Genomic DNA, 288358 nt, shown 5'->3' on the forward strand with positions numbered 1-288358 from the left:
TCAGCAGCAACAGACAGAGAAACAAGCCATAGTTGGGATACAGCTAAAATTGCATGGAGCTCGTTCAAAAACCTAACTCTAAAACTAACAGCCCTGCTCAATAAAAAAAATAGCTTTAATACTTACATTATTTTTGCTTTGTCAACTATTTTAAAATTATATTGGTTAGGTTAATATCCAAGACAGAAGTGAAATACTGCTGGAAATCTGAAATAAAAACAAAGTGCTGGAAATACTCAGCAGGTCAGGCAGCATCTGCTGGAGAGAGAAAAACAGAGTTAGTGGTTCAGGCAGATGACCTTTTGTCAGACCTGGAAAAAAGTTAGAGGTGTAACAGGTTTAAGCAAGGATTAATATCAGATATTGTTTTGAAATGTGGTCTGCTCATGGTAGACTCCTCGTTGTTTGAGTGTGTCCAAGGGGTAAATTTTGATCACCTTCCGTGGATTCTTTCATGACTGAAGATTCCCCTTTAATTGGTGTGGAGATTATCCCCATGTCCAACTAAAGGTGATAGGCAGGCTCTCAAAGCTGGAGGACCAATCAAAAGCCCCCCAGCTTCAGAGGAGCATCCAGCTGCAATAAAAGATAAGTAACTGAGAGGATGCTTCAACATCCCTCCCAGCCATGTTTAAAACAAATAATTAAAAAATAGAGCACAACTGTGAAGAGGGTAAGAGACCCTCTGCAGAGTGGCTTTTGGCTGTACCCCACCAGGCAGGCAGCGGTGGCTTGCAGGCCTGCCTGGGATACTGGCAAGCCAGCCTGTCACTGAGTGCCCGCCTCCAGGCAGTTAAACCTGAGTCGCATTGAGAAACTGGAGGCCGACAGGAACATCCCAGTCAGTTCTCTATTACTTACCTTAACAAGGCTTTTAATGAGCCTAATTTTCTGACCACCTCATGGACGTTGGGTGGCCTTGCCAGACCTCAAGCCCGTGGACTACACTAGGAACAGGGTTGGGAAACCCTGTAATTTTCAGGCCCCATTTGCCTCCATTCCCAATCTCAGTGGGGCCTGAAAATTCTGCCTTTGTTATAGTTGTAACATATTTTTAAGTTTTTCTTTCCCCCCTGCCTCCACTAATTTACCTTTCCCCCTTTACTTCTTCCCCCGAGAAGTCACATATTCCAGGTACAATTGATCCCCTGTAACTCAGTCATGTTGTCATTCTTCATCTGTGAACCTCAATTGTGGGTGTCCATAGGCTGTTTAACCATGGGCCTTTATAACCACATCTGATTCTGTCCTTATCAGATATCCAAACACCCAAAAAGGCACCCAGCTGTTTCACTCCATTGACAAGAGTGGCTGAAGCTCGTTGAAGAACCTTCACTGTCACCTTTGGTAGATTTAACAGATCAAACTCAACAAAGATGAGACACTAAAGCTGAGGGTTTACTGACTCATGCAGCTGGGTACCATACTCTGTGGTGCATTAGGCAATGAGCCATCGGAGAGAGCAAAATGTGTTATTCATCACTGATGCACCAAACTATGACCTTAAAAAGCTGTGCATCTTAAGATTCATAAAGTAATTCATAACTGCAGAATAAACATCTGTTACTTTCTGTTGTCACTGTTCCCATTAAAAATTCCTTTGTCAACGGTTTTAAAGAAAACAGCTTAGTTAAGTTAAATTTGTCATACTGTAATTGCACCTTCCCACCAGTAGTGGTGCTGTATTGCCATTTTCGTCAGCCAGCCCAATCTGCATGACTAATCTGCTCATTAATGCTCAGTTTGGGCTCTGCAAGAACAACTCAGCTCCAGACCTCAATACAGCCTTGCTTTAAATATGGGCAAAAGAGTTGAATCCCAAAGGTCAGGTGACAGCAACTGCCCATGACATCACGGAAGCATTTGATTGTTTGTGGCACTAAGGAGCCCTTGTCAAACTGAAGTCAATGGGAATCAGGGAAAAAATTCTCCAGTGGCTGGAATTGAACTTGACACAAAGGAAGATTGTGATTGTGTCTGTTGGGAACCATTCATTGCATCACCAAATCATCAGTTATTTCATCAATGACCTTTCCTCAACTATAAGTTAATAAGATGCGCTGTACACTGACAATAAAGAACATAGGAACAGAAGTAGGCCATTCAGCTCCTCAAACCTATTCCACCATTCAATGAGTTCATGACTGATTTATATCCCTACTCCATTTACTTGCTTTTTATCTGACTTTAACGTTACGTCCCTTTGTTTTATAGTCCCCGACCAGCAGAAAAAAATTCTCTGTATCTTCCCAATTAATTCCTTTCAAAATCCTTAAAAACTTGATCACATTGTTCAGTTCAATTTGTAATTTCTCAGATAACAAAGAGTCCATGCCATATGCAGCAAGACCTAGTCAAATGTAGGCTTGGGCACATAAGTGGCAAATAAGAATTGCAGCAAACAAATGGCAGGCAATGACCATCTTCAATAAGAGATCTCTTCATAGTATTCAATAGCTGATTCCCCCTCCGTCAACATTTTCAGGGTTACCATTAAATCGGAAAACCAAGTCAGGAGTGTGATAGAATACTCTCTACTTTCCTGGATGGGTGCAGTGGCAATAACTTTCAACAGCACAACACCAAGACACAAAACAGTCCACTTAATTGGCATCCCTTCCACCAGCTTCAACATGTATCCCTCCACCACTGGCATACCGTAACTGCAATGTATACTACCTACAGGATGCACTGCAGCAAGTTACCATTGCTTCTTTGGCAGCAACACCCCAACTCATCACCTCTACCATTGAGAAAGACAAGAGCAGCAGGTGCATGGGACTATCATCAAATCCAAATCTCCATCCAAACCACACACCATCCTACGTACATATATCACCATCCTTCCTTCATTGTTGCTGGGTTAAAATCCTGGAGCTCCTTAATGAATAGCAATTCATCACATGATTACAGAGGTTCAAGAGGATGGCTAACCACCACCTTCTCAAGGGCAACTAAAGATAGGTAATAATGTTTTACCAGCCATGCCCATCATCTGAAAATGAGTAAAATATAACTCAATAAATAGAAATACATAATTGGAATGATGTATCCAATTCTGGGCACCACACTTGTGGAAGAATGCGAAGGCGTTGGAGAGAGTGCAGAAAGGAATGAGGGACCTCAGTTATGTGGATAGATTGGAGAAGCAGGGGCTATTCTCCTGGGAGAATAGAAAGTTGAGAGGAGATTTGATAGAGGTGTTCAAAATTGCAAAGGTTGTGGACAGAATAGTTAGAGAGAAACTGTTCTTATTGGTGGATGGATCGAGAACTATTTAAAGTTACTGGCATAGGAACCAGAGAGATACCTTGAGGAAAAGCCTTTTCATGCAACGAGTGATTAGGATCTGGAATGCACAGCCTGAGAGTGTGGTGGAGGCAGACGATGAAGATGTGTGACACCCTCTGCGGCTGTATTGCAGAGCTCCACCAGACCGGTCCAGGCACCGGAACCGCATCTTCAGCATCTCGATGGTGTGCTCCAAGAAGTTGCAAGCTGCTGCATGAGCCTTATTATAGCGTCACTCTGCTGCAGTCTGAGGCTGCTGCATGGGTGTCATCAGCCACGAGCCCTGAGGATATTCCTTGTCCACAAGGAGCCAACCCTGGAAGGCTGCAGGAATCTGCAAACAACTCAGGAGGTAGGCCTTGTGCACACTCCCCGGAAACCGTGCACATACTTGCAGGATGCATTTCTGGTGGTCACTTACCAGCTGCACGTTCAGTGTGGAAGCCCTTGCTCCACCGAGTGGAGCGACGGAGACCTGAGCACCACATAAGTGCAGTCAATCGCACCCTGCACCTTTGGGAATCCTGAGGTCAGGGCGAATCCAATGGCCTTTGCATCCTGGCTGTCCCAGTCCCAGCCGAAATGCATAAATATGTGTGCTGTTGAGAAGATGGATGTACTTGTGGGTGGCGGACTGTGAAATCCCACAGAAGTCACCTGTGGAACCCTGAAAGGAGCCACTGCCATATAAATTGAGTGCCGCAGTCACTTTCACAGCCAGTGGTAGTGGATGCCCTCCATGTCCCCTTGGCACCAAGTCCTGCAGTAAGTGGCAGATGTGAGCCACCAGGTCCTTAGGCATGCGCAGTCGTCGGCAACATTGGTTCTCAGTCATCTGCAGGAATAGCAGATAGATCCTGGGTGGCTACAGATCCTGGGTGTTGCTAGGCACCAACCAGCCATGGCTCGCTGTCATTCCTGGGCAGCATGTGCGGGAGTCTCTGCTGCCCCTTCTTCATGAAGTTGCTGCTCCTGCCTTCGCACAGCCAGGAGCCTCAGTCACTGCCTCCTCCATCTTCTACAGTCTCTGTAGGCCATCAGGCATACAGCTAGGTTACCAGGATCCATGATCCTGATATTGTCCTCCTGCAACATGAAAGAGAGAGAGATGTGGTTATCATGGCTGTACTTAGCACCTTTCCTGGCCCTGTGTGACCGGCTCTTAACGCATCCCAGAGAGTGCTGGTCACCTCTCGGATGGCCAGAGATGGGTGTGCTGCATGGCTGCCCTGTCAACCTGCAACTTGGGGGACACTGGTCCAAACTGGTATGCTGAGATTGCAAAGGGCTGTGAGTCTCCAGTAGTGACTGCTACATGGCCAGCGTTGGTGAGGAGATTGTACAACATGTGCAGTCCAACTGCTCCACGGTCCGATAAAGTGGTGGTGGACTTGAAGTCTGTGCTGGGGTGGGTGGGGTAAGGTATGGAGTCTTTGGTGGCCCTTTGGTGCCTCCACACTGCTTGCATGGGCGGGCAGGCTAGGAGCTTGACCCCAATCATATCACAGCGGCTACACCTGATCTGTCTCTAGCTGCAGAGGCATAGCCAGTTTATATATGTGTCCGTAATGCATGACCACTTCCCTCACTTACCCTGCCCCCCCTCTTGATTGCCTGTACGCGGGATGCAGCGCCAGGGTGGCACTTGACCCCCCCCAACTCCACTGACAATGGTCGCTTCCGATGCTGGCTAGCACTTGCCCCCGGACTCCCCGCATCCCACCTCCGGGGCCAGGCATCAGGTGTCCCTGCCCCTCAGCAGCGCCCCTGAGGCCTGTAAACAATGGGTGAGCTGCTGCTCACTCACCTCAATTCCTCCAAAGTGAAGGCCGCCAGGTGCACATCGCCTGCGTGCTGTTGTGAAACACGTTGGTGAGAAAGCACACTGACATGGACGGACAATATGGTGGGGTTCCAAGAGCCTGGTGGGATGGCCTTTTAATTACACGCTGATGTAATAAACTAGCTCCCTGCCAACCAATGACAGGAAACGTGGCCTGTCGTTGGCAGGCTGAGCGGACAATCGCGACCTGCCATCATGAAGCAGGTCGCGCCCTATTTTCCGTGCACAGCACCTATCAGGCCCGCTACCAGCGGGCTCAAAAAATTCCGCCCAATATTACATTTAAATTTTCACGTACCCCCTCATTATCCAATTTGATTAGAGGAAAATCAATTTCAGAATCCTGCATTTCTACTTCTTATTATCTACCACCACTAATACCTCCTTTTGGTCCTCTTCCCTGTCAAAGTATTTTTTAAGCCTATTTACATGACACACTCTCTGCTTCTTCTATCTGAAGTATTTTTTAAATAATTTAATTTACTCAATTTCTTTCCAATCCTGTAAGGACGACTAAACCTTGCCTTTAACGAGTCACCCAGTATTGGTAACAGAACTAACACTGTCTCCCTAGCAGCAAAACTACGAGCTATAGCTTCCCTGTCTGCCTTCACTTTCATCACTTGCTGTGATATCTTTAAATGTTCTCTAGTTAATTCACTTGCTCTGTTCAATCTCTCTCTGAAGTTTGATACATAATCCAGGAGAGTCGATTCTGAACTTTGGCCCACCAATTTCTAATTAATCAATTTCAGTGGTCCTCTCATCTCATTACCATAAACTAGCTCAAAAGAACTAAAACCAGTCAATAAATGAGGAGCATCCCTAATAGCAAATAGCAAGAATGGAATTCTCCATCCTAATCATGTGGCTAATCCTGACTTTACACCCTCATCATAGATTTTAAAGTTTGATGTCATCTTTCCAAAGCCCCTTGTGACTCCGGATGGTAAGCTGTTGACTTAAACTGTTTTATCCCCAAACTGTTCATTACTTCCTTAAACAGTTGTGACATGAAATTTGAACCCTTATCTGATTGTATTTGTTTAGGTAAATCATATCTTGTAAAAAATGCATTTTACTCTTCCACAATCTTTTTTGTTGTAATATTTCTCAAAGGTCTTGCTTCAGGAAACCTGGTAGACACATCCATTATTGTCAGTAAGTACTGTTTTCCACTTTTAATCTTAGGGAGGGGTCCTACACAATCAATCATGACCCTAGTAAAAGGTTCTTCAAATGCTGGAATTGGAATTAAAGGTGCTGGCTTAATCACTGCTTGTGTTTTCCCCATCACCTGACATGTGTGACATGTTCTACATAATTTGACCACATCCCTATGCAATCCAGGCCAATAAAAATGTTTTTGTATTTTTGCTTGTATCTTTCTAATTCCTAAATGTCCCCCCATTGGAATTTCATAAGGAATCCTCAGAATCTCATTTCTATATCTAAATTGCATTACAATCTGATGCATCTCCCTCCAGCTTTCATTTGCTGAAACATGATAAGGCCTCCATTTTCTCATTAAAACATTACCCTTAAGGTAATAACATTCTGGAATACATTTTGCCTCTGTTTCTGAGTAAGCTGTTTGATATCGCCACCTTATATGTGAAACCTTTTTGTGTAACTCCACTAAATGTGTTGAGTTAAACTCTTCAGCTGCATTGTCTTCTAGTCTTTCTTCCTGAACAAAGTTATCAAACACAATGCCAGATAATGGGACTTCCACACCTTCTCTCTGCCTTTGAACTTCCTGTTCTTCTTGTTTCAACCTACGAGCCTGTGATCTTGCTATCACACAATCTGGAAATAATACAGGCTGCTCAACTACTATAGGCATCACCAACATTTGTGATCCAGCTATATCATTATCCAAAATAAATTGAACCACTGCAATGGGCAATTTTTCCACTACTCCAACAATCACCTCATCTGTTTTCCACTTACTCTTTAAATTCACCTTCCTTAATCAAATAGGTTCAGTATCTCCATGAACCCCACTTATTACCATCTGTTCCTGTAATACTCCCTCTGAACAACAAATGTTGCTATCCCACAACATTAATGATTGACTAGCCCCTGTGTCTCTTAAAATGTTAACATCTTTATCTCTCCACCCTGTACACATGGAAAGACTTCCCTTTCACTTACAAAATTTTTGAACATTCTGCAACCTGCTCTTCAGAATTCTCTTGGGTAAATTGTGAACACGTTACTTATCACTGATTCTTCCTGTTTTATCTGTACACAGGCCATTGGTTTTTCCCATGCCGGAACCTCAGAACCCACAGTACTTTTACTTCTAGAACTTTTCTGCACCCCAATAATTCCACCATATTTTCCCTGCAATTGCCAACATACTGGGCAGAATTTTCCCATTGGTGAGCTGGGGACAGAACCCCCGACATCATCCTGCCCCAATTAAATATTCAGGAAGGCGGTGGGGGGGGACAGCGCGATCAGCTGTCCGCCCGTTGACCTGTCAATGGCCAATTGAGGCATTGACAGGGTAGTTAAATCAATAAAAGGCCCTGCCCGTCCAACCTTAAGGCTGGTGGGCAGGCCTGGAGCCCCAGTGGGCTTCTGAAAAAACATGAAACCTCATCCACAGGTGGGATGAGGTTTCATGTCAGTTTTTAAAAACTTTAATAAAGTTTCTGTTGTATTTATTAATACGTCCCATCTCGTGTGACATTGTCACATGATGGGGACATGTTAATAATTTTTTTATTTGTCTATTTTTACACTTTCAAAAACTTTTAGTGCTCTCCCTGAGGCAGCATTTAAGCTCAGGGAGATGTGCGCTCTTTCATGCGCATGCACGAAAGAGCGCACTCTGACAGTTGGGGAATCGCCCCCCCCACCCACACAGGAAGTGCATAGCACTACCCATCGGGTGGCCTGCTGGGTGGGCCTTAATTGGCCCGCCCACTTAAAATGGCGGCAGGGCCTGTTTCGGCAGCAGCGATCGGCTGCCCACCCACTGCCGAGCCGGTGGGGCCCGCCCGCCCGCCCATCAAAGGCAAAATTCTGCCCACTGACTTCATATGTCCAACTTCATTACATTGAAAACACCTCAATTTTTGAGTGTCACCTCTACCCTCAGCAACTTCCTTTATATTCTGAGAAAAAATTTCCTGGGACTTTCCACCTACTTCTCTTCCCTGACTATGCACCTCCCTTTCACCTCCCACTTTCTGATTTAAAAGGTTGACAAGAAAAGGTTTAGCTCTATGGACTAACTCATAATAATCAGCTGTCTCTGCTGTTTATCTTACCGTTTCAATGCTCTGTTCCTCCACATGAGTTCTCACTATCAAAGGAATTGAATCCTTAAGTTCTTCCAAAAGAATTACCTCTCTAAGAGCTGCATATGTTGTCTCTATCTTTGATGCTCGTATCCACCAGTCAAAATTATTTTGTTTTCCTCTTTCAAGCTCAATATAAGCTTGCCCAGGCTGTTTTCTCATATTCCTGAATTTCTGCCTGTATGCCACAGGAACCAACTCATATGCACTCAAAATAGCCTTTTTTACCACATCATAGTTCACCGACATTTCTTCTGACAATGATGAATTGTCATGTGCTCATGTGCTCTACCCACCAACCTGGATTATAACAACGTTGTCCAATGTTTCCTGTGGCCACTTCATCTGTTTAGGTATCTTCTCAAATGAATTAAAGAATGCTTTAACATCTCTTTCCTCAAGCTATGGAAGAGCTTGTACAACTTTAAACTTCTCCCCACTGGGTTCTGATCAAGAAATAAGTCCTTCATCACCTATTGGCGTTTCTTTTTTAACTGCCTGCATTTTATGCTGGAATTCTCCTGCTCTCTCTTTTTCTCCTTCCTAACCTTACCATTTCTAATTCCCTTTCCTGTTTTCTTTCTCTCTCCTGCCTTTCCCCCTTTCCCTTTGAAACGCTTTTCCTTTTTTCTTTCTCTGCTGCCTCTAGCTCAATTTTTTTCAGCTCCTTTGCTAGTTCAAATTCAAGCTTCTTCATTTGTAACTGAAGACTCACTACCTCCAGCTGTGACTCACTAGTGTCAGGTATCACTTCCAACATTAAATGCTGTGCTATACCTTCAATTATGTCTGCTTTCTTTGCCCCTGCAGGTAATCCCAATTGTAACTTAGCCATCAATTACATTAACTTAACTTTATTTACCTTTTGTTAATCAGCCAAAGTTGTAATTTCAACTGTCAGACAAGTCTTAGCAACTGTCAAAGCCATATTGCAGTCTCACCACCTCAAAAAAACCTCACACCAACTCCTGAATTTGTGCTCATAACTTTAAGATTCACCAGCTCCAAACTAATCAGGGAATCTCAAATATATCTCACAAAGAGCCCTCAATTTCTGTTATGGCAGAGCCGATGCTAACTGCTCTGCTGCTCAAATCAAAAAGGGAAACTTGAAACAAATGCCACAACTGTGTTGCAATTTGTATGTATTTTGAGATACGTGCTTTGAGTTCAGTAGTATTAAGACCACCGAGTCTTATAGGTTTCTTACAAAACTAAATTAAACATTTATTAATATAAGAAATGATTTCAAGCGCATACATAGATCTACAAATTACTACTTTTATAGCTTCCAAATCAGCTAATTAATGCAACCCCCAGTTACAACTCCTTTAAGGCAACAGTAAGACCCAAACAAAGTAACACAAAATACGCCTAACAGTTGAATTCAAAGTGAGTTTTTCTCAGCTTCACTTCATTGTAGACAGCAGCTTGAAGCTTAGATACTGGAGGCTTTTCACACTTGTGTTAGATCTTAGAATGCCTTCTCTTGCATACAGCCTTCTCTCCTTTATACATATTTTCCCCTTTGAATGTAAATTCCCATTGTTTTTCTATGTCTTTGGACTTTACCTCTCTAATAATAAAATCTATCATAGTACCAATTTTACCAGTAATCTTTGGGAAAAATAAACACAGTGGGCAGAATTTTCTGCCTGTCGGGCGGGCGGAGCAGGAACTGCCATGGGCGGGAGCGGGCGCGGACTCGATCGGTACCCGTGCTCAGGGCCCCGCTGCCATTTTGTGTGGGCGGGCCAATTAAGACCCGCCCAGCATATTTCCAACTCCCATGAATAGCGGGATTGTGCGGGCTGCAGCAGGTGTGCATAGACCGTCGGGTCCAATGGCGACCCGACAGTCTGCTTAAAGTAAGGCTCAACAGCCTCCTGTAGGTTGCTCACAATGGCCATGTCCAGGTCACACTGAAGGAGGTCTGCTGAGCAGGGCATGTTGGAGGGAAGGGCAGAGGAGCAGGGCAGGCTGCAGGGTCTGCCACAGGTGCAGGACAGGCTGCAGGGTCTGCCACAGGTGCAGGACAGGCTGTAGGGTCTGCCATAGGAGCAGGGCAGGCTGCAGGGTAGGCCAGCAGGGGGCCAACGTGTCCCTCGCTTTTCTGATGACTGCTTTGCTGCCCTCCTCGAGGAGGTGGCAGCACAGCAGGAGGTATTGGTCCCCCAGGATGGGAAGAGGAGGCCCCCCCCCATTGACCAAACGTGCCTGGGAGAAGATGGTGGAGGTGGTGAGCTCCCGTGAAATGGTGCGGCTCACCTGGATCCAGTGCCACAAGTGCTTCAATGCTTCATCTGGAAGGGTGAGTACCATTGGGCATTTAACCTAGCAGGTAGCCTTAGCCTTTGAGGCCCCCCGCCCACCTCCCCAAGTCTTACTGTCATGACTGCATTGAATCATGTCGGGCATTTCTTGTACGCTAGGTGGGTGACCAGATAGTGCCCATGCTTAGATCAGCCTGAGTGGTTCATGAGGAGATGAGTTCTCCCCGGCACCATGTGTTGCTCTGAGTCGCACATCACTAGTCTGGGGGCAACCTACAGGAGATGCAGCTAGGCGCATACTCAGAACTCCAACACATGTCCTATTCACAGTGATGAGATTCTGGAAGGGGAACCTCAAAGTCTCGTGCCAAGAGCCATCTGCTGCCCTCAATGCTTCATGTAGTTGCGCCTCCTTGCTATGGGAGCTAAGACCGTGTGTTTCCTAAAGTGTTGGATGCAGAATGTGTCCAAGGTTGCTGTTGGGGGTGTTGGGAGCAGACGCACTATCTTTGTGTGACTGATCAACAGTAGCGTGGAGATGAGGCACTGGAGGCCTGAAGTGTGCCACTGTGATTGGGGTGTAGCATGTGTGTGCAGAGTCCATGTGCGATTAGCTGCAATGAATGGCCTTCTCTGTTTTTCAGGAGAAGAATTCTCACAATACGTCTGAGCATTCGAGGACTGGAGGCGGCCAGGACCAGCTCATGATTTTAAGCTGTTTCGAGCAGGAGACCCTGGAGCTTGAGAGGTGCCATGTACCCAGGTCAACTGGTGTCGCTGAGGCTGGGGTGGAATGGCCAGGTATTTGAGGTCAACAGTGACATCCGCTCTGTCTTCCCACCATCGATAGCACTGATGATTGTTTGATTTGTTATTGTTGCAACATTGCTCATTCACAGACTGATATAGTCAGAGGTGTGGGTCATAGACAAAGGTCCCTTGGCCCTTCGAAGATGTGCACATCAAACACCTTCCAAAGTCGCCTTATCCCATTTCCGACCACTATCCCCATGGCCTTGTATGCCATGGCATCGCAACTGCACATCCAAATACTTGTTACATGTTAGGAGGGTTTCTGCATCCACCACCCTTTCAGGCAGTGCATTCCACATTACTGTTTGCAAAAGTTGCTCATCGCATCACCTGTCAACCTCATGCCCCTTACCTTAAACCACCAGGTTACTCATCCGTCCGCCAAGGGGAAACGTTGCTTTCTGTCGACCCTAACTATGGCACTCATAATGTTATAAACCTCAATAATGTCTCCCCTCAGTCTCCTCTGCTCCAGGGGAAATAACCCCAGTCTATGCTATGTCTCCTCATAAGACAAACTCTCCAGCCCAGCCAGCATCCTGGCCCTCAATGACCTCTGCACTCTTTCCACTCCAATCACATCCCTCCATGAAGCGCACATCACATATCTGCATGCAGAACTATAGCTGTGGCCTCGGCAGCGTTTTCTGCACTTGCAACATGACCTCTCTGTTCCTATATTCTATTCCTCGGCTAATAAAGGCAAGTATGGCATTTACCTTCTTAAACGCCTTATGTACCTGTCCTGCTACCTTTAATGGGCCTGTTGACATGCACAGCAAGGTCCCTCTGATCTTCATTACTTTCCACGGTCCTATCATTCCTCGTGTATTCCCATACCTTGTTTCTCCTGCCCAAGTGCATCACCTCACACTTATCCACATAACATTCCATTTGGCATTCCTTAGGCCATCTGACCAGCTTGTCTGTATCCGCCTGTAAGGATATTATCCTCATTATTTGCCACCCCAGCAATATTCATCTCCATAGAAGGCTGAGTGCAGAATGAGCCGGGGGAAAGGGATGAAGTGTGTCACTGTGTGCACACTAACTGATCCATTGTCCTTGTTGTTAATTTCAACATCGTCAGAGCATGGCTGCCAGGAGGAATTCCAGATGCCCCCTCTCACACCTGAGGGCCCACAACTGTCACCTGTGTCACACCGTTTCTGCGAAGCAGGCACCAGCGCAGATACTAGCACCTTGGTGGGCGTTGCAATATCGGCTAATGTCTCGGGGCACAGTGGAGAGGGCACTTCACAATCGCTGGAGGAGCTGGCAGAGACACAGTGCCGATGGCACCAGCAGTCAGAGGACTGCAGGGGACCAGGCACATGCTGAGTTGGTGCAAGATGATATGCCTCTGGAGTCGTCCGCAACGCAGCAGCTGCAGAAAATGTGGCTGGGTGTGCGAGAGCATCTGGGAGGGTTGCATGAGACTATGCTTTGTTTGGTGTCCATAGTGGAGGAGTCCAAGTGGAGCATCACTGATGCAGTGAGCCTCATGGCAGAGCATCATGCTTCCTCCATGGAGAGAGTGGCGACTCTCGTGGAGAGGGGTTTCCAGGAGAACAAGCAGGTTCTCCTGGGGTTACGCTCGGACCTGCAAGCCCTCACAGCGCCAGTGGCCACAACTGGTCAGTGCCAATGTGGGAGATGGTGTGGGCTTCAAGCTTCCCAGCTCATTGCCCATCCATTGATGGCGAGCAGGGAGGTCTGAAGCGACCTCACATTGGTGGAACAACTGCCTGTCATATCTCTCACAGTGCTCCGGATGAGGGCACCAGCTCCTCTGCCCCTCTCTCAGTGACCACTTCACTGGGTGAGGTTGCCAGCTGTGGACCTGGCAGATCCCTCCCAGGCGGGTCCAGCACAGGCTCCACGGGCCAGAGGATGACCACCAAGGTTATCGAGGCCAACAGGACAGCAGAGTCAGCAGGATGTCTCAGATACTACTCCGAGCGATGGGGCGGCACCAAGACATAGCACCCGTAAACAAAAGCATAAGGCCCCTTAGGCACACCACGGGTTTCTCACTAGTGCTTTTGTGTTGATCCTAGGTTAGGGAACTATTATTTGTTTATGCATGAAAAACGTTTTGTTTTGACTTTGTGACCTTATGATAGTGAAAATTAAAACCAGATGTGCTACCATGGCTGAGGGTGGCTCCTTTGTTCTGCATTCGTATGCTTTACATACATGTTGTGAGTGTTTGAGTGGACATTGAAGTTTATGTCCAAAGTCCTTAGTTGCAGCTGATGACCTGGCAGATTTAGCACTTAAGTGTCAAGTATGGAAGCGCCTGGCAAGGCTGGTCCTGCTGATCCATTTGTGTGGAGCTAGCTGAAGGTTTGTCGGATTAAAGTCTCCCGGGTGTCCCTGCCTCCTTGGTGTAGTCCCGGGTCAGTGTTTAACCCCTCAGCATTCCCCTGTGCTTCCTCATCCTCAGGATCAGTGCTGGACTCATCGTGTGCAGCTGCAGCCACCGTGTTGACATCTTCATCATCCACTGCGTTCCCCCTGTCCAGCGCAAGATTGTGGAGAGCACAGCATGCAACCACTATCACCGACACACGATCTGAGGGGTACTGGAGTGCGCCCCCTGAGCGGTCCAGGCATCGGAAGCACATCTTGAGAAGACCAATGGCTCTCTCCACCACAGCCCTTGTGGAGGCGTGGATCCTATTGTAGCGCTGCTCCGCTTCTGTTCTTGGATGGCGGAGAGGTATCATGAGCCACCTACTGAGGGGATAGCCCTTGTCAACCAGCAGCCATCCATCCAGCCAGGCTGTGTCACACCATTTCTGCGAGCCTTGGCACCTGGGAGTGTCTGAGGATGTAGGCATCATGGGAGCTGCCTGGGTACCTTGCACAGACTTGTAGAATCAGCATCCTGTGATCACACACTATCTGCATGTTCATGGAGTGGAAGCCCTTCCTGTTGACGAAGGCACCGGGCTTACTTGCTGGCGTCTTGATGGCCACAGTCTATTGCACCCTGGACACGGGGAAAGCCAGCAATGGCCGCAAAGCCTCTGGTTCGCTGTGTCTGGCTTGCCTGGTCACAGCAGAAGTGGATGAAGGTCAATGCCCGTCTGAACAGAGCATCTGTAACCTGCTTGACACAAGTGTGGACAGCTGATAGGGAGACACTGCAAAGGTCACCCACTGAGCCCTGGAAGGAGCCAGAGGCTTAGAATTTGAAGGCAACTGTGAGCTTCAGAGCCACTGGCATGGGGTCCGCCCACACAGTTAGGAGAGATCTCAGGGCCAGTCATCTGACAGATGTAGTTGACTTGACAGTTGGAGCACCTCAGTTATATCGAGGTAGCTGCTTCGCTGCCTGTTTACCTTGGCAGCAGGATATCGACTTCTTCTGCGGCCCCTTCCACCTTGGACTACCTCTAGGCCCTGCGCCCCTTGTGCCAGCGCCTATCGTCCCAAAGGTGGCTCCCCTGGAGGCTGATAGTGCACTCTTGACCTTCTCCTTATTCTAGCCCTCCCTTCCTCCTCAGAAGAGCTGCCTCCAGTGGACATGTCAGGACCCATACCCAGGCTAAGGGTAGGCCTCCGGAAAGCTGCAGGCCTGATAAAGATTACTGACTGCAGAGTGTTGACCTGAAGGTTCATAGTACACAGAAAGCTGCTGCAATTCGTTCTGAACTGCTACAGGTCACACAGGTAAGTTTAAAAAACTTTCTGCAATAAATACTCACAGATCAGATTGACAACCCCACTGAGCCCTCTTATCCCGCCCGTGGATGAGTTTTATTGTAAAGTCTCTTACCCGCCTGCTCATTGCGCCTGTGCGCCGACCCGAAGATCGCACTGGCACCTGAAAACCGCTGTTGATTGCCGAGATAAGGGCCTTAACTAGCCCATTAATTAATGGTGGGCATGCGATGAACTTCATCACATGCCCACCCAGTGAAATATCGCGATGGTGCACGGTGATGTCAGGACACTCACCTGACATCACCGCACGTCATTTTACGCGCTGGTGTGCAGGATCCGTCCCCCCGCACGTCAAGCTGAAAATTCTGCCCACTGTTTCTTAACTTCACCTGAATAGGTGAAACATTTCACCCATTCCTTTGAATTCCAGCTATTCTAGTTTATTTAAAAAAGCAAGTGTTCCTTTTACACCCCACATTCTATAACTTCTCCCATGTTTATTTACTTAACATTTCAAACCAATTCCAATAGCATTATGAAAACTAATTATTATATCTTCCTGACAGGAGTAAATGTTTAAGATGGGTGTGTGGGGTGCCGACCAAGTTGGCTGCTTTGTTCTGGATAGTGTTGAGCTTCCTGAGTGTTGAAGGAGCTACACTAATCCAGGCAACTGCCTTGTTGATGGTGGACAGGCTTTGAGGGACTCAGGATTTGGGTTACTTACCATTGAATTCACAGCCACTGACCTGCACTTACAGCCAACATATTTTGCATATGCCCAGTCCAGTTGGTAACCCCCAGGGTTTTGATGATGGTAATGCCATTGGATGTCAAGAGCAGATGATTAGATTCTCTATTGTTGGAGATGGTTGTAGCCTGGCACTTGTCTGCTGTGAATGTTGCTTGCCACATCTTCCCAAGCCTGAATGTTGTCCAGATCTTACTCAATATGGGCACAGACTGCTTCAGTGTCTGGAGAGTCATGAATGTAGTGAACACTGTGCAATCATCAGCGAGCATGCCCACTTCTGACCTTATGATGGAGGAAGGGTCATTGATGAAGCAGCTGCAGGTGGTTGGGCAAAGGACACTACCTGAAGAATTTCTGCAGCTATGTACTGGCGCTGAAATGATTGGCCTCTGACTGCCAAAACCACATTCCTTTATGCTAGGCTTGGCTCCAAACAGTGGAGAGATTTCCCTCTGATTCCCATTGACTTGAATTTTACTAAGATTGCTTGAATGCTGCTTTGATGTCAAGGGTAGTCATTTTCACCTCATCTTTTGAATTCAGCTCTTTTATCTATGTCTGGACCAAGGCTATTATGAGTTCTGGAGCTGAGAAGCCCTGTTGGAACACACATTAATCATCGTTGACAGGTTAATGCTTTGTAAGTGTCATTTGAAAACACTGTCGACGAAAACTTCCATCACGTTGCTGAGGAGCAAGAGTATTTAGATTGGATTGGATTGGTCCTGATTTTTGCGGAAGGGACTTACCGGGTAATTTTCCACATTGTTGAGTAAATGCCAGTGTAGCTAAACTGGATCGACTTGGTTAGGGGCATAGCTAGTTTTGGAACACATGTTCTATAGCTGGGATGTTGTCAAAGCCCCCAACCTTTGTTACATCCAGTGCCTTCCACTGTTTCTTAATATCACATGGAGTGAATCAAATCGGGGCCTCAATTATTTACAATCTGTATTAATGATTTGTTGATGGGACCAAGTGTATTACAGCTAAATTTGCTGGCAACACAAAGATAGACGGGAAAGCAAGAAAGACACGTAGGGCTGGATTTTCACTACCAAGTAGCTCAAGTCAGGAAATTTCATGATCCAGCAGAGCTGTTAAGGCCTCGATTTCTCTCTGGGAGGGTCGAGGTAGGATAAAGTCAGGCCTGCCACCCCAGAAGCAGATCAGAGGTGGCCACAGGGGCTGCTGAATGCCGAGGCGGGCTGGTTAAAAGGCCCGCCTTGGTTCTCCAGGACTTTGTCCCAGTTGTTCGTTTACATTTTAGGTCCTCTAACCCACACCTCCAACATTGTATCACCACCCACCCCCCACCCACTCCCCATGTCACTTCCATGCCCCTCATTCCCTTCATTATAACTCATACCACCTACCCATCCCCAATGACCCCTCATACCCTACATGTCAACTGATGCCACTTGCATGCTCATTCACCCAGAATACACTCTACAGAACAAATAAACCCTATACTAGCAATGGCATTTGAGAAACTGCTTTAAAAAGTCATAATTTTCTTTAAGAACTGCTGTTGCTACAAGCCTATAAAAGTGTCAGTCAACCAGACCTTTAAAGTATCAATAACAGAGGCATGTTTGGCTGAGAGCACAGATTCCCATAAAAAGATTATATTTGTTGACACGGCTGCACAGAAGCGAAAATTTTGCTTGATTGACAGCTTTATTTTTATTTTTTATTTATTTTTCTGTGATTTCTTTTGTCAATGGCTCAATGTTTATTTGCTTAATGTAAAGAGGTGTCAAGTGTTTATATGCTTACAAGGGTAACAGCACAATTGCAGACCCTTCTGTAATGTGGAGGATTACTGATATTGCTTGTTATGGCAGGCAGATGGTAAATGCAAAGCTGCCCAAATCCCAGAGAGAAATTTGAAGCAGCTGCCACAACTATTTGCAATTAGTGCTTATTTCGAGATGTGAGCTTTGAATTCAGTAAAAGGAAGACCACCAAGTCTTATACGTTTCTTACAAAACTAAATTAAACCTTTATTAATAGAAGAAATGATTTTAAGCACATACATAGCTCTACAAATTACCACTATAATAACTTCTAAATCTCGTAATTAATCTGGCCCTAATTACACCTGAATTAAAGCAACAGTGAGACACACAAATTTTAAAAGACCCAGGCAAAGTAGCACACAATACCCTGAACAGTCGAATACAAACTTTTTAAAGTTTTTCTCAGCTTCAGTTCCTTGTAGACAGCAGCTCGAGGCTTAGATGCTGGAGGCTTTTCATACTTATGTTAGATCTTAGAATGCCTTCCCATGCATACAGTCTTCTCTGCTTTGTACATATTTTCCCTGTTGAATATAAATTTCCATTGCTTCTCTATGTCTTTGGACTTTTACCTGTCTAATAATAAAAAATCTATCATAGTACCAATTTTACCAGTAATCTTTGGGAAAAATAAACGCACTGTGCTGAATTTTCCCACCATCAGAGGGGTTGTGCGGGGGTGGGTGGGCGCAAGCGCAAACTCGATCAGCACCCTCGATCGGGTGCGTGCTGCCATTTTGCGTGGGCGGGCCAATTAAGACCTGCCCAGCATGATGCACACCCAGAAGCGCTCCCTGTGTGGGCTGGGGGGGGGGTCCCTGAGTCGGGGCTTGCGCAAAAGAGCTCAGAAACCTTCCTGAGGCACGGAGGAGCCTCATGTGAAACTGTCACATGAGCTGGGACATGTCCATTAAATTTTTCAAAAATTTTTATTTAATTAATATTGTTACTTTTTTTTTCAGTGCATGTTTGTGCTTCAGGACTTCTGCATGTCCCTGATGCTCATTTCCCAACTTAAGTCCAGATTTTGACGATACAGATACTGGAAGATTTGTGTCATTATCTCCACTGTAATACAGTGTGTGGATGGGACTGTATGAGGGATTAACAGTCCCACTTTGCCATTTTAACAATGTCATCAGAAAAATTCAAGCCTTTTTAAAAATTTCCATCAACCAACTTTGTGTTAGGCTGTATTTTTCTCTTGCACCATTCACCACAATTTTTCTGCCAAGCCTCTTATTGAATGCCTTCCAAAGGTCCATGTACACTACATTTATAGCATTTCATTTATCTATCCAATTGGTCACTTCTTCAAAAAACTTTATTAAATTTGTTAATAATGATGGCTTCATTTGACTAACTCAAGAATCCCTAAATGCTTGCTAATTTTATCTCAAATTATAGCAGGAATTAGAAACATATAAGAATATTTTTAAAAGATGTAGAAGAGAAAATATATTTGAATCCAAGAAAGGCAACATCTGTTTTCAGCTAACCACTCTAAATTGATCAAATACTTGACTCTGTTCTGTGTGACTATCAGCCAAAACTCATTGTGGATCAAAATTAACTTAGTAAGTAATGGAAAAGTAACCACTGTGCAATTCTGTGAATCTATTATTCAAAATGTATAATTCCTGGAAAACTACATAGCAGCCATCATATGGAAGAACTTTAAAATAATTTGTGATTATTACGAGACTGTATCATGTCTCATTAAGCAGGCAAAGATGCCAGAACTGCTCCACTAATAATGAGAAGAGAGGCACTGAAAATAATGAACTACAGATTGAGACAGATGAAAAGAACATTGATTTTGAGCAAGATGCAGCAATTTCGTGTTGGAGAGCTGAATGAAAATATGAATGCCATATATTAAACAACTGACACTAAGATCCAGATGAAACAATAAAGTCATACATATTGATTCTCCACACCTTAGCTGAAATTTGTAACTGGATGGTTGTAGAAGAAAGAGACTAGTTACTTGCACATAGGAAACTGACACTGGTAGGTGGCTTTTACAATGCCAAAAATGACATTGCAAATTTGCCTGGGCCTATGTAAAGCTAGCAACTCAACGACCAAGTCGTTAAAAGCAATAATACGTGAAATGTTTAGTTCGGAAAAATGAGAAATGATTCCAGCCTGAAACCAAATACGTTTTAAGGGGCTGAAATAAGCTGTAACCTGCTATGAAAGCTGCCAGATTCTGAAAAGGGAAGAATGTCCTGCTTAGGATCAGAAGTGTAGTAGATGTAGAGAACAGCACCATTTCTCTCAAAGTCCAGGAACAGCAGTAAACAGGCAATGTACTGTAGATCAGACGTTATCAAAAGTATTTCTGCCCACCCACGTCCCATCTTTATCAGAAATAGTGGGGGTATGGTTGGGGGGGGGGGGGGGGGGGTGCGGTGGGGGGTGGTGGGGTGGGGGGGGTGGTGGCGGTGGGGATCATGGTTGAAGTTTGTCGGTCAGTGGAGCAAACCGGACAATAGTAAGTGGAAAACAAAAACAGAATTACCTGGAAAAACTCAGCAGGTCTGGCAGCATCGGCGGAGAAGAAAAGAGTTGACGTTTCGAGTCAATACTCTCCATTTGCCTGGATGAGTACAGCTCCAACAACACTCAAGAAGCTTGACACCATCCGGGGCAAAGCAGCCCACTGGATTGGCACCCCATCCACAAACGTTCGCTCCCTCCACCACCAACGCACAGTGGCAGCAGTGTGTACCACCTACAAGATGCACTGCAGAAACTCACCAAGTCTCCTTAGATAGCACCTTCCAAACCCTAGAAGGACAAGTGGAGTTGGTTCAACCCTTGCATGACATTCTTTTCCATGGAAATTAAGGCGGTGTGGAATGAAACCAGCTGCTGATTCATTATCCTCTGTTCACACAGCTCAGATCTGCACCCCTATAGTTTTGCATAGAGCAGGAGGAATTTTGTTGGATAACATGACATAACATACTGCTTAAGGCAGAAAGCAATATTATTTGCATAGTACCAGTATACAACAGAAGAAACTTGAACCTAGCAAAACTGGTTTCAATGGGAATCAGGGGAAAACTCTCCACTGGTTGGAGTCATATCTAGCACAAAGGAGGATGGTTATGGTTGTTGGAGGTCAATCATCTCAGTTCTGGGACATCATTGCAGGAGTTCCAAGAGAGAATCTAACCATCTCCCTTTGACGTTCAATGGCATTACCATCGTTGAATCCCCCACTATCAGCATCCTGCGGGTTACCATTGACCAGAAACTGAATTAGACTAGCCATATAAATATTGTGGCTACAAGAGCAGGGCAGAGGCTAGGAATCCTGCAGTGCGTAACTCACCTCCTGAGTCCACAAAGCCTGTCCACCATCTACAAGGCACGAGTCAGAAGTGTGATGTAATACTCTCCATTTGCCTGGATGAGTACAGCTCCAACAACACTCAAGAAGCTTGACACCATCCGGGGCAAAGCAGCCCACTGGATTGGCACCCCATCCACAAACGTTCGCTCCCTCCACCACCAACGCACAGTGGCAGCAGTGTGTACCACCTACAAGATGCACTGCAGAAACTCACCAAGTCTCCTTAGATAGCACCTTCCAAACCCTAGAAGGACAAGGGCAACAGATACATGGGAACACCACCAGCTGGAAGTTCTCCTCAAAGCCACTCACCGTCCTGACCTGGAAATATATCACCATTCCTTCACTGCCACTGAGTAAAAATCCTGGAACTCCCTTTCTAACAGCACTCTGGGTGTATCTACACCACAGGGACTGCAGCAGTTCAAGAAGGCAGCTCACTACCACCTTCACAAGGGCAATTAGGGATGGGCAATAAATGCTGGCCCAGCCAGTGATGCCCTCATCCCATAAATGAACAAAAAATAAAATAAAAGAACATTTGGTGATCCACCCTTGAGTAGGATAAGCCTGTTTGCAGGCATACAATTTGTTGAATCTCCATTTGATTTTAAACGCCATTCAGTCTTTATGTTCAAGCTGCTTCTCTACTTGCTTTTTTTTCACACAGATATTGGGACAAAGTAGACAAGCTCTTTGGGATGACTCGGGGAGTATTTTTTGAATTGAGAGCCAGAATTGATCAAGAGGAAAGGCTTTAAAATAGTCTTTCAAAACAGAACTACAATCACCATCAACCAAATCATCTTTTCTTTGCTCATAGGACCTTGGCCTTTGCTCCAAAATCCTCCGGAAACAAATTTGAAATCTTGCTATTTGACTCTCTTTCAGGAGAACACTCACTGAAACTTATTCAAAGTTGGCACAACTGTTTCATAATTAGATTGAAGGGGCAACCTAACAATTTTTGGCTGAAGGCATGCAGATCAAGGCTCAGCTGAGAACTGTTAACACGTATCAAATGCCAACTGAAGGAATTTGGCACCTTAACCCATGCTGCACATTCTTATGACAATCCATTAAAGCTTGGGGCAACAATTGATTTGGTCTGATTGCTCACACGTCCATCGCAGGAGAATGAAAAGGGATGAAGGATCAATCACTTATGGTGCCACAGCTCCTGGGGATAAGCAACATGCTCAAGACAAGCATCCACAATATGGTCTGGATGATAATGGTTTGCAGTCTTGAAATTAGCGTCAGTTTGGACCAGTGTCTAGGTTAAAGGAGGCAGGCTGACAGCAGCTGGACTGAAGGGAAGCGCACATGCCTGTATTGACCTTGATCAAAGTGTCCTTATGAATGCGCAGTCAGGTCAGAGGGGGATGTTCAGCCACCTGTGAATCTTCAGGATGTGCTTCAGCTGCAACTGGTGGCCTGGAGATGCCATGTCTGGAAGCCCAAGGACTTTACACTGGCTTCCAGGTTTGGCGATGGAGGGAGAGCATTCCAGGGTAAGGTGCAATCATATCTCTAATCTAATTGCCCACAGAGACAAGGAGGAATGCAGAATGCAGACTGTAGACAACACTTCTTGATGGCTGTGATGTGGGTGAGGAGAAGAAGGGCCTGTCACCATTTGGCACAGCTCAGGGAAGAGGATCCCCATGAGGAACCAGAGCCAGTGGAGCCCCATGAAGATCTGGATGCTGAGGAGGAAGGACGAAATCCACGGAGGCATTTGGAGTGACCAAGGGTTGACAGAAGACACCTCTCATACATGGAGATGTGAAAAACAGTACCACAGATGCCTTCACTTGTCTAGGGATGTGGTGCATCATATTTGTCACATTCTCCATGAGGATCTGACACTGCACGGACTGGGAGGCCATCCATTGATGGTCACCCTGAAGGTAATTGCCACACTCAGCTTTTTTGCTGGCAGATCGTTCTGCGGCTCCACTGGGGACCTGTGCAGGATTTCACAATCATCCACATGTAAGTGAATAAGGGAGGTGACCAATGCCATTTTCAGTAAAGCACACCATTATGTCTAGTTCACCATGGATGAAGCAAGACAGGCTGGCACAGCTGTTGGGTTTGCGGCAATATCCGGATTCCCATAAGTGCAAAGCATCATCAACTGCACACATGTGGTCTTAAGAGCTCCTTGGCAGTAGCCAGTAGCGTTCAGTAATAGAAAAGGATTCCACTCTCTAAACTTCCAGCTAACCTGTGATCACCGAAAGCAGACCATGCCTGTTTGTGCAAGGTACCCTGGCAGCTCGTGCAACTCTTACATCTTGAGTCACTCGCAGGTACCACAGATCTTTGAGGGCCCTCGGCGTATAAAGGGTTGGCTCCTTGGTGATAAGGGGTACCCCCTGAAGATATGATTAATGCCACCCTCTTGTCATCCTCAAAGTGCATTGGAGGAGAGAAACAATGTGGCACATTCAGCCACGAGATCGTTAATAGAGCAAACTGCTGGCATCCTAAAAATGTGCTTCAGAGGTTTGGACCGATCAGGTGGGGCTCTCCTATACTGTCCACAGAGGGTGTTCCCCATCATCATTGTTCTCTGTGCCCTTGACAACCTAGCGCTACAAAGGTGGGATGAGTTGCCACATGGAGACATGGATGAGCTACATATCTCAGACGAGGAGGACATGGGATGGGATGAACCTGAAGAGAGCGAGGATGCAGACTTGCCACTTGAGGATGCCATTGTACAGGCACAATGCCAAAGACATGCCCATGACATCCTCATAGTGACAAGCTTTCAGGAGAGGTAAGGTGAAAACAAGCTGATACGAAGGCAGTTCTCCTGTCCTTGAGGCAGGGAAGACATGTCAATCAAGGTCATCAGTTACCAAAAGAATAGTAACCTTCAAGGCTATTGACGGACTCATTGTTGCAAGGCTAAGCGCCTTATGGAGCATGTGGCCATTGAGCAATGGGATAAGCACTCCACCAGAGCTCACTCTGAAACTACATGTTGTGCAGTCTTAGCTACCATGAGACAAAAGGTTTCACTGGCCAAGGCAGCCTTCACAGGGCAGGAATGTGACTACAAAAATTGCATTCATGGCAGCATGATAGAAGTTTAGCTGGGTAGCTGCAGGAATAAAGTCATTGACAATGGTTGTCGCATTAGCATCTGAAGACAGAGTTAAATCTGCTCAGCAGCATCTCTCCAAATGCCAGCTCTTATGCATAATTAATGGTGGGGCCTTTTTTGATACTGAGCCCCCAGAATGCCATGGCTCCTCAGGACACTGTGAGACATTCTACAGCATGGGTGCAAACCTGCAAGTTAGGTGACCTTTGAAAGCAGAGAGAGTGCTTTAGAAGGACCCTTGTGTGATCATAGACAGGCACTCATGACCCTACATTGGTCAGAGGCCTGCAAAGTTAATGTGCAGCATTGACCTGGCATCTGGGAGACGAGGCACACTCAGTATTGACACATCATTTAGTGATAGTACTTAGGTGGCATATTCAGAAGAATGGTCTTCCTCAGGGAAGCGTGTTTGCAACATTTACAACATCTACGTGAATGACCAACCTATAGACGGTGTCACACGTTGTTTTATATATGCTGATGACTTATGTGTCACTGCCCAAAGCACTGATTTTAACACCATGAAGAAAACGCTTTCTGAGGCCTTGGAGGGACTAACATCCTACTATGAAGAAAACCACCTTAGCGCAAACCCATCAAAGACGCAAGTTTGTGCATTCCACCTCAGAAACCATGAAGCCAAACACCAGCTTAAAGTAACCTGGTGTGGAGCAACATTGACGCATTGCGAGCACCCTATCTACTTAGGAGTCACCCTTGACAGATGCCTCATCTTCAAGAACCACATCAAAAAGACAAAGGCAAAAGTGAGCGCACGAAACAACATCCTGACCCAGAAAAGCCCCACAAGTTCCTCAACACCCTTGATCAGGCTCTTTTGGACAACAATGCCCATAGCCAGATTGTGGTGTCTAAGTGGGATCATCTGCACAACATCATCTATAACTCTGCACTCACTGGATACAGTAAAAGAGATTAGAGGATGCTGACTGATTTGAAGCTTACTGGACTGAAATGGAGAACCCTCATGAACTGCAAGTAAGTTCCCAGCAAACAAGATCTGGATGCTCTTAGAGGTTCCAGAATCAAGTCTCAGCAGCCTGCTCAGCACTGTTCCAATTGATATTGTTTGAAACTCTGCAACTGCATACAATCTGCTGCCGAATCCAGGAATGCCAGAGAGATGAATGAAGGAATCAAGAAAGCAACAGGCCTAGCAGCAACCAAATCTAGCCCCCTTGAAGGCGAAGACAAAATGATCACCACTGAACCTAGAAAACAGATGGAAAGGTGGGTAGGCCACAACCTTGAACTCTACGCAATGGAGAACATTATCACTGAAGAAGCTCTGAGCGTGATTCCAGACTTTCCTCATGGAAAGGCTGGACAGCGAGCCCACCATAGTAGAGTTCAACAAGGCCATTGACTAAAAACAAAAAACTGCGGATGCTGGAAATCCAAAACAAAAACAGAATTACCTGGAAAAACTCAGCAGGTCTGGCAGCATCGGCGGAGAAGAAAAGAGTTGACATTTCGAGTCCTCATGACCCTTCAACAGAACCGATTTCAGTTCTGTTGAAAGGCCATTGACTGTCTTGCCGGTGGTAAAACCCCAGGAAATGATAGCATTACACCTGAAATTATTAAAAGTGGAAAAAAAGCACTGCTGCAGCACCTCCATGTATTTTTCTGTCTCTGCTGGAAGGAAAGATATGTGCCTCAAGACGTGCATGGTGCAAAAACAGTCACTTTGTACAAAAGCAAAGGGGATTGCAGTGACTGCAATAATTACCGAGGCATCTTCTTGTTAAGGATTGTGGTGAAGGTCTTTGCTCGCGTTGCTCTGACCAGATTGTAAACCCTGGCATCACTGAGTCTCAATGCAATTTCAGAGCTGGCAGATCAACAGTTGACATGGTTTTCTAACTTCAGCAGTTACAGGAGAAGTGCCGTGAACAGAGCAGACCACTCTACATTGCCTACATAGACCTCACCAAGGTTTTCGACCCTGTCAGCGGAACTGGGCCATTTAAACTACTGTTGAAAATAGTTTGCCACCTGAGCTCCTGGGCATCATTTCTTCCTTCCAGGAGAACATGCATAGTAACAATAGAGCAATATCGGAGGCTTTCAAGATCAGCAGTGGGGTAGAGCAGGGTTGTGTCCTGGCACCAACTCTCTATGGCATATTTTTCTCCATGCTGCTATAGTACACTTTCGGCAACTCAAATGAGGTGTCTAACTGTATGCCGGAGCCGTTGGCAAGCTGTTCAACGTGGCAAGACTGTGCGCCATGACCAAAGTGTGTAATGTTCTAGTTTATGGGTTGCTGTTTGTTGATGATGCCACACTAGCATCCCTTACTGAAGTTCACTTGCAACAGTTTATAGATTGGTTCTCCTGGACCTGCAAGCAGCTTGGACTGACAATCAGCACCAGGAAGATTAAAGTTATGGGCCAGGACGTAGAGACTCCACCTTCCATTAGCATCGACAACCTCACTCTGGAACTCGCTGACAGCTTCACACACCCTGGATCAACAATTGCCAGCAGCTTGTCCCTTGATACCAAAATCAGCACCAGGATTACCTAGGTCTCAACTGTCATGTCAAAGTTGAGACGTCGAGTGTGGACCAGCTGCAAACTAACTGGAAATACAAAGTTCTGTGTGTACCAGGCTTGTGTTGTCAGTACCCTCCCTTACAGTAATGAGGCATGGACAACTTACACAAGCCAAGAAAGGCGGCTGAACAGCTTCCACTTCCGCTGCCTCAGATGAAAATTGGGGATCCCCTGGCAAGACAGAGTGTGAATATGGAAGTACAGTAGTGTGCAGGGATCTCCAGCATGTTTGCCCTCTTGAGTCAGTGGTGACTCTTTTGGCTGGGTCATGTAGACCACGTCCTCAAAGACAAGCTCTATGGCGAGCTTGCTTTCAGCACGAGAACAACAGGTCACTTAAATCTGGGATACAATGATGTCTGCAAGTGTGAAATCAAGTTGACCAGGTTCGGAGTTGGTTCGTGGCAAGTTCTTGTTGCTGATTGGAGTGCCTGGAGACAAACAGACAGGAAGGGCATAGAAAAAGGTGATGACAAAAAAAAATGACCAGATTGCAGGAAAGAGAGCCCCCAGAAGGAAAAAACATCAGTCGACCTTGGGCCAAAGTTATTCATCTGTGCCAGCTGTGAAAGAGAATGCCACTCACAAATTGGCCTTTACAGCCACAACAGCCAATGTTCAATACAGAAGCGGCATACACCCTGGGCACAGTCCATTGTCTCCCCAGATGGACAGATGCCAATAACTTCATCTGAATTATTTTAACATTGGATCCAGCGCATCCCATGCTGCTTGCCTCTCCTAAACACTGACTGCAGCTTCTGCACTAAGCAAAGGGGGCAGGTAACATTGCAGACATCATTGTATTGCAGACGTGGGTGACCTGTTGTTCTCGTGCCTATAGGAAACATTGTTTGGAACCACATGCTCCAGCCAGCCTTCCCTTCTAAAAGGCAGACTATCCCTCATAAAGGGAAACTGCATTAAAGAAAATTCCTGCAATTTAAAACATCAAAAAGTTGAACTCAACAGCACATAGAGCGTTCCAGAGTGACAGATGCAACACTGAAGACATTTATAGAGGAGGTGAGCAGGAGGAGATTCAACATCATGGGACTGGCTGTGATGGAGCCTCTGGCATCCAACATCGCTGAGAACATTGAAGATAATTGTATTTTCCTGCCTTTTCCCCTTCTTAACTTCCTGGGCATCCTCATCTTGTAATCTGGCATGATGAGCAAGCTACTGATGATGTGATCTCTTGCTTCACACTTCACCCTGTTTCCCTTACCCCATCTTCCTCCATCTGATTTTCTGCTTTCAGGCACCCAAGAAGAACTACCATGTGCCCGGCTGAAGCAGCCCATGGAGGAAGGCAGAGAGAGAAAAACAGCACAGCACTAATGAACAGGGTCCATCACTTAACCTGATGGTCACAGCCACCAGCTCAGATACTGACACTGCATGCACCCTGGAGACGAGAGTGAAATTGGGATCAACATATAGTATGGCATGGGGGCAAGAGTGGGCCATAGCCAGACCAGGACCAAAGGATAATTTATTTGCCAGCTGTTCAGAGATTTCAGGCAAATTGTGATGCAGACGACTCTGATGAGGATCTTGATGAGGCAGCTTGCAGGACCATGCTGATCAGCATTGTTATGATTTCAGTAGAGATCAGTAGCTTTCTTTTGACATCTGAAAACCCAAATATTTATGAAATCGATGAAGCCACAAAGTTCACTGTTTAAAACAAAAGAATTTTGTCACACCAAAATTAAAGAACATGAATGCTAATAATTACACTCTATCTTAACTAATCAGTCACATTAAAGATATTAAAAGTGAAATGAACACAGTTACTTATACTTTAACTTCTAAACCAAACTTCTTAACTCAAATTTCCTTCTACACCCATTTGAGTTATACCCCTGAAAAACTCAAGTCAGATACTTATCAGAAATTGGATGATTAACCATTTGGTTTGACTACTGTTTCAAAGATTTGTATAGGGGTTGAGAAATCCTGGGGCCTTCTGCTTACTTCAGTTAAGATTGTTCCTTCAAATCTCCTCTAACCACCACGATTGTAAAAACACAAGCTTTGTTAGCATCTTAAGTGAAAGGTTCTCAAAATTCCCACATTTTTCATATCATCAGCAAGGATGTGACTTTTGGACTTTTAATCTGCTGAGTTAAGTGTAAAACCCTGCAGACAGGAGGCTGGGCCATGAACGCCTGGGGCTGCACATGCCCGGGCTTATTGAGCACAATGTGGATTGTTTTGCCTGAAACCAGACGAGAGGAGACAGAATACGCATTCTTCCCTTTAATACAATCAACCCAGAGAACGACGTCACCTCACACAAAACTGAAACCCATCAAAACCTTGCATAAATAATCGCTACTAACTACTAAGGCAGGAAAGCACAATTAATTCTATTATGCGAACCCATCAATACTCCCCACATACAATGGCTTTCATTTCAAAACTAGTTACTAGGCAGGAAGACAATGATAAACATCATGCGAGCCCATTAAAAACAATGAGACTACAATCACCTAAGGAAGCCTACCAAAGTCAAACAAAGAACTAATCTTGATTTGGATTCCGATAAGAAATTCGAAAGACAGTATAACTGGCCAGTCAGTTACGAAGGAGAGAGAAACCAGCACTTTATAACGAATAGAGATATTCTCTAATTTATAATCAACTGAAGTTCCAAATGAAAAGATGTTAGTTAAGTTCAAAACTGTGGGCATTCTGGTTAAATCTTTGGAATTTTTAAAATATTAGTTATTGGAATGTGAAAGCCAAGGACTAGTTGTCCGAAGAAGACATAGTGAAGGTGTAGTTGTTTGATATACACTTGATATGGCACTTAAAGGTCAACCTTGATGTATCTAAATCAGCCGTGACATTGGCCTATAAGATTTGCCTGCAGTGTATATGTGGGGTCATATATAGGCAAAACCAAATAAATTATCGTCCCTGAAGACATTAGTGAACCAACTGAATTTCACAACAATCCTAAGGTTAATGATATTCAAACTGAACACAAATTCTCAAATAATCCAGGCATCTGAATTTAGATTCTCTGAATTATTAGCTCATGCCTCGGGCTTAGTAGTCAGTAGTCAAAAAGCATTAACACTACGCTGTCTGAACGATAAAAACAAATTTTACCAGCCCTTTGGAGATAGTTTCAAAGGTGGGAGGCCTTGTAAAATGGCTGTGGAAAGCATCGGGGGAGGGCAGCCTGATGTCTTTCTGCTGCCACAGGATGTTCTCAACAGCGGGAACAGCAGTGCTGTGGCCACTCAACAACTGCAGGTGAGCACCCAATTAATCCAGATAATTTACCAATTAACAGCCACTTCCTGCCCTTGCTGGCATTTTACTGGCATGGGATCAGAACCCTTCACACGGGGAGAGTGCCAGGGAAACTGTGGTGGCCTCCCTGTGTGTTCCGGGCATCCTTCCTTAACAGCTGTGCCCTGGAGGGGCTCCCCTGCAGCAGCAATGGCCATCTGTGCAGCTCTGATGCCACCACTGGAGGGTTCACCTCTCCAGTCAGCGGGAGCTGCCAAAATAAAAAAGCTTACTTGACCATTAAGGATGCCCCAACATGGAGATGACCTCTTTTTCTTCACTGCAAGCTCAGTAGCAGCCACCTCTATTGGTGGAGCTGCCATGTCTGCCCAGCTGCTGGCCTTTTGATTAGGTAAAGAGACCTTGGAGTGCTTGTCCACAAATCCCTCAAGGTAGTTTGACAGGTAGGTAAGGTGGTCAAGAAGGCAAACAGATACTTACCTTTATTAGTCAAGGCATAGAATATAAGAGCTGGGCAGTTATGCCAGAACTGTATAAAACACCAGCCAAGCCACAGCTAGAGCATTGCGTCCAGTTCTGGTCACTGCACTGTAGGAAACAAATGAATGCACTAGAGACATTAGAGAGGAGATTACCAGGATGTCGCTAGACTGAAAAATTTTAGTTATGAGGAAAGATTGGATAGGACTGTTTTCTTTGGAACAGAGGAGGCTGAGGGGAGACCTAATTAAAGCGTATAAAATTAGGAGGGATTTAGGTAGATGGGAGGGTCCTACTCCCCTTGGTTGAGTGGGCCATAACCAAGGGGTATAGCTTTAGGGTAAGTGCTAGTGGGTTTAGATGGGATTCGAGGAGAAGTTTTTTCACCCAGAGGGTAGTAGGGTCTGGAACTCATTACCTGAAAGGGTGCTAAGGGCAGAAACCCTCTTAAAATTTTAAAAGTACTTGGATATGCTCTTGAAGTGCCATAACCTACAAGGCTATGGGTCAAGAGCTGGGAAGTGGGATTAGGCTGGATGGCTACTTGTTGCCTGATGTGGACACAATGGGCCAAATGGCCTCTGCCCATACTGTGATTTTCTATGATTGTATGATTTGATGATTATTGAACTGGAAAAAACTCTACATCAATAATGAACTCTATTATATAAAAAGCTACAGTTTTGGAGAAAGGGAGTGTGGAAGGGAAAACTTGAGAGATGGAGGAGTGTTATAACAATTGCAGTTGGTAAAGCGGGGTTATTTAAAATTCCCAGAGGGAAACGTTAAACAATTGTCATAATTTTAAAAGCTATGTTTAACGTGTGACTCTAAATTCAGGAATCAGACCACCAGTTCTCAACGTTTTACATTAAACTAGATTAAACATTTTATTAATTTACACAGGTTAAATATATACATGTGGCTTCAAATTACCACTATCATATCTTTTAACAAATTCCCAAACTAATCTCCATTAAGGCAACAGCAACCTATAGACTTAACCTGATATCAGGCAAAGCATTTTCACTTTACAAATTCAAAATTAAGTTATTTTCACTTTGGTTGCTGTGGAGCCAGTTGGGGGCTTACAGCTGCCTTTTGACCTTACGTTGCCTCTGCTCTGCACACCCAAAACTGTTGGAAGTTATACCTACCAGCCCCATTGAATGTTAATTCTCATTGTATCAACAACCTCTGAACTAAATCTCCCTAACAATAAAACCCTTTTCATTGTACCAATTTATTAGTAACATAAACATATTGCTTGGTAACTGCTAGATAGGTGTCCGTTTTCACCCTAGTTCTTGAATGCTCTATTCAAAAAATGTAAATGCATGCTATCGCTCTTGCATATCAAAACTAGTATACCTCAAAGCACTCAGACTATCTAGCTTTAATCCAATTAAGACACACCCACAGACAAAACCTCTATCTTAAAAGAAAAATATTTTCCAATTATATACATTAATAGCTTCATGACAAGGAGTTGCCTCTCTGCTCTCCTCTAGGTTAAAGAGGAGCTCCTTGGAAATGGAGGACAACCCCACTAATGGCTATTCTCCTGCAGATAAGTAGTTTCTTTAATAGACACTGTTTCCCCTTCACATGATCATCAATCTCTTAAGAAAGCATGATAGATATATATGTCCAACCTGCCCCTTTGTCTTCCAATAAGTATAAAAGGGCCGTGACTACAGAGTGTGTTGGGGTATCTAATAAGAACACCAGAAGCATAGGAAATGGAGCAATCCATTTTTCCCCTTGAGCCTGTTCCACCATTCAATGATATTTTGGTTGATCTGCAACCTAACTCCATATTCTAGTTTTTGTCTCATGTCCCTTAATACATTTGGTAAACAAAAATCTATCAAATCAGAATTAAAATTAGCAAATGATCTATCAAGGGTTACTATTTCTGAAAAGAATTCCAAATTTCTACCACCTTTTCTGTACAGAAATGTTTTCTAATTTCACTTGCGAAAGGTCTGGCTCCAATTTTTAGACAATGATCCCTATTACTAGCCTCCCCAACCACAGGAGATGGTTTCTCTCTATCTACACTATTTGCTCCCCTAATATCTTTTCAACTTTGGTTTAAACATCCATTAATCTTCTAAGTTCTAGGGAAAGCAACAATAGTTTGTGTAGCCTGTGCTTGCAACATATGACTTGGGGCAGGATTTTCCGTCTGGTGAGGGGGGGAGCCGGAGCAGGCGCAGACCTGATCGCCGCCCGCATTCGAGTCCCCGCTGCCATTTTACGCAGGCGGGCCAATTAAGGCCCGCCCAGTGTATTTGCTGACTCTCCTGGATAGCGGGAGTGTGCAGGCAGTGGCGGGCGTGCACAGACCGGTGGGTCCAATGGCAACCCGGCAGTCTGCCTAAAAAAAATCCTGGCAGCTTTTTGTAGGCTTCTCACAATGGCCAGTTCCAGGCCACAGCAGAGGGGTTCGGGTGAGCAGGCCAGGCTGGAGGGTAGGCCAGCCGGGGGGGGCCACTGCGCCCCTCGCTTTTCTGATGATTGCCTTGCTGCCCTCCTCGAGAAGGTGGCAGCACCCCGGGAGGTGTTGGTCCCCTAAGATGGGAGGAGGAGGCCCCCCCACATGACAAAATGTGCCTCGGAGGAGGTTGCGGAGGTGGTGAGCTCCCGCAGCGTGGTGCAGCACACCTGGATCCAGTGCCACAAGCACTTCAATGATTTGTTGCGCTCTGGCAGGGTGAGCACCATGTTGGGATTGGGCATTTAACCCAGCAGGTAGCCTTACCCTCTGAGCCCCTTGCACCACCCCCCGCCCCAGGTCTTAGTGTCATGACTGCATTGAATCATTTAGGGCATTTTTCCTTTGCTGGGTGGGCAAGCAGATATTGCCCATGCTGAGGTCAGCCTGTGTGGGTCATGAGGAGATGAGCTTTCCCCGCAGCTTGTGTTGATCTTAGTCCCACATGACTGGTTTGGGGGCAACTTGGAAGAGCTGCATCTATGCGAAGACTCAGATCTCCAGGACATGACCTAGTCAGGATGATGAGATGGTGGAAGGGTAACCTCAAGGTGGTGTGGCAATGAACCATCTGCTGCTCTCTACGCTACACGTGGTTGTGCTCCCTTGCAATGGGACGAAATACCATGTGGTTCCTAATGTGATGTTGGCAGCATTTGTCCAAGGGGGTGGTGGGGGGATGGGGAGCAGGCCTAGCATCTTTGTCTGAGTGATCAGCAGCAGCAGGGTGAGGAGGCACTGGAGGCCTGATATGTCCCACTCTGGTTGGGGTGTGGGCAGAACAGAGTCCATGTGCAATTTACCCTAATCAATCCTCTTTTTCAGGAGAAGAATGCTCATAATGCGGCCGAGCGTATGAGGACTGGAGGCAGCCAGGCACAGCTCTCCATATTAAGCTGCTTCGAGCAGGAGGCCCTGGAGCTGGAGAAGCGCCATGCACCCAGGTCTACTGGTGTCAGTGAGGCTGGGGTGACATGGCCAGATATTTAAGGCCAACAGTGAGGTCCGCATTGTCCTCCCAACAGCCATGGCACTGATGATTGTTACATTAGTTTTTGTTGCAATGTTGCTGGGCCATTGGTTATGGAAGGTTGAGCAAATGATGAGCCAGGGGGACAGGGATGAAATCTGTCATTGTCTCCACGCTAACTGATCCACTGTCCTTGTTCTTCCTTTCAGCATCATCGGAACAGGATCGGGAGGAGGAGCAGCAGAGGCCCCCTCTCACACCTGAGGGGCCTGAAGCCTCACCAGCGTCACACCATTTCTGCGAGGCAGGCACTAGCGCAGGTACTAGCACCTTGGTGGGAATTAGAACAATGACTAGTGTCCCAGGGCACAGCGGTGAGGGCACTTCACAGTCACTGGAGGAACTGGCAGAGACAGAGAGAGCCTACACCAGGAGACCCGTCAGGGCTTCCTGGAGATGCACTCTAACCAGCAAGACTTCACTTCGGCAATGACCTCATGCCAGTGTGGAGATGGTGTGAGTATCAAGCTTCCCAGCTCGTTGCACATCCAGCTATGGTGAGCAGGGAGGTCCAAAGCGACCTCACATCAATGCAGCAGCTGCTTGTTGTCTCTGCGGGCTCCTCTCAGGGCACTCTGGATGAGGGCGGCAGCTCCTCCGCCCCTCTCCCAGTGACCATATCATCCGGTGAGGCTGCGAAGACTGGGGAGATGCCAGCTGTGAACTCACAGTCCCCTCCCAGGCAGGGCCAACACAGGTTTCACGGGCCAGAGGACGACTGTCCAGGTCATCAAGGCCAACAGGCCAGCAGAGTCAGCAGGCTGTCTCAGATGCCACGCCCAGCGAGGGGGCAGCACCAAGACGTAGCACCCGGAAATGAAAGCATAAGGTACCTTAGGCACACCACGGGTGTTTCACTGATGCTTTTGCATTGGCCCGAGATTAAGTCCTTATAATGTCTTTTTGATTGTTTGCACTATTGTTTTCTATTTGTGATAACTTCTGCTTCACACTTTAAATGCCAGATGTGTGACCATGGCTGAGGGTGCCTCGTTTCTTCTGCATGTGTATGTTTAAGAAAAGTGTAATGAGTGATTTGTTGGACATTAAGCTTTACGTACAAGACCCTTAGTTAGGGCTGCTGACCTGCCAGATTTTGCACTTAGGTGTCGGGTATCGAGGCTTGTCCTGGTGACCCATTTGTGTTGAGCTAGCTGAAGGTTTGTTGGATTAAAGCATCCCAGGTGTCCCTGCCTCCCTGGAGTATTCCTGGGTCAGCGTCTACCCCCTCAGCATTTCCCTGTGCGTGCTCATCCTCGAAATCACTGCTGAACTCATCATGTGCAGCCGCAGCCACTGCGTCAATGTCTTCATCATCCACTGCATTCCCCCTTTCCAGCACAAGATTGTTGGATAGCGCAGCATGCAACCACTATCACTGACACACAATCTGGGGGGTATTGGAATGTGCCCCCTGAGTGGTCCAGGCATCGGAAGCGCATCTTGAGAAAACTGATGGCTCTCTCCAACACAGCCCTTGTGGAGGCATGGCTCCTATTGTACTGCTACTCAGCTTCTGTTCTTGGATGGTGGAGAGGCGTCATGAGCCACCTTCTGAGGGGATAGCCCTTGTCACCCAGCAGCCAACCATCCAGCCCAGCCGGAGCACTGAAGAGCCCCGGCACCTGGGAGTGTCTGAGGATGTAGGTGTCGTGGGAGCTGCCTGGATACCTTGCACAGACTTGTAGAATCCGCATCCTGTGGTCACACACTATCTGCACGTTCATGGAGTGGAAGCCCTTCCTGTTGCCGAAGGCACCGGGCTCACCTGCTGGCGACTTGATGGCCACATGCGTACAGTCTATTGCACCCTGGACACAGGGAAAGCCAGCAATGGCCGCGAAGCCTCTGGCTCGCTGTATCTGGCTTGCCTGGTCCCAACGGAAGTGGATGAACAGAGCATCTATAATCTGCTTGACACAAGTGTGGACAGCTGATTGGGAGATAATGCAAAGATCACCCACCGAGCCCTGGAAGGAGCCAGAGGCATAGACGTTGAGGGCAACTGTGACCTTCAGAGCCACTGGCATGGGGTCTGCCCACACAGTTAGGGGAGATCTCAGGCACAATCATCTGACAGATATAGTTGACTGTCTCCCTTGAGAGTCGGAGCCTCGTTCGGCACTGCACCTCAGTCATATTGAGGTAGCTGCTTCGCCGGCTGTATACCCTGGCAGCAGGATAGTGGTGTCTTCTGCAGCGCCTTCCACCTTGGACTACCTCTTGGCACTGCGCTCTTGTGCCTACAAAGGTGGCTCCCCTGGAGGCAGAATGTGCACTCCTGGCCTCCTCCCCCTTCTAGCCCTCCCTTCCTCCTCAGAGTTGCTGCCTCCAGTGTTAAGAGCAGATCCCATACCCAAGCTAAGGGAAGGCTTCCTGAAACCTGCAGGCCTGGAAAAGATTCCTCACTGCAGAGTGCTGACCTGCAAGTTAAGAATCCAGAAAAAGCTGCTGGGGTGTATTCTGAAGTACTGCAGATCACACAGGCGAGTTTGAAAAACTTTCACCAATAAATATTTCATGGAGCGGATTCACGACCCCACTGAGACCTCTTATCCCGCCCGTGGATGAGGTTAATACAAATGTCTCCTACCCGCTTGCCCGTTGCGCCCATGCGCTGACCCGAAGATCGCACGGGCGCTGAATAATTGGCACCAATTGAAGATGAAAGGGCCTTAAGTAACCCGTTAATTAATGGCGGGAGCGTGTCGGACTTCGTCGCGCACCTGCCCAACGACATATCACAATGGCGCGCAGTGACATCAGGACACTTGCCCGATGTCACCACGTGTCATTTTACACGTGGACATGCAGGGCCCGCCTCCCACACGTCAAATGGAAAATTCTGCCCTTGGAGTTCAGGTATTATTCTGGTAAATCTATGGGGCGTTGTCTCCAAGACCAATATTTCCTTCCTAAGATGTGGTGTCCACAACTGCTCAGAGAATTTCAGGAATGATCTATCAAAGACTTTATATAGCTGCAGCAATACTTCTACCTAATGCCTCTTCCCTCCCCCACCTGCATTCTGGTCCATTATTTATAAAGGAAAGCATTCCATTTGCTTTTTTGATTATGTTCTGTACATGTTCATAACATTTTAGTAGTCTATGTATATGGGCCGCTGGGTCTCTTCAGACACCCACTGTTTCTAGCTTTTCTCTCTTTAGGATGCACTCTGTTTAATCCTTTTCATTACAAAGTGGATGACACCACATTTGCCTACATTGAAATCCATTTGTCATAGTTTTGCCCATTCACTTAATTTATTAATATCTCTGTAATTTTACACTTCTATCTACACCGCTTAAAATGCTTCTTAGCTTTTTGTCATCAGCAAACTTGGATATGTGGCTTTCTATCACATCATCTAAATCATTAATAAACACACCGAATAGTTCAGGCCCCAAAACAGATCCACTAGTTACGTTCTGTCAATTAGAGTACCTGCTCATTAGCCCTACATTCTATTTCTTGCACTCAGCTAATTTCTTAACCTGAACAATAATTTGCCTTCAGTTTCTTGAACTTCAATTTCAGCTAACTGTCTCTTTTGAGGGATTTTATCAAATGCCTTCTGAAACGTCCACATAAATAACACCCATAGACAGTCCCCTTTCCAATACTTTAGTCACCTCTCCAAAAGATTCTGGGTGCGATTTTACGGAATCCCCCCCGCCCCCCCCGCCGCCAGGATCGTCCAGTTCCACCGCAAGTCAATGGACTTCTGGCTGGGGCGCTGCCTCGTCCGTGGTGGGTCCCGCCTACAACGGGGCCGAAAAATTCCGGCCTCAGTCAAGCTCATCAGTTATGACCTACCTTTCACAAATCCATGCTGATCAGCTGATAATTTTTAAGGTGTTCACTCGTCCTATCGTTAATTATAGACACTAGCAATTTTCTAACAACTGATGTTAGGCTAACTAGTCTATAATTCCCTGTTTTCCTCTGTCACCTTCCTTAAATAACATGTGCAATTTTCCAATCTAAAGGGATGGTTTCTGAATTGAGAAAATGTTGAGAAAATGTTAGAAGATTATTAATAGGGCATCTTCAATGTTCTCACCTACTTCCTTTAAAACCCTCAGATAGAAATGATCTGGCCCTAGGGATTTATCACTCTTCAGTGCCATTATTTTCTTCATTATTGTTACTTTTCTTACATTTAGTTTGATGAGTCCCTGTCCCTTATTCAATATTAGCTTCCTTGAGATGTCTGAGTATGCTAACCTTTTCCTCTACTGAAAATACTGATGTGAAATAATTATTCAACATGTCCACTGTTTCCTTATTTTCATCGAAAGTATCAACGTAATCGGTCTTCAAGGGGCTCACAATGTTCCTGACCGCCCTCACTTTCCCAACATAATTCTATAATTGTATAAGCTGTTCCCATTCGTAAAAGGATCAAGAACGAGAGGGTACACATTTAAAGTGATTCGCAAAAGAAGCAAATGTGAAGTGAGAATTTTTTTTTCACATAGTGAGTGGTTCGGGTTTGGAATGCACTGCCTGGAAGTCTGGTGGAGGCAGATTTAATCAAGGCATGCAAGAGGGCATTAGATGATTACTTGAATAGAAACAATGTGCAGGGGTATGGGGAAAAGGCAGGGCCATGACACTAGTTCATAATTCTCATTTGGAGAGCTGGTGTAGACACGATGGGCCAAATGTCCTCCTATGCTGTGATTCTGTGATATAAAACAATGTTAGTATTAATCTTGATATCCTGTGCAAGTTTCTTTTCATACTCCCTTTCTGTAGCTCTTCCTATTTGTTTTCTCACCCTTTGCTTTCCTCTGTGTCTTCCCCATTCACCAGGATCTTTGCACTCTTTTTCCATTTTTGTATTTTTTTTAGCTTTATGTTCTCTCTTACCTGTTACTTGTCCATGATTGTCTATTCTGACAAGTAGAAAACTTGCCTTTAAGGAGCATAAACTGGTTCTTTATCACATTTAATTTTTTTGAAAACCTTCCACTGATCTTATGTCTTTTTAGCCATTAATACAGTTTATTGTGGACAGTGTGCTGAAGTCAGCCTGATTTAAATCTAGAATCTTAATAACAATTTTGTGTTTCTCCCTTTAAAGTTCTACATTAACCTTGCTCATATTATGATTGCTATTTGATAATATTCACGCATTGTTAGACTGTTAACTAAATCTGGCTCATTATTCATTACTAAATCTAGTATGGCCTGCCCCCTTGTTGGTTCTGGGGCATATTACTGCAGCAATATGTCCTATGTTCCTATGTAATCTATCCTGGTCACACAAAGGGAATTCACTGCCTTTCTGGCATATGCTAATCTATATGAAAGTTAAAATTCCTCATTAAAACTGCTTTGCCTTTAGTAGATGTTTATCTAATCTCTGCATATATAGCATCTCCCACTCTGCAGCTTTTACCAGGGTGGAGTGTACAGGCGGGGGTGTAGGGTATAACAGCCACTAATGTCTTAAATTCTTTTCCATTTTTTAATTCTACCCATAGTCTCAACTTCCTGCTTACCTCTCGTTGAATCCTGGTTTACCAATGAAGTGATTTCAGCTTTAATGGCTAAGGCTACTCTTACACCGCTACCATTTTCGCTATCTTTCCTGCAGACCTTGTAACCTAGTATATTTAGTTCCCATCTTACAGCCATGTCTCAGCAACAGCTACCATGTCATACCTTCCAAGTTGAATCTGTATCAGTATAAGGAGCATTTTTTTTTCTGTTGGTCTTTTGTAAATAAAATATCTTTTTATTTTCTGTTGGACTGGGGGTTAAAATTACAATAGCTACAGGTTGAAAGACATGTCCACTGGAACAGGGTGAGAGATATATACAATATTACAGTTCTGGAACAGAGTGCGCCATGACAGACAGAATGGTGTCAGAAAGGAGTTGAGGACCAAGGGAGCTGCCTGACAACAGCATTTCAATTGGCTCCTGACCAAGTGACCAGGTTTTGTATGAGAGCAGAGCAGATTAGCTCCTAGCCTGAAAGGAACAAGACCTAAAACCTCTTTCTTCTGTGTGTGGAAGATTCCAGTAATTCCACAATAATAGCTAGCTGGCTTTTCTTCTCATATCTCTATAACCTGCTCTATCTCTGAGAATCCCTGTCAAGAGGTAAAGGGGAAAATCACTGTTAGAGACATTGAAAGGCAAGTGCTCAACCCAAGAACTAAATACTGAAAGTGCTGGAAGACCACATTGTGTCATCAACAAGAACTGAAAGGAATTTGGAAGACATCGATCAAAATCAACCCATTGAATCCTGTACTCTGGAATTGGTGATATTGAACTGTTTTATCCCACCCTTAAAATCCATGTTTTGAGTGTCTTATGTGTTTTGTATGTGTGTGTATAGGGATTTAAGTAGAGGGTAGGGTTTATGTCATAGTGTCAGAAATCAGCAGTTCATATTTCTTTCTTTTGCCACTAGGTAAAGATAGTTTTTTCAATAAACAGTTATTTAATTATTAAGTTTACAAACCTGGTGCTCGTATTCTGTTAACCTAAATTAAACAGTTAGGTAGAATTGGGGCAATCGGTGGTTTGGTCAAACCTTTCACATTTGTTGTGGCTCGGGAACAGTGGGGCTTGATATTACAGTGCACTATCCCCAGTAAGCCATGACAATCAGTAATTCATTCCATTTGTTCCTTATACTCCATGCATTTATATAATGAAAATTTAATTGAGTCGTATGCTGTAATCTGCTGTAATGTTTTACTCACACATTACATATTTCTCTTTCCTGGTTTAATCAGTTTACATCGTTTCATTTTCCCTTTACCTATATTTCTTGAAGTACAATATCTAACTGTTATTACACTCTATTCCCTTTTATTTTTGATCTATTTTCTGTGCCACCATTTTCATCTGAGCCTCCCCCACCTTGCCAGTTTAAAGTCCTTGTGATCATCCTAGTTCTTCTTTACACTGGCTGTATCCACAGGGTCAGTACTGGGTGGGGTGAATTTAATGTTGAGGAAATCAGCAAGTTCTAAATGAAGTAGGTGAGAATATTTCACTTTAATAACTATAATCTTCCAAAGTTCTGCTGATTCAGGAACATTTTGTTTAGATTGAAAAATTATGCAAATCACAACCTAATTGAATTTTTTGAAAAGTTGACTGAAGCAGTGGGCACGGGAATGCCTACGGATGTTATATGGGCTTCCAGAAGGCAGTTGATAAAGTCCCTCATTAGAGGCTGTTAGCTAAAGTTTATATTCATGAACTTAAAGGCAAATAATTGGCTGAGTGGTAGGAAATATAGAACAGCGATATTGGGCGGGTATTCCAATTGGTGGAATGTGACTAGTGGTGTCTTGCAAGGATCAGTTTTGGGGTCTCAACTATTCAGCCTATTTATTAGCAACTTAAATGATGGGGTAGAAAGCCACATATCAAAGTTTGCTGATGACACAAAGATATGTGACATAGTGAATAGTGCTGATGGAAGCATAAAGTTATACAGATATTAATAGAGTAAGAGAATAGATAAAACTGTGGCAATTGGATATCAATGTAGGCAAATGTCATCCATTTTGTACCCAAAAAGGATCGAATAGAGTGCTTCCTGAAGGTTAAAATGCTAGAAACAGTGGAGAGCCAAAGTGACCTGAAGGTCCATGTACATAGATCATTTAAATGTCATGAACAGAAAATAATCAAAAAGGCAAATGGAATGCTGACCTTTATATTTAGAGGACAAGAATACAAGGGAGTAGAAGTTATGCTATAGCTGTACAAAGACATGGTTAGAACACAACTGCAAACTGTGAGCAGCACTGGGTACCATACCTTAGGAAGGAAATATTGGACTTGGAGGGAGTGCTGCATAGATTTACCAGAATGATATTTGGATTCAAGTGTTAAATTCCTATGGAGTTTAAACAAACTAGAGTTATTTTCCCTTGAATTTAGGGATTTAGTAAGTAATTTGATCAAAGTTTTCAAGATATTAAGGAGAACAGATAGGGTAGATAATGATAAACTATTTCTTCTGTTTGGGGAGTCTAAAACCAGGTGGCATAGTTTAAAATATAGAGTCAAACTTTCCAAGAGTGAAATTAGGAAACACTTCTGCACACAAGGGGTAGTAGAAGTTTGGACTCTTTTTATGGAAATACCGTCCTCAGTTTTACGCCATTCAAGTTATGACAAATGGCACTTACAATTTTTAGAAACGGACATCCTGTTTCGACTTTACGATGCCATGCCAGCGAACAAGTTCAAACATTCATAGGTGCACATTGACGTGCTGCGCCACCAATCTCCCTGACTCAAGATGCTCAGTTGCTGTTCTGATGCCATTAGCACAGTACTATATTTCTGTATGTATAGTTAGGCTATTATGTGATTTTTATGTCAATATGATTGCTATTTACAACATAAATACATTAATGTTGCCATATTACGCATCTATGATTGATTGAGTACAAAATTCTGGGTTATTTTGGTGAAAATAGGTTAACGGGCTTTGGCTCAGGCACCAGTCTCCCATTTATAACATTGTTCTCATGGGAAAATTAGCTCGAGTTACAACGTTTCGACTTAAGATGTGGTTTTCAGGAGCCAATTGGGTCGTAGGTCCGAGGACTGCTGTAGCAATTGATGTTATGGCACAGCCGATGGTAAATGCTAAGCTGCTTAAATCCCAAAGGGAAACTTGAAGCAATTGCCACAGCTATTTTGCAATTTGTATAAATTTTGAAATGTGTGCCTTGAATTCAGTAGTAATAAGCCCACCGAGTCTTATAGGTGTCTTGCAAAACTAAATTAAAACTTTATTAATAGAAGAAGTGATTTTAAGTACATACATAGATCTACAAATTAATACTATGATAACTTCTAAATCCCCTAATTAATCTAACTCCCAGTTACACTTTTGTTAATGCACCAATAAAACACATAGATTTTAAAAGATAATAACAAAAAAACTGCGGATGCTGGAAATCCAAAACAAAAACAGAATTACCTGGAAAAACTCAGCAGATCTGGCAGCATCGGCGGAGAAGAAAAGAGTTGACGTTTCGAGTCCTCATGACCCTTTGACAGAACTTGAGTTCGAGTCCAAGAAAGAGTTGAAATATAAGCTGGTTTAAAGTGTGTGTGTGGGGGGCGGAGAGATAGAGAGACAGAGAGGTGGGGGGGGGGGTGTGGTTGTAGGGACAAACAAGCAGTGATAGAAGCAGATCATCAAAAGATGTCAACGACAATAGTACAATAGAACACATAGGTGTTAAAGTTAAAGTTGGTGATATTATCTAAACGAATGTGCTAATTAAGAATGGATGGTAGGGCACTCAAGGTACAGCTCTAGTGGGGGGTTTTTAAAATTTTTTTATAATGGAAATAGGTGGGAAAAGGAAAATCTTTATAATTTATTGGAAAAAAAAGGGAAGGGGGAAACAGAAAGGGGGTGGGGATGGGGGAGGGAGTTCACGACCTAAAGTTGTTGAATTCAATATTCAGTCCAGATGGCTGTAAAGTGCCTAGTCGGAAGATGAGGTGTTGTTCCTCCAGTTTGCGTTGGGCTTCACTGGAACAATGCAGCAAGCCAAGGACAGACATGTGGGCAAGAGAGCAGGGTGGAGTGTTAAAATGGCAAGCGACAGGGAGGTTTGGGTCATTCTTGCGGACAGACCGCAGGTGTTCTGCAAAGCGGTCGCCCAGTTTACGTTTGGTCTCTCCAATGTAGAGGAGACCACATTGGGAGCAACGAATGCAGTAGGCTAAGTTGGGGGAAATGCAAGTGAAATGCTGCTTCACTTGAAAGGAGTGTTTGGATCCTTGGACGGTGAGGAGAGAGGAAGTGAAGGGGCAGGTGTTGCATCTTTTGCGTGGGCATGGGGTGGTGCCATAGGAGGGGGTTGAGGAGTAGGGGGTGATGGAGGAGTGGACCAGGGTGTCCCGGAGGGAGCGATCCCTACGGAATGCCGATAAGGGGGGTGAAGGGAAGATGTGTTTGGTGGTGGCATCATGCTGGAGTTGGCGGAAATGGCGGAGGATGATCCTTTGAATGCGGAGGCTGGTGGGTTGATAAGTGAGGACAAGGGGGACCCTATCATGTTTCTGGGAGGGTGGAGAAGGCGTGAGGGCGGATGCGCGGGAGATGGGCCGGAGACGGTTGAGGGCCCTGTCAACGACCGTGGGTGGAAAACCTCGGTTAAGGAAGAAGGAGGACATGTCAAAGGAACTGTTTTTGAATGTAGCATCATCGGAACAGATGCGACGGAGGCGAAGGAACTGAGAGAATGGGATGGAGTCCTTACAGGAAGCGAGGTGTGAGGAGCTGTAGTCGAGATAGCTGTGGGAGTCAGTGGGTTTGTAATGGATATTGGTGGACAGTCTATCACCAGAGATTGAGACAGAGAGGTCAAGGAAGGGAAGGGAAGTGTCAGAGATGGACCACGTGAAAATGATGGAGGGGTGGAGATTGGAAGCAAAATTAATAAGTTTTTCCAAGTCCTGACGAGAGCATGAAGCGGCACCGAAGTAATCATCGATGTACCGGAGAAAGAGTTGTGGAAGGGGGCCGGAGTAGGACTGCAACAAGGAATGTTCCACATACCCCATAAAGAGACAGGCATAGCTGGGGCCCATAAAAGACCCAGGCAAAGAAACATGATACCCTGAACAATCCAATTCAAAGTGAGTTTCTTATCTTCAGTTCTTTGTAGACAGCAGCTTGAGGCTTAGATGCTGAAGGCTTTCCACACTTGTTAGGTCTTAGAATTCCTTCCCTTAATCACAGCCTTCTCCCCTTTATACACATTTTCTCCTTTGAATGCAAATTCCCATTGTTTCACCGTACCTTTAAGTTTTACCTCTAATAATAAAAATCTCTCATAGTACCACTTTTACCACTTTTTCAGTAATTTTTGGGAAAATAAACACACTGTTTCTTAACTTCTCCTGGCTAGGTGTAATATTTCCCTCCCTCTTTTGAATTCAAACTGGTCTGGCTTATTTAAAAATGCAAATGTTCCCTTTACACCTATGTTTACCTACTTAACATTCTAACAAGTGTAGAAAGCCTTCAGCATCTAAGCCTCAAGCTGCTGTCTACAAAGAACTGAAGATAAGAAACCCACTTTGAATTGGATTGCTCAGGGCATTGAGTTTGTTATGGCCTTGACAGAAACCTGGCTAAGGAATGATGATACCTTCCATCTAAATGATGAGTCATGCTAGGCTACACTATTCCAGGGTCATTCTTAAAGGAGTCAAGGGGTATGGGGAGAGCACAGGAGTATGAGTTGAGATAGAGGATCAGACATAATCATATTGAATGGCAGAGTGGACTCAAAGGACCGAATAGCCTACTCCTGTTCCTTTTTTCTATGTTTCAATGAATGTGCTTTTATCTCCCAAATCTGTGTCCATCACTTCTGGAACTCGATGCTGAATCCCTCCAATCAGGTTTCTGCCCATCATATTACCAAAACAGCTTTTATTAAAATCACAAATTACATCCTATATGACAGTGACAAAGGTAAATTATCCCTCCTCTTCTCTCTTGACCTGTCTGCAGCCTTTGACAAAGTTGACCACACCATCCTTCTCCAACATCTCTCCATCATCGTCCAGCTGGATTGGACTGTACTCCTCCTGGTTCCATTCATATCTATCTAATCATAGCCAGAGAATAATCTGCATTGGCTTCAAATCCCACCGCCACACTATTTTCTCTGGTGTCTCCCAAGGATCTGTGCTTGGTCCTCTACAATTTTTCATCTACATGCTGCCCCTTGGCAATATCATTCAAAAACAAAGCATTAGTACATGCTGACTAAACCCAGTTCTCACTCACCACCACTTCTCTTGGCCCCTCCACTGACTCTAAACCACCAGGCTGCTTGTCTGACATCCAGTAATGGATGAGGAAAACTTTCCTCCAAATAAATATTGGGGAGACAGAAGCCATGGTTTTTGGTCCCTCCTATAAACTCCATTCCCTAGCTCCTGACTCCAACCTCTCCCTGGCAAATGCATGAGGTGAACCAGACTATTTGCAACATTGGTGTCATACTTAACCCCAACAGGAGCTTCCTACCACATTTCTATACCGTCACTTAGAAGGCCTATTTTTTACCTCCGTAACATCACCCGACTTCACCTCTGCCCCAGTTCATCTGCTGCTAAAACCCTCATCTATGCCTTTGTTACCTCCAGAGTCGAATATTCCAAAGCACTTCCGGACCAGCCTTCTACTTTCTACCCTCCATAAACTTGAGGTCACCCAAAACTCTGCTGCCTGTGTCCTAACTTGGACCAAGTCCCATTCACCTAATGCCCGCTGTGCCCACTGACCTATACTGACTCCCAGTTAAGCAATACCTTGATTTTAAAATTCTCATTCTTGTTTTCAAATCTCTTGGTGGCCTTGCCCCTCCCTATTTCTGTAATCTCCTCCAGATCTACAGCCTGACTAGGTATCTGCGCTCCCCTAATTCTGGCCTCTTGAGTACCCCTGATTTTAATTGCTCCACCATTGGCATCTCCCAGGGCCCTAAACTATGTAATTCCTTCCCTAAGCCTCTCTTCCTCTCTTTCCTCCTCTCAGACATTTCTTAAAGTCTGATGCTTTGAATAAGCTTTTGGTCATCTCCCTTAATGTCTCCATATGTGGCTTGTTATCAAATTTTGTTTTATAATGCTTCCGTGAAGCACATTGGGAAGATTTATTACACAAAGGTGCCATACAAATACAAGCTGTTACTATTATTGAATTCACCAACATCTTCGGGTATTAGCCACGTATCTGATATTTCTGAATCCTGGTTCCCTAGTCACACAAACAATATCAAGTTCAACCCTTATTCCCAGCTTTTCTAGCGTTAATTTACAGGCACCTTTGATTATTGATCTCTATCTTTTATCAGAAACCAACACCCAATGTATTATTATGGAATCTAATTCCAACATTGCCTTATCAGGAAAAGATGAGAAGGCCAGTCTGACGCTTGTTCCTGTGTTTAAAGGACGGGAGCCCTTTTATTTGTCTCGCTTGATAGTTAATGGCCGGATGCGATAAGGTCCGCTTGCTGTTATCCACAGTGATGGTTGTCAATCTAAAATTAGTCATTGATGAGGGTAGCAGCGTAGCACTAGCGCTGGGTGCGTGCAACGTGGAAACATCCTTATCTCCCGTAGACAATTACCTTTTTTTTCCCAGCATAAGCCTGCCCCCGGGGGGCAGTCGGTTTAACATGGCTCAATTGTACCGGTACAAGTGCTGACGTGTGAACAACGCGATGGGAAATTAAATGAGACTCGCCTCTCCTGTAATCTCTGGAGGTATAAATAGAGAGGCGCGAGGTTTGTAGCGAGCGGAGTCCCCTCGGTGTTTCTCTGGATATATCTGGGCATCATGGAATACGCCAAGCAGATAGTCACTTCAGAAACTAAAGGTGTGTGCTGCGCCAAGAAGTTTGTGGCCAGTTGCTTTGAGGGCTACAGCGACTTGACTTCAGAACCGAAGAAAATCACGGTGCAATGGAAGGACGAGAGGAAGCGTGGCGGAGAAGATGCCCTTTTGGTTTTGGAAGAAGCCTACACAAGCATCCTGAGAGGGTTAGGGGAGAATCCAGAAAGGCAGGGGCTGCTGAAGACCCCGAGGAGAGCCGCCAAAGCCATGCAGTTCTTCACCAAAGGCTATCAGGACAACATCCCCGGTAACGTTCTCTTTGAATCTATTGGTTGGCTTTTCTTCATTGCGTTTGTCTAACCGCAGTTTAGCCAACAAATAATGGTTAACGTTCACTCCAAGACGTAAGTCATTTAGCATTTGAAGAGCTGCTTTATCGTAAACTGTGACTTACTTTACATTGGCGCTCAAAATAGGTTAACCCTACTGTCTATTGAGGCTTGAAGTAACCCGCAGCAACTGGTTTGATGCAGATTGAAAGGGGCGAGTTGGTGTCCACCGTCTCGCATCTCTAAGGAGTGACAGCGTAAACTCTCTGGGGTCAGGTAGAAGGATGGTGCCCGTCAGTTTTTTTGCCTTAGAAGTTGTCACACATTCATATGACCCAACTGTTGGCTCTGGTCACATCCACTGCCTGGTCAGTGTGCTTTTAGCACAGACAGCCAGGGGTGCTTGAAGAAGAACCAGATGTCCAGTGCCCTCATTTGTGTCAGCTGTGGCTCAGTGTGTAGCGTTCAAAAAGTTGTGGATTGAAGTCCCGTGCAGAGACCACAGCACAGAAATCAAGGCCAAGGGAGTGCTGCACTGTTGGAGGTGCGATCTTCTTCTTCTTCTGGCTTGTCCCATTTTACTTGCGGTTGCCACAATGCCAGTTGAACGCCCTTCTCCATCTCCCCCTGTCAGTCACCCATTCCTCTTCTAATCTTTACATTTAAGTCTCTCACCACCACATCCTTCTATCTGCTCTTAGGCCTTCCTTTTCACCTTCTTCCTGGCAGTCAGCTTATATTTGGCCTAGTCCCAAGCCCAGCTGAATGGGGAGGGTTAGTGGTAGGAAGGGCATCTGACTGTAAAACCATCCAAATCCAAATGATAGTTGATATGAATGGAAGTGGCACTGTTGGAGGTGCGAGCTGTTGTGATTTATGCCTTAGAGATATGCAGAGATGACACACAAGTTTCTATGGATTGTCATGCCAAGGAGGCATGAAAAAAGAATCTAAAAGAAATTTGTTTCTCTTGTTTTTTTTTAAATGGACAATTGCTGGGCTGATAAAATGGCTGCAGCTAGACATGTGCTGGTAGTTTTGTAAAATTCTGAGAAGTTCCAATGGACCAAAGAGAACACATCAACCTCCTGGAATGTGACTTTTATTGTATGAACATTCCAGCCAAGCCAACACAAAGGACTAAAAGATGAGGTATCTACCTGAGTCAGCACTGGGCAAAGGCAGAGTTATTTGTGGCTCATCATCTCCAACATTGTGCTAATGTTACCTGCTCAAAATGCAATGGATTTTAACAAACAGGCCTTAAAGTGCATCATTAGCTGAATGGCTCTGCCCGAAACCACCCTGTCACATGACCGACACTTGAGCTGTTTGAATTGCTTTTATTATACAGCCTTTGAATTCTGTCTTCATTTGCTGTTTAACCTCAGAAGAGATAACAGGACTCCAGTCTATAGCAGTCTGCCTCTGATCTCTGTCTCTCTCTCTCAAAGCCTGGTCTCCAGAAAGAATCCTGTGTTTCGCCTACAAAGTAAACTAATTCCCAGAATACAAGACTGCTTTGCTGCATCTTCACCTGCCTCAGCTTTCAACTGAGCTCCTAGGAAAAAGATCAGGAATTCTGCCAGACAAAGCCAATTGAAAGAACAAAACAAAAACAGAAACAGAAATACCTGGAAAATCTCAGCAGGTCTGGCAGCATCGGCGGAGGAGAGCACAGTTGACGTACTTAGTTCTGTTGAAGTGTCCTGAGGACTCGAAACGTCAACTGTGCTCTCCTCCGCCGATGCTGCCAGAGCTGCTGAGATTTTCCAGGTATTTCTGTTTCTGTTTTTGTTTTGGATTTCCAGCATCTGCAGTTTTTTGCTTTTACCAACTGAAAGAACCTTCCTTGGACAGTGACTTACTGGACTCCAGACTCAAATGAAACAATCATTCTTATTTTGTCTCTGGTCTTTGCCCTGTTCCTCTTTCTTTCTCTTATCCTGTGAATGTACCAGGGTTACGTAGAGACGACCCCTCCCTGTGCTTTGAGTGTGTGTAAAATAAACTAACCCTCTGATTTTACCTTATCTCAAGTTTGCTGTGGGGTTATTAATAGAGGATTGGATCACTCCAAAACAGGGATTGGGGAAAATATGCCACCAGTTATAAAGGGGGAAATCAAAAATTAAAAAACATGTTTCCATTTACAGATGGGTGGTGAGAGGAGAAATCAGGGCTGTTTAATTTAAACCCTACCTGTCTGTAACAACGTGCATAAGTTTTATTTACAGTACTTTTAAAATGTCTGCACTTTAATGCTTCTAGCTGCTTGCTTGCTTTCAGTTTAGTTTCAGTTTCTCTGTAACCACACACAAGCTTCACTAATAGCACACAGATCAAAGATTCAATAGACATACATAATCAAACACCAAACAATTGAACTATTAAATACTATATCCCTTTTAAATCCAAAAGACCTTATTTTAAACAACAAGCATACTTACATCGAGTCATTTCTTAGAGTTCAGCGTGTACATTTTCTCTAAGCACAGAAATAGTCTTTGAGATCCAAAAGTTGTTGATAATGGCATTGAGATCTACAAGCTTGAGGTTGTGATTCTACGTGTTCAGCTCAATGAGGCAGGTGATCAACATCACAGTTGGTTATTGGAAAAGGAAATGTATCCTCATAAACTGTCCTTGAAATATGCTGGTCTGCTTGCTATCAAGCATTTTATGTTCCACTTTGACTTGTCATCCAACAGATGAGCATTGGTACTGAGCAACCGCTTGACCTGCTTTGACCCAGATAGAGATGATGTGAGTTTGTTTTTGCGATTTGCCTGTTTGATGTGAACCTAATCTCCAACTTCAAATCATAGTTTCCTTGTGCACTTGAGTACACTTTTGCTTTACCTTGTCGATTTGCAATTTCTTCTGCTTTCAATCTGACATTCTCATGGGATGGTGGTGAAAGCTTAAGAATGGTCAGTGGCACGTGAAAACTACAACCAGTCATCCGTTCAGCTGGTGCCTTTCTGCTCAGAGAGTATGGTGTGGATCGATGTGAACGAAGTAGGATAGGAATGAATTGTTCAAACATTTTCCCCTATGGCATAATAGCCTCTATCACTCTGTTGTATAATTTGGCACCACCATTTGTTTATGGATTGTGCCATGATGTCAGGTGGTGGTGAATTCCACAGCTTGTTAGGAACTCCATGAACTAACTGGAAACTGCAGTCCTCTATCTGTACTGATGTCTCTGGTAAACCCCATTTTGTAAACAACTTGTCTAGAAGTGGTGGTTATGAAATTCATGGTAGTGATTTCTAGCCATTTGTTATGTAGATCATGAACAACAAGCAAAAACGTTGATTCCTAGAATCTGCTTGCACTTCTCCAAAAATATCTATTTGGAGTTGTTGCTATGGTTATGTTGGCTGTAGAGTCGGTTGCAGAGGTGCAAGGCATGGTTTAACAGATTTTTCACTGAGCTTACAAGCTACTCAGTTTCTTATGAACTCTTCTATGCAGCTAGCCACCAGACAGCTTCATGGGATCGCTTTTTCATCTTAACAGCATCTGGATGTCCTTCATGGGCAACATGCAATACATGTTAATAAAAATCTCTGCGCAGTTATTTGTGATAAAACTTGGTAGTACCAAGGAATGATGACCAACTCTTTCATGTTTGGCAGGGTCAGAGGCACATTAGCGGCTTTGGCATTGTGTGTAGGATGTGGAATCAACGTTGTTGCTTGTTGTTCATGATCCAGCTGCAGCCACTTTGTACCCTGGAAAATCAATTTTGGATGCTGCAAATGTGGATTGTGAAATAGAGAAAGAACTGATCCGGTACTACATTGCACGCAATGAGCTCACATTGTTTGATGACAACAGTATCGCACATGGAACCGAGCAGTTATCCTAAAAGTGCTACAGTAACATGTATTGCATAAAAGCAAAATACTGTGAATGCTGGAAATCTGAAATAAAAACAGAAAATGCTGGAAAAACTTAGCAGGTCTGACAGCATCTGTGGAGAGAGAAAAACAGAGTTAATGTTTCGAGCCTGTATGACCCTTCTTCAGAGCTCTGATTTTCTCTCTCCACGGATGCTGTCATACCTGCTGAGTTTTTCTAGCATTTTCTGTTTTTATTTCAGATTTCCAGCATCCACAGTATTTTGCTCAGAGGGCCAGCACAGACTGGGGGAGATTTTATGGAACCTGCAAGAATGGGAAACTTAATTAGGTGGATGTGAAATCTTGATCTCCCAAAGGTGTATAGGTTTACAGAGCAGAGATAAAGTCAACGGTTTGCTTGTGGCATGTTGACCTCCCGCTGGTCTGTGGCAGGTTCATATTTATCATACAATGGCTATGAATACTTATTAGCATAAAGCTTTTTAAAATTATATTCTACCTTTAAGATAAAGTCAGTGGCTCACAAGAATCTCATGACACCCAGTTCGCATTTGTTTAAAGGCTCTATGCACCATTGGCTTTGTGCAGTTGTGTGTGAATTCAGCAGTTTTCCTTATTTAATGGCACAAGGGAAGGGGGGTGGGGGGGTGGCAAGAGAGTGGCAGCTTGCATGGAAGCTTGGAAATAGCAAGGCTGATTAAGGATATGAAATGGGGTTGGGGTCATAGAGGAGTGAAGTGGAAGGGGCCTGGTATCCTAGGTGTGGTGGTGGAGGTGCGGAGAGAGTGGTGATGGGGGCACTCAATCAAAGTAAGAAAATGAGGGGCCTAAAGGACAGTTCTGGACTGTTCAAATGTGTCTCCATCTCAGGATGATGGCTGGCAGAGCTCTGACAGGGCTTTGAGTTCACCACCTTCTTCAGTTCTCTGCCCAAAGACAGGTCCAACCCCTGTCACCTCCACCACTGGTAGGGCAAGGAGTCAGGCCCTGGGTCCACCTCAGCCAGAACAGGGATCAAATTCTGTGCTGTTGGCACCAATCTGATTCACACTAGTTGTCTAGTCAACAGAGCTAACCGTCACCACTGCTAACCGCCGCTTTCCTGCCATGGAATTGCGCATGTCTCCCGTGCATGGTGCCAGCATTTTAAATTTTATTTGTATTTTCATAGGAAACGGGGGAAAAGCAAGAGAGTGGAAGTGGCGCACAAGTTGTCCAAATCCCTGAAGCATGTAGGAGCACGGGGATCACTGCTGTCTGGTAACCCATGACCTTAGTCTTTGGTTTGAGATGCTAGTCCTCAAGTATTCATTTCCTTAGTCGATCCAAAGACTGATTTGGCACACTGGAGCAATGATGCATTTTGTTCTTGACGTCTACCTTCATCAAGAGGAGGCTCCCAAGAAGTGAAAAATGGTTCACATTTTTCAGGATCTCGCCATTGATCTTAATTGAGAGGGCGAGGTGTTGTGGTATGGAAGATGGGTAGAAGAGGACATTAGTTTTCCAGGTTTTTAGTTCAGTTCTAATATTATGATTGCTTATTCTAGATGCTTCATAAGTTTTAATTTATGTACCATTTCTGTCATTGCTTAAGAGTTGATGCAGAACTTTGGCCACAGTGACTATTTGATAAACCTCTAGAAAATGCACTCCTCTCTAACCCTGCCTTACCTGTTATCTCAGTTGCTATCTCAGTAATTGAAATTCTTTGTACTTCATGTTTGGCCTATTTACAGACAGCCCTGGTCTATTTCTTTAAGAAAAGCATAGGTTGGATGTTTCTTGTGTTGTAATGACCAGAATTGAATGCATGTGCAATGTGCAGCCTGACATAATGCACCTTCGGCAAACTGGCTGCAGACCTAAACTCTATTGATTTTCCAAAGCTTTCTCTTTGCTTTATTAATTGCCCCTCTATCACTAGCTGGCCAGGTTGTTCTTGGGTACCTGAAAGAAGAAAGGCAGAAGGGTAAGGAGAGAGTGAAGGGATGGGGGGGATGGATGTGGGGAAGCAAGAGATACATCCTTAGACCAACTACAGTTTGTAAATGAGAAGACATAGTGGATGAGAGGTAAGTGAAATGTGAGAAAGCAGTTTAGGTATGATCATACCATCATCTTCAATGCTTTCAGCATCAGTGCTGGCCACAACCTCAATCAGCCACTTCAATGATGGCGAGCACCATCTCCTCTGTGAGGATGAGGATGCAAGTACTTTTTTTTATTCATACATGGGATGTGGGCATTGTTGGCTAGGCCAGCATTTATTGCCCTTGAACTGAGTGGTTTGCTAGGTCATTTCAGTGGGAATTTAAGAGTCAACCACATTGGAGTTACATGTAGCTGAGACCAGGGGAGGGTGGCAGATTTCCTTCCCTAAAGAGCATTAGTGAACCAGATGGGTTTTTATGACAATTGGCAATGGTTTCATGGTCACAATTAGACTTTTAATTCCACCATCTGCCATGGCAGGATTCAAACCCGGGTCCACAGAGCACTACGCTTAGTCCCTGGCTTACCAGTCCAGTGACAATACCACTATGCCACCGCCACCCCCATGCCTATCCCCACCTGGTTAGCTGCTGCTGCCTCCAGTTGCACACCACCTTGTGCTACAAAAGAGAGGGAAGCTTGTCAGTGAGTGCAGTGCAATCTGTTTAGGTGATGTGCCTCATATGGTTCAATAACTAGCAATGTGTACAAGCTGTGAGATGTGAGGTGTGAGACTTGGAGCAATGTGAAATGTATAAGGGTGCAGTGAAATATGGGTCGTGGTTTATAGAGTTTGTCAGTAGGTGAACAAGGGCAGTGATGAATGGAGTAGTGTGTGAGGCTCATCATTCATTTGTAAGGCTATAGCTTTTGAAGATACATTCACTGACCTTGGTCAGTCAGATGAGGACATTGAACTTCTTGTGGCACGGCATCCAGGCCCTGCTTCCATTGCCTTTGCAGTGTCAGTCTGGAGGGCCTTCAGGTCCCCTATGGATAGAGGACCTTCTCCTATCCACACCTACATCAAGACCTCTAGTGCTTTGATGGAGAAACACTCTGCCCACGTTGTGACATTATTCAGAGTTCTCTTTGTAGGAGGAGATGGTGGCTTAGTGGTAATGTCACTGGATTAGTAATCCAGAGGCCCAGGCTAATGCTCTGGGAACATGGCAGTTGGTGGAATTTAATTTCAGTTGATAAATCAGGAATATAAAGCTATTCTCAGTTATGTTGACCATTACAACTATCATCAAGGAATAACCTATTTGATTCATTAATATCCTTTAGGGAAGGATATCTGCCAACCTTTCCTGGTCTAGCCATCATGTGAATCCAGACCCACAGCAATGTGGTTCATTCTTAACTGTCCTCTGAAATGGCCGAGCAAGTCACTCAGTTCAAGGGCAATTAGGAATGGGCAACAAATGCTGGCCTTGCCAGCGACACCCACATCCTTTGGGGAAAATCCTCTTTTCTGGCCACTTCCAGCACCTGCTACAGCTATAATGCACCCCCTTTAAGAGGTGTAGGTTTACTTTAAGGGCTGCTAGCCTATCATGAACAATGACCCCCTACTGAGGAATGGAGCTGCTGAACAATGCATTTAGCAATGCTACAGGACACAATCACGGTACACACATACATGCATACGAAATAGGAGCAGAAGTAGGCCATTCGGTCCCTCAAGCCTGCTCTGCCATTCAATAAGATCATGGCCGAACTATTTATGTTTCAAATTCCACATTCCCATCTACTCCCGATAACCTTTGATTCCCTTTCCTAACAAGAATCTATCTACCTCCACCTTAAAAATATTCAATGACCCATATTCAACGTTAGATTTAGCCCATGAGAATTGTCATTTTGCATCCAGACTTGTGGGGTAAAAGTAATACATGGAGCAATGTCATGTCATATTCATAAAGCAAGCAGTCATAGATAAGAGCATGTTTGCAATTATCATTAGATAATAGCATGAAACTTACGGTCAATGGTTTTATTGTAGCAGTCCTTAATGCATGTGTATCAAATGTCCCTCTATGCTATTTAATGGAGGCATTAATTTATTTATTTTAAACAAGTTAATGCTTCTGTTTAAATATATGTGAACATTTTGTAGACCTCCAGTATTGAAATGCTGAAATATAACATGTACTTTTTTGACTTTGTGCTCCCAGTAAGGAGCTTTTCCTGCCTGAAACACATGTTGGGAATTTAGGCACTCGGGGAAACCAAGCCTGAAACAAGCCTGATTTTCCAGCATTTGTTCCTGGTGGGCGAAGCTCCTCATCAGAAGCACAAAAGCTGAAAACTAGCCATAAATCCAGTCGTCATTTTTTTAGACCTCCATAAATTTTTTATCTCCATAGTGACTATTGAAACTAATGGCAGCTTGTCTCTCATGAATGATTCGTCTCATTGCATCACATGAGGAAGAGTGTCAGATCACTGATTAGCAAACTAGGGAAGTACTTTTGTGACTAAGGCATGAGAACATTGACTAAAGGAAAATCCATCTGTTTAAAGCATTGCTTAACCTAAGTTTCATCCCCAACAGTGATGTGACGTTAATACCAGGAATGGAGGAGGAGGGCTGTTAAGGAGACCTGACTCCAGCAGCATTTAAGATACTATTACTAAATTAACATGTGGAAGGCTGCATCCTTAGCAGCCCATTCACTCCTCATCTCAATAGATTGATGTTTTGTCTTGAGCTTGTACTAATTTACAATCTGCACAGACTACCTGTCCAAAATGTAGACATTTGACAGTTCACTGAAATAACAATGGTTTTAAAATGTCAGCGACTCTCAGGCAGGATTCATACCACAATGAACGCCGGAAGCTAATCTTCTAATTTTTATTCAATTGTATTAAGTATTGATTTCATGAATTGTCACTCTGCACAATAGCTTCAATTAATTCTCATTTAAGGGATAACTGGAGCTAAATCATTTTTAATGGAAATGCTAAATACATAAAACTTGCTTTACTCATTTGACCCCTAGTAGAAAGCTATCTACCTACAATATCTGAATGTTGACAGTTGTATGCAATTTATGAAGGTTTAATATTAAAGAAAACAATCAAATGGAAGTGCCTCATGTCACAGTTTCATCTTATGGTAAATAAACTGAATATAGGCTCGACAGATGATTTCAGCAGCTTATGTTTGACGACAATACCTTTAAGCTTGAGCAGATTCCTAACTTGGTGATTAATACACAAATCTATTTAAAGTGATACTTTGTCTTTCTGTATCAGCTGTTACAATACAGATAGGCAATTAAATCTACTACATAAAAGATGGGCTATAGGATTTTTACATCACAACACCAATTATCAGTCAAATTGTGGCAAATGATGACACCGTAAACCAGACAAGTAGCTTTTTCAGGCAGCAGATGTGGTTCTACCATCATGGAAGGGTATGTGAGGGCCAAAAGATTGAGGTGGGGGGTTATCCCTTTTGCCTGATCCTTGCTCCTCGATTCATGCTTTACATTGGCTTAAATTCTCTCTTGCAAAAGTATAGGGCCTTAAATAAAGCATCATTTGTTATACAAATGAAGAGGATTTTACCTTGTGAAGTGAATTTAAAATCACCAAGTTGAAAATTGGTGGGAAGAGGTCTGGGTGGGGGGGGGGAGTTGGTGTTGGGGTGAGAGGGATATTTTACCCTTTATAAGTCCAGCTGAAAATCCTGGAAATTGGAAAAACCCAGACCTGACACAGCCAGGTAGTTGTCCTGGTGTCCTGCTGGAATAATGTGGAATCCATAAGGAGATTCATGGTTACAGAATTTTACTGGGCAGAGGCAGGACATGTGGCACACCATGGCTGTGCCGGTTCTGAAAGCACAACCAATTAGTCCCATTTCCCTGCTCTCTCCCTATAACCTTGTAAATTTTTCTTCATCATGTACTTATCTAGTTCCCTTAGAAGAACTGGCAAGTACAAATTAATATATTGCTCGATCAAACCAGCCCAAAAGTAAGGCACCAAATAAACAGGTTCAAAAATAGTTCAAATTAAATAAATACAGACTTTAAGTAAAAGTTAGTGTCAGTAAAGGCAATCATGAAGCTACCAGAATATCATAAAAACCCATCTGGTTCACCAATATCCTTTATAGAAAGAAATCACACATCCTTACCTGGCCTAGCCTGTATGTGACTCCAGACCAAAGCCATGAGGCTGACTCTTAACTTCCCTCTGAAATGGACTGGCAAACCATTTAGTTGTATTCAAGAATGCAGCTCATCCCCGCCTTCTCAAGGGCATTTAAGGATGGGCAATAAATCCTTGCCTTGCTGGTCAATTTTAACCTTACCTGTATAGCCACGCAGGTAGACTATTAAAATTACAGGTTGCTCAAACTATTTCTTCCCTTTCTGTTTCGGCTTTTCTCATGTTATTTTTTAAACGTTCACTGGCTGGGCCAGCATTTATTGCCCAAACCTAATTGCTCTTGAGAAGGTGGTGGTGAGCTGCCTTCTTGAACCACTGCAGTCCATGTAGTGTAGGAACATTCGCAATGCTGTTACATGGGGTCACCATAACACTGGTTGATCAGTCCTTCATATCAACCGTTATTTTTGCATTTGGTGGGTGGTTTTACAACCGGATGCCCTTCCTACCGTGAACCCTCCCCATTTAACCGGGCTGAGACTGGCACTGATACAGGTGGGCTTGCCTGCACTACTGGTGGGTTGTTGCTTAAACCATTACTATGCGCTCCAGTATTAACCTGCAGTTAATGTAGATTCTGGTAGTTGGATGAAGTGGCTGCCTAATAAAACAGGTAAACGCTTTATACCTTGAGCAACCAGATACCATTTTTAACCAGGACCTGAATGGGAAGTTGACACGCTTTCCCATGAGGTTAAATCAACTGGGAAGCTAGAGGGAAAGATGAAAAAACTCTGGGTTAAGTTCAGAAAATTGCTGTAGCCTCTTGCTGCATCAGGCAGGTGAGAAGTTAACTAATTTCCACTAAAAATTAGCTTCAAATTAATGAGTGCCCCCCCCCCCCCCCCCGCCTTTAAAAATAATTGCGGGAGCAATTTTTTCCTCATATGTTTAAATGGCCGTATATGCCTTGAAATTTTAGAGACCGCCATTTAAGGGGAAATACAGGGCGGAATGGTCCCACATTTGAACTAAATGTGGTAGCGGACAGGTGAAGTGACATTTTACCTGCCGGTTGTGATGGCAGCTTTTCATGCCGTATCATTCCAAACCCACCACATTAATTATGCGTTCCCAAGAAACATGCCGTTTCCGTAGTGGGGCAGGCTCTCATGCACCAACCACGCCATCAACTCGCCGCTTCATCATGCTGGGCTTCATATTTAAAGTGCAGCTGCGTACAAACCTCTCAGTGCTTCCAGCCTAGGACTGCTGCTCAGAAGACATGACCCCAAAAGGCAAAAGGACTGCAGCCCCCAGGTTCAATTATCTATTCCTCGAGCGTCTTTTGGACACTGTGGATGTCTGTCATGATGTCTTATACCCCAGCTTTGGCTGCAGGATGGACAGCAACATCTTGGGAGGCAGTAGCTGTAGTGGTCAGCACCAACGCCCTGCAAAACAGGACAGCCACCCAGTGCCGCATGATAAATGATCTCCTCCGTTCTGCCAGGGTAAGTCACTGTTCTCATCACTCTCAACTCACACACTCACAAACCCATTACGCATCCACAGAGCCCTCACACACAGCCAGTGCAAGGGACATCACCATTCGTTCTTTCACACTCATCGTCATTGTCCTCATCCCATCCAGGGGATCTCTCACCACCCACATGTGCCAGGCCTGGCAGGCATCCTGCTTACACACTCTCCATCTCTATTCGTGCAGGACAAGCTGGCATACAACAACAGGGAGAGATTGCAGACTGGTGGAGGAATGCTCGAAATCAAGGTCCTCACAGACTTTGAAAACAGAGCCATCCAGCTGGCCGGCGAGGATCTGGACCGTTCCTGTGCTGATGGTGAGGTCGGCGGTGCTCTACCAAGTGAGGATCCAGCTGTGCGGCATCCATCAGACAACCATGCTGTGAGTGATGTGCCCTATTTCACAGGCCACTGCCAAGCACTAATTATCTCCCCTTGCTTTCACAGGCACATCTGCCAAGTAGTCGGTGGAGCCCATGACCCAGGGTCTCCAAACAAGCCCTGAAGAAACCTCTGAAGTGGAATCTGAAGGTACTCTCCTTGAAGTCCTGTCACACCGCTCACCCACATCCTCCAGCGGCGCAAACGCACACACCTCAGTGGGACCTAGAGTTAGAGTAGCCTCAGGATCACAATCTGGTGAGCACATCGCCTTTCCACAGGCGGTGGCAGGGACCTACCAGGTCCCTGGCACTTGGAGGACTGCTGGAGGCCAGAAATCTGCTGTTTCAGAGTTAGATGATGAGCCTTTGGACTCGATCATGTCACTATTGCTGGAGCTGTAAAGGCAAGCTCAGGAACATCAGGAAGGAATGTCTGCTGCACTCCTCAGGTTGCAAGGCACGATGGAGCAGTCCATCCACCTTCAGGTTGGGTGATGGTGCCAGCATGCAAATGCACTGAGGTCAACACTGGCAGGATGGCAGTTGCCATGGAGACCTTGGTCCAGGATGTCGCTTCTGCACTGCTGTACGAGCTGGACTCCATTGCTGGCGCCATAGTTGGCCTCCAACAGTGTGTACATGAGAGGGGTGGGGGCAGCCCGATGTCACTCCAGCTACCCCTGCTCCTCAAGGCATCAGCCAGGGGCCATCGGGCACCCATAGGGAGGAGGATCAGCAGGTGTGCCCCTGGAGCCATCCATCCAAGTGATCCCGGGAGCGTCCGGCCCACCCGAACCCCCTCCTCCTGTGACCTCAGCAGCTGCAGCTCTACAGGCCAAGGAGGGTGTCGGTGCCGCACAGCAGAACCCTGAAAGCAGGCCGGGGCCCTCCAGGTCTTAGCCCTCTAGAGGAAGCCCATCACAGACAGGGTGTAGCAGTCAGCAGACTGCCTCCACCTCCACTGTGGATGTTCGGGGGGGCACCAAGACGTAGCGGCAGGGTTAGGAGGGTCAAGAAGATGTAGTTGCATAGCCTGTCCATACTGTTCACTATTGCCAATAAACTCCCAAGAATATTTCCCTGCCTATGGCTCCTTGTTCTGATGAGCAGTGTTTGTGTCACTCAGATGTGCAACCTTTCTGCAAAAGATAAAGGCAGGTGTCTCAGTCCAGGGCCTCTCCCCTGTGCTTTGTGCAGCCTTCAGATCAAAGTGATTGTCCAGCCTCCAACTCCCCAGACATATTAGTGATGCCTGCACCTCAATCGTGCTAGTCATTGCTGCCAGAATGTTGTGGGCAGATGTCACAGAGTTCTGTCATTCTCTCTGTGTGCTCTCAGCACCTTAAGGCCCCCATCTCTTCAGCATCTGTGACCAGTGATGCTGTGCTTCTGAAGGGGTCAGGTGCTGAAAGTGGACAAATGATTAGATGCTTGTAAAGTTTCACGGCTGCATCTCCATGATATGACGCTGATCATGGAGCACAAGTGAGCTGCCCTCAGCCAGACAGGAGTCAGATATTCACAGAGGCTATGTGAAGATCTATAGAGTGCCCTTACTGCATGTCATCATCATCCTCCTGCAACTGAGCCACTATTAGGGCCTCCACTGCATCTCAATGACAGGAGCATTGTCACAGACGTTATGTGCGCTGCCACCAGCCAGACTGGAGTCAAATGTTCACAGGTGCAATGTGAGGATCTATGGTGTCTCCTCACTGCATGTTGTCATTATCCTCCACAAATCTAGCAGCTATGAGGGCCTCACCCAATCATCATCGCCTTTGAGGACCTCCTCAACCTAATCTCCATCAATGTCCTCCTCATCGGAAGAGACCTCCAGCTCTTGCATCTCTCCCTCAGCCAGCTCCTTTCCCCATTGCAGCTCCAAGTTGTAAAGGGCACTATAAATGATGACGATGCATGACAACCTCTGTGGACTATATGCCACCAGACTGGTCCAGGCACCGGAACCATATTTTCAGCATCCCGATGGTTTGCTTCATCAAGTTGCGCGAGTTGCAGCATGAGCCTTGGTATACCTTCGCTCTGCTGCGGTCTGAGGCCGGCGCACGGGTGTCATCAGCCACAGCCCCTGTGGGTAGCCCTTGTCCCCAAGGAGCCAAACCTGCAGCCTAGTGGATCCTGGAAGATGTCAGGGATCTGTGACCGACTGAGAATGTAGGAGTCGTGGACACTCCCTGAAAACCGTGTGCAGACCCGCAGGATGTGTTTGTGGTGGTCGCACACCAGTTGCAGATGCAGCAAATGGAATCCCTTGCAGTTGACATAGTTGATCATGTGTTGTGACGGAGATCTGAGTACCACGTGAGAGCAGTCGATCACACACTGCACCTGTGGGAAATCCAAGATCTTGACAAATCCAATCGTTCTTGCATCCTGGCTCTCCTGGTCCTGGGTGAAAAGCACAAAGTTGTGTGCCCTTGTGAAGATGGCTTCTGTGACCTCATGGATGCATTTGTGGGTGTCCATTCAATTTTCTACTGAAATCATTATTCATTTCTGCTTCCACCACCCTCATAGGCAGCGAGTTCCAGGACATTAATACACTCGCTGCAAAACTAAGTTCTTTCTTAGACCTCCCCTGCATCTTTTGCCCAAAACCTTAAATCTGTGCCCCTTATTCCTTATACCATCAGCTAATGGGAAAAGCTTTACTCTGTCTACTCCTGTTCTAATCTTGTATACCTTGATCAAAATTTGCATCACCAGCAATTGTTGCCCATCCCTAATTGCCATTGAATTGAGTGGCTTGTTAGGTCATTTCAGTGAACAATTAAGAGTCAGCCACATTATTGTGAATATGCAGGCATATGTAGGCCAGACCAGGTAAAGACAACAGTTTTGCTTCCCTAAGGGACATTAGTGAACCAAATAGATTTTTTTTTCATGACAACCAGGATAGTCCTATGGTCACCATTATTGAAACCAGTTTTTAATTCCACCAGTTCAAATGAATTTAAATTCCACAAACTACCATTGTAGTATTTGAACTCACATCCCTAAGGGAATTAGCCTGGGTCTCTGGGTTACTAGTCCAGTGACATTACCACTCACCACCCATCCCTCTGAGTCTTTATTGTTCCAGGGAGGATAACACCAGCTTCTCCAACCAAATCTGATAACTAAATTCCTTAATTCCTAGAATCATTCTGGTAAATCTCCTTTGCACTCATTCAAAGATCCTCACATCCTTCCTAAATTCCAACCCTCCACTTATCAACCATTTTCTAACCATCCGCCAACTATTAGGCAGAGAATCACAAGCTGGAATATTAACATGAGGTCTGTGTTCCCGAAGAGTTGAGCCCATTGTCTGCCATAGGTCAGCTGGTAGTATTTTTGTCTCTGATTTGGAAGGTTGTGGTTTGACTCCCATTCCAGAGACTTGAGCACAAAAATTAGGCTGACAAAATATTTAGTACTGAGGGAGCGCTACACTGTTGGAGGTGCTATCTTTCCGATGAGACATTAAAGTTAGCCCCATCTGCGTTCTCGGGTGGACATGAAAGACCCCAAGGCATTATTTTGAAGAAGAACAGAGGAATTAACCCTGTGTCCTGGTCCACATTCACTCCCAAACCAACAACACTCAAAACAGATTATCTGGCCATTGCCACAATGCCATTTCTGCCTCCTTTCCTTCATTACATCAATGACAGCACTTCAAAAGTGCTTTATTGGCTATAAATCACTTTGAGACATCCTGAGGCCATGAAAGCTGCTACATAAATGCAAGTCTTTTTTTTCTTTTAAATATACTTTGGGATTTTACAGGATAATCTAGGTCCTGATCCCTTTAAACAACGGAGCAATGTCTGTTTAATGTCTTTTTTCACATTGCATAAATACATCCAGTGACTAAGAGATTAGCAACAGAAACAATTACACATGTGAGGATTCATGAAGAAGAGATATAAGCATGTAGATTTAATCTGCTTACACTGTTCAAAGCTAGAAGTTCAAGTCCAGCTAAACTTTTATGTGTTGTACCTTTCATTTTCTTAATAACATTTTGCCAAAGTGAGGATAACATGTGAACACATTCTGTTTATTTTTAATAAATACGTAGCATGTAACTATTAGGCCATTATGTCTCTTTACTCTGCATGACACTTGTTATGATCCTGGACCAGACCCCCAAGTTTTTGGTATGATCCAGTTAGGGACCAATAACTTTTATTTAAAGTAAACAAAGTTTGAGGTTCAAGATGCTTGCTAAGACAATAAAGCCCCAAGATTCCACAAGTTTTGAACAAACAAAAATAAACTTTACAAGGTCAGAAAGATAAAACAATTTACAATATCTATCTTATACTCTAACATTTAGGGTTAATATGAGGTACCTCTGAATTAACAAGCAAACTGTGGTCAAGCACACCACACTGCACAATTAATGGCAGATGCACCCAAGACGGATTCCATGGATTTCTCAACAGCCCACCCAGATGTCAGTAAACACCGTGAGTCAGTCAATCTTGTTAAAACTCTGACTCTCTCACAATGAATTCCAGTCTTCATCTTGAAAGATCTTGCCTTGAAATTCTCTCTAAAACTCGATCCGCCTCAACTATGGCCCACCTCGCAGGGTTTTAATCCCATTTCTCGAGATTCCATTGCCCTGGATTCCCAAGTCTGCATTCCAGCACCAACTCACAAGCACAACGTCAGATCTGTGGCCGCACCAAGCAGAGCACTGCTGCTCCAAAGGTTTACCCTCACCCCAGTGGCCCACAGCATGGAGTCACCAACCTTCTGCTGCCTCCTTCAATCACCAGGGCTTCTCCTGAGACCTCTTTAATTGCCATGGCTTCTGCTGAGCTCTCTATGATCACCAGGGCTTCTCTTGAGCCCTAACCACTTAAAGTTTGCCAACCACAGCCTATTTTCTACTTGGATCCTCTTTCTCTGCTCCTCTTTTCTTAACCGGGACCTCATCTTGTTCCCCCCCTCCCTGTGCCCTGTCTGGGACTTCCTTTAGGACCTCCCCCTGACCCCTCTCCTTGTCCCCTCTCTGAGACTGTCTCAACTATGATGCTCCGCTCCTGATCACGTGATCGGGGTTTTTGCACCATTCTCCTTTTTGCACAGGCACACTAGGCCTGTGTCCTTCACCCAAAGAAGTCCAAATGCTCTACTATGCATGCACTGCCAGCTCTTGATCCAACTCCTGTGGCCTGTTGGGACCTGGAATTCCCGGCCCCTGCTCACTGATGAGGTAAGTCCAGATGGTGTAACACACTATCATTGTTTTTCTCATGGCTCGTACCATACTATCTCATCTTTTCTGAGACTCTTAAAATTATTATCTGTAGCCAGTTCATTTCTTGACTATTTGGCTTGGTGCCTAGAACATACACTGTCTGTCCTTGCAAGTGATGAGTTCATTAACATCACAAGTTCTAATCTTGTACTGAATATGACCACTTAGAAGAGTAGATTGTTGAGAAATGTTTAAGCGAGTTATTAGACTCGACAAGTTAAAACTTATGCTCCCTTATATGCGCATTTTATGTTCAATATAAAATTTCACCAGTCTAAATGTTGACTTAATTTCTTGGTAGATAGCATAAAATATTTCAGAGCTATAAAGATATAGGAATAAATTACTCCCTTAGTTTAGCTTCAGCATCTGTCTTGTACAAATCTTCTTTCTTTCTTTTTCAGATATTCTGAATGATGCTCTTTTTGATGAAGACCATGATGAAGTAGTTATTGTGAAAGATATCGACATGTTTTCTCTTTGTGAGCATCATTTAGTTCCATTTTTTGGCAAGGTTAGTACATGATATAAAGCGTGTGTGTAAAGTAGTTCATAGAACCATGTTATTTAATAGCACAGAAGGAAGGCATTTGACCCATGGCCCCACTTTGGCTCTCTACTTATCACATTTATCTGCCTTTCCCTGTATCCTTTCTCTTTTTCAAATATTTGTGCTGTTCCCTAATAAAAAAAACTATTTTACATTCTGATTCCACCACTGTTTCTGGTGAAGCATTCGTTCAATGACCTAATAATCTTCTGCCTGATTAAAGAAATCTTCTAACCTAAATTTATATCTGCAGGTTATTGACCCAACTAGTAGAAGTAGTTTTTACTTTTTTACCTTCACAAAACTCTTCATAACTTTGAACAGATCTATTAATTTCCTCCTGCTTGAATGAAGAGTTCCAATTTGGATGTTGTTTCCTTATAAGCAAATCTTCTCATCCCTGATACATCTCAGTGAACCTCTACTCTATGACACCTCCTCCCCGGGCTTGCTTCCTTCCTAAAGTATGGTGTCCAAAACTAGCAACACAATTCTAATTTCAGCCTGCTCTATAGAAAATAATTACAAAATAGAAACCATTGTGTGCTGCTGCAGAACAAAATCTATAAACACTATAAACGTAACTGATTATGTGAGCTCGGGCAGAGTTTTAACTAGACAAGTGGTTGGGTGTTGGTGCATGCGGAGTGTTAAAATATCAAAAAATGCTGCCGTGCCCAGCAGGAAACCGTGGACATTTGCATTTAGCTGGAGCGTCTTTGTGAATATGTGGGAAATCACAGTAGGACAGGCAGGTCTGCAATTAACATTTGCTAAAAGCCAATTGACTGCACCTTTAACCATGGTTTCTGCCTTTAACTGGCAGCACACAGGGTTTCCCGGGCTTCCTGGAACTCACCAGGTTTAACAAGGCAAGGGGACAGTGGAGATTGCTGAGGAACTGACAGGCTGGGAAGCCTTTCAATACAGAGGTATGACAGCTGATTCTTACCTACGTGAAAGGAGTTGGTTCACAAGATGTGTTCAAAGCATGTGCTTTCACTGCTTTGGAGATCATTCCCAAGACTTTGGAGGTCATTTGTGCTACATTGGAGCTTTATGGGAGCAGCTAATACAGATCTACATTGGACCTCTGATGAGGAATTAGAGGAACTGCACCAAGAGCAACATCAGTCTTCTCCTCAGCCACCAGCCGTTCCACAAGGCAGAGTATGAACACAAAGCTTCAGCTCACAGGAGGCCTTCTCCAAGTATCTGGACATGTTACTTCTTCAAAAAATTCCAATCAGTTGGTTAAAAATGATTTCCCTCTCACAAAACCATGTTGACTCTGCCGGATCACCTTGAAGTTTTCCAAGTGCCCTGCTATAATGTCTATAATAATAGCTTCAAACATTTTCCATATGACAGATGTTAATCTAAGTGGCCTGTCGTTTCCTGCTTTCTGTCTCTCTCCCTTTTTGAATAAGGGAGTTACATTTGCTATTTTCAAATCCAATGGGACCTTCCTCGAATCTAGGGCATTTTGAAAAACCTAGTATGAAGCAATCAGGACCCGGGAACTTGTTGACCCACAGCTCCAACAATTTGCTCAGTATCACTTCCCGGGTGATTGCAATTTTCTTGAGTTCCTCCCTCCCATTTCCTTTTTTTTATTCATTTGCGGGATGTGGGCTTCGCTGGCTGGGCCAGCATTTATTGCCCGTCTCTATTTACCCTTGAGAAGGTGGTGGTGAGCTGCCTTCTTGAATTGCTACAGTCCGTGTGTGTAGGAACATCCACAGTGCTGTTAGGAAGGGAGTTCCAGGATTTTGACCCAGAGACAGTGATGGAACGGTGATATATTTCCAAGTCAGGCTGGTGAGTGACTTGGAGGGGTACTTGCAGGTGGTGGTATTTCCATCTATCTGCTGTCCTTGTCCTTCTAGATGGTAATGGTCATTGGTTTGGAAGGTGCTGTCGACGGAGCCTTGGTGAACCCCTGCAGTGCATCTTGTAGACAGTATATACTGCTGATACTATGCATCAATAATGGAGGGAGTGAATGTTTGTGGGTGTTGTGCCAATCAAGCAGCTGTTTTGTCCTCGATGGTGTCAAGCTTCTTGAGTGTTATGGGAGCTACACTCATCCAGGCAAATGGGGAATATTCCATCATACTCCTGACTTGTGCCTTGCAGATGGTGGACAAGCTTTGGGGAGTCAGGAGGTGAGTTACTCTTTGCAGGATTCCTAGCCTCTGACCTGCTCTTATAGCCACAGTATTTATATGACTAGCCCAGTTCAGTTTCTAGTCAATGGTAACCCCCAGGATGCTAATAATGGGGGATTCAGTGATGGTAATGCCATTGGTTATCAAGGGGCAATGGTTAGACTCTCTCTTGTTGGAGATGGTCATTGCCTGGCAGAAGTCCCCTGTGACTAATCAGAGGCTGGCAGTTCTTCTGAACAGCATCGGGGAGGACCCAGGCCACAGATGAGTGATAGCGGGTGGGCTTCACTGGGTAGGAGTCAGAGGGGAGAGAGTGTAGGGGAGTTGGTGACAAGGACAGGGATGGCACTCAGCGGGCCCCCTCTTCCCGGTGCTGGGTCCCTCGAGCAGCCACCAAGCGCATTTCTTGCCCACCTAAGAGCCTCAATTGGCGGCAGGGCAGGAAGGCTGCCCAAGGCACTTCCCACACAGACTTAATCGGGGTGGAGGCAGACAGGTGTTGGGGTCCTCACCCGCCACCCTCCCTGATTAAATACCCCTCTCCTGCCACCAAACAGAAGGAGAGCACAAGATTTCACCCAATGTTTGAACACCTTACAATATATATTAGGGGGAGGAGAATTGATGGTGTAGTGGTAATATCACTGGACCAATAATGCAAAGGCCCAGGCTAATGCTCTGGGGATGTGGGTTCAAATCCCACCATGGCAGCTGGTGTAATTTAATTTAATTAATAAAAATCTGAAACTGAAAGCTAGTCAAGTAGACTATCATTGATTGTTATGAAAAGCCATCTGGTTCACTAATGCCCTTTAGGGAAGGAAATCTACCATCCTTACCTGGCCTGGCCTACATGTAACACCAGACCCACAGCAAAGTGGTTGAATCTTAACAACCTTCTGAAATGGCCACTTATTTAAACAGCACGTGGGGATGGGGCAGCAAATGTTGGCCTTGCCAGCAAGGTCCACGTCCCATGAAAAAAGAATAAATAAAAAATATTTAGATCTCAATAGGTGCAGAAGTGAAGAATATGAAGGGCAGAAAATGGCTGACACTTTTGTGAGCATCTGCCAATCACTCCACTAAAATTATAATTCATGACCTGCAGCATACATCGGTTGCTATAGCAACACAAGTACCTTTACTACAAGTGGCTGACCATTCAAAGCAACTATTCAACAGCTATTCCAGCATTGTTATGTTTTGCATTCAGCAGGGGTTTCTTCATATGTCATCCTCCCCACAAATCCAACATTAAAGCTTTTACAGGCCTAATTCTATCCCACATCAGAAATATATTTTAGGTCAGCTGAGGACAAAGTAACTTGGAGCTTTTTTTTTTATTCTTAACATATTTATTTCTCACTTGCAGGTACACATAGGTTACCTACCGAATAAAAAGGTAGTTGGACTAAGCAAACTAGCAAGGTGGGTAAAGTGTCAAACCTTTTTTTTACATTTGATGAGAAGTTTAGGTATTTTATAACAAGTATATAGTTAGTTAAGTTCAAGGGCAGGAAATAAATGTAAAGTGATGCACATTGCACAATGAAAGGGTGTTCTTTTAATGTAAAATATGTTGGGATGGTGTTAGATACAGAACAAGTCTGTTGAAGAAGCCTTGGTAGTCTTCCGTATGTTAACAGCCAAGTCTTTAGCTGGGATTTTCATCATGGGCGGGGCAGAAAATTAGGCAACCTAGCAAAATGTCCATTGACTTTCAGCAGGAATTTCTGGTCCCACCCACTATATACAACTATATATCGCCATCCTAGGTCTTATCAGATCTCTGGCTAACAATAGACTGACCCTAGGTCTAGGTCATGTGCCTTCTTACATCACTGTGGTGGGCAGTATTGTACTCAGTTCCACATTAACCCCGTATGTACCAGACCCTTCTACTACACCTCCCCCAAGTCTTTATCCCATGGCTATATTTACATTAGTTCACTTCAAGTCTTGCATTGTTATAAGTCTTATGCATTCACTTTATAGTTATAACCTTAATGCTGTTCCAACATTATTGCTATTAAATTAACATTAGCAACATTCTCACTACCCCATCTCCCACCTTCAACTCCTTGAAGTTAGAGGTTCAGATGGTCTGGAGGCTTTATAACCCTTCCACATCTTGCTTGCCATTCTGTTGGGAGAGTGGCATTCTCTCTTGTTTCTGCTTGTTGTTGGCTTGGAGGTTGGATTGGCATTTGGGTATGCTTTCATTCTTCCATTGCTTTACATTGAACCATGCCTGGATGGTCTGGCTGCTACGTTGATGCATGGTTGCTGTTACTCTAGATCGTTTCTTGCGGGGTGGACGAAGATGATATTCATCTCCTTGGCAGTGTTTTTCCTCTTTATTTTTCCATGTGGGCCGTCTAGAAGCCCTCTGAAGCTGTGGAAGAGTTTTTCTGTGGCGAGAAGATGTTTGAGTGGTGCGCTTACTTCTGCGTTTTGTTGTCGATGGTGACAGACTGGTACCAGGTTCTAGCATCCTTTGTGGTTTTGGCAGGCTGGCTGGAAGTTGCAGTGCATGCACAGTAATTGCTGTGTTGACCAGCTGTACCATTATTGTAATTGGACGTAAAGCCTTCTCAGACTTGATCCTTTTCTGCTACCACTTCCACCGGAGGTGCCATGATAATCTTGTGGGCGGTAGGTTGGACTGACCACTGGGGACTTTCCTGGACCTGGAATGATAATGAACAAACCTGCTCTGCAAAGAGAGAAGAGAGATTGAAGTTGAAATCCCGAGTCTGAATGTTCTTTAGTGTTCAGTGTACTCAGGACCGTGCTGTTCTGGCTGCCTAATGACAGCGGTAGTCTTGACATCCTCCACCGTCTGGAGGAGATCCAGGGCGATGCAGGTATCCCTGTTCGGGAGAGAGAAAGGCTGGTTATGGATGACGTACATCAGCTTAAAAACCTGTTTTCTGCCATAACTCAGTGGTTCCATTGTTATGCCGATGACCGGGGATCGCACTCCCCCAGCTCTGTAAAATGGAGTGTCCATTTTCAAATCAGACGTCTTTGAACCGTGATTCCTTGTTTGACAGGACTGTCATACTGGAACCTGAGTCCAATTTAAAATTTGTTAGATGACCATTTACCAGGATATTAGTGTTCCAAAATGAAGAGCCACACTCTTTGATCTCACCCAAGCGTAACTTCTGGGTTTTCGGTCTGGACTTTGTAGATTACCTTTGGGATATCTGTGTAGGGCTGGGGTTTTGACTTACACAGTTTACCGAAGGGACCCTGTCGTTTTCAGTGGAAGCATTGGGCTGTGCTCACAGGACACTTATCTCTCCTGTGAGGGGGCTTTGCACCACAGCGCTAGCAAGGTCGCTCTGCTGGACAGTTCAGAAATGGATTTCTCTGACTTGGATTGTCATTGCATCTTTGTGACTTGATGAGCTGGACTGAGGGTTGGCTTCTGCCCCATGTTGTATTTTCTCCCCTTAGGATGGTCCTGTGTTGTTCACGTAGCTCGAACAGCCTTAACTAGCTGGATTGCCTTATCTAGGATAAGATCATCTTTAGCTTGTAGGAGATCAGAGAGTGGATGGTCTGCAACACCCATCATGATTCTATTGCAGATAAGCTCAGACTTTAAATCTCCACATTCACATCCCTCTGTCATCCTGTAGTGATCATTTATGAAGGAATTGCCAGCTTCTCCAGGCAGTTGGACTCTCTTATTAAGTTTAGCTCTTTTCAATATTTTGTTGGATCTCAAGTTGAAATAAATTTTAAAACCTCTTCAAACTTGACAGACGACTTATCAATATCTTGTAATCCAATGATGTCATCTACAATTGACCCAACTGAGTAAAGTTTACGTGTTCTGCTTCAGATTTTTTATTTAGACCTGAAATCTCACTGGAGGGTCCAGGAGGGAAATGGGTTGGGGTAGGGGGGACCAGAGCAGGGAAGCCTGTGACTAACACGATTGGCTTGAGGGAAATGAATGGGTTTGATGGGTCAGTTGGTTTTCTTATGCCATCTTTTCTTTTCTCATTATTTAAAGACAAAAACCCAGAACGTCAGAGGTGCCGTGCAATAGAGCTGCTGTAATCACACTATGATTCTAATATCATCTTCTACTTTGCTGGAAGCTGCTGCATGATTGAGAAAGGAACAGAAACCTGTATGCTCACCACTTACGCACAATCATACATTCTTAAAAGGGTAGTCCCAATGGTACTCTCAGTTACAATATGTACTTAACTCTGTTGCTTTGCTATAGGATGGAACTGTGTACCCCACACTGCATGTAGTTATCCCTGGCCTCTGATCTCTTTCTCTGATCAGGAATTTCTGCCCACAGTGCATTGCACAGATCCACTCCTGGAGCAAAGCAGTTGTGTTGGTCTTGTGTTGTGATTGGCAATGAGAAAAGCATTGAAGAGAGAGAGAATGCTGATCCATGAATTATTTGCCAGGAGGGGAGGGGACCATGAAGCCAGAAGAGAAATTTAGTCTGTGAATTGGAGGGTTTAGTTAGAAAGGCATTGTGAATGGGGAAGGGGAAAAGTACAGCTGTGAAAGGGAGAGGTATGCTTCTAAAAAGAGGGGTGAATGACTGTTCTTGCAGATACTGGGGCCTTGGTAAATTGACTGATCTATTGAATGGGAATGAACCCATATGTCACTTGGCTATTAACTATATTAGATTGGTAATCTATTTAGTGTTTTTGGAAGTGGTCAAAATGCATCATTTTTAATGTAAAAGCTTAATATTTCCCAAGAAAAGAGAATTTAGACTGTCTCTGTGAAGGAGCAGACTTCTGTGCAGGAAGAAGAGGGCCTCTGGGAGAGTGGCCTCTCTGGGAAAATTGAGCGAATGACTGCTCATTTAGCTTTTGAGGAGGCGATGCCTTCTGCATCCCTCTAGAAATGTACCTGCCAACGGGTGTGGGGGAGTAGGCAGGGATTGCAAGCATTTGATTCAAAATTTGTTTTCTACATCCATGCTTAGTATAAGTGCTGTTCCTACAATACCCTTTTTCGTGAAATTGTAGTGGAATCTGCACACCTAACTTTCAGCACATCATATTTTATGAAGCAAGTTGCTATTCTTATGCAAACTTGCCTTGTAGGCTTTGGTCCCTGCTGAAGCCAACTGGGCTACTGATCCTCATCGTGCTTCTGCCTTTTTAACCGCTTGATGCTGCAGCAGAGTTTGCACTGCAAAATCAATAGTATTTTGCACCAGCACTGGCTTCCCCTTGGTGGCAGGAACCCTGTTGGGGGCATGCCATATATGTCAATTGCAGGCTTGTCCAAACTTTTCACTCAGCGAGGTGGGCACATTTCCATTCTATTCTCACTCAAGGGGCCAATGTGCAAACTTCAGAAGGATAAGGTTGGCACAACTTTAAAAGTGAATTTCAAAATAAAGTTATGGCATGAGCAAAAGAAGTAACTTGCTGAGCAAAAATAAAACAATTTAAAAGCAATAAATTGATAATTAAAGAGTAATTAATAAAGGCCACCATTAGAGTGTGAGAGGGTCAGAGTCTGTTTGTCTGGCTCATTCCCAATCCCTTGATGCTTGCTCACTCACCCTCACCCACTGTGTCTGTAGGTGTGATTAATGTTGGTGTGTGGGGGTGAGGGTGAGTGGGAATCCTGCCATTGCTCATGAGTTAGACACACAGACACACTTTGCACACTCATTCTCTCCCCCAAACACACACTCTCTCTCCCCCTCCCCACACACACCCACACAAACACACACTCACCCCTCCCCCCACAAACACGCACACACTCTCTCTCTCTCTCTCTCCCCCCTCCCTATACACACTTCCACACAAACACTTGGACATACCCACACACACACACGCACACTCTCAGACACTCCCATCCCACCCCCACCCCCACACACACACACACACACACACACAGAGCCGTGCATTCCCACTCTTTCCTGAAGCACGCACTCACTCTTTCCCCTATACACACACTCACGTTCTCTCTTTTCCACACCTTGGGCAGTGAGTCTTTTCAGCCACACCACATACCTCGACACTCCCCGGTCCGCATCATCACATCCAGCCTCTTCCAGCACAGCTGAGTCTCTCCCTCCCACTTCCAGCCCTGAGCAAGTTCTCCTCCGCCCACCTGCCGCGGCCCAGAGCGAGTCTCTCTTTCTCTCTCCCTGTCCCCAATATCTCTGTATTGGCGTTCACATGCTGCCACCAGTTTGCTGTTCCTCCAACCACAGACTGCTTCCCTCCCACATTTGCTGCTCATGAGCCTATTAACAGCAAATGTGAGAGAGGAACAGTGTGTGACTGGAGGAGCAGTTTCTTTAAGAATCTCCCACTGCACTTACTGGCATTTTGGAAGCCACCTCTGCGGGCCACATGGGGAGGATTTGCGGGTCACATCCAGCCCACGAGCCAGATGTTGGAAAAGCCTGTAATCTTTCTGGTTGCTTTGTTTTTCTTTCTGCTCATGCACCTTCCTAAACATTAAAGGTCTGGCCAGAGAGCCTTAGCCCAGCACTTCATTGAGGCCTGTCCAATTTCTAGAAGGCATGTGAGGATAGTCATGAGTTATTGCTCCCTCTGATGTTCCTTTCATCCCTGTAGGGATGGGTTTGGTTTCTGCTTACTGTCTGCACACAATGAAATAGCTGGGATCTGGCCTCCCTCCTACCACCCTGGTACTATCAGTTGGTGGACTAACAAGCTGTATCTTCACGTCATAAAACAAAGTAACTCTAACTGATATATAACAGTCAGTCTATTTTCTAAACTGTTGCAAAGCAAGCTACAGACTTGGTCAGTACATGTTACCCAATGCGTCACAAATCACAAGCCAAATTTTTGCCCAGTGAACAAACGTATTAGGGTCAATAAACTTCAGAAATGTAGGACTAAAAGTAGAATATTGAGCTGAACCAGTACAGTACTTTACATAGATCAGAGTTTTAATTATAAACTTGTACAGGCTTATTGTCAAATACTGACACTGAGGTCAACCTGCTGGGTTTGGAAAGGTCAACTTTATTAAGTTTGCCTAGTGACTGGCTGGACCAGATTCCTGGCGGCAAGAGTTTATTGTAAGCACCAAGCAGGAAATAGCACATGGCGATAGATCTTGAAGGCTGAAGCTGCACCTGAAGAAATTCCCTTAACTTTCTTCTTGTATACCAATCTGGAGATGACTGATTAAGAATGCAGAGCAGCACTTTTTGAAAGGTTGCTTTGGAGGTGCTGTTGCAGGAGGTTCAACAAGGGAGAGTTGCTCTGTCTGGGAGTTGGGTCACCCTTCCCTTTGGCGTTCCATTCGCTCCCCTTAGTATAAAGTGGTGGGTGGATGGTGACTGTGATGCGTTCAATAGCAAGAGAATCTGAGGATAGTTGAAGAAAGGGTTTAACTGATTAATAAAATCTGTCATAGAAAGAAGGTCAGTATTTTTACAATACCAAGGAGTTGGGCAGATTATGCAGATCACACAGAGTTTGTTCTCACCCTGTTAACCATGACTGAGTACTCATAAAACAGCTCTTTCCATGCTTCACTCACATACACCCAGACTTAGCAGGGCACACTTTTGGCAGAATCCTACCAGGTTTTCACTAAGTGCGGTAGCCAGCCGGTAAAACGACATTTTACCCGCCGGCCGCAATGGTGATTTTTCACACCATATCGACCCAAACTAGCCGCTTTAATTATGCATTCCTGGGAAACACGCTGTTTCGATGGCAGACGGGCTCTCATTGGTCTGCCACACCATCACCTCGCTGCTTCATCGCACCAGGAGCCATAGTTAAAGTCCAGCCACACTCGCACCTCTCAGTGCTTCCAGCCCATGACTGCTGCACAGGAGACATGGTCCCCAAAGGAAAGAAGACAGCAGCCCCCAGGTTTAGTGACGCGTCTCTCGAGCGCCTTTGGATTGCCGTGGAGGCCCGCCATGATGTCCTCTACCCCCGCTCTGGTCGCAGGATGGGCTGCTGCCTCACCAATCCAGCATGGGAGGTGGTAACAGCGGTGGTCAGGCCAATGCTCTTCCAAAGAGGACAGCAACCCCATGTTGCTACAGGATGAATGGTCTCATCCGTTCCGCCAGGTTAACTCACTCTTCTCATCACTCTCAACTCACACACTCACAAACCCACCACACATCCACAGGGATCTCACATCTCAAGGGACAACACCACTAACTCTCACACACCCCCTCACATCTCCATCAGGCTCATATCCTCTGGAGCTCACGTCCTCATCCTGTCCATGGCTCCCTTCACCACACAAACACTCCATGCAGCACCATGTGTCTTACTCACTCTCTCCATCTGTTTCAATGCAGGAGAAGCCTGCTCACATCAGCAGGGAGAGGTCTCAAACCATGGGTAGATTGGTCCACATTAGGCCCCTCACTCACCTTGAGGAGCGTGCCATCGTGCTGACAGATGAGGACGTGGACCCTGCCTGAGGCGACAGTGAGGTCAGTGGCAAACACCATCTGAAGATCCTGTAAAACATCATCCCTCTCTCAACACAACTGTGAGTGCTCTCTCTCCTGCTTTTGATTCTGCTGCCATGCACTAATTATCTCTACTTAGGTTCACAGGGAGCTCTGTCAAGCGACCAACACCCTCAGCCAGCCAATCCCTCAGCTCTATCCAGGTCCTCACCTCCAGCCAAGAGGACACCTCCTCCATTGTAGAGCTGGAAATAAACAGCCTGGAAGACCTGTCACAGCGCTGACACACACCCTCCACCAGCACAGAGACACATCTCAGTGGGACCTAGATCTAGAGCAGGCTTGGGTTCGCAATCTGGTGGCCACCGTTTGGGCACATGTCTACAGCAGGAGGAGGCAGTTCAGTCGAGCTCTCTGCCATTTTGAGGACTGCTGGGGAAGAGGCATCTGTGAGGTCCGAGTCAGATGACGAGTCTCTGGATTTGGCCTTCCGACTTATAGTGTAAAGTCAGCAGAAGGCGGGGAACATCACGCAGAGCTGTTGGAAGCCCTCAACAGAGTGGCTTGCGAGCTGGAGGAGTGTGTCCGCTTGTTCTCTGATGAAGTGGTGCCCACACGTGCGCACATGCCGGTCTCCGTGGGAAGGATAGTGGACGCTATGGAGACCCTGATCCAACAGAATGTGGAGCCATGTACAGACCCACACTCCATCGCCACAGCCATGGGTGAGTTCCTGCAGTGGCAGCACGAGATGGAAACGGGGCACCTCATCATTCCTCCAGGTGCTCCTTATCCTCAAGGAGTCAGGCCGGGGCTCCCGGGCACCAGAAGGGAGAGGGAGCTGCAGCTGGACAGCCCTAAATCATCCAATAAGGAATCGCAGAGGCTGCCCACTCCCTCCGAGTCCCCTTTGCCTGTGATCCCCTCAACCTCATCCTCTGTCACCGCGGTGGGAGCACCGACGCGTGAGTGATTCTGTGTGTGTGGCAGGTTCTTTCGGAGCTTCAAGCAAGCATTCTCCCATGCACGCAGATCCTTCATATATCACGCTCATCTCAATGTCCTGAGCATTTTCAATGCTGTCTGCTCGGATTCACTTTCAGTTGTCCATCTGAGCTGACCTGCATCTCCGCCCATCCACTGATCACACTCCCATGCAGCACCTGATCTTGCCCACTACGACTCTCGTTTCACTTTCAATTTAGACAGGATGGTCTTGATTCAATTTTTCATGCGCTACCCCATCCTTTCCCCTCCCCCAGTCACCCATTTCCTTTCCCCCATCACAGCTGACCCCCCTGGCATTACCTTTCACCTCCCCTCCATGACCTACCAGCCACAACCCTTTTCCTTCAGGGATGTCCTGGTGAATGTGCTCATTCCTTCCCAAAAATCCCACCCCCATCCACATTAACCTCATGGACCTCCTCCTCCCATCTCTGCCTCCGAGTCCCCACCAAGCACCCTCGCCGTCCCTTCTACTGCTACCGTCACACCCTCACCCTCCTATCCTATCGCTTCACTCTGCCCTTGGTCATTCTCACCATTCCCTCATACCACGCCCACCCTTAGTTCACTCCCAAGGAGGCAGTCATGGACCCATCAGACCCCTCCCTTGCACATTCACCTGGACATACCCCACTCTGGACCCCTCACCCCTCCAGACCCCTCCCTCCTAAAGTCCCTTCCCCACTCCCCGGACCCCTTCCACCCCAAACCCCTTCCCCCCCTCCAGACTTCTTACCCCCACCGGAACCCCTTCCCCATGGCATCCCTTCTTCCCCCTTGTTTCCCCCCACCCCGCTTAGGCCCTCTCCCTTCCTGACTCCTTCCCCCACCCTTACTTCTTCCTCCGCCCCTACTCCCTTCCCTCTCTGCATTCCTTCCTCCCCCTGGAATCCATCCACTCTCTGCACTCCTACTCCCTCCGAACTCCTTCCCTTACACCTACCTCCCCAATTGCCATCTTCTCCCCTCGTTACCCCCTCTTCCCCCATACCCCCTCCCCCCTCGCAACCACCCCCCCGACACCTTCATTCCTCCCTCCCAACCTCAACCCCACCCGACACCTCTTCATCTCCCAGTCGATCCTAGACCTCTCTCTCCCACCCCTTCAACCATCACCCGTTGTGAGCATCAACGGTCACCATCCAACTTCTGTGAGCTGCTTTGCAGCAGAGCCATGTCCATGAGAATCCACCCAGCATGCCATGGATGTTCCTCCAGTGTGACATTGCTCTTCGGCCCCAGTGTCTTCTGTCCTTGGACGTCGACGATATGAGGCAGACTCTGGCAGTAAGCCCCAACTTCTGCACGTCACACTTGTCAAGGTGAGTTCTGCACCGGCGTGATTTTTCACTGATGTGGGCGGACGATCCAGTGGGGGTGGGGGGGTGGTGCTGGGGATGAGTCCAGTGGGCTGGCTTTATAATGATATGCAGATATATTACAGTGAGGTTCCCGATGTGCGATGGTGAGGAACACAGTCTGCCGTCGGCAGGCTGAGCGAACGATCACAAACTGGTTTCACGACACTGGGAAACCAATTTTTCGCCTTCTCACCATATTGTCCGCTAACACCACCGAACACGCCCGATGCTAGCGCGCATGGACGATTCTGCCCCTTGCTGCCAATTCAAACTGGAATTGTCACGTTACAATTTTGAAAAGTGAACACACGAAACCCATACCTGTATGAAGGTTCAAAACAAAAACAGAATGACCTGGAAAAACTCAGCAGGTCTGGCAGCATCGGCGGAGAAGAAAAGAGTTGACGTTTCAAGTCCTCATGACCCTTCATCTCCCAGTCGATCCTAGACCTCTCTCTCCCACCCCTTCAACCATCACCCGTTGTGAGCATCAACGGTCACCATCCAACTTCTGTGAGCTGCTTTGCAGCAGAGCCATGTCCATGAGAATCCACCCAGCATGCCATGGATGTTCCTCCAGTGTGACATTGCTCTTCGGCCCCAGTGTCTTCTGTCCTTGGACGTCGACGATATGAGGCAGACCCTGGCAGTAAGCCCCAACTTCTGCACGTCAGAAGGGTCATGAGGACTCGAAACGTCAACTCTTTTCTTCTCCGCCGATGCTGCCAGACCTGCTGAGTTTTTCCAGGTAATTCTGTTTTTGTTTTGGATTTCCAGCATCCGCAGTTTTTTTGTTTTTATCTCTGTATGAAGGTTATTCATTCGTCACACATAACCAGCTGGATGCTTGGATTTCATGCTTGGTGTGCTCTTCAAATTTCCAACATCTCATTACTTCCTTGCTTGCAGCTCAGTGTATGCAGTGCTGCGTAAAAAGGAAAACAAATAAAGGAGAACCCCATCATTTTAAACCTAAAGGAGAAACGCTGGACAAACAAGGTCATTAGAACATAGTGAGTGAGGGCTGGAGGTCCCCCTGAAACTTCAGGCTAGAACCATCTTTTTGCTATCGATCTTCATTACTTAAACACCTAGGTCTTGTTCTTTACTGGAATGGGTTTTTGAGTGGAGGGGAAGGAGTTTTGTGCCATGAGAGAGGAATTTTCAGATGGCAGAGTTTCCTGCCCTGTCACCCGAAGGGTTTGTGATGAGCGCATCCCTACCAATTACAGCAACCCTACAACCTTTTAACGCTCTGAGGATTGGCCAGCTCTGTAGTCCCAGCAGCGCCAGTGGCAGCAGTGGCCAGGACTTGGACTACAACTAGTCCCTAGTTAAGGGCCTCATCCCACCACCAGTATTCAACCAGTGGTGGACAGTGGAGTCACCACATGGGAAACTGGAAGCAGCCTTGCGTGGGGAAGGGGACCCTTGTTCAAAGGCACTCAGTACCTGATGAAGGTATCTGGCATTGGGAAAGGAGGGCATGTCTGCTGAAAGCTACCCTTGCCTCCAACCTCCCCATCCCCCACCCTCCTGTGACCCCCCCACCCCGCAACCCCCATCCCTCACTCACTTATTGCCCCAGATCCCTCGTTGGTCCTGGGCCTCAGATGGGTGCAATGGTGGCACTGCCTACAATGGAGCACTGCCAGCCTCTGGCTGTGAGCTCTCGGCGGGCAGGATTACTGCCCCCAGGGTCCTTAATCCCAGGGAAGGCCCATGGTGGCTGCTTAAGTGCCTGATAGGCAATTAATTCTCTTGACCTTCCACAACGGATGTGAGGCAAGGCTCTCTCCAGTCAGCAGTCAAGACCTCCGTCACTTGGATTATGCTCCACCCACTCTGTCTCTAAGGGGAAAATACTGGCTAAAAGATACCACGCTTGAATCATTTGTAATTAGTTAAATTTGGTAATAGTTTATTTTAGCTGCCTCCGAAGTGTTTTCTTATCAGGGTGCATCAAGAAAGGCAGATCTCGAAATTGGCATTAGGTAAAAATAGTTGCTTAAAGTGCATTGGGCCACTGCGCTCTGCCATGTATTAAGAGGCCTGATATCACTTTGCAAGCTATGATAATTGTGAAGATCTTGTGTGTGAGAGCCTGCCAGTATGTTTCTTACTGACAGATATTTCCATACTCCGCAAGCATCCTGCAGCAGGAAACAGTTTATTACTGCTACTTTTTAATATAACTATTGTTACGTCTGGAAAGCCACCTTAAGTGTCATGGAGCTCTTAGTGCCCCACTGCACATTGAGCTGAAATTCATTCGGCTCCTAATGGTCAATGAATGCAATAGGTTGGAGTGTCAGAGTGGGAGAGGTAACTTGGGTTTACGTGAGGCAAGGAGATCTGTATGTTTGGATGAGATTTTGCTTAAGGCTGCAACTGATACCACAGATGCCAAGAATGCAGTGCTGCATGCAATGTGTGCAGGTGAATCTTGCCTAGTGAGAGCTTTGCAGGCTTCCCTGGCATGCAGGTCAGTGGGCACTTTTGGATGACATGCTCTGCCCACTGATCATCATCTTCCTCCTCCTGCTCCTCTGAGGATAATGAGCAGCCAGCACCATCCTGTGGCACCTGTGCGATTCTGCTCTGTAATACCAGGTTGTTGGGAGCAGAACTCATCACCACTGTGCCTGATACCCTTGAAGCACCTCATTGGAAAATGCCCCCAGAGGGTCCAAAGTACCAGGACAGCTTTTTAAGCAAAGCAATGGCCTATTCATTGGTTGCCTTGATCATCAAATGCTGATGGTTATATCTCCCATGGGCCTCTGTGATGGGGTTCTGTCACAGTATCATCAGTCATATCTTCCGCAAGTAGTGTAGCTTTGAATACTCATTCCAAAAATGGGGGCTGACGTGTACATCGAATATAAAATGTGTCAGGGCAGAAGCAACAAGGAATGTAAATACTTGGACTCATCTCCATTAGAAGGCACTGAAAAACTGTATACCTCTTACATGGGAAGATGGTAAAGCTGAACTCTAATTTTTATGGGGAGGAGGAATATTTTCAATATTTTATTTGATAAATCCAGTTTGTTCTGGTGTCTTGCAATGGACATAGAAAAGAAAATAAATCCCTTTCCACCCGTCTAACTGCGCCCAGTAAGAAAATGAGAGATGTACCAAACACATATTAAATTCTATTGCAAACATTTGATCTTTTTCCATCCTCTCTATTATAATGCACCAATAGAAAACAGCATAGGGGACCATCGATCTGTATTTGACTAATTGATGCACATGTAACTCCATAAAAACTCATGATCCTGCTTTCAAATCAACTGAAATCATGCATGTTCAGTTAACATAAATATTATTCATTTATAAACATGACTTAAAGACTTCTTTTAAACATACACTGACAGCCAACTTCAGTCTCCTTTAAGGCGTTTTTATTGTCCACCAGCATCCTTACCTCGAGTTTCAATGAATAATAAGGTCTCCACAAAACTACTGCAGGTTCTGGCTATCCCCAGAGCCAATGTGATCAAATGTAAACATGCCACCCATGGAGCTTTGTCCACTGGATAGTTTTACAGTTCATATAAAACAACCTTTGTCTGCACTAGAATGCTGCTTCAGGCTACATTAGAGAGCTTAAGTTGGAGTTTGGTGAGAGAGGGCCTTTTAAGTGTTAATTTTTATCTAAAGCCTAGTCTAAAAGTTGCTCTTTGGGTTGGGAGCAGGTGAGTTTTAGTCCAGCTTTAAAATAAGAGTCATACAGGCTCTGCTTGCAGCTGCAGCTAGTTAACTAGATAACTGGTTTAAACAGGTTTTCAGAAGCTAGATTCAGGCAGCATAGAAGCAGGCCATCTTACAGTGCTGCTTTTGTTTGCACTGGAGTGCTGTTTTGGGCTGCATAAGAGCGCTTAAGTTGGAGTTTGGTGCGAGAGGGAGTTCGGTGAAGATGAAGGAGGTAATCCTTTCTTTTTCAACCTTTCCTCAGTATGAGGAGCGGCAGCCCTTGGTAAGTAGGACCTGGTGAGTATCTCTTCTGTCCTTAATATTCTCTAAACTAGAGGAAGTAAAAGCAAAGGGAGTAATTTAAGGGTAAACCATGAAGGGCAGCTCGGCTGAGTGGAATGCTCCTCCTATGTGATGTGGAAAGTCAGGGACACTTCCAGTGTCCAGGGCAACCATGTGTGCAGGAAGTACCTCCAACTGCAGCTACTCAAAATCTGCTCTTTGGAGCTGGAGCAGTGACTGGAGTCACTGTGGTGCATCTGCAAGGATGAGATCTTCGTGAATAGCACATTCAGTGAGGTAGTCACACCCAGGTAAAGAGTCCACAGGTAGAAAGGGAATGGATGACCACCAAACAGAGTAAAAGCACTAGGCACGTAGTGCAGGAGCCCATTGGGTCCATCTCCCTCTCTAACAAATTTTCCATTTTGGATGTTGCTGGGGGAGATGGTTTCTCAGGGGAATGCAACAAGAGCCAAGTCCATGGCACCACGGATGGCTCCTCTTCACAGTGGAGGGAGAAATGAAGTAGGAGATCAATAGTGATAGGGTATTCTGTTGTAAGGGGAAGAGATAGAACTTTCTGCAGCCGTAGACGTGACCCCAAGGTGGTATGTTGTCTCCCTGGTGCTAGGATCAAGAATGTCACTGAGTGGCTGCAGGACATGGTGAACAGCCAGAGGTCGTAGTCCAAATTGTTACCAACATAGGGAATAACAGGAATGAGGCCCTGAAAGCAGAATGTAGGGAGCTAGGTAATAAATTAAAAAGCAGCACCTCAAATGTAGTAATCTCAGTTTTACTCCCAGTGCCATGAGCTAGCGAGATCAGGATTCAGAGAATAGACTAGATGAATGAATGGCTGGACAGATGCCGTAGGAGGGAGGAATTTAGATTCCTGAGGCATTGGGACCGATTCTAGGGAAGATGGGACCTGTATAAGCTGGACAGTTTGCAGCCCAGCAGGAGCAGGACTAATATCCTCGCAGGAGTCCTCGTTAGTATTGTGGGGGAGGGTTTGAGTTAGACTGGCAGGGGAATGGGAACCTGGACAGGGAGACACAAGAGAGTGAAACAAAGATAAGAATGAAAGACAGAAAAGTAGAAAGCAAAAGCGGAAGGCAGAAGAAAGAAGCACTGACAGCAGATAGGGCTGAAGTACAAAAAAGATTTGTAAAAATGTTAAAAAGCTAAGTCTAAACTCATTGTATCTGAATGCAGAGAGCATTCACAATAAGGTAGATGAATTAACAGTGCAAATATATGTAAACAGGTACAATATGATTGCGATTATGGAGACATGGCTGCAGGGTACTTGATATTTAGGAAGGACAGGCAAAAAGGAAAAGGAGGTGGGGTAGGGTTAAGGATGAAATGAGTGCAATAGTGAGAGAGGATATTGGCTCAGAAAATCTAGATGTAGAATCAGTTTGGGTGGAGTTAAGAAGCAACAAGGGTGGAAAACATTAGATGGAGTTGTCTATAGGCCTCCAAACAGTAGTGGTAAACTTGGGACGGCATTAAATTGGAAATTAGAGACGCATGTAACAAGGGTGCAACAGTTATCATGGGTGATTTTAATATGCATATAGATTTGGGCAAACCAAATTAGCAATAATACTGTGGCCGTCTAATTCCTGGAGTGTGTATGAGAATTTTTTTAGACCAGTACTGGAGGAGCCAACTAGGGAACAAGCTATCCTAGATTTGGTTTTGTGCAATGAGAAGGGGTTAATTAATAATCTTATTGTGCAAGGTCCTTGAGGGAACAGTGACCATAACATGATAGAATCCTTCATTAGGATGGAAAGTGAAGTCGTTCAATCTAAAACTAGGGTCCTAAATCTAAACAAAGGAAACCATGAAGGTATGAGGGGTGAATCAGCTCTGACTGTTTGGGGAACTTCATTAAAAGGCATGACAGTGGATAGTCAAGGGATAATACTTAAGGAACAAATGTATGCATTGCAACAGTTATACATTCCTTTATGGTGCAAAAATACAACATGAGAAATGGCCCAACAATGGCTAAAATAAATTACAGGTAGTGTTAGATCCAAAGAGGAGACATATAATGTTGCTAGAAAAAGTAGCAAGCCTGAGGATTGGGAGCATTTTAGAATTCATTAAAGGAGGACCAAGAGATTGATTAAGAGGGGAAAAATAGAATATGAGAGTAAACTTGCAATGAACATAAAAATAGACTGTAAAAACTTCAATATATATGTAAAAAAGAAAAAGATTAGTGAAGACAAAGGTAGGTCACTTACAGTCCTAAACAGGAGAATTTATAAGAGAGAACAAGGAAATGGCAGAGCAATTAAATAACTACTTTAGTTCTGTCTTCATGGAGGAAGCCACAAATAACTTCCAAGAAATGTTAGGGAAACAGGGGTCTAGAGAGCAGGAAGAATTGAAGGAAATTAGTATTAGTAAAATAATAGCGCTGGAGAAATTATTGGGACTGAAAGCTGATAAATCCCCAGGGCCTGATAATCTACATCCCAGGGTACTAAAGGATGTTGCTATGGAAATAGTGGATGCGAAGGTTGTCAGCTTCCAAAATTCTGTAAATTCTGGAACAGTCCCAGCAGATTGCAGGGTGGTAAATGTAACTCCACTATTTAAAAAAGGAGGGAGGGAGAAAACAGTGACTTACAGACTGGTTAGCTTAACATCAGTAGTAGGGAAAATGCTCAAGTCTATTATAAAGAATGTGATAACAGGACACTTAGAAAATATCAACGGGATTAGACAAAATCAACATGGATTTATGAAAGGGAAATCATGTTTGACAAATCTACTGGAGCTCTTTGAGGATGTAACTAGCGGAATAGATAAGGGAGAACTAGTGGAGGTGGTGTATTTGGATTTTCAGAAAGCTTTTGATAAAGTCCCACATAAGAGGTTGATGTGCAAAATTAAAGCACATGGGATTTGGAGTAATATATTGGCATGGATTGCGAATTGGTTAGCAGACAGGAAACAGAGAGTAGGAAAAAATGGGCCTTTTTTGGAGTGGCAGGTGGTGACTAGTGGGGTACTGCAGGGATCAGTGCTTGGGCCCCAGATATTCACAATATATATCAATGATTTGGATGAGGGAACCCAATGTAATATTTCCAAGTTTGCTGACAACATGAAACTTGGTGGGAACGTGAGTGGTGAGGAGAGTGTTAAGAGGCTTCAAGGCAATTTAGACAAGTTGATTAAGTGGGCAAATACATGGCAGGTGCAGTATAACGGGGATAAGTGAAGTTATCCACTTCAATAAGAAAAACAGGATGGCAGTGTATTATTTAAATGGTGCTGATTGGGAAATGTTGATGTACAAAGGGACCTGGGTGTCCTTGCACACCAATCACTGAAAGCAAGTACGCAGGTGCAGCAAACAGTTAAGAAGGCAAATGGTGTGTTGGCCTTCATTGTGAGAGGACTTGAGTACAGGAACAAGGATGTTTTACTGCAGCTGTACAGGGCCTTGATGAGACCACACCCGGAGTATTGTGCGCAGTTTTAGTCTCCTTACCTAAGAAAGGATGTACTTGCCATAGAGGGAGTGCAGCGAAGGTTCACCAGACTGATTCCTGGGATGACATATTGTCATTTGGGGAGAGATTGGGCCAACTAGGCCGGTATTCACTGGAGTTTAAAAGAATGAGAGGAGATCTCATTGATATATATATAATTCTGACAGGGATGGACAGACTGGATGCAGGGATGATGTTTCTTCTGGCTGGGTGGGGGGTGGGGGCAGTCTAGAACAAGGGGTCACAGTCTCAGGATACGGGGTAAACCATTTAGGACTAAGATGAGAAGAAATTTCTTCACTCAGAGGGTGGTGAACCTATGTAATTCTCTACCACAGAAGGTTGTGGAGACCATGTCACTGAATATACTTAAGAAGGAAATGGATAGATTTATAGACTCTAAAGGCATCAAGGGGTAAGGAGCGAGCAGCAGTATGGCAATAAGATAGAGAATCAGCCATTGGCTCGAAGGGCCAAATGACCTACACCTGCTCCTATTTTCTATGTTTATAGGTAAGAAAAATCTTAAAACCAGGGTGAAAAAGTTCACATACATTTTACTGTAAATTCAAGACATGATTTCACTAAATGCTTTTCTTTAAAAGTTGTAGATCATCTTTTTTCATGTAACTAAAGTTTAGTGATGTTCCCCCATGGAATGATTGAATTCATACAGTTATACTGTATTTCAGCATTTAAATAAATGGTGTTTCAAAACTGGTATAATCCAGGTAGACTGTGGAAATTTATTAGCAGGGCTTTTGTGCCAAGTAGAGGCCTAAACATGTATTCTGGTGCCGAAGAAATGAGGTTGTCTTATATACCAGGTTGACTTATACGCCATGATCTGCAGTACACTTGGTCATTCTGGAGCCTTTCATGGAGGCTGTAGTGGGCTGAAGAGCTGAGGCACTTGAGGATGCCTCAGTATGAGTGCGTCATGGCAGCTACCGAGAATCTTGCACACACTTGCAGAATTATTTTGCGGTGGTCACATATCAGCTGTTTGTTGAAAGAGTGGAATTCCTTCCTATTCATAAATTGACCTGGCCACCTGGCTAATCTGACGGTGCCCTAATAGTCACATGGGTGCAATCTATTCCACCCTGCACCTGACTGGTTCCTGCAAGGTGAACATGACACCTTTTGGCCCTGTCTGGCAGCACCCATTTCGAACCTGATATAGTCTGATGCCCTCCCATACAAGACATCTGCAACCTGAGTGATGCAGTTATGGGTGGCAGATTGCAAAAACCTGCAAATGTCAGCAGCCAACCTGTGGAATGATCTGTATGCAAAGAAATTGTGTGTCACAGTCACCTTGACCATGGGCCATGGGCATTGGGTGTCACCAAATCCTTGTGGCCTCAGGTCCTCCTCTAAAAGGGCACAGAGGCCTGTGGTCACCTGCCCATGAGAGAATCATCTGCACCCTTAAGTCTCCTCTATACTGTGGGGTCCAAATGCAGATTGGGTAAACATTTTGCAGAACACTTCCATTCAGTCCGCAAGCATGAACCCAAACTTCCAGGTACTGCCAGACTCGCTGAACATTTCCAGCATTTTCTGTTTTTATTTTAATACTATTTAGGAAATTGCTTAGGCCTGGATTTTCACATCCAAGATGGAGACATTCCTGTAAATTGCTCATAGAGCTTCCACCTTTTAACTGATCATTGAATGATCAATGGGTCAGTATATTACACAATAAGGAATATTATAATGAAAATGAAAGTTATAGTATTAAAAGTATGGGTGTCTTTTGTCAAGAGTGAGGGTTTTTAATGATGAAGCTGAAAAATATCAACTTTGCATTGTGTTTGAGTATTTTTTGTCCTTGACCCACTAATAGTTGATGTTTTTGTTGAGCTACAATGATAAATGAGAAAGAACCCCCCCCACCGCCCCCCGTGTTTTAGACGCATAAATAACTAATATAAACTTTAAAAGTACACATTTCCGATCATTACTTTTTCAGTGTATTTTTCAACTTTTTGGTGAGAACTTAATGAAATGATTGCAACTGAACTCTTTAAGCTTCTTGTGAGAACACGAGCACATTTAATATTTTGATTCTGTATATGAGGGCTCTAATGTTCAAACATTTGAAGTTTAGAAAAAGTCACTTTTTTACATTTTCATTACAGAATTATGAACGTTTTCCTGAAAGTTAAACCTACAATGCAGGACTACAACAAAAGGTGACCATAATTTATTATTTTTTTACAGGATTGTTGAAATCTACAGTAGAAGACTTCAAGGTACTATTAATTCCAATATAATTTGTATTTTTATAAAGTGTGCTATAGGTGACTTCTATGCATTACTGCCTTTGCTTCTCTTTTTCTCAAATCCATAACCTAATTTATCAATATGTTGGCCTAACTTTAAAGTTATATAGTCCAAACTTTCCTTGCAACAGATATGGGACTTTCGATACAGGTTGCATTCTGTATCCACTCAGTTTACCTTTCCCTTGGTGTCATGGTTCACCAAGTACATCTCGTAAGACCAGGCATACTGGCAAACCAAGCAGTAGATGTTGGGGCTATCCAGTGATCTACACCCAGATCTGTACTGGAATACCCATAACATAATCTAGTTAAAAAAAAACACTTTTCATGTGGCCCCAAGGCAGCAAAATCCTTTTCTGATTATGGGGTTTGAGGGTGGGGAGTGGAGGGGATGGGGAGGACACCCAACACTGCCCTCAGCCAGTCCATCTCGACCAGACTTTCCAGCTTGGATGCAATGGTAGGTACCCTAGATGTATCCCTTGTTGTTTGGGTTCCCACCAATGCTAGGCAAATAAAGGATCCTGTTGTTAAACCTACAAAATATTTAAGGTTTAAAAGCTGAGGTTCAGATGGGCTCAAGCCAGCACTAACATCAAAACGCACTGTGCTATCGATTTCAGGGTTGTATATTAAATCTTACATCCGATGAATTCTAATTCGCTTATATTTTTGCAAATCGTCTCTCCAACATACATCGGAGAGGCATTTCCTGTGTTTTATAATCAAATCTTGTTCTTACTTGCGAACTTTGTCTTACAATAGTTCACCCAATTTTAATACTAATGCTCATCTCCTAATAACAGCTTTTAGTTACCTTGGTTTCTGCAAAAAGGTACAGCAAACTCCAAGCAACAGGAATCAAACAGTCTCAGTTGATATGACTTAAGGGCAGAGTAGTTAGCAGGAACCAATATTATGTAACTGAAAGTGATATGATAGCTTCAGCTCAAATGAGAGTGTCCATTTTATTAGGTCGATGTCAATGTCCAGGGCAAGTCTTTGAAATGTTGATAGGATTTCTACACGCATTTGCTAAAGAGATTTAGTAGATCAAGTTTTCATTCTGGAGTATTTGTTGAACCAAGAGGCATTCCTACTTCCTCTTCCTAAGCACCACTGGGCCAGTTTTCCCCCATTGTAAAGGATACTGTAATGCAAAATACAGCTAACTTACCTACTGTGTAGGGCCATTTGGATTATTCAAATGAAAGCAGGCAACATGCTAGGAGTGTGTACCATCTACAAGATGCACTTCAGCAACTCACAAGAGCTTCCGAACATGTAACCTCTACCATCTAGAAGGACAAGGCCAGCAGGCATTTAAAAGCACCACTGTGTGCAAGTTCCCCTCCAAGTCACACACTATCCTTACTTGGAACTATATGTTCCTTCACTGATGTTGAGTCAAAATCCTGGACCTCCATCCCAAACAGCACTGTTGGCGTACCCACACCACACAGAATGCAGCATTTCAAGAAGGTGGTTCACTATCACCTTCTCCGGGGCAGTTAGCGAAGTGCAATAAATGCCAGCCTTACCAGTGACACTCACATGCTGTGAAAGAATAAATAAAAAATCATCCCAACCAACTGCAACATCCTTTTATGAATTTATCTATCCTATTTTCTGCCTTAATAACTGGCCCTTCTTATAGTTAGCCAGCTTCAACTTTCACCTCCTTTTGGAAACAAATTAAAACTCCTTAAAGGAGTCCATCTCGCATGGGTTAGGGTGAGCGCATGGTTGGCAATCCCATTGTCAAGACATCAAAATATCTTAAAGGGCGACATTCCAATGTTGCTTATGCATATAGTCTGGAGATAACCCCTTCTTCTTCAAATGGAAGAATTCTCCACTCACTTGATTGGCACCACACCCACAAACATTGGCAACAAGAGCAGGTCAGAAGCTAGGAATCCTGCGACAAGTAACCCACCTCCTGACTCCCCAAAGCCTGTCCACCATCTACAAGGCACAAGCCAGGAGTGTGATGGAATACTCCCCACTTGCCTGGATGAGTGCACAGTAGCAGCACAGTGCACAGTACCTATGCACAGTAGCAGCAGTATTTACCACCTACAAGATGCACTACAGGAATTCACCAAGGCTCCTTCGACAGCACCTTCCAAATCAATGACCATTAGAAGGACAAGGGCAGCAGATAGATGGGAATACCACCACCTGGAAGTTACCCTCCTTACCATCCTGACTTGGAAATATATCACCGTTCCATTACTGCCACTGGGTCAAAATCCTGGAACACCCTTCCTAACAGCACTGTGGGTGTACCTACACCACATGGACAGCAGCAGTTCAAGAGGACAGCTCACTACCACCTTCTCAAGGGCAAGTAGGGATGGGCAATAAATGCTGACCCAGCCAGTGAATCCCACATCCCATGAATGAATTTTAAAAAACTGTATGTGTAAGCCCATTGGGAACCTAACTTTATAGTTTTATAGAAATCTGTTTGATCCCATTGAGGTTCCGCTAATCTTGAAGTACCTACAGCAAATGTGCATGGACTTAAGCTAAGCTAGGTACTTGTCCACTCGGAAGCAATAGTAATTATCCATCTTTACCTTACGGTATAGGATCTTGGAGAACTTCCTTGCTCATATCTTAGAATACCTTAATTTCAGAAGCACAGGATCAAACTAGTTAATCATTGTTCCTAGTATGGGTCTTAAATATGTATTTTTGTAAACTCATATCTCACCATTTAAGTCATTGTACACATAGAACCACCCACATGGCCCTGTTCAGCAAGCTCCAAAGCCTCACAATGGACATTTGTGAAGCCATGCCTAAATTCTTCATCAAAAGCAGCGCCCAATTCCATACCTACTGGAGGGTTAACATTCCTTCGCTTTGAAACGGCTTTTGAAAAATAGCCATATCCTACTCTTCAATAACATTTGACAGTATTATCTTAACATGCCTCATTCATAAGGAGAATTTACAGTGAATTACATAAAACCTACAGCACAGAAACATGAGCCACCTCCCATTATAATTCCTCTTCACACACGGTTTCTCTCTATTCCCTGCTCACTCGTGCATGCAACAAGTCTCCCCTTAAAAGCAATTTTTACAAATTTGCTGTTAAACATTTTCCAGGTGTGGTTAGGGTGTCATTAACACAAAGTGATTAGAGGAAACCTACTCCTTGCTCTGATCCTCTCTGAAGTTCAAACATGATCGCTATGCGCATTATAACTTACTTTTCTAACACCTATTTTGGACTTCTGCTTTTGATGAAATTCTGAACTGTCTTTTATATTCAACCCAAATGCCTCCTTTAATTCATCCTCTCTATTGTATCAATCACCTTGATTTACCCCCTTAGCTACAAGACATATATTGACATATTTGTAAATAGCAACAAATTCCTATAGTTCAAAAACAAAAAGCTGCAAATGCTAGACATCTGAATTAAAATCTGAATTAGAAACTGCTAGAAATACTCAGCAGGTCTGGCAGTATTTGTGAAGAGAGAAACAGAGTTAACGTTTCAGGTTGACAAACTTCCATCAGAGCTGGAACTGTTTATTAGAGGCTGGCACTGAAAACTCCACCTATGTTTATCCACTATAGTTCAAGAACGACTGACCAAGCAAATTGCTGTGGCCATTACAGAGGCTTTGAAACCAGCTGGAGTGGCAGTCGTCATAGAAGCAACGTAAGCATTCTCTTATTTTATTTAAGTCTACATTGTTTTTGTTACGTACTGGCTATCTTGTCATTTTCGGGCATGAGGACTAACTAAGGTTTTACACCATATAAAAAATTAACCTTAATAATTTTTAAAATAGTGTTTTTAAGGATAGACCAGATGAAGAGTGGTTGCATATACTTATCTATCATAAAGGGAAGTGCATTCCACAGAATGATTATATAATTGAAGACATTTTGACATTTATTAGGGTCTCTCAGTTGCAACTGTTTGGGCTTCACCATTTCTAGTTAAAGGCAGCTTTTGGGAATGGGCACTTTTGTCAGTACCGTACTTCCAATGCAGTATGGCATGTAAATGAAACTATCAGGAATTATGTCCCATTTGCAGCCATTTAACTTTTGAGACACTACGGGCGGAATATTACGGCCTTTTCCGCAGGCGGGATTTTCCAGTCCCGCCGAAGCCAGTAGGCTTTTGAACTGCTCGCTGTGTTATACGGGCCCGCTCCCACCACAACGGGGCCACAAAAACCCCCCCTACTATTTCTTTACTATTCCTCATCACCATTTGAAAGCAAGCCTTTAAGATGACTGGCTGATCTGCAAGACTCTGATTGCTTCCCCAGTTCTGACCTGTTCCCCTACATTGTGTCGTCTTGCTCTAAGTTGATTGTGCACATGGATTGACCCCAGAAGGGGACACCTTACTGCACCAGAACAGCGAATTGTTTTCCATTTCTCACACCAACCATACTATGGCTTCTCTAAGTGAGCTTAGCAATATTCGGCACAATTTTCCCGTTGGCGAGCTGGGGCGGGCCTCACATGCACGTGCGTAAAATGACGCACGGTGACGTCGGGTAAGCGTCCTGACATCACCGCGCGCCATCGCGATATTTCAGTGGGCGGGCGCACATGATCTCCGATGTGCGCCCGCCATTAAATAACCGGCCACTTGAGGCGCCAATCGACGGCGGTTTTTCGGTATCTGTGTGATCTTCAGGTCAGTGCACAGGCACAACGGGCAAGTGGGTAGGACACATTTGTATAAACCTCATCCACGGGTGGGATAAGAGGGCTCAGAGGGGTTGCGAGTGTGCTCTGTCAAATATTGATTTTTCAAAGTTACTGATACAAGCCTGTGTGAGCTGCAATACTTCAAAACACATACTAGCTGCTTGGTCTGGACTCACAACCTTCAGGTCAGCACTCTGCAGTGAAGAATCATTTTTGGGCCTGCAGGTTTCAGGAAGCCTTCCCTTAGCCTGGGAATGGGAGCTGAACTGTCCACTGGAGGCACCTCCTCTGAGGAGGAAGAGAGGGCTAGAAGAGAAAGGAGGCCAGGAGTGTACATTTGGCCTCCAGGGGAGCCACCTTTGGGAGGCCAGGCACAGGCACAAGGGGTGCAGGGCCAAGAGGTAGTCCAAGGCAGAAGGGGCCGCAGAAGACGCCACTATCCTGCTGCCAGGGTATACAGGCGGCAAAGAAGCTACCTCAATATGTCTGAGGTGGAGTGCCGAAGGAGGCTCCGTCTCTCAAGGGAGACAGTCAACAATATCTGTCAGATGATTGGGCCTAAGATCTCTGCTAACTGTGTGGGTGGACCCCCCATGCCAGTGGCTCTAAAGGTCACAGCTGCCCTCAACTTCTATGTCTCTGGCTCCTTCCAGGGGTTGGTGGGTGACCTTTGCAGTATCTCCCAATCAGCTATCCACACTTGTGTCAAGCAGGTTACAGACGCTCTGTTCAGACGTGCATTGACCTTCATCCTCTACCCTTGGGACCAGACAATCCAGACACAGCGAGCCAGAGGCTTTGCAGTGATTGCTGGCTTCCCCCCTGCCCAGGGTGCAATAGACTGTACACACGTGGCCATCAAGGCGCCAGCAGGTGAGCCCGGTGCCTTCGTCAACAGGAAGGGCTTCCACTCCATGAACGTGCAGATAGTGGTCTGGACTCACAACCTTCAGGTCAGCGCTTTACAGTGAGGAATCTTTTTTTGGGCCTGGGAATGGGAGCTGAACTCTCCGTCGAAGGCACCTCCTCTGAGGAGGAAGAGAGGGCTAGAAGGGGGAGGAGTGCACATACAGCCTTCAGAGGAGACACCTTTGGGAGGTCAAGCTGATTCACAGGATGCTGATTCAACAAATTTGTACAAGGTACCCAGGCAGCTCCCATGACTCCTACATCCTCAGACACTCCCAAGTGCCGGGGCTCCTCAGTGCTCCAGCTCAGCTGGATGGATGGCTGCTGGGTGACAAGGGTTATCCCCTCAGGAGATGGCTCATGATGCCTTTCTGCCATTTAAGAACAGAAGCTGAGCAGTGCTACAATAGGAGCCACACCTCCACAAGGGCTGTGGTGGAGAGAGCCATTGATCTTCTCAGGATGTGCTTCCGATGCCTGGACCGCTCAGGGGGCGCACTCCAGTACCCCACTAGATCGTGTGTCGCTGATAGTGGTTTCAGGCTGCGCTCTCTACAATCTTGCGCTGGAAAGGGGGGACGCTGTAGACAATTAAGATGTCGACAATGTGGATGCGGCTGCACACGACGAGTCCAGCAGTGAGTCTGAGGATGAGCACACACAGGGAAATGCTGAGAGGGTAGGCGCTGACCCAGGCATACTCCAGGGAGGCAGGGACATCCGGGAGGCTTTAATCCAACGAACCTTCAGCTAGCACACCACAGATGGACCTCCAGGACAAGCCTGGGCTGCAGGCTCCTTACTCGATACCTAAGTGCAAAATCTGCCTAGTTAGGAACATTAAATAAGGGTCTTATTAATAAAGCTCAATGTTCCACCAAACACTCATTATATTTTTGGAAACCATCCACCTGCAGAAGAAAAGAGTCACCCTTAGCCAAGGTGACATGTCTGAATTTAATATTACAAACAAAGGAAAAATGAAACAAAATGACAAAGGTGTTAAAAATCACACCACTTCATTAAGGCCTCATTGTAGGCCAACACAAAAACACCAGTCTGCTGACTCTGCTGTCCTGTTGGCCTAGCTGACCTTGGCGGGCGTCCTCTGGCCCGTGGAGCCTGTGCTGGCCCCGCCTGGGAGGAAGCTGGCATTTCCCCAGTTGTCACAGCCTCACTGGATGCAATGGTCACTGGCAAAGGGGCGGAGGAGCTGCCACCCTCGTCCAGAGCGCCCTGAGAGGAACCTGCAGAGACGACAGGCAGCTGCTGCACTGACATGAGGGCACTTCAGACCTCCCTGCTCACCATAGGTGGATGGGCACCAAGCAGGGAAACTTAGTGCCCAGACCATCTCCCACATTGGCAATGACCAGCTGAGTCAATGCCGCTGTGAGTGCTTGCAGGTCTGAACGCAACCCCAGGAAGCCCTGATTGGTCTCCTGGAGGAGGCTCTACATGAGAGTCGCGACTCTCTGCATGGAGGGCGCATGGTGCTCGGCCATGAGGCTCATTGCTTCGGCGATAGTCCATGTAGACTCCTCCACCACAGACACCAAGTCAAGCGTAGCCTCATATATCTCCACCAGATGCTCCCGCGCACCCGGCTGCATTTCCTGCACTTGCTGTGCCGCGGACAACTCCAGAGGCACATCATCAGGTGGTCCTCTGACTGCTGGCACCATGGGCACTCTCTGCCTCTGCCAGCTCCTCCAGCGACTGTGAAGTGCCCTCACCACCCCGGGACACTAGCAGATGTTCTAATTCCCACCAAGGTGCTAGTATCTACGCTGGTGCCTGTCTGGCAGAGAGGGTGTGACCCTGCTGGGACTTCAGGGTCCTCAGGTGTGAGAGGGGGCCTCTGCTGCTCCTCCTCCTGACCCTGGTCCGCTGATGCTGAAAGGAAGAACAAGGACATTGAATCAGTTAATGTGGAGACAATGTCAATGTGTATCCCTATCTCATGGATCATTATGCGCTCATCCTTCCATAAGCAATGGTCAATGTTGCAAACTTCAATCACTGAACATTCAGCACTGCCATGGCTGCTGGGAGAACAATGGTGACCTCACTGCCGGACATACATACCTGCCCGTAGCACCCCAGCCTCACCAACACCGGTGGACCTGCGAGCATGGCGCCTCTCCAAATCTAGGGCCTCCTGCTCGAAGTGGCTGAGAATCGCCAACTGGGCCTGGCCACCGCCAGTCCTCACCCGCTCGGCTGCATTATGTGCATTCTTCTCCTGAAAAGGAGAGAAGAGCATTGATTGGTGCTACTTGTACCCGGATTCTCTTTGCGGACGGCCCACCCCAACCAGAGTGGGAAATTGCAGGGCTCCAGTGCCTCCTCACCCCGCTGCTGCCAAACACTCATACAAAGATGTTAGACATGGCCCCCCAACCCCACCCACTCTCTTGGCCAAATGCTGCTTACATCACATTAGGCACCACACAGTCTAACCTTCCATAGCAAGGAGGCGCAAGCACGTGGAGCACAGAGGACAGCAGATCGGTCGGTGCCAACACCAACTTGAAGCTGCCCTCCCAGCATGTCATTGCCCTGACTTTGACATGTCCTGGAGCTCCAGCACTGCGCCTCGGTGCAGCTCCTCCAGGTTGCCCCCAAAACAGTAATGTGGGTCTCAGTGTACCATATGCTGCGGGTGCAGAACCCATCTCTTCACCACTCTCTCAGGGTGACCTCGGCATGGGCAATATCTGCTGGCCCACCCAGCGAAGGACACATGCCATCAATGATTCAATGCAGTCCTACACTCAGACTTGGTGGGGCAGGGAGGGTGGTGGCACCAGGGGGGAGAGCTTACCTGCTGGGTTAAGTGACCAATGTCAACATGGTACTCACCCTTCCTGAGCGCAACAGGTTGTTGAAGCGCTTGCGGCACTGGATCCAGGTGTGTTGCACCACGTCGTGGGAGCTCACCACCTCCTCCCAGACAGGTTTGGTCATGTTGTGGGGGCCTCCTCCTCCCATCCTGGGTTATGAGGACCTTCTGCAGTGCTGCCACCTCCTCGAGGAGGGCAGCAAGGCAATCGTCCAAAAACAAGGGGCACAGTGCCCCCCTGCGCCACCCTCCTGCTTGGCCTGCTCACCAGCAGTGCTCTGGGATGCCCTTCCACTGGCCATGATTCACAGCCTTTGAAAGGCTGCAGCAGCTTTTTAAAACAGGCCGTCGGGTCGCCATTGGACCCAATGGTCATTGCAGTCCCGCCGGCTGCCCACCAACTCCCGCTGTCCTCGGGAGCTGCGATTCACACTGGGCTGGCCTTAATTGGCCCGCCCACATAAAATGGCGGTGTTGACCCGATCGCGAGTGGCGATCAGGTCTGTGCCCGCTCCCGCTTCGCTCCCCCCCAGCCACCGCCCCCCCCCACCCACCCACCCACCACCACCACCCCGCCAGCCAGAAAATTCTGCCCAGAGAAGCATGCTAGAAACTTCCTTCATTTTGTGATCCCCTCTAGTTGTAAAAGGTGGAGACCTGGTTCTCCTGAATCTTTGCCATTTCTTGGAGTTTCCTGCTTGCCTTACAAAGAGTAGAACTTCTGTAACATTAAGTGTCAAAGTATGATCTGCTGCCTGAGAAGTTAATGTATCAACTTTCACACAATTCTACACCCTCACCAGCGGAATGTTTTTGAAACAGAAATAGATTGAGTTTGGGAGTGAATTATTAATGTTTTCCAGGAGACTTGTAGTTTTGAAATAATTTAATTTAGTAGTATTTTTGGTTGCTTTTGTAGTTATAATCTACTGCAATGGGTAGATTTTTGAGAGTGCCTCTTGTACTTAGTCGGCTTAACCCTGATCTTCTGATGTAGTAAATGAAGCAAACTTCCAGCATGCTTTTCCATTCTGCATTCAGTGATGGCGCATAATCTCCAGCACTTATCTGTACACTTTTGTACCCCCACCTGCTGACTATAATTACCAATATTGAATCAGGGTCAGGAACTCAGCCAAATTAATGTCAGCAAAGTAACAGTAATGAATAAATCAATGGCACTAAAGAGTAACAGATTCCCAGGGCCAGATGGTTTCCATCCCAAGGCTTCAATACAAGTTAGTGAGACATTGCAGATGCCCTCACTATAGTCTTAATAAGCTCCCTTGATTCAGGAACTATTCCTTTAGATTGGAAAATTGAAATTCACTCCACTATTTCAGTGAAGTGAGGGAGGAACACCAGGAAACTATAGACCAGTTAGACTAACATATGCTGTTGGGAATTTATGAGAGTCTATAATTAAGAATAGGGTTACTGAACACTTAGAAAATTTCCAGTTGATCAGAAAAAGCCAGCATGGATTTCTAAAGGGTAGGTGATGCCAATTGAATCTGATTGAACTTTTTGAATAGGTGACAGGGGAATGTCTAAGCATGTTATTTATGTGGAGTTCCAGAAGACATTTAGTAAAGTCTGTTATAAGAGACTGCTAAAGTTCAAGCTCATGAAATTGAAGGCAAAGGATTGACATATTTACGAAATTGGCTGAATGGCAGGAGGCAAAGAGTAGGGATATCGGGCAGGTACTCTGTTTGGCCGAATGTGACTAGAATATTCCACAAGGATCTGTGTTTGGTCTTCAACTATTCATCTTATTTATTAACATCTTAGATGATGGGATAGGTAGCCACCTTTCCACATTTGCAGATGACAAAGGGTAGGCAGTATTGTAAGTAAAGTACATGGAAGAGAAACATTACTAACAAATAATGACAGATTAAGGGACTGGCCAAAAAACGTGGCAAATGGATTTCAGTGTAGGCAAATGTGAGATCCTCCACTTTGGACCTGAATATGAAAGAATAGGGCACTCTCTAAAGGGTGAAAAAGCTGGAAACAGTGAAAGTCTAAAGAGACTTTGGACCTGATAAGTCATTAAAATGTCAAGAACAGGTACAGAAAATAATCAAGAAGCCTAATGCAATGTTGGCCTTTATATCTAGAACACCAGAATGTAAGGGACCAGAAGTAATACTTCAGCTCAAAGCCATGGGTTAGACTACACCTCAAAAACTGTGAGCAATTATGGGCATTGGACCTTCAGAAGGGTATGTTGGTCTTGGAGGCGGTGCAGCGTAGATCTGTCACAATGATACCTGAACTCCAAGGTTTAAATACAAGGTAAGATGACACAAACTAGGGTTGGACTCACTTGGAATTTAGAAGGTTTTGGGATGATTTAATTGACGTTTTCAAGATGTTTAGAGGAACAGATAGGGTAGATAGAGATAAATTATTTCTGCTGGCAGGGGAGTCTAAGACTGGAGCGCACAGTCCAAAAATTTAGAACCAGGCCTTTCAGGACTGAAGTTAGGAAACATTCCTACATGAAAAGGGTGGTAGAAGTTTGGAACTCTCTTCTGAAAATGGCAATTGATGCTAGATCCATTGATAATTTTAAAACTGAGATTGAGATATTTTTGTTAATCAAAGGCATTAAGGGATATGGGGAAAAGACAGGTTTATGGAGTTAGGTCACAGGTCAGCCATGATCTCATTGAATGGCAGAGCAGGCTTGAGGAGCTAAAAGGGCTGTTCCTAATTCTTCATTCCTATTTTCAATGCCTCAGTGAGGATGTTTCTGTACAATTCACACATACACATCTTCCCAGCCCCCAACTCCAGAGCAGGTTTTCCACCACCACTAACTGATTACGTTTCCTAATATCCTCCACTCTCCTGTTAAGTGTATATTTTCTTCCTCTTTCCTTCACCTTTCCCATTGCCCATTTAGATGATCCTGTTCCCATTCTCAATCTGTTCCATGGGTGCTCAGGCACTTTTGTCAGCCTGGGTCCATTGATGGCAGCATCACATAAGAACATAAGAAATAGGAGAGGAGTCACCATGCAGCCCCTTGAGCTTGTTCCACCTTTCAATACAATCATTGCTGATGTTTTGCCTCAACTCCACTTTTTCACCTACTCCCCAATTCCCTTGATTTCCCGAGGGACCAAAAATCTATCTATCAAACCCTTAAATATAATCAACGATGGAGCATCCACAACCTTCTGGGGTTGAGAATTCCAAAGATTCTTAATTCTTTGAGTGGAGAGGTTTTTCCTCATCTCAGTCCTTAATGCTCAATCCCTTATCCTGAGACTGTGCCCCCATGTTCTTGTTTCCCCAGTCAGGGGAAACAGTCTCTCAATATCTGCCCTATCAAGCCCCTTCAGAATCCTGCTTGTATCAATAAGGTCACCTCTCAATCTTTTAATCTCCGGAGAGTATCAGCCCCATTTACTCAGCTTCTCATCATAGGGCAACCTTCTCATCCCAGGAACTAAATCTAATGTTTGCTGTACTGCCTCCAATAGAATTATGTCCTCCTTTTGATAAGGAGACCAAAACTACACACAGCACTCCAGGTGTGATCTCACCAATGCCCTGTACAATTGTAACAAGACTTCCTTATCTTGTACTGCAGTCCCCTTGCAATAAATGCGAACATGACAATTGCCTTCCTAATTGCTTGCTGTACCTAGATGCTAACTTTCTTTATTCATTGTTCAAGTAGACCAAGGGCTGAATCTTACCTATGTTGGGTGGGCTGAGTGGCAGCAGGCGGGGGCGGGCACGGAGCTGATCACTGCCTGCGATTGGCTGCATGCTGCTATTTTAGGTGGGTGGGTCAATTAACTCCTGCCCAGCATAATGCACGTTCCGTAGTGCTCCGCGCTACCTGTGCGGATGGGGATAGGAGGGAGAGTTGGGGCCAGAGCTCTTCCACGCATGCACGCAAAAGAGCGCAGCAGTCTCCCTGAGGCACGGAGCTGCCTCAGGGAGATTGAATAGACAATGAAAGTTTTTAAAAATTCAATTAAAAATTATTTAAACATGTCCCCTCAGGTGACAGTGTCACATGAGCTGGGGCATGTTTGTCAAGTTCACCAAATTTATTTATTAATTTTATAAAACCTCAGGAAACCTCAACCCACCGGTGGATGAGGTTTCCTGGAAAATGCAAAGGTCACTTGGGTTCTTCGCCTGCCCGCCAACCTTAATGATGTAAATTACTTTCTTAATGGCCTTAATAGGCTTTTGACAGTTCGGCAGGTGCGCAGCCTGCCAAATGCAATATCAAAATGACATTCGATGACATCGAGACGCACACCTGACGACATCTCACATCATTTTACACATTGGCATGCTGGGCCTGACCCCACACACCGGCGGCAATATTCTGGCCCAAGTCTCTCTGAACATCAACATTTAGAAGTGTCAAACCTTCTAAATAATATTCTGTTTTTCTGTTCTTCCTACAAAAGTGAATAATCTCTCAATTCCCCAAATTATACTCCATCTGCCACCATGATGCCCATTCACTTAACCTGCCTGTATCACTTTGCAGCCTTTTTGTGTCCTCCTCACAGCTTGCATTCCCGCCTAGCTTGTCTCGTCAGCAAATTGAGATACATTACTTTTGGTCTCTTTGTCTGAGTCATTAATACAAATTGTAAGTAGCTGAGGCCCAGCTGGTCCTTGTGGTAGTTACAATTCCACTAGTTACAGCCCTCCAAATAGAAAATGTCTTGCTGATCCCTACTCTCTTATCCCTACTCTCTTATCCCTACTCTCTTATCCCTACTCCTTGTAGAATTTCAAATTTAGTTTGAGGGTGAGCAACCCGGGTCTCAAACTTAAATAAGGGCAATTACAGAGGTATGAAGAAAGAGCTGTCTAAAGCGGACTGGGAAAATAGACTAAGGGGAAGGTCAGTAGATGAGCAGTGGCAGACATTTAAACAAATATTTCATAAAGTTCAGCAAAATTTTATCCTGGTCAAGATGAAGGACTAAATGAGAAGGATGAACTACCCATGGTTAACAAAGGCGGTCAAGCAGAATATCCAATCAAAAACTAAGGCATACAAAGTGGTGAAAACTAGTGGTAAGCCAGGAGATTGGAATTTTTTTAGGAACCACCAGTAGATGACTAAAAAGCTAATAAAAAGGGAGAAAATTGATTATGGAAGTAAATTGGCAAGAAATATAAAAACAAGCAGCACAAGCTTCTACAGATGTAAAAAAAGAGAGTGGCTAAAGTGAGCGTGGGACCATTGAAGGAACTGATAGAACTGGGGAATTGATAATGGGGAACAGCGAAATGGCAGATAACTTAAACCAATATTTTGCACCGGTCTTCACAGTGGAGTACACTATAACCATCCCAAAGATATCAGATAAGCAAGGAGCTAATGGGAAGAAAGATCTTGTAACAGTCTCTATGATGAGGGACAAAGTATTTGACAAACTAATGGGACTAAAGGCAGACAAGTCGCCAGGACCTGATGGCCTGGATCCAAGGGTTTTAAAGGAAATGGCTGCAGAAATAGTGGAGGCATTGATCGAAATATTTCAGAACTCAGAGGGTCCCAGAGGATTGGAAAACCGCTAATGTGACACCCCTGTTCAAGAAGGGAGGGAAACAAAAAGCAGGAAACTATAGGCCAGCCTATAGGCCAGACAGACTAACATCTGTCATTGGGAAAATGCTAGAGTCCATTATTAAGGAAGAAATAGCAGGACATTTAGAAAAGCTTAATGCAATTAAACAGAGTCAATATGGTTTTGTGAAAGGGAAATCATGTTTGACAAATTTGCTAGAGTTCTTTGAGGATATAACAAGCAGAGTTGACAAAGGGGAACCAGAATATGTAGAGTATTTGGATTTCCAGAAGGATTCGATAAGGTGCCACATAAAAGGTTATTGCACAAGATAGGGGCTCACAGTATTAGGGGTAATGTATTATCATGGATTGAGGATTGGTTAACACACAGAAGGCAGAGAGTCAGGATGAATGGGTCTTTTTCAGATTGGAAAGACGTAACTAGTGGAGTGCCACAAGGATCAGTCCTAGGGCCTCAATTATTTGCTATCTATTTTAATGACTTGGAGGACGGGCGAAAGTGTAATGTATCCAGATTTGCTGACAATACAAAAATAGGTGGGAAGGTATGTTGTGATGAGGACATAAGGAATCTGCAAGGGGATATAGATAGGTTGAGTGAGTGGGCAAAAACTTGGCAGATGGAGTTTAATGTAGTAAAGTGTGAGGTCATGCACTTTGGTAGGAAGAATCAAAAGGCAGACTATTATTTAAATGGAGCGAGATTCCAAAAAAGTGCAGCTCAGAGGGATCTGGGTGTTCTTGTGCATGAAACACAAAAAGTTAGCATTCAGACACAGCAAGCAATTAAGAAGGCAAGTGGAATTTTGGCCTGTATTGCTAGGGGGCTGGAGGTTAAAAATAGGAAAAGTCTTGTTGCAACTCTACAGGGCATTGGTGAGTTTGCACCTGGAGTACCGTGTTCAGTTTTGGTCCCAGTATTTAAGAAATGATATACTGACACTGGAGGCAGGTCAAAAGAGATTCACTAGGCTGATTTCTGGGATGAAGGGGTTGACTTATCAAGAACAGCTAAACAGGTTAGGCCTTTATTCATTAGAGTTTAGAAGAATGAGGGGTGATCTTATTGAAACTTACAAGATTCTGAGGGGGCTTGACAGGGTAGATGTTGAGAAGATGTTTCCATTAATGGGGGAATCTCAAACTAGGGGACATAGTTACAGAATAAGGGGACACTCATTTAACACTGAGATGCGAAGGAATTTCTTCTCTCAGAAGGTGGTGAATGTTTGGAATTCTCTATCCCAGAGAGTTGTGGAGGCTAGCTCACTGAAAGTATTGAGAGGAGGTAGATAGATTTTTGAAATATCAGGGAGTTGAGGGCTATGAGGAACTGGCATGAAAGGAGAGTTGAGGCCTGGGGCAGATCAACCATGATCTTATTGAATGACAGGGCACGCTTGATGGACCAAATGGCCTATTCCTGCCCCTATTTCTTATGTTCTTATGTTCGTTAACCAATTCTCTATCCATGCTAATGTATAAACCCCAACTCCACTGATCCTATTTTTGTTTAGTAGCCTTTTATGTGACACTTAATCGGATGCCTTTTGGAAATCCAAGGTAATTATATCTCCTAGCTCTCTTCTATCTTCCCTTCTAGTTAGATCCTCAAAAAAACTCTAGCAAATTTGTCAAACATGATTTCTCTCTTGGAAACAACTTTGACATTGGCTGATCATAGCAATGCATTTAGAATATCATAGTAAGACTTCAATGAGGGATGAGCAATCAATGCTAGCCTAGCCAATGATGCCCACATTCCGTGAAAGAGCAAAAAAAAACTTGCTAATTTCCAATTCACTGGGATTATTCCAGAATCTAGAAAATTTTAGAAAATCATAACCAGAGCATCTACTATCTCTGCAGCTTCTTCTTTGGAAACTTTAGGATGTAGGCCATGAGATCCTGGAGGTGTGTTGGCTTTTAGTTCCTTAAATTTCTCCTATATTTTTTCTCTGCTAATATTAATTATCTTCAGTTCTCATTTTTATTAGCTCCCAGTTACCCTCTATTTCTTGTATGTAATTTGTGTCTGCTACTGTGAAGCTATTTGTTTGACATCTCTGCCATTTCTTCGTTCCCCATGATAATTTCTTTTGTTTCTGCTCCTAAGGAATCAAAGTTTATTTTAGCCTCTCCCGTGCTTGTTATATACTTAATAAAGCTCTTATTATCTGTTTTTATATACCTAGCTAGTTTACTCTCATATTCTTTTCTTCCCTTTTTATCAACTTCCCAATCTTCTGAACCGAGATCCTTCCCCACCACTGTCCTTATGTCATCCTTTGCTGTAAAGGTGTCTTCTTCTCCTTTTGCATTCTGTCTGTCTTTTCAAGCTATTGTGTTCCCTGGAATATTTATTTCCCAACCTTGATCACCTTGCAACCATTTCTCTGTAATGGTGATTAGATCCAAACCATTTATCTCTTTTTGTCCTGTTCCTCTTCCCCCTCCTCATCCATTCCCCTTTTTTAAATGATTGTGTTTCCATTCCCAATCCACTTAATTGGGTGCTCAGGCACTCTTGTGAGCCTCGCCTCATTAAAGCAGCATCACCTTTGAGTCAGAAGGTTGTAGCTTGAAGTCCCAGTCCAGAGACTTCAATATATTAATCTAGGCTGACTCTCTTGCCGTACTAAGGGACTACACTGTCATCTTCCAGGTGAGATGTTCAATCAAGGGTTCGTTTGCTCTCAACTGGATGTATAAGATCTCGTGGCACTGTTTGAAGAAGAGCAGGGGAGTTCTCTCAGTGTCCTAGCCAACATTTATGTCTTAGCCATCACCATTAAAAACAGGTTAAAAGGTTATTTCTATCATTACTGATTATGGAACCTTACAATATGCAAATAGCTTACCTCATTGTCTGTAAAAGCACTTTGGGATGTCCTACGACGTCTATTGAAAATATCCAGCACCAATACTACGTAGAAACAGGTATCATCTGCCCAATGATCTTAATATAGTAATAGATTTTGTTTGCAATGCAAATAACGATGACATTATTGGAGAAAGTGACTTGGAGCTTAGAACTAAGAGTAGTAAAGATATATGGAGGATTTTTCTTTCAATACAGGTCTCACCACTTGCCAAAATAATCTTTGCCTCAGCAATTTTCTGATCTGAATGTTCAATATTAATCTGAAAATTTACTAGCAGCTCTTTGACATATGAAGAATGCCCACTTGCTGACAATGCCTGAAAGCTGCCATGTCCTATAGATTAGTACCTCTGAAATGGAGTTGACTACTTCAGGAAAGTAAGGAAGAAAAGATGAGAAAGCTAGATTGGGCAAGGAAAAATATATTCAATTTAATGATGACTTCTGCTAACTTTGATTCTTGAAAGAGTTCTGATGATGACAGTGGACCTTTAAAATCATAGTTGAACATTCCCTTCTGGGTCCTGAGTTCACACCTAGCCCTAACTGCTGGGATGCTCCTCTGTCTCCTAAAATGAGTTTTGGGAAGTCTTAATATAATTCCTTACAAGAATAGACCTACAGCCCAAAACTATCCTTAAGTTGACATTAGTTAACAATCTCACTTAGGAAAAACAAAAGAAAATGAAAAGAATATATTACATTAGACGGTAAAAACAGAAAATGCTGGTAATACCAAGCAGACCTGGCAGCATCTGTGGAGAGAGAAATAGAGCTAACAGGCAAAATCTTATGGACTTATGGTCTTATGTTCCGTCACGTTATATCTGAGTCAGCAAGATGACCTCTATGTAGTGGTCCTTCCAGGTGAATTTTTGGTGGGCCATCTAATTAAGTGGGAACTTCCAGGTTTGGCATCAAATTAGGAGAAGCAGGTGGAAGAGCAGTCAGGAGCCCGGAGGGTGCACCATTTAAAGGAACATCAGCAACAAGTACAGTGGTGGAACCATGCACTTTCCACAGCAAAGCTGTAGAAGCAAAAGAAAGAGGAAGATGGAGAGAAGAAAGCCAGCCCCACAATTTACAGGTACATCACTTGAGTTGATGCTGGAAACTGTGAAGGCATGGAGGCATGTTCACTTTCCAGAGGATGGCCAGGGAAGGCAGACAACCTTACTAAGCAGGCTTTGATGGAGGTAGCAGAGGAGCTGAGCAGTGGTGCGGAAGTTGCAGATCCAGTGCAGGAAACGCTTCAAATGGCTTCTTGAGGTCCAGCAAGGTGAGTGACATGCAACTGTCATGTGGCAACCATCAATCTCTTCCCCAGTAGCCTTTTCCAGCATACATATCCTTTGAAACTCTCTCTTTGCAACCACACCTACAAATACCTGCCAAGGCAACATCTTAACTCTACATCTCCATAGAAAGCAATGGCATTTTCACTTCATTAGTTGACCTGCCGCTCCCCATCCCACAGTGAAGCCTCTCAAATGTCGGACTTAAGTCTTAAGTTGGGGAGGCAATGGCATAGTGGTATTGTTGCTGGACTCGTAATGCAGGGACCCAAGACCTGGATTCAAATCCCGCCAGGACAGATGGTGGAATTTAAATTCAATAAAAATCTGGAATTAAAGTCTAATGATGACAATGAAACCATTGTTGATAATTGTAAAAACCCATCCGGCCCACTAAGGGAAAGAAACCTGGTCTGGTCTGGCTACATGTGACTCCAGACCCATGGCAATGTGGTTGACTCTAAAAAGCCACTCAGTTGTATCAAACCACTACAAGGTCACAAAAAAGGAATGAAACCGGATGGACCACCTGGCATCGACCTAGGCAACTGAAATGACGATAGCCCTGTCGACCTTGCAAAAAGTCCTCCTTACTAACATCTGGGGGCTAGTGCCAAAATTGGGAGAACTGTCTCACAGACTACTCAAGCAACAGCCTGACATAGTCATCCTCACGGAATCATATCTGACAGACAATGTCCCAGACACCACCATTACCATCCCTGGGTATGTCCTGTCCCACCAGCAGAACAGACCCAGCAAAGGTCACGTCACAGTGGTATACAGTCAGGAGGGACATTGACTCTGGACCCCATGAAGTCTCATGGTATCAGGTAAAATTTGGCAAGGAAACCTCCTGCTGATTACCACATACCGCCCTCCCCCAGCTGATGAATCAGTGCTCCTCCATGTCGAACACCACTTGGAGGAAGCAGTGAGGGTGGCAAGAGCACAGAATGTACTCTGGGTGGGGGACTTCAATGTCCATCACCAAGAGTGGCTCAGTAGCACCGCTACTGATCGAGCTGGCCAAGTCCTAAATGATATAGATGCTAGACTGTGTCTGCAGCAGGTGGTGAGGGAACCAATAAGAGGGGAAAAACATACTTGACCTCATCCTCACCAACCTGCCTGCTGCAGATGCATCTGTCCATGACAATATTGGTAGGAGTGACCACCACACGGTCCTTGGACTGACAACTGGCAAGTAACATTCATGCCTCACAAGTGTTAGGCAATGACCATCTCCACAAGAGAAAATCCAACCATCGCCCCCTGATGCTCAAGGCATTACCATCACTGAATCCCCCACGATCAACATCCTGGGGGTTACCACTGCCAGAAACTGAACTGGACTAGCCATATAAATACTGTGGCTACAAAAGCAGGTCAAACGCTAGGAATCCTGCGACGAGTAACTCACCTCCTGACTCCTCAAAGCCTGTCCAACATCTACAAGGCACAAGTCAGGAATGTGATGGAATACTCCCCACTTGCCTGGATGAGTGCAGCTCCCACAACACTCAAGAAGCTTGACACCGTCCAGGACAAAGCTGCCGGCTTGATTGGCATCATATCCACAAACATTCACTCCCTCCACCACTGACGCACAGTAGCAGCAGTGTGTACCATCTACAAGATGCACTGCAGGAACTCACCAAGGCTGCACCACCACCTGGAAGTCACTCATCATCCTGACTTGGAAATATATTGCCATTCCTTCACTGTCGCTTGGTCAAAATCCTGGAACTCCCTTCCTAACAATGCTGTGGGTGTACCTACACCACATGGACTGCAGCGGTTCAAGAAGGCAGCTCACCATCACCTTCTCAAGAGCAATTAGGGGTGGGCAATAAATGCTGGCCCAGCCAGCGAAGCCTACATCCCATGAAAGAATTTTAAAAAAGCAAAGACTGATTTAATAATAGTCCTCGATATCTGTCTTTTCTCATTACATAAGAAGAGATCATACAACTCCTGGGAGGAATGCAGAAGTGGGGAGTGGAGTGCCACCCTTGGCCATACTCATGGCAATGGAGGAGGATGCACTGGAAATCATTAGGGTGGCATGAGTGCATGCTGTTGCCAATGGAGAAATGGGGGCACTGCAGAGAGTGGTTGAAAGCATTACAAATCACACTTACAGCTTGCTCTGACATCTGACCTACTTGGAGCCTTGTTCATCAATACCATAAATATAATCATCAGTGAAATGCAAGGGCTTCAACTCTGTCATCTATGTACAGCACTGTCTTGTGTCTCCCACAGGGGCATTGCAAGAGGTACAGTGACAGGTGAGGGAGGAGGCTGTGCGGTTCTCTAGGAGGAGAATCACTCTCAGGAAGCACCATCACATGACTCCTGCACATTTCCCACCAGCACAGATACACTCATCGCAGTGGGTGCAGTTTTACAGATAGAAGGGGTGGGGCAAAGTGAAGAGCACTTCACACGTCAGTAGGGCCATATGCTGGAGGGGGAGACAGCCAAGAAGACTCCCAACTGGCGGCCTGAGAAAACATCAATCCATGCTCAGATAGACATAGATGCTGAGCCTCGGGTGTGATGCACTAAGCAGGTACTTGTGAGCAGCAACAGGAAATGTATGGGCATCTGTCAGAATTCCCAGAGACAGGGTAATTCCTTGCACAGAACATGGAGGAATCCATTGTGGCCATGAGTGCCGTGATGTCTCTGTCACATGAGCACGTGATGACCTCCATTGAAAGACTGGCAAACATCATGGAGAGTCAAGATAAGAAAGACCAAAGAGTGGATGCAGGCACACAACAATAGCCTCCATATGATGGTGGCTACTTTGCAAAGTATCGGGTGAACAAAGCTTTGATGGCCAAGGACTACATCAAAAGGCATCCAAGTGCTGAACCTCACTTGCTTAGCAGGACGGTGCAGGTTGGCCCTGAGACGGAAAAGGTAGACGGCACTGGAGTGAAAACAAAATTCTGGCAAAACTCAGGTCTGGCAACATGTGTGGAGAGAGAAACAGAGTTAACATTTCATGTCCAATATGACTTCTTCAGAACTCAGAGGTTCCAAAGTATTGGGGCTTCTCCTCAAGAGGTGCCTCCAGGTCACAGCCCTTACAAGCGGCACTTCTGACAGCAGTTGACTCAACCCCATGACAAGACTGCCCTGGCACAAACGCAGGTGGAGCAATATTTGGAGGGGCTCTCAGGAGCTTTACCACCCAGAGGACGACTGCTATGGGCATCGAGGATGTCTGAGTTTGGAAATTAGTAGGCTGCCTCCGGCTCAGCTGCAATCACAAGGGCAGCATCTTGTAGAAATATGAGAAGGGGGATTACCAAATAGTCGCACGAAGAGATCACTTTGTGTTCAGCTTCTCATGTTGTTGTTGAATGAAAACTTTTATTTCAAAGAACCATGTCTTGCTGTTCCCTGGGATATGTCATTGTCTGCCTCATTTCCAATCCCACGCTGATTGGATAGTGTGGGAGTACCATGAGACTGTAGTTTCAGTTCTCTCAGTTCCTTCGCCTCCGTCGCATCTGTTCTGATGATGCTACCTTCAAAAACAGTTCCTCTGACATGTCCTCCTTCTTCCTTAACCGAGGTTTTCCACCCACGGTAGTTGACAGGGCCCTCAACCGTGTCTGGCCAATCTCCCGCGCATCCACCCTCACGCCTTCTCCTCCCTCCCAGAAACATGATAGGGTCCCCCTTGTCCTCACTTATCACCCCACCAGCCTCCGCATTCAAAGGATCATCCTCCACCATTTCTGCCAACTCCAGCATGATGCCACCACCAAACACAACTTCCCTTCACCCCCCCGGCGGCATTCCGTAGGGATCGTTCCCTCTGTGACACCCTGGTCTACTCCTCCATCACCCCCTACTCCTCAACCCCCTCCTACGGCACCTCCCCATGCAAATGTAGAATATGCAACACCTGCCCCTTCACTTCCTCTCTCCTCACCATCCAAGGGCCCAAACACTCCTTTCAAGTGAAGCAGCATTTCACTTGCATTTCCCCCAATTTAATCTACTGCATTCGTTGCTCCCAATGCGGTTTCCTCTACATTGGAGCGAACAAACGTAGACTGGGTGACCACTTTGCAGAACACCTTCGGGTCTGTCCGCAAGCATTACCCAGACCTCCCTGTCGCTTGCCATTTTAACACTCCTCCCTGCTCTCTTGCCCACATGTCTGTCCTTGGCTTGCTGCATTGTTCCAATGAAGCTCAACGCAAACTGGAGGAACAACACCTCCAACTAGGCACTTTACAGCCTTCCGGACTGCATATTGAATTCAACAACTTTAGATCTTGAACTCCCTCCTCCATCCCCACCCCCTTTCCATTTCTTCCCTCTCCTTTTTGTTTTTTCCAATAATTTATATAGATTTTTCTTTTCCCACCTATTTCCATTATTTTTAAATGTATTCCACCCATCGTTTATTTCACCCCACCCCCCACTAGAGCTACTTGCTTGTCCTGCTCTCCACTCTTAATTAGCACATTCCTTTAGATAATATCGCCACCTTCAACACCTCTTTGTTCTTTTGTCTGTGACATCTCTTGGTTATCTCCTCCTATCAGTGCTTGCTTGTCCCAAAACCCCCCTCCCCACCCCCTCCCCCGCTTAAACCAGCTTATATTTCACCCCCTTCCCTATTTTTACTTAGTTCTGTTGAAGTCATGAGGACTCGAAACGTCAACTTTGCTCTTCTCCGCTGATGCTGCCAGACCTGCTAAGTTTTTACAGGTATTTCTGTTTTTGTTCTGTAGTTTCTTATAATAGGGCAGAGGATATATTGGGGATAAAAACAAAAAAACTGCGGATGCTGGAAATCCAAAACAAAAACAGAATTACCTGGAAAAACTCAGCAGGTCTGGCAGCATTGGCGGAGAAGAAGAAAGTTGACGTTTTGAGTCCTTATGACCCTTCAACAGAACTGGATATATTGGGGAGGTCATTTAATCCTTGAGGAGGCCTTTGTTTTGCAGGAAAGGGTTAGTATGTGAGAATGTTTTGTGGGTGCCAGGGCAATGGCTGGCATGAGGGTAGTGATGGTCACAGTACCCTGAGTTGAAGCATGCCTGCATGAGGGCATTGTGAACTTACCTAGCATGCAGGTCCATGGCAGACCACATCTTACACACCTCTGAATGTTACTGCTGCACCAGCACATCGTTCTCATCATCCTTCTCCTCCCAGGAAGCTGGTCTATCCTCCACATCCTCTGGTGCCAGCTCCAGTCCTCCTTGAAGAGCCAAGCATGGGACAGTGCAGCACCATATGTGGGAGACCCTTGCCAGGCAATGTTGAATGGTTTTTCTGGGAACTGAAACCAGATTTTGAAGAGTGATATGAGTGTATGGGAGAGTGCTCCAAAAGCCCTGCGACATACACACTTCTCCCTCTAGAATCACTTGCGGGCTGGCTGCATGCAGCTGAACTGCTAGTGGAGGCAGAGGTGGGGGGGTGGGGGAGGTGGTTGGGGGTCGGTGGGGGGGGCGGGGTAGTGTTGGTGCGGTGTTGGGGGGAAAACTTGTGAAGCCTGTAATTGAAGCTGAAAGACACCATTACACTTTATTCAGTGAAAGTTAATATATTTTCACATTATAAAGTGACAAACCACTTGTGATGAGAATTTCTTAAGTTTTCTAGGTGCTGCCCTGACATCCGCAGCAGGGGTGGAGACAGCCTGTGCAATGGTTGGCCCTGTTGCCTCTGATGACTTCGGCGTGGGTCCTCTGGAAGACCGAGGCCTGGAAGGCCCCAGTTTGTTTTGGCTGGCCTCCTATGGGCCAGCTGTTCCCTCTGCGGTGACAGAGGAAGGGATTGAGTGGCTCATGGGCAGTGAGGAGGGGGAGGGAGCAGACAGCCTCTGAGATTCCTGAGTGGATGACCCAGGGGTGTCCAGCTGCCGCTCTGCCTCCCTTCGGGTGCCCAAGAGCCCCGGCCTCACTCCTTGAGGGGAAAGAGCACCTGGAGGGACGTCAAGGTGCCCCATTTCCCTCTCGCATTGCCACTGCAGGAACTCACCCATGGGTATTGCGATGGAGTGCACATCACCGTGCTCTGCTGGATCAGGATCTCCATGGAGTCCACCATCCCCCCCTTGGAGACTTCCATACACGCACATGTGGACACCACTTCATCAGAGAGCATGTGGACACACTGCTCCCACTCCATGCCACTTTGTTGAGAGATGGCAACAGCTCTGCATGATGTTCCCCCACTTCTGCTAATTCTCCAGGATGAGTTTGAAGGCAGAATCTAGAGACTCATCATCTGACTCAGACCTCACAAATGCCTCTTCCCCAGCAGTCTTCCGGGTACCGGGGAGCTCAGTTGAACCTGCCTCCTCCAGCTGCGGACACATGTCTGTGCGGTGACTACAAGATTGTGAACCCAAGCTTGCTCTAGATCTAGGCCCCACCGAGGCGTGTGTCTCTGCACTGGCGGAGGATGTGGGTAAGCACTGTGACGCGTCTTCCAGGCTGCTTATTTCCACCTCTTCAATGGAGGAGATGTCCTCTTGGTTGGAGGTGTGGACCTGGATGGAGCTGAGGACTGGTTGGCTGGTGGTGTTGTCACTTGGCATAGCTCCCTGTTAACTAAAGAAGAGATGATTAGTGCATGGTAGCAGAGTCAAAAGCAGGAGAGTGAGCACTCACAGTTGCGTTGGGAGAGAGATGATGTGGTGACCTCACCATCACCACAGGCACGGTTCGCACACTAATCAGTCAGCCTGAGGGCATGCTCCTCAAAGTGAGTGAGGGGCCTAATGTGGGCCACTCCACCCCCAGTCTGGGACCTCTCCCTGCTGTTGTGAATCAGCTTCTCCTGCATGAAAACAGATGGAGAGCGTGAGTGTGGGACACATGGCACTGTGTGGAATGTTTGTGTGGTGAGCAGAGCCATGGGCGGGATGAGAACACAAGCTCCAGAGATGAGCCCGATGGACATGTGAGGCTGTGTGTGAGAGTTAGTGGTGTTGTCCCTTGAGGTGGGAGATCCCTGTGGATGTGTGATGGGTTTGTGAGTGTGTGAGTTGGGAGTGATGAGATGGTTGCCTTACCCTGGTGAAACGGATGAGAGCATTCACCCTATTCCTGCACTGGATGACTGACCTCCTCTGTGCTTCGGTGGCACTGATCGCCACTGCCACTGTCTCCCAGTCTGGATTGGTGATTCTGGTTGACCTCCTGTGGCCAGTGTGTGTGTAGTGGACGTTGCAGTGGCCTTCCACTGCCTCCAGCAGGCGCCCCAGAGGGACATCACTAAATTTGGGGGCTGTTGTCTTCTTTGCTTTTGGAGCCATCTACCACTTGGAGCAGACCTGGCCTGAGGCACGAAGTAGGCTGCAATCTGGTGCACTTTAAATATGGCACCCGGAGTGAGGAAGCGCTGAGGTCACGGCAGGGCGGGCAAATCTGAGTCTGCCCGCCAGCAATCCAGCGTGCTTCCCGTGAATGCATTATTAATGAGGTGGAACAGACCAGGAACGGACGATTACAGCGCGAAAACCCGCCATTGTGGCCGGCAGGTAAAACGTCCTTTTTCCCGTCCGCTGTGCAAATCTGGGACAACTCTACCCACAGTTTGAAAGGTTGGTGCTACCCTTTATTGTAATGAAACCGAGTCCCTCTTCTACTGCAAAATCTCCAAAATACCTGCTTCAGGGAGTCGCTCCCATCAGCATTGCCTTGCACTGTGGCTGGCCCTTTTACTGCCAGTTTCTGCCTGTATGGTGCTGCAATGATGGCAGCTTGATGTATCAATGATGTCCCCCTGTACACTGACCTTCTCTAACTTGCTGGGTTGCCGACACAGCATGTGACCCATGCACCATTGGGAAAAAGCCATGGCATCCATAGTATGGCTCTTTGTTGGCATTTTAGTTGCCTTAATAGGCTGCCTTGGGAGGGCAGGTTAGCTCATTTGGCTAGACGGCTAGCATGTGGATCAGATTAATGCCAACAGCATGGGGTTCAATCCCCACTGTGGTTGAGGTAGACTCAGCACCTCCTTGCACTGCCTATGGTGAAAAAGATCACAGCACTTAGCTGTGGTTTGACAAATAATCACCTGTCTTTGAACAGAGAACTGCAAAAGAACAGGCTGCATGTTTCACCCATAGGGGGTTCCTGACCACAGTGTCAGTCCACCCCTGGGGAGACCACAGGGAGGAGGAAGATGTCAGGATACCAGCCCACCACCTATTTCTGCAATTTTGCAAGCCTAGACACCACCTAACTGCCTCCAAATGCATGGTAAAATTCTGCCTAATGTTTCAGGTTAATGATGAACTGATGAACATTTAATTTAATTGCCCCCCCCCACACCCACCCACCCCGCCAACCCAAGGGTGGAAGGGTGCAGGGTGGGGACCGTGCTGCATCCTGACTCCCCACAGTCGGGCTCAGAGTGGATAGGGTGGAAAGTGGCCTTCATGCCCCAGAGGCCAACTGATGTCCTTAAGGGACAATACCAATAGGCTGGTATTCAACCAGTACCTATCCCTGTCGGGTTTGCCACCTGTCTATTGGGAAATGGGGAGGGGTTCCTCGTTCACAGGCACCCTGGGCCTGATTGAAGGGCCTGGCATCAGGAAGGAGGGCCTTTGAAAGCCACGTTGGTTCTGAATCCCCCTCCCCCTCCCCACCAGTTATCTTCTCCCTGCAGTCCCCATTTTGGCCACACTCATATCTATCTGTGAATCCATGGTCGATCCCATCTGCAGATCCAATGTGCATTACTGGCAGTGGCCATCGCTCCTCGTGGCACTGCAGGTACTGGAGAGATGCTGGCCCCTGATTGGCTGGTAGCTCTTGGGGACAGAATTTCTGCCCTGTCCAGGGTTTAAGCAAGTGACTGTCCAGGAAAGTGTCTGATTGAGGGATCTGGCATCAGGAAAGGCGCCCCATCAGTAAGGGGCGTGCGAGGATACAAGCGACTATGACAGAGTGAGATGGAGACTGAGCAAGTAGCAAAATAGGTTCACATGGTAAGTTCTGGTAAGTCCTTTTCAGGTTTTAACTTTAGATTAAGAATCAAGATCTGACATACTACTAACCTTCAAGTAAGTTAGGTTAACTTGGTAAATAGAGATCTGCTTGGAATGGCAGTTATCTGTTAATCACCTGAAAGCAGTTGGTTCAAGTGGTGTTAATTACTGTAGCAGGAAGCTAAACTAACTGATGTCTCATCAGAAGGTCTTCAAAAGAGACAGGCTTTTTAAACTGGATCATCAGTAAGGGGCACATGATAAGACAGGTGACTACACTTGAGTGAGACAGAGATGGAAACTGAGTGAGCAGGGAATTAGGTTCACATGGGAATTCAGTGAACAAGAGAAAGAGCTGTGGTATACATAGGAATTATTCTAAGTTAATTAAGTGAGTAATTAAATTAAGTTCACTAAATAACATAAGTAACAACGGCAGGATAGGTGTTATGTTGCAGCTGCGGAATGTGGGACTTTTGGACTCCAAGGCGATCCATGACCAACATGTCTACAGGAAGTGTAAGCAGCTAGAGGAATTCCAGATCAGGATTATTGATCTGGAAGCTGAACTTCAGACACTGTGGAACATAAAGGAGGAGGCGAAGTACCTGGACACTTTGTTCCAGAAGACAGTCAAGCCTCTTGGAATAGGGCCATCTGTTTTGATCAGCAATGAGGAACAGGAGGATGTGACAGAGTGAGGGAGATAAAGGAACTGAACAGACAGTAGCAGAGGAGCCTCAGACAGTCATGGAGGAGCTTCAGACTTTGCAATTGTCTAACAGGTTTGAGGTGCTCACAGCCTGTGTGGTTGAGGTCTGCAAGGTTGATGACCAGGTTGGCCATGACACCATGGTACAGGAAGCCATTCGAGCAGGGGGAGCAAACAAGAATATAGTGGTAGTAGGAGACAGTATAGTGAGGGGGATTGACACTGTTCTCTGCAGTAAAGAGCAAGAGTCCAGACAGCTGTGTTGCCTGCCCTGTGCCAGGGTTCAGGACATCAGGGCTGGAGAGGAACTTGCAGTGGGAGGGGGTGGGGTTGGATCCAATCATCATGGCCCATGTAGGTACCAATGACAAGGAAGGTGGTTCTGAATAGTCAGTATGAGAAGCTAGATACCAAATTAAGAAGTAGAATCTCAAAGATAATAATCTGTGGAATATTACCTGAGCTATGTGCAAATTGGCATGGGCCAAATAAGATTAGAGCGATGAATGCATGGCTCAAAGGCTGGTGTGGGAGAAGTAGGTTCTGGTTTGTTGGGCACTGGCACCAATACTGGGGAAAGTGGGGGCTATACCATTGGGATGGTCTACATCTGAACCATGCTGGGGCGAGTGGATAGATGTGGTACTTCGAGAGATAGATTCAAGGCAGGAGACCATAATAGTAATATGGGAAACAAGGGTCATAGAGTAGCAGGAAGGGACAGAGAGATGAAACCTAAAAATACGCCAATAGTGAAGCCTAGATGTTACAAAGATGACAAGAAGACAAAACAAAATGCTTTGTATCTGAATGTACGTAGCATTCATAACAAAGTAAATTAATTGATAACGCACTTTAAAGTAAATCAATATGATCTGGTAACCATTACAGAGATGTGGCTGCAAGATGATAAGGATTAGGTCCTGAATATTGAGGAGTATATGGTATTCAAGAAGAATAGGAAGCTAGGTAAAGGTGGAGGGGGTAACAGTGATGATCAAGAATGACATTAGTGCAATAGTTAGAGGTGACCTAGGTTTAGGAGATCAGGATATAGAATTGGTTTGGGTGGAAATGAGGAATAGCAGGGGAAAGAAGTCACTAGTGGAAGTAGTCTACAGGCTCCCTAACAGTAACCACAATGTAGGACAAAGCATACAAAAAGAAATATTGGGTGCTTGCGATAAAGGGATGGCAATAATCATGGGTGATTTTAATCTATATATAAACTGGAAAAATCAGATTGGCAGTATTAGCCCAGATGAGGAGTTCATAGAATGCTTTTGAGATAGTTTCTTAGAGCAGCACGTTCTGGAGCCAACCAGAGAGCAGGTTATATTAGAGTTGCACCAGGATTTTCCCTTCAATGATTTGAGGGTGGGGCCTGCTCGCCGAGGGGAAAATGACACGGAATGATGTCGGGAGGAATCCCTGACGTCATCCCGGTTCATATAAATCTTCAGGAAGGCGGGCGGACAGCGAAATCAGCTGTCCGCCCGCAGACCTGTCAATGGCCAATTAAGGCCATTAACAGGCTAGTTAACCTTGTTAAAGACCCTGCCCGTCCAAGCTTAAGGCTGGCGGGTAGGCCAGGAGCCCCAGCGGGCTCCAGATTATTCATGAAACTTCATCCACTGGCGGGATGAAGTTTCATGTCCGTTTTTAAAAAATTTAATAAACCTTATGTGTTTCTTATTAACATGTCCCATCTCGTGTGACATTGTCACATGAAGGGAACATGTTAATAATTTTAATATTTCTTTATTTTTTTACTTTTCTTACCTGTCAGTAAACTCCCTGAGACAGCACTTTGCCTCAGGGAGCAGTGCGCTCTTTTGCGCTCATGTGCGAAAGAGCGCACTTTGACAGTTGGGAATTCCCTCCCCCCCGCACAGGAAGCGCATAGCACTTCCTGTCGGGCTGGCCGCTGGGTGGGCCAATTCAAAATGGCGGCGGGCCCCGTTTCAGCAGCGGGGGCCGGCTGCCCGCCTGCCGCCGAGCCGGTGGGGCCCGCTCACCCACCAAGGGCAAAATTCTACCATTGGTATTGTGTAACGTGACTAACTTGTGTAATGTGGCTAATGAGTTAGTAGATGCGTTGGTGTTGATTTTACAAAATTCACTAGATTCTGGAAAGGTTCCATCAGACTGAAAAGTAGTAAATATAACCCCTCTCTTCAAGAAGGGAGGGAGACAGAAAACAGGAAACTATAGGCCAGTTAGCTTGACGCCTTTCATGTGGGACGTGTTAGAATTGATCATTAAGGAGGTTATAGCTGGGCACTGAGAGAAACTCAACATAATTGGGAAGAGCCAACATGGTTTTGTGAAAGGGAAATTGTGTTGGAGTTCTTTGAATGAGTAACATGCATTGTGGATAAAGGGGAGCCTGTACACGTGTTGTACTTGGATTTCCAGAAGGCATTTCAGAAGGTGCCACATCAAAGGTTACTGCAGAAAATAAAAACATATGATTTAGGGGGTAACATATTGGCATGGATAGAAGATTGGCTGGCTGACAGAAAACAGAATATGCATAAATGGGTCTTTTTCTGATTGGCAGGATGTGACAAATGGAGTCCCATAGGGATCTGTGCCGGGGCCTCAACTTTTTACAACTTATATCAATGACTTGGATGAGGGGAGTGAAGGTATGGTAGCTAAATTTGCAGATGACACAAAGATAGGTAGGAAAGTATGTTGTGAAGAGGGCATAAAGAGGCTGCAGATGGGCATAGATAGATTGAGTGAGTGAGTGGACAAAAATCTGGTAGATGGAGTATAATGTGAGAAAATGTGAAGTTGTTCACTTTGGCAGGAAGAGTAAAAAAGCAGAGTACTCCTTAAACGGAGAACAGCTGCAGAATTGCGAGGTGCAAGGGGATCAAGGTGTTCTAATGCATAAGCCACAAAAAGTTAGTATGCAGGTATAGCAAGTAATTAAGAAGGCTAATTGAATGCTATCCTTTATTATGAGAGGAATTGAACATAAAAGTAAGGATGTTATGCTTCAGTTATACAGGGCATTGGTGAGACCACATGTCGAATATTGTGTGCAGTTTGGGTCTCCTTATTTAAGGAAGGATGTAAATGCATTAGAGGCAATTTAGAGGAGGTTTACCAGATTGATACCTGGAATGAGCAGGGTGTCTTATGATGAAAGGTTAGACAGACTGGGCTTGTTTCCACTGGAGTTTAGAAAGGTGAGGCGTGACTTGATTGAAGTATATAAGATCCTGAAAGGTATTGACAAGGTGGATGTGGAAAGGATGTTTCTTCTTGTGGGTGAGTCCAGAACTAGGGGGCACTGTTTTAAAAATAGGGGTTGCCCTTTTAGGACAGAGATGAGGAGAATTTATTTCTCAGAGGGTTGTGCGACTTTTGAACTCTCTGCCTCAAAAGGTAGTGGAGGCGATTCATTGAATATTTTTCAGGTGGAGGTAGATAGATTCTTATTAGGCAAGGGAATCAAAGGTTAATAGGGGAGGTGGGAATGTGGAATTCAAAACACAAACAGATTAGCCTTGATCTTATTAAATGGCGGAGCAGGCTCGAGGAGCTGAATGGCCTACTTCCCAACGTCACCACACCCCATTTAAATTTTCCAGGAGGCAAAACCAGCTGTGCACCTGCCGACCTGTCAATGGCCAATTTAACTAATTAATGGTTGGCGGGAAGGCCAGGAGCCCTGGCAGGAATTAGAAAAGGCATGAAACCTCATCCACGGGGGACGGATGAAGTTTAATGTAGGTTTTGAAAAATTTTATTCAAGTTTTCTTAAAACTTATGGACATGTCCCAACTCATGTGACAGTGTCAGGAATTTTTTTTTCTCTATTTTTAATATTTTTGACAGAACAGCCGTTCTCCCTGAGGCAGCACCTAGCCTCAGGGAGATGAGTGCACTCTTTCGTGCACATGCGCAAAAGAGCGCATGCTTGTGTTTAGGGATTCCCCCCCGCCCACATAGGAAGTGCTCACCGGCGGACGTCACACTGGGTGGGTCTTAATTGGCCCGCCCCTGTAAAATGGCGCCTTGCCCTCAGTCGGGAATGCCAATCAGAGGTGCGCCTGTGCACGCCCGCAATTCAACTTCGCCCCCGACAGGGGGAAAATCCTGCCCCATATGTTCGTATTGCACACCCCTAGTTGTTCTTGAGTGGTAGTAGGGCCTTCTTAACCTAGAGTCGGTATGAAAAAGGTACTCCCAAAGTGATGTTAGCTCTGGAGTTACAGGATTTTGATCAAGTGACAATGAAGAAACAACAATACATTTCCAGTTCAGGAGGATGTGTGACTTGGGGGCGATTTTGTTGGTGACACTGTTGCCTTGGTAGTTGAGGTTGAAGGTTTCTGAAATGCCATGATGAGCATAAAAATCACAGTAAGAGGCTGAATGAAAGTTTTGATATTAAGTATATATATATATAAGCGTTTCACATTTGAGTATATCTTATATTCTGACTTAATATTTTTGACAGAACAGCCATTCTCCTTGAGGCAGCACTTAGCCTCAGGGAGATGAGTGTGCTCTTTCGTGCACATGCGCAAAAGAGCGCACGCTTGTGTTTAGGGATTGCCCTAAACACAACTTAACTCAAGGTGGGCAGTCCCGACCCAATTTCCGGTGGGTGGGGAGCCGATCTCCGCCAGTGAAGCGGGCCGCAACCACCATTTTACGGGGGTGGGCAATTTAAGGCCCACCCAGCGTGACATCTGGCGGGAAGCCCTATGCTCTTCCTGTGCGGGCAGGGGGGATTCCCTAAAAGTGACAGTGCTCACTTTCATGCATGCACACTAAAGAGTGCACATCTCCCTGAGGCTATGTGCTGCCTCAGAGAGATCGCTTCCACTTTGAAAAATAGAAAAAAAGAATCCCCCCTAACATGTCCCCCTCATGTGACAATATCACATGAAGATGGGACATGTTCATAATTTACATTATAACTTTATTAAAATTTTTAAAACCCTGCATGAAACCTCATTCCACCACAGGATGAGGTTTCATGTTCTCTCTATTTGCCGCTAGGGCTCCTGGCCTGCCTGCCAACCTTAAGGTTGGACGGGCAGGTCCTTTAATTGTTTAAATGATCCTGTCAATGGCCTCAATTGGCCATTGACAGGTCAGCGGGCCCACAGCTGATTTTGCTGCGGTCCCGCCTTCCTGAAAATTTAAATGGGCTAGGATGACATCGGGGGTTCCACCCAACGTCATCCCACGTCCTTTTACATGTCGGTGAGCGGGTCCCGCTCCCTGCTCGCCAACGGCAAAATTCTGCCCAAGGATGTATATTGCTTTGTGCCTATAAAATATTTTCAAAAATTGAACTATATTATCATTCATGTGTCTCTCCAGGCAGTGAGTATTGGTAGGCTGCTTGACTATGGAAGCCATCACAATCAAGTTCAATTCTGTCCTCACACAGAAACAAAACATGCTGGAAAAACTCAGCAGGTCTGACAGCATCTGTGGAGAGAAAGGCAGAGTTAACGTTTCGAGTCCATATGACCGTTCTTCAGACGGACTCAAAACCTTAACTCTGTCTTTCTCTCCACAAACCTGCTGCGTTTTTCCAGCATTTTTTTTGTCTCTGTTTCAGATTTCCAGCATCTGAAGTATTTTGCCTTTATCTTCAATTCTGTCCTCATTGACCGTCCACTGGCATCAACAGGTGCAGAAAACTTTTGCTGATCTTTCCCCGCCCTAGTTTTTAATTACTGAGGGAAATGTTGAACTGCAACAAGAGCCTGATGCAAATCAGATAATACAGCACAGAATAGCAAACATTTCTGAGACATTGAAGTCTGATGGCTTAATAGCCAAGCAATAACGGTAAGCATATGAAAAAAAAACCACTACACAACCATGAAATGAAGCAGAAAAAGACAGTGAGTCTTTTCAAGTATGGCTAGAAATGATATTTTAACCATTATACAGAGTTAACCAGTCTGTTCATGCAGTTAATACTCTAAATTAAATTATAACATAATGTGGCCTTAACCCCTAGATGAACTATAAAACCATTTTGTGATAAGTACAGGAGTCAGCATGTGAACCAGATTAATAGTGGCAAGGTAAGAGGAAGGGGCAATGTCCCAGCAATCTTTATTGTGTCAATATGAAGAGATAACTGTACCTTTAATGTATATTTAAAATTGATTAGCAACTAATTTAAAATGTTGTCTACAGGCACATGTGCATGGTGATGCGGGGCGTGCAGAAGATTAATAGCAAGACCATGACTAGCACGATGCTTGGAGTTTTCCGTGAGGACCAAAGGACACGGGAAGAGTTCCTCACACTGACAAAGGAGTAGAAGAATCATTGTCATTCTATCTCCTTGCTACAAATTTAGGAAAACCTGCTGACCTGCCATGAAAAGTGGATTACACTGAAGCAATAACTTCTGTTTGTCTGAAAATTAAAAGACAACATTGATTCACGTATAGACTAAATGCTGAATATTCCAAACAACACACTCAGTTCAGGCAGGGACCAAGATATTGCCAGGATGCGATAGGAAAACAATGTTTTGATGTTGTTATGCTTTATTATATTAGGGATAAAACACATAATTTTTAGTGTGAAATTGTAGGTATTTCTAAATAACTAGCTGCATACTTAGTATCTAATTTTACTGTTTCATTTAACATTTCTGGCTTCCTGGAGCCTAATATTTAATCATATAAAAATGCTTAAACCAATAGGGGCAGATCTAATGTTTACTGGCAGCTGATTTGTTTAGTTTAACGGACAGGGAAAACTGACAGCAAGTTTAGATAATTATAAAATAGGAAATATTCAACCAACTCAAGTCTCAGTGCAACAATCTAATGCTTTTTTGTTCAAAATTCAAAACTAGTTTAGGCAGTGGCCTTATTCTTCTGGAACCTGCATACTAATCAGCCCATATTGATGAGTTGGACAGCTCTCTCTATTGATTTCAAGGCTCACAACATGAATTGAACCCTTAATTTTGTACTGCTGGCAATCTCTGGCCACAGGATAATTAATGTGGTATTTGGAAAAATAGCAGTAGCAAGTGTGCTTCTGAAGTTTTAGCTAAGACATATTGTTGTGACCGAATAGAGGCAGCTTCACTTTACATTCAGTTGTGCTATAGCAGACCTGGAAGTGCTTAACTTTGGGAACATAAAATGGAAAGTTTTTGAAACCCCATTAACATTCCTCACTTGAATAAACATAAAAATGAGCAAACTTTCTTTTTAAAATAAAACCAAAGTTACTGTATGGCTCTTTTACTTTGATTTTTTTTTAAAAATATATTTGAAAAGTCTTTTATCTGCTCCATTTTGCAGTTGTAAATTGGCTTTAGCTAAATAATAAATTTATTGCGTAACTGATACATCCACACGTGATGAGTTACTAAGCTATCATATTTCAAGGCCCCAGATTTGATTTCCCGACTGTGCTGAGATCTGCCAGGGAGTAATTTTTTTTATTCATTCATGGGATGTGAGAGCTGCTAGAAAGATCAGTATTTGTTGCCCATCCCTAATTTGCCATTGAGAAGGTGGTGGTGAGCTGATTTCTTGAACTACTACAGTCCATGTGGTGTAGGTATGTCCACAGTGCTGTTAGGGAGGGAGTTCCAGGATTTTGACTCAACAACATTGAAGGAACAGGGATATATTCCCAAGTCAGGGTGGTGTATAACTTGGTGTTCCCATGCACCTGTAGCCCTTGTTCTCCTTGGTTGCAGGTTTGGAAGGGGCTATTGGTGGAGCCTTGGTGAGTTGCTGCAGTGTATCTTGTAAATGGTACACCTTGCTGCCACTGTGCGCCAGTGTGGAGGGAATGAATGTTTAAGGTGGTGGTTGGGGTGCCAGTCAACTGGTCTGTTTTGTATTGGATGGCGTTAAGCTTCTTGAAGGTTGTTGGAGCTGCACTTATCCAGGCAAGTGAAAATATTCCATTACGCTCCTATGCCTTATATATAGCAGACTTCAGGATTTGGGGAGTCTGTAGGTGAGTTACTCAGTGCAGAATTCCCAGCCTCTGCTTTTGAAACTGCAGTATGTTAATAGTGGAGGATTCAGTGATGGTCATGCCATTGCCATTAATGGGAGGTGATTAGATTCTCTCTTGTTGGAGATGGTCATTGTGTGGCACTTGTATGACATAAATGTTACTTGTCACTTATCAGGCCAAGCCTGAATGTTGTCTAGATCTTGTTGCATTCAGGCACGGACTGCTTCAGCATCTGACAAGTTGTAACTTTTTAAAAATTCATTCACGGGATGTGGGCTTTGCTGGCTTGGCCAGCATTTATTGCCCATGCCTAATTGCCCTAGAGAAGGTGGTGGTGAGCTGCCTTCTAAAAGCGCTGCAGCCCATGTAGTATAGGTACACCCACAGTGCTGTTTGGGAGTTCCAGGATTTTGACCCAGCAACAGTGAAGGAACAGCGATATATTTCCAAATCACGGTGGGGAGTGACTTGGAGGGGAAGCTCCAGGTGGTGGTGTCCCCATCTATCTGGTGCCCTTGTCCTCGGTGATAGTGGTTGTGGGTTTGGAAAGTGCTGTCTAAGAAGCCGTGGTGAATTCCTGCAGTGCATCTTGTAGATGGTGCACACTGCTGCTACTGAAATCATCAGCAAACACCCCTACTTCAGATCTTATGATGGAGGGAAGGTCATTGATGAAACAGCTGTATTGGGACACTACAACTGTCCTCCATAGTCCTGAACTAGTGAAGGGAAAAATTAGGCAGGTTTTCTATTCCTGGTCACTATCCATTGATCCCAGCTGAGGACAGTAAGACCAGAATTAGCCTTGATTGTAGTTCCCTCCACAGTTGAATAGTTTGCCAATACTTATAGTCTAGATTATCACACAAAGAACGGCTGCTTGAATGAAATTTTGGAGGACAACTATTGGCCATGCAGATGTAGCTTAGTAAGAATCAGTGCCTTCAGGAGAGGAAGTGAAAGAAAATTGGAAATAGGGATGCTCTTGTTTCACATACTCATGTGTGTATGTGTATATATAATATATATATATATATATGTGGAGTGTGTATGTATTATATATATATAATATATATATGGTTAGCAGTACATCCAGCTTCATTTGTAATTTACAATGGAATATATTTTAAAGCATCCTTGTGATAGAAATTGCACTGGTGATGTTATATAAATGGTGGAGAAATTTGCTTTTGGCAATGGTGCAAAATGGACGCTAGTGAATCAGCAGCCTACTTTACAACCCAAACATACTTGCATTGTAAAATCAATGAGAAAGAAAATTGGGCAGAGTATGAAATGGGCAGCCATGTTTCTCGCTTGTTGGTTGCTATCTTCTATTTTGTGTTATCACCTATCGGTTGCTTCCATCCAAGATGAATTTTACCCCAATCATGTTTTTATCAGTTCTTCTATTCAGAGTTTTAATGAAGCTATTAATGTGTTTATTTAAAATAGGTTATTGCCTCCAATAAAGTAGCAAATATAAAAATTAATGCTAAATACATTTTTCATCGTTGTCTTCTTTGTCCCACTGTCTTAATGTTACATATTATGATACTAAACAGAAAACCAAACAAATACACTGATCAGTTTATTTTTGTATAAGTTCACAACTAACAATAAGTTTAAAAAATCCTTATCATACCCAATTTTAGTAGAACTCAGCATTTATTATTTTGATGTAATCCATGCCCTTATGAGTAAATGGGAATGCCATGATTAACACAACCTACCCTGAGATCAACAATCTATGGTCAAGACTATATGTAAAGCAAGAACTTGTATTCATAATAGCACCTTTCATGACCTCAGGATGGTACAAAGCACTTTGCAACTAATGAATTAAGTTTGAAGTGTAGCCACTGTTGGAACACAACAGTCAATTTGTGCACAGCCAGCTCCCACAAACAGCAGTCAATAGATGATCCACTAATCTGTTTTAGACATTAGTTGAGGGATAAATAATGGCCCACATTACCTGGGAGGGATCCAAAAGACAGCACCTGTCAGTGCAGCAGTTTCTCAGTATCAGCCTAGATTGTGCGCTCAAGTGTCTGGAGTGGGGTCTGAGCCAGGCAAGAGTGCCACCACTGAGCCAAGGCACCACATGTAAAAATAAAACATTTGTAAAGGATATTGACAACTGGTGCTTTGCGATGAGTTCATATTTCAGAATAACACTATACAATATGGCCTTAACTACCAGCATTATGTAAAATGTCTTTTGAAATTAGGAATATGCATTTCAAAGTTCTGTCAGGTATTACGAACTAAATTTTCTGTATTTGTTTTCATTATCCTATTTGTTTGTTAATTGATGAACATTTTATATTGTTGTTAAGCTATTTTTTTAAAGGATCTGCAGTCTTTCTACTGCAGATATTTGATTATGTATGTCAGTATGTGTTGCTGTACCACATCATATATATCATAGTCCAGTCACTATAAAACGTAAAAAGCTTTAGTTATTTTTTAAAAATGCAGTATTTGTATATTTCTGGAAATGTGCTGTGCCTTTTTAATGTGTGCAATATAAAAGAATTAAAAATTTGGGGTGGTGTGATAAATGAACATTTCTGAAAATATTTATCACAGGACTCTGTTAATTCTTTTGCTCATTGTTTAACTGTAAGCAATGTTAAAGTATGTGTGCCCAGTGTATAAATCTGCCAAAATATATGTTGCATCGATTAACAGTAAGTTTTTTTCATGATTAATACAATTAGCATAGTATTGTTTATGTCCGTCTCAGTTATATGGGTCATTATAATTCACTTATTAATTGTACTTTTTTAATTCATGATGAGTGAAGTCCTGACTAGAGCTATACCTTGAGTGCCCTACCATCCATTCTTAATTAGCACATTCGTTTAGATAATATCACCAACTTTAACTTTAACACCTATGTGTTCTATTGTACTATTGTCGTTGACATCTTTTGATGATCTGCTTCTATCACTGCTTGTTTGTCCCTACGACCACAACACCCCCCTCCACCTCTCTGTCTCTCTATCTCTCCGCCCCCCACACACACACCTTAAACCAGCTTATATTTCAACTCTTTCTTGGACTCGAACTCAAGTTCTGTCGAAGGGTCATGAGGACTCGAAACGTCAACTCTTTTCTTCTCCGCCGATGCTGCCAGACCTGCTGAGTTTTTCCAGGTAATTCTGTTTTTGTTTTGGATTTCCAGCATCCACAGTTTTTTTGTTTTTATTACATTTATAGTACCTTTATCATGGTACAATGTCCTAAGCTGCTCCACAGGAACAGTACCAAACAAAATTTGACACCAAGCCACAAAAGGAAACAATAGGACAGATGCTTGGTCAAAAAGATAAAGGAACATCTTAAAGGAGGAGAGGGGTGGAAAGATTGAGGGAAGGCATTCCAAGCCTAGGCAGTAGTGGATGTTGGACAAGCAGTGTGAAAAATCAGAGATATTGGTGGGGGGACAAGAGAGCTATTGGTGAGATTGAGCTGGGTGAGGAAGCCTTGATAGCACACTGTCCTGCCTTTATCCTGCCTGCTATCCAGTTTTTAAAATATCACTCTAATTCCATGTCTTAGATATGAGTAGGCAGGTCTCACCTACTGATGCCATCTAATGAGGAGGTATTGGGAAGGAACCTTGGATGACTCATTCAGACACTTGGCTCTTCCACCTTGTAGGGACATGCCCTTCTGCTAATATTAGTTCTAATATCAGGGAACAGAGGACAAGAAACTAAATGTTCAGAGCCTATCCTACCAAACTATGCACAAGACACTGGGCTACAAAATGCTCAGTTACCATACCATTCTCAGTAATAGAATGAATAAGTGGGGTGAAATATTGGAGACAATACAAACAAAATGTTGATTTCCACATCTGAATCAGAGTTTGTTCAGTGCCGACGTTTGTGCTGTTGGGATAGTAAAAGTCCACGAGGTATTACGTAACATAATTCAAAACTGATGCAACTACCTAAACTTCAAACATATTCCTAATTTTATCAAACATGTCTTTACGTATGATTGTCAAAGCAAGCATTTCAGTGTAAACCCAATTTTGTTAAAAACTTACTGGGGGTGAATTTCCTCAGGGGTTCCCTGCTTATTCCATAATAATTCAATAAAGGAGTCATGGAAACCTCTGATAAACAGCATTCACATCATTTTTCTGGGATTACTCTGACTCTTCAACTGAAGTTATGAGGTTCAAGCTTAAAAACCTCCACTATATTCACAAGTAGAAATGCAACAACTAATTTATGTAATTAGCTGCAGAATGGTGTTTTAATGTGTGTTATCAAACTGTCCTTTTTACATTACAGTAAATGTAAACCTTGCCAGGTTGCCTTTTTAAACGTTCTTATTTCTCCACCCCTCTTATTTAAAAAATATATATGCTCGTATTTCATGCTCTTATCAAGCTATTACCAAAATAGTATGTTTCTGCCTGACCTCCTTTCGTCAGAGATCTGAGTTATGAAGAAAGGTTAGAAAGCCTTGCAATTTTCAGCCTTAAAAGCCGACTTCATAGAGAAATTTAATATTTTAAATGGTACAGAAGAGGTATATTTAAAACACTATATCAAATTAAACAGTGACAGTAGGAAATTGGTCACCGTTTCCAACTGTCAAAAAGCAAATTTAGGATTGATATCAGAAGGTTCTTTCTCCATACAAAGAAAACAACTTGTGGAATGGAATTTGTGGTGCATTTGCTGGTATATGCACCAGAAGGCTCTGAAATGAATAGCTGTGTGAGGCGGGGCCATGGCCTGCAACTGGAGTGAAGGGATGTGCTCTGGAGGATGGTGTTCACTCCATTTCATTTCAGAATCAGTTTGAGATTTAATACCTCAATTAGCATTAGGCAGGTTCATCACCCTTCCTAAACCAAAACCGCTTTACATTGGCACTGGCACTAAACTTGTGCTAAATGTACTACAGAAGCATCCAGAGAGGCTCGAGTGAGGCGCAATCTCCAATTAGATCACTGCTCTTAAAGTGCAGACACTGGTGGTGGTGGGGGGTTCCAGGGGTATGAGGGGTGTTTCCGGAGGGATGGGGTTGGTGGTGGGGGTGGGCTGGGAGGGTGGGGGTGGGGGACTCGATCGGAGGTCCGAGTGGTTGGGGGTGGGGGGCTCAGAGGTCCTAGGAGAGTGGGGGTGTCAGATGTCAGGAGGGTGGGGAGGGGGTCAGATTTCAGGGAGTGGGGGTGTCAGAGGTTGTGGGGTGGGGGAGGACAGAGGGGTAGGGGATCTGTGGGATGGGGAGGTCAGGGTTTGGGGGATCGGGTTTGGGGGGGTGGTGAGTCAGAGGTCGAGCTGGGGGGGTCAGATTGGAGGTCCAAGGGGGGAGGTGCAGATGTTGGGGGTGAGGTGGGTGGGTTTGGAGGTTCATGGGGGTTGGGGACGGGGGTGTGGGGGATGTTCCATTGGGGGGGCTGGCCAGGGGTGTGGGGGAAGTCCCATGGCATCGGTCTGGGTTTTTGCAATAGTTACCCAGCAGTTAAAAGAGGTTTTAATTCTTCTAACTTTTTCTGAGTGACTATTGGTGTAATCCTGGCAGAACCATCCAAAGTTTGCAATTTAAACCACATTTTCTGATGGTTCCCAGTGCAGCACAATTGTCCAAAGAAAGTTTGCACTTCTGGGCAATTGCCGTGCAAACCCTTACCTGGGAACCTCCAAATGGATTCTGCAGTGCATCTTTGGGGTACCCCCTCCAAATCCGATGCTGGGGAGCTTGGAGGTTGTCACCCAAAGGCCAAGTGTACCCTCTCTGTTACTGTGCTCTGAAGTTAAAACCCTTCTGCACTGTGCATTTTAACTGCAGTGTGGCTTACCAGATTTTCTGTCATTACTATACATTTATGACTAGACAAACAAAGCCTGCTAATTCAATCCACAAGTTCATTTGCAACGAAGAAAAATTGATGACAGTTTGCAAACAAAAAGTGACAATTACTATCCTCCATGATAATTTGTAATTTTCACACTAGTAATACAATTAAACAGCAGCTGGATCAGTCTATCATTCCACAGAAAATAAATGGCTTCACATCATGACTGAAGGTATTTTTATTTGTAAACGGTGATAATATTTCTGAACAGTGTTTGCACGGCATCTGCTCACAATGAATCATTGCTCAAGCTATGGACATAACAATGGAGAAAAGAGTCAGCCCAGATCACATAATCAAGAAAACTGGAACATCTTTTGGTTGCAGTAAAAAGGAAAACAAAAGTTGAAATTTTATCCTTAATTAAATGTCTTTTTTATTATAACACAAGTACTTATGAGGCCCAATATAACAAATCCAAAATCAATGAATTCTTACCTCACACAGCATTATCAATTTAACCAGTGGTGAAAAATGTATTATCATATGAACATGTATTATTTTGGGACAAGAAAAGACCATTTAATTTCTGACACAAGAAATAGTACAAGCTTAACAGTGAATAATTGGTTAATACATGACTTCGAACCTATTTATCTGTGAATGTTTCATCTTGGGATCATTGGTTTGAAAGTAATACTTTGTTTTCAGAAAGCGGGTGTTTCTGTTAAGGCTGTGTTTTTATTGTCCATCTCTTGTTAGCATGGAAAGATGGTGATGGCCTTCTACTTGAACTTCAGCAGCCCTAGTGATGATGGTGTTCTCACAGTGGTGTTAGGTAAGGAACTCCAGGACTTTGACCCATCAATGGCAATGGGAATAGCAATATATGTACAAGCCAATGTGAACTAGAAGGCAACTTAGAGGTGATGCTGTTTCTACAAAATAGCTCCTCTTGCCCTTCCTAGTCAGGAAGATTGTAGTGAGAGGAGGTGCTGTTGGAGCAACCTTGGTGAGTTATTGCAGTGCATCCTATATGTTGTAAATACTGCAGTGATGAAGGGGATGAATATTGATCCTGATGGCAGGTGTGCCAAACAAATGAACTGTTCTGACCTCGATGAGTTTAAGTATTATTGCATGTACTCCCATGTGGACGTGGTAAATATTCCATCACACTCCTGACATGGGTTGTATTTGGTGGAGAGGCTTGGAAGTGTCAGGTGAGCCATTTATTTGCACCATGCTTCTGTCTTGTTCTTGTAGCCATATTGTTGATGTGGCTGGCCCAGTTAAGCTTTTGTTCAATGTTAATGCTAGAGTTTTCGGTAATGGTCAAGCTGTTGAACTGCAACAGGTGACTGAGCTATCTCTTGTTGGAGATGGTCAATAGCTGGCACTTAGGTGGCTTGAATGCAACTTGTTAGCTTGAGCTTGGCTGTTATCCAAACCCTGCTGTAGCCTGGCATTAGTTGCTTCATTATTGGAGCTGTCATGAGTAGAGATGAACAGCTCCACTCCTGACATTAAGATCCACCCCAATATTAAAATGGTAGTATGGGGAGGTCAGGGGTGGGGGGGGGGGCGGGGGGGGGGGGGGTGGGGGGAGAGGTGGTTGGGTGGTCAAGGAGTGTGTGGGAGTTGTTGTAGGATGTAGGATGCGGGTAAGGTCACTGATGAAGCAACTAAAGGTGGTTGCAGACACTTCCCTGTGGTGACAGCTTGATCTGCAATGAATAACATCCAACAACAACAAACATCCTCCTTTGTAACAGGTATGACTCAAGCCACTGAAGAGTTTTCATTTTCATCCATTAATCTCTGTTTATTTGGGTAATCGGCATTATTGCTTGAATGCTACCTTATGTTAAAGGCAGCTACCCTCACCTCTCCTCAGCTTTTACACTTCATGTCTGGATTAAGACTATGATTAGGTTTGGAAATGAATGGTTCTGCCAGAACCTGACCTGAACATCAGTGAACAGATAACTGGTTAATAGTGTTTGCACAATGGCACTATTGATGACTCTTTCTATTAATTTATAAAGGATTGTGTGGAGGCTATTAAGGTGATAATTAACAAAGTTAGTTTGTCTTGTTTATGTATGGCAAGGGCATACATGGGCAAAGTTTGCCAGTGCTGGATTGGAACAGCTTGGCTAAGTGAGCAGCTAACTCTGATTCATAGGTCTTCAGCACTACAATCATGAAGGTGTCTGCTGCTTCTTAGTGACACATGGAGTCAACTAAGTTAGCTAGATACTGACCTATGTGATGGTGGGGACCTTATGAGGAGGCCAAGTAGGATCATCAGCTTGGCACTTTTGGCTGACTTGCATCAATTTCAGCCTTGTCTCTTGTTGGGTTTTTCAATGATTAAAGATGAGGACATTCATAGACTTTCCTCCTCCTGTTAGTTACTTGATTATCCACCAACATTCTCAATTGGATGTGACAGAACTTTCTCCTGTCCATTGACAGCAGTATTACTTGGCTTTGTGTGTAGCTTGGCGCTGTTGGTGCTTTGCACGAAGGTAGCAGCTTCATGAGGTAAATATCTCATTCTAAGGTTTGCTTGCTGCTGCTCCTAATATGCACTTCCACAATCTACAATAGACCAAGGTTAGTCTTATGGTTTGATTGTGATAAAGGAGTTAGGGATATGCTGAGGCAAGTGGTTACATACTGTAGTTGGACACAATTCTGCTGCTGGCACATTCTGCACTCAGTAAACTTGAACTCATCTAAAACTGCTGCCCTTGTCCTTACATGTGCCAAGTCCAATTCACCCATCCACCCTTGTGGTCACTGGCTTATGTTGGCTCCTGGTCAAACAACACTTGAAAAAAAAGTTCTTATCCTTGCTTTCAAGTTCTTCCATGGCCTTACTCCTCCCTATCTCTGTGATCTCATGCAGCCCCATGATCTTCTGAGATATCTATGCTTATCTAATTCTGGCCCCTTATTCTTCAGCGTTCCCAATTTAATTACCTACGATTGGCAACCTTGCCCTGTGCTGCCTAGGCCATTAAGGCAGCTGGAATTCTCTACTGAAACCTTTATGCCTCACTACTTCTCTTTCCTCCTTTAAGATGCTCCTTAAAACCTACCTCTTTCACCAAATGTTTTATTACCATATGTGGTTTGGTGTCAAATGTTGCTTTTTAATGCTGCTGTGAAGTGTTCTGAGGAATTTTACTGCATTAAAGGCACTGTATAAGTACAGGCAATATATAAATACATCTTAGTTGATAAATATGATTAAGTCAGACCATTGCTTGAGTAAATAAATCTCCCAACCAGCCTCCAGACGTCAGAAGAGGACTTTGCAGGATCAAGTGTGCTGTAATTGCTTTAAATCCACAACAGTCTTACATCCATCTGAATTTTTAGTGTCAACTTTCATTCCATTCGCCCATATATGTGGGCATATTGAAATTAAATCCAAATGACAGAAATAGACCATCTGATTTAGTTTGGGTCATGTTAACTAGTTACGTTGGACACAAAGAATGCCTTTTGTTCCCTGACAGTTTCATTGCTATGGGTCCTGTGTTGCGGAATCGACTGAATAGGTTTACATGCCAAACTCCCCAGAAAAACGTTCAAAATTTCCAGCGCCACGGAGACTGCTGACCATACATTACAACAAGCCTTCTAGGTCTTCTGAACAGTCTCCATCTCATTCCAGTTGAGCATCAACATGGAGATTGCCAAACTTATGCAAATAGCTGAGCTCAAAGAAATTGGCCAGAGGGGTGTTTCTGTTGTGGGCAGAAATCTCACTATTCCCAATTCTGCCAAGGCAGAACATCTATGCTTATGTCTGCAGTGAATACCTCTTCCTGATAAAAACAGGATCAGTAATAAAGTACAAGGGGGCTGCTTAGCGCAATTGGCTAAATAACTAGTGTGTAATTCAATGTAATGCCAACAATGCAGGTTTAATTCCTGTTTCAACCGAGGTAGACTTAGGACCTGCCTCCTTAAACTGCCCTGGAAAGTGGGAGGCAATGACAAACCACCACAAACAAATAAAATGCCAAGGAAAAATGACTCAGAATGAGGCATCAGCAGTTAGCTAAAGACCTGCATTCAGGCAGAGCAAACATGAATGAATGAAGCACAAGCTGGGTGTAGCATGAACTGTGTTAGGATGAATCCAGCTAAAAGAGCCAGCAAATAGGCAGACTGCCATCTTGTGGCAATTTTGAAAATTATTTTCTACAACAATTTTGGGAATCCTGGAGAAAAAAACATTGCTAAGGAGTTTCCCTGTTGCGCAGTTAGGTGATCTCAGCCAGAGTAGTGATGGGTGTTTTTTTGATTCATGCAGAATGTTGGCATCACTTGCAAAGTCAGCATTTATTGCCCCTCCCTAACAACTGAGTGGCTTGCTGGACTACTTTAAAGGCAGTTAAGAGTCAACTGCTTTGTAGTAGGTTTGCAGTTTATGGTCACCAATACAAATGCAAGCTTTTTAATTAGATTTTTATTTAATTAACTATATTTAATTTCTCATCTGTCATGACGAGTTTCGAACTCATGAACCCGGCTTGTTAAACGAGGCCTATTCGGATTTCCTCATTCTAGTAACATAACCATATTACCATATCCTTTAGGGTATGCAAACAATGGTCTTTTACCCTATACAGAAAGGGGAGAAAAGTGTGCCCTACAATCACTATCCAGTAATTTCCTGTTGTAAAGAGTACACTACATATGCAGATGTTGGTGAATGACAGGATCTAACTGAGCAATAATGCTCTTCACAGGTGAATAGCCTGACAACACACTCATAAACAGTGAACAATTGGATGTGATACTACAAAACAATTCTATGGAAGCATACTTGTGACTTTAGGAGAGGGAGCAGAAATAGGGTTTTAATGCTTGCTAACAGCAAACTGTAATGAAGAAATAAATCACTTAACAGAGACATTGTTTAAAATGTTAATCGCATAATCTTAAAAATTAAAATAGCAAACTGACAATTATTTTCAACAACTATTTTTGTTTTGCTACTTAGCCAGTCTGTCCCAAAACACAAATGCACAATTCATTGGATGATCAACATAAGGATTACAAACTTTCAGCATTTCACTTGGTAAAATTGCAACAATTTCATAATTTCCAATGAAATATTACTGTAATTATTGATCTAATGAAGTGAGAACAGTGCCCATGCAACATTCAATATTTGGATTAATTTTACCTTCAAACTGAGAAACACTGGTGAATAGCAACACTGCAGGGCAGCACCAAAATTGTAAAGAGTTGCAATCTATTGGGTTGTAGTAACTAATTGATACCAAGTTGAGGTTTTAAAAGCCGAAATTTCATGTTGGCAGGTCAAGTGAGGTAAGGAACTCCATACAGAAGGTATTGGGAAAGAATGAGTTAAAATGGAGATTAACCAATGAAACAAGATTGCAGCTTTATTTACACAAGGATTCTTAAAAGCACGTGGCCCTATTTATGGGTAGTTCCCTTGAGGAGTTGCTACTTGCAGTTAGGAACCGGTTTCCCTGGCTGGCATTCAAAGTATCGGTCACAAAAAAGTCATTTAAAAGTGCTAGCTAGAGATGGCTAACGGAGTGATTGTTTTCAGCAACACAAAAGAAAACTGGACCATAACTATGGAAGTAGATGAGATTTGAGGGACGATGCCTCACTAATTGCTCCCCGGGAGATTCCTCGAAAGTCGTGACCCAAAATATGCATACCACAAAAAAAAATCCTCAAAACCCAAGACTCATGTTACTCATCCCATCAAGCTGTCAGGCAGCCTTATTGTTTTCGAAATGCATAGCCTGCATGACTGAACAGAGCATTCATAAATATAGGATGCAAGTTACATTTGATATACTTGTTGGGCTGAAATCCTACCAGTGCTTCGCAGTTACTCTTGCTGTGCAATGCATGTTCAGTTACTGGCAAATGAGGATGCACTTTAGAAAGTACAGTAATGCAATGATTTTGAGTTGGAAATGAAAATGCTATTCCTGTAATATAGTTCAATAAATCTTGGGCAGAAATGGCTGATATTGTAGATGATTCCAAAGCTACCCTGAAAGGAGGTACAGGCCTAACAGCTGAAAGATAAAAGAATCTTGCCACTGGTAGTGCTATCCTTACAAATGGAGGTCAGTTCCAGATGTTCAGCAAATGGCTTCGCTCTACAACTACCTTAATGCTGATCCAAAGCCTGTGGAGGTTGCTGACAGATACATTCTCTAGATTTGTGCAGCTACACATGGTAGAATACAGACAGTTTGGTTCTGGTGCCAGCTGATCTCCTAACATATTTTCTTTGAATTCTTCAAGCATAAAATATGTGGTCAACACTTAGAATGACTCCCATGTTTGTCAAGTATCAAGTTTTTGAAAAAATGGCTATGCACCTTAAAGGGCCCAAGTTGCCACAATAACATTGCTACTGTTTAACACCTATTTTCAATAAACCGATTTAACATTGGACAGGGTTTCTATCTGAAACAGAGAGCACTAAGTTTTGGATTGCAAAGCCTTTAATATGAATTACTCATCCTCTATTAAGCCCTTGTATAGTCTGCGTAACTACAAATTTGAAAACAAGATGATCCACGTTATCAATCTCTGTCCCTACCTGCCCATTTTTTAGCAGAACACTTCCCACCAATTGGAAATCTTACTTTTTGATCTTTGAACAATTGAAACAAACAAACCTCCCTGGCTCACTGGAGGCCACGAAGGAGGAAATCTACAAGAGGTCTTAAAGTACTGAGCATGATCTGAAAGAAAATGGTGATTTTTGAGCAGTATCAGCAGAGAACTACTTAGAGTTTTATCGTGAATAAAGCAATGCACTGTCAGAGGCAGAAAGGGCAGAAACTTGGGCAATCCGAGTTCACAAAAACAAAGAATTAATAGAATGAGAAAAAAAAAGGGGGGAAAAATATAGGAATGAGCATAATTTTGTCAAAAGCCATATGATAGCAACTTACAAAGAAGTGGATAATGCAAGACATTATTGACAAAGGTTTTATGGGTGTTCAAAACAATGGCAGATGCTTAACTAAAGTATTTCTGAGCAGGGATGAAGAGGTACAGAACACAGAACATGACCATCAGAGCAGCAACTAAGGTTTTAAACCACCCTGGTGATCTTGGATCATGCCAGGATTTAAGATAATCTAAATGAACAGCTGTTCATAGAAGAGGGCGTCTTCAAATGAAAGAATAACATTAATCGCAATCAGAACATTTGGAGTAACAATCTTCCATTGAATTAGTAGATCCAACAGTTACTTTTTTCCACCAAACAATACGAAAAGTTGAAAAGATTACAAAATCACTCGAATTCAGTAATTAACTCAAAATATTAATTTCAGTAATGAAAAAAGCACAAATTACAAAAGCCATGAATATTCTCACTTCCCAATACAGAAGAGTGAAGCCAAGAAAACAAATCAACAGGAGACAGTTCTGTTAAGATGTTCCCGAAATTTAGTTTGTCACTTCTATTATATTGTATCTAGTTTTACAATAAGAGCTGTCCACCTTTTGTGTCTTTATAAATCTCCAATTCTCTTCTGTAGAACCTCTATTTTCAGAGTGTATGCTGCCACAAACATTTTCATTTGCTGCATATAGGCAGTGGAAAAAAAACTCATGTGCCATCATGCACTCCAGTCTTCATTGCTAATCAGATCTGGCCAGTTTCCAGCTCAGCTGATTTGTCTCTCCATAACTTCACCTTTGACATGTTGTCACCTCTCAAGCCATACATACTGACATCATTGTATTTTAAAAACATTAAAATATACATATTAATAAATGTCAAGCAAATAAATTTATTTCAGAAGCTGTGTCTCCATGACAGTTTTCCGCTTTAGAAATATGCAGGTACATTATCTCATACAGGTTTTGTGAGATGTGGTTATTAACATGCTCATGCACATGTTGGTCAGATGCTTCAAAGACACCCAATAAACCCATAAGCATATCTTTGAAATGAAGTTATACAGATGTCTGCTTGTAGTTTTTAGTATCCAGGATTTTTTTGCCACACATTGCACAGATACCTGTAACAAAAAAAATGTTTAAGGTTCAAATATTTTATAATTCAGTTTACCAAGATAAACAAAATGATCAAAAGGTTAAATACTGTAGATATTGGAAATGGTGAATACACTCAGTAGATCAGGCAGCATCTGTGGGGAGAACAGACAAGGCGACATTTTGGGATGGAACTTTGATGAGTACTGGAAGGTCGTGCAGATTAACAGTTTTTAAATGAACAGAATAGGGGTAGAGGATGGAAACAATCACACACATACCAAAAAGAATAGGAACATAGGAACAGGATTGGGCCATTTAACCCTTTAATCCAACTACACCGCTCAATTAGATCATGGCTGATCTGTACCTTTGCTCCATTACCCTTAATGTCCTTATCCAACAAAAATATAGCTATCTCAGTTTTGAATTTTTCAAATAAGCTACTACCAACATCTTTTTGAGCCTTCCAAAATCCTTCGGGTGAAGAACTGCTTCCTAACATTTCCTCTGATCAGCCTATGTCTCCTATTCAGGACTCCCTCAAAGGGAAATACATGAAGGGTTTCTACCCTATCAAATCCTACTTTTGATGGGGATGATTTTTGCCAGGCGCTTAAGCATCAAGTAACATTCAAGCTACACATCAGCCAAAGTCTGAAAGTTTTCAGTTCCTACTGCAAGCAGGCATGGACTGCTCTATTATCTGAAGAGTCATGAATGGAACTGAACACTGTTCCATCATCAAAACACATCCCTATTTCTAATCTTATGATGGGAGGTCATTGATGAAGCTGCTGAAGATGATTGGGCCGAGGACAGAGCCCCGAGGAACTCCAATGGCAAATGTCCTGGGACCGAGATGACTGGCTTCCCACAATCACAACCTTTCAACACCTACAACCGCCTTCCTTTGTGCTAGGTGTAACCCTGCTCCTCCACAGTTCTGAGTTTCTTACCATTTAGAAAACACCGTTGATCAACCTTTCCTAATCCAAAGTGGATGACCTCATACTTCCCCAATGTTTTGTTCATTTGCTTAATCTAGCAATGTCCCTTTGCAACTTTCTGATCCTACTAACTGTGCCTAACTAATTTAGTGGGTGAGTGATTTGTGAAGGAGATGGTTAAACAGCATAAATGATATTAGCAGGAGACAATAAACAAAATGAAAGAGATTATGAGGTAAAAGGCATATATGAGTCAGTCTGTGTAAATAGCTAAAGGGATAGGCAGATAGAAAGGAAAGCAAGAAAAACTAGTAAACCTCCCCATCCCTCAATTCACCTTCTATTGTCTCATACTGATTTAATTTCTACCATTTATGCATCTCCTGTTCTTCATTCAAGTTTTTTATAAGCTATATTATTTTGAGTCTGCTCCTTCCCTTTGTTCCTTTTGGAATGTTGCTCATTAGCACTATCTTCAGTTCTGATCAAGGATTTATATGTGACATATCAACTTCTCCATTCTCTGCTCACATGGTGCACCTCCTGAGTGTTTCCAGCATTTTCTGTTTTCGTTTTAATAAAATTGATGGGCAGAAATGCTGCACTAAACCTCTCCACAGAAATTTGGAATTATGGACGGCTCAAGTGTAGACAATATTTCAAATTCTGAAGTAGGGCCTGACCAAAAACAATGGCCACCCTCCACCCCCACCTGTTGCCTCCAATGAAGCCAAATGACCAACTGGGTGTTCAGCTTTTTCTGTTTGAATTTCATATCTGCAACATTTGTACTTTTTTTGATTTTTTTTAAAACAGTAATTAGGTCTAGGTGAAAAAAACATATGTATATAATTTTTGAAATCTTCCTTTTTAAAGTAGGAAAAATACGGTAAAATTTGTGTTATTTGGCATGTTCCAGAAAGGGAGATGCTGGTTAACTAAGCACTTTCATCTAATCAGAAGTCCCATGATATTGTCCAATCAGCAAGTGGCTGGGTGATCTCTGCGGATATTGAGGTCTCACGAATCATGTGAACGGCACTGAGGGAACATTATGCTGCAGAACAATAGGCGGCTGAGACTGGAGCGAGGACAGGGTGCCAATAACAACTATCCATGGATCTCACAATTATGAGCAGTTTGACAGAGTATAACTGGTGGGGAGCAGCGAACATAACCACTCAGCAATAAGCATTAGTGCCAGCTTCTGAGGGATGAGAGACATCTCCTGTCAAAAAACAGACCCGACGCAGCAATCTCGGTTACCAGAGCATACAAGTTGGCAGAGTGCCAGATAACAGAAGAGCGGGCAAGACAAAAATTAAAACAACTACTGCATATGTTGTTATATATATTATGCATATGCATAATAAGAGAGAAATGTAGTTGTAATCGGGGATAGTATAGTTAGGGGAATAGATACTGTTCTCTGTAGCCAGGATCGAGTCCCGAAGGCTGTGTTGCCTACCTGGTGCCAGGGTTAAGGATATCTCATCTGAGCTGCAGAGGAATTTGGAGTGGGAGGGGAAAGATCCAGTTGTCGTGGTCCATGTAGGTACTAACAATATAGGTAGAACGAGGAAAGAGGTTCTGCTGAGCAAATACGAGCAGCTAGGGGCTAAATTAAAAAGCAGAACTTAAAAGGTAATAATTTCCGGATTACTACCTGAGCCACGAGCTAACTGGCACAGGTTCAATAAGATTAAAGAGGTAAATGCATGGCTCAAAGATTGGTGTGGGAGAAATGGGTTCAAATTCATTGGATATTGGCACCAGTACTAGGGAAAGAGGGAGATATTCCATTCAGACGGGCTCCACTTGAATCAGGCTGGGACCAGTTTCCTGGTGAATCGCATAACTAGGGTTGTACATAGGGCTTTAAATTAATTAGTGGGGGGGGTTCAGTTGCATGGAAATATAAAAAATCAAATTTTAAGGAGAGGGTAAGAGTGCAGGTTAGTGACGAGGCTGATTGTTACCAAAAAGTGAAAAGAAGGGACAGAGTGTGTGAACGCCATATTGCACCAAAGAGTCATACAAGAGTAGGGAAAATTGATAAACTTAAAGGCTTTGTATCTAAATGCACGTAGCTTTTGGAATAAAACTAATGTGTTAACAGCGCAAACAGAGAAAATTGGTATGATTTGGAGGCGATTACTCAGACGTGGTTGCAGGGAGAAGAGGTTTGGGAGTTGAATATCAAGGGTACTCAGTGTTTCAGAAGGATAGGCAGGAAGGAAAAGGAGGTGGTGTAGCATTGTTAGTAAAGGAAGAGATCAGTACTATAGTGAGGAATGACATAGGCACTGGAGAGAAACACGTAGAGTCAGTCTGGGTAGAGAAGGAGGAACTTAGAACAACTACCATCACTAGAGAAAAATTTCTGAGCAAACTATTGGGATTAAAAGGGTGACAAGTCTCCAGGACCTGATGGCCTACATCCCAGGGTCTTAAAGGAAGTTGCAGCAGAGATAGTGGATGCATTGGCTATAATATTCCAAAATTCCCTGGATTCTGGAAAGATTCCAGTGGATTGGAAAAAAATGCTAATATAACACCCTTATCCAAAAAAAATGGGGGGGAGGCAGGAAGTAGGAAACTATAGACCAGTTAGTTTAACGTCTGTCATTAGGAAATTATTAGAATCCATTATTAAGAGAGTAGTAAAGGGGCATTTGGAAAGTCAAAATGCAATCCATCAGAGTCAGCATGGTTTTATGAAGAGTAAGTCGTGTTTGACTAATTTGCTAGAGCTCTTTGAAGATGTGACAAGCAAAATGGGATAATGGGGATCCTGTAGATGTAGTATATCTGGACTTCCAGAAGGCCTTTGATAAGGTGCCGCACAAAAGATTAATACACAAGATAAGATCACATGGAGTTAGGGTAATGTATTAGCTTGGATAGAGGATTGGCTAACCAACGGAAAACAGAGAGTCAGGATAAATGGGTCTTTTTCTGGGTGGCAAGCTGTAACTAGTGGGGTGCCACAGGGTTCGGTCCTTGGGCCCCAACTATTTACAATCTATATTAATGACTTGGATTCAGGGATAGAAGGTACAATAGCTAAATTTGCAGATGACACCAAAATAGGTGGGAAAGTAAATTGCAATGAAAAAATAAGAAATTTACAAATGGATATGGACAGGTTAGGTGAATGGGCCAAAATGTTGCAGATGGAGTTTAACGTGGATAAGCGATGGGTTATTCATTTTGGTCGGAAGAATAAAAAGATGACTTATTATTTAAATGGAGAGAAACTTCAGAATGCTTCAGTGCAGAGGGATCTGGGTGTCCTCATGCATGAATCGCTGAAAGATAGTAAAGCAGGTAATAAGGAAGGCAAATGGAATTTTGGCATTTATTTCTAAAGGAATATAGTATAAAAATAGGGAAGTGTTGCTGCAACTGTACAAGGCATTGGTGAGACCACACCTGGAGTACTGTGCACAGTTTTGGTCCCCTTACTTGAGGATGTAGTTGCATTGGAGACAGATCAGAGGAGATTCAGGTGATTGGCTCCAGAGATGCGGGGCTTGTCTTATGAGGAGAGATTGAGCAGATTTTGCCTATAGTCACTAGAGTTTAAAGGGATGAGAGGAGATCTAATTGAGGTATATAGGATGCTATAGGGGATAAACAAAGTAGAGGTGGAGTGGATGTTTCCCCTTGTGGGGCATTCTAGAACAAGAGGCCATAGTTTTAGGCTAAGGGGTGGTAGATTTAAATCAGAGATGAGGAGGAATTACTTTTCTCAAAGGGAAATATGTGGAATTCACTACCTCAGAGTGCAGTGGATGCTGGGACGCTGAATAAATTTAAGGAGGAGATAGACAGATATTTAATTAGTAACGGGTTAAAAGGTTATGGGGAGAGGACGGGAAATTGGAGCTGAGGCCGAAAGGAGATCAGCCATGATCGTATTGAATGGCGGGGCAGGCTTGAGGGGCTGAATTGCCTACTCCTGCTTCTAATTCTTATGTTCGGAAGCAAAGGAATCTGATTGAATATAACTATTCTAAAATTACTGCAAATATCCTTTACAGCTACATTATGTTGAAAACTTTTGAAATGATTAAAACAAAATGACCAACACATACCTTTTTTGTATGCACATCCTTGACAATAATTAGAACCAGCTTGGTGAACTGCACTTTTACAGATACGACAAACTGAAAATCTGCTCTTTCCATAAGGATCAAACCTAAGGGGAAAAATTAATTCTTTGTTAAATTGTCATTTAACTATTTCTGAATACAACACGTTAGAAAAGGTAGATTTTAAGGACCCAAGGGCTAAGCTCAGGAATGAGAAAAAGCCTCAAAGAAAAGTGGCTTAAAAGGTTAGAAATACATCATAGAATACAGAACAGATGTATACTACTCGAAAGGAAGTAACCAAGGGAAAGTACCGCTGTTGCCAACAGCGGAAGCAAAAATGAGTTTATTGCTGTACATGAAATTTTAGTGGAACAAAACAATACAAGAAATAAAAGAAAGTGAAGAAATTAGAAGAACCAAAATCAAAAATGAGATTAGGAAAACAGGAAACATTAAGAGAAATGTCAACTTTTTTTTAGTCACTACAAACAGGTTAAAAAAAAGCAAACAATAGATGGTGCCTGTCAGAGATCCCAAAGGTTGCATGTCAAAGCACAGCAAACAGAGTAAATTAATCTTTCTTTTGTGCCTTCACAGAAGTTAAGTTTCAGGAAGCAATGCAGAAAGCACTGAAAGAAATAGAAATGTCAAATAAGTCAGTCTCTGACAGGTTAATAAGTTAAGAGAAGTCAAGGAACCAGGCTAGGATGCACTTCAAAGATATTTAAAGATTTGGCCACTGAAATCACTCTAATCTTTTCTCATTACCTTTAGGGAATTATTACAAATGAGAGTCACGTCCAAGGACTAAAATAGATAAAATAACGCCAATCTTTAAAATGGGAAGCTATCAGCTGATGAGCCTAATACCTGCCTGGTGTCCATTATTAGAAGACATCCAAAAGATGAGCTAATAAAAGAGAAAACAAAAACAGAATTACCTGGAAAAACTCAGCAGGTCTGGCAGCATCGGCGGAGAAGAAAAGAGTTGACGTTTCGAGTCCTCATGACCCTTCAACAGAACTTGAGTTCGAGTCCAACTCAAGTTCTGTTGAAGGGTCATGAGGACTCGAAACGTCAACTCTTTTCTTCTCCGCCGATGCTGCCAGACCTGCTGAGTTTTTCCAGGTAATTCTGTTTTTGTTTTGGATTTCCAGCATCCGCAGTTTTTTTGTTTTTATCTCTGAGCTAATAAAAGAGACTGGTACTGCATGGTAAAAGGGAATCAGCATTAATTTTTGGGGGAAAGTTCTTACCTAATAATTTTTCTTAAGGACTGAGGACATTACCAAGTCATTAATGAGAATTTTGGCAGATAGAATATACGTTGACTGCAATAAAGCTATTAACACTGTGCTACATCATTAATTAATGCTCAAGGTATGTTTTGGCAACTGCCAAAAGGACTGCAGAGCCTTTTCTGATTCCGTACTTTTCTATGTTTCTAAGTAAGAAATGAGCAGATATTGCCTCAAAATATATAACAGAAAAACAAAGTCATTGTCTGCAGTTCCTGTCACAAAATCCATTCTTGAACCACCAATTCTATACCTCCCCCTATCATCTCAGGCGGAATCAGACTGTGCAGAGCTTTAGTGTCCGACTTGGCCACAAGATGGGGTTCTGATTCCACATCCTCTCCATCAAGACCACTTATTCTACCTCCATATCATCCATATCCACCACTGCCTCAGCTCATCTGCTGCTGAATTCCTTGCCTATGCTTTGTGAACTGCATACTCTAGTATTCTCCTGACTGGCCTTCCACGTTAAACCCTCCATAAACCACCTTATCCAATACTCTGTTGCTCCTATTCTAACTCGTACTAAGTTCTATTCACCTGTCTAGCAACAACGTGATTTAAAAATTTTCATTGCTGTTTTCAAATTCCTCTGTGGCCTCACCCCTTTCTTTCTCTGTAACCTATTCCAGTCCCATGACTCTGACATATCTGCGCTCTTTCAACTCTGATCTCCTGTGAATCCCCAATATTAGTTGCTCCACCAACAGCAACTGTGCTTTCAGCTCCCAAGGCCCTAAGCTCTGGAATTCCTTCCCTAACCCTATCTCTCTCTACTCATTTAAGATGTTCCTTAAAACCTACCGCTTTGCCCATCTGTCAACTGTCCTATTGGGCCGTAACTTCTTCGGAGTGGCAATCAGTGTCAGATTGCCACTCGGTGCCCACTTACCTACGCCAAATTTATTCTGTGCCTGTCTTGCCCTGCCTTCCAACTCCAGCTGGGCGAGATCTAGGCAGTGCAGCTGTCTCTGAGGTCCAGCGTGGGAGTCCAGCTGAGTCAAATTGGAGAGCATGTCCCCTTATTTACGGCACTAGCTGGGCAGGGGGGGGGGGTTGTCAGGGGGAGTCCTGTGGGTGATGGGGAAATTGGTCTGGGTCTTTACAATAGTTACCCAGAAGTTAGTAATTTTAATTCTTCTAATGTTTTCTGAAGTACTATTGGTGTAACCCTGTCAGAACCATCCGAAGTTTGGGTTTTAACTTGCATTTTGGGGTGGTTCACAGTGGAGGGCAATTGCCCACAGGAAGACTGTACTTCCGGGAAATTGCCATGCAAATGTTTACCTGTGAAGTTCCAAGAGGGATTCACCAGCGCATCTTTGAGGGAATACCCACCCTCCGCCCACCCACCAATCTGATAGTGGGGAGCTGGGAAGTATGATCCAATATCTCCTTATGTAGCTTGGTGTTAAATTTTGATGGATAATGCTCCTTTGAAGCACATTGGAGCATATAACTATGTTAAAAGTGCTGTATAAATGCAGGTTGACAAATTTGGGGAATTAACCCTTTTTTAAAAAAAGGTAGCACACTGGTTTAAAAATATAGCTGGCTTATGCTTTGTGATGAATTTTGAAACAATTTACACTTGCATAGTGCCTTTAAGGAAATGTTTCAAAGTGGTTCACAGGAACTCAGATAAAAACTGACACCGAACCAAATGAGGTTAGAAGGAGGCACCCAAAGCTTGGTCAATAGGATTGAAAGGTAAGTCTTAAAGGAGATGGAGACACCAAGAAATTTGGGAAAAGAATTCCACAGGTTAGGGCCTTGATGGCAAATGGGACTGTCATTAATGGTGGGAAATGGGAGGTATGCAAGGTCAAAGTTGTAGGAAGGTAGCATTATCGGAAGTTTGTACTGGTATTGGAGATTTATAGCGTTGGAGGAGTTGCAAAGAAGATAGTTGACTTGGGGCAGAGACAGACACTGCTAGAAGTAGAAGTAGACGTTTTTTGTAATGGAGCCCATATGTTTTCATAAGATCATCATGGGGTCAAATAGGATGCCCAGGTTGCAAAGTCTGATTGAGTGGTCCGAGAAGGGCATCGGTGGCAGGGGCACAAATTTGCCACAACAGAGACAATAGCTTTTGTTTTATCAATGATTAACTTTAAAAAACTGCAGCTTGTCCAGGTCATTGAATTAGCAGGTTAGCAATGGATAACTGTCAGCATAGGACATGGTCAAGAGAGGTTCTGGTGAGATAGAAATGGGTGTCACTGGTGTACATGTGAAATTCGATGTCATATCTTTGGATAATGTAGCCAAGAGACACCATGTGGTTAAAGAGTAAGATGCAACAAGTTCAGATGATTTTATAAATCACAGAGGTAAATACAAATAATTTAGCAATGTAAATTCCTCAAGTCTCCTTTTCTTAGATAAATTATTCACCACTACAGATGCAAACTAACAAATTTAGCATTGTTGTAAGGCAACTATGCAATTACTATAGGACAATTATAAAATTGTGCGAATATGCTTCTCAAAAACATAATTCAAAACACGCATAAAAACAGATCAATCCTATTTAAACATAGTGCCAATCTATAGAACAAGGGTCCCAGATTCAATTTTTAGTCCAGGCTGTTAGCTAGGCTCAATCAAATCAACAACTGGATCACTGCTGTTAATCCACACTTCAGTCCGAATTCAAACTCCAAATAGTTACTCAGCAACTTCCACTGAAAAAAAAATTCTACACAATGAAGGTTTAGTTACTGTGTTGCTACCCACAACAGTAGGCAAAAACTCACAATGTCCAACCTTATACATTAAAAATGACCACTGAAGCAGTGTTACTGGAGTGTTGCAAGTACCTGCAGAAACGTGTGTGGCTCTTCAACATTCAGAAACAACCTAATCTTTAAAAATGTAGCTTTATGCCAACCTTGCTTTTTTTGAAGTCAACGCCTTGTTTTCGTTGATCTTGCGGCCACCGCTTTCTGTATAAAGACATTGCAAATTAAATTAAAAAGGCATGTTCTTAGTGAATATAAAAAGTATTAAAATTCATATACTGCCATGCAGCAATTGAATTTGGTTAGCACCCATTGTGTTCCTTGATCCATCTTTCCAAGTATCTGGCGTAATAACTCTTCCCAGCTTCTTTTCACCTACAGGAATATAGAAATGCATGAACAATAAATAGAACCATCAATAAAGGAGAAACATTCAGAATTTTATTTATATTCCTTGACAGGGAAATACAGGTGTGTCAAGGACATGAAAGGTGCTTTTAAATACAAACTAGCAGAGACCCACAAAACATTAGCACTCAAGTTAATATCCTTGGAGCATCAGCACTTCCTTAAATACAAAATTTCCAGCTACTCTTTCACCACTGTTTTAAAAAGAGAGGACATAGACATCAACATTTTGCAAGGAAAGTTAATGAAGGCCAGTAGTCAGACATTCAGAGGCATCAAGGGTGGGTTTTCTGTGATAGGGATGATGGCAACAGATTTGAAAGGGTGTACCTCAAGAAAGAGAAGCATTTAAGGGAGCCAGGAAAGGCAACCCGGATGGTGAACTTGTGGAATTCTCTACTACAGAAGGCTGTGGAGGCCAAGTCACTGAATACACTTAAGAAAGAAATTGACAGATTTCTGGACTCTGAAGGCATCAAGGGGTATGTGGAGAGCGCGGCGTCGAGATGGAGGAACAGCTATGATCATACTGAATGGCGGGGCAGGCTCGAAAGGCCCAATCGCCTACTCCTCCTAATTGCTATGTCAGCAGGAGCTGGGAATAGAGTTAAGAGGAGGCAAGGTGAGCTCGGAGAGAGCACGAGAGGTGAGAGGTGATGGGGGGGGCAAGGGGGGAGACAGGGAGAGAAACTGGAGAAAGGTGCGAGTTCAGGGCAAGGGCAGGGAGGGTCGGCAGCCTGGCTTGGTGGACTACAGGGAGGGATGGGGTAGAGAGACAGCGGCCATCAAATCTCTGTAACCCGGGAGGAAGCACTGGGTCCACCGGCCCACCTCCTGGCCTGTGACCGGGAGTCGGGCTCACGCTCACATTTCTCACAGACCATCCTGACCACCTCTCCAATCGCGCACATCCGACAACAAACTCGCTCATTTCCGCCCCGGAAACTGCCCCCTCATTGGCTGAAAACACAAGCGCGAATGGAAGTTGCCATCAGGGTCTTAGTGCGAGACCATACTGCCGACACTGGTGCTTTAAACAGCCTAACATATATAAATATATATAAACGGATTGCAGATAATTTATATGAAATATTATTAGTTTTACAGATTTTTGTAAGCCTGTCCCGTTGCATATTGCAAACTATCAGCTACTCCACGTCTCAGCTTTTATCAGTGTTTCGCATAGAGAAATTCTTAGCGAGATTGCCCATCAGTCAGAAAATATATATCTGGAGGCTGCCAGAACCGGTTGGTTTGGAAGGAGAACTGATATTTGAAAGACTGTTTTGGCTTCAGTGTAGGTTGCATATAGACAAGAGCTAAAGATTTTGCACTAAGCTAATGGTTTGAAAGTTACAGATGTTTTGATGTAATGTTTGTCTTCATCAGATATAAGAAATATACTGCTGAAATCCAGTTTTAAACTTTGTTTTAAGCTCTTGAAGCGATCTTCCTGTAATCAAGACTAGTTGCAGCTTTTTTGAGATGAAACAATATGTTCTTTGACATGAATGTGTTAACTGGTGTTATTGGGTGAAGGCATCAGGGAGGCAGGAATGAGCAAATGTCTGTTATTTAAAGCTAAAGTACTTATTTTTCTCCTGTATTAATTTCAATTTAAAACTATTTGTCTTTTTTCAATTTTAAATTACCCTAATACAGCAATTTAACTTCTACAAGTGCAAAATACTGAAAATGCTCTAAATCTGAAATTAAAACAGTAATCGCTTGAAATACTGAACAAGTCAGAGGCAGCATCGTGGGGGAACCTGAATGACCTGAAACGTTAACTGTTTCTCTCGCCAAAGATGCTGCCTGACCTGCAGAGTATTTCTAGCATTTTCTATTTTTATTTCAGTTATTTCACTTGTTCACTCTCATCAGCAGTTGCAGTTCTGACATGGTGCTTTAATTGCCAGTGTGACTGTTTTGCCCCCAGGTACAACTGCCCAAACACAAATGCCCCCAAAATGCACCTGCCCCCCCACACAGCTGCTCCCAGATACACCTATCCCCCCCCACCCCCAACACAACTGCCCTCAAATGCACCTGCCCCCAAAACAACTGCCCTCAGATACACCTTCCCTATGGTGACCAGACATCCTGGTTTTGCCTGGACAGTCCTGATTTTTCATTAAACATACAGCTGTCCTGACAATTTGCTCAAAATAGCTCAAATGTCCCAGTTTGCAGCTTTTCCCTCTTTACGTGAACCACATCAGAGATTTCCGTCAGCATTTCACCTTTTCACACAGTATCAGCGTCACTTCACTTCCTCTCCCCTCCTCTTTACCTCACGTTCCATTTACTGTTGGTAAACTCGAAAAAACCCTTTCAGCTGCACCCTGCGAATCGGAATGCCACCCATTCAACAGCTGCTAAGTGACTGCGCCGGGACACTCCTGCACGCACAGAAATCCTTCTCATCAACATCCGGAGCTGGCGCCAAACTCCACTCCCCCCCCAAATGAACTGGCTCTCAATGGACAGCTAACCGCTGTCCTGGTTGTTTCACCTTTCAGTGCCCTGATGAACCATTCCGTCAGAATTCCATGGAGGAGAGCAATGGGGAATCAGCAGGGGGAAATCAGAGGACAACGGGGGAGAACCAGAGGTCAGCAGGGGAGTGCATGGGAGAGCCGGAGGCCAGCGAGGAGAGCCAGAGGTCAGCAGGGGAAAGAGACAGCGGCCAACGGGGTTGGGGGGGAAGCCGGGGGGCCAGCAAGGAAGAGCCGGAGGCCAGCAGGGAGAACTGGATGCCACCCAGGGTGTGCACAGATTAATAGGAGTTACTGGGGGTAATTTATAGGTTGTCATGGGTGTAATTTACCCATATTACCTCCTATAAATTAATCCCATGACCACCTGGGTGCTAGGAGGGAATCAGCCTCTGGGTAACGACAGAAGATTAAGTGGTGTCCTGAAAATTAATTGCAAGCCACATTTTTTTTACTTGGACATCACTGACTAGCCAGCATTTATTGCCCATCCCTAATTTCCCTTGAGAAGGTGGTGGTAAGCTGCCTTCTTGAACTGCTGCAGTCCATGTGGTGTAGGTAAACCTATTAGGGAGGGAGTTCCAGGATTTTGAGCCTGTGACAGTGAAGGAATGATGATATATTTCCAAGTCAGGATGGTGAGTGGCTTGGAGGTGAACTTCCAGGTAGTGCTGTTCCCATCTGTTTGCTGCCCTTGTCCTTCTAGATGGCAGTGGTCGTGGGTTTGGTAGGTGCTGTCTAAGGAGCATTGGTGAGTTCCTGCAATGCATCTTGCAGATGGTACAAACTGCTGCCACTGTGTGTCAGTCGTAGAGGAACTGAATGATTGTAGATGGGGTGCCAATCTAGCGGGCTGCTTTGACCTGGCTGGTGCAAAGCTTCTTGAATGTTGTTGGAGCTGCACTCATCCAGGCAAGTGGAAAGTATTCCATCATGCTCCTGACTCGTGCCTTGTAGATGGTGTATTGGCTTTGAGGAGTCAGGAGGTGAGTTACTCACCGCAGGATTCCTTGCCTCTGACCTGCTCTTGTAGCCACAGTATTTATATGGCTAGTCCAGTTCAGCTTCTGGTCAATAGTAGCTCCTAGGATGTTAATAGCGGGGGATTCAGCAATGGTAATGCCATTGAATGTCCAGGAGCGATGGTTAGATACTCTCTTGTTGGTGATTGTCATTGCTTAGCATTTGAATGTTACTTGCCACATGTCAGCCCAACCCTGGATATTGTCCAGGTCTTGCTGCCTTTGAACATGGACTGCTTCAGTATCTGAGGAGTTGTGAATGGTGCTGAACATTATGCAATCATCAACGAACATCCCCACATCTGATCTTATGATGGAAGGAAGGTCATTGATGAAGCAGCAGAAGATGATTGGCCTTGAAGAAGTAGATGGATGATGCCTATCGGTAAATCACCAGTCAGCACTGAGGAAGGCGGCAGGCAAGTTCAGTTCAGCAGTGGCACATTTAACCAAACTTCTCATTGAAAGACCTTGTACTTTTCTGTTCGTGGCTCTGGGTGCAAATAAAATCTCCCACACTTAAGGTACACTCACAAGTTTAAAATCCTGCTTCTTGCTGAAAATGTCCATTGTTAGATTCCAGTGTGCAAATGAAAATAAATAAAGCTTTTAAATGGGAATTGCTTTTACCATTGTGTATTGCACAGGAAAGTTAAAGTGGAATAGGATTCTGAGATCTTGTGACAAAAAAGCCTTGGTTCAATTTTTTTAAGAAAATGAGGTAGAAATGTCTTTGAAACAAAGGTCTGTGGTTGGGATAAGGCTGTCTTCATTAATTGGGTACCTTCATGGAGTTGCCAACTCTGGCTGGAGATATTCTGGGAAATATCATCACATGACTTGCCAACTTCAACTGCCCCTCCCCCAGACTCCTGCCATTGGTTGCCCAATATGCACTATCATGGAATGCTGCCCTCCCAAGGCTTTTCAATGTTTTCACTTTTGAAAATCTGATCATTCTAAACTGCTCCCACACAAATGTCCCTGGATACATCTACCCCTAACACAACTGGCCCTGGATACAACTGCCCTCAACATAACTGGCCCTGGATACAACCACTCCTCACACAACTATTCCTGGATACAAATGTCCCAACACAACTGACCCTGGATACAGCTACCCCGAAGCCCCAGTTACAATGTTCCCAGATAAACCTGCCCACAACACACCTGCCCAATGGCTGAAAGCACCCAAGAACAAGTAACATTCCGAGAGTCATACGTCATAAGTCCCGCCCTCCTTCGATACGATTGGTCCAAAGTGCCCAATAGGCAGGCAGCAGGCCGTGCATGTCCTGGCTCTGATTGGTCAGGTGGCGTTGCCAATCACCAAGGGCCGGGGTTAATGCTTCCGCTGCACTAACACAGGTTTGTCTTGTGTAATGATGCTGAATGTGGGGGAGGTGAAGTGAGATTGGTCTGTAATCTGGGTACAGGAGAATCCAGATGAACCAATACCGCAAATCAACATTTGATTTTAAAAAAATCAGCTTTAGAAGCGGTTTATTATTATTACTCATCAGGAGTGATCTTTCCTCCTGTAACATTTTACGCAGACGGTTTGATAAGTCGAGGGACAAATATGAAGGATATTGAGTTAAGAGGCATGTTTTCTGCGCATATTATTCTCATTCTCTCTGTCGTGCTTTCTACCTTGGTTCCTCCTTTATTTTTGGATGACTTTTCGATCATTGGAACCCACCTGCTGTGGTTGTGTGTTAGCTCTGCCACTGTTGCTGCTGTTACCATTGTTTTGTTTTCATTGCTGGAAACGAATACTACCTCGAGCAAAAAGAATTCCTCCACTAACAAGGTAAGGTCGTGATGGACGTTTCACATATTTTGGATGCTGTGTATTTTGACTTAAAGTATTAAATAATCTCTATTTGTTTCTTCAGGTCACTAAGATCGTCAGGTCCTGTTTGTTGTTCTTTACTTCCTGCGTAATATTTCATGGAATTATCGTTTTATATGGAGCACCGCTACTACTGTAAGTATACAGTTGAGTGCAATTCAGTCAAGACTTTTATTCTCAAAGGGTACATATAGCTTGTAGTCAAGGAGAAAATGTAAATAGCTGATGTCTGTCTCCTTTTTTTTCCAAGGTCAGAGAGGAAACTGGTGTAGGACCCTAAGTTATATACAGTAGGAGTGTAATATCTGTTTTAAGCAGGCACCTTGGTCAATTAAAAGTACCCGATTCAATATTGTTAAACAGTAGCAATTCATGTTAGTGAGGGCATTTAAAAAAAGTAAAATAAACACTGGTTCATTTCTATAGGAATAGAATTTAAAAGTGGAGAGGGTATGTTAATCTTCACAGAAGCTTGGTTAGACCATGCTTAGAATTTTGTGATTTAAAGCAAAATAAACGTTCTGAAGAAGAATCATATGGACTCAAAAGGTTAACTCTGTTTCTCTCTCCACAGATGCTGTTCAACCTGCTGAGTTTTTCCAGCATTTCCTGTTTTTGTCTTAGAATATTGTCTATAGTTCTAGACTCCACATTACAAAAAATAATATTGAGGCATGGGAGAAGGTGCAAAAAAAATTACAAAGATACCAGAACTGAGAGATTATGCCTATCAGGAAAAACTGAATTATGCTGGGACTCTTCACTAGAAAAGAGAAGGCTCAAGTGGTATCCTAATAGAGATCCTTAAAATTATGAAGTTGTTTATAGGGTGGTTGAAGTGAAAATGTTTCCACTTGTGAAGGAGTCTAAAACTTGGTCTTGAATATAAGATAGTTACTGATAAATTCAATATGGAGCGCTGGAGAAGTTTATTTCTCTAGAGAGTGGTTAAAATGTGGAATCTGTTACCATATGGAGTAGTTGAGATGGGTCGCTTCGATGCTTTTAAGGGAAGGCTAGATAAGAATATGCGGGAGAAGATAATATGAGGGTATGCTGATAGAGTTAGTTGAAGTAGGGTGGGTGAAGACTTGTGTGGAGTGTAAAACACCAGCATAGACCAGCGGGCTGAACGGCCTGTTTGTGCTGTAAATCTATGTAAAAGGAAGAAAATGTATTTTAGTTCTGTATTTAAGAATTGTAGATGCAGGAGAAACTGTGTGTACAATATGGTAATAAGCTTATACAGCACTGAAATGCTCTTGCTGTTTTCAAATTTCTGTTGGAGACAAAGTCTATAATACAAACTAATTTTAGTTTCTCCCATATTTTACCTTTGTTTTCGTCTGAATTTTCAGGCTGTGTTGCAGTTTCTGGAATATTTTTCCTGATATGCTTGTTCCAGCCACTGAGCTGCCAGAGTTTATTTTTATTGTTGTAAAAGATACTGTGAGAACTTTGACACTTACAAACATACAAAAGAGGTTGGAAAAAGTCTGAAAGCCAGGAATACTCCCTCCTCTTTGTTAGTAATGCAACTCTGAAGGGAGGCAAAAAGACTCCAGAAACAAATCTACAGCTAATTTTTAAGCAAGTTTGGGTCATTACTCTCTGCCTCTCCAAGGCAACCAAGTTATTCACAACATATCATTATTTAACCTTGCCTTGTTCCAGTGTGTTTAGGAAATAGGACTGTTCCTTGATGGTAAGACCATTAGATTCCATCTGGTCCCAAGGGTCTCTGACATCATACCACATTTTATCTGTAATACCTTTTATAGTAGACTTGTGCACAAAAATCTATCCATTACCATCTTAAAAGTTAGAACTTCCTTCCCTTCCACTGCTTAAGGCAGGCTATTCCAAATATTCACCACCTGTGTGAAGAAATTGGATCTCAACTGCTTATTCACCTCTGGTCTAAGCTTGAATCCATGTCCTCTTGTTCCAGAACATGTGCTAATTTTGAACATCACTCTGTGATCCAATTTATCTATTCTGTTCAATATCTTAAATACCAGTAAAGTCACCCTTTTCCAACACAAACATCCTGTGCCAATAATCACCTCTCAAAGCATCCTATTTATCAAAAGCTTAACTGCCTTCATTTATATTGCTCCAGGGACTGGATGTAAATCTCCTAGGTCCCCATCTGTATTTTCTAGGGATAGTTCCCATCACTTTTGTATTGCCACTTTTTGTTTCCCTTCCACATCTTCATGACGTGAATTTCTATTCATTTAACAACTTTAAGACTAAGCTTCCAATTAATCCTTATACAACTTCAAGTGATCCAATTGTTTCTTGTATTCAACCCCTTTCAGTTTGCTTTCCATTAGCATATTTGCAGGCCCTTTCCACAAAAATGATTTTTATACATTTGAAAATAACAATGGTCCCAGAGCCATGAGATCACTCTAGTCTTCTATGTTAATGTTCCCTTAATAACTACCCATTGCAACCTCTGACTCAACGAATTAGTTAGTTATTTTTGTCTTTTTTTGTGTTTTTCTATCATGTCAAATAGTCTAGTACTGTGCCAAAGATGTTGTTGAAAAATCATATTCAATTAACTGAGCTCTCCTTGCAAACTATTATAATCCTGAATAAATCTGGTAGAGCTGCTCGAGCAAGATCCCATCTTACTGTGCTTACTATTTTATCCATGACCAATGTCCAGTTCACAGGCCTATAGTTTTTTTTTTAAATATAAATTGGTACTACTTTCCCTTCTTTCCAGTCTCTGGGGCCAATTCCTGTATAGTGAAACCCTTAAGATGTTCATCAGGATGCAACAAATTTCACTGACAATGTCCTTTATTACTCTGTCATGAAGTTTGTTGCTACCCTTGTGGGAAATCTCCATATTTACCTCGGTGATGTGCCACTGACTTCAGTTGTGGTGCAGTGGAGGTGTGGAAGAAGGAAAGACATTAAGCAGAACTAGCTGATCCATTCCAGAGAATCAAATCCAGCAGAGATGCCCCAGCCTGCCTTTGAGCACTTCAAGAATTGATAACACTCTGGTATGTCAGCCAAGGCCCTCTGATCTGGAGAAACAAACTGAGGGAAAGGGGATAAAAACAAAGTGTTGGTTGAGATTAGCCTTGGTTTCTTTCGCTTTATTAATAAACTAATCTAAATTTTTAAGCTAACTTTGGGCCCTTTATTAAGTTCCCATTGATTACAAAAGTGACTTTCTGCAAGTTCAGTGAAAACTCATTACATATATTTTCTTCTTGTGCCCAAGTAGAAAAGACTGCTGACATAAGCAAGTCCCACTTGCTTTGGGCATAAGGCCACATAATATCTGATAATATTGCATGCCTGATGTACTCCACTTCTCTGCATGATAGCTACAGCAGTTCTTCCCTGTTTTTAGCAGGGGAAGATCTGGCCACAAACCTCAAAACTCTGGTCTTGGAAGGCTTTGCTGGCCCTTCTTTTGTGTATGCAGTGAATAATTTATAGTAAATACTTAACTATTTTATGAAGCTACCAATTGTAAATTAGTTCTGTATTTTACAGGTCCTTTAGGGAGACTTTTTTGTTTGCAGTTCTACTATCTACCTTTACAACACTTCGTTGTGTATGTATTCTCGGACCTAATGTACAGGCATGGATACGTGTCTTCAGTAAGAATGGGTAAGCAATGAAGAGGGTGTGGACTTTTGTGTTGGTTCAGTCTTATGATTTTACAGGAAAACTAAACTGGAAATTTTATTTCTGATGGTAACCCAATATATCCAATGATCTGATTATTCTCTGCTTTGTAATCATATGGAATCTAATCTTATTAATGTAAAATCAGTGCTGCAGTTGCACCTTATCTGAGTTTTTTTGCTCGCTGGTGTGACTTACGCAGTAATAGTAGATAACCTTGTAATTTGGCTTAGTATTACTATTACAGCATTTATGTAAAACTTTCCTTACTGATTGAAAGCAGCTATTGTTTATGTATGGACCTTGACAGTGTTAACAGACTCTTTAACCATGGGGACTATTGCAGTTGATATAAATCTTGCGCTCAACTGATGTCCATTTTCAGCATGTGCTCACAACTTTGGTTGCAGATAGTGTCCTTAAGATGGGGCCTTAAGTAGCTTTCTTCTTACCCTTCCTTTTACGTTGAAAGAGCTCAGGTCAATTTTCTGCCTCTCCTGCCATCCTGGCTGAGGTCAGTGAAACAAAGTCTAAAAATGGTCTGTGTGGCTCAGCTAGTTGATGAATAAGTTGTTCAAGTATCCAGCAAATAACTTTGCTACACTGGTGTTGCTTTATCTCTTTAAATAAATTCAGTGTTTCAAATCAATGTGACCATAGAAATGTTCAGCCTATAACAGAAGGATATATTTCATTTATGTACTGAATGTACAATTCCCTCAGCCATTTAAATCTTTTTCAGTGAAATACACCATGCTCCTCAGAAAATAGTGGGTTACCTGAGGAGTACTTAACCATAAGGTTGTCCCTTGACACATTTGGAAAAGCTTTACTGTTAAAAATCTTCACTTCAGGGCTGTTTAACGTTAATTGCAAAAATATGGAAATATTTGTCCCTTTCCCAAATATAGAACACTGGCTGGTCATGAGATACATGGTTGTAACAGAGTCTTTAGGTACTGATGGCATCATAAGCCGCAAAACAAAATTCAAATGGTTTTTAATGTCATAATCCAGGGACTAGATTGTTCCTCCTAGATTATATCATGTAATATTTAATCTTAAAATGGCTTGAATTACTTATATTTATCAAACCATGGTTAGACCGTAGTTGGAGTATCGGGTACAGTTCTGCTTTCCATATAGAGGATCTAGAGGCACTGGAAAAGTTGCAAACAGATTTACACTGACTAAACCAGAACTTGGAGGATATATTTACCAGTAAAGGGTGAGCAGGCTGGGGCTATTTTTTCTGGAAAGGAAGAAAGGAAGATTGAAGGATGACCTAAATGGAGGTCTTTATGATTATGAAAGAATTTGATAGGGTAAGCGTAAATAAAATGTTTCCACTTGTGGGTGAGTGCAAAACTAGAGGTCATCATAAATATAAGATAGTAATTGATGAATCTAGTAGGAACTCAGGATAAACTACTTTACCCAGAGTGATAGGAATATGGAACTTGCTGTGACAAGGAGTGGTTGACTCAAATAGCATAGGTGCATTTAATGAGAAGCTAGATATCTATGAAGAATAGAAAAATATGTTGATGGGGTTTGATGAAGAGAGGCAGGAGGAGGCTCATGTGGAGCATAAATGCTTGAATAGAGCAGTTGACCAAATGCCCTGTTTCTCTTCTATAGAGCTTATCTATATACTTCAGTTAGTGTATGAGTTTTGGTTGATACTCACCCATTTTCTATAGAAAGTGGAGGTTTTTGTACCTGTCACCTTTTTCATATTATTTTGCTATCTAAATTTAGATTCCAGGCTCCTTTTTTAAACTTGCCATGGGTCAACGACTGAGAAGAATGGCAGTATTTGAGGAAGAATCTGTTCAATGTGGATGGGTAGATGTGTGTGAATGGAATAGGAGATTATGCAGTGTGGTTTGCTGGCCAGTTTCACCATAACTGCAGCATTAGTTTACCTGAGCCAAAACTTGTAAAAATTATGATGTCTTTTAGGCTACTTAAGAGGAGAAAATTATCGGAAAATTATTCTGAAGACTGGAATTGTCGAGAGGGTGAAAGACTTCAATTAACTAATTATTTGCTGAAAGATATTAAAACTAAGGAGGGCTGCATGTTCCTAGTGTTCAAATAGTCAAGGTCAAAAGTTATCTGGATTGAATAATGTGAAGTGAGCTGAATTCTTTTGAGTGAAGTTGAGGAGCATTTGTAATGGCCAAATCTGATTTGGAGTAATAATAAGGGTATGTGGGAAGGGTAATACCAATAAGATTGGAGATTAAAGAGAAAATTGAGACAATGTGAAGTGTGTTTTTTTAAAAAAAAGTTAACTAGAATACACAAAAAAATGTGAAATCAGTAGAAAGTGTCAAATACTTAAAATTTTACTCAGAAAATTGAAGGTGACTGGAGTTGGCTGATTCGGTAGGAAAATAAGCATTGCAAGGGGTGCAAGACGCCTGGAGGAAAAAGAAGGCTGCAGAGTTTCTAAAATGGTTTTAAGAAACAAATATAAAAAATGTCAATTCACTGAATAAGTATGAAATTTTGAAACAAAATGGTTAATTAATGTGACAATATTATCAAAATAGGCAAAAGCACTTTAGGACATTCTAGTTGAGGTGTGCTTTACAGAGACTTTTTTTAAATTTCTGGATCATAGAGTACACTTAGGGGACTGAAATTTGGAAAAAGGGAATAATAGTTGTTAAACAATTTTATCCCCACCTACTGCAGCCAGAATTATAGAGTAGCCAGTGTATAAGTGTCTGTTCTTGAGATTCCTGGTGCACTTATTTGTTCACACATGAGACAGTTTCTAATTTATTTTTGCATAATTAGCTTAAAAAGTTTTCATAAACAGAGTAAGTCTCTTGAGCACTAAGACTGATCTTTTTGGTAGCTATGTTTGATGGGTCTGAGCTATGCTAGTCCAATCAACCCCAACCCCAGTAAACAGCATGTTGAAAAATAAATAAGATACCAAATGTGTATCCTATCATATTGAACAGCTAGAATGTTTCATTTGGTTTAAACTATGGTTCTAGATTTGTATATTAATAAAATGCTAGGCTAAAGCAAAAAGGCGTGGGTAAGACTCCACAAATGCAGAATATCTGATTTAGAATTGAAGTTCATTCATAAGGGTTAGTTCCCTTTTAGAAAACTGCCTCATAGTCTATTGGCATCTAACGGACACTTTAGATAAAACAGTCTTTCATTTCTTTCCTTGTTCATAGTCATTTGATCAGATGTTACAAATAGATTAGATGAGTCATGGAGTCTGAGTGTCTTCACTAGGACTAAAGATCCCTGAAAAATACCCCTCGTGCTAGTTAATTTGCTTTGAAGACATTGCTGTCAACTGCTCATAATCAAAGGTGCTATACATTAAAATGGTCCTACGGGTATCAGAGCTAATAATTTGAGGAATTTTAACTTCCAGAGCTTGAGGGAGAGTGGGTAGTTAAAATAACTAACTGAATCATGACTGCAACCCAGCTACACCGCAGCCATTTCAGGGTTTAATGAGGTGTGCATGAAGTTGGGGCTTTAGTTCTTGCAGGCGGGTAGGTGCCTGTTGCTGCAATTTATGTCCTTAGGGGTTGTTAAGGGAGTCTCTTTCTTACACTTAATTTCATTGGTTAAATTTAACCTGTCCGGGGCAGGTTTCTTGGGGCTTGGAAAATTGACCATTGAAACGGAGGTGCTTTTGAGCTGCAGTTCAGGGAATATTTAATGTTGTGATTATCCCCGCTGACTAAAAGCTCGCCTGGGTGTCTCTGTTCCCTCTGGTAAATGTTTGGCAGTTTTCATGTGGATACAGCTTTTTCTAGACTTTTTGGAAGCTTTCAGACTAATGAGGTCAGCATGGGAAGCACATAGGATGCATTTGACAGCACATCAGAAGAGGCAGATCATCACCATCCATGGCAATGATGGTATGCTGTGGTGGGATCAGCACATGCACAAGAGTGGGATGGAGGATGCATGACCTATGTCACAGTTTACGGACAGCCACTCAGCTTCCTTCACATCAGATGAGCAGTGCTTCCACAGACTGAGGGTATCACAGATGGTGGCGGATATCTTCAGTCTCCTTGAGACCTGCTCCCAGCTGGACCTGGCAGATATACGTTACCAGTAACTGTGAAAGTCATCCCTGGCCTTTACAGTTTATAGCTCTGGTTCCTTCCATGACTATGCCAGAGACATCTTGAGAGTCTTGCAATTGGCTGCACATAAATGCATATGGTAGGTGACAGATGGATTGTTTGTCAGGGTGAGAGTTCCATAAACTTCCTTTGTGATGACAATAGCCATCCCTGTCCAAACGCAGCAAGACCTACACAGTATCCAGGGTTGGGCTGAAAAGTGGCAAGTAACATTCATGCCTCAAGTGCCAGGCAATGACCATCTCCAATAAGAGAGATTCTAACCATCGCCCCTTGACATTCAATGGCATTACCATCACTGAATCCCCCACTATCAACAACTTGGGGGGTTACCATTGACCAGAAACTGAACTGAGTAGCCATATAAATACTGTGGCTACAAGAGCAGGTCAGAGGCTAGGAACCCTGCAGTGAGTAACCAGCCTCCTGACTTCCCCCAAAGCCTGTCCACCATCTACAAGGCACAAGTCAGGAGTGTGATGGAATACTCTCCACTTGCCTGGATGAGTACAGCTCCCACAACACTCAACAGGGCAAAGGAGCCCACTTGATTGGCACCCCTTCCACATACATTCACTCCGTCCACTACCACCAAACAGTAGCAGCAGTGTGTACCATCTGCAAGATACATTGCAGAAACTCACCAAGGCTCCTCAGGCAGGACTTTCCAAACCCACAACCACTACCATCTAGACAGACAAGTGCAGCAGATACATGGGAACACCACCACCTGGAATTTCCCCTCCAAGCCACTCACCACCCTGACTTGGAAATATTTGCTGTTCCTTCACTGCTGGGTCAAAACCCTGGAACTCACTCGCTAGCATCACTGGGTGTATCTACACCACATGAACTGCAGTGGTTCACGAAGGCAGCTCACCATCACCACCACCTTCTCGAGGGCAATTATGGATGGACAATAACTGCTAGCCTAGCCAGCAACACCCACATCCCATAAAATGATAATAATTGGACCCTTGGATTCACCCCTCTGGCTGGATTCCCACAAGTACAGGGACATTTGTTCACAAATACGAAGCCACAAGAGTTTCATGCAGGTGTCCACCAGGTTCCCTGGGATCTCACGTGATGCATTCTAGGGGGGGCAAACTTTGCATCTTGGAAGATAAGGGATACCCCCTTCAAACTTAGCTCTTGACACCTTTGAGGAAGCCCCCCCTTCAAACTGAGCTCAGAACTTAGCTTAGATGAGGAACCCCACTAATGGGGCTCAGTAGGACTCCGACAAGACCTACATGTCATAGAACAAGTCATTGGAATATTGATGCTTTTCAGGAGCCCAAATATGTCTTGAGAATGCATCTGGTACTTGGCAGCCAGGGTATCAAAAATGATAGTGGTATTCTGCACCTGCACAACATTGTGCAGCAGGGAAATTGCAGTTTGAGGATGAAGGATCATATATATTCCTCATTTTTGGTTAAGGAGAACATGGAGGATGAAGGTGGGGCAGCCATTGCCAGACCAGCTGTTCAAATTGTTGCCTGGGATGCGAAAGGTGCCCTAATAGCATGATTTGCCTAATGCTGACTTGCATAGCAAAAAAATAATGAAATCTTGTGGCTCATTCCCAACATCAGGACCACTGCTTCTCCCTCCCCTCAAGCATGCAGACACGCGCTCTTTTTGTTCTAAATTGTCTTTTTCCCATTATCTACCATGGTACATCTGGCCCAGTGTATCCTATGATGTATTAACATTTGCCATATGGTAAGTGAAAGAATAGGTTGGCACTCTGGCAGGGTGCTAATCAGTGATGGTAAAACTGTTTGCCATTGTTATATCATGGATCTGACAGCAACCTCTCTCACTGCACGTGTGCAGTTAAACACTGATATCTAGCAGCTAAGGTCAGTGATTTGCCCCCCCCACCCCCTTCCACCCCCAGTCCTCCAGCCCCAGTCCTCCACATTGTGCGCTGTTGAAATCCTCATAGATCAAAATCCATTAGAAATCACTGAATTGACATGAATACCATTTTTTCATACTAATATTTTTGATGTAAAAACCCTTAGTGACACCTTGTTGATTGCGACTTTAAACACTGGAGTGAAAAGGAAGACATGTATTTATATAGTATTGATCATGATCATCCGATACCTCAAAGTGCTTTACAGCCAATTAAGTATTTTTTTGAAGAGTAGTCACTGTTCTAATGTATGACATGTACTAAATACTGTAAATACATATTGTAGAAAATGTACTACATCATAATTGTAGCTGAGCAAACTCTCTGGTCCTGAAAAACAAGTCTTACATTTGTGGAATGTCAAATCTCTCCATTTCATCATAAATTCCAAAAAATTGTTTATTTAAGTTTGATCTTTCAGTTTCTGCCTTAATTCCTTGTCTATGTCCCAATCTTTATTTCATTTTCTAAAGTGTGAAATGTTAGTAACTGGTTTGCTGTCTGTGAGAATTCCTCACTGTGACTGGCTGTTTGAACAGCTTGATGACATCACTGTTGCTGGAGATCTCCTATAGCTGACTCCAGAACAAAATTAACTTTGGGAAAAGTGAAATCCACGCCACAGAGGTCACTAGATATCCTGTGGGCAACTTCCCTCAAGGCTAGCATCGAGAGCCATCATTCACCACCTGGCTGCAAAATCTGTGATGTGGCTTCTTTTTGTTTCTGAAATATAACATTTTGTCTAACACCCCTGCACACAACCTTAGTGAGTTACAGTTTTTAACTTGGGTTTATTGACACCTCTACATGGTGCATCCTTTGTGGTTCCAGAAGAGGTAGAGGCAGACTGCTCCGATCCTACCTCAACTGCTGTGATGCTTTTGACCTAGGCACTTTAGGTTCTGCATCCCATGAAGGTCCATCAATGCCTACTCCATCTGCATTTGTTCAGGGGTAGGTTTGACCATTGGGAGACGAGGCAACATTTTGAGTGCTGACTTGGGAGCAGGAGTACAACAGGTAAGAAATGAGAGGACTTTGAGTGAACTTCTAACTTTCATGTCTTTCACCATCATTTGTTTACTGAGCCAGCCTCATATCACTCGTACCACTCTTCTGAAGTTTGGTGACATGTTGATAAGGTACATGTTAGCCTTTTTTAAAAGACAAAAGACAAATTGTCATCTGCAGTATGAATGGCCGTGTTCTGTGGTTATGGCCCTTGTAAACTCAGTTGAGAGCCATGGTTTAAGCTGCATGAATGCAGTCACTCTCCCCATGCCAGGCATTTTTGCAGTTGTTACTGTGATATGTGAAAAGTGCTGGGTGGCTCCTGATTGGACTTCACAGTGCTGGCCACCATTGTATTGTTCCTAAAGTGCAATAGGAAGCCAAGATTAAACCAGATTTCAAGCATTTGAAGCTCGTTTCAAGCCGAGTATGACAAGGCCCGAGTGTGACAAGATACAAGTGCTAACTTGGGAATTCAGTCTAAATGGGAATAGGGGTGCTGGTTTTTATTTTTATTTTTCAGCCATTAGAAGCTGGTGAGTGTTTAGGGATTTAATTAGATGACCAAGTAGGTGAATGAGTTTAAGATTTTATCCCTCTAAACACAGGGAGTAATTTTAAACCAGGACTGAGAGATGTAAGGATTACATTAAAATTTATGATTTAACTAGTTAAACTACTTAGTATAAATACAAACAACAGTTGAGGCTTGGCCTAAATAGCCAAGTGGTTATGGTACTGGGCTTGTAACCCCAAGATCAAGAGTTCAAATCTCACAATGGCAAACTATGAAACAATGTAACTTCATCTGAATAGGAACAGATGGAAACGTGTTTGTACTCGAAAGAGTTACAAACAACAGTTGAGTGATATTTCTAAACTTGAAACCTTTATTTGTTAAAGTAAACACATTACCTGCCCTGCCATTTTTAATGCATTGCAGCTGTAGCATGCGGACTTTGGTGAGCCATTGCAGCTCGCGGAACTTCAGCTCTGAGTTGATGAGCTGGTGTCTGAGTTTCGAACACTGCAGTGCATCAGGGAGGAGGAAAGTTACATGGACACTTTGTTCCAGAAGGCAGTCACACCCCTTGGGCTAGGTGCTTAGGATTTAGTCTCCGGTCAGGGACCGGAGGGTGCGACTGTAAGTGAGGCTGGTATGGGGATCCAGAAGGTAGTGGTGGAGGAGACTTGGGCCTTTTCAGTTGTCCAACAGATTAGAGGTTCTTACAGCTTGTGTAGATAAGAGCAGGGACTGCAGGGAGGATGAGCATACTGATGAAGGCACTGCAGGGAGCCATTCAAGTTGGGGGGGGGTGGGGAGTGGTGGGAGTAAAAAGGAATGTAGTTGTAGTAGGGGACAGTATGGTTATGGGATGGACACTGCTTTCTGCAGCTGAGGACCTGTGTCCAAAGGCTGTCTGTCCTGCCCATTGCCAGGGTTAAGGACACCTCCTCAGGGCTGGAGAGGAACTTGGAGTGGAGAGGAAGGATCCAATTGTTCAGATTCATATGGGTACCAATGAGATAGGTAGGACTAAGAAAGAGGTTCTGCTGAGGGAGTGTAAACAGCTAGGGACTGAAGTTTAAAAAACATAGAGCCACAAAGGTGTTAATCTCTGAATTGCTACCTGAGTCATGAGCAAATTGGTATAGGATAAATAAGATTAGAGAGTTGAATGCGTGGCTCAAAGTTTGTGAGAAATGGATTTTGATTCATGGGGCACTTGACATCAGTCCTGGAGAAAGTTGGAGCTGTACCATTGGCTCAGCCTTCACTTGAACCACTCTGGGACTAGGGTACTGGTGAATCGTATAGCAAGGGCTTTAAACTAAATATTGGCGGTGGAGGGAGGGTGGGACAGATGAAGAGGGCTCACATTAAGGGAGATTTGGAAAGCTAAAGAAAAACAACAAGGCAATACCGCGGAGTAGCAACACTGGTAATGATAACCAGGAAACAGTCAGGATAAATGGATCATTTTCAAGTTGGCAAACTAACAAGTGGCGTGCCACAGGAATCAGTGCTGGAGCCTCAACTATTCGCAATCTATATTAATGACTTGGATGAAGGGACCTTCTGTATTGCAGCCAAATTTGCTGATGATACGAAAATAGGAAAGCAGGTTGAGTGAGTGGGCAAAATTGTCAGATGGAGTATAATGTGGGAAAATGTGAGCTTGTCCACTTTGGCAGGAAGATTAGAAAAGCAGAATGTTATATAAATGGAGAGAGACTGCAGAATGCTGCAATACAGAGGGATCTGGGTGCTGTTGTACATGAATCATAAAGTTAGTATGCAAGAGCAGTAACTGATCTGGAAGGCAAATGGAATGTTGCCCTTTATTATAAGGGGAATGGAGTATAAAAGTAGAGAAGCTTTGCTACAGCTGTAAAGGGAATTGGTGAGACTGCATCTGGAGTACTGTTTTAGAGAGGGATTCCCCAACTGGTATGCATACCACTGGGAGTAGATGAGCTTTCCCTGGGGCTGTGTGCGTATGCAGAAGAAATTGTCTAATGTAGATTTTATTTTATTGATCGCATTTTTATATTTTCCTCAGAGCTTTGAAATTCTGTGGGAATTTAGAACATGTTGAAATAAATATAACAATGATGGTGCTAGCCTCCAATTACAATAACACTATAAAGTGGTCTCAGTTACCCAGCAATTGTCCAATCTAACTGAGCTCCATAAATGTTCTTTTTGGTCATACGTTGCATTATAACTACATCTGTTAGGATATGAATAAAAATGGATGGATGGCTAAAAGTTGGGTATGGGAGGGTGGGTTGCCTCTGATGGACACAGGACTTCCAAAGAGGTTTCTCCCTCCCCACTTGCCTGGCACCAGCCTGCACAGATAAAGCTACCAGGCTACCCACTTGGTGTGGGCCTCCCTGCTGGCCACTCCACCCCTGGTAAAACGGGAGACAAGTCAGGAACAGGCGAGCAGGCCACACGTGCTGCATTCTGAGACCCCCCATCACAGAGGAATGTCAATTTATGAGTGGATTTTCAACATGCACTGAAATAAAATCAAAGTATGTCAGCTTCTTAGTAGAAAACAACTAGTGACGCAAACTATCCCTCCAAACATGTCTCTGCTCAAACAAACAACTGCATTAATGTCAGGTAGTACTATTAAGCCATTGTTTGTTTAAACATATGTATTTGCACATTTTGTGTACACGACTTGAGCCTTAGAGGTTAAAATATTAAACCCATCTGGTCAGGGCATGCACTCAGCTGGTAGATCTGGAAAGGGGTATGCAATTAGTAAAGTTCAGGAAGTTCTGTTTTAGAGGATTATGTGGTGGGAAAATATTTGGGCTTGTTGGGCCATAACAATCTTAGTTTAAACTATCTTAAGGGTGAGAATTGATGGTTGTGATTTAACTTTCTAGTTGAAGGCATTTTATTGACATTATCCAGATACAAGTGCAGGAATTTATGCAAGTTTACTGTTGTTCCTTAGTGTCTTGCAGCATTTCAACCACCAGGAGGTGTGCAGGCACATGTACAATAATTCAAGAGACTATATATTCAATTATAATGCTTGGCTTGGGACTTCTCTAAATTTTACAAAGTGGCTCACAATTCAATAATTCAAGGCAGGTGCTAGTATGCAAAGAAATATACTTTTATTTCAACAATAACATTGCTGGTACTCAGCGGAAGCAAATATATCGGAAACACTTGCTCCTTAGATTGCAGTTACTATGCACTTGAGTGTTTGTTTGGAAAACTCATGGGCTATTGAATGGAGTGATTGGATAGGGACTTGGTGTGCTGGAGTTCTTTTTCTGAAAACCACCCACTCTAGGATCAGTTGTCGGCCACTTTTTTTAAATATTAAAGTCAGCCTTGAAATCTCTCCTGTAGTTGTACTTCTTGCCCTTTTTGTTTTATTGAATAAATTCCTGCATGAATCAAGTAAAAGTTAAAGCTTTCCTTGCATTTCAGAATCTACTCAGCAAATAAAGCGCTTGGCTGGAGTATAAAGGAATTGGAATTCTGACTGCATGTGTGATCCTTCATCCTGGTTTTTTTTTCTTGCTTCCTTTGCTCAAGGCCACAACTGTCTAGTACTCCAAAGTAACTGAAGCTTTACTTGGGAGTACAGCCAAGATGTGCAATTGAGCTGCCCCATTTACACTGCAGCCGCACTGTAGGACAGCTGCTCGTTGATAATGACATGCATATGTACGGAGAAAAAACTTCAACTTCCTGACTGGCAGAAACTAGTAGTGCAAAGGGGAGGCCAGTACCGATTGTTAACAAAATATAAATCTTTCGTGCAGAAAAAAATGTGTAACTGGCTGCATTTGAAATGTGAAGTTTGGTGTGAGTTATACTGAAGTGAAATTTGAATTTGCTGAATTTGGCTCCGGCACTTTAAAGACCTTTTTAAAATTACATATAAATTAATAGTGAAATTAGCCTATGGAAGACCTGAATCAGCAGCTGTATTTTTGCTGCACCTGGTCATCTTTCCACTGAAGTTCAGAAAGATGGTTCAGGCTTGTTTTGGAGATCCATTTCCCACATCACTTATTTGGTTTTAAATTTAAAATAGTAGCAATATTTTCCAAATATAAACTGTGCTGGCGAAAAGCTTGTTGGTGCAGACCAATTTCCCTCTCAGTTTCCCTTTGTGCTTTCACAGAATTTTATCGAGAAGCGGGGATAAATGTTAAACCTGAGCAGATTTTTCAATGCTGACATTTCAGTGTTTTAATGAGTTACAGGACTAGCTTCGAGTATCATTAACAAAACTGACAAGTGATTATTTTATATACTGATAACTAAGCAGAAATAGGTAAGGTGAAGCACCACTTTTTTAAATTAGGATGGAAAGTTGAGGCCCATAGTTTGAAAGGGCAAAGACATACACTGGCAACAATCAATGAAATGATGGTGCCAAGCTTTTTTTTATTAAATTGTAGAATGATAAAAAAAAACCTCCCTGCCAGTCTACCTTGTTTACCTCCTTTAAAATGCTCCTTGAAATTTGTCCTAATATCTCCTTTTGTGACTTGTACTTCATTTTTTTAAATAATGCTGGGATATTTTGGTGCATTAAAAGCACTATATAAATGCAAGTAGTTGTACAATTGAGTCTCATAAGGTGCAAGATACTAACTTAACTGTGTGCCTTTTTTAAAATTCATTTCACTGGATATGGATGTTGCTGGCTAGGCCAGCACTTATTGCCCATCCCTAATTACCCTTCAGAGGGCGGTGAGCTGCCTTCATGAACCACAGCAATCCCTGTGGTGTAGGTACAACCACAGTGCTGTTGGGGGGCTTGGGGGAGTTCCAGGATTTTGACCCAGCAACAGTGGAGGAATGGCGATATATTTCCAAGTCAGGATGGTGAGTAGAGGGAGTGAATATTTGTGGATGTGGTGCCGATCAAGTGGGCCACTTTGTCCTAGATGGTATAAAACTTCTTGAGTGTTGAGAGCTGCACTTATCCAGGCAAGTGGAGAGTATTCCATCATACTCTTGGCTTGTGTCTTGTAGATGGTGGACAGGCTTTGGGGAGTCAGGATGTGAGTTACTCTCTGCAGGATTCCTAGCCTTTGACCTGCTGTTGTAGCCAGAGTATTTATATGGCTAGTCCAGTTCAGTTTCTTGTCAGTGGTAAACCCCAGAATGTTGTTTGTGGGTCATTCAGCAATCGTAATGCCTTTGAATGTCAAGGGGTGATGATTCGGTTCTCTTTTGTTGGAGATGGTCATTGCCTGGCACTTGTGTGGCACAAACGTTACTTGCCACTTTTCAGCCCAAATCTGGATATTGTCCAGGTCTTGCTGCATTTGGACGTGGATTGTTTTAGTACCTGAGGAGTCGTGAATGGTGCTGAACATTATGCAATCATCAGCAAACATTCTCACTTCTGACCTTATGATGGAAGGAAGGTCATTGAAGCAGCTGAAGATGGTTGGGCCTTTGACAGTACCCTGAGGAACTCCTGGAACTAAGATGATTGACCTCCAGCAACCACAACCATCTTCCTTTGTGTGAAGAATCACACCAACCAATGGAGAGTTTTCCCCTGATCCCTATTGACTCCAGTTTTACTGCAGTTCCTTGATACCAACACTTGATCAGATGCTGCCTTGATGTTAAGGGCAGTCACTCTCAGCTCACCTTGGGTTCAGCTCTTTGGTCCTTGTTTGAACCAAGGCTGTAATGAGGTCAGGAGCTGAGTGACTCTGGCGAAACCCAAACTGAGCATCAGTGAGCAGGTTATTGCTCAGCAAGTGCTGCTTGGTAGCACTGTTGATTACCCCTTCCATCACTTTACTGATGATGGAGAGTAGTCAATGGGCTGGTAATTGGCCACGTTGGATTTGTCCAGCTTTTTGTGTGCAGAACATACCTGGGCAATTTTCCACATTGCTGGGTAGATGCCTTATGTGTTGGCTGTATTAGAACAGCTTGGCCAGGGTAGTGGCAAGTTCTGGAGCACACGTCTTTAGTCCTTTGCTGGAATATTGTCAGGACCCATAGCCTCTCCAGTATCCAGTGCCTTCAGTCATTTCTTAATATCACATGGAGTGAAGCAAATTGACTGAAGACTGGCACTTGTAATCACAGTGCAAAAGAGGCCCTTTGGCCCATCGAGTCTGCACCGACACGTGAGAAACACCTGACCTACCTACCTAATCCCATTTACCAGCACCTTGGCCCATAGCCTTGAATGTTGTGACATGCCAAGTGCTCATCCAGGTACTTTTTTTAAAGGATGTGATGCAACCCACCTCCACCCTCCCAGGCAGTGCATTTCCCCCCCCAAACCTCCTGCCTCTCACCTTGAACTTATCCCCCCTTGTGACTGACTCTTCAACTAAGGGGAACAGCTGCTCCCTATCCACCCTGTCCATGCCCCTCATAATCTTGTACACCTCGATCAGGTCGCCCCCTCAGTCTTCCCTGCTCCAATGAAAAAACCCAAGTCTATCCAACCTCTCTTTGTAATTTAAATGTTTCATCCCAGGCAACATCCTGGTGAATCTCCTCTGCACCCCCATCCATTGCAATCATATCCTTCCTATAATATGGCGACCAGAACTGCACACCGTACTCCAGCTGTGGCCTCATTAAGGTTCTATACAATTCCCAATATGACCTCCCTACTTTTGCAATCTATGCCTCGATTGATAAAGGCAAGTGTCCCATATGCCTTTTTCACCGCCCCACTAACATGCCCCTCCACCTTCAGAGATCTATGGACACACAGGCCAAGGTCCCTTTGTTCCTCAGAACTTCCTAGTGTCATGCCGTTCATTGAATCTTCCTTGTCAAATTACCCCTTCCAAAGTGTATCACCTCACACTTCAGGGTTAAATTCCATCTGCCTATTTGACCATCCCGTCTATATCTTCCTGTAGCCCAAGACATTCAATCTCACTGTTAACCACTGGGGACCTCCGGAGGAGGCAGAGATGGATCATCCATTTGGCACATCTGGCTAAAGATTATTGTGAGTGCTTCAGCTTTACCTTTTGCATTGATGTGCTGGACTCCTCCATTATTGAAGATGGGGAAATTTGTGGAGCCACCTCCTCCAGTGAGTTGTTTAATTGCCCTCCACTATTCACGATTGAATGTGGCAGGACTGCAGAGCTGAGATCTGATCTGTCAGTTGTGGGATTGTTTAGTTCTGTTTAGCATGCAAATAGTCCTGTGTTGTAGCGTCATCAGGTTGACATCTTATTTTTAGGTATGCCTGGTGCTGCTCCTGGCATGCCCTCCTGCACTCTTCTTTAACTCAGGGTTAATTCCCTGACTTGGTGGTAATGGTAGAGTGGGGTATATGCTGGATCATGAGGTAACAGATTGTGACTGAGTATAATTCTGGTGATGACCCACAGCACCTCCATGGATGCCCAGTCTTGAGTTGCTAGATCTGTTCGAAATCTGTCCCACTTAGCGCGGTGGTAGTGCCACACGATACAATGGAGGGTATCCTCAAAGTGAAGGGGGACTTCGTCTCCAGAAGAACTGTGTGGTGGTCACCCCTACTGATACCATCATGGACAGATGCATCGGTGGCAGGCAGGTTGGTGAGGATAAGGTCAAGTATGTTTTTCCCTCTTGGTTCTCTTACCACCTGCTGCAGACCCAGTCTAGCAGCTCTGTCCTTTAGGACTCTGCCAGCTTGGTCTGTGGTGGCGCTAACGAGCCGCTCTAGGTGACAGGCATTGAAGTTTCCCACCCAGGGTATATTCTACACCCTTGTCACCTTCAGCGCTTTCCCCAAGGGCAGAATTTTCAGGGTAATGTGCGGGGGGCAGACATCAGTGCATAAAATGACAGCGTGGCAACGTCGGCCGAGCATCCCAACGTCACTGCGCGCCATCGCGATATTTCGTTGGGCAGGCAGAAGATGAAGTATGATGTGCGCCTGCCATTAATTAACGGGCTAGTTAAGGCCCTTAAATCATCAGTCGATGTTGATTTTCAAGCACTCGTGCGATCTTCGCTCAGCACACGGGCACAACGGGCAGGCGCGTAAGAGACTTTTTAATGAAACTTATCCACAGGTGGGATAAGAGGGTTCAGTGCAGTCGTCAATCTGGTCTGTGAAGTATTTATTGCAGGAAGTTTTTTAAACTTGCCTGTGTGACCTGTAGCAGTTCAGAACAAATTCCAGCAGCTTTCTGTGTACTATGAACCTTCAGTTCAGCACTCTGCAGTCAGGAATCTTTATTGGGCCTGCAGCTTTCTGGAGGCCTCCCTTTAGCCTGGGTATGGGTTCTGACATGTCTACTGGAGGCAGCTCCTCTGATGAGGAAAGGAGAGCTAGAATGAAGAGGAGGCCAAGGGTGCCCAATCAGCCTCCGGGGAGCCACCTTTGGGAGGACAGGCACAGGCACAAGGGGTGCAGGGCCAAGAGGTAGTCCAAGGTAGAAGGGGCTGCAGAAGACGCCACTATCCTGATGGCAGGATATACAGGCAGCGAAGCAGCTACATCAATATGACTGAGGTGCAGTGCTGAAGAAGGCTTCAACTGTGAAGGGAGACAGTACAGTACATCTGTCAGATGATTGGGCCTGAGATCTCCCCTAACTGTGTGGGCGGACACCCCATGCCAGCAGCTCTGAAGGCCATGGTTGCCCTTGATTTCTATGCCTCTGGCTCCTTCCAGAGCTCGGTGGGTGATCTTTGTGCTGTCTCCCATTCAGCTTTGTGTCAAGCAGGTTACAGACGATCTGTTCAGACGGGCATTGACCTTCATCCACTTCCGCTGTGACCAGGCAAGTCAGACACAGTGAGCCAGAGGCTTTGCGGCCATTTCTGGCTTCCCCCGTGTCCAGGGTGCTATAGACTGCACACATGTGGCCATCAAGGCACCAGCAGGTAAGCCCGGTGCCTTCGTCAACAGGAAGGGCTTCCACTCCATGAACGTGCAGATAGAGTGTGATCACAGGATGCTGATTCTACAAGTCTGTGCAAGGTACCCAGGCCGCTCCCACGACACCTACATCCTCACACACTCCCAGGTGCCGGAGCTTTTCAGTGCTCCAGCCCAGCTGGATGGTTGGCTGCTGGGTGACAAGGGCTATCCCCTCAGAAGGTGGTTCATGACCCCTCTCCGCCATCCAAGAACAGAAGCTGAGCAGCGCTACAATAGGAGCCACACCTCTACAAGGGCTGTGGTGGAGAGAGCCATTGGTCTTCTCAAGATGTGCTTCTGATGCCTGGACCGCTCAGGGCGTGCACTCCAGTACCCCTCAGATCATGTGTCAGTGATAGTGGTAGCATGCTGCGCTCCCCACAATCTTGTGCTGGAAAGGTGGGGACACAATGGACGATGAAGATGTAAACACAGTGGATGCAGCTGCACACAATGAGTCCAGCACTGATTCTGAGGATGAGGAAGCACAGGGCAACGATGAGGGGCTGAACACTGACCCGGGACTAGACCAAGGAGGTAGGGACACCCGGGAGACTAATCCAACAAACCTTCAGCTAGCTCCACACAAATGGATCTGGAGAACCAGCATTGCCTGGCACTTCCATACGTGGCACTTAAGTGCTACATCTGCCACTTCATCGGTTGCAACTAAGGGCTTTGGACATAACCCTTAAAGTCTACTCGAATACTGATGACATGTCTGTAAAACATACAAATGCAGCCATGGTGACGCGTGGACTTTATTTTGATCCATCATATGGTCCAACAAAATGAATCCATAATGTTTTTACAACTGCAAAAAATAATTATTCCCTAATCTACGGCCAACACAAAAGCACCAGTGAGAAACTGTGGTGTGCCTTATGCTTAGGTTTACGGTTGCTGCCTCTTGGTGCTGCCCCATCGCTCGGAGTGGCATCTGAGGACAGCCTGTTGACTGTACTCTCCTGTTCGCCTCCATGACCTTGGCGGATGTCCTCTGGCCCGTGGAGCCTGTGCTGGCTCCACCTGGGAGGGAGTGGCCAGTTCCAGAACTGGCATTTCCCCAGTTGTTGCAGCCTCAACGGATGCAGCAGTCACTGGCAGAGGGGCAGAGGAACTGCTGTCCTGATCCGGAGCGCCCCAAGAGGAGCCCGCAGAGATGACAGGCAGCTGTTGCACCGACATGAGGTCGCTTCAGACCTCCCTGCTCACCGTACATGGATGGATACCGAGCTGGGACACTTGGTGCCCAGATCATCTCCCACATTGCTAATGACCAGCTGTGGCCACTGGTGCTGTGAGGGCTTGCAGACCCAAGCGTATCCCTGGTAGAAGTTGGTTGTTCTGCTGGAAGCCTCTCTCTAGGAGAGTCGCCACTCTCTCCATGGAAGAAGCATGATGCTCTGACATGAGGCTCATGGCTTCACTCATGCTCCGCGTGGACTCCTCCACCACAGACACCAAGTGAAGTATAGTCTCATATAATAATCCCAGATGCTCCTGCACACCTGGCCACATTTCCTGCAGCTGTGGTGTTGTGGACGACTGCAAAGGCACATCATCACGGCCCGACTCAGCATGTGCCTGGTCCCCTGCAGTCCTCCGGCTGCTGGCGCCTTCGGCACACTTTATCTCTGCCAACTCCCCCAGCAATTGTGAAGTACCCTCTCCACTGTGTCCTGGGACACTAGCCAATGTTGCAATGCCCGCCCGATGTGCTAGTATCTGCGGTGGTGACTGCCTCGCAGAAATGGTGCGATGCAGGTGACAGTTGAGGGCCCTCAGGTGTGAGAGGAGGCACCTGCGATGGAGCCTGGTGACTAGCCTCTGATGATGCTGAAAATAACAATAAGGACAGTGGATCAGTTAGTGTCCACACAGTGACACACTTCATCCCTTTTCCCCCAGGCTCATAATGCGCTCAACCTTCCAGAACCTAAGGAGACGAACATTGGTGGGATGGCAAGTAGCCAGGAGGAGGACCAAACATTACTCGCACATACAGACGAGCTGGTCAGATGGCCTCAGGAATGCCAAATGAAATGTTATATGGATAAGTGTGAGGTGCTGCACTTGGGCAGGACGAATAAGGTGCAGGAATACACGAGGAATAGTAGGAGAGTGGAAAGTAAGGATGATTAGAAGGACCTTTCTGGGCATGTCGACAAGCCTGTTAAAGTAGCAGGACAGGTACATAAGATGTTTAAGAAGGTAAATGCCATACTTGCCTTTATTAGCCGAGGAATAGAATGTAGGAACAGGGAGGGCATGTTGCAGGTGCAGAAAACACTGTCGATACCACAGCTATACTTCTGTGTTCAGTTGTGATCAGTGCTTCTTGGGAGGGATGTGATTGGAGTGCAGAGGTTGCTGGCCTGGAGAGTTGGAGTTATGAGGACACTTAGCATACACTGGTGATATTTGCCGTGGAGCACAGGAGATTGAGGGGTGACATTGAATTTCATAACAATATGAGGGGCATAGATAGGGTGGACAGAAAGCAACTTTTCCCCTTGGCAGAGGGATGACTAACCTGGTGGCATTGATTTAAGGTAAGGGGCATGTGGTTGACAGGTGAGGTGATGAGGAACTTTTGCACACAGTAATGTGGGACGCATTGGCTGAAAGGGTGGTGGAGCCAGAAACCCTCCTAACATGTAATAAGTATTTGGATGTGCAGTTGCAATGCCATGGCATACAAGGCCATGGGGATAGTGGTCGAAAATGGGATAAGGCGACTTTGGAAGGTGCTGGACACGCGCATCTTCGAAGGGCCGAGGAACCTTTGTCTATGACCCACACCTCTGACTCTATCAGTCTGTGAATGAGTAGTGTTGCTATATTAACAATTCCAAAAATCATCAGTGCTTTGGATGGTGGGAAAACAGAGTGGACGTGACTGTGGACCTCAAATGCCTGGCCGCTCCACCCCAGGCTCACTGACACCAGTGGACCTGGGTGCATGGCGCCTTTCAAGCTCCAGGGCCTCCTGCTCTAGACGGCTCAATGTCACCAGCTGGGCCTGGCCGCCTCCAGTGCATTAACGCTCATAAGCCTTGTGCACATTTTTCTCCTGCAAAACAGAAAAAAACATTCATTGGGGCTAATCACGTATGGACTCTGCACGCGCACGCCGCATCCCAACCACAGTGGCCCATATCAGGCCTCCAGTGCCTCCTCTCCCCGCTCCTGCTAATCGGTCACAAAAATATAGTACGACCGTTCCCAACCGCACGCGCACCCCCCCCCCCCCCCAACAGCCACCTTGGACACATTCTACATCCATCACTTTCAGAAACATACAGTCTTAGCTCCCATGGCAAGGAGGCGCAACTAGGTGCAGCGCCGAGGGCACCAGATGGCAGTTGGCTACGAGACTTGAGGCTCCCCTTCCACAATCTCATCACAATGAATAGGACATGTGTTGGAGTTCTGAGTATGCGCCTGGCTGCATCTCCTGCAGGTTGCCCCCAGACTAGTCATGTGCAACTAAGACCAACACAGTGCGGGGAGAACCCATCTTCTCATGAACCACTGAGGCTGATGCAAGCATAGTCACTATCTGCTTGCCCGCCCAGCGTGCAACAAACGTCCAACATTAATCAATGCAAGCTTCAGACTCGCTCTCCATGGGAGTCGGAAATGTGTTGGCGGGCCTTAATTGGCCCACCTGCGCAAAATGGTGGCGCGGCTCCGATCCCAGGTGGCTATCGGGTCTGCGGCCGTCCACATCACCTGCTCCGTCTGCCCGCCAAATGGAAAATTTCAGCCCAAGTGGTGCTTAACATGGTGTCCTGATTGATGAGCTGAAGGGTGGGTGAGGTGGTACTTGGTAATCAGCAGGAGGTTTCCTTGCCCATGTTTTGACCTGATGCCATGAGACTTGATGGTCGAAGTCGATGTTGACTCCCAGGGAAACTCCCTCCTGACTGTGTATACCACTGTGCTGCCACCTCTGCTGGGTCTGTCTTGTCGGTGGGACAGGACGTACCCAGGGATGGTGATGGCATCTGTAAGGTATGATTCCATGAGTATGACTATGTCAGGCTGTCGCTTGGCTAGTCTGTGAGACAGCTCTCCCAATTTTGGTACTAGCCCCCAGATGTTAGTAAGGAGGACTTTGCAGGGTCGACGGGGCTGGATCTGCCGTTGTCGTTTCCGGTGCCTGGATCGAAGCTGGGTGGTCCCTCCGTTTCATTCCTTTTTATTGACTTTGTAACGGTTTGATACAACTGGGTGACTTGCAAGGACATTTCGGAGGGCACTTAAGAGTCAACCACATTACTGCAGATCTCGAGTCGAGTCATGTCACGTGTAGGCCAGACTAGGTGAGGATGGCAGATTCCCTCCCCTAAAGGGCATTTGTGAACCAGATGGATTTTTGTGACAATCGACAATGGTTTCATGGTCATCAGTAGGCTTTTTTAATTCCAGATTTTTATTGAATTGAAGTTCCACCATCTGACATTTTGATGTATTTTAAAATGGTTTTTTACTGAGCATTGTAGTAGAAAAAATGTATGAGAGTAATCAAGGCCTATGTCATGATGCCCTTTAAGATTCATGGTGTCATAAAGTTTCATAAACCTAAAGAGTATGGTGCAACCTTGAATGGTGCAATTCTTTTTGCAGTAGGCTAAAGTAGTGTTAATGTAGTGATTTGTCTCATTGCTGTGTGATACATTCAGAGTAATCCTGCTTCTGAAATAAAATCCACCATTTGGCTTTAAGTTGTAGCTTACTGAGAGATGGCCTGCTTTCACATCTTTTTAAGATATATTTAGTCACAAGATATGATATATGGTCTGTCTCTAATTGCTAGTTGTTTGATAATATGGGGATGGAACCACTACTATGCTTTCACAGTACCTCTTAGTCTGTTTCCAAAAATAAGTTTGTTACTAGAAGTTTACATAGTTGTTAAAACTCCAGACACCAGCTCTTTACGAGAATCTAGTGACCGAAATTAATTTAAATTGATTTTGATGGCCACCTTTTTAAAAGAACTGTCAAAAGGAATACTTCAACCCTGAAGTAGTTTTGGCCATTTCACAAAGATCACAGGCTGCCTTTTCTTTGATTTATGATAACGGGCCATAACTTCTGACCTCCCAGGGCAGTGTAACAGAGGGTACCCCAAAGATGTGCTGGAGAATTAAAATCACTTCTAGCTTCTGGGTAACTATTGTACAGACCCGTACTGACCCCTCCAGCATGGGACTTCTGCCCTCTTGTTCCAACCTCCACCTCAAGGCCCATCTGCTGGCCACTCTCCACTGCCCACCCCACCCCCCGGACTCCCAACCTCTTCTCCTTCCTGGCCTGACTGCCGACCCCGCCCGCCCCCAAGGTTGGACTCCCAAAGCCGCCTTCCAAAATCCTACCCACTTACCTTATACACGTTCCTTCTTCCTGGCTGTCGAAGACCTTTAAACTTACCTGGTTTACGGCAGCTCATGCCATTTACTTTAAAAGGGGGCATGGCTTACTTACCTGCGACTGAGCTGTCCAACAGTTAACATAATAAAACAAGCCCAAGGCTTTAACCATTATTAAACAAAATTTGGTACTTTAAGCCATATAACGATGTATTAGGACAAATGAATAAAAGCTTGGTCAGAGGTTGATTTTAAAGAATGTCTTAAAAGAGGTTTAGGAAGGGAATTTCATCGTGTAGAGCTAGACAGCTGAAAGCATTGCCTCCAATGGTGGAATGATTATAATAGGTGGATGTGCAAGCAACCAAAATTGGATCAGAGATCTGGGAGGATTGTAGGGCTGGAGGAAGTAACATAAATGAGTGTGGGGGCAGGGGCCAGGCCATAGAGGGATTTGAAAATGAGGATGAGAATTTTAAAATTGATTCCTGGCTAGGAGCCAATGTAGGTCAGCGAGTAAAGGAGCCTTGTATGAAGTTCAGGTTGAATCACGTGAAAACCCATGTACAATACTGGCTAATGGGTCTTTAGCTCTTTCAGACTCCAGCTGCAGTACTTTAATAAGTGCAGCATTTCTGTGTTTTTGTCACTAGACTAACAACTGAGTGGTCATGAGTTCACATTCCCGGTGGCAAGTTGCGAAAGTGAATTCAATAAAGGGAACCACTCCAACCCATTACATGTGATTCCAGTCCTACATAGATGACTGATTCGGAAGTCACTTAGCAAGTTACTCTATCAAAAGAAGGTCCATCGTCAGGGCAACCAATGTTGAACGACAAATGTAGCTTTACCACATCTTGAGTAAATATTAGCAGTACCTGAGCTGGTGTGAGATGCTAGGTATGGGGGCATTCCAAGAAATGTCAGTGTCTGGCAAAGAACAGCCATGGCTGTATTCTACATAATGTTATAATCCATACCTGCCTACATTGCACAATGATTACTTAGGAACCACTCTTCCCCAAGGGCAAGAACTAAAGATAGCTAGGGAAGCTGCTGACTGGAAAAAGGCCAGTGGCTGGCTATCTTTTCAGAGTTCCCCTTATAAAGGGAGCTAGCACAAACTGTCACAGACAGAAAGCAAAATAGCAGCATAACCCTATCCTCTCACTCTTTCACTTGCTGCCTTTCATTTTTCTCTCCTCCTTGCTCTTGATCTCATTTCCTCTCCAAACTAGTTTTGCCTTGCATGCTCAACTGAGTTTCCACAGCCCAGCTTTTCAAGATCATTACAGTAGGAGGTGACTGTGTAACTAATGTACCTATTTCATTATACAGGGCTATGTCTATCTGGGATACCAGCCTTCAGATCACCACAATTTGCAGTTTGTTTGGAGCTTGGCTTGGTGCAATTCCTATTCCGTTGGACTGGGACAGGCCTTGGCAGGTATGCAGTGGTTTCAAATGAATCCTCAGTATGTTGTCCTGAAAGATCTACTGTTCCATCTGATGTATTACACTTTTACCAATGTGTCATTTTGGAAAGGGGAACAAGTTTGAAAAGAACCAGGAATTCACGAGCATGTGTGTGTGGAGTGGAAGGAAAAAAGCCATTAACTGTGCGTATGTTTCCAATTCTTAAAATGAAGAAATCAACAATAGGTAATGTTAAAATCCCACATGCTGGGAGCCAAAATGTTACATTATGTTGTAAGGAAGGGCCTTTGAGAATCGTATTTGAAAGTACAAGTATTTATCTACAAGGATGATGAACGTTCTAACATGTTGAATGCATGGGTAAGTTACACTGGACCAGATAAAGAACAAGATGCAAAGCTCTTGGATCTCTGATACATAGGTTTTCAAATTGGGGTCACTGACTCTAAGAATTCCATGGAATCGTCATATTTCTGTATTTGTTGAACCACATCCATGAGTGGCAGATGGCCTGTTACTTAACCACTTAGCAACCGGGCCAAACTTTGTACAGTTCTTTAAACCATTTATAACAAAAACAATCTATATAGTGCCTTTTGACATAATAACATGTCCCAAGGCACTTCACAGCAGCAACGTTGAATAAATTCTGACATTGAGCCACGAAAAGAGATATCAGAACGTGTGATCAAAAGCTTGGTCAAAGTAGGTTTTAAGGAGTTTCTTAAAGGAGGAGAGAGGTGGGGAGGTTTACAGAGTGAATTCCAAGGCTAGGGCAGCTGAAAGCATGGATGCCAATGGTGGAATGATTTTTATTTTATTTGTTCATGGATTGTGAGTGTCACCCATCCCTAATTGCCCTTGAGAAGATGTTGAGCCCCATTCATGAACTGCTGTAGTTCAGATACACCCACTGTGCTTAGGGAGGAGTTCCAGGATTTTGATCCAGCAGCAGTGAAGGAAAGGTGATATAGTACCAAATCAGGATGGTGTGTGGCTTTGAGGGGAACTTGGCAAGTGGTGGTGTTGCCATGCATTTGTTGCTTTTCTTCTAGGTGGTAAGAGATTGCAGGTTTGGAAGGTGCTGTCGAAGGAGCTTTGAGTTGCTGTAGTGCATCTTGCATGAAGTACACACTGCTGTCACGGTGCCAATGGTGCAGGGAGTGAATATCTAAAGGTGATAGGTGGGGTGTTGATTGGGCTGCATTGTCCTGAATGGTGTCAAGCTTCTTGTGTTGGAACTGCACTCACCAAGGCAACTGGAGAATGTTTTATCACACTCCTTACTTGTCTTTTAGGCTTTGTGGAGCCAAGAAGTGAGTTACTCACCACAGAATTATCAGCCTCTGACCTGGTATTTATATGCCTGGTCCAGTTGAGTTTCTGGTCTTTGAATACCCTAAGAATGTTGAATATGGGAAGTTCAGTGTTAATGCCATTGAATGTCAAGGGGAGATGGTTTGATTCTTTCATGTTGGAGAATGTCATTTCCTGACACTTGTGTGCCATAAGTATTACTTGCCACTTACCAGTCCAAACCTGAATGTTGTCTAGGTCTTGCTGCATGCAAGCACGGATTGTTTCAATATCTGAGGAGTTGCACAGGTGTACATTAGCATTCACAATCATCAGCAAATGTCTCCACTTCTGACCTTGTGATGAAGCAGCTGAAGATGGTTGGATCTAGTACACTACCCTGATGAACTCCTGCAGACATCTGAGGGTTTCAGGACTTGAGGAGATTAGAGATGGGGAGGGGAGAGGCTGTGGAGGGATTTGTAAATAAGAATGATTATTTTTAAATCAAAGCATTGGCTCCATATCAGCCAGTGTAGGTCAGTGAGCATAAGGATGAGTCAGTAATACTTACAACGAGTTAGGATGCGGGCAATAGAGCATTTGACAAGCTCTACAAGAGCACTAGAATTGGGAGCGGGAATAAGCCATTCAGCCCCTTGAGCCTGCTCTGCCATTTGTTAAGATCATGGCTGACCTGATTGTGGTCTCGACTCTTCTTTACTGTTTGCCCTCATAACCCTTGACTCCCTTGTCAATTTAAAAACCTATCCAACTCAGCCTTAAATAATATCCAATGACCCAGCCTCCACTGCTTTCTGAGGAAGAAAATTCCACAGATTAACAACTCTTGAGAGGAAAAATAATTCTCCCTGTCTCAGTCTTAAATAGAAAAACCCTAATTTTTAAATTGTTCCCTAGTTCTAGACTCCTCAGCAAGGGGAAACATCCTCTCAGTATCCACCCTGTCAAGTCCTGTCAGGATCTTTTATATTTCAAAAAGACCACCTCTCATTCTTCTAAAGGTAGGCATAACCTTTTGCTCATCAGGTAGCCCTTTCATCTCGAATCAGTCAAGTGAACCTTCTCTGAACTGTTTCTAATGTAGTTATATCCTTTAAGTAATGAGACCATAACTGTATACAGTACTCCAGACATGGTCTATCTAAGGCCCTGTACAGCTGCAGCAACACTTGCTACTTTTAGACTCAATTCCCCATGCAATAAATGCAATGTTCCACTTGCTTTCTTAATCACTTGCTGTACCTGCATATCAACATTTTTTGATTTGCATACTAGGACACCCAGATCCTTTTGCAGCTCTCTCTATTCGGATATGTTTTTCTATTCTTTCTGACAAAGTGGACAAGTTTACATTTTCCCACATTATACTCCATCTGCCAGTGAGAGTTATGAATTATCTCCTTAAATGTCTACCACTGTTTCTCTTACTGTCCTCCTATCTATTAGCCTAATTTTCACATTCGTTTTAGCTACCTCTGTCCTCATACCCTTATTATTGCCTTTATTTAATTTTAAGTCACTAATCTTAGTCCCACACTTCTCACCCTCACACTGAATGTGAAATTCTATCATATTATGATTGCTGTCACCTAGTGGCTCCTTTACTGTGAGGTCATTAATTAACTCTGTCTCATTGCACACTACCAACACCAGAATAGCCTGTTATCTGGTTAGCACTAGAACATAGCGCTCTAAGAAATTGTCTTGAATACACTATGAACTCACCTTCCAGGCTACCTTTGCCAACCTGATTTCACAATTGTTATAGCACAGAAGGAGGCTATTCAGCCCATTATCTATTCTGGCTCCACACGTGAGCAATTCACCTAGTACTATTCACAAGCCTTCTCCCTGTAACCCTGTACATTATTCCTTTTCAGACAGCAGTCCAATTCTCTTTTGATTGCCTCGATTGAACCAACCCCCTCCACACCCTCTGGTAGCAAATTCCAGATCTTGACCGCTGACCTGAGTGAAAAAATTTTTCCTCATGTTGCCATTGCTTCTTTCGCCAATTACCTTAAATCCACGCCCTCTTGTTCCTGATCCTTCCACCAATGGGAACAGTTTCTATCCAGACACCTCATGATTTTGAATACCTCTGTCAAACCTCCTCTTCGCCTTCGCTTCGTCAAGGAGAACTTTCCTAACTTCTCCAATTTTCTTGAACCACTATCAATTAATCAAGATTCGTAATATGGCAAAGAAGCACCCTAAATTCTGATTGAAAACTATAGTTTCTCACAATAATACAGAACAATTTTTAAAAGATAAAAATGTTATGATAGAAGTTAATTGAGATGGCTTTCATTTTGATGTGTTTATGATTCAGGTGCTTGACAAAATTGTTTTTCTCAATACAAAGGATGCTCTCATTCTGCAGGCTCATGCTTCCTATAAACAGATGACTTCATCATAGAATGTAGCGCACTTGGGGTGAACAATAAATCTGTTTACCATCAATATTTACACTGGAAAAAACAGGACCAATTTTCCCAGTCTCTTTCTGCTTCAGGCCCAAAATGCACTGTAATTGTCCAGGCATTGGTACCTCTGAATTTTCTACTCTAGGCCATGTGAATGGACCAATCATACTCCTGGTAATGCCCAATCTATATATGAAGATTATTATCACCCATGTTTATTGTGGTACCTTTTTCATGTTAGTTTTTCCTGTACACTCTGTCCCACAGTTATGGCTACTATTACACTACTCCCACAGGTGGCTTATTACCCTTGCTATTGCTTATCTCTGCACAAACTGATTCTACAACTTTTGAACTAAGGTCATCTCTCACTACTGTACTAATGTCATCCTTAATTAACAGGGCTACTCCACCAGCTTTTCCAGTCCTTTTGAAATATCAAATTTGAATATACAAGTCCCAGCCTTAGTCACCTTGCAACCACATCTCTGAAATGTGATTACATTTTTATATGTTTATTTCTATTTGTGCATCAATTCATTTGTTCTGTTTCAAATATTGTTCTCATTCAGATACAGAGCCTTTAACCCTGTCTTTTTACCATTCTTGAAAACTCTGGCCTTATCTGCTGGTGCACTTTTGTATGCTCTGTCCCTTTCCGTAACTATCTGGTTATCATTTCCCATATCATTATCCTGCTCTATTGCCTTTATTTTACCACATCTCCCCTCATGTGATCTCTTTCCCCCTCTATTTAGTTTAAAGCCTTCTACTGCCCTAATTATATAACTCGCCAGAACACTGGTCCCAGCTAGGTTCTGGAGAAGACCATCCCAATCGTACAGCCCCTAACTTCCTTCAAAACCTATTTATCCCACGCCAATTCTTGAGCCATACATTCAACTCTCTAATCTTATTAATCTTATGCCAATTTGCTTGTGGCTCAAAGTAATCCAGATGTTATTACCTTTGTGATTCTGTTTTTTAATTTGGCCCCTAGTTATTCTTAATCCCCAAGCAGAGCCTTTTTCCTAGCTCTATCAATGTTATTGGTGTGTGCAAGATAGGAGGTCTGCCAGGAGACCACAGGAATAGTTGAGTCTGGAGATGGCAATGGCTTGGAAGAATGTTGGCAGCAGATGAGCTGAGGCAGGAATACTGTTAAGGAACTATCATATCTTTCCTAATATTACTGTGAGATACTTTGTTAAGAAATGTTTTAATAAATCTTTAAAATCTCAGTGGTAGTGGACTAATTGTTTCTGACTTCAGTGAAGAAGCCTTCTCGTAATAAATACAAATTGCAAAATTGTTGTGATAGTGTGGCCATGTTTCTCTTGTGGATTTGGTCTGGCTAGCAAATATCACCTGCCGTATAGTAACAGTAGAGATAAGCAATGTTACTGAAGTGGAAGTAGGCAACCTTGAAGTGCATATGCAGTCAGTAGCTCAATTTAGGATCAGACCATCAACATTGTGAACTGTCCAGTTCAACCTCAGATGGGAGATGAATAGAGCCTATGGTGGGGGAACAGAATTTATGATGGGGACTGCAGACAATCGCTTTGGTCTTCCCAATGTTTAATTGAAGGAAATCTCTGCTCATTCAGTGATGTCAAAGAAGCAACATGACAAACCAGAGGCATTGGAGGGGTCAAGCGAGGTGGTGGTGAGGTTAGAGTTGGGTTTAGTCAGCATATATTGGAACCTGTTTTCGGATGATGTCGATGATGACAACATACAGCTGAGCAGGCCAAGGAGGAGCCTAGCTTAGATGCTTGAGGGACTCCAAAGGTAATAGTGTGGGAGCAGGAAGAGAAACCAGTGCAGGAGATCCTCCTGACTATGATAACAACAACTTATATTTCAATAGCACTTTTAACATAAAACATCCAAAGCACTTTGCAAGAGTATTACAAAACAAAATTTGATACTAAACCACATTTGGAGATACTAGGATAGATAATCAGAAGTTTGGTCAAAGAGGTAGATTTTAAGGGCAATCTCAAAGGAGCAAGAAGTTTAGGAAAAGGAATCCCAGAGTTTGGGGCTTTGGCAGTTGAAGACATGGCCACCAATGGTGTAGCCCTTAAAATCGGGGATGCTCAAGAGGCCAGAGATGGAGAAGCACAGTTAACTCCAAGGGTTGTGGGATTGGAGGAGATTCTTGAGATAGAAGGGGTGACACCACAGAGGGATTTGAAGACCAGGATGCGCACTTTACATTTGAGGCGTTGCTTAACCAGGAACCAGTGTAGGTCAGCGAGCACAGGAGTGATGAATGAATGGAACCTAGTGAAAGTTAGAACATGGGTGTCAGAGTTTTATGTGACCTCAGGTTGATGAAGAGTAGAACGTGGAAGGCTGGCCAGGAATGCATTGGAATAGTTGAGCCTAGAGATGACAAAGGCGCATGAGGATTTCAGCAGCAGATCAGCTGAGGCACTGGTAGAGTTGGGCAGTGTTATGATGGTGATTGTCCCATGCAGCTCTGCAGCAGAGGAGGGGCGTTGCAGCTCTGCAGCAGAGGAGGGGCGTTGCGGCTCTGCAGCAGAGGAGGGGCGTTGCGGCTCTGCAGCAGAGGAGGGGCGTTGCGGCTCTGCAGCAGAGGAGGGGCGTTGCGGCTCTGCAGCAGAGGAGGGGCGTTGCGGCTCTGCAGCAGAGGAGGGGCGTTGCGGCTCTGCAGCAGAGGAGGGGCGTTGCGGCTCTGCAGCAGAGGAGGGGCGTTGCGGCTCTGCAGCAGAGGAGGGGCGTTGCGGCTCTGCAGCAGAGGAGGGGCGTTGCGGCTCTGCAGCAGAGGAGGGGCGTTGCGGCTCTGCAGCAGAGGAGGGGCGTTGCGGCTCTGCAGCAGAGGAGGGGCGTTGCGGCTCTGCAGCAGAGGAGGGGCGTTGCGGCTCTGCAGCAGAGGAGGGGCGTTGCGGCTCTGCAGCAGAGGAGGGGCGTTGCGGCTCTGCAGCAGAGGAGGGGCGTTGCGGCTCTGCAGCAGAGGAGGGGCGTTGCGGCTCTGCAGCAGAGGAGGGGCGTTGCGGCTCTGCAGCAGAGGAGGGGCGTTGCAGGATGGCCTGGTCAATCATGTCAGAAGCTACAGACAGGTTGAAAAAGGGTGGTTTACTATGGTCAGATTCACCAATGTCTTACTAATGGCTTTGGGAACTTTTTCAGACCTATGGCAGGGCTGGAAACCTGATTGTTAGGGATTTAAACCTGGAAAAGGGAAAGATAGAATCATAGGATTTCAAAAGCACAGAAGGAAGCCATTCGGCCTGTCATGTCTGTGCTTGCTCTCTGCAAGATCAGTTCACCTGGTGCCACACCCTTCCCTTTTTCCTCATAGCCATGTAATTATTTCCTCTTCAGATAGTGATCCAGTTCTCTTTTGAAAGCCACAAATTTGCCCCTACCATTGTCTCAGGCAGTGCAACCAAATCCTAAACACGCTATATTTTTAAATAGTTTTTTCCTCATGTTGCCATTGCTTGTATTTATTTGCCATTTGTCTTTAATCTGTCCTCTGGTTCTCAATCCTTTCACTAACAGGAACAGTTTCTCCCTATCTACTCTGTCTCGACCCCTTATGGTTTTGAACACCTTCATCTAATCTCCTCTTAACTGTTTTCTCCAAAAAGAGCAGCTCTAGCTTCTCCAATCTACCTATGTAATTGAAGCCCCTCATTCTTGGAACCATTTTGATGGATCTTTTTTGCACACACTCTAATGTCTTCACATCCTTCCTAAAGTGTGCTGGCCAGAATTGGATGCAGTACTCCAGTTGAGGCCAAACCAATGTTTATGTAGATGGGTGAGAATTTGGAATGGATTCTAAACTAATGAGTTCTAAACTGATTTTCCATTAGTTTTGACAGGTAAGGAATGTAACTATCAGAACCCCAGTGTTGGTGTTCACTGTGATTCAAGTACAGCGTAGGCTTGATACTGAATAAAGCTCCTTGTAGCGCTCCACAACTTTTCTTAACTTCATATTCTTGTTATTCCTAAGCTTATTTTGTTTAAGATGAAAAGTTCCAAGTGAGGAAAAAAAATTAAGTCCAAGTTCAAGCCTAGGTGCTAGATTTTTTTTTTTAAAAAAGTTATCTGCTTTAGTTCTTCCCCTACCCACTGGTGCTATATTTAAATCTAGTTAATTCCAGACTGTGCAACAAGATAAGGATACAGATTTTGCCAGATTGTCCATTAATTGCACTGACACAATTGAGTTGAATCTTCAGCCAGCGATTCAGGTTCATTTAATTATCAATACTCTCTTTTACTGCTCCTCCTCCTCACAGAAATGAAACATGAAATACCAACATACCTTGTAGCACTTCATCAATGATTTGATAATGGAAGGTAACTTATAGCAGTGATCCTGAAAATCTTGGCTCCAGGAATATACTAAGCCAAACCATTGTTTTAGCAGCTACCACTACTTTCACCTTAGTAAGGAGTGCTGCAGAGATTTTGTTTTTTATCTCTACATTGGTGTAGAATTTTAGCTACATGTCCAAAAGATGAGCCAACTGCGGATCAGTTGATGACACTCTTGTCTGAGTCACTAGATTGAGAGTTTACGTGTGGCCTGACACAAGAAGTTATTATGCAGATACAGCAAGTAATTCTGAAGACAAATGGCACATCGGCCTTTATTGTAAGGGGATTGGAGTACGAGAATAAAGAAGTCTTGCTGTAATCGTACAAGGATTTGGTGAGACCACGTGGAGTAGTGTGTAGTTTTGGTCTCCACGTTTAAGAAAGGATATACTCGCATTGGAGGTGAAACAGTGAAGGGATGACTGGGTTGTCCTATGATAGGCTTATATTCTCTGGAGTTTAAAAGAATGAGAGGCAATCTCTTTGAAACACAAGTTTCTGAAGAGGCTTAATAAGGCAGACCCTAAGAGATTGTTTCCATTGGTTGGGGAGTCTAAAACACGAGGGCAAAGCTTCAGGATAAGGGACCAGTTGTTTAGGACTGAGGTGTGAAATTACTTCACTCAAAGGGTTGTGAAAATTTGGAATTCTCCACCCCAGAGAGTTGTAGTTGGTCCATCATTTAGTACATTTAAGGCTGGGATAGACAGATTTTTGGTCTCTCGGAGTTGAGGGATGTGGAGAGCAAGTGGAGAAATGGAGTCGAAGCCCAAGATCAGCCATGATCATATTGAATGGCAAAGCAGACTCAAGGGCCATATAGATAAAAACAAAAAACTGCAGATGCTGGAAATCCAAAACAAAAACAGAATTACCTGGAAAAACTCAGCAGGTCTGTCAGCATCAATGGAGAAGAAAAGAGTTGACGTTTCGAGTCCTCATGACCCTTCAACAGAACTAGGTGAATCCAAGGAGAGGGGTGAAATATAAGCTGGTTTAAGGTGGGGGGTTGGGTGGGAGGAGAGAAGTGGAGGGTGGGTTGTGGTTGTAGGGACAAGCAAGCAGTGATTGGAGCAGATAATCAAAAGATGTCACAGACAAAAGAACACAGAGGTGTTGAAGTTAGTGATATTATCCAAACGAATGTGCTAATTAAGAATGGATGGTAGGGCACTCAAGGTATAGCTCTAGTGGGGGTGGGGCATAAAAGATTTAAAAATAATGGAAATAGGCGGGAAAAGAAAAATCTATATAAATTATTGGAAAAAACAAAAGGAAGGGGGAAGAAACAAAGGGGGTGGGGATGGGGGAGCCTACCGACTCCCACAGATACCTTGACTACAGCTCCTTACACTCCGCTTCCTGTAAGGACTCCATCCCATTCTCTCAGTTCCTTCGCCTCCATCGCATCTGTTCTGATGATGCTACCTTCAAAAACAGTTCCTCTGACATGTCCTCCTTCTTCCTTAACCGAGCTTTTCCACCCACGGTCGTTGACAGGGCCCTCAACCGTGTCCGGCCCATCTCCCGCGCATCCGCCCTCACGCCTTCTCCTCCCTCCCAGAAACATGATAGGGTCCCCCTTGTCCTCACTTATCACCCCACCAGCCTCCACATTCAAAGGATCATCCTCCGCCATCTCCGCTAACTGCAGCATGATGCCACCACCAAACACATCTTCCCTTCACCCCCCCCGGCGGCATTCCGTAGGGATCGTTCCCTCCGGGACACCCTGGTCCACTCCTCCATCACCCCCTACTCCTCAACCCCCACCTATGGCACCTCCCCATGCCCACGGAAAAGATGTAACACCTGCCCCTTCACTTCCTCTCTCCTCACCGTCCAAGGGCCCAAACACTCCTTTCAAGTGAAGCAGCATTTCACTTGCATTTCCCCCAACTTAGTCTACTGCATTCATTGCTCCCAATTCGGTCTCCTCTACATTGGAGAGACCAAATATAAACTGGGCGACCGCTTTGCAGAACACCTGCGCAAGAATGACCGAAACCTCCCTGTCGTTTGCCATTTTAACATTCCACCCTGCTCTCTTGCCCACATGTCTGTCCTTGGCTTGCTGCATTGTTCCAATGAAGCCCAATGCAAACTGGAAGAACAGCACCTCATCTTCCGACTAGGCACTTTACAGCCTTCTGGACTGATTATTGAATTCAACAACTTTAGGTCTTGAACTCCCTCCTCCATCCCCACCCCCTTTCTGTTTCTTCCCCCTTTCTTTTGTTTTTTCCAATAATTTATATAGATTTTTCTTTTCCCACCTATTTCCATTATTTTTAAATCTTTTATGCCCCCCACCCCCACTAGAGCTATACCTTGAGTGCCCTACCATCCATTCTTAATTAGCACATTTGTTTAGATAATATCACCAACTTCAGCACCTCTTTGTTCCTTTGTCTGTGACATCTTTTGATTATCTGCTCCTATCACTGCTTGCTTGTCCCTGCAACCACACCCACCTCCCACCCCCCACCTTAAACCAGCTTATATTTCACCCCTCTCCTTGGATTCACCTAGTTCTGTTGAAGGGTCATGAGGACTCAAAACGTCAACTCTTTTTTTCTCCGCCAATGCTGCCAGACCTGCTGAGTTTCTCCAGGTAATTCTGTTTTTGTCAAGGGCCGTATGGTCTACTCCTGCTACTGTTTCTTGTGTACCTGACACTCCAGTGCAGTATGGAGGAAGTGCTGGACTGCTAGAGGTACAGTCTTTCAGATGAGATGTTAAACCATAGCTCTGTTGGCTTTCTAAGGTGAACATGTGCCATTATTTCAAAGAAGAGAAGGAGTGTTATCCTGTGTTCTGGCCAATAATTATGTCTTAACATGTGAAAAAAATTCTGGCCATTATCACATTACTGTTTGTTGTGCACAAATTATCTGCTTCTACATTGCAACAGTGACTGCACATCAAAACTAAGTATTTTGGGGCATCCTGAAATCATGAAAGACTCTATATAAATGCAAGTCTTTTTTTTCTTTTAAGATCTTTGATGCAGTGGGTTACAATAACCTATTCACCTAAGGACTCTGAAGCTGATGGAATGCTAGTCTTTCCTTCCTTCTGGATGTAAGAGGGCCAAGTGTGATTTGTTTGTTAACCCAATTCTGGGTATACAGCAATCAGCTGAGTGAGGTGCCAGAAGTGACAAGGCTGGCTAGTGTAGGAATTGGAAAATTCAAAACAAAAATAAAAATACCTGGAAAAACTCAGCAGGTCTGACAGCATATGCGGAGAGGAACACAGTTAACGTTTAAAATCCATATGACTCTTCAACAGAACTAAGGAAAAATAGAAAAGAGGTGAAATATAAGCTGGTTTAAGGGGGGTTGGGACAAGTGAAAAATTCACACTGGTTCACTGAACAAAACTGCCCTGTGGTTGAGCTGGCACATTGTGGACCTATGCAGAAGAGAAATTGAAAAACAAAGTATTTGTAGCTTTGGTCACCTTGATGAACTCAACATTCGAATGCTTTCATTCATTGCTGTCAAAAATGAGCATGCTGGAATTTTTCAGATTTGAGGTTTTGCTTAGTTATGCCTACATCTACACCTATCTCAACAGTTTTAAGTAACTTTAACTCCAAAACCAGTTCTACCAGCATCGGGTATTTCACAGATGAGAATTCTTGGCCAGTTTTCTTTTGGAAATGAGTAAACTTGAGCAGAACTGCCACACTCTCGCTGATGCTGTTATTCACAAAGCATGTAAGAGTTGGAACTGTTGCTTGTAGTTTTAATTTCTGATTCATTGACTTTAATTTTAAACATTTTTTTTCTTTTTAATGTCCATCTGTTTTTCTCAATCTTGTCAATTTTAAATGATGAGCTTTTTAGATTCCCTTATTGATTTTCATCTTTTGTATTTCTAAGATCTGTGCATTTTTTTTCATCATTTCTAATGAGCTCCCTTTAATCCTTTCTCCCTAATCTGTCCCTCTTGGCCTAAGCACAACCTGCGTTGAACTGGCCATCAGGAACAAACAAATGTGCATTTATGTAGTGCCTTTCTTAACCTGCGGATGTCCCAAAGCACTTCACAACCAATGAATTATTTTTAATGTAGTCACTTTTTTAATATGGGGAGGAAGATGCAGGGAGGGGGGGTGGTGAGGGGGAAATTACCAGAATCACTTTTATTGATTTAAGGGATATATGTTAAGCAAAATAACGGCAAGAACTCCCTTCCCTTCAGATAATGCCAAGGCATCTTTTACATCCACTTGAGAGACCAGGCAGGACCTTGGCTGCCTCTGAAAACCAACACCACCTGAAAGTGCAGCACTTCCTTCAATACTGTAATTCAAACTGATACTCATGTTCTGGAGGGACCATGCGAGACGAGCCTTTGCATAACAACTTTTCCCTCTTCATTGATGTATTGCGTGGCCCTTTATCATGCCAACACAACTGGAATTAGGAATTCAGTAGGTAATATTTGTCCAAAGTGTTGCATGTAAGGTTTCCTGTTTGGTTCAGTTTAGGCTTATTTCTTTCCATTTGGTTAAACGTTGTTTTCAATCAATCTAAATATTCTAAGATTGCCAAGATAGGTACCCCCCCACCATTTACCCTTTTTTAATAAAATGTTATCATAACTTACAAAGTTAAAAATTCTGTGCCCAGTTCTCTCTCACCATCAGCAGAGTCTTGCCTGTAGCAGATGGATACCCTGTGATATTCAGTCCATTAGAAAGAAATTTGCTTACATTTCTTCATGAAAAGAAACCAATCCAAAAAAAATGCTTGCACTATTCTTCAGCTTTGAATCACATTCCCACAACGCCTATTTAAAACTCAATCCCATAAGTGGGGAGATGGCTGTGTGGTGGTGCTTGATTACTAATCTAGAGGCTTGGGTTAATGGTCTGGGGCCATGGGTTCAAATGCCACCACAGCAGCTGGTGGAATTTAAATTTAATAAACCTGCAATATAAAGCTAGTCTTAGTAATTGTGACTGTGACAACCATCATTGATTGTCATTAAAAACCCATCTGGTTCACCAATGTCCTTCAGGGAAAGAAGTCTACTGGCTTTACCTAGTCTGGCCTACATGTGACACCAGATCCACAGAAATGTGGTTGACTCATAACTACCCTTTGAAATGGTCTAGCAAGCCACTCAGTCCAAGGGCAATTGGGGATGGGCAACAAATACTGGCCTCGCCAGCAATGTCTGTATCCCATGAAAAGAATAAAAAATTTAACTAAACTTGGCTTTATACTCATCTTGATCTATTCCCCTAAAGTTAATTTTTAAAAATAATGCATGAAAAGTTTAATTACTTGTTTTTAAAAACAAAATCAGAAAATCATGTGCAATCCATCTTTGAATATGACCAACAACATTTATCTGGCACAAGCTTCATGTCTTGAGCCTTTCTTTGTCTCCTTCGTCATTTCTGGCCTTGCAGTCTTTCAACTAGACTGCTTCCTTTCTGGACCTCCTCATGTTTTTGCATCCACCTGCGCTCTTCCCCATCGCTCCATGTGAATGGTTCTGTGCTGTCTCAGTATCGGCACTTAACCTGTGATTCTAGCTGGAAAGCAATTGCTGCACATTATCCCATGACAGTTGCAATGTTACATGCATCTCACAACATGACCATCTTCCATGCTTAATATGATGTTCACAGCAGTTTTCTAAGTGCAGTACCAATCCCATTCAGCAAAAATATGCTTCTTGTCTACCAACTATTGACACATGCATGCACTAGGCAAACCGAACTGGCCCACTTTCCTTGGTGAATGAGGAGTGTAATGATGTTTTCATGTGAGAGGTTTGTGACTTTAAATTTACTTCATGGAAATTCTGTAGGCATTATATTTAGTACAGTTGGGTCCAAAGTGATTACTGTTCAGGCTTCCATTATCACTTAATAACTTTAGAATAGCAAACCTCTTGCATTAAAAAGCAGTCTTGAGCAGTAAATCATTAAAAATTTAATTGCTCAGAAAGGATGCGAGAGACTCATCCATTTGATAGATTGACGCCTTTTTCTGTCACATTTCCTAGAAAATGGCTAGACAAATGCAAATATTCCTTTTACGTATGAATTTGTGATGGGATTAATTCAGAAGTGATTCAGTACTTCAAGTGGTTGAACTACACACATTGAAGACATGTTTGATTCCAGTCAGTTATCTAATCATAGCCAAAGCATCCCTAGCAATGTTTACTCTTCTCATTCCTTTATCATCACCTTTTTGGAGTCTCATATGGGCTTATCTTTGGCCCAATCCTTTTCCTTACCCAGCTGATTTCCCCTAAGCCAACTTATCTGCAGAAATGGGGTCCACCTGCGTGTGTGTGTGTCCTTGCGCGTGTGTGTACCCTGCACTACCTCCCATGACCCATCCACTACCTCTCATAGTTGTAGAATGCTTGGCCAACATCAAGCTTCGGTTGAGCTATAACTACACCCAACCAAATGACATCAGAAGGTGCGCCACTTGCTACAGTGTATCCTCCAGCCACAGTATTTAAATGACTGGTTCATTTGAGCTCCTGTTCAGTGGCAACCCTCAGGATGTTGAATGCTATTTAATGTCAAGGCCAAGGTGATTAGGCACTCCTCTCTTGCAGTAGATGGCCATTGTTTGGCATTTAATGTCGTCATGTGAATGTTCAACATTTTGGTTGGAATAGCTCACCAAAAAAGGCTGTATTGTAGATTTCATGCCACATTATTCTCTCTGCCATTTTGCGGTGATCGTGTCATTGTCACATTGCTGTGTGTGGTCACCTTGCTGTGTGCAAATTGGCTGCCGCATTTCCTACGTTGCAACAATGACTACCCTTCAGTCTGTAAAGCACTTCGAGATGTCTGGTAGTCTTAAAGTGCTATATAAATGCAAATATTTTTGTTAGTGTTTATTAAATGTTAATATTTGTTGTCTAAGAATAACAAGATTTTTGTTCTGCAAAATGCAATGGGTAGTGAAGTAGTTCAATGCTAAGTCAGTTAAATTTGTGTAAGGAGCTGCTCTGTTTGCAGCTGAGCAATAAAGATGATTTACAGTATGTGCAATGGAGCATATAAGCTTTTGTCTTTCGCTTTTTACTGCCTTAAAGAATTCTTGTCTCTGATTTTATACCCTTCCTAAAGACGATGACTTGTGTTTGGACACACAAGCACTGGCAACTATCAGTCTTATTCGAGTAGCTAGTTTTCACGTTTAATGCCTAGAAAAACCCATTACAATGAGTCCAATCCTGTCTTTGAAGGCCATGCATACACTTTGGGTTATGGGTTAGGAATCAGGAGGAGGAATTCTGAGTGCCATAAAATCTTGACTGAAAATTAAACAAACTTGCTGAGAAGCAGAAGTGGTAAAATGTGAGCACAAAAAGCTCAGCAGATGGTGAAAGAGTGGACCAGGAGTTAACAGTCTAAAACCACAAGAAATGCCACAGTATACTAACTAGCAGAAGTACTTGGGTGATAAACCCACACAGAAACTGCTGTAACACGCTCTTGTGCAGTAATGGACCAGATTCCAAGAACACATCAGTAACGAATAATTAAACAGTCCTACCCCAACACCAATTCTTTCATCGAACAAAATTGAAGAAGAACAATAAAGACTTTAACATCATACAAAGCGCATAGCAAATATAACACAAGCTGCAATAAAAACACTACTCAGATCTGGCAGCGTCTGTGGAGACAGAATAATAGAGTTATGTTTCAGCTTAAAGACCTTTCTTCATAATTCAACCTGTACTTGTATTCATTCACCTTTTCCCAAATTGATCAAACATTAAGAACCCAAATGCAACCTACCTCCCCACTGAGCTGAAATTCCTCCAAAGGAAAGAAAACACATCCACTCCTCTCCCTCACACACCCCTAATGAGCATAAAAATCTCAACAAGATCTAAGTGCCATTGGATTCTCCTTCATGGACAGTGATTACAATCTTTCTCCTAGCACTGCACCCTTCCACACAGCAAAAAGATCCCAGACATATTCTAATCCAACAGTGGACTCTATCTCCCTCTCCCCTTGCTTCTGGTTCAACCTCCGAGGGAGTGGGATCATTACTTGTCCACATGCAGCAAGACTGGGGCAACCTCCAGACTTGCGCTGAGATATGGCAAAAACATTTATGCATCACGTGCCAGGCAGTGACTATCTTTAGTGACGAAAAGCCCAGCTATCTCCCCCTTGACCTTCAGATGTGTTGCTGACATCAAATCCCCCACCAACAGCAGTTTTGGGGTCACCAGTGACCAGAAAAATAATGTGAATAACAGGTCTGCCCAGAGGAAGACAGGTGGGTATTCTGTGGCAAGTGGCTCACCACCTGGCTCCCCTAAGCCTTTCCCTATCCACTTCACCCCTACAACATCTGTTCTTCTGAAGTGAATATGTTAGTCCAATCTCTTTTTTCATACAGAATTCACAAAGCTAGTGGGCGAATACAAAAAATAATTTAAAAGATCAATGGCATTTATCTCTAGGGGTGCTAGAGTACAAAGGAGTGGAAGACCTAATTTGAGTGCTGTGTTTAACCCTGGGTTTAGCACCATGAGAAGAATATATTGGCCTTAGAAGGGGACAGCAGAAATTCACTGGAATTATATCTAAGCTAACAGGGTTAATAAATTGAGTACAGGTATTAGTTCTGCTTGTATTCACTTGAATATAGACAATTAAGGGGTGATCTAATTGAGGTGTTTAAGATAATAAAGGGAATTGATAGGGTATATGGAGAGAAGCTATTCCTCTGGTGGGGGAGTCCAGAGAAAGGCATAACTCAAAAACTTTGAGCTAAGCTGTTCAGGGGTGATGTCAGGAACCACTCCTTCAGAGTAAAGGTAGTGCAAATCTGGAACACTTGTCCTGTCTCTCTCTCTCTTACACCCCACCCCCCCCAGCGCCACCAGTTGACTCTGTCAACTGAAAATTTCAAAACTGAGGTAAATTGATTTTTTTTTTATTAACTAAAGGTATTGAGGCTTAGGCAACCGAGGCAGGTAGATGGAGTTAAGATGCAGATTAGCCATGATCTATCAGGTTGTCAGAGCAGGTCTGAGGTGACAAATTGATTATACTTGTCCCTTTACATAGGGATCAGGCGTTCAATCAGTCATGTCTAGTGCTGAATCCATCTTTAGAATCCAGTTCTAGGAGATTCCTGAGGGTTCTGTGAATTAAGGAAATTGACTTGTCATTTCAAGGTTTTTAGAAAGAATGATGTTTTGTCACATCAAAGTCATCCATTTGGTGAACATTTTGCAGGTTGGTTACCTGAGTATTTAGATTTGTTATTACCCTTTTATTCTTGCAGACATGGATCTCAATCTCATTTTATGTAGTGTTCCCTGCAGGTATTTACCATTTTTGAGCTGTGGTTGTAAAATTCCTATTGAGCATTTAAAATTTCACGAGTAGGTTTCGTGGTTATTTAAGGCTGCACTCGACTTAGGGTATGGTGAGTCCCGGCTTACATTTGTGAGGACTAAGTACAGATTTGGCACAGCCACATTGGGGGGACCGCTTGTGTACCATCCTTGTACGTAAGAATTAAAGATTCTGGATCTCACCATTCAGTGTCGTGAATTGTTACTAACCATGTAGGGCTTTTCTCTGTGGTTTGCCTTTTTGAAGGTCGTGTGTCCTCCTTCCTTCTAGAGGGTGTTGTGTCTCTGTGTACTGATAGTTGCATGGGGGCACAGAGCCTGATTATTTAAAGATGACAGCCCATTTGCTCAGTTTACAAAGGACAGGTAATATCACAAGCACAGAATTGTTAGCGCAGAAGGCTCATTGTGTCTGCACTGGCTCTCCAAATCGGCATTATGACCTAGTGCCATTCTCCTGTCTTCTCCCCGTAACCTATGCATTGTTTCTATTTAAATAACCACCTAATGATCTCTTGAATACCTCGATTGAACCTGCCTCCACCACACTTCCAGGCAGTGCATTCCACACCCAAACCCTTGCTGTGTGAAAACATTTTTTCTTTCACCGCATTTGCTTCTTTTGCAAATCACTTTAAATCTGTGCCCCCCTGTTCTCCATCCTTTTATGAGCAGGGACTAGTTTCTCCCTATCTACTCTGTCCAGCCCCCTCATGATTTTACACACCTCCTATCAAATCTCCTCTCCAAGGAGAACAGTCCCAACTTCTCCAATCTCTTCATCCCTGGAACCATTTTTGTAAGTCTCTTCACACCTCTCCAGTGTGTTCACATCCTTCTTGAAGTGTGATGCCCAGAACTGTAGACAGTACTCTATCTGAGATCTGACTAGAGTCACATACAAGTTCAGCATAACCTCCTTGTTCTTGTACTCTCTGCCCCTATTAATAAAGCCTAGGGTACTGTATGCTGCTTTAACCGCGCTCTCTCCACCTGTCCTGCCACCTTTAATGATTTATGCACGTATACACCCAGGTCCCTTTGCTGCTGCACCCCCTTAAGAATTGTACCCCTTATTTTATGTTGTATTTCCATGTTCTCCCTACCAAAATGTATCACCTCACACTTCTCTGCATTGAACTTCATCTGCCACCTATTTGCCCACTCCACCAACATGTCTATTTCCTTTTGAAGTTCTACACGGTCATCCTCAGTTTACAATTCTTCCATGTTTTGAATCATCTGCAAATTTTGAAATTGTCCCCTGCACACCAAGATCTAGATCATTAATATAAATCAGGAAAAGCAAGAGATCCAATACTGGCCCCTGGTGAACTCCACTACAAACCTTCTTCCAGCTTGAAAAATCTCCATTAACTATTACTTGCTGTTTGCTATTACTCAGCCAATTTTGTATCCACAAAGCTCTGAGCTATAACTTTTTCTCTCAACCCTGTTGTGTGGCATGTTTTCAAATGCCTTTTGAAGTCTATGTACACCACATCAACAGCATTGCCCTCATCAACCCCCTGTTAGTTAGTTGAACACTATTTTCCCTTAAGCCCACGCTGGCTCTTCCTAATTAACCCATGTTTTTCCATGTAATTATTAATTCTATCTGGAATAATTGTTTCTAGAAGCTTCTCCACCACTGGAGTTAAACTGACTAGTCTGTAATTGCTGGGCTTATCCTTGCAACCTTTTTTGAACAGGGATGTAATGATTGCAATTCTCCAGTCCTCTGGGACCTCCCCTGAGTCGAAGAAGACTGAAAGGTTATGGCCAGTGCCCCTGCAATTTCCACTCTCTCTCTTCCTTCAATATCCTTGGATGCTTCTCATCCAGCCCTGGTGCCTTGTCAACTTTTAAGTACTGACAGTTTACTCAATACTACTGCTTATCAATTTTGAACCCTTCTAGTAACAGAGTTTCCTCCTTTGTCACCATGGCCCGGGTAGTGCCTGCTTCCTTGATTAAAGACAGGTGTAAAATATTCATTTAATACCTCAGCCATGGCCCCTGCCTCCATGTGTAAATCCCTTTTTTGGTCCCTAATCAGCCCTCGTACTAATTTTACCACCCTTTTACTATTTGTGCCTAAAGAAGACTTTGGGATTCCCCTTTATGTTAGCTCCCTGTCTTTTCTCATCATCCCTCTTCACTTCTCTTATTTGCTTCTTCACATCTCTGAGCCTTCTGTATTCAGTTTGGCTCTCAATTGCTTTTTCTACCTGCACTTATCATAAGCACACTTTTTCTTCTTTATCTGAATTTCTATCTCCTTTTTCATCCAGGGAGCTCTGGATTTGTTTGCCTTACCTTTCCCTTTTAAGGGAATGTACCTTGACTGTGCCCGAACCATTTCTTCTTTGAATGTAGCCCATTGTTCAGCTAGTTTTTCCCGCCAACCTTTGGTTCCATCTATCTGCCCCAGCTCCATTCTTGTCCCATTGAATTCGCCTTTCCCCCAGTTAATTATTCTTACTCTCGATTGCCCATTGTCCTTTTCTACCATCATTCTAAACCTTATGATACAATGATCACTGTCTCCTAAGTGTTCCCCCACTGACACTTGATCCATTTGACTCACCCCATTCCCAAGAAACAGGTCTAGCAGTGTCTCCTTTCTTGTAGGACTGGGCACATACAGCTGTAGAAAATTCTCCTGAACACATTCTAGGAACTCTTGCCCCTTTCTGCCCTTTACACTTCCACTATCCCAATCTACATTTGGGTAAAGTTCCCCATTATAACCACTCTATAATGTTTGCACTTCTCTAATTTTCCTGTAGATTTGTTCCGCTACTTCCCACTAGTTGGTGGCCTATCGGCTATGCCAAGCAATATATTTGCATCCTTTTTGTTCCTTAGCCTTAGATGAATTGATTGTGTCCTTGAACTCTCTGGAACATCCCTTTTCGCTAGCACTGCAATGTTCTCCTTAACCATTAGAGCCACCTCTCCTCCTTTTCTTTCTTCTTGCACTATCTTTCCTGAACACCTTGTACCCAGGAATATTTAACACCCAGTTCTGCCCTTCCTTGAGCCAGGTCTCTGTTATCGCCACAACATCATAATTCCACATGATAATCTGCGCCTGTAACTCCCCAATCTTATTTACTATACTCCGTGCATTCACAGTCATGCAGTCTGATTTAGACTTCATTACTTCCTTCCTTACTGCAACTCCACTTATTAACTTATTATTCTCTATTCAAGTTCTATATGTCTCTCCAGTATTTTGTGCACCTTGGTATTACTCTCTCGGTTCCCACACCCCTGCTGAGTTAGCTTAAAGCCCCCCTAACAGCACTAGCAAAACACCCCACAAGGAACTCAGTCCGGGCTCTGTTCAGGTGCGACCCGTCCGGCTTGTACAAGTGTCATCTACCCCAGAGCTGGTCCCTGTGTCCCAGGAATCTAACGTCCTCCCTCCTGCACCATCTTTCCACTATTCATCTGCCATATCCTCCTATTTCTGTACTCACTTGCATTTGGCACTGGGAGTAATCTGGAGCAGGTTCAGTGCTGCTGCCCCACAGCTCCAGGGACCTGGGTTATGTCCTGACCTTGGGTGTCTGTCTGTGTGAAGTTTGCACGTTCTCCCCACGTCTGGGTGGGTTTCCACTGGGTGCTTCAGTTTCCTCCCACCATCCAAAGACGTGCTGGTTAGATGGATTGGCTGCGGTAAAGTGTTCCTCATTGATTGTGCGTGTGCATGTGTGAATGTGTGCCCTGTGATGGATTGGTGTCCCATCCTGGGTGTACCCCACCTAGCACCAATTGCCTGTCAGGATAGGCTGCAACTCCAAGGGCCTGAATTAGATGAAGCAGTTCTAGAAAAGCGAGTGAATAATCTGAAGATTACTACTTTTGAGGCCCTGCTTGCTAATTTTCCAACTGGCTCCCTAAATTCTGTCTGCATGTCCACATCCCCCTTCCTACCTAAGTCATTGGTACTAACATGGACCATGACCTCTGGCTGTTCACCCTCCCCCAGAAGAATGTCCTGCAGCCGCTCAGTGACACCCTTGACTCTGGCATCAGGGAGGCAACATACCATCCTGGAGTTGTCTATGGCCGCTGAAATGCCTGTCTGTTCGCTAACTACTGAATCCCCTATTACTATTGCTCTTCCTTTCATCTTCCTCCCCTCCTGTACAGCCGAGCCACTCGTGGTGCCACAAATTTGACTCTGAATGAACTCATTTGAGGAACCAATGCAACCAGTATCCAAAATGGAAAACTGATTAGCAGGTGGGACCCCAGGGGACTCCTGCACTACCTGCCTGCTTCTCTTGGAACAGCCTGGCGGTCACCCATTCATTTTCTGCCTCCATGCTCCTAACCTGCGGTGTGAGCACCTCTCTGAACATGCTACCCACAGAGCACTCAGCCTCGTGGATGTGCCACAGTGACTCGAGCTCAAACCCAGAGCTCACGTTTCTGCAGCTGGCAGCTCTTCCTGCACATGTGGTCATCTAGGTCACCAGCAGTATCCACGACTTCCCATGTGTTACAGGACACACGTTCCACAGGACTGAGCTGCCCTGCCATGTCTTTACTCCCCTTATGTTAACTTTACATTACTTTTCATTTTGGGCCCTGACTTCCCCTTATTCATAGTGTTTCTTACTCAAATCCACGCAAAACAAAAGAACACATAGGTGTCGAAGTTGGTGATATTATCTAAACGAATGTGCTAATTAAGAATGGATGGTAGGGCACTCAAGGTATAGCTCTAGTGGGTATAATATCACCAACTTCGACACCTGTGTGTTCTTTTGTTCTGCTGTCTGTGACATCTTTTGATGATCTGCTTCTATCACTGCTTTTGCCTACAACCACACCACCCCCCTCCACTTCTCTCCCCCCACCCAACCCCACCCCCCCACCACCTTAAACCAGCTTATATTTCACCCCTTCCTGGGACTCGCCTAGTTCTGTCGAAGGGTCATGAGGACTCGAAACGTCAACTCTTTTCTTCTCCGCCGATGCTGCCAGACCTGCTGAGTTTTTCCAGGTAAATCTGTTTTTGTTTTGGATTTCCAGCATCCACAGTTTTTTGTTTTTTGTTTTTAGCCTAATTCCTATGTATCCAACACCTCTTTCCCCTCCCCCTTGCACTGAATTCCTATGTGAGCCTAATTCACTCTTCATTTGGTCTCCATCTCTCTTTGGTGTAGTCACCTGTCTTCTTGCGTGCCCCCTACTTATAAGCAGAGCAGCAAGGAACAATGAGCAGCTTTATAGTGAGTGATCAAATGGCATTGAATCATGCTGAAGATCCTCCCCTGTGTTGGAGGAATTACCAAACTGATTTTCAAAAGAGGGGATGTGATCAAGATACTTTAATTTCAGAGCATGGCCCCAGAAGGAAAGTAGGTCTAAGAATGGGCCACTACAACTCCTCTAATCTTCTCACTGTGGAAGAACTGGGGATGGTTTCAGGCTTGCTATACGTAACGCACCACAGTCACTGGTCCGCTCTGCAAGTTCCCTGAGCCTCCTCCAGTTGGCTGATTAGTTGTTTGCTCTGAAGCTGAATCTGGCAGCTGGTTTTTCTTCCTGGGTGCTGCTTGTTGCCAGACTTTCTGTGGAGTCTGGGCCAATGTTGGGAAGCAGTTGAATGTTGAAACTTTGCCCGCTCTTCTCTGACTAACCAATCAGCTGCTTGCCTCAACATGGGTTCTGTCAGCAGGATCTTGAACAGTTTTTAAGTTATTCAGCAAGAAGACAGCATTTCATCAGTTTATTGGCAGGTTGATGCAGGAGGCTGCTAGGGACTGGTTGTGCACTGGTATGGCCCTTGTTGACAGCCGTGATAAATATTCCCTCCTGCCTAGTGGAACTGGGTAGGGGGCTAGTACAGGCGACCCATGCTATTGCTGGATGCAGAGGTTGAGTGTCCAATTAGCAATGGGGGAAGGGAACCTTTTTAAAAATATGAAGCGAGGAAGTCCAATTCTCTCTATTTTGCAGTCGCCTGGTCAGCAGGATGAGTCTAAATTGTGCCTTGCATCATGTTCACTCTCCTGGCACTGTGGGTGAGTTACTTCAAAAATAATCTTGTCTGAGAACTTGCTGCTTCAGGCTGCTAGCTGTGCCACTGTGTCACATGATCTTTTAATCCTCTTTCAGGAAAACCTCAACTCTCTTGATTGCTCTGAATTCAGTTCGTCCTCAAAAGTGGAATAAATCTTGGGCATGTTTTTATCACTAACCTCTACTGACTTTTCCAGCCATACTGATTCCAGTATTTTAGTGTATTTTCTATTTTGAAGTAGCTGTTTACAATCTTAGTATTGCAGATGAAGATTTGATAATGTTATTTTGCCCTTTTTAGATCACTGGTTCTGTGTACGTGCACTTTTACTGTTTGGCCACTTAGTGTTATAGCTGCCCATTGCTCCTGGCCACTGTAAAAGTTGATTGCTAAGAATAGCGACTAAAATAGATTTTCATTTGTGGAACCAGATTCTTTGTCTGATCTTGTACGTTTTGGCTTTTAGCTTTGAATGGGTTCTGTTAACTGCATCATCTTGTGATGCAACCCTTGTCGTAAGACCTCGTGGGTTAGACCCTAAGTTAAACATCTTTCGATTTACATTATCAAAGGAGAGAACTTCCATTCACATAGTGCCTTTCATGTCCTTGGGTCACCCCAAAGAAGTACACAGTGAATTAAGTTGTTTTGAAAAGTAGTCACTGTTATAATGAAGGCCACTGCAGCAACAAGCTCCCTCAGATCGCAAGAGATAAATGACCAGATAATTGTTTTAATCATGTTGATTGAGGGATAATTGTTGGCCAGGATACTTTTTAAAAAAAAAAACTCCCCTGATTCTCCTTCAACTAGGACTGTAGAATTTTTGAATCTGAAAAGGCAGAAGGGGCTTCAGTTTAATGTTTCAACTGAAGGACAGCACCACTGATAGTACAGCTTTCATTCATTGTCAACCTAGAACATGTCTCCGGAGTGGAGTTTGGCTCCACAACTTCCTAACTAATTTTCTGATGCAGTCAAGATTGCTCCCATGAAGACAATACAAGGCTATTAAATTAGAAAAGTTCCTTGATAATGCTAATACTTTTTGGCCAATGTTTCTTTTTTAGATACTGTGAAAACTAGTCATTTTGTATAATGTTCAATTGCAACAGTTGATACTGAGCTTTCCACCATTCTTCAAGCAAGCAGTGAGCCCCAGCATTATTACGTACTATGTTGTGAATCTGAATAGCCTTTGAGAATAGGGAGCTCTGAATTCAAAGCTCCATCATAAACTTGTTCCACGTGAACTCAAAAGATCAGTCAACCAAGCGTCAGCAAGTTCTCTGCTGGTGCCGCCTGATCAGCTATTTTCTTCTACCTAGGCTTGGTAAACATTGTCTCATTTAATGATGACATCATTTTTATAAGGAAGCTACAAGCAGTTTATAAGCCATAATTGAACATATGATAGATCATGCTGCTCAACAGTAATACACAGTACTGCATTTGTCTGCCAAACCAAAACCACACTTTTAGTTTATTAGATGGGGCGGTGGGGGGAAAGAGAGAAAAAGAGCATGTTACAGTGCAATAGCTTTTCCATTTTCTATACATGCAGTGTCTGACTTAAGTAGCATGGTACAAAACGTTTTAATGGGGAATTTTAGATTAAGTAACTCAACTGTACACATCTGCAATTTTAGTTTAACATTTTTTAGTGTATGCTTTCAGTGTTTTTCTTCCCCCTCCCTAAAATGTGATGTGGCATATTTTCAAAGCTGCTATGAAAAATGAGAAGAACTGAGAAACACTGTGCATCTGTCTGAAATTGAATGATGTAGCAGATGGATGGTTTCAAACAGGAGTGGAAACCTATATTGTGGCATTAATGTGGGGTGGTGGGGGGGGTGAAGAATGGAAAGAAAAAAATTGTAATTTATGCATTAGCAAGTTTTTTTTTTGTCATGAAATGGTTTGCAAAAATGCAGAAGTCTTAACTTCTGGGGATGAAAGCTGCTAGCAAAGCGGCAGGAAGTTTAAATCTGACCAATTTGAGTATTAAGTATTGCTTAAATATGCACATTGCAACAGAGAGGAACTGAGCAGCTATCCATCTTTTGGTGTAGATTTTTGACAGTTAGGTAGCAGCCTTTAAATATGCTGCAGCAGACATTACCCATGAGACAATGGATAAGGGTGAAAAGTTTCCATAAGCTGATCGATGTTAAAACCACTCTGTTCATTTGCTGCTTGTAATCTTGTCTTGCATTAGCAATGATTAGATTGATTTAAATAAAAAGACCCATACTATTGAACATAAGAAATAAGAACAGGAATAAACCATATGGCCCTTCGAACCTCCTCTGCCATTCAATTCAATCATGGCTGATCATCAGCCTTATTCCGCTTGTCTGCCTGCTTCCCATACCCCTTCATTCTGAGAGGCCAAAAACCTGTCTACCCTAGCTTTAAATATATTCAACAATGGAGTATCCACACCTTTCAAGGTAGATTATTACAAAGATTCAGCACCCTTTTGAGTGAGTTTTTCTGCTCATCTCTGTCCTAAATGGTCAGCCCCTTATCCTGAGACTGTGCCCCTGTGTTCTAGATTCCCCAGCTGGGGATACAAATCTCTCAGTATCTATCCTATCATGCCCCTTCAGAAACTAGTGTTTCTATGAGATCACCTCTCATCTCTCCAAACTCCAGAAAATAAAGAACAAAAACAAAAATACCTGGAAAAACTCAGCAGGTCTGGCAGCATCGGTGGAGAGGAACACAGTTGATGTTTCGAGTCCGCATGACTCTTCTGTTGAAAAGTCATGCAGACTCGAAACGTCAACTGTGCTCCTCTGCACCGATGCTGCCAGACCTGCTGAGTTTTTCCAGGTATTTTGTTTTTGTTTTTGTTTTTGTTTTGGATTTCCAGCATCCGCAGTTCTTTGTCTTTATCTCTCCAGAAAATAAAGGCCCAATTTACTCAGCCTCTTGTCATCAGACAATTTTCTCATCCCAGTTGATAAGTATGTACTTTTTCTAAACTAACAAAAGGAGTAAACTGCCCACCAAGGAACTGGCTTGTATTGTACATTAGTTGTGATTCTAGTGTTAAATTTTAACCTAGAAGCAATCTCCTGTCAATCTGATCTTATTTGCATGGTGCACATAGAATATCTGAATGTATCAAAGTGTTTCAAGGTGCTAGTACCTGAATTTCTGGCAAGCTTTGGGATGTTGGGAAAGATACTAGGTATCTAGTATAAGTGCTGCAAATCCAGTGAAGGACGGCATTATGCTAGCAAGATGGTTTTAGAGTAAAGCAGGTACTAATTTTATCTTGGCACTAGTTTCAGTTAAACTGATTACATGGTACTTCCACACTTCCCTGTAACATGTAAGTAAATCAAGCATTAATTCTTAAACTACGTTTAGGCTTAGCTAAACTTTTTAAAAATGGCTTTAGTAATAATTGCAACTTTAAGTTTTGTCCACTTGAATATAGGTTTCCTTGATTGGTGTAGAGTAGTTGCCTTTCTGTCCTATCTCATGAGTGTATTTAGACACCTGAAACTTAAAACCGGAAAGGCCCCAAGACCAAGATACCATTGTTCTGTGTGTGTATGTAGCTAGTTAATTCTGAAGAAGATTAAATATCCAACCTTGTGTGTTGCCAGTTAATGTTCCAAAGAAAAATCTGAGTAAAATTGACACCTTACTCTGCCCTCAAAGATGATAAAATCCAGCAAGTTGAAGTGGGTCCCCACATACCTCGAGATATTGTGTACAATAATTGCACTGTAAATTCACTCGTTCTGTACACTAGTGAGAAATGCCATAGCTATTGTCAAGTTGGATCCAAATTTTCTACACTCTTTCCCTTTCATTACTAACTTTGTGACTATGATTGTGAGAAAGTCTTCATGATTGATAGTCTGTGATGTCTATATTCACATTATGAGGGACATTTCCAGTGATACATTTCACTGCTGCTGAGCTATGTGACCAGATAATTAGCATTTGGGACATTATGTAAATTAATTTTAGAATATTTGTTTATATTTATGTACAATACGTAGTAGTTGGGCAATGAAAGAAGGAAGATTAGAGTATGATTAACCTCTTTCACAAAGTCTCCAGTCAACAAAATGCTGCCGTCAACTAGGTAAATCAAGTAATTGTTTGGGACTCAGGGTAACTTAAGGGACTATAAACTGTTGTACACATGTTTTTCACTGGTATGACCTCACTTGAATAGTATATGCAGTGTTGGATACTGTATTATCAAAAATAAATATTAATGTATTGGAGAAAATGCTGTCACTTATTTCAGATTTTACAATTCCATGCACCTCACATCGTCATTTAGCTTTTGGCAGAAAAAATTTTGAAAGTGGTGTGATCCTGATGATATTTGAATAATTTAGATACAAGGAAGTTATTAAATATTGACAACAGACTGGATGGTGTATACAAAGATGGCAAAACAACTGCAAGAAAGTTAAATAATTTAACTTCCCCACCCCCTTTTTTTTCTCTCTCTCTTTTGCCCCATTGAAAAGAAATAAGTGGATAGGTAGATATTTGTTGAAAATTAAAAATAGTAGATTAAAAGAAAAAGAAAATCAGTTGTGGGGTTTAAACAGGATTCAAAATTCTTGTTACTTCCTGAAAGGTATCCCAAAGTTTGGAGTGCACACAAGGTATATTTCTGAAGGGAAGAGACTATATTAAGTCCTGTGTTGAATTAAGGTGGCAGATTTGCAAATATTTTAGATTTTGTTATAGGGTTTATGTTTTAAGGCAACATTTGGACAAGATGGAACTGAGACCAGAAAAATGAACAGGGTTGTTTATTTTGTTTTAAAAGTAAAGAAATATAAATATAACTTTTATGAGCAGAACAATGAATATAGTTGCAGGGTACAGCTCCCCACAATGTGCCTCAAACTATCCCCTAACACCTTCTTAAACTAGCTGTCTTTCTGGCCATGCACCTACCAGGGATTGGGTTGAGACTGTACAAATTAATTTCACTTGGGACTTTCCAATTCAGCGGCATCTAGATACAGTCCAACCAGTGGTTTTTCTAACATGCTGATTTTTCTTCTCCCCCTGCAGATGCTTACTTTTAGTTATGGGTCCATAAAAAGCTGCCTTCCAGTACCTGATCCAAATTGCTCTTCTCCTGAGTTGATAAGAAGCTATTCAAGCATGAATAGCTAAAGTAGCCAGCCTTGTCCCATCTTGACACTTTTGTGTCCTCACTTTCCAAGAGGGTGACAGAACAGTGATCAGGAATAAGAACCATCTTTTTTTTCTTCTAATTTTGGGACTGAGACCAATTATATCACCTTTGGCTTAGGACTGTATGAGTACCTTTAGCCACTAGGCAAGGAAGGCTGAATATGGAAATTGGACATAACTGTTATAAAGCCAGTTACTATAATGACATGAGGGGAAACCTTTTTACACAGTGAGTGGTTAGGATCTGGAATGCACTGCCTTAGGAGTGTGGCTCACAAAAGAGATTTGGAGAAGCACCGGAAGAGAGAAAAAATGGGGAAAGGATGAGAGAGTGGGACTAGCTGAGTTGCTCTTGCAGAAAACTGACACAGGCATGATGGACTGAATGGCCTCCATCATGCTGTAACCATTCTATGGCCAGAATTTTCCAGCCCGCACGTCAGCACGTAAATTAACGCGCACCGACGTCAGTGCACGCCATCGCAATATTTCAGTGGGCGGGCGCATTCGCCCGTCATTTATTGAAGGGCTCGTTAAGCCCCTTAACTTGCCAATTGTGTACGATTTTGAGGGGCCCAAGCGAACTTCGGGTCGGCGCAGGGGCCCAACGGGAAGGCGGGTAGGAGATTATTTGAGGAAACCTCTGCAATGTCGGGATATGTGGACTCAGAGGGGTTGTTCATGTTTTTTACGAAGTTAAAATTGATGAAAGTATTTAAAAGTTGCCTGTTTGATTGTTAGCAGTTCTCACCGATTTCCAAAAGCTTCTTGTGTACTTTGAAACCATCTGCAGACAGTAATCTTTCTCGGGCCTGCAGCTTTCTGGAGGCCTCCATTTAGCCTGGGGATATGGGTTCTGACTTCTCCACTGGAGGCAGCTCCCTTGAGAAGGAAGGGAGGGATAGAATAAGGAGGAGGCGAGGACTGAACAATCAGTCTCCAGGGGAGCCACCTTTGGGAGGCCAGGCGCAGGCACAAGGGGCACGGGGCCAAGAGGTTGTCCAAGGTGGAAGGAGCCGCAGAAGACGCCACTATCCTGCTGCCAGGGTATACAGGCGGCGAAGCAGCTACCTCAATATGACTGAGTTGCAGTGCCAAAGGAGGCTCCAACTCTCAAGGAAGACAGTACAGTTGTCAGATGATTGGCCCTGAGATCTCCCTAACTGTGTGGGTGGACACCCCATGCCAGCGACTCTGAAGCTCACAGTTGCCCTCAACTTCTATGCCTCTGGCTCCTTCCACGGGCTGGTGGGTAATCTTTGCGGTGTCTCCCAATCAGCTGTCCACACTTGTGTCAAGCAGGTTACAGATGCTCTGTTCATACGGGTATCCACCTTCATCCATTTCCGCTGTGACCAGGCAAGTCAGACACAGCGAGCCAGAGGCTTCGAGGCCATTGCTGGCTTTCCCCGTGACCAGGGTGCAATAGACTGCACACATGTGGCCATCAAGGCGCCAGCAGGTGAGCCCGGTGCCTTCGTCAACAGGAAGGGCTTCCACTCCATGAACGTGCAGATAGTGTGTGATCACAGGATGCTGATTCTACAAGTCTGTGCAAGGTACCCAGGCAGCTCCCACGATGCCTGCATCCTCAGACACTCCCAGGTGCCGGGGCTTTTCAGTGCTCCAGCCCGGCTTGATGGATGGCTGCTGGGTGACAAGGGCTATTCCCTGCGAAGGTGGCTCATGATGCCACTACGCCATCCAAGAACAGAGGCTGAGCAGCGGTACAAAAGGAGCCAGGGCTCCACAAGGGCTGCTGGTGGAGAGAGCCATCGGTCTTCTCAAGATGTGCTTCCGTTGCCCGGACTGCTCAGGGACCGCACTCCAGTACCCCTCAGATTACGTCTCTCTGATAGTGGTAGTCTGCTGCGCTCTGCACAATCTTGGCTGGAAAGGGGGATGCAGTTGACAATGAAGACCTTGATGCCCTGGATGAGACTGCACATGATGAATCCAGCAGTGCCTCAGAGGATGAGGAAGCACAGGGCGATGATGAGGGGCAGAACGACGACCCGTGTTTACACCAAGGAGGCAGGGAAACCCGGGACAATTTAATCCAATGAACCTTCAGCTCGCTCCACACACATGGATCAGCAGGAACAGTATTGCCTGGAACTTCCACACGTGGCACTTAGGTGCTACATCTTCCACCTTATCAGCTGCAACTAAGGGCTTAGTACAGAAACATCAATGTCCACTCAAACATTCATGATAAATATGTGAAAAAGAAAAATGCACCACAAATAAAAGACCCTCGGCCATGGTAACAAAGGTGGACTTTACTTTGCCCAAAACAAAAACACACACAACTTCTTAATGATCAGAAAAATATGGGTCCCTATTCTAAGGCCAAGACAAAATCACCAGTGACATACCCATGGAGTGCCTAAGGTACCTTTATGCTTATGTTTTCGGGTGCTACATCTTGGTGCCATTCCCATCACTCGGAGTGGCTTGAGAGACAGCCTGCTGACTCTGCTGTCCTATTGGCCTTGATGACCTTGGCGAGCGTCCTCTGGCCCGTGGAGCCTGTGATGGCCCCGCCTGGGAGGGAGTGCCAGAACTGGCACCTCCCCAGTTGTCACAGCCTCAATGGAAAGAACGTGGACTGGCAGAGGGGCAGAGGAGCTGCTGCCCTCATCCGAAGCACCATGAGAGGAGCTCGCAGCGACGACAGGCAACTGCTGCGCTGACATGAGGACCAAACCTACCTCCCTGCTCACCGCAGATGCATGGGCACTGAGTGCCGGCGCTTGTTGTCCACAACATCTCCCACAATGGAAAACACCACATGTGGCCAGAACTGCTGTGAGGGCTTGCAGGTCAGAGCGTAACCCAATCATATTTTGATCCATTTGGTGGAAGCCCCTCTCTGAGAGTTGCCAATCTCTCATTGAAGGAATCCTGATGCTCTGCCCTGAGGGCGGATTCTTCATGTGCACTCTGCCTGGATTCCTCCGTCGCAGCGAACAATTCCCTCATGCAAACCTGCCAGATGCAAACGCACTTCCTGCCCCCTTTCCTGCAGCTGCTGCAATGGGGACAACTCCAGAGGCACGTCATCAGTGCCAGACTCAGCATGTGCCTCGTCCCCTGCAGCCCTCCGGCTGCTGGAGCCATTGGCACTCTCTGCCCCTACCATCTCCTCCAGCGATTGTGATGTGCCCTCTCCACTGTGACTCGGGACACTAGCCAACGGTAAAGTCCCCACCGAGGTGTGTGTGTTTGTACTGGTGCCTGGCTGGCTGAAATGATGTGCTGCAAGTTGCACTTGTTGGCCCTCAGGTGTGGAGGGGGGGGCCACTGGGTCGAGGTGCGGGTCACTCTGGTGGTGACGCTGAAATTAACAACAAGGACAGTACATTAGTTAGCGTACATTCAGTTCAACCTCTCATCCCTTTCCCCCCCAGCCTCATAAGTCACTCACCCTTCAAGACCCTAAGGAGAAGAACATTGGTGAGGTGGAAAAGAGTCAAGATGAGCCCCAAACACTAAACGCACATGCAGACAGGCTGGTCAGATGGCCTCAGGAATGCCACATGGCTTGTTATGAATCATAGGAGTGGGGAGAGTGCAGAGGTACCTAATGTGGTTGCATTGTGGCCTGGATAGTTGCAGGGTTGAGGAAACATCGCAAACAGTAGTGACATTTGCCGTCGATCACAGGAGATTGAGAGGTCACATTATTGACCTTCATACCCTTAGGAGGGGCATAGACCGGGTGGGCAGAAGGCAACATTTCCCCTTGGCGCAGGGATGAGTAACGTGGTGGCATTTATCTATGTTTAGTGCCATGATGTTCACAGCTGAGGTGCTGAGAACCTTTTGGACAAAGTAATGTGGGGTGCACTGGCTGAAAGGGTGCTGGAGGTCCCAAACCCCCTCAGATGAAATAAGTCTTTGGCTGTGCAGCAGCGATCCAATGGCATGTTAGACCATGGTGATAGTGGTCGCAAATGGGATAAGGTGACTTTGGAAGGTGGTGGCGACGCGATTCCTCAAGGGGACGAGGGTCCCTCCTGTATGACCCACACGTCAGAATGTCTCAGTCTGTGAATGAGCATTGTTTCAGCATTAACGATTGCAGCAACCATCAGTGGTTTAGATGGTGGGCAGACAGAGTGGATGGGACTCTGGACCTCAAATACCTGCCCGCTGGACCCCAGTCTCGCCGCCCCCGGCCACCCTGGCCTCCTGACTGCTGCCCAGCTCCATGGCCTGTTCTTCAAAAGGCGTGAGGCGCTGGAGGAGGGAGTGCCCACCTCCAGTCCTCTGGTGCTCCCGGGCATTGTGAGTTTTTGCCTGCAAAACAGAGAAGAGGATTTATTGGGGCTGCTCGCTCATGTACTCTGCACGCGCACCCCAACCACAGTGGCCCATCTGAGGCCTCTAACGCCTCTTGTCCACATTACTGGTGATCAGTCCCCAGAAGATAGTACGGCTGGTCCCAACCCCCTCCCCCAATGGCCACCTTGGACACATTTGGCGTCCATCACTTTGAATATCGCACGGCTCTTAGCACCTACGGCAACCATGTGTGGCGCCAATGCCAGCAGATGGCACTTGCCCAGAACACCTTGAGGCACCCCTTGCACCATCTCATTACCATCAATATGATATGTGTTGGAGTTCTGAGTATGTGTCTAGCGGCCTCCCCTGCAGGTTGCCCCCAGACTACTCAAATGCCACAAAGACCAACATATGCTGTGGGGAGAACCCTTCTTCTCTCCACCATGTGTAAGCATGGTCAGTACCCATTTGCCCACCCAGCGTGCGACAGATGCCCTCTGCAGTAATGACAGCAAGACATGGTGGGGGAGGTCAAAGGCTAAGGCTGCCTTCTGGGTCAAATGGCCAAGACAGACATGGTACTCACTCAGACCGCAGCGCACATCATCATGGGCTCTTACAGCGTCACCCACCTCCTCCTACGCCTGGCTGGTGACATGGGGGACCTTCCTCCACCCATCCTCTGGATAAGAAGTTGCCGACGGATAGACACCTCTTGGAGGAGGACAGCAAGGCATGCATCTGAAAATCGGGGGGGGGGGGGGGCACAGTGGCCCCCCGCTGGCCTCTCCTGCAGTCTGCCCTCCTCCTCCTGCTCATGCTGCTCTCCACTCGGACTTCCCTCCCTCTCTCCACGAGTGGCCATGGTGCACTGCCTCAAGCAGGCTGCCGGCTCCCCATTGGAACCGGCAGTCTGAGGCCGGCCCGCCCGCCCCGAGACTATTTTCCCGTTCTCCACAGGAATCGCTTACCCGCGGGATGGGCCTTAATTGGTCCCCCCGCGGAAAATAGCGGCGCAGCCCATTTCGCCAGCGGCAATCGCTCGCCCGCCGGCGAACGCAAAATTCTGCCCTATGACTATAATTTTGATATCTTAAATCCTCCTATTCACAACTAGTACCAAAACAAAATGCAAATGTAACCCTTTTGAGCATTGTTGCTAATTTGCCTTTGTCACTGAGTCATTGAAAGTCAGCTGGGGTGGGAAGGGATTAGTTTGGCCTTATAGCTTAATGATCTAACCACAACAGTCTGATTAACCTTCTGATCCAGTCCTTCAAACTGATTTTCCAACCATTGCCTAAGTTATATTTGTGCAGGGCCTAGCTAGGTTAAAGGATTAAAGGGAAAGCAGAGGGTAAAAAAAGTTAAGGTTCTGATTTTGATTTTATGTAAGTTAGAAAAGTAGTAACTCTTATAAGAGTGAGTAATGGTAAAATGAGCAGGAATGTTTTCTAAAACGTTTTAGTTTTGGAATTTACAGTGCCTATTTTAGAGTATAATTTGCAGTAAAACTTCTGCTATGTAAGTAGTATTTCTGCAATAGGGGATTTTTCAGGGTTGCTGTGAATTTTTTTTAATGCAACCCAGGAACCACAGGATTCCCTGCAGCTGTGGGTAGTCTAAGGCTTATGCTCAATTTTGTTTTTTTAAATATGATCTAGTAATTTGACTGTGCCTCCTTTCTCTTCCAGTAATGAACCAGTCCAGGGTAAGTTACAACAGGCCTACATAACAGCTAGGTTCGAGCTTCATGTTAAGTTCTAGATAATAACCATCTTGAATATGATAAACCCCAACCATCTCTCCAGGAGCAGCAATGTGTTGGAAATGAGATCATCCCCAAGCTCTGCACCATCTTTTATTGTCACTGGGCCAATGTCCTGGAATTTCTTACCTAATACTATTGGGGCCACACCCTTACCTTAACGACTGCAGAGGCTCGAGGAGAAGGCCCACCATCACCAGCTTGGGCGACTAGGGTGCAGCAATAAATGTGCCCTTGTCACTCACCCAATCTGGAACAATTTTTTTTTAAACTTTACATTTTCCACATTAAAAGTTTAGTGAGGTATATGGCTGGTCAATATATATATATATATATTATATATATATATATAAAATATGTATTGAAAGTGTCCGTGAACTGGAAGCCTCCTATTTTTGGGGTGGGGGGAGATTGTGGAAGGAATTGGATGGGAATTGATGAAAATGAACCAAATTGTTCAAATACCTTGGAGGTCACAAGCTTTAAAAATTTAAAGTTGGGAGTAAGGACATTTTTTTTAATTCAAGCTTGTGAACTAAGTTTAAAATCCATTTGGGATCATGAGCCCATTAGTTGTATTTCTGGAGAAGGGATTGAGGGAGCTAGTGAAGTTGATAAATTGTTTTATGTTAACAGTCGGCTTCTTTGGTCCTAATAGTCTTGTCAGTAACCTCCTAATATTCCAAGTTGAAGCTTTCAAGTGTGTACTCATATGAATGTTCCTGTGGAATTCTTTTGCCTTTAAGTTTCAGTTGGAATCCTCTTAAGCTATAAATTTGATTCCTCCTCTCCCCTTTTTCTAATTTAACAGGATCAGTACAATACTCCTTTGTTTCAAACTCTTCAAATGCACCAAATTTGCTTTGTTTATTTTACTTTTCCCCCCATACAGTTTGGATAGAGATGTATAACAGTCTTATTTCCTGCCAGGTATTCTTATTTCTCATTCTGTCACGTCCAGAATGTACATTGTATTTCAGTTATAATATATTTAATCCCTTTCTCTTAACTGCTGTTTTTTTAAAAAAAAACTCAAGATGAGAACTGCCATGATAAATGTAAAATTGGAGCAGGAATCTGGTATTACCAGTGTATCTGCTGAAACACTCAGCCAAAACTTTAATGACTGACTAAAAAGTCTTACAAAATAAGGAATGTATATATCCTGAAACCAAACGCTGTCATCTTCAGTGGTCTAATTTTTGAAATTATCTTTTAAGATAAAGACCAGTCAGTTGGAACAGTGTGCAAACTTTAGCTTGTTGAATTTTACACAGGCTTACCAATGCTTATGACACCTGCTTTATTCCACTTGATAATGTTGTTGAATTCTGTAGTTTTCTTCCTACAACACTGGCAAAACACCATGAGCATTCCTTCATTGGCCTGAGCAGGGTAAAATGACTTTACACCACTATACGCTGAAATAATAAAATTTATTTTGGTATCAAACAACATTACAAAGTTGAATCCTCGGTATTCAGCTTCTGGACACTCAAAGGGGAGATGGTGGGGGAAGGAATCGAACTTTATTTTAGATGTAGCTTGCAACTCTAGGAATTTTGCTGTGTTTCACATTTCTATACAAGAGGGTGTTTCCTATATATTCATTTTAAATTCAAGAAAGACCTTGATTAATACAAGTGTGGTATATAATTTAGTGTTTAACATTCTTTAAATAACACTTGCCAGAGTAGGTGAAACTTACAGAAAATTGTCATGAGATTTAAGAAACGTTCTGTGCGTGTATAAATGGTGTAAATGAAACTACGAAAAGTTAGTTTAACTTTTCCCCATTTGCACAAAAGTACAGTAATAGGGAACAAATTTGATGCTATGCTGTACAGATTTAACTTTAAGCTTTTATAGCCAGGTTAGGCCCAAAAAAAACTAATTTTGGTTGCTTTAAAATCTGTGCTTAAGAGGTTCTTCATGTGCAACCCATCATTATAGTTGTTACTTTTCACAGGTGTGGCCAATTTCCTGTACACTTGGAGCAACACTTGGATTCGCTATCAGTCTTGTCGTCGCACCATTATGGATATACTGGCACAAGAAACACCTCACGTACAAATGCAGATGATTTCAGCAGTTGTTGAGAATGCTGTAATGTGTTTGGTTAAACCAACTCCATTCTGAACTGTGCAGAACCACATGTGGGTATTTGGCATCTCTCCAAGGCTATATTTTGTAGAATAAAAATGTTTACTTTTCTTGAACACTTGTGTTCCAGAACAGTTTGTTGCATGCCTCAGATGATTTGCTTCCTAAATTAAAATGAGGAAAAAATTGTAGCTTTTGCAAGTGAAACAACCCCTGAGAATCTTAACATTGTACTTTCCAGGGAAATAAATTCCTCCATATGACATCAATTTGCTATTTTTTTTTCCAGTACAAAACTTGTGCGGTTGATGATGAATCTAGATTACTTTCATCTTTAGCTGCAATGCACACTCATTATATGTAATACAAGCACTATTTTATAGTTGCTGGAGGGTTTTTCACAGTGGGCTGGATCAGCTTTTTTCTGTATCCTCACTCTCATGTGATCATACAGCAGTTTATACATCTTGATCCAAGTCTTTTTTTCAAAACATTTTTCTTTGGAGTTAGAATAGCTATTATGGCTTCATCAAAGACAGTCTTCAGTCCTTTCTGTGTTAATGCTGAACACTCCACATAGCAATATGCTCCAATCTGCCAGATGGACAAAAGGGAATGGAGTTACATTTTGTAAAATCTTGCAATTCCAAAAAGAAAAGTACAAAAATATAAAGTTTAAAGTTGTTTCATTTGTCAAATGTTAAATTAAAAAAAAAATACCTGAATGTAAAACCTGGATCTTTATATTTTAATCAAAACCACTATACTTTCCGTATTATTCTTGCTTCCTTTCTGCTTTTTCTAAAAGCACTAACTTATTCTCCAGTAGCTTTTCCAAGTGGCTATTTTGTGGACATAAAGGAGTAATTCTCAAACTGTAGGGTATAAAGTTTGGCCAGATGGGGCACAGCAAGCAGCCAAAAATTGTCCTTAAACTAGCAGAGAATGTGCAAGCCAGTTGTTTTGCTTTCATAGCCAGGATCAGCTGTCAGGGCACTTGTTATCAGCAGATGCCTCTTGTTCCTTGGGTGATTGTACCAGTCGATAAGGCATCCAATAGAAGGCCAATACAGTTATGGCCATCTTCAGCTAGGTCAGAGCCTATGTTGGCAACACCTCCCAAGAGGAAAGCAAACTGACCCTAGGGAAGTGGGAGAAGATGAGGAAAAGCAAAAGTGTCAATGGTTCTCCAGTTACTTAAGATAATTGCTCACAGCTATTGGGTTGAACAAGTACACAATGAAGATTTAAAACTGGAACTGACTCTTGCAGCACTCTATATCTAAGGCCAACCTTGAACATACCCATAAATTTGGTAGATTTGGCTTTGCTGCAACTGTACTGGCTCCTTCAGTTACTCAGGCACCTACTGCTCAGTGGTCTGCAAACTAACTGCTGATTTGGCCAAGTTAAATAACCTGTTTGCATTAATAAACACCAGTCTTAGGTTCATACTATAGTGCAGACTTGGCAGTATAAATAGCCACTGTGATGATAACTGAGTAATGAGAGCCCTTACCTCAGCCACCACGCCCTCATTAATAAGCCATCCACCAGGCTTTGAACCTTTGTGGTTTTGATGAAAATAGCTTTTTTTTTAAAAAACTCAATTGATATTCAAATATTTTGGCATTCCTTAAGAGAGATAATTGTGGTAAAGGCTCTTCTAACATTGAGAAATAAAACTGCTCTGTATGGAGGGAAAAGCCAGGGCTTCAGATCATGTAAAGTTTTGATCTTTCAGAACTGAGCAAGTTTAGACATGCTCCAGTGGTAAGCTTTTCCAGTCCAGAAAGAAACACGCTGTTTAATACCAAATATTAATCTTAAGTGAAACACTGTACCCCCTTTGCCAACTTCTCCCCTTGCTCTGTAGTCACAGGCTTTTCCTTCAAGGTATTTAGTCTAGTTAAAGTTCTTGGGTCATCACGAAGGTCAATCTGCAAAACAATCCATACAGAATATGAATTTCAGATAAATTTGAAAGATTTTTTGCAGATATTTCAAACAACTGAGCTTTTGCTAAAAAACAATATTCTGAAGCTCCCTTTGAAGTGCGTTTGGTGCAATGGGTTCAAATGCTGTCCTTCATTCATGGCCCTTGGGTGCAAATCCAACACTGTCCGACTTCCATTAAGATCAGTTTTAGTAGCCAGCACCCAGAACTTACAAGCACAGGATAATTTGGCACCAATTCTCACTGGGACTAACCCAATTAGGTGACATTGGCATTTGGCTCATCAAGGTATAAATTACTAGAACTCAAGAGTACCCATCTTCCTGAATTATTTTTTCCCATCCCACTATTGTGACCAGAGTTGAAACAAGAAAATGACATTGAATTTTTGTTTTGCAGTATTGCAGTTATTGGTATACAGCATGATGGAAGCTACTTTATTCTGTCAGAGCAAAACATTCAGTTCCTGAACACAATTATTGCCCCTAGTGTGCAAAAAAACTAATGGGAGTGTGGAATAAAAACAGAGAACTCAGAGAACAAGAGTTAATGTTTCATGTCCGTCTGACCTTTCTTCAGAGCTCTGAAGAAGTCATATGGACTTGAAACATTAACTCTTTCTCCTTCCACAGATGCTGCCAGACCTGCTGTGTTTTTCCAGCATTTTCTGTTTTTATTTCAGATCTCCAGCATCCACAGTAGTTTGCTTTTTAAGAGAATAGTGGAATGCATTTGTTCAAATTTGCTGTAATTCAGTATATTGCAATATGGTACAGTGTCCCAAAATGCATTTCTTGACAGCATGTTCAGACATGTTTAGAATCATAGGGTGGGATTTCCCAGTCCCATCGAAAGTCAGTGGACTTTTGGCTGTCTCAGTTTTCTGTTCCCACCTCAGGCAAGTTTGGAAAACCTGACCGTAGAATGGTTACAGCACAGAAGGAAGTCATTCGGCCCATCGTGCCTGTGCTGACCCTCTGAAGGAGCAGCTCACCTAGTGATATGTCCCTGCCTTTTCCCCATAGCCTTGCAAACTCGTCCTTTCCAGATAATGATCCAATTCCCTTTTTGAAAGCATCAATTGACCCCATCTCCTCCATGCTCTCAGGCAGTGTATTCCAGAGCTTAACCTGTTGCTGCATGAAAGTTTTTCCTCATGTCACTATTGCTTCTTTTGACATTTACCTTAAATGTGTGCCCTCTGGTTCTTGATCCTTCTACTGATGGGAACAGTTTCTTCCTATCTACTATGTCCAGACCCCTGATGATTTTCAATACTTCTATCAAATCTCCTCCACCTTCTCCAAGGAGATCGATTCTAACTTCTCCAATCTTTCTACATAACTGAAGTTTCTCATCCCTGGAACCATTCTTGTGAATCTTTTCTGCATCCTCTCTGAAGCCTTCACATCCTTCCCAAAGCGTGGTGCCCAGAACTGATGCAATACTTTGTGAGACCAAACCAGTGTTTTACACAAGTTTAATATAACTTCCTTACTTTTGTAGTCTGTGCTTCTATTGATAAAACCCAGGATGTTGTATGCTTTATTAACCACACTCTCAACATGCCCTGTCACATTCAATAATTTATGCACATAATACACCCAGGTCCCTCTATTCCTGTAGCCCCATTTGAATTGTACCCTTTATATATCTCTCTGCATTCCTCCTACCAAAATGAATCACTTCACACTTCTCTGCATTAACTTTTATCTTCCACATGTCCACCCATTCCATGAACCTGTCTGTCCTTTTGAAGTTCTACACTATCTTCCTCATGGCTCACAATACTTCCAAGTTTTGTCTCATCCACAAATTTTGAAATTGTGCCCTGTACATCAAGGTCTAGGTTATAAATATATCAGGAAAAGCAGGGGTCCTAACATTGATCCCTGGGGACCTCCACTATAAACCTTCCACCAATTCGAAAAGCAAACGTTCACCATTACTCTTTGTTTCCTGTCACTCAACCAATTTCTATCCATATTGCTACTGTCCTTTTATTCCATAAGCTCTAACTTTGCTCACAAGGCTGTTGTGCGGCACTTTATCAAATGCCTTTTGGATGTCACTAGTATTACCCTCACCAACCCTCTCTTACCTTATCAAAAAACTTGAGCAAGTTAGTTGAACACTATTTACTCTTAACAAATCCGTGTTGGCTTTCCTTAATTAACCTGCACTTGCCCAAATGGCTATTAATTTTGTCGCAAATTATAATTTCTAAAAGGTTCCCCACCACTGAAGGTAAACTGACTGGCCTGTAGCTGTTGGACTTATATTTTCACCCTTTTTTTGAACAAGAGTGTAACATTTGCAATTCTGCAGTCCCCTGATCCCACCCTGAGTCTAAGGAAGACAGAAAACTTATAGTCAGTGCCTCCACAATTTCCAGTCTCACTTCCCTCATTGCCTTTGGATGCATCTCATCCTATCCTGGTGCCTTATCAACTTTAAGTACAGATGGCCTATTCAATACCACCACCTTATCAATTTTAAACCCTTCAGGAGTCTAAACTACCTCCTCTTTCACCAGGGCCTGAGCAGCAGCATCTTCCTTGGTAAAAGCATATGCAAGGTATTCAATTAATGCCTCAGCCAAGGTCCTTGCATCCATGCACAAATCCTCTTGTTGGTCCTTAATCAGCCCCATTCCACCTTTACCACCATTTTACTATTTGTATGCCTACAGAAGACCTTTGGATCCATTTTTATGTTAGCTAACAGTCTCTTCTCAGACTCTGTCTTTGTTTTTATTTGTTCTTTCAATTCATCTCTGAAATTTTATATGAATAGAATTCTGGATCATCATAGTGCTGCTTTCTGATCGCAGCCTGAGTTGGTGTCATAGGTATCATACAAAATTATCTGGATGCTTTTTTTAGACATTGAATTATCTAATAATTAAGAAGTCTTTTTTTCTACAAATTGAGTCAGCAGAGTGATATCTGTCAATCATAATTTCACGAACAAAAAAAAGACAAAAACAACTTCCGATAAGGCAGTTGCATCATGTTGCTTTTGTTTACACACATGGAAGATGATCACATTACAGGGATTCCGTAGACTAGGCCTGCACAAGAATTTGGGAAAGAATAGCCCATTGCAGCAAATACATTGAAATAGATAGAAAATGGTTTTGAACGAGTGAAACAATAAATGCAAATTTGAGAGTGAATATGTAATAGGAAAGCTTTCTAAAATGACACAAGCATTTTCCTTACTTAGGATACAAATAGTCTGATGAAAAAAAGTCTGATCCTTAGGGCGATTATGATGTGGCTCTAGAGACCAGAGTATGAAATCTGGTTCCCCACTTTTAAATGTACATGCTGTACTCGCAATCATTTGACTCGCAACCAAACATGCCTCCACTTAGAACGAATGAAGCTCCTCTGAGTTATGCCAAAGGGGAAACAAATGAAATGCCACATGTAATCAATTAATGTAGTATTTGGCAAAACAAAATCAGCACTAAGCATAGCAAAATTAAAATTCACAATATGAACTTGACAAAAATTGCTTGGTATTTCCCTCTAAACTGCAGTAATAATGTCACAATCATTTATTGTCATGTGAAAATGGTCAAGGACAGAGGGCACATAGACATCTGGTTCCCGATACAAAGACAGACTTCAAAAGACTATACCCACATCAGACTGAAGATAAAAACATGAAGCGCTATACATTCTGAAGATGGTAACAAATGATTTCAAGGTTATAATCTAATCTCAAATTTCAGAAGCATTCTAAGCCAAGCATGCAAATATTATGAACCCTTCGGTCAGATGTCTGCCTTGTGATCACTTCCAATTATCCATTACTCTACGTTTTAATAGAGACTGCGATAATTTTAAGGGGCTCAAGTGAGTCATTTGACACGATCAGAAAAATCAAGGGAATAGTTCTAAAATTCCTAAGTATTTTTAAAGTCCTCATATTTTTGGAAACCAGACATATGAACAGTGCCCAGAATGTCTACTTCCAAATACAGCCCAGTATCTAATGAAAGGAAGGCATTTATGAAACTGGGTTAAATATTAAGGACCTTTCTAAATTTATGGAGAAGAGGTCTGTTTACAGATATAAGCAAAGCACACATGGTTCCAGAATGCCCATCTATAGAAAGCAGATCTTTAAAAAATTAAGTTACTGAAATGAAAAGTTCATATCAAAGTTTGATACTGATATAAGTCTTCTTGTTTCTTTCCAAACCAAATGGGAACATTTAAAAAAAGGTCAATAGGCAAGGCCTAAACATTCTGTGACATGAAATATTAGATGATGTCCCATTCACCACATGGTAATTTCTCAGTTGTGTTTTCAAAAGAGACATTCAGTGACTCACATCAGAGCACATTAATCAGCAAAACAGATCACAGTAAAGCAAGCGCTACTGAACATGTAACAAATTTGCATCATTAAAGAAAAATTAGAGCACATTTGAATTTTAAAATTGTGTAGTAGCAACAGAAAATTAGTCTCTTTATGCATGTACACGTACAATACTCAATTATAATCCAATCTAAAATTGGTTACATTTTATTTCATCTTTAAATATATTCCAGTCTTTTAAATACTAGGACGTTTCTTACTTTGTGAATATTTGAACTTTGACTATAGGTATGGATTGACAGCTTCCACAGTCAGGTCACACCAGCTAGACAATTTTCTTCCATTACCATGATCAAGGTTCACCATCTTGATCTCCTGTCATCATACCTTATGTTTTGTTACATTATTGATCTGGTCATGTTACTGGTGCCCAGATATTTCTTAGGGTTCAATCCATATGGCAAGATGGAGGAGCTGGTGTTATTTTGAGCCTGATGGAAGTATTGTACAATTTTCAACAGCCAGATAATAGAATTTAATATGAACTGCTATAAGAATTTTTTTGATTTTAAGATATAATGTGTTTGTATATATACCCACATTTCCTTTAACTCACCATCGAGTCATGTAAATGTCACAGTGTGTCTTTGCATTTTAAAATTCAGTGAACCTGTATTTTTCCCAGTAAGATCATAGTGCATAGATTGTAAAAGAATACCCATTGGTGTCGGACCTTATGAAGCCACAGAATTGATGTGGCTGCCAGTAGATAACAACCGACCAGCACTACAACAGGCTGAAAACTTAAGGTGACAATTTTCTTCAGAGCTCAGGAAACTGCAACTCACTCAAAAAGATGGGAAGAATTTTTTGGAAATATATATTGGGGTACTTAACATTGAAATTTTTTCTCCTAAACTTGCCTTCTGCTTTAACTCATAAGCACCCTTTCGAATTGAACATTTTAAGCCAGTTTGCCCATCAAAAACATATATCTTATTCTTTGGAAAATGATAAAAACAAGCACTAAACAAAAAACAATCGTTATTTAGTGTTTGGGAGCACAGCAATGCTCTTTGAAGAATAGATTTCTGTGGATGTTTAGGCAAAATGCATTGCCTTTGATTGTCCAATGTCCAATTGATCAAAATCTCAAATACCTCAAATGTGTATGCACAAACTACATTAGAAGATAGTTAATTATAATGCGGAGGTCCAATTAGCTAGGCAACAGTTTCCAGAGTATTGTACTCTTAGAATCAGTTTAAACATCAAAACACTACTTTATAGGCAGTTTATTTAATTCATTCATGTATTCAACTCTTCCAACGCCACCTGCCCCATCCCCCACCCCACAATATTTTCTCATACATCATTCCCAAACAAAGGGCAAATCTCAAAAGTAAATGAAGCATAGAATTACATAGCGGAGGTAGGAGAGTTGGAATGATAAAAATTGCAAGGAAAAGTGAACCAGGATTGCTTCTCCACCAAAAACAATACCTTAGACCATTCTATAAGCACTTGACGGGTTCATTATAAATTGTCATTAGTAACATCACAGAAATTACCCAAGCACAAAATTTATCAATGAAACTTCCACAGGCCTTCATTACTAAAACGTGTTGATGTTCATTTTTGATTTGGCCAAATTAGAGACTATATTTTGACAGAAATATATTCACTAGCACCATTTATAAGTGAAAAAAGATTCCTGTCACTGTGATAAATAGACATCTGTGTTTCTAAACTTGTGATTGAATCTGATATTCTGTGAAACTGATGCAACACAAAACTCTTCACATTCCTGCAAATAATTATCACTATCATGTTTAAAAAGTACTGCAGGTAGAAATATTGGGCTGGATTATATGCTGAGGGTGGGCTTCCTGCACCCACTGATAATTTTGGAGATGAGCCCGCCTCTGTTTAGTCAGCTTGCTCCACTTTCATTTTTTGGGCAATGGCCCTTTAATGAGAAGGGACTTCTGTCTATCTCCAGGAGGAAGTCCCACCTCAGAGCTACCGGCCAATCGGAAGCTAGCAACTCTGCGCCACACCATGATTGAAGGGCAGGAGGCCCGGGAGGGAGAGGAAGCATGAATGTCCCCAAACCCTGGTAAGTCCAGGGTCTTGCCAGAGCTGGTTTGGCAGGCCCCGGCGAGGTGGTTTGAGGGGCATGTTGGACAGGGTGGGGGAAGGATGGACATGGGAGGTGATTGAGGGGGGAAGGAGCCTTCAAGTGGCATGGGGCTGAGAAGGAGGCACCAGCCCCTTTCAATTACTAGCAGCCCACAAGGCTTAACCCGCTGAGCTACACTTTGGGTGCACCTGCACCTCCCCCAACCCCGCCCCCCCACCCCCTCTATATCGTTAAATCGGAGTGGCGGCAGGATGAGGCTGTTAATTGGGCATTAATTGCACAGTTAAGGGCCTCAATTGATCTACCTGATGCCTTCCCCGCCGCCTGTAAAATTGGCACATGAAATGGCATGGCACCCTAACTTACAGGTCCACCAGCCTGTTTTCCCCCAGCAAGTGGCTTATAAAATTCAGCCCGTAATTTCTAAACAAAAATGCACCCCACTCTGGCACTTAAAAGCCTTGTTTAATTTAGCATTGTATGATTCATGATTTTATTAACAAATCATAAAAGCTTCTGAAGGCCTCCAGAAAGGTGTCTTTTCCTTGTGCAGAGCACAGGGAATGTGACCACAGAAGGCTTTCCATTACAGATACAGGTTTGTGGCTGACCCCAAGGGATGGGGCTTGTGGAATTGGAAGGGCATATCTCTGTGGCCCATCAGGGTAATCCCTTGCCTCGGGCAGCCAGGTGCAAGGCAGGAAAGACTGCCAGGCTTGCTGGGGGAAGAGTGTGCATTGACCAAAAGTGATGGAAAAAATGGGCATGGCACCGTTCCATGTATGGGCCATGGAGGCAAAGTGGCAGGCAGCCACAGCCAGGAGATAACGAGCCAACACAAAGCACAGCAAGAAAGAAGAGGAGGAGGAGCATAAGACATTATCCTGAGACAAGGGGCTACTGTCTTAAGAAATCCTATCCCAACATGACCAAAACCCAGTGCTGTCGAAGGCTGCGAGTCTCAAGAGAAATGATTGGAAATATGTGCCGTGGTGGAGCGAGATCTTGTGTCACATTCGACTGATCCGCAAACCCTGCTAGTTGCACTGAAGGTTACTGTGACCCTCAATTTCCACGTGGCTGGTTTTTTCCAGGAGTCTGCCACACACCTATGCGGCATTTACCAATCAGCTGCCCACTTGCTACATCTCCGCCATCACAGATGCACTCTCTGCTTGGGTAAGGTATCTTATCAACTTTGCAACAGACATGATGTTACATAAATACACACACAGACGGAGACGGTGAGGGTCTTTGCCGACATAACTAACTTCCCATGAGTTCAAGGAATGGTCGACTGTACATATGTGGCTATAAGGTGACCAATTCAGCAGCAGGAAACCTTTGTGAACAGGAAATGTTTTCACTCAATCAACGTCCAGGTGGTGTGTGACCAAAAGGCCTTCCTGTACGTATGTGGATGTTTTCCAGGCAGCTGCCATGATGCTTTCATCCTGAGGCATTCACAGCTGCCCCAGCTGTTCCAGCCCATGCCACAGGTCAGTGATGGACTTCCGGGGACAAAGGGTACCCCTTAATGGGGTGGCTGCAGACTCCATTGAGTTAACTCCAGCAAAAAAAATCTACAGCTAAGGTTGCGGTTGAAGACTTATCTATTAGTTTACGGATTTGTTATATTAATCAGCCTATGTCTGAGTCACATGATTTAAAGATAATCTGGAGCATTTATTAAGTAATTAATACCATTTTACAACACACAATTCTGCACCAAATTCTTGTTATTGGTAAAATAAGGATGATATGAAGACCACATCAAGTTTGTGCTTTTTTCTTTTCTCTCCAATAATAATGCTCAAGAGTTCTAGTGTAAGAGTTCAGGCTGCCCATTTCTTCTCTTTCATTCTCCCCCCAAAATCTCTTTGATCTGACAATGTTGAGCTGTCCAGGCTGTAGGCCAACTGTAACAAATGCTGTTTCGTGTTTAACTAATGCAAAGTTGCAGCAGGGCAACTCAGCGAGGTAAGTAACGTGGGAAACACAGGCTAAAGTAACTGCCCTTCCCACTACATCTAACAAACTTTATCCCTCCTGTGCCAAGTGATTTCAAGTTATCCCAGTCAGCAAACCAGAAACATCTGTTTGGGAAGTCAGAGCTGTTAAGAAAAGGCAATACAACATCTGGGTAACAAACTCAGGGAAGGGAATGGAAGGTCTAAGTTGTAAAGATAAAAAATAACCACTGATCTCAGTATAACAAAGTTAGCTGTTAGTTACTATTTTTAAACTGTAGACACATTGGACAATGTTGGCAGGACAAGTTATTTAAGTTGCAAAATAGATGTACCTGTGTTCCAACTAATAGGAATGGAACATTTGGTGCATATTCTTTAAGTTCAGGCACCCACTCTTCCCTTACGTTCTGAAATGAGGCTGGATTCACGACCGAGAAGCAGATCAGGAAGACATCAGTCATAGGATAAGACAAAGGTCTCAGACGATCATAATCTTCCTAAGAAAGCCAAGTATTTGTAAATGTTAAAAAAAAGTAGAAATAAAAACAGGAAGTGCTGGAAATACAGAGCATCTCCATCTATATCTTAAAAAGAAAAAGTTAGGTTAATGTTTCAGGTACTGTTCCTTCCTCAGAAGGGTAAATACTCAATATCCTTTTTTTCCCTTTACGATATGGACTGACCTTTGTGTTATGTGCTTCTAACACTTTCCACTGTCATGAGATACTCTTGCTTCACAATAAGGGATTTGGGATATTTTGCAGGATAAATAAAAAAGTTACAAACATTGTGCATTCATTCTTCTAGTCATATACTTTCAGTTAGATCCATTTTTCATAATGAGAAATGCAAATACACACATAGATACATACTGGTGTGAAATGTGTGAGTAAGGTCAAATACATGAAATAATGGAAATTACAGTAATACAGACTCACTTCTGTTTCAAAAGCTATGTGTTTGGCCTTACAATATATTAGTTATTTCTTATGCAGGTGAACAGGTACAAACTGCATATTTTGACTAATCAAAGTTTTAATAGTACTACCCAGTGAGCTCTTTCATGCCACTTGAGTTTGGCTCTGTGGTTTGACATACTGGCACAATAACCCAACTCCTGGATTCCAGTTTTTAGCTGGGACCTCGAGTTGAGTTCCACCGCTAGCTGGAAGAAAAATCCGAAGGCAAGACCCTTATAAAAAGCATTGCATGTATTGACAATATTCTTGGAGCACAACCTGCTCAGCTGAATTGAGATACATAAATCCAAGTAGAGAGAAAAACAAAACAAGAACATTAACAAAGCCAATACTGAGGCACAACTTGTGCCATTGGGGCAGCCAGCAAACCATCTTTCTCTAGTTTAATAGCTTGGAGCCAAGAATAGAGCTATTTGGAATTATACAATACAGCCTCTCTCCCCCCACTAAAAATGGTTGGAGGTTGTATGTGTTGAGAACAAAATCTAAAAGGGTTATTTTTAGCATTATTATGCCTTTTTTGTATGGGATTGGGCTGAAATGATTTAAGCTCATTAAACCACTTTTCATAAGTTGGATACTGAACCATAATAAAAACTGCTCGTGCTGCATTACATAAATCACTGAAGACAGTAGAAATATTATGCAATTAGTTTTTTTTTGTAAAATTAATTTGGCTAGACAAAATCAAAGGCCATTGTACTATGACTCTATAGACTAAAGTATATATCCTTAAAGATTTATTCTTAGACTGCCAAACAAAACTTTTAGATATAAAATAAGTGATATTAAAAACCTATACAATAAATACACCTTAAATATCTTAAATTCTATACACCTTAAATATCTTCAATTCTGTTTAATGTGAATACAATGCATTAATATTCTTTAAAATACTTTGTACACAGCCCATTCACCTTGACAGGCTAGATATAAAACTGCAGTAACTCACTTGTATAATTTTCAATTTTTATTTTATGAATACTCAAATTCTTCCACTCAGATAAAACTGATATTGCCAAAATTACCAGTTAATCAAGATTTGTCCTAACCAATCAAGAGGTAGCTTAATATTAATTATTTGGATTGGAGAAATGATTATGCAGAGGAATGGTTTATGTCAATGGAACAACCATGGATGTGATGTGACAGTTTCTGTTTTTGCATCTAACTAATGCTGAAGGGGAGCAGGGGAAAGAGAGGAGGGGGAGAAGGACAAATCAAGTATGAATTTTCCTTAAGGGGCATCTGTTCAATTCATTTACACTATACACTAAGGTATCTGAGAGTGGAAACTGCTGGAGCAAAGTGAGTCTCAACTCATAACTTCAAAATTTTGACAAGCAATTGAAACCATTGCAACTGGAATGTACTAAAGCATATTTAAACATGTAATTTAGATGTTACATAATTCAAAACATCCAGAACTGCAGTTGTTGTGTATTTGCTTGGAATTGCTGTTAAATTTTCATGCAAAGTTAAGAAAAATTTAAAAAGGTACATTTAATTACTTAAAAGGCTACACTGAAAATTAAAAGCTCTCTAAGCACAAGCTGTACTATCAAAGAAAGATATTTAAAACCCCTCTCAGAGACTTAACCTGGGAAAGTGGTGAAAAATAAAACCTTATATTTATAGGGATAAGGCTGCTCTGAAACATAATGCATAAATGTTAAAAGCATATACAAACATTGTCTAATATAGAAATGATCAGTTTAATAATCTTTTTTAGCTTTAGGAAAAAAATCTGCAGCAGAATATATGAATTTAAAATTGTTAGGTTACCAATTGTAAAGTAATTGACCATCTGTTGCTTTCATGCTCATACTCTTAATCACGGCAGGGTAAGTCAATCAAAACCATCTGCCTGACACAAAAATAGATGGGGAGCATGTGGTTGCATTCCAACAAATATCAAAATGTCAATACATTGATAGCTAGAGAAAGAAAATCCTAAGTGAAGTAGTGTTTAAAAAGTATTTTACAAAAGAAAACAAGGGTGGATAGGAAGGTCTTTATTGATCTCAAACCCAAGATGTAAAATTTTCAAGCTTATTCAGTAGTCTTATTTTTGAAGTTAGTAGGAATATAAATTACTATCAAGAGTAGAATGTTTAAGTACAGCTTCTTCAGAAAAAGAAATACAGAAACACTCCCAAGCGTTTCCTTTGTTCAGATAGTAACACTAAGGTATGGCTACTAATATATAATAAAAATTAAAAAAGCACTGTGACCACCCCCCCCCCCCACCCCCCCCCCCCCCCCCCCCGCCCCCATCACCACCCCACACACAAACAACTATATTAGCCAGACCCATACTAGCTGAGACCATGCTTTCTGCAGATGTTGGTAGGTCAGAATCCAGTTTCAGCAGGAAACATTCTCTTGCAATGAATGCTACAACAATTCCAATTTTCTCTCTTATAAGTTAGAAAGCTTTTTTAAACATCGTGGGTACAATTTCCGTTAGTTTACTCAAGTAACATCAGCGCAATTCAGATGGATTCAGCCAGACCAATGCAAAAGATTGGAGAATTTTAAATAGGAGTTACTCCCAAAACCACTTATGTTCGTGTTTTGCCCCAAGTTTTATGCTCGTTCAAGATTCAATTCACCTGGATCTGACACTACCCACAGGAGTGACCACACCTCTGGTCAAAATTGCAAGATTCCACCAAATTTGCTGGTTAGGGAAGGCACTTTAAATTGGGCTCCCTTCCTTCGGCACATAGACACATGTTATAAGTTTTCTCAAAACAACAATATTAATTCACTAAGAAACTCACATATACATAAATGAAACTATTAATTGGTTCCATATAGTTTTTTTAAAGAAGTCATTTTTAAAATCAAGTTTTTTCACAGTTGGAGGGCTGGACACCCCTATTAAAAATGCTAAGTTTTAGTAATAAGCCCATTTTCAGCTGTCACCTTAGTTGTCAGAATCTAGGGTGACGGGATTTTCAAAAGTCCAAACAGGGACTCCCCAAGATAATGCTACCTCACAACACGAACAGATTTCCCTTTGCAGCTCCTCAGATGCAGCAACTTCTCCATTTTTATCATAGTACTACTGGAAAGAAGTGAAGTGGCTACAAATCAGTAAGTTTTCTTCTTTTCAAAGTCAATTCCCCACCAAACCCTGAGGAAACCACGCTGTGTGAATGCAAACAACTTGGATAGGCCCCTCCCGTCTATCTGTTGCCTATTTTCTGCCCAATTCACCCAAAGTGCTTTCCACACGTTCTCCTGAAATGTAATGTCACACTATGGAGCCAAGCGGCAGACAAATTGTGCCGACTGCAGGGCAAAGCAGCAAATCCAGGATGCATGCACATACCTAAATAGAGCTATTCAATTCGAACACATTCTGCTCCTGCAGAATAAATGGGAAAGCTGAAAACCAAGAGATTTCAACTGTTTTGAGGAAATCGTCGGGACACTAGGAGTTTAATGAAAATCTGAGACGGCACCACCAAAACCAGGGCATCCAGTCACCCTATTACAGTCACATTTTTGACTTCACCAATTCAATTTTATTGGATTGTTCTGACATTTTGTTCCCCATTCCTTTAAAAATGTAATATTTTAAAATGCAAGTTGTTGCCAATCAATTCAAACTTCAGCAAAGCAAATCAATTAGATTACAAGTGAACCCAGTCTTCCTTCAGTACTGATGGTGAGGGATAAGAAAGTAATAAGCAGGATTCTCATACAGAACCTTTAGCTTCTGAGCAGACACACAACCTGTAGTCACTATCATAACTAACATATGTCCACACATCAGAAATGAACATCAAAACATGATGGGTCTAGAGTAGCGTAACTAAAATTTACTTCACATATTTAAGTATTACACCTTCAAATTTAGTTTGTAACTTTTTTTTGGAAAAGGGGTTCTTTATTAATCAGCTTCCACTGATCACTCAAGGAAGTACTTAAGTAAGCATAACAGGAAGTGCCTTCAACGTTAACCTTTCTAGCTAAGCAAAATGCAGCATTTTAATTTGAAAAGGTCATGTTTATTAGGCTTATCTAGAGTTGTGCCTACTAAAAAAGAATATAATCAGAAGTTTAAAAGATTTCTTGAGCAGTTTAACAACCAAAATTAGCATCACCGTCTGAAAATTTTAACTCCATATCTATTTGATTGGAGTGTTACGATGGATGACTGACTACCAGATAGCCACTATTCTGAAAACCTCTTATAAGGTTATGTTTATGCAGATTATGCTCTTCAGAAGTCAAAGTACTTAATTTAATTTTTTTAATACATTTTTAAAGGCACAAAGTTTGCAGTTATTAATTATTGGATGATTTAAAAATTTAGTGCAAAAAAATGGCAGAATGATCGATATACACAAAAAAAGGGAAAAATGAAAAGTATAGCCAAAATATGCTTGTCCTTCAACTCAAATTGAACAATACCAGGAAAACTATCACATACTTGATAAAAAGAAGTATTGTTTGATCATATAAATGTTCACATGGTCAAATACATAACTGAATTGCCAGCAATTTATCTGTGCAGTTTTATTCACTTTAAACCCAAGTATGCAATTTTGCATAAATTTTCAAACATAACCGTTTAAATTTTTCCACATAAACTATAATTTTCTACCCAAAGCATTAATCTATTAATAAGAATTCAATAGAGGACAAATGTTAACAATATCTATCCATAACACAATGCAGCTCACACAGAGTAAAATAAATCAAGGTTTCTTCGCTCATTAAACAAGATACACACAAATCTAAAAACATATATTTTTCAAATCCCAATATCTTGCTGATTTAGGGGGTACTGGTTTCACCATTATTCAATTTTCTTGGCCCATCTTTAGCAAACCAGCATATGATAACCATTTGAAAAATTAGCTACCTTATTGTCAAAGGGTCTTTTCCCCATTACCCTTCAGCCCAAAAAGTTCTTCAGCTGCAAATTGCGGAAATTGCAAATCATTCATGGGTGATGGTGCATGATGGGAATCTATAGCCCACCTTCTTAACTAATGAAATTTAAGGATAGAGAACGAAACCGAGTAAAGGATAGAGAAAGAAATAGGGTAGATTAAAGTCAAATTAGGATGAGGAAGAAAGAGGGAAAGGAAGATTAGATTAGGAGTGAGAATAAAAGAGGCAAAGGAAAGGAAAGAAAGAAAAAATTGTTTTTTTAAAAAAACCTCTACAAACAATTTACTAGCTCCAGGGGTGAGATGCCACAGTTTTAACTGTTTCCTTTCTGGACATTTAAACGTGTGTGGAATTGCAGATACATAAATCTTGTTAATAAAATGTCCTTACATTGGAAATACCAGCCGTAACTTTCTGTGCTGAGTTCAATTAATATTTATGGCAGAAATCCAGCACTTTCTTGAGACTCTTGGGGAGGTTGATGGTGGGTTCCAGTTTTGCAGGGGAAACTGTAATTCACAACTCATGACCCTATCTCTTCCTCACCACAAACTGCTGGGGTTAGGGGATTGGAGGTTTAGGCACAGTTAACAGCAAGCACTGTGGGCTTGAATGTTTGGGCCATTGACTCTTTATATCACAACTTGCACAAAACGCCTCCCCAGGGAATTCAGCTCGAAGAAAATAGAAAGAGACATTCTTACCCAAGAGTATGGAAACAAATCCTGTGTCACATTCTATGAGGCAGAGACTGCGAAACTTCCCCATACTAAAACACATACATCCCACAGCATGCGTAAGAAAATTTTAAACTAGTTCCCTTTTCTTGAAAGATGTTAAAAAAAATACAATCTCAACTCACCTGTCCTGCAGTGTCATAAAGTCCAAGGAGATACTGTTTACCTCCCACGGTGACAGTGACTGTCCAAACAGGAAAAGAAGATGTATTTTACTAGTTACATGGAAATACTACAGTAACTGGCAGAATAATGTAGCAAATGTTTTTAATTAATAGCGGGTGAAACATTTATCCAAAAGGCAGACGTCTGATTGAAAAAGACTTGAGCCAGACAATGAAACTTTACTGAAACTTTCCCAAAAGTTCGCGTTCAGCTTTATGAGCTGGGATGAATTTGAAAACAAAAATTAAAACTTCTCCAAATTAAAAACAAAATCAAACAATATACATGATATATAATATATATATCTTATATTAAAAATGTTACCCGCATAATGGTCGAACACAGTTGGCACATATTCCTCTGGAAAAGCATCGTTCGCGTAGCTCATCAGCAAACAAGTTTTGCCCACCGCTCCGTCTCCGATCACCACGCACTTTAACATACTCCTCGGACCCGTTCCATTGGCCATGGTGCGGGCAGCTTCATTGCCTCTGAATCACCTTTCCACCAGGACGTGCCAAAGGTGCCATTTTCCACATGTTCAACCCGTCCTGTGCTTCTCAAACAACTGCATTCCCCCAGTTAACAAAAACAAAAGACCGTTTTAACAACAATTTTTCTTTAAAAAAACGAAACTGGCAGCGACTTTCCTCTCCGATTGATCTAAATGTGTCAAGAGGACAGGCTCTCTGACAACATGCACAAATAGGGAGCTTATTTGCTGCCCGCACTCAGTTGTGCTAAAACAGGAGACTTTGACACATCTGGATTTCCATCCACATGCAGCAATCGATCTGAGTGTCAATATTTAAAACTCCATGCCCCAGTTACTTTTTTTTGTGTCCCTGGTTCCCCTCTGTGTCTTCTTTCCCCCTGCCCACCGTCCACTGGCCACACTCCAGCTGCATTGTACAAGCAGCCGAACTTAGCCTGGGCAAGGAGGTGGGTGGGTGGGGACGCTGGCTGATTGACAGCCCTCTCCACCACTGAGCAGCAAGAATCGGCTGCCGTTAGCCAACGAGGAGAGCGCTAGGGCGAGTGCTTCCCATAGCACAAATCCAGAGAGTCATTGTATCACTGCTGCAGATATCATGTGACAATAAAGTGACCTCATCTATTCCGAGCAGCGCTGAGATTTAAAACAGAGTAACAGCGACACTGGTAAAAAGCTAGAATACAATTTGCAAGATACATTCCTTAAAAAAAAGCGCGTCAGAGATACAGCTGCTTTTAGAATCATTACCTATTCTATTGTTACAAACTAGATGTTAACCGATTCTTTTTCAGAGGGAGATACCACCCTTTTTAAAGCTGTTTTCCAGTATGCTTTTTTTGTGTAGTGCAGTCTGGATCATTCGTCATTGAGCTGGGAAACCTTTGCCATCCTAATGTCATCCCCAAATTGGAAGCCATGCGAAGGCACAAGAGCAGCGTGAGGGATCACTTTCCTTGCAATTTACCCATTAGGCCTCCACTCTATGATCATTCCGCCGGGCTTGAACCAGGTAGTCTGATTTTGGTGCTCACTGTCTCTCAGCTTAACTCTCAAGGTCAAAGATCAGGAAGCTATAGTCAGCCTTCCCTAGGTCATTGGGAGATAGCCCGTTATCCAACCATTACATCCACCGATATTCCTTAAATAAATTCAGAGACAGTTTAAATCCATTTGTTGGTCACCATTTGTATAAAGAACTTCCTGACATTACAACAATTTGAATGCTACCTTGTCTATGTTATTTTCATGAATAAAATGTCCTCCAGCTTAATGTCAGCAAAAGCCAAAATATTTGTCTTCAACTCACACAAGTAACTATGAACCTTCACCTCAAATCATCTGACTGCCCAGCTACCAAGTCATGTTAAGATCAGAGATTCAAAGTCTTGCATAATGCTTGATTATCAAACACAGTTGTCTTCCCCAAACCTGATCCATGCTGAAAACTGTTTTTCACCTCTGCCACATTGCCTGCCTCTGCCCTACCTTTCTCACTCTTTTCACTTTACAGCTGGAATTCTCCAATGGTTTCCTTACTGGCTTCCCTATTTATCTAGAATTACATAGGATTTATGGCGCAGGAAAAGACTATTCAGTCCAAGTGACATGTTTCTGCTCTACATGAACCTCCTCCTACTCTACTTCATCTTATCCCATCTGCATATCTTTCTATTCCTTTCTCACTCAAGAACTTATCTGGCTTCCCTTAAAGGCATCTAAGCTATTCACCCGAACTACTCCATGTAGTTGCAAATTCCACATTCTAACCACTCTCTTCCACTATCTATAAAGTACAGGCTGAGCCACAATTGCTCTAAGGCTCAAATCTTTATCACACATGTTCTTGTTACCCTCCACCAGCTTCCAACATCCCAGAGAATCAACTTTAGTGAGTGATATAAAAATTTAAATTGTTGTTGAAATGTCCAAATTTCACCTGTCTTTACAAAGCTTGCTAGCAAAAGTCTGCTCTCTAACAGGTCATCTAATAACAGTGTTCTGTACATGCACCATGAACCAAATCACATGCAGAGAGCACAAACGTTTGAAGTCTTTGACTCTCTAGTCCTACAGCAAATATTAAAGACCCCAGGACCTGGGGCTGAGGACTGCGGGTGGTACTCAGGCTTTCTGTCAACAGAAATCTTCAGATCAGTGGCCATTGTCAGTGAGACTCGCTATTTATATATGTGTGGGAGTCAGGGAGAGTGGAGGTCACAAACAGAAAGTTGAAAAGTGAATACTTCAAATTAGTAACACAATGTTTGGAAAGTCACCAATGGAATTGTAAGCCCACTGGGAGGATTAGAATTGGGATTGTGTTTTCATGATGAAAGACAAATATCTTTGCAGTGTATATCAAGGACTGGTTGCTCTGTGTTATACAAGCAATTGCTGTAGCTAGGGGGAAGGAGAAGGTGGCAGAATCATAAATAGCAAGGCAATGCCAGGCAAGGAGGGTGAAATTGGATTGTAAAAATAAAATATCTGAGCTTTATAAAAAGTGATTTTTTTTCAGTTGTTTTGCTGTTGGGATGCAAAACTACATTTATTATCCATTGCTGTGATGGTGATTGTGGGCCTTCTCGAATTGCTATCATTCTTGTGGTAATGGTGCCCAGACAATAATGTTAGCTAGAGAATTCTAGGATTCTGATCCAATGATAATTATGGAACACTAGTAAATGGCCAAGGCAGATGGAGGCATCTGAGTTGCAGACGAACTGAAAGTGACATTTCACATGAAGGGCGGAATAGCCCCAGATTTGCAGTAAGCTCTGAAGCAGGCGGGTAAAACATCCGGAATGGCCACTTTTCATGCCATATTGTCCCAAACCCGCTGCATTAATTATGCATTCCCAGGAAACACACTGTTTCCATGGCCGGCGGGCTCTCATTCGCCAACCATGCCATCACCTCGCCACTTCATCATGCCAGGCACCATATTTAAAGTCCAGCCACGTGCACATCTCTCAGCGCTTCCAGCCCACAACCGCTGCAAAGAGGACATGGCCCTGAAAGGCAAAAAGACTGCAGCCCCCAGGTTCAATGATGCGTCCCTCATTGCACCTTTTGGACACAGTGGAGGCTCGCCGTAATGTCCTCTACCCCCGCTCTGGCCACAGGATAGTTAGCAACCTCACTAAGCCGGCTTGGGAGGCAGTGGCCAGCACCAACACCCTTCAAAAGAGGATAAATGATCCACCCAGTGCCACAAGAGGATAAATGATCTCCTCCGTTCTGCCAGGATGTCACTCTTCTCATCACTCTCAACTCACACACTCACAAACCCATCACACATCCACAGGACCCTCACTCACTGTCAGTTCAAGGGATATCATCATTCACTCTCTCACGTGCTCCTTCATTATCCTCATCCCAATCATGGGACCACTCACTACCCACACATGTCAGGCATACTTATCATCTGGCCTGGCAGGCGTCCTGCTTACACTCTCTCCATCTCTATTCATGTAGGACAACCTGTCACACAACAAGATGGAGAGGTTGCAGATCCGTGGAGGAATGCCTGAAATCAAGGTCCTCATGGACTTTGAAAATGGAACCATCCAGCTGGCCAGCAAGGATGTGGACCATTCCCGTGCTGATGGTGAGGTCGGCGGTGCTCAACCAAGTGAGGATCCAGCAGTGCAACATCCATCAGACAACCATGCTGTGAGTGATGTGCCCTGTTTCACAGGCCACTGCCATGTGCTAATAATCTCTCCTTGCTTCCACAGGTACCTCTGGGAAACAGCTGATGGAGTCCACAACCCAGGGCCTCTAATTGAGCCCTGAAGAAACCTTTAAAGAGGAAACTGGAGGCACCCCCCTTGAAGTCCCAGACCCAGACCCTCCACCAGTGCAGAGACACACCTCAGTAGGACCTAACTTTACAGTAGCCTTAGGAACACAATCTGGTGAGCACACCGCACTGTCTGATTCGCAGCAGGCAATGGCAGGGATTTCCCAGGTTTCCGGCACTCGGAGGAATGCTGGAGGCCAGAAATTTGCTGAGTCAGATGACGAGCCTCTGGACTCAGTCATACCTCAGTTGCTGGAGCTGCAAAGACAAGCTTGGGTACATCAGGAAGGGATGTCCGCTGCGCTTCTCAGGTTGCAAGGCATGATGGAGGAATCCATCTGCCTTCAGTCTAAGGTGATAGCGCTGGCATGCCAACACACCGAGGTCAACACTGGTAGGATGGAGGCCGCCATGGAGACCCCCCGGGGCCATCCATGCAGGTGACTCCAGGAGTGTCCGGCCCATCCGAATCCCTTCTTTCTATGACCTCAGCAGCTGCAGCTCCACAGGCCAAGGAGGGTGCTACTGCCACAAGGCAGGATCCCGAAAGCAGGCCAGGGCCCTCCAGTTCTCTGCCCTCCAGAGGTCGCTCATCAAGGCCATCACAAACAGAGTGTAGCAGTCAGTAGGCTGCCTCCACCTCCACTGTGGATGTCCAGGGAGCACCAAGATGTAGCAGCAGGGTTCGGGAGGTTAAGAAGTTGTAGTTGCACAGCCTGGGCACAAGTGTTAATCACTTGTACATACTGTTCACTATTGTTAATAAACTCCCAAGACTTTCTCCCCGTCTATGGCTCCTTGTCCTGATGAGCAGTGTGCGTGTTACTCAGATGTGAAACCTTCCTGCACAAGATAAAGGCAGGTGTCTCAGTCCAGGGCCTCTTCCCCATGCTTTATGCAGCCTTCAGACCAAAGCCCAGCCTCACGCTCACTGGAAACATTAATGATGCCTGCACCTCGCCGGTGCTTGTCATTGCTACCTGACTGTTGTGGGCAGGTGTCACCGAGTTCCGTCATTCTCTCTGTGTGTTCTCAGCACCTTTAAGGTGGGCTGGCCCCAATCTCTTCAGCATCTGTGACCAGTGATGCTGTGCTCCTGAAGGGCTCAGGTGCTAAAGGTGGACAAAGGATCAGATGCATTTAAAGTTTCACGGCTGCGTCTCTATGATATGACCCTGATCACAGAGTGCAAGCGAGCTGCCCTCAGCCAGACAGGAGTCAGACATTCACAGAGGCTATGGGAAGATCTATGAGTGCCCTCGCCACATGTCGTCATCATCCTCCTGCCATTAAGCGACTATTAGGGCATCCACTGAGTGTCCATGGCAGGAGCATTATCACAGAGGGCACGTGCGTTACCATAAGCCAGAATGGAGTCAAACAGTTGGTGCAATGTGAGGCTCTAAGGTGTCTCCTCACTTCATGTCGCATCATCCTCCACAAATCTAGCAGCTGCCTCATCTGGCCAGTGCGAGGGCCTCATCCCCATCATCATCGCCTTCAACGACCTCCTCACACTCATCCTCGTTGATGACCTCCTCATTGGAGGAGATCTCCTGCTCCTCCATCTCCCCCTCTGCCAGCTCCTCTCACTGTTGCAGCACCAGGTAGTAAACGGCACAGCAGATGCGTGACACCCTCTGTCGACTCTATTGCAGGGCTCCACCAGACTGGTCCAGGCACTGGAACCTCATCTTCAGCTTCCTGATGGTTTGCTTTACCAAGCTGCGAGCTGGAGCAAGAGCCTCGCTATTCCTTCGCTCTGCTGCAGTCTGAGGCCGCCACACGGGCGTCATCAGCCACATCCTCTTGTTCCCGAGAAACCATCCTTGCAGTCTCTGTGGACTCTGGAAGATGTCAGGGACCTGTGACCAACTGAGAATGTAGGAGTCGTGGACACTCCCTGGAAACTGTGCGCAGACCTGCAGGATGTGTTTGTGGTGGTCACACACCAGCTGCACTTCCAGCGAATGGAATCCCTTGAGGTTGACATAGTTGACCACGTGTTGCGATGGAGATCTGAGCGCCACATGAGTATAGCTCATGGCACCCTGCACCTGCAGGAAACCCGAGATCTGGGTGAGTCCAATCGCTCTTGCATCCTGGCTCTGCTGGTCCCGGGCGAAATGCACAAAGTTGTGTGTCCTTGTGAAGATGGCATCCATAACCTCATGGATGCATTTGTGGGTGAAGGCTTGTGAGATCCCACAGAGGTCACCTGTGGAGCCCTGAAGGAGCCACTGGTGTAGCAATTGAGCACCGCTTTCACTTTCACGGCCACTGGCAGTGGATACCCTTCATGTCCCTGTGGCGCCAAACCCTGCAGTAGCTGGCAGATATGACCAGCCAGTTCCCTAGACATGCGCAGTCTTTGGCGGCACTGATTTTCAATCATCTGCAGGAGTAAAAGGTGTTGTCTTTGGACCCTGGGTCTAGCGAGGCGCCAACCAATGACGGCTCGCTGTGGCTCTTTGGTGTCCGGTGCGGCTTCCCCAGTAGCTCCTTCTTCCAGGGGGTGCTATTCCTGCCTCTGCACAACCAGACATCTCAGTTGCTCTCTTCTCAGTCATCCACTCTCTATAAGCCACAAGGCATACAGCTAGATCACCAGGCTCCATTGTCCTGATGTACTCCTCCTGCAGGATGAAATAAAGAGACACATGGGTTAGCCTGGGTGTACTAAGAATCTGTCTTGGTTATATCTGAAGACCCCTTAATGCATCCCGGAGAGTGCTGGCCATCAATTGGATGGCCAGAGATTAGTGCGCTGTATGGCTGCCAGAAACCCCACCCACATCTGCCCCACTCAACCCGACCAATTGGTGGCAGCTTTGCCCACTGGACTGCAAGCTCTGCTCTCAGCTCAGGCACAAGCATTCTCCTAACTCACGCTGCAAGGCTGCGCTGTTACCTTGGACCATGGGGGAGACTGGCCCAAACCAGGATGCTGACATTGCGAGGGGCTGTGAGCACCTGCACCAGTGACTACTCCATGGCCAGCTTTCACAAGGAGATTGTACAATGGGCCCAGTTGTCCAATTGTTCTACAGTCCACTAAAACGCTCATTAGTTTGCAGTCTGTGCCCAAGGGGTGAAAAGCTCTGGAGCACTTGGTGGCACTTTGATGCCTCTGTGTTGCTTGAGTGGGCAGAGAAGCTAGAGGCCCGACTCCAATCATGTCAATGTGGCTGCACCCAAACTGTCTCAGCTGCAGAGGAATGATCACTTTATGCAAGGTTTCCCTAATGCGTGACTATTTCCCTCGCCCACCCCGCCCCACCCACAGGTACTTGTGTGTTGCCTTCAACGGTAGAGAAGCCCTTGACCCCCCCAACGTTTGCCTCAACTGCAGGGCAGCCCATTCCCCCCCCCACCAACTAATGCGCCTTCACCTTGAAGTCCAACAGGTGACCCAGGCGAGTGCTCCCCAATGTTACTGTATACTCACCTCTGAGTTCCTCTCAAAGTGCAGCCCACTAAGTACATGCCTCTTATATGCTGTTGTGAAACACGTCGGCGTGCAATCATGCTGACATGGGCGGATGATCCAATGGGGGGTGGGGGGGGTGGGTGGGGGTGGGGAACGATTCCTGTGGGTTGGGCTTATAATGATATGCAGATGTATTACAATGAGGTTCCTGACATCTGATGGCAGGAAACATGGCCTGCCATTGGCGGGTAGAGCGGATGACCACAAACTGGTTTCACAACGTCGTGAAATCGATTTTTGGCCTTCTCACCATATTGTCTGTTCACGCTACCGAACACACCCGACGCCAGCGGGCACAGATGATTCTGCCCAAAGTCTTATCTTCTTTGGCAGCAGGGTTTACAGGGCCAGGGGCTACTATCAAAGTAGGTTGGGTGAATTATTGAAGTGCATTCTATAGATAGGGCATTTAACAGCCAGAATGTGCTGATAGTGAAAGGGTTAGAAATTAAGTTCAGTGACAGGGGCATTGATCAAGTGGATTGCTTTTATCATGAACTGTGTCAAGCTTCTTGAGTGTTGTGCAGCAGCACCTTTCAGAATAATGGTGAGTATTCCATGGCATTCCTGATTTGATCCTGTAGATGGTGGATAAACTTTGAGGACTTAAAGACAATGCAGATTATTCAATTTTTGCCCCATCCTTATAGCTGCTGGGTTGAAATGGCTGATACAGTTAAACCCTTAGTCATTAATGATTTATCAGGGATGACTTGGTAATGATGGAGACTTGTTAAAAGTCGGAGGGGAAGGGGGGGGGTGGCAGCTTAGTCAGCTGTAGCTCAGAGGTAGCATTTTCACCTCTAGCTCAAAAGGTAGTGGGTTCACATTCCACCCACATGATCATGGCTGACATCTGAGTGCAGTACTGAGGGAGTGCTGCACTCTCAGGAGTGCTGTCCTTCAAGTGACCTTAAACATAGGCTCCTTCAGGTGTACATAAAAGATCCCACTGCACTATTTCAATAAGAACAGGGGCATTCACCCAGTACCCTGCCATATAAAGCAGGTGATTTATTTCATTGCTGTATGTGGGAATTTACTGCCTGTTTATTGGCTGCCGCATTTCCTACATTAAAAGAATGAGTACACTTCAAAAGTACTTCATTGACTACAAAATGCTTTGTGAGGTTTTGAGGTCATGAAAAGTTCTATATTAATTCTTTCTTTCTTGTTGAAAATACCTTTGAGAAGGTCAGCCCCAGGCTTGATGTTGTCCAGGTTTGTAGGCAGGCATTGTTTAATAGGAAAGAGTAATGCACAGGGAGAAAACTGAAAAAAAGTGGTCAACCAAAAATTAGCTTTAGATCTAAACTCTGCCACCTAAAAAAGCCCTCTCCATATTTTGTATTTGACAAAAGGTAGCAACACCCGTGCCTCCTTGTGGTATAGCTAAGAACAGCAGCTAAAAACATGGAAGATTGTAAATAAGACCATAAAACTATAAGATGTAGGAGCAGAAGTAGGTCATTCGGCCCATCGAGTCTGCTCTGCCATTCAATGAGATCATGACTGACCTGATAATCCTCAACTCCACTTTCCTGCCTTTTCCCCATAACCCTTGATTCCCTTACTGAAAATTCTGTCTATCTCAGCCTTGAATATACTTAACGACCCAGCCTTTACGTTCCACGGGAAATGACACGGGCAGGTGTAAACTCACAGTGAGATGACGTGGAGCATCCTGATGTCATCGTGCACTCACACAATATTTCGCTCGGCAGGCATGCACAGCAGTCGGAAGCATACCCGTTGACAATTAAATGGGCAATTAAGTCCATTAATGACAATTGTCAGCAATTTTTTGTGGCCTGTCCAACCTTACAGTTGGCAGATGGGCGAATTGGTCTGGCAGCCTTTACATTTTTGATTAAACCTCATCCAAGAGCGGGATGAAATCTCCGTTAGGAAATAAAATGAAAAGAAGTATCTGGGAACAGCATTTTTATGAGGTATGCTTTCAGGTCCTTGATTGTGCTGCATGAGCATTTTTTTTTTGCAGCTTTTTTGGGCATTCTTTTATTATTTGCAGGTCTGCAGCTCCCTGAGGCAGCTGCCTGCCTTCAGGGAGCTCTCTTGAAGTGCACACCCGTGCCTGTGGTGACGTCATCGCCCACCCTCTTTTTGCCCCCACCCCAGCAGCGCTGAGCTTTTCAGTGCGTGTTTTGCACTGGCTGGCCATTAATTGGGCCAGCCAGCATGAAATCGCGATCGGGGGCCAATTGCAGTCAGGGGCCCGTTTCCCAACCGTTCTAGGGCCCGCCAATCACGCACCAATCAATGAGGGAAAAATGCAGGCCCATTGGCACACACTATTCCATTGCTTGGTATGCTAGAATTTCAACATACAGTGCTATCAAATCGCAATGCTATTTCTATATTCAAGGGGATGGGAGACTGCTACTGAAGTGAAATGGTTTAAAAGATTTACTTCGAAGTTTTGAGGCGGATTAAAGGTGTACAAATTAGGATAAACAGATAGGGATTAATTGCTTCACAACAGTCTATCTATTAAACAAAAGACAGTTGTAAAACCTTTTCTCAATTTATAAAAAAACATAATTTCCTCAATAAAATCCCTCATCCAAAGGAGGTTGCTTGGAAAAAATATAGTCAAAAATAGGGAGAGTAAATGAATGATACATTGAATTTGATTCTAGTCTATTGCCTCTGAAATATGAGTTTAAATCTAGCTTGGGTCAGTTCAGATGGAAGTGTCCTCTTCTAAGTATTACAGCACCTGACCAGCCAACCTTAATTACAGGCTGTAGGGAATAGCAAAATTTCACCTTGGTGTTGGAGAGGTAAAACTCAGCATGCATGCATAGCATTTGTCCATCTTGGGAGGCGATGAGCTACGCCCAGGGTATATGTCAGTTCTGCATTGGTCATCATTTGTTGTAGCTGTGGAGACCGATTCGTGAGTGGCAGTCCCTTCCATGACTGGCACAGATGAATAGCATTGGCCCGAGGTCGACTGATGTTCTTTCCTTCCGGAGAGCTCTCTTTTCCGCCATCTGGTCAACTCATTTGTCCTCTGCTTTTTCCACGCCCTTCCTGACTGCTTGTCATGTAAAGCTAACACGCGATTAAAATAATTAATTGCAATTAATCTCAGCACTACATCCTTCACCTTGATGAGCTCAAAATTCACAAAAAGCAAGGAATTAGTTAGCACATTAAATGTGTTCAATGTCTTATTGATTTTCTCTCTTTGAAGCTCTACTTCAGTTTTTTTTTTGCCTCATGGTCTTGCTTTGCTTATCCCCACCTTTGACATATATTTCTCCCTTCTGTCTCTTCCACATTTCTCTTTTCTCTCTTTCAGTTTTGCGCATAAAATGCTGAGCAATATGTACTGGATCATGTTTACATTAATTTTGTGTGTCCTTGCATTTGGCTCTTCCTTCGCCCTTCCCCCCAAAAAATATCCTGTTCTTTTATTCTGTGTGAGCTGCAATGTGGACATTATGTGTCGAGAAAAGCTGCTCATCGTCACAACATTGCAATTAGATTTGAACACTTGCAACATGATTTTTCAAGATAAGAATGTGTCTTCCTGAGACCTGGAGGAATGACGAGTTTTTGTCAAACTCTTACCATTTTTTATGGGACCGCATTGCTATGCAGAATTTCTGTTGAGATAACAGCATAGGCAAAACTAGGGCATATCTTAAGTAACATCATTTTACTACAGCCACCAAATGTAAAAGATGCCTGATTGATGAACAAGTGAAAAAAGATAGGTCCACAGCATAAGTATAAGTTATTAATAAGCCCAATCAGAAATTCAGTAGAGTCGTTTTTACCTGAACAGTGGTTAGAATATGAAACTAGTTACCGGAATGAGCACTTGATGTTGAAGCTGTCAGCTATGGCTTATTTGGTAGAGCTTTTGCCTCTGAATCACAAGGTTTTGGTTTCAAGTCCCATTCAAGAGCTTGAGCACAAAAATCAAGGCCCAGTACAATACTAAGGCAGCATTGTGCTGTTGGAGGTGCTGTCTTTCAGATGAGGCATTAAACTGAGGCTCCATCCATCAGCTTGGGTGGATGTAAAAGATCCCGTAGCACTATTTCAATGAAGAGACAGAGAAAGTTATCCTTGGTGTCCTGGCCGATATTTATCCCTCAATCAACATCATAAGAAACAGATTATCTGGTCATTATCACATTTGCTGCTTGTGGGACTTAGTTGTGCGCAAATTATTTGCTGTGGCTCCTAAATTACAACAGTGCCTACATTTCAAAATGTACTTCAATGGTTGTAAAACACTTTGAGACATCTGGTAGTCATGAAAAGCACAATATAAATGTGAGTGTTTCTTGGAACATGAATGCATTTAGTAACTAGATAAACATGTGAGGGAGAAAAGAATAGAATGAAATGTTGATGTGGACAGATGAAGAAGGGCAGTAGGAGGTTTATTTAGAGCATGAACCTGTTGGGCTGAATGGCCTGTAACTGTGCTATAAATACTATGTAACTTGTAACCGGATTAATGCTGAATGGATAGTTATTTAATGCACACTGGAAATGTCGGTGGTTCTTCAATGGGAAAAAAAAATCAAAATATTTCTTAGTTTTATGTTTGCAGTGTACTACTTTAGTTATTATGATTTCAAGAAGGAAATACTCCAGCTCCCCTCTGATTTCCCCAGATTGGTCAGTGAAAAACATCATATCCTCTAGTTTTTGGCTTCCTAGTTGACCAAAACTCTGGAGTTTTTTTCTCAAGATAGTGTACTCACAACAACCTTTATGATTTACCATTTTGATCAATTCTGTAATCTTAAGGGGCATAAATTCAGCTCTTTTATCACAACCATAATGGGCAAATCAAAATGGACTCCTGTTCCCATGGTCTGCAGATCCACTGGTGAACATGCTGTTCTATCCTTCTATTACAACAGTACTGCTTTATTCCTTTGCTTGTTCTTGCGCTCCATCATCTTCAGCACTCTATTTAGTTCTCTCTTGCTTCATCAGCAAAACAATTCAATTCAGACTTTACTTTCTTTTAAACAAAGATTCTCTCAACCTTCCCCTAGTCATAATGAGGATCAGGAAGCAGAAGACAGTGTCATAGCGAATATAATAAAGTCTGCAATATTTCACCAGGGACCTTCCAAGTCATAGATACTTGTTTTTATTGCTAACTCAAGTTAACTGCTTCCTGTCTAGACAAATTTAAAGTGATGAAAGTTAAAATATTCACAGAAAGTCTAAACAGACAAATTTTTAATATCACCAAATTTACTCAAATGTTTTAATTTACTACATAGACTAGCAATTGTATTATTACAGGAAATTGTGGAGCTCACGTTGGCAGAGGGAACATTGTTGGGTTTATTTTGTCAATGCAAAAGATTCATAATTCACAAGCATTGAAGCAAAGTGAATTATGAGGGTTTCCACCCCAACTGAAATAAACACAGCTGAACTCTCTGCATTGTAACAAAACCTACAACAATATTATGAGAGTGGGATTACTCAGGGTTTCCCTCTCTCCGCCATAGTAACTTTGGCAGGAACAATGCATAAATGGTGTTTGTGGTGAACTTCCATTGAAGGGGAGCGGGAGATTCACTGGGATGTAAATTATCAAGGATATTTTATTGTAAAGCCCCAGAACTGATGAGAATTGTGGAAATTGTTCCATACTAGCAATGTTGTACTATGAACCTAATTCTGAGTTTACGTCAGTATTAGCATAAATCCAGCTTTAAATTGGTGGCATCAGGCATGTTTCCTTGTTGCTTCCAATCTAACTCTCCCCTGAGTGTGCATTCTTATTGTGCTGGCTCCAAATGATAGCGGAAATCAGCGCAACATGAATATAGTTTAAATGATGCCTGACTCTGGGATTCCTTGACTTGCATTAGTAACAATCCTAAAATTGTGAGGAGAGATACATGTCACATGCACTGAGAAGCCTGATTCCCTCCAAAACTCAGAGCATCACATCAGCACTTTCAGTTTTCTTACTCCTTTCATTTAATGAAAAAGAATGCATTCCTATATTTTATGAAGTCAGAATACAGTTTTTTACATTGTACATACTGTGGTCTACATTCCATTGTTAGTACGGCCATGCATATTTTGTACAATATGTACTGTTTAGGAAATTGAGTTGTTTTACAAGAGGACTTCAATGGTCCTGTCTATCTACATTGAGCATTTCATGGGGCACGGGGAAGGAGCTAAAAGCGAAATAAAAGCGAGATACTGCAGATGCTAGAGGTCTGAATTAAAAACAGAAAGTAAAACTCGACCACAAAAACAGAAAATGCTGGAAAAACTCAGCAGGTCTGACAGCATCTGTGGAGAGAGAAACAGATTTAATGTTTCAAGTCCGTATGACTGAAGAAGAGTCATACGGACTCGAAACAATAACTGTTTCTCTCTCCACAGATGCTGTTAGACCTGCTGAGTTTTTCCAGCATTTTGTGTTTTTGTTTCAGATTTCCAGCTTCCGCAGTGTTTGGATTTTATCTAAGTAAAACTCCGCAGTTAATGTGAACTCTGCTTTTCTCTCCATAGACGCTGCGAGGCCTGCCGAGTTTTTCCAGCACTTTCTGGTTTTCTTTTTATAATTGGGAAGGAATCGTTTGTTTGCAGTCCCACTTGAATCTTTGAATGTGGCCTGGAAAGATCTCTAGACTGCCTGGTTCATCGAGGCAGTCCAGGCAGAATCCAAGCATTAACCACTCCTATTGGCATATGTCCCACGGATGTTTTACCAACATGTTTGTTGGGGGAAGGATTGTGTTTTACCATACTAGACAGTTTCTTGCATTTGGCAGTGATTGTTGTATTGACTGGCAAGAGGGACTCACTCTCCAGTAGGAAGGCCCAGCAGACATGGTCCTGGAAATGCAGGAACTGTGAGCTAGTTATGCTTTCTGTGGTTTCTTAGACTGTTTTTCGGAATGATTGAATATGAGATTATGATTAGAATGTGTGCAGTAATGTATCCTTCAGGTAACAGTCCTCCCAACAGCTACTTCCCCAGTGAGGAATGAAATGTGTATAGCATCTGGGGTATGGTATATTCAATGTATTATCTTGAACTGGCCATCATCTTATTCAGCTACATTCTTTCCCTGTTAACTGGTGATCTAGGCCTCATTTTAAGATTGTTGTGTTGACCTTTGACTGGAAGGCAGATATAATGTAGAGAGTGGAGGTTTTAACAGAAACCAGGTGCTTAGCTAATATAGCACAACAGGTGTGAGTGCACAGTGTTTTTATATTTTTATATGTAGCAACAGCGTATAAGATTACTGTGTAGGTTGGACTTACTTGTGAAATAATACTGACACAGATTTTTTAAATCCTAACTCAATATAAGCATGCTATTCCATCTAGTCAAATAAAACTGCTCTTCACAAATTGTCTCCCCTGTATTTAGAATTACCATTATCAATGTTACTTCACAGATAATACCTGTGGTTTAAACACTGTTAGAAAGGTCTTGGCAGAAAACCCTGTAGGATTACAAGATATGCTTTTATTGAAATAGGATTCCGGAAATGAAAGAGAAGCAGCGACAATCAATAACAAGTCTTTCCTAGCGAGAAGCTAAAAGACAGACACTCTAGGGTAAACGAGAATTTTTTTTCTTTTTCTGAATGATACCTTTGTCCTGGTCAATTACCTCCTTCATTCTTCTGCTGAAGGCACTGTATCAGGCTGAATTTAAGTTGCACAGGTGCCAGTTAAATAACCATTCTTTGCAGATGAATCTAGACTGTGAGTTTTGATTACAGGCCATTCAGTGGTAAGGGATATGAAAGCTGAACATCGTCCTGTCACAATACAATAGCCTGGATTGTTCTCTGATTTACCTCTCATTTTGGGGCAATTTGGGGCTGACTAAAAGTTTATCCCTCAACTCCATTTTCTCTGGCCTCTACCCCACACCTGCCCCAAATTATTACTACCACTATATAAATATTGACATGAGTTGAGGAGTGGGATTCCTGAGGGGTAATGCCAGTGACAAGTTTATTTTGATTCCTACATATGGAGGTTTTACTTTGCCTGCATAGTGCTTTCAGTTGTTTGGTGGTCAATAGGGTCTGTCATACTGTTGCTGATCTGTCACCCCTGTAGAAAGCACACTTTGCACTGGGGGACATGAATTTCCCAATGGACATTCTTTCACTCCTGTGTTATGAAGAGAAAGACATGGAAGAGACTAGATTGAAGGCTTTTAAAGCGAGGCATCTCAGAAGACTTCAATACAAAATCAAAATATTGCAGATGCTGGAAACCTGAAACAAAAACAGAAAATGCTGGAAATATTCAGAATGTGGTAACCCTCATAAGCTGAAACAATTAACATTGTTTCTCCAGAGATGCTGTCTGACCTGCTGAGTATTTCCAGCATTTTCTGTTTTTTATCACAGATCACTTCCCTACATGTACATAGCTGCTCAGCAGGTAAAGATCTTAATTACTTCAACTTTTCTGACTGTCAGTGCCTCAGAAGACTGCCCTTCACCCCACAGGATAGTCGGAAATACACCAACTAATGGCTAAAGGCCTGCTGCCCAATTTCTAAAGGAGAACAGTATTGTGCCGTGCAATTTGCTGCAGTCAGATCCCTCCAGGCAGTATCTGGTGATCTTTGCCACATCAGTCAGGGAGTGGCTCACATTTGAGTTAAAAAAGATAACTAATGCTCTAAGCAGGATGGTTGCACAACTCATACCCTTCTCAATGGAACTAGAGGAACTCAGAGAGAATTATCCAGCTCTACAGTATGCAATTCCCACCAGTGCAAAGAACAATTATGGCACTCTTTGCACAACCCTCTCAAGAGGAAAGATTTTCATTCACTGCTAATCAACTTATCCTAAATCCACAGGGTGCAATTTTCCAGTCCTGCCAGTGGTGGGAATCATGGCAGCAGGAACGGAAAATTCAGAGTGAGGCCAAAAATTGGATTTCCGGCCGTGCAAAAGCAAGTCAGAATCTTTCCCTTGGCATTCTCATGATAGCCTAATGGCGGGTCATCTTTCTTGCTGATCCATGTCAGGAACCCAATTTGAATGTCATGAATATTCGTTAAAAACGCAAGTCACCGGAATCACATTCTCCCTCCTAATTACATGCCACAGCAACAGGATGCAACACCTGCCCCTTCACTTCCTCTCTCCTCACTGTCCAAGGACCCAAACACTCCTTTCAAGTGAAGCAGCATTTCACTTGCATTTCCCCCAACTTAGTCTACTGCATTCGTTGCTCCCAATGTGGTCTCCTCTACATTGGAGAGACCAAACGTAAACTGGGCGACCGCTTTGCAGAACACCTGCGGTCTTTCTGCAAGAATGACCCAAACCTCCCTGTCGCTTGCCATTTTAACACTCCACCCTGCTCTCTTGCCCACATGTCTGTCCTTGGCTTGCTGCATTGTTCCAGTGAAGCCCAACGCAAACTGGAGGAACAACACCTCATCTTCCGACTAGGGACTTTACAGCCTTCCGGACTGAATATTGAATTCAACAACTTTAGGTCGTGAGCTCCCTCCCCCATCCCCACCCCCTTTCTGTTTCCCCCTTCCCTTTTTTTCCCAATAAATTAAAAAGATTTTCCTTTTCCCACCTATTTCCATTATATAATTAAAAAAAAAACCCACTAGAGCTATATCTTGAGTGCCCTAACATCCATTCTTAATTAGCACATTCGTTTAGATAATATCACCAACTTTAACTCTAACACCTATGTGTTCTATTGTACTATTGTCGTTGACATATTTTGATGATCTGCTTCTATCACTGCTTGTTTGTCCTTACAACCACACCGCCCCCCCCCCAACCCACCTCTCTGTCTCTCTATCTCTCCGCCCCCCACACACACACCTTAAACCAGCTTATATTTCAACTCTTTCTTGGACTCGAACTCAAGTTCTGTCGAAGGGTCATGAGGACTCGAAATGTCAACTCTTTTCTTCTCCGCCGATGCTGCCTGACCTGCTGAGTTTTTCCAGGTAATTCTGTTTTTGTTTTGGATATTAGACTGGTCTGATTCACAACCGGGTATAAGTGGCATACACCTGCCAAACCTCGTTTCACTTGTGATTTTGAGGTGAATGAAACACTCAAGGCCTACTAGTAACAGCGCTGCCCCAAGCCATCACCAATGCCAAAGGAGCTGTGTAAGGCGAGGTGGGAGTCTCAGGCAGGGCCATTCGCAATGGGAGCTGCAGGTCTCAGTCAGGGAAGTCTCCCTGCACATTGTGGGGTTCCAGGTTGATCAGGTGTACATGAACGGTAATGGGGGAGGGCCGAAGCTGGTCTGGAAGTAGAAGTGCAGCATCACCATCTTGAGATCCCAAATCAATGACGCAGTTTAAAAATGAAACTGGAATAAAATCTCCATGGGAGGGGTCTGAGGCAGCATGGGAGGAGTCCATGGCTGGGCTCCCGGACCCTTTTGGGGAACACACTCACTCTTATTAGATTCTCAGCATGAAGGGGAAGGCTCAGCTGATGGAATTCATGAACACCTTATTGAGAAGTTATAATTGGAACAACAAACTAATGGTGCGCTTTTACGTGAGACTGCAATAGTCATTGGGGTCACGTTAAAGGTGGTCTCATTAAGCATTAAAACCTCAGAGGAATGTGAGAAGGGAAGAGGCAGCCAGCCATTAAGGGAGCTCAGATGCTGGTCACCTGTAAGATGCTCTATGAAACCATGTAAAGTGCATTGTCCAATTTACAAGGATCACAGGCCACAAGGTATCCAGTCATTCCCAAAGTGCAAGGCAGGGTAATCTCTAATCCTAATCAGACAGCGTTTGGGAGCCTTTACTGGGGGTCAACTTTGCATGGCTGTGTTGAAGCCCGTTCCAGGCTCTATGGGATTGAGATGTCGAGTTGCTGGGGTGGCTTCTTAGGCACCTGTGACCTGTAAAGAAGTGCTGCAGCTACAAGGCTGGAACAGGGAAAGGCGGATAGCACAAGCACAGCACTAGGACATGCTAGTGGCTTTCTGGCTGGGAGTGGGAGATCTGCAATAGTTGGTTAAGCTACATTCATCTCTTGGATCTATCTGTCCACAGGAAGAAGGAGGATTTCAGAATGGAGGCTGCTCTCAATGCTGCCTTCCTGATGGCAGTGCCCAGGTTGAAGAGGAGAAGAAAGTCCCAGCGCCATCTAGCACAGCCTAGAGAGGAGCCCGGGCCTGAGCTACATGGTCCACGGAAGCCCCTGGAAACACTGGAGGCTGAGGAGGTCAGACCTACCCCGCAGAGGGAACTGGCACAACCAAGGATCTACCGAAAATGACTTTCCTATTTGGTGATGAGTGAGAGACTTGTCAAGAGATGGTGGCGGCTCATATCTGCCACATTCCGTGGGAGGATCTGACGCCGCATGGACTGGGGGGGGGGCATCCCCTGCCAGTGCCCCTGAAAGTCACCGCTGCACTCAATTTCTATGCAAGCAGCTCATTCCAGGGATCCACAGGATACCTATGTGGCATCTCTCTGTCCTCAACACATAAACGTATAAAGGAGTGATGGATACCCTCGACAGTAAAGCTCATCATTATATAAATTTTACAATGAATGAAGCTAGCCAGGCTGCTAGATTTCTGGGATTTGCCTTGATCGCAGGCTTCCCTAGAGCACAGAGTGCAATCGATGGCGCACATGTGGCTTTGAAAGCTCCCTGGCAGCAGCCCCTGATCTTCATTAACAGGAAAGGGTTCCACTCCATCAATGTTCAGCTGGTCTACAATCAGAAGCACATCATACACATTTGTGGCAGGTACCCAGGGAATTCTCACATACACCCTGAGGCACGCCTGGGCGCTACAGATATTCAAAGAGCTGCAGCACTAACATGGTTGGCTGCTGGGTGTCAAGGAGTACCCGCTGAAGAGATGGTTCATGACACCATGACACCCATGCATTGTCCTCAAAGTGCCTTGGAGAATAGATACACTTGGTGCATCCTGCGACAGATCCATCACTGAGCAAACCATTGGCATCCTGAAGATGCACTTCCGATGTTTGGGTCGCTCAGGTGGGGCTGTGCAGTACTTTCCAGAGAGAGCGTCCCACATCATCATGATCTGCTGCGCCCTGCACAACCTGGTGCATTAAAGGGGGGATCACTTGCCATGGGGTGACATGGAGGAGGCTGAGAACTCCTCAGGCAATGAGGACCTGAAAGGCCAGGAACCTGAAGAGGGTGGATGATGGTTAGCTTCCATGTGGGATGCCCTCGCAGTGGCATGACGCAGAAGACGTGCTTGTGACACACTGATAGCCACAAGGTTCCAGGAGGGGTAAGGTCCAGACAAGAATGTGCATTTCTCCTGTCCCTTAGCGCAATGCCAGTGATTGGTAAGGCCTTTAAAAGCAGTGACATCTCAAGAAAGATCAGCATTTGGCCTTGGATCTACAATCCTCAAGGATCATGAAGCAGCCAAAGCTGTATGTAGATGCTGTGGGAAGTGAAAGACAGCCCACCAGCGCAAAGCCTGCCTCAACTGCACATAGTGCAGTCATTCACCTGAAGGAAACACTTTGTGCAGCCACAGAGATTCACACATGGTTGTTGAGACCATAATGGGTGCAGGTCTTTCACACTCAGTGTTGATGAAACAACATAACTTTTAACAAAGACACATATGCAAACATAATTCTATGATTTGTTGCAAGGCTTAAAGGTTCAAACCTCAATGTACAGTCATTTTCAGGAAAGAGCTTGACACATCTCCCTTACATTACACAAGGGCTGAGTGATTAACATAACGTGAGCTAAACATCACATGGATCTGAGGCTTACAAAGGGAGGCAACCATGGAGTGGGAGCTTGGGTCACCCTCTCAATAAGAGATGCACATGCACAACACATTCAAATATTTTTATTAGAGTGCGTAATATCTACAGTGAGTAAACACCCATGCCACCATTGTGATCTCAGAACTTCTTAGTCTTTCTAACCCTGCCATTACGTCTTGGTGCATCCTCAACATCCACAGCGGAGCTGGAGGTAGCCTGCTGACTGCTATGCCCTGTTGCCTGTGATGACCTCGTTGGGCGTCCTCTGGAGCCGTGAGGTTGGAGGGCCCCGTCCTGCTTTGGGTCTCCTGCTGTGAGGCAGGTGCACCTTCCTCGGCCTGTACAGCTGGAGGTGATGGGGTCACAGACAGAGGCGATAGGTATCACTCTTGGAGGCAAATGGGTGTATGGCCCCAGGGTGCCCATTTGCTGGTCCTCCTCCCTTTGGGTACCCGAGGGCCCCTGCCTGACGTCTTGAGGAGAAGGGGCATCTTGAGTGAGGTCGAGGTGCCCTGTCACCCTTTCGCCTAGCCACTGATGGATCCCACCAATGCCTATAATGATGGAGTGCAGGTCCAAGCGTAACTCTGGCAGGATCTGCTGGACAAAGGCCTCCAAGGCAGCCTCCACCCTTCCCATGGAGACCTCAAGGCACTCACTTTTTAGAGCCACAACATCAGACAGAACTCGGACAGACTCCTCCATCCTTCACTCCAGTCTGATGACTGCCTCTTGCAACTCTACCTGATTTTCCGACATCCACCATCTGTCGTTGCATCTCCAGTATGTGTCTGATGGCCATTTCCAGAGGCTCAGCATCAGACTCAGACTCAGTGGGTGCCTGTTCTCCAACAGTGTTCCAAGCGCCAGAGACCTGTACCTACCTCCACATGCTACAGAGACATGTCTGTGAGGTGTGACCCCGAGCTTAACCTAGGTCTACAACCCACCAGGGTGTGTGACTCTATGCTGGTGTAGGGTGCAGGTGAATGCAGTGATGGGTCTTCATCAGAAGCATCCTAAGACTCCCCCTCCGAGGTGGGCTGGGGGCTAGGGCTAATGGTCTGGCTGGGCATCTGTCTGGGCCTGCTGGTGCCTGTAAAAGACAGAAGATTGATTTGATTCATGAGCAAAATACATTACATGCCGCTCACTGTGAATGTCAGGATGATGATCATCCCATGGAGGGCTCATCCTTATTGGCTTTCTGGGAGAGGCTGATTCTGCCATTGCCACAGGAGCGATCCCTGCCCTTATCTGCCAACTCAGTGGCATCATCCTCAAACTTAGTGAGCTCCTGGGTATCAGCCATCCCTCCTCTGGTCTGGATTCTCCCCCCTCCCCCTGTTGTGGGCAAGCTTGGCCTGCAGTAAGACAAATGGATGGAAAGCAATGAGAAGGGATGGAGCAGAGGTTGGGAAGCATGCGTGTCTACTCCGTATGCTGAGCCCTTCCCTGTCAGGGCTGAGGACACTGTTTGTGCAGGATGATAGAAGAAATGCTGGTGATGTTAAAATGTCTGTTAGACATTCAGTGCTGATGTCTCCACCACCAATACTGTGTGAGATCTCTGAAGAATGTAACCTTTGAGTGCATGATGCCATTATGAGAGTGCGAGATTGGAGTAAGCAGAAGGTTGACTCATCCTGACAGAACAGATGAGATCATTCATCCTCTTGCTGTACTGCAGGGCATTTCGCTGGTGGGCACCCAATGCTCAGACCTCATCCTCTCAGGCTGCTGGGATGAGGTTGGTGGACTTCCTGGAACCATCCCTTGGGAAAAGGACATCCCGTGTTGGCGGGCACCTTAGGTGAGAGCTTCCAGGGATTCGTGGCTGAATCTCGGGGCTACATTCTTCTTTGTCCTGGGAACTATGGCAGGGGTACTTGAGAATACAGCTGGGCTGGAGAGAGTGAATGTGTATGTTCGGATGGCATTTAAATATGGCACCAGGACCTTCGCCCCTATCAGGTCACAGCTGGGCGAGCAAGTCAATGCCCGCCCTGCCATGTGATTCAGAGAGCTGCTTGCCCATACATAATTAATGCACTTCCAAGCATAACATCAGGTGCAATAATCCGCCCCGTCACCAGTGGGAAACATGCTGCTTATCCCGCCCACCACCACATGTAGTCTCCAGAACGGAAAATTCCACCCACAGTAATCAAGAAACTGCCAGAATGCTTTTTATCATGCAACATTTTTTTTCAATTCGATCACGGGATGTAGGCATTGCTGGCTAGGTCAGCATGTATTGCCCATCCTTAATTGCCCTTGAGAAGGTGGTGGTGAGCTGCCTTCTTGAACCACTGAAGTCCACGTGGTGTCGGTACACCCACAGTGCTTTAGGGGGGGAGTTCCAAGATTTTGACCCAGTGACAATGAAGAAACTGCAATATATTTCCAAGTCAGGATGGTGAATGGCTTGGAAGGGAACTTCCAGGTGGTGGTGTTCACTTGCATCTGCTGCCCTGCCCTTCTAGGTGGTAGAGGTCACAGGTTTGGGCAACAATGTACTACATCAGCTCTCAATCATGACTTGGAGTCATGTAACAGGATGGCTGATTGTCCATCAGGTCTACACCTATAATCATGGCTTATGACACCAGAAAGATTTCTCCAGACAGATAAAATGATACCCATGCCTGTACAAGAATTGCCATAAATCAATCAGCAGGCATTCTGAAGTCTTGTTTTAGAGGTAAATTCGATGGAACCTAGACATACATCCCGTTACATGGAAAAAGTTTCCAGTTCTACATAATATCTGATTAACAGAAGAAAGACTCACTGCTTCTGGAAAATAAAGATGATGATGATGTTGATTGTGATGATGGTGATGGTGATGATGGTGGTGGTGATGATGGTGGTGATGATAATGATGATTATGGTGGTGGTGGAATCATTTCCCTCAGCAAAGAATGAAGTGGATGGACAGGGAGGAGATGTGGACCAGGATAACCAAGGAATGAGGACTCAACTTATCACCCAGTTCTCTGAATGAATACAAGTTGACATTTCAAATAAAATTATTTAACACCTCCTGTTTACCTCTACCCCCTCACAAAGTCCCTACCTTTCAAAGAATTAATTGCCTTCACAAGAATCTACATTTTCTCCGCTATCGTCCAAAGTCCTAAATAGTCTAAATGCGCACAGAATTGAACACAAAACTTTATGTGATCAAGCTGTGTATACAGGACCAGGCCAACCAAAAGATGCCCAAATATTCATTTATCTCTCCTATACTTACTTCTTAACACTTTTTGTACCAGCTACCTTAGTTGCAAAAACTCTTAACCTGTTCCTTCCATGAAGTGCTTCCTGAGTGAAATGAGGCAGTGAGTGCCTGGGATGATTCCTCAGGAGCCTTAGGGAAGTAACTGTCCCAAAAGGTGCAGCTTCCAGAAACCTTCCCTTTCCAGAGGGTAGCCAAGTTCTCAAAGGGTTCCCAAAGCAAGTGTCAGTGGCCTCATTAAAATAAACAAGAGGCCTTGCAATAATTTATAATTAAATAGTGTGATAAGGAGCGTGTTTTTTTTCTGAATACATCAACCAACATGAACTAAAATCATCTGAAATGCAGCTGGTAATAGGCAGTTAATTACTATGAAATAAAACCGTCAGTATGCATAGCAATGAGGCAAGCAACAATTGTTCAAAATCAAAACATTATTTTATGACTCAGTGAACAGCTTTCCATGTCTTCCTCTATGGTGCTGACATTGAAAATTTGTGGAAGGATTGTGAACTGTGAAGAGGATAGCGTTAGACTTCAAGAGGACAAGGACAGGCTGGCAGAATGGGCATACATGTGGCAGATGCAATGTGATGCAGAGAAGTGTGAAATGAGTCCCATTTTTGTAGGAAGGATGAGGAGAGGCAATATAAAATAAAGAACACAATTCTAAAGGGAGTGGAGAAACAGGGAGACCTGGGGGTATATGTGCGCAAATCATTGAAGATGGCAGGGTAATTTTGAGAAAGTGACGTGAAGGTTTTCAAGAGGGTGCAGCAAAGGTTTACAAGAATGGTTCCTGGGATGAGGGACTTCAACTATGTAACTCCTTATTTAAGGAAGGACGTAAATGAGTTGGAGGTGGATCAGAGGAGGTTTACTAGGTTGATACCTGGAATGAGTGTGTTGACTTATGAGGAAAGGTTGGACAGGCTGGGCTTCTAAACTGGAGTTTAGAAGAGTGAGGAGTAACTTGATTGAAGTATATAAGATACTGAACAGCCTTGACAAGATGGACGTGGAAATGATGTTTACTCCTGTGGGTGAGTCCAGAACTAGGGGCCACTGTTTTAAAATTAGGGGTTGCCCTTTTAGGACAGAGATGAGGAGAATTTTTTTCTCTCAGAGTGTTGTGTGAACTCAGAAGGCAGTGGAGACAGGGTTATTGAATATCTTTAAGGCGGAGGTAGGTAGAAACTTGTTGGGCAAGGGAATCAAAGGTTATTGGGAGTAGATAGGAATGTGGAATTGGAAAGACAAACAGATCAGCTATGATCTTATTGAATGGTGGAACAGGCTCAAGGGGCCGAATGGCTTACTTCTGCTCCTATTTTGTATGTTTGTATGTTCATGTGTTCTGTGCTGTAATCATTCTATGACCCCATGATTCTAATACAATTAAGCTTCATTAATAAGGGCAGCAGATAGTGTGATCATCTTAAGTTTATTGTTGAAAAGCGAGACATTTTGCCAAGCCTTTCATCTTGCACTCATCAGGACAAATGCAAGGATGCCAAACTTCAAACAATCACAACTTATAGCACAAGGGAAAAGGCATGCTGATTGGTTGACAAATATACTTTGATTGGCTGAAGTGTTGCCATCTTAAGTTTCTCTGTTAAGAATATTGATAACTGACCTCGGTGTGATACAATAATTAAACAGAGTTTCCAGGATTTATGAATCACCAAAAAAGAGGAACCAACATATGCAGTCGTGTTTATGTAGGTCGTGGAAGTAAAAATTCTGGAATCAGTTGCAGCAGTCTATTATGCAAAATTGCACTATCAGCAATATCCTCCCCTCTTTGAGGACTGCAGTAGCACCATTGAACTTTGCCAAAAATAATACAAGATCACATTTCTGAACCTTCTACAAACGTTAGAAATTGAAGACATATTGAAATCTGAACATAACATGTAACATCCACATTTGAGGTAATGTCATCAGTTTAAATGATATGAAGTGTTGGATTACAAAAAATAATAAAATAAAACTTCTGAGAATTCAAATTTCAAGAACACTGGTAGTCAGGAAGCCCTTGTGACATCGATAGTTCTACAATATGTTTTGCTGCTTTACGCAGTTAGTTTAATGACTTGGTAGGAATGTACGTATTTTGCCACTCACTTCACTTCAAACCTCACTGCAGATGGTCATCTTGTGAAAACTATGCACTATCTGCTTTGCCTTTGTTTATTCTGGGTTATGTCAAGGAAGTTCCTCTAAATCACTTCTTCTTTTGGGGACAGCAGAAGATAAAACACCAGTAATTCCCACAATGGTTCTCCCATACCCCTGCCATAAATGCAGTAGCAGAAATTACATAAGCAGATTTTATGCTGTTTCTGCTGGATTTTCACTGATCCTTTGCTGAAGTTATGGTGGAAGATGGAAGGATCTTTACAGAAATTCTAATTCAATGTACATTTTAGTTTCTGTTAGCTGGTTTCTTTTTTCTGTCAGTTCTATCTCCTCCATTCTTCCTCTCATAAAATAGTGACTCCCTGATAGAGTATGGTTCCATAGATACAGGATGGCTGAGGCCATATGTAGCCCGCTACTACTGGTCAAACTGAGATCATGTAACTCTGCACAGACTGGAGGCCAAATCTCAAGCACCTCAGGTCTGTCTGGCATAGACTGGATTGGGGTTTCTCCCATATACGCGATGAGCTCCTGATGGGATATCACCATGACACCAGAATAGAGGAGCCATCATGGGCAGAAGTTGGCATTAAAGATCTCACATGCTGAGGCTGGGGCCTTCAGTAGGTAGGTAAGTGCCTACCTACCGAAGGAAAGTATTACTCTACAAGGACTGCTCACTCCATTGGAGGACCTCTGGGCCTTTTCCACTTCTTCCTGCCTTTTCCAAGATAGCCTCAGCAAGCAGTGTTAAATGGGGCAGTACCAAGGAAATTCCTTCAGATACTTGAACCCTGTGTCCACCATCGATTTTCCTCATTGTCTTGCCACAACCCCACCTGACCTTGGGCATAATCAAGGAGGGAGAATTTTCCCACATTTTCTAATTTTGATCATGGAACTTTGCCACTCCTGATTATTATTTTATTAGAAAAATATTGACTACCATTTTGAAAGACTTCCTGCTGCCAATGCAGCTTCAGTTGGAGAGTGCCCAGGTTTGGATTGTTGGTATTTATGACAGCACACCAGATGCACAGTTCATCCCATTCCACAGTAAATAAAATGGCAGCCAAGAGTAGAGTATGCTGGTGACCACTGCCAGTCTCTTGTAATAAGCAAAGCCATTTATCAAGTCTTGTATTAAATTTTACATGGCATTCACATCACTCATATAAAGTAACATTATAGCTGCTCTCACTTTCAAGAGGAAGCTCCTTAAAGTTAGGTTTCCACAAAAATGATCCTGAAGATGTGGGGTTTTTCTCCAATAAGCATTGATGGTTATTTGCATTTTCCTCTCTTGTTTTTTTTTCTCTGTTGCTGTTGGGGGGAGGGGGGGTGGCGGTGGTGTGGGAGGGGGCACAACATTTTTATATAAAATATGAAGACAACAAACAATATTGTTGGCTGCTGCTGCAGTTTGATTGCAGCAAATAAAATACTGAAGATGGGAATCCTGTGGGTTTTTCCCCTAGCAATGCATGATTTTAAATGATGAAGAAAAGTCACTGGAGACACAGATGCAGATGCACCTACAACTGAATTATTGGGCGGAATTGTAAAGTGATAGTCCTTGGCCAAATAATAGGACCTGTGGCGGGTAAGGAACCCATTAGAATCTGCAATGGGCTTTGCCATGGACCTTTAACTGAGCCATGGCATTAACATCCCATGTCCAGGCTTCCTGATCAATCAGAGAGGGCAGGATGGAGGACTTGCTGAATCTGTCAAAGAAGGGATTTCTAGTTAAAGGCGTCCTGATATGGATCAAAAATGCTGAACAGGACATTGATTCCTGAGGCTGCCTCAAGCACAGAAATGGAGTGGAGACTTGGGAAGCCTGCTGGCCAGGTTTCTCCCCCTTACCTCTTACCTGCTGCAAGATCTGAGGGACCACCGTGAGGTGATCTTTCCCAAGAAGAGGAGCAAGAAGCCAGCCTTTGAAACCAAGCAGGCATGGGTGAAAGCGGCCAAGAAAATGATCCCACCAACATGGAGATAGTACACCAAGACCTCAGAAGGAAGGAAAGGTGAGTGGCATAAACATTTTCAGATGCCAAGCCCCACATTCTAACTTTCCCAGCATTCTCCTGCACAGCAATCCCCAGAATGACACATCTTGCCGCCGCACTCATTTCTTTCTCTCTGGGCACCTCACTTCCCCATCTGATCAGCCAGCATTCAGACTCACCCTCACCTTTGTGCCATCTTACACTAATAGGTCTGAGCACTCACCTGGTTGAACCTGGCTAGTTGCTGATAGCTCAGGAAATAGTTCCACTGAGCTGTTAAAGCCAGAATTGTTGTTTAAAACAGCAACAAATTTTCTCTTCACATTTAACAATTATTTACCCAGCAGCTCCAAGGAGTCACATGTGCTGTGGATAAAGGGGAACCGGTGGATGTACTGTATTTAGATTTCCAGAAGGCATTTGATAAAGTGCTATGTCAAAGGTTATTGTAGAAAATAAAAGCTCATGGTGTAAAGGGTAACATAATGGTATGGATAGAAAATTGGCTAGCTAACAGGAAGCAGAGAGTTGGTATAAATGGGTATTTTTCTGTTTGGCAGGATGTGACAAGTGGTGTGCCACAGGGTTCAGTGCTGGGGCCTCAACTTTTTATAATTTATATAAATGACTTGGATGAAGGGACCGAAGGAATGGTTGCTAAATTTGCTAATGCCACAAAGACAGGTAGGAAAGTAAATTATGAAAAGGATGTAAGGAGGCTATAAAATGACATAGATAGGTTAAGTGAGTGGGCAAAGATCTGGCAAATGGACTATAATATGGGCAAATGTGAAATTGTTCATTTTGGCAGAAAGAATAAAATATAAGCTTATTATCTAAATGACGAGAGATTGAGGAGCTCTGAGATTCAGAGGGATCTGGGTGTCATAGTGCATGAATCACAAAATGTTAGTACGCAGCTAAAGCAAGTAATTACGAAAGTTTATTGAATGTTATCATTTATTGTGAGGGGAATTGATCACAAAAGTAATCAAAAAAGCAAGGGAGGTTATGCATCAGTTGTACAGAGCTTTGGTGAGACCACATCTGGAGTATTGTGTAAAGTACTTGTCTTTTATTTAAAGAATGATGTAAATGCATTAGAAGCAGTTCAGAGAGGGTTTACTAGGCTAATACCAGGAATCGGTGGGTTGTCTTATGAGGAAAGGGTGGACAGGTTAGGCTTGTGTCCACTGGAATTTATTAGAGTAAGAAGCGACTGAACTAAAACGTTTAAGATCCTGAGGAGTCTTGACAGAGTGGATGTGGAGAGGATGTTTCCTCTTGTGGGAGATTCTAGAACTAGACGTCACTGATTAAAAATAAGTGGCTGCTCATTTAAGACAGAGATGAGGAGAATTTTTTTCTCTCAGAGGGTTGTGAGTCTTTAGGAGTCTCTTCCTGAAAAGGCAGTGGAAGCTTTGAATATACTTAAGGCAGAGCTAGATAGATTCCTGATTAACAAGGAGTGAAAGGTTATTGGGGGTAGGTAAGAATGTGGGTTTGAGGTTACATTCAGATCAGCCATGATCTTATTGGATGGCGGAGCAGGCTCAAGGGGCCGAGTGTCCTATTCCTGCTCCTAATTCATATGGTCGTATGTTCGTATGCCTGCAAACCTGCCCAGGTTGAAACTTAGAAGTGGGCAGGAAGATGTTGGGATCCCAACCCGATGTCACTTTTAGGGGATTTGTTGCACCTCATATATCTGCCTCTCCTTAGTGATTAACATTTTTCTCTTTATGTCCATACCTGTCAATACCCCAGGATCCACATTTAGAGATCCTGACATTACCATTGAACATATTGTCTTCACAGCTTCACTTCTCTAGACAACTATCACTGAGCTATTCCATTTGTTCCAGGCTGACCTGAAGACAATTTCTATCATAGGGTTGCTCCTACCACTTGCATTGTCCCACCCTCCAGGAGCACTGCCTTCTCAGCCAATTGAAAAGGGAATAGACTCAAACAAGAGATCAATCTTCAATTGCTGGAGATGCCAGGGCAAGCCAGGAGGATTGGCAGCCCAATGTTCAGTTGGTGTCTGACCACAGACACAAGTAAAGGCATGTTATTGAGGAAGAACTCACTATGTGGAATTCTATTATGTAACACATTATTCAAATGCTCAGATAAATTGAATGATAACTGCTAGGAGATCATGAAGATTCTCTGCAGCCTTAGCCCTGAGAAACTTTCAAACAGCACTAACATGTAAATATTTACGTTTTGCCTCAACAGGAATTACTGTGGAGCGCAGCATTGCAACTGAACTACTAAGACAGAATTCCCACTGCTTGGGCTGCTCAGGAGGGATATTACTCTCTAGTCCAGCAAAGGTATTCAGATAATCTTGGTCTGCTGCATGCTCCTCAAAGAGGAGTTGTAAGCACACACAGTATTTGGACAAAAAAATGTTCATGATGCAACAGCAGCAGAAGAGGTGGATGAAAAGCAGCTAACAGAAAATCTGAGGCATGTCTAGGAAGATTAATGCAGCAACAACTAACTGATAATTGTTCCATTAATTCCCAGATCCCCGCACAAATATTGCAGATGAAACCCTGCAGTGTACTCAGAAACTATATGCCGTACATTTCTATTAGCTGCACTATATCTTCTATCTTATATCAACCTAACATTCAAATGTGGCCTTTCCAAACTAAAACAGTACGCAGAAAAGTAGAGTAGCTTTATTTTAGCCAGCACAGACACAATGGGCTGAATAACCTCCTTCTGTGATGTAAATTTTCCACGTAAATGTTTCAGTTGGGAAGAAGTGTTGCAGGTTTTGTTGGTCACATCAAAGAATGGGAACAGAAAGGCTTTTCTACAGTTGTAGTTACATTTGAGAAGATAGCTAGCTATAAAAATCCTTTGAGAAGGCAAGTTGAATTAGACACATGTGTCATCATTTCTCTAAAATAAAATTACCTCAGTTGTCCTTTCTCCTGACATGTCACACTGGATGACCCTGCAAAATGGCCAATGATCTGCATGAGAGGAAATGGTTACCGCTGAGCAGTGTGAAGACTTCTGTCATGGACAAGTTGAGCTGCTCCCTCTGTCTATCAAAACTGGTAGCAACATATCCCAGTAAACTGGAGCCCAGGGTCTCGATAGGTTTTGTCATGGGTGAAACTAAGTTTGGCTCCTCTGTTCTCCAGGGCTTCTCTACTACTGGATACATGCCACATTCTCTGACAAACCCTTACAGCATGTGCGGTGGAAGCTGAAATGTGTCTTGAAGGTCTTTTGCTCATCAATCATCTCCCTCCTGAGACTAGGTTCATGAACAAAAAGCTACTGTCAAAGGAGATCGTCCAAACATTCCTCTGAAACATGTACTGATCCATGGCAAGATACCCTGTGTTTGTGTCGTTTGGTAACAGCTCTCTGTTTCTCAGTTATCTCCTTTCTCTCCTCCTTATTTGTGATGGGTGCTTCATCTGGCACTCCAATTTTAAATGCAATGGGGGTAATTTTCATTTCCCATTATATCCATTGGCTAACTTTCCTTTCTAGTGACTTCAGCACCATGGGATATATGTTGGTGCTTGCATTGTGTTCATGCTGCATGACACATTGTGATGTGCTTAGATGCTCTACCACCAGAGGCCACTGCATCACCTTGGGGAGAAAAGAAAGACTTTCATATACATTTTTTTAAGCAACCAATTAAAGTAAATTAACAAAATTAGGGCCAAATTAAAAGGCAGCTCCTTAAAGGGAAGCTGCAAATAGAAAAGCAAAATCTTAAAGGAACCCTACAAAACTCAAAACAAAATGTGATTAAAAGGATCAATAAAGCACCCCAGTCCCCGCGGTGGACTTGCATTTATATAACGCTTTTCACAACCACCAAGTGTCTCAGAGTGCTTTACAGCCAATGAAGCACTTTTTGAAGTGTAGCCACTGTTGTAATGTAGGAAGCGTGGCAGCTAATTTGCACACTGCAAATTCCCACAAGCACCAATGTGATAATGACTGGATAATCTGTTTCTTGTGATGTTGATTGATGGATAAATATTGGCCAGGGGATAGCTCCACCATCCTTTTTCAAAATAGTGCAATTGGATCTTTCACATCCACCCAAGTCAGCAGATGGGGCCTCTGTTTAACATCTCATCCAAAAGATGGCAACTCTGACACTGCAGTGCTCCCTCAGTGCTATACTGAAGTAGCAGCCTTGATTTTTGCATCCAAGCCCTGGAGGGGGACTTGAACTCAGATGTAAGTGTGCTACCAACTGAGCCACAGTTGACACACACAATAGAACTAAAATAATAACATATTGTATACCACAGTACTATGCAATGTATGTCTCTGTACCAGTCAGTGAAAGTGAGCAAGGAAATTACTGGATATGAAAGCAATTAGAACAACAAAAGGAGAATACTTGCTGGATGATAGCAGCAAGCCTCCAAATTCTTCTTCCCCAATTGCTTCCACAGAATCTTTCATATTTTTGGGCAACACAGATAAGGCCATATTTATTGCCCATCCATAGCTGGTAGTGGTCAACTTGCTCTTGTCATTAGTTGGCCAACACAACCATCCTTGTGACATAATGGCTTCCTACACCAATCGGAAAGCAAAAAGACTCATTACTCTATTGGATGATGCTTGACTGTCAGCCAAACAGCCTTTTGCCCATTTTCAATATTTCTATGTCTGGTAAAGAGAAATGTTCAAAGAAAATGACAAAGCAAACAAATTTTTTTAAATGTCCCGATGATTTTTCTCCAGGGCTGCACAGAGCAGTGCCCTGGAGACTGGTCTTCAATTCCTGGAGAATCCAGGCCCATTCTGGTAAGTTGGCAACCCTATTTACAGCTGGATGGCCATTCCACTTCAAAGGACATTAAATAGTCAAATATGCCCCAGAAGAAGACTCTCTAAATGGGCTCCTCCTGTTCTAAAATTTCAATATTAACAGCAGCGGGCCTCCTTTTTTCAGTTAAAGAAGGCTTTTCGCAATGATCTGCTTGTGGATATATTTTCCTGGCACACAGCTCTTCCCACTATGACAGAAGCTTGTAGTAACTCTTCTCTAGTAACAACTTTTGACACACCCCTCACTTTAATGTAGCCCTTCATGAAAAATTGCTTTGCTGCATTGCCCATACTACAGTCAATCACGCTACTGGTCAAACTCCCTGCATCCTTTTTACTTACATTGGCAATCTACTGAGATGAAGAGGGGAGCATAGCTTCAAAAGGCTGCTCATCACTGAGACAGGCTTTTCCATGCCATGGGCAGGCATGGGCCCAAATTTGCCAAGAATGCAAAATCTGGGTTTAAAATCCATAGCAACAGAAACTTTGCATAAAACAGAAAATGATGAAAATAACTTGCTGAGGGGTCTGAAGAAAGACAAAATGGCATCATTCCAGTCATTTACATATTAAGTGAGCTACCTGTGAGATAACAACAACTTTACTCAGCTGGACACAGGCACAACCAAAATGAATGATTTAAATGGCCAGCTCATGTTCAGTTGCAAGCAGGCTGTATCAGTCCTCTAGATTCCAGTGGAAGGTAGCTCTTAATGCACATAACCAAAATAAAAGAATCTGGTTCAGCAATGGCAGTGTTGAGATTTAAAACACTTCCCAAATATTGGTATTAATGCTTAGTCAAGTATAGCATGAGCTGACAAAATGTAAAAAGTTTCTAAGCAAGGAACCTAAAAATTAATCTCAAAAGGGCAGCCTTGCATTGCATTTCCTTTTCTTATACTATGCTCACGGCTAATTACACTTTATTTCTTAATAATGCAGTATATTACATCATCGTAAAACTTTACCCAATACAAAATCCATTTAAGGGCTTCTACTAAATAAAGATTTTTTATATTACATACTTAACAGTAACAACAACTTATATTTATATAATGACTTTAACATAATAAAATACACCAAGACGGTTCGCAGGAGTATTATGAAGCAAAATTTCATAGAACAGCATAAGCAGATATTGGGGCAGGAGATTGGCCAATCAGGTAGGTTTTAAGGAACGTCTTGAAGTAGGAAAGAGAGGTAGAGAGGCAATTAGTTTAGGGAGGGAATTCCAGACCTTAGGGCCTAAGTAGCTGAAGGTATAGGCACCAGTGGTTCACCTACATTGATTTCTTAATTCCTTCACATCTTCTATTAGAATAGCATTCATCAGATAAAAGATTGTCACAGAACACTAGACAAGGCTTTCCTGCAGCTGAGTGGATTGGAATGTCTGGGTACAGCAAGTAAAGGGAAATTGGGCAGGGCTGATTGGACACTGCGAGGGACCCCACCCTATTTTCTGGGCAATAATTTAAATGGATGGAAAATTGCTCATGCCCCCCTTTTAGTGTACAACCTGACAGCCAAATTACCCTGATGACCCAAGCACCCAGGAACCAGAAAACAAAAATCTATCCCAATGTGTCATCCAAATAGAAACTATTTTTTATTTAGATTGAGATCTTAAAAAGGGAATAAGAGGGGCAAAGAGAGAACATGAGAATAGATTAGTGCCAAATATAAAAGGGAAGCCAAAGTCTTTTCTAAGTATGTAATTAATGAAAAGGTAATCAAAGGAAGGGTGGGGTGATTAAGGACCAAAAAGGAAATATTCTTATCGTGGAATAGGACATGGCTGAGGTGCTAAATCAGTACTTTGCATTAGAGAAAAGGACGCTGCCAATGTAGCAACAAAGGGAGAAGTAATAGTGATATTGTATAGGATAAAAATAAAGATGGGATGCTTAAAAGTTTGGCAATGATTAAAGTTGAAAAATCACTTCATCTGGATGGGAAGTATCCAAGGATCTGAGGAAAGTAAGGGTGGAAATTGCAATGTTCTGGCCACAGTTTTCCAGTCCTCCTTGGCAATGGATGTGGTGCAAGAAGACTGGAAGATCACAAATGCTAAACCCTAATTCAAAATAGTGGAGAGTATTGAATCCAGAATTAGTGGTCAGACAGCCTAAAGTTGATGATGGGGAAACTTTTAGAGACAATAATCTACAATAATCTAGGATAAAAATAATTGGCATTTGTGAAAATAGGGGATAGCAAATGAAAATCAATGTGGATTTGTTAAATGCAAATCATGTTTGACTAACTTAATTGAATTCTTTAATGAAGCAATGGAGGGAGTTGATAAAGGTAGAGTAGGTGATGTCGCTTACATGGATTTTCAAAAGACGATTGAAGTACCAGATAATAGACTTGTTGACAAAATTAAAGCCCATTGGATTAAAGGGATGGTGACAGTGTGCATACAAAATTGGCTAAGAGACACAAAGCAGAGAGTAGTGGTGAACAGTTGCTTTTCACTGGAGAGAAGTATACAGTGGTGTTTCCCAGGGGTTGGTATCAGGACCATTGTTTTTTCTGATGTATATTAGTGACCTGGACCTGCACACATAGGACATTATGTCAAAGTTTGCAGATGACACAAAACTCAGAAATGTAAAACAATGAGTAACAGACTTCAGGAGAACAGACAGACTGGTGAAATGAGCAGACACATGGCCAATGCAATTTAGCACAAAAAAGTGTAAAGTGTGTTACAATCCTATAACTTTTATAAAGAGATTCAAACTTCCAGTTGATAGCTGAAAGGATGACATAACAAGATTTCATGTTTTAAAACTTTTACTGTAACAAATGACTAGAAGCACTATTGACTAAGCACTATTTTCTTCATGTAGCCAACTTATACTTTAAACTACAGAGAGGAACATTCCTCTTCTGTACTTATCACACATCGAGCTCTCCATAGATTTACAGTCCTTATAGCAAATGGTCCATAGTTGCTCCCAGCTTCTAATGGGTTCCTGTATTCCTGTTTTGCTGGGTAATAACTTCAAGTGACTGTCTCCAGGTGCTTTCCTCAGGTTTCTGAGAGTTTCTTAGATCCACCACTGTTAGTAAAGCCTGCTCCAATGATTCTTCTTCCCTCTGGCGTGGTGTTTCCCATGGGTTTGTATCAGGACCATTGTTTTTTCTGGGACTTTGGGAGAATCTACACATTGTAAACTCAGAGACTGCTGCCATTGTCTCCAAGCATAAATACCTTGCATCTTCTTCACACTAAAACAGTCTGAGCCTTCCTTTGATCTTTAAAAGTCAAACTACCCAGGCTTACTGTCGGCAGACTGCAGAACAGGTACATGACCCCCTTCAGTTAGGTAGCTCTACAAAGAGTTGGTACAACCACGAAAGGCTAATTGGCATTCTTTTATGCTGTATCTTTCGATGACTGGCTATGGAAACATTGTGCTTGCAATGAAACAGAAAATATCTGGAATTCTCAGTGAGAAAAATGTGTTTGATCTGCTTTTGACAAAGCAGAACAGAATTCAACCTCACCGTTGAAAGCTGGAAGTGAGGTTTTGACTTAATTCACAGTGTTTCCATATAGTACTGCAAATTACCTTCACTGGAAATTGGGACAATGTTCTTTTGGAGATTGTTTGGTAATGAGGTTATATTGTTTGTAGGTAAACTGTCAACAGAAGAATGCTGACAACTGTTTTCTGAAGCATTCTATTTCAATTAATGAGGCAAAGTTTTGTGCTCCAAAATGCTGACCACCTACACATTTTTGCAGTGAGATTTGCTCTGAGAGCTTATTTGCAAAAGCCGCACCTAAAGAAAGAAAGACTTGCATTTATATAGCACCTTTCACAATCTCAGCACATCCCAATTTACAGCCAATTAAGTACTTTTGAAGTGTAGTCACTGTTATAATGTAGGAAACACAACAGCTAATTTGCGCACAGCAAGCTCCCACAAATAGCAATGTGATAATGACCAGATGACCTGATTTTGTGAGGTTGATTGGCCAGGGCACTGGGAATAACTCCCCTGTGCTCTTCAAAATACCATGCCATGTGATCCTTCACATCCACTGAGAAGGCAGAGAAGGCCTTCATTTAACATCTCATCCAAAAGGCTGAGTACTGACTGTCAGCCTTGGTCTTGTACTCAAATGCTGGAATAGGACTTGAACCCATAGTTTTATAACAGAGAGGCAAGAGTACTACCACTAAGCCATGGCTGACACAATTTCCCACTCATTCACAAAGAAGGAGTGCAGTCTGCACCACATTAAGCACAAGGCCTAACTTGTTGTCTCATGATAGCTGCCAACAGAGGAACCCTATCACTATAGCTTCTATATTCTCACAAGCTTTAAAAACAGTGCGACTGGAAGGACTTGGTTTTCTTGATAGTGATCATTTTATAATGAGCAAAAAAATAATCTGCAAAGATTTCTCTATGTTTTCTGCTCCCCAGGCTTCCTCATATGACACATTTCATCACACAGCTTTGGAGCCTTAATGCAGACAGAAGTAGCCTTTGTCTCTGACATGGCCGATGACTCATGTGTGGATAACCACACATTTTACTCAGGTTTTCTGAGTAAAAGACACTATCCATCATGACAAAGGCTTCCTCTTCTGACATGTGCTACTGCAAATCAGCAAATCCTCATAAATTGTGTTATTCCACGTGTGTAGCTAAACTCCATCAGCTGGAAAGAGTTTGCCAGGCCAGTCAAATATATTCATCCAAGTTGCAAAGAACTCACACTTTTGAAGCTGATCTTAGCCAATGTCTCCTATAATTTCCTTTCCCTGTGTGCGGCCCATTTGCTGCACTGGACAGTCCCTAAGATTGCTGTGTGGTTATTTGTGCACACCTTAAAGTGACCACATTTTGTGCACGTTCTGTTTGCTCCCTGAGTGGTGAGTTCTGTACTGTTTGCATGGCCATGAACTGGTGCTGCTTAGAGGGGATGTTGCTCTCAGTTGCCTGCAGATGTCCCTTCATATAGCTTTGTTCTGGATAAAATGGAACTGGTAGACACAAAGAAAACCTTTAGATCTGATGCTGCCTTCATTCGCTGTCACATGCACATTAGCAAACAGCGCCATTAACTTTTTGGCAATACTGGGCTGGATTTTAAGTTCCTAGTGTGCTGGGACCAATGGGGATGGGGTCCCAGTACTATGAGGGAAACCCAGAGATAAGTGCAATGTGTCTATAGGTGGCTTTTTAACACAGCCTCTGTATTACTATATTGTTTCCAGGTTTTATGACCAATTAGCATGAGAGGACATGATGACAACCTATATGAATTGATTTCAACGCCTGTATTTAAAGGTACATTGTAAACATGGGGAGAATTTTCCCCATGTCGGCCGGGAGGGGGCACGGGCGGGCGTGGACCCGATTGCCACATGTGATCGGGTCCGTGCTGCCATTTAACATGGGTGGGCCAATTAAGGCCCGCCCAGTATAGTTCATGACACCCGTGCATAGCAGGAGTGGGCGGGCGGCGGCGGGCATGCTCAGATTGCCGGGTCCAATGGCGATTATTGGACTTTATTAAGGAAGGCCTGGCAGCCTTGAAAAGGCTGCTTTCAATGGCTGGGAGTAGGGCTCTGCAGAGGAGCAATGTTGGTAACGCAAGTCCATAGGGTAGGCCATCGGGGCAGGCCAGGCCGGAGGGTAGGCCACCGGGGCAGTGTGCTCCTCATTTTTCAGACGAGTGCCTATCTGCTCTCCTGGAGGAGGTGGCAGTGCGGCAGGAGGTCCTTCTTCCGAGGGACGGGAAGGTGGAGGCCGCCCCCACCTGACCAAACGTGCGTGGGAGGAGGTGGCCAAAAGTGTTAGCTCCCATGATGTGGTGCGGCGCACGTGGCTCCAGTGCCATAAAAGGTTCAATGACCTCCTGCGCTCAGGGAGGGTGAGTACCATGTTGCTTCAAGTCACTTAATGCAACCATCACCCTTTCCCCCAAACCAACCCTGCACCCCTCTCCCCAGCCAACTCTGAGTACAGTAACAAAAACAGAATTACCTGGAAAAACTCAGCAGATCTGGCAGCATCGGCGGAGAAGAAAAGAGTTGACATTTCGAGTCCTCATGACCCTTCGACCGAACTGAGTGACAGCCTTCCGGACTGAATATTGAATTCAACAACTTTAGGTCTTGAGCTCCCTCCTCCATCCCCACCCCCTTTCTGTTTCTTCCCCCTTCCTTTTGTTTTTTCCAATAAATTATATAGATTTTTCTTTTCCCACCTATTTCCATTATTTTTAAATATTTTAAAATCTTTTATGCTCCCCCCACCCCCACTAGAGCTATACCTTGAGTGCCCTACCATCCATTCTTAATTAGCACATTCGTTTAGATAATATCACCAACTTTAACACCTATGTGTTCTTTTGTTCTGTTGTCTGTGACATCTTTTGATGATCTGCTTCTATCACTGCTTGTTTGTCCCTACAACCACACCAACCCCCTCCACTTCTCTCCCCCCACCCAAACCACCCACCACACCTTAAACCAGCTTATATTTCAACCCTTTCATGGATTCACTCAGTTCGGTCGAAGTGTCATGAGGGCTCGAAATGTCAACTCTTTTCTTCTCCGCCGATGCTGCCAGACCTGCTGAGTTTTTCCAGGTAATTCTGTTTTTGTTTTGGATTTCCAGCATCTGCAGTTTTTTTGTTTTTATCTCTGAGTACAGTAACTTCATTGAATCCCTCACGGCATGTATCCTTAGCTGGGTGTGACAGCAGAGATTGCCTATGCCTAGTTCACCCTGAGAGGGTTGAGCTAGGATGTGTTCTGCATCTGCAGCATGTCTGACACTGACCCCCAGAATATAGGATGGGGTTGAAAGTCAAGGGTCTGCGTCTAGGCAGAGTGCTGGAACTGTGAAGCACGTCAAAGTCAGGATGTTGAAATGCTGGGAGGGGAGTTTCCATTTGGCAGGGTACCAATCCATCTGCTGGACTTTGCGCTCCACGTGCTCCTTGCTTAGCAAAGTGACACCTTGTGGTGCCACATGTGAAGGAGGCAGCATCTGGGCAATGGAGGGGGTGGGGGGTGTGGGGCGGTCAGCCCTGGCTTGTTTGCGTCAGTATGCCGCAGCTGCAGGGTGACGAAGAACTGGAGTCCTGCAATGTCCCACTCTGGCTGGTTTGGCAGGGATGCGATGGGAATTCAGGTGCAGGCTGGACTAAACAATGCTCTTCTCTCCTTTTCAGGAAAAGACTGCGCACAATGCGTCAGAACGAATGCGGACTGGCGGAGGGCAGGCCCAGTTGGCCATCCTAACGGCTTATGAACAGCAGGCCATGGATCTGGAGAGGCGCCATGCCCCCAGGTCCACCGAGGGTGGTGAGTCTGGGATGCCACAGGGAGGTATGTTTGGCGAGCACTCAGCTCACCATGTGCGTCCCAGAAGCCGTGGCACTGCTGAATGCTCAGTGATTGAAGTTAGCAACATGGGTTGATCATTGATTATGGAAGGATGAGCGCACAATGATCTGGGGGAGCAGCAGGCAAGTTGACATTGTCTGCACTGTAACTAATCAAATGTCCTTGTTCTTCCTTTCAGCATCACTGGAGCAGGGCCGGGAGGAGGAGGCAGAGGGCCCACCTCTCACCCCTGATGCCCCCGAGCAAATGCATTCACCAGCGTCACACTATCTCAGCCAGGTAGGCACCAGCGCAGATACTATCACCTCGGTGGGAATTAGATCTTCGGCTAGTGTCCCAGGGCACAGCGGTGAAGGCACTTCACACTCACTCAAGGTGCGGTCAGAGGCAGAGAGTGCCCAGAGTGCCGGTAGTCAAAGGACTGCTGGGGACCAGGTACTTGCTTGGTTGGTGGCTGATGATGTGCCTCTGGAGTCGTCAGTAAGGTAGCGGACGCTGGAAATGCAGCAGGGTATGTGGGACGATCTGGTGGAGATACATGAGGCAATGCGTGGCATGGTGTCCGTGCTTGAGGAGTTCACGCAGAGCATCACCAATGCAATGAGCCTCATGGCTGAGCGCCATGTTTCCTCCATGGAGACAATGGCGACTCTCATGGAGAGGCACCTTCAGGAGAACAATCAGGCCCCCCTGAGGTTGCAAACGGACCTGCAAACCCTCACAGCGGCATTGGCCACAGTTGCTCAGCACCAGTGTGGGCGATGGTTTGGGCACCAAGTATCCCAGCTAGGTGCCTATCGATCTATGGTGAGCGGGGAGGTCCGAAGCGACCTCACATCGGTGCAACTGCTGCCTGTTGTCTCTGTGAGCTCCTTTCAGGGCGCTCCGGATGAGGGCAGCAGCTCCTCCGCCCCTCTCCCAGTGACTGTGGCATCCAATGGGGCTGTGGCGACTGGGAAGAAGCCAGCTGTGGAACTGGCTGCTCCCTCCCAGGCAGGGCCAGCACAGGCTGCAGGGGCCAAAGGACATCTGCCAAGGTCATCGAAGCCAGCAGGACAGCACAGTGACCAGGCTGTCTCAGATGTCAGTGCCAGTGAGGGGCAGCACCTAGAAATAGCACCCATAAACGTAAATTTAAGGCACCTTAGGCACACCACAGGTTTCTCATTGGTGCTTTTATGTTGGCCCATAGCACTTAGTCCAAGACTCAGTGTGATGTCCAACACCATTTTTGTTTTGCTTTATGAATTTACTTTTGTTTCCTCAATAAATTTTGACATGTTGCCATGCCTCAGGGTGATTCCACACTTCTGCATGTGTATGGAAACCCATGACGTTATGAGTGAGTTGTCTGACATTGAGCTTTATTGACAAGGGCCTTAGTTAATGTTATTATCCAGGCTGATACTCAGGTATCAAGTGTAGAGCCTGCAACCCTGGCGTGTGTTGAAGGTCCATCTGTGGTGGGCTAGCTGAAGGTTCTTTGGATTAAAGCCTGCTGGTGTCCCTGCCTCTCTGGAGTATGCCCGGGTCAGCATCTACCCCCTCAGCATTCTCCTATGCATGCTCATCCTCGCACTCACTGCTGGACTCATCATGTGCATATGGAGCAACTGTGTCCACTTCTTCCTCGTCCACTGCATCACCCCTTTCCAGTGCTAGATTGTGGAGAGCGCAGCGTGCAACCACTATCAGCGACACACGATCTGAGGGGTACTGGAGTGCACCCCCTGAGTGGTCCAGGCATCGGAAGCGCATTTTGAGAAGACCGATGGTTCTCTCCACCACAGCCCTTGTGGAGGAGTGTCTCCTATTGTACCGCTGCTCAGCCTCTGTTCTTGGATGCGGAGAGACATCATGAGCCCTAGTCCCCAGCAGCCATCCATCTAGCCGGGCTGGAGCCTCAGCACCTGGGAGTGTCTGAGGATGTAGGCATTGTGGGAACTGCCTGGATACCTTGCACACACTTATGGAATCAGCATCCTGTGATCACACATTATCTGCACGTTCATGGAGTGGAAGCCCTTCCTGTTGATGAAGGCACTGGGCTCACCTGCTGGCACCTTGATGGCCACATCTGTGCAGTCTATTGCACCCTGGACATGGGGGAAGCCAGCAATGGCCGCGAAGCCTCTGGCTTGCTCTGCCTGACTGGCATCGTCCCAGGAGTAGTGGATGAAGGTCAATGTACGTCTGAACAGAGTATCTGTCACCTGCTTGACACAAGTGTGGACAGCTGATTGAGAGACACCGCAAAAATCATCCACCAACCCCTGGAGAGAGCTGGATGCATAGAGGTTGAGGGCAGCTGGTATGGGGTGCCCACCCATACAGTTTGCGGAAATCTCAGGGCCTATCATCTGACAGATGGAGGTGACTGTCTGCCTTGCAAGATGGAGCCTCCTTCAGCACTGGACCTCAGACATGTTCAGGTAGCTGCTTCGCCACCTGCAAACCCTGGCAGTAGGATAGTGGTGCCTTCTGTGGCCCCTTCTGCCTTGCACTTCCTCTTGGCCCTGCGCCCCTTGTGCCTGCGCCTCCCCTCCCAAAGGTGGTTCCCCTGGAGGCTGAATGTGAACTCCTGGCCTCCTCCCCCTTCTGACCCTCCCTTCCTCCTCATGGGAGGTGCCTCCAGTGGAGAGCACAACTCCCATTCACAGGCTAAGGGAAGGCTTCCTGAAAGCTTCAGGCCCCAGAAATGAGTTCTATTGTAGAGTCCTGACCAAGGCTTTTACTCCTGTCCTAGCAGCTGGTGTGAGTTTTGAAGTCTTCCTGCTCACTCAGTCAAGTATAAGTTATCTTCACACTTAAATACCTCAACATCATATTCGCAATCCCACTCACCCCTCTCATCCCACCCGTGGATGAGGTTTATACAAATGTCTCATACCTGCCTGCCCATTGCGCCCGTGCGATGTCCTGAAGATTGCACAGGCTGCGAAAAATCAACATCAATTGCTGCCTCAAGGGCCTTAACTGGCCCGTTAATTGATGGCGGGCGTGCATCTGAACTTATTGCGCCCGTCTTCCCAAATATCACAATGTCATGCGGTGACATCGGGACACTTGCTCGATGTTACCACGCATCATTATATGCATGGGCATGCAGAGCCTGCCCCCACATGCCAATGGGAAAATTCTGGCCCATGAAATGTGATGGGATTCTGGAATTGGGAGTAGAACACGAACTGACAGAATGGAGTGAGCATGTGCAAGGGTCGAGTCTCATTTTAGTGAAACCTTCCTGGAAGTGATAACTGAGGCTGAAAAGGCCCCTAGGATATACATTTTACTACCGATTGGAGGAAGAAGCTTGCAATGAAACTAAGTTGCGACTGGAGGTAGTGCAGGTGCTCAGCAACAGGAGTGTAGGGTGGAATATTGTTGAGGCATCGGGGTCTCGCCTGCCGTCTGGAGAACTGGAATAAGACCTCCACTGCCTCAATTCCGGAAGGCCCACTGAACTACAATCCTATAAGGCAGTGGTGAGGCCAGTGATGGGTTTTCCCCTGGAATCAAGAGCCCGGGGGTGAAAGTCTCAGCACTGAGAGCTGCGGGCCAATCAGATCTTGTGCACAGCAGCGCCACAGGGGAGGCCATGGCTGCTGCGGGTAAAACACCTATCAGAGTCTCAGTATCTGAGTGACCTTGGTCACAGGTAAGTGATGTGGAAGGGTGGGGTTGACAGGGTGGGGGTTATGGGGAAAGGCGTGCATGGGGGTTGGAAGCAAGGGCAGGAAGGTGGCTGTCAGAGGGCCCCCACCTTTCCAATGCCCACCCCCCAATCAGGCATTGAGTGCCTTTAATTGAGGAATATCCCGTCCCCTCAATCCTACCCTACACCTGGAGGCGACAAGTTGGCTGCATGGTTTTGCCAGTCGTGCATACCCGCAGCGATGGGATGAGGCCATTAAGTGATCATTAATTAGCCACTTAAGGGTCTCAATAGGTGGTGGGGCAGCAAGGTTGACCATGGGCCTACCCGCTCAGAACCTAATTCTGGCTGAGGTGGGAAGGCGGTTGGGTTCCGGTTCGCCCCCATCCTACCTAATTACATGCCCTTCCCACCTCCAGGCTTGCCACCAGTGAGAACAAAAGATTCTGCCTACGGTGCTATGTACAGTGGCACATTCAAGTATATCCTAATGTGTGTATCACCCCAATCCCCTCACTCTGCTTTCTTGGGCCTACTCCAGTACATCATTCCTCACACCAACTGACCTTGCAGGTGCTCCTATCCCTCTGTCTATGCACTTCCTCACACCCCCATCTGTCCACTGGCACTCACCCTCATCTTAACAATATGTCATGATTCTTCCTTAGCAAATGCTCTCTATTCATCCATTTAACACATGCCATTGCTTCCACCTATAGGTCTCTGCTTTCCCCCCCTTGCAGAAGAGAGCACAGAATACCAGGGAGAAGCAGGGAACCAGTGGTAGTCCTCCAGCATCTCACATTTAACATCTGCAAAGGATCAGCAGAAGCTCACGGTGCTTGACCATGGGAGATAGAGAGGTGGGGGTCTCCCAGCTACCTGGTCACAGAATGAAATATCAGACAGTCACATGGCATACAGCACTCGCTCATGTTGACTTGATGTTAGCAATGAGTGAAATACGATCGTGTGCATAATGATCACTTCAAACGTTTTTATCTTGACAGTTCTAATTCATTTCATTAATCTCCCACAGGGTTTTTAATCATCCCACAGGAGGCGGTACAAAATTAATTCCTCAGAGTAGGTCACTCAGTTCAGTGGAATCAGATAGTTAAGTTTTCACCTGGTAACTCACAGGTGAGCAAGAGCAGATGAAGGCAACAAAGACAATATTACGGAGTCCGCAGTGGAAGGCGCAGGACCCTCCAAGCTCTGCTCAGCTGAATGCAGATGCTAAAGTTCAGAAAATACATCTTGAGCTGCAGCAAAGAATGCATGATATATGACATACTAGTAGTTATTCCAAACAGTCTGTGCACAGAGAGACTGGAGGAGTCCATCTACAGCATGAGTGGCATGATATCGGAGGCTTCTACAATGATGTCTTTGTCCATGGAAAGTATGACCACCTGTAAGAAGCATCTAAAGTGGCAAACAAACAACTGCATGCAGGTCCTCATCAATGATTTGCACACCGTGAATGCCACCTTAGGTAGGATTCACAATATCCTCATCTTGACTGTTCAACACCTCACTAACGTGCAGCAATATTCTCACCAACTCATTGCTAGCAGGGAAGTGCAGATTCTCCATGAGAGGGATGATGATGAACATGGATGTGGAAATGGTGAATAGGCTCAAAGCACAACTTCTCACCCATTGCTCACTGCGCTCCTCACCCCCTCTCCCACCCCCATTGTAATCAGTACCCCATATGCTGCCTTGTGTCCTGGTGACCAGGACTGCTTTGCAGAGGCTTCATGTGCTCCAAATACCAAACAAAATCAGCCAAGTTCGCCTCAGCTGTCAGAGTAAGGACCTGAACAGCCTGTAACAGGTCTACCAAAGCACAGAGATTGCACCTCATAGAAATGCTAGGGAGAGGAAGAGAAAAGATTTGTACTTGCATATGGATATGCATGTGGGCGTCTTACACAATGTTATAACATTAAGTTTCTTTTTAACTTTTGAGCCACATGAGGTATCATTTGTTTCCATCACTTTTTTATGTTGCCCATTTTTAATTGTTGCCTGGCCTCTGATCTTTGTGATGAATGGTACGACAAGAATTGATGTTTAGCAACGGGAAGCTGTGAGGGGGGCTGCTTAGCTGCTTGCAGGATGGTTTTGTGGAAGGGGATGGGGAAAAAACTTTTGCATGTGGCTGTCAAATGTGTGGATTAGTGGCACTGGTATTCCCATATGTCAAGGAAGCTTATCCTTTGCAACATCCTACGTTGCAGCTATGACCCCTGTGAGCTGCACCTCTTTGCTCATCACCGTTCCTGTGGAGCAGGCCTGTAAAGGCCCTGCCCCTGTCCCCTGTTCCTGCTACTCCTGTTGGTGCAGCTCCCTGGGCGATCCTGCTGCTGCTGATAATCTTTTAAATGAAAACCAAATCAACAAAATTGGGATAAATCAGGCACAGCCCCTAATTCAGGTCAGCTGTAAAACCAAGGACAAAAATTTAAAGGAACCTTACAAACTTTAAATCAAAATGTGATTAAAGGGGTCAACAAAACACCCCAGTCCCCGCGGTGCCCACCGAGCACGGAAGGCCTCGAGAGTGCCAGCAGACACCGCGTGCTCCCTCTCCAGGGACATCCAGCAGCGAACGTAGCCACGGAAGAGGGACAAACAATCGGGCGGGACTCCCCCGTCGATCGCCCGCTGCCTGGACCTGTTAATGGCCAACTTGGCCAGGCCCAGGAGCAGGTTCACGAGGAGGTCCTCCTCCTTCCCGACCCCCTTCCGCACCGGGTGCCCATAGTTCAGGAGCGTGGGGCTGAAGTGCAAACAAAACATCAATAAAAGGTTTATCAAATAACTAAAAAGGGAGTGCAGCCTACAACACCCTATGTATACATGGTCCACGGACTCCACAAGACCGCAAAAAGGGCACGTGTCCTGAGAGTCCGTGAACCTATGCATCCTCTTATTATAGGGGACTGCTGCATGCAACACCCTCCAACCCAGGTCCCCGATAGAAAGGGGGAGGACACCTCCGTAGAGGGCCTCCCATCAGGGGCCTCCACCGCCGGACGGCAACAAGGCACGCCAGGGCGTGTCCAGGCGACGGACAAGGGCGAGAAAATGGAATGTGTGCAGCAGCAGTCCGTACAAAAAGCCCCTCTTTGCCGTGCCAAAAGGCACGGAGGGCATGTCCCCGAGGCGGCTCATATTGCGGGGCACCAGCACCCGAGGGAGGGTTCGGGGCTTGGGGCCAATGTGGCATTCTGTCCGAACAGGGGAACGTTCAGATGGAAGACCACCGCGCACCTGGGCCACCTCAAGACCCAAAATAACGTCGGGTCCGAGCACGACCATTCTCAGGTCTTGGATGGCATCGGCTGAGACCTGAACACTTACAGACGCGCGTCGCGCCAACTCCTGCGGGAGCATCCAGCCCAGTCCTCCGCCACCCAGCACGTCCCCGATCCTGGTCACCCCTGCGGCCACAGCCCTCCTCTCCGCCAACCACTGAAAAGGATGGAGGGACGGATTCCTGAGCAGCGGCTCTCTGACGATAGCTGCTACTCCTGACGGGGGAGAGCTGCATCACGAGGCGACCACTTTCCAGACTTTGATCAGGTCCTGATAAAAGACGGGCGACGCCTGCAAGGAGCCACCGAGGCCCAGCTGTTCTATAAACAGGAGCTGCACGTCATAATTCAGGCCGTGCACCTGACGGAAGAAATACGTCGTCAGGGCACACAATCTAGGAGGAGGCTCGACGTAGAGGTATCGCTGCTGCTGCTGATGTTGCCGGTCATCTTCCTCTTCACAAAGTTAATCAGAATAAATGGTGCTCAAAGTGGAAATCAGATGAGGAAACCTCTAAAGTTGTGTAAGTAATCTCTCAGAACAAGCACTGTCAACAAAGTCAAGAAAGCAGCTGTGAGATTTCAGTACTTATTCACCCATTTCCGTGTCTTCTCTTTACCCTCTCAGTTTTCACTGCGTTATCTCGTCTTGATTTCACTGGTGAGTTCCAGGAAGCCTGGAAAACCTACAGACCCAGATGGCATATTTAATACCGCTGCAACTGAGTGATTCATGTATTGAAATTGACAACTTACCTCTCCTGAAGGGGTGCTCACATGCAGGTTAATGTACTGCAGTTAAATGGAAGTCAGTGGGTTGGTTCCCGGTGGACTCTCACCTGCGCATCATGTCTCACTTAGGGCGGCAATGTTGATGTCAAGGCTCCTGAGTTCCCAAGCTATGATCGTGGTGTGGTGCTCAGTTCCATCACTGTTGGGGTTGTCCATGAGAGTCCTGCTATTCCAGGTCCCAAACTTCATTTTGATGAGCAGAAGATGCCTGTGCATAATTGTTTGGGTGGTTATTGTACACTGACTGCCACACGATCTGGGCTGAGTGGGCCCTTGGCCCAGTGGCAAAACATTAGCTCAGTCCATGCACAATCATGCGCATTTGGCCCAGGCCAGGCCCCGCTACCTTTCTTACTCTATTTTCCGTGACTTGCTTAGATGACACAGCCTTATCTCCCACCCCTCCATACTGCAGCCTCCCCCCTACCCCCACAAAACCACTCCCAAACCCGCACACTCTTGCAAATTATAATTGATTGTGCTTCTTGAATCTATCATCTGGTGAGGTAGGTTTGTTGTTCTTTAATGGGATGTGGGCGTTGCTGGTGTTGCTACCCATCCCTAGTTGCCCTTGAACTGAATGGCTTGCAAGGCCATTTCAGAGGGCAGTTAAGGGTCAACCACATTGCTGTGGACCCGGAGTCACATGTAGGCCAGACCAAGTAAGGATGGCAGATTTCCTTCAACAAAGATGCATTAGTGAACCAGTTGGGTTTTATGACAATCAATGATTGTTTCATGGTCATCATTACCCAGGCTAGCTTTCATTTCCAGATTGTATTAATTGAATTTAAATTCCACCAGCTGCCCTGGTGGGATTTGAACCCTTGCCCCCAGAGCATTAGCCTGGGGTTCTGGATTACTAATAAAATAAGTGTGACAACAGAAGAAAATGAAGTTTTTATAACGTTGACTTTCAAGCCACTCCAACTGGTATTTTATGTATTTGTCTCTCAATGAATCATGCTCGTTTATTCTGTTTTTGCTGAATAACTCTCCATGAATATTATTTGGTTGTGTTTATAAATTTGCCTAAGATAAACTTATTAATTGTTATGTGAATGTGTATTTCTGCTCTAGGTGCACAATTAAAAATTTTGAATGGAAATTTGCATTCATAAGATTGGAGGCTGGGGTGATCAACTTGGCTATTGGAAGATTTTCGGTCTTTACAGGAAACAGATCAGAGCGTTATTATTGTCTGCAGGCCTCCAGTGTTGCTGAGAGCTTATCTCGTACATAATTTTTCACTTGTCATTTACACCCAAAGTGCTGTGCAAACACTGTTTCTTTCAGCTTTCATTCACACCAATGGGTAATGTGAACATACAACAGCTGTTACGTGTCAGGATATCTTTCCTTTAATACCTCATTTACATTGCAGATCCATTACCATTTAAACACTGTAATAAGTCTACAAATTTATCTTGTTATCATTGCGAGGTTCATTAAGAACAGCAACGATAACATGAGCAGTCTTCCAAAATTCATGACTGTTGTTTCAAAGAAGCTTTCCGTTCATGATCTTGCACATGAACAATTTCTATTGGCTTTGATGTGACACTGGGATGAAGGGGTGAGGATGCATAAACCTTTGTAGATTCCAAATCGCCTGCATTATTGTATTGTGAAATGTAAGCTTGTGAGAGATCTAACAATGCAAGTGCAATGATCCCTGAGATGTTCCGACAGCACCTGTCACTGTCCTAGGACGTGCTGTCAAAGTCCTGTTTTCACTGTTTGTACTTCATTATACAGGCCTCCACAGTGTCGTACTGTATGCTGTACATTGATTCGCACATTAAGGACGGCTTTTGATTTGGAAGTGAAGGTTATCAAAGTGGGGAGTTCCCATGTCCCTGCGCTCTTCTCAAACAATCCATAATAGACTTTTTACACCGGGCAGTCTGCCAATGATGATGTGCAAATGTGGGGCAAAGCAATGACAAATGCTATACTGAGGACGGCCATCACTCATCCAGTGAAATAGGAGGCATCAGTTGGACAACTTTCACTGAATGCAGAATTTCCCTTGAGTGCAACAAATCACACATAGAAGCCATGTATACGTATCTTAAAACAACTCCATGGGCGGGATTTTGCTCTTGGCGTGTGGGATCGGCGGGGGTGGTCGAGAGGCCCACCGCCAGCTGTGATCGGTAGTGCTCCGCTATTTTACGCAGGCAGGCCAATTAAGACCTGCCCAGTGTGAAACGCGAGTGGCAGTGCTGAGCGCTGCCTGTGCAAGCGGTGGGAGGAGGACAAACAGGCCTAGCGCACAATTCACGCATGTGTGCAAAAGAGCGCTGAATGATCTCCCTAAGTCACAGAGCTGTCTCAGGGAGATGAAGAATGTATTGAAAAAATTATTAAGCAGCACAAAAAATTAATTAAACATGTCCCCTCATGTGACTCTGTCACATGAGCAGGGACATGTTTTTAATTAAAAATTAAAGTTTTTATTTCATTTGTATTTGATTTTGGAAACCTCTTCCCACCCATGGATGAGGTTTCCAAAAAAATGCAAAGACCACTTGGCCTTTTCACCTGCCCATCAACCATTAGGTTGAACAGGCAGTAAAAAATTCAGCACAATTGTTATCTTAATGGCCTTAATAGGCCTTTTAATTGTTGGCGGGTGCGCTGCCGGTTCTGGAGCGCGCCCGCTGAACAAACTATCATGCGATTGCGCGTTGACATTGGCATGCTTGGCCGATATCATTGTGCGATATTTCATGCTTGGTCAGGTCGGACGTACGTCCACCCACCGAGCTAAGAATCCTGCCTATTGGCCTTCATGAGGGAAAAAATTTGCTCCCTATAAAAACCCAAGTGTGCTAAAAATCAAGTTCCCTGGTAGCATAGTCAAAACCAGAGCAGCAATTGCTATGGGCCAGATATACCAAACTTCAGGAATATTTTTGTCAGAGCCACAAAACTAGGCCCACTGTTTCCTGGCCTCTTTTTTTTTTTTTCTCTCTCTCTCTCTCTGACTGGCCACTGTCTCTGACTTTTATTGTCTTCCTGTAAAATATTATCAGAAAAAATGATGCTATTTGTTTGTTCAAATAATTTTGCAAAATTCAAAGAAAGACGGAACTCCTTTAGAAACATGCCCTTCCAATAGCCAGTCAACTGCACTGACAGAATCCAACTGATGCCTGTAGGGAAATTTTGCACATGATCAGATGGTATTCTTGTCACAAGGCTTCTGTTTAATAGTTGTTGGCCAAGACTTAAGTCCAGATTTTTGGGGAGACTGCTCACATCCATAAAGATGCTAATAAAAATCTCAAAAACACAATGGACAGTTTTATAAGTTATTGTGGAATATGTAATTTTTAACGTTTTAATATGTTAGAAAATAAGGCCCTAACATTCAATGGGGGTGAAATTCAACTTCATCAGAGGCACAAAATGGGTGGGAGCAAATGGGTCACCCAGTGACCATTCCACCCTGATCCTCCTTTCCACTGACATTAGTGGAAAGGAAAATTGGGTGAAGTGTAAAATGATTGTCTATCTGATATCACCCATTTTACACCCTCCCCAATGTTGATTTCACCCACGTAATTTTTTTGGATCTTTGGGGCAGAATAGCAATAGGCGGAGGCAGAAATTGGAGCATGACCCAGGTACTTCAAGTTTCACACTATTAGGCTTGAACTGGGGATTTTCTCAGCTAAAGAGGAGAAGTGCATCTCGCACATGCCTGGTTTTCAGGTGATGTTAGAAAAAAAACCAGGATGATGTTTTGGTGGGATGATATCACCGGCCAGAATTCTCACTAGACTTGTCTTTGTTATACCTGCATGAAACAGCTGTGTGGTAATCTATGCCATTGAAAATCCAGCCTATCAAACTGAGGAAGGCCTTGCTTTCCTTATAGTAGTCAGTGACAGCGCAGTGGAATTTGGTCAGGAAACAACCTGCAGGAATGGCAGTGTCTGCGTTCCATTCTTTCCTCTTTGGCCAGACCGCCTGCACTTGCTTTAGTAGCTGAGGAAAGCTGCTCTTTGCAGCCGCTCAAGCTAGTGAACGGTGCAACAGTGCTAACTGAAGCATTGGTGGTTGCGCACCTCAAGTAAATTACCTGAACCCAGGAATTCTGATGGGGCAATCCGCTCAACTGTAGATAACAGGAAATACTGAACTAGCATTGTTATTGGCTGAAGAGCAGGATCAGTTGTTTTCAGAACATTTATTTTTAGCCCATAATTCCCAGGCATAGGAAAACAAATAAGCCAGTTTCAATGCTGTTTTGAGTAATTTCAATGGGTTGTCTTGTTATTACTTATATTAGTATGTTTCTCTGAGGTGCCAGGCATGATTGTTCCTATAAAATCTAAGTGCTTTCTCATTGGTGGTTCTCTAGTTGACTCTCCTGATTTTTAACTGTTTTCTGCTACTTTATATTGAACTAAGCAAAGGTGAGCAATATGTGTCAGAGTGTATATTGTATGAAAGATTTTTAATACTAAATCTCTTAAGGCACTGCTCATCATGAGTCAGAGATGACATCAGGGCCATTGATTTAGAAATAAAAACAGAAAGTGCTGGAAAATCTCAGCAGGTCTGGTGGCATCTGTGAACAGGGAAACAGGGTTAAACATCGAGTCCATTATGACTCCTCTTCAGAGCCAAAGAAGAATCATGTTGGACTTGAAAAGTTTACTCTGTTTTTCTCTGCACAGATGCTGCCAGAACTGCTGTGTCTCTGCAAAATTTTCAGATTTACAGCATCCGCAATATTTTGCTTTCAATGTCTTAGAATCTCTGAATAAGTTAAATTCCATTTTTACTAAATGAAATTCTGGAATTTTTACTGGTCCTTTGGATATTAAATTGTACAACTTATCTCATTACAAAAACTGTAAATGAGCAACATTTACTTCATATCGATTCATCTACCTATGTATTTAATTTTTATCTATTACTACTTTTAAAGTTGGGAACACAAGAGTTAGATGTACCAATTGGAGGTAAATATTTGGTAATTAACTGTAATGGGGAGGGAGAAATGGGATTTAGCTGCACTTGGGGACACCCCTGAACTCTGTTAACATGGAGGATGGTTTAGAGTTTTGGTCGCACTGCAGAATGATCCAAGGTTTTGACAGAACTAGGGCGGTGGTCCTAGATTTGGGCATTACCAAGGTGGGCTACTTGAATTTCCCAGCATGGGAAGTCTTCTACTCAATGTAAAAGTATTTTCTAGAACAGTGGAAGACCAATTTGGAACAACTGACAATTGAACGTACAGTCTGGCTCACTGGTGGATGTGTGGTGTCTGACAGCAGTGACAGGAATGGTGGGCATAAAACAGCATGGGAATATTGGTTTATGACTTGCAGAAGTATTTCTGCAAATGGTACATTTGATGCTTTGTAACTGTATGCTGGACATATAACTTTATGTCTATCTCACTCTCATGGTTGTAAGAAAATGTGAAATTTTTGCTTACTTATCCATGTAGATTAAAATCAGAAATGTTGTGAAAGGATTGCGTTCCAAACTGTTAGGTGACCCGCTCATTTTTAATTGTCCTCACTCCTGGTTTCCACAAAATTAAAACTGACTTTCCATCTCTTTACAAATGTTATAACAAGTATGTAATCAATAGTCTGTTTTCCTGCTTTATTCTTCATCTTTCTTTCTCACACAATAGACTCACTTCTTTTAGAAAAAGGACAGACCATCTGTACTTTAAAAACTCACTATGAATTTAAACTGAAGTTTTTGAAATGTGTCCTCTAGTTCTTCAAATTGTCTTGAAAAGCAGCTAAATAGAAACACTGGGAGTTGAAGAAAAATATTCCAGCAGTTAAGCTGCAAAGTAATAGTGATGCAGCCTGGGAAATTAAATACACACATGCTCAGACTGCGCCACCCGCCACATCATAGGGCGGAATTTTTTGTGCCGCAGATGGGCGAGCGCCCGACCTGAATGGGAATGAAATAGTGCGCGATGATGTTGGGCGAGTGTCCCGATGTCATTGCGCACCCTTGCGATATTTCGCTCGTAGGGGCATGCACGAGAGGCGGTAGCGCACCCGCTGACAATTAAGAGGCCTATTAAGGCCTTTTATCAATTAATTACATTGAATTTTTTGCTGCACGTCCAACCGTTCAGTTGGTGGGTGGGCGAATTGGCTAGGCGGCCTTTGCATTTTCAACAAAACCTCATCCACGGGCGGG

General features: G+C 43.9%; 4 protein-coding genes across 5 annotated transcripts; 2 read left to right on the plus strand and 2 right to left on the minus strand.

Moving 5' to 3' along the window:
- The first annotated feature begins 47500 nt into the window (after positions 1-47500).
- gch2 (GTP cyclohydrolase 2) lies at positions 47501-122627 on the plus strand. The gene is made up of 6 exons (XM_041207349.1): positions 47501-47804; positions 65444-65553; positions 69136-69191; positions 88313-88344; positions 91978-92062; positions 122501-122627. The coding sequence occupies exons 1-6, from the start codon at positions 47501-47503 to the stop codon at positions 122625-122627; spliced, it is 714 nt and encodes a 237-aa protein (XP_041063283.1).
- A 12375-nt stretch (positions 122628-135002) lies between these two features.
- Positions 135003-148628, minus strand: cript (cysteine-rich PDZ-binding protein). The gene is made up of 5 exons (XM_041177773.1): positions 148551-148628; positions 147584-147649; positions 147424-147478; positions 143227-143330; positions 135003-138202 (listed from the first exon to the last, which is right to left on the minus strand). The coding sequence occupies exons 1-5, from the start codon at positions 148591-148593 to the stop codon at positions 138138-138140; spliced, it is 333 nt and encodes a 110-aa protein (XP_041033707.1). The 5' UTR covers positions 148594-148628; the 3' UTR covers positions 135003-138137.
- Positions 148629-152527: 3899 nt separating this feature from the next.
- Positions 152528-217216, plus strand: pigf (phosphatidylinositol glycan anchor biosynthesis, class F). Of its 2 annotated transcripts, XM_041212904.1 has the most exons (5): positions 152528-153015; positions 153101-153192; positions 156586-156702; positions 179945-180053; positions 216814-217216. In XM_041212904.1, exons 1-5 carry the CDS (start codon positions 152785-152787, stop codon positions 216925-216927), a joined length of 663 nt encoding a protein of 220 aa, XP_041068838.1. In that variant the 5' UTR covers positions 152528-152784; the 3' UTR covers positions 216928-217216. The 2 variants fall into 2 exon arrangements, with proteins under 2 accessions (XP_041068838.1, XP_041068847.1); XM_041212913.1 differs by lacking the exon at positions 156586-156702.
- Positions 216267-235081, minus strand: rhoq (ras homolog family member Q). Its single transcript, XM_041212922.1, has 5 exons — positions 234476-235081; positions 234112-234170; positions 227688-227852; positions 218792-218887; positions 216267-217541 (listed from the first exon to the last, which is right to left on the minus strand). Exons 1-5 carry the CDS (start codon positions 234618-234620, stop codon positions 217386-217388), a joined length of 621 nt encoding a protein of 206 aa, XP_041068856.1. The 5' UTR covers positions 234621-235081; the 3' UTR covers positions 216267-217385.
- Between the last annotated feature and the right edge of the window lie 53277 nt (positions 235082-288358).

This window comes from Carcharodon carcharias, chromosome 2 (genome assembly GCF_017639515.1).
Source record: "Carcharodon carcharias isolate sCarCar2 chromosome 2, sCarCar2.pri, whole genome shotgun sequence".
Taxonomy (NCBI): Eukaryota; Metazoa; Chordata; class Chondrichthyes; order Lamniformes; family Lamnidae; genus Carcharodon; species Carcharodon carcharias.

Excerpts from the sequence above, each read along its gene's own strand:
- gch2 (XM_041207349.1), top strand. The coding sequence starts at position 47,501 with ATGGAATACGCCAAGCAGATAGTCACTTCAGAAACTAAAGGTGTGTGC. Across the intron at positions 47,805-65,443 it reads CTATCAGGACAACATCCCCG|ATATTCTGAATGATGCTCTT; the intron begins GTAACGTTCTCT and ends TTTCTTTTTCAG. Across the intron at positions 92,063-122,500 it reads GCAGTCGTCATAGAAGCAAC|GCACATGTGCATGGTGATGC; the intron begins GTAAGCATTCTC and ends TGTTGTCTACAG.
- cript (XM_041177773.1), bottom strand. The coding sequence starts at position 148,593 with ATGTGCGCGATTGGAGAGGTGGTCAGGATGGTCTGTGAGAAAT. Across the intron at positions 147,650-148,550 it reads CAGGATGGTCTGTGAGAAAT|GTGAAAAGAAGCTGGGAAGA; the intron begins GTGAGCGTGAGC and ends ATATTCCTGTAG. Across the intron at positions 143,331-147,423 it reads TTGACTTCAAAAAAAGCAAG|GTTTGATCCTTATGGAAAGA; the intron begins GTTGGCATAAAG and ends TTTTCCCCTTAG.
- pigf (XM_041212904.1), top strand. The coding sequence starts at position 152,785 with ATGAAGGATATTGAGTTAAGAGGCATGTTTTCTGCGCATATTATTCTC. Across the intron at positions 153,193-156,585 it reads TATGGAGCACCGCTACTACT|GTCCTTTAGGGAGACTTTTT; the intron begins GTAAGTATACAG and ends TGTATTTTACAG. Across the intron at positions 156,703-179,944 it reads CGTGTCTTCAGTAAGAATGG|GGCTATGTCTATCTGGGATA; the intron begins GTAAGCAATGAA and ends TTCATTATACAG.
- rhoq (XM_041212922.1), bottom strand. The coding sequence starts at position 234,620 with ATGGCCAATGGAACGGGTCCGAGGAGTATGTTAAAGTGCGTGGTGATC. Across the intron at positions 234,171-234,475 it reads TGTGTTCGACCATTATGCGG|TCACTGTCACCGTGGGAGGT; the intron begins GTAACATTTTTA and ends CTGTTTGGACAG. Across the intron at positions 217,542-218,791 it reads GGGAGAAGTTGGCAAAGGGG|ATTGGAGCATATTGCTATGT; the intron begins GTACAGTGTTTC and ends TCCATCTGGCAG.